This window comes from Anarhichas minor, unplaced genomic scaffold (assembly GCF_050575085.1).
Source record: "Anarhichas minor isolate MPS153535 unplaced genomic scaffold, ASM5057508v1 ptg000014l, whole genome shotgun sequence".
Lineage (NCBI taxonomy): Eukaryota > Metazoa > Chordata > Actinopteri > Perciformes > Anarhichadidae > Anarhichas > Anarhichas minor.
In genome coordinates this window covers 10,437,088-10,725,445 of record NW_027466460.1, presented here as the reverse complement: position 1 = coordinate 10,725,445, position 288,358 = coordinate 10,437,088, and the positions used below count along the sequence as shown (strand labels likewise).

Below are 288,358 nucleotides of genomic sequence, written 5' to 3'. Positions count from 1 at the left end.
TTTAAACATTAACAACATTTTGGGATTTATACTAAAAGTATCTTTAGCCAAGCAAGATCACAATGGCACACATCACATTAAGGTCTGTGGATGTCACACAGAGAGTCACACAAAGGCTCAGTGTGAACAAGTGTTTGGAGTGTGTGAGTTTGGCTTGCGCTTCGGGGAAACCTCCCCCCTGCTAGGCCTTAAAGTCTTTGACAGAGAAACTGGGATGGAGACGAGAGAGGAGGAGAAACCCAACTGTAGACATATAATTTCACTGTTCTGTAAGAACTTCTGTTATTTATCCAGGACATTGTATCTACATGCCAGGGATATGCCACATTTGTTTTGATTTAAAATGTTCAAAACCAAAACACACAACAACAACTATTATTGAGCCTGGATGTTGTCTATGTGCATTTGTGCAAAACTGCATTGAATTTGTTACAAAATACACTTATTATACATTTATTTGTTTGTGGGGAAGACGAGATATTGTGCATTGAACCTTTTCTCGTGGTTAGACCACCAAACCGTACGTGGAGAAAGAGCTCTATCCATTCAGCTGAATTATTGTGTCTGTTCAATAAATACTTAAGACATTTGAGAGTTTTCTCATCACGGTTATTCCTCACAGGGAGGTTAAAAAGATTCATTTCCACCACACGTTTTACCTTTTTCATAACGAGCTATAGCTAAATTCGCACAATGAGAAGCACAGATTCTTTCATATTTGTCAGATGCAGGTATGTGTGTGACTAAGCTGTGTGTGCATGTGAGTTTGAGTTAAATTAGTGAGTAGGATTAGTGCCACTCCCGTGGCAGGTCCATATGGCACAGAGCTCAGCTCGAAGGCTGGCTCTATTCATTAACATTCCCCTATCATAGAGGCCAAGAGGAATGCACAAACCTCTATGTGTGTGTGTGTGTGTGCGTGCGTGCGTGCGTGTGTGTGTGTGTCCTGATCTTCTCCAGAATCGTGCCGTATCAGCACTCTTGCATATAGCTGCAGACATCAATGAATGTACAGTATTGATACTGTAGCTGCCCTTTCTCTCTCTCTCTTTCACACACACACACACGTTTTGATGTATCTGGACTTAATGAGAATCTATGAATAAAAGCTAATAGTTATGGGGATGAATGCAAACATGAGCTAATTTGATGAAGACCAGAGTGGGGGAGAGAGAAGGGGGGGTGTAGATGGAGGCAGGATCAATCCCCAATCAGTGTGTTGCATTCCAAAAAGGGTGTCTGCCATATGCTTGCTGTTGAAGAGGCAGCTGCCCCCGAAGTCTCAGATTCTATGTTTTTGTGGTTTTGTATTCTGGTGCCAGTGTGATTCTGTACTAATTACTATTTTGGAACATGAGGAAAAGGGAGGGGGGAGGAGAGAGAGAGAGAGAGAGAGAGAGTGCGACAGCAATGGAGAAAGAGAGGGGCAGAAAAATAGAAAAAAAAAAAGAAAAAAAGAACGGAGGAAATTTTGCAAAATAATTACATAAAAGGTTTCTTTTTTTTACATTTTCCTTTAAATCGATACTCTACCTTGCCGCTTGCTCACATCAGATGCAAAAAAACACTTTGTAATAGAGTTTTAACCTCATAAAAAAATGTATTTTTTGCTGCTGGAACAAAAACACGTTAAATGTTCAAACTGTGCTCGTTCCAGGGATTTATGAATGTATTTCATAAATGTCGGAGTGTATGAGTCAGGAGGTAAATAACAGAAAGAACTGGTGTTACAGCTAACAGCATAACTTGGTATATTCTGCTGTTTGAGGCAAATACAGCACAAACAGTTCAGCAGTCAAATTTGCCCGGACAACCTTTGGCAAAAATCTTGCTTCACTTCCTGTTTGAGCACATCTTTGGCCGGTCTTTTTAGACTTTTTGCCTGCCTTGTCCTCTTGGTTTTGGTAGCCTGTATAGCCTAGTTTAGATTTCCTGCTTGTCGACAGTTTTCTGACCTCCCGGACAACAGCCCCATATCAGAGGCAAATCCGTGTTCGGCCGGCACTCAAGCGCCGTTTAAAAACACAGATGTATGGCAGCATGCTAAATATCTGGATCTGTCGGGGAGCTACAGCCAATAAGAACGCAGGACACACTGACACAAACCAAAGTTGTTGTTGTTGTTGCACATAGGGTGTTAGATGTTTGCATGAGTGAACATAACACTTAAACACAGTGACAGCTCTACAAAGGGCAAATAGTAAAGTGGTGCGGAAACAGGCTATTATGTGAACACATGTGTCCATGACAACATCAACAAGCATGAGAACGCTATGCCCATGTGACTTCTTGAGTGTTTTCGTGACAAAACGTAGTTTGGAGACCTCATCGGGGATCCCAGATGTAGGATCTAGTAGTGTGTGAGAACCCTGTTATCGGTCAGTCGCGTGGTGTGGTGTGAAAACCACAAAGACTTCAAGACTCCGGATTACAAGGCAGCAAGTTGTGCAGTGTGAACTTCGACTTCACCAAAACCTGGACACAGTAAAATGAGCTTTTAGCTAACCTGTTTTGCCTCCAAGATGTGCATTCGAGTCTCTCTCTTTCACAGAGCCATCACATTTCTGATGGGAGGACAACACGTATTTAGCCATGTCATTTACTCAATGATCAGTTACATGACTAAAGAAAGATTTTTAAGTTTAGATGGATGTTTATGGCAACAGAATTACCTCAAAAAGTGAATCACAATTACCAATCACACAGACGGTTTTGCACAAGACTTCTCAAAAGCATCACATTACATCTGACTTGTTAAAACAGGTGTGAGTATTAATGAGTGTACCGTTTCCTTCTCAAAGTAAACTATTTGGCTGATTGCCTACAAAAACAACCAATGACCCAAAAGTTACTGGGGGACTATTCTATAAAAGTGTTAGAAGCTAGCTGTCCAAAACTTGGACGACACTTTTAAATAATATATTCCCAGTTTGATAAATAACTTGTGCACACAAGATATGGATCTCGTGGGCTTGGAGAAACACGGATGTCATGCTGTCTGGAGGCTGCAGAGGCATCTGCTGTTTAGTATTGCGTGGGCTATCTTTTTTTGGAACACACAAAATCCAACTGTCCAATTGCTCAGTAACAACGACTGTACAGTATGTCATTGCCTGCTGTTTCCATGTCTTCTTTCCATTTGACTGAGTCCCTTTGGAAAACGTGAATCCCAGCATGACATCTTAAACACTGACCGTCAGTATCGGAACACAAGTCCAATCTCTCAGAGCGGCTGACCTGTGGGTCACAATATCGCCTGCTTCTCATCAGAAACCAGTGCCTCAAAGAAAATACCAAGGTCAAGTTCCTCCCATCTCTGGTAAATAGAAATGTTACGGCCTTGTTGGCAATTCGCATCTCAGACAGTGAAGAAAAACATCCACACGTGCTCTGTAAATGCCGTAGTGTCATAGTACTGACATACTTAACTCGCAGTGACGCACATTCGTTCGGGCAGAAATAATTTAGGACATCCAAACACACTGGCAAAAATAACCACCTACACATTTTTACACACAGACACAGATATTTGGCAGATCTTACAAAGCTCACAAGCTGAAGTGAAAAGAATCACAAGTTCACATGGATCCGCTTTATTTTGACTGAAGCTTGTAACAGACCTTAAGATCACTGAATCCTACAAAAACAAGACACCTGACATATATCAGACATTTCCACCACTGATGTTTTTGTCTCGATGGAAAGAAAGGAGCAAATATGAAACAACTGAATGAATACTGAAGACACAAGTTCTCATTTGTTGCTGTAGCAAAACGGAAATAATCAAAAACAGTTTGCCTTTCTAATTTATGCAACCATCTGCACAGGGAACAGAGTAATGAGCTAAAAAATGGAGGAAATAGGTAGAAAGAGATGAGGGAAACAAGGAGTGATGCTGGAGGAAAGTGAACTTCAGCGGAGCTCTGGCTGTGATAGAAGACCGGGACAAACATGACTATACATTTATACTCACTTACATCACACTGTGAAAATGATGCACCTTGACCATTCACCATCTCAGAATAGTTTTTATTCTATTATTCTTTCTCTAACCTACAGCAGCTTTCGGGAGACATCATTCTGAATAGTTGAAGTGATAAACTGTTGGATTAACTCTCGTGTATTTGACCCCGTTTACTTTTGTGGCCTCAACACGTATGTTTACTGGATCAATTACTGTGCTGTGCTTCCTATGAGGACTGCAATCTTGATCTTTCACAATGTAACCACTTTGACTAGTCAATACAGTACAGTTCCCTTCTTATTGTACCAATGCCTGTTTATACCACTGAATACCATGGTTATCTGATTTGGAATCACTATCATTTGATTACATTTTTTTGAACCCGAAGAAGAATAGCTGCTGCAATGCTGGCTCATGGGGATTCCAATAAAGTAAACTAAAATCATGGTAATATCTCCTTTCATATCAGTATTTGCGACAGCAACACCACCACTTGCACCTCCATTATAACTCCCTCTACAATCCCAAAAGTGAAACCCAACCATAAAACCCCAGATAGTTTGGTTCTTCACCGAACGATGACACCAGAAACTTGAAGTGTCAGTCAAAGCAGCAGGAAGCCACTGTTTGAACTTTGACATAAAAGAGTCCCTACTGAGTTTCTTATCGTATTTTACTGAATCCAAAGAACTCGTAGTGAGTCTGAGTGAGGGACAGTGGCCTGCTGTTTGTATTATACTCCAATGTATGATATGGGATAGCTACTGTACATCAGCTATAGATAACATTTATAAGACTGAAGACTGGTATTTGGGACATGGGGAGCTTCTAGATTGAGCTTTTAGAAAGCACTCTGGTGTCCAGGGGAGTTTTTTAACAGTATGGAGGAGTCTGAGAATGGATTTTTGGACCGGGTGAGTTCAAAACGGATTTCTGTGAAATTGCAGCTCCCCTCCACTCCGGCTCAGGACATTTGATGTCAACATAAACTCAACGTGACCGGGAACGCTTCGTTTAAAATCTCATTTTCTTTTATTAGACAAACTGTCTCCATTCCAGGTTTACAACAATGATTCTGTTAGTCTTCTATGTTCCATATTTTCATGTTTAATTCATTGCTTTCATCTCAACATTCTTGATTATATATTTTTATACACACATTTTATGAGTGATAGCAAATGAAAGGGCTAGATAGGCTGGATCCTTATATGTATTGCTTGTTTTGATGCATTTTTGATTGCTTACCTTCTGTATCAGTACACTAAGTAAAGTAAATGACCCATCATGGCCAATGTGGCTGGACTAATTCAGTAATAATAAGTAAGTAAGAACCTTTTTCATTATAATAGTTATTATTTTCTCAGAGCTTGTCTCTGTGTGTGTGTGTGTGTGTGTGTGTGTGTGTGTGTCGATAAGGATGTAGCTGCTGTGTGATGCATTGCTGTCATCATGTAATTGCGTGTTTTGAGTAAGTTGTGTGAAAATGTGGTGTATTGTCACTCCGTACATTTGTATATGAACTACAGGCAAAATAACTGATGTGACACAGGAGCTAATGGGGATCCAAATAAACAGTTTGTTCCAACAGAGAAGACTAGTGAGTGAGAAGTTTATATTTTTACCTAGAAAATATTCCGTTAAGTATGTATCTTGATCACAGGTGGTATTAAAAAAAATACAGAACCAAAAGAGTTGTTTATGGGGCGGTTTGCTAGCTGTGGGGGAACAAGATGAAAGAGTCTTTGAGGGCGGTCTCTTCAAAACAGTTTTCCATAGGTGTGGAACAAGCAGCCATGGTGATAATTCAGACAAGAGCTTGTAAGAGACATAAAAATGCGGCAGAGAGGAATGAGAGGAGAAGAAAATGAAAAAGAATTAGTAGCACTCCTACTCTGGGGGACATTTCCTTTTCAGTGAGAGAAAGGACTCCTCTCTTCTGCCTCAGTGGTGCCCCTGCCTGTGCCTGTGTTTAGCTGTGGGAACAAGCCACTTGGTGGCACGTACTGAATAGGGGGCCTCCGCCCTTTGGCGCTCCCTAAGTGGGCCTGCCAGCAAACAGGCTTTGGACCATCTCTTTATCCTCTTCTCTCTCATCTTGTTATTTTGTTCTATCCACAGACACACTTACCCCAGCCTTACTAGCTTCATGTTTCTGCTTACTTTGCTTTATTTCGCCTTTGTTTCAGCTGTTCTCCCTTCGTCCTTTCCCCCTCGCACAGGGCAACAGAAAAAGGAATTATCAAGAGGTGGAAGACGAGGGGAAACCCGATGTGTGGATGCCTGTGCGTAATAATTAGTCATCTCTTCAGCAGCTTTCCAAAGAGGCTTCCCTGTTGGCTGGGGTCTCTATTGTGGGGGGCTGGACTTGGTCAGTAGGAGCTGGCCTGGAGGGCTGGCCCAGATTCCTCTCTGCCTCCTCCTGGGGGGGAAGGGGGGGGGGGGGGGTTACTACTGGCCCTGGCGGCCCAAACACACCGACCAAGTCTATTAACCATAGTGATTTAAGTTCCTGATGAGGACTGATTTATCCCCACCTATAGAGATGTGGGGCCCCTCACTTTGGCCAACACACCGCCCCCTCCCATAGGGGTCTTGATTGGAGTGAAGAGGGATGATGGAGGGAGGCGGGGTCTAGGCAGCACCCATTAATGGACAATAGAGCCCGAAACGCAGATGGACTAGTAAAAGGATGGAGGTTAAATATATTTCTGTGCCTGTGACAGAAAGAGAGATATCATCTTTGTGTCTGCAAGCTTTTGTGTGAAATCACTTCCCTTGATTCATTTGCCCAATAAACCAAATCACTGATCATAACTTCAAACTTCTTGTTGTCTATGAAAACCAATTTAGAGATGTAATGAAGCCAGACTGAAAAGAGGAGGAAATCGTTGCCTTGAAATGCTCTCGTTCAGAGCTGAAACATAATTTTTTTTTAATCTTTCAAAAGCTCCCTTTTCTAAACAGGAAATCACTAATGAGCCACAGGGCTCTTCTTTGATGAATGAATAAACGAACAAACAGTTTTGAAGCTCCAAATACTCTGTCAAAACTCAGATTATATTGACAAAGTAGGAATATAATCTAAAAAAAAACAAGGACAGAGGCATAGTTTGAATGATTTGGTTTAAATTCACGAAAGTAATTTGCATGATATTGCACAGGAACACCATGTGCAGTATATCAATAGTCATTTACAGCAGCGGTGATTACAATACCATCAAAGCCTTGTGGATTATAATGCATACCCGTCAAGATTTCCCTTAAAACCAGTAATCATACCAAATACAGTCTTTGTCAGACCTATAATCATTTCACCCTACACACCAGGAGATGCACTGTGCTGCACGTATACCTACAACAGATATCCAGGGCATTAATAATGATGGTGGTTCATGTATATTGCACGTTCTCACTTTGGTGTACTCTGCCTGCCCATGATCTGTGGGAGGACATGTCCCCATACCGCATGAACCATACATAATCTATGAGTTGCCATGTTTGAATGGAGATAAGGATGACTGAGCTGCTCAGCTGCTCTGCCAGACTCTGTGGTCGACACTTCAGGACAACCGAGTCAATGTAGAATTTCACAGGACAGTGGGAGGTAGAGATGGTCGCTGCTGGTGTCTCAGAATTACTGTCTGCTTGATTTTCTACACTTCAACATCACTTTCTGTACATTTAAATAAAGAGCAGACTGAGAAAGGATCAGAACAGTTGATTTTAAACCTTCACTTAAGCGTTTAAAAGTACAAAGATTCAATAAATACTTTGTAAAACCTGAAATATTATCTTACAAAGTATTTATAAAAACAGTTACATGTTTTAGAAACACACTAAGATGGCAAAAAATTTATTTAATAGCTTATTAATATTAATTCAGTGATAAAGTTACGTTGTTTGTTCTCGGGTTAAAGTGCTCTCTAGTGCTGATGTCTAATATGCCATCTAATTGTTTATGAGGTAAAATAAACATCACTCTTTAACATCACTGTACAACCTGGAGTGGACTGTTTTTGTAGTCCCAACAACTCCAACGGGGCGGATAGCTTTGTGTTAATTTCAGGAGTCAAATTTTCACTGTGTAAATTTCCATCCATATCATATCACAAGTTAAACTTATCATCGTTATAGTTTTGATCCAGGGCCTTCAGTTTTTTGTATCTGGTAGCTCGTGAAAAACATGTTGCGTCAGTAGCTACAGCTTTTATTTTAATGTGTCAGATCCAAATTTAATCAACGGCTCGGTAAATATAAGTATCAGATCGGACTCCGTATTGGCAGATAGCAGTGTTAAAGGACTCGGATCAGAAACAAAGAAAAACAGGACATCCCTAATGCCAACTTCACACTAGCGGGACTAATGTACACTTGTGGGTGATAAGCTGGTACTTGACTCTGGAGTATGGTACAACTAAGCCAGTGAAAAAGGGCTTTTAAAGTCCCTCTCCAAGTTCAATATTGTTTTGTAGCATAACCCTGTTCTCGTCTTCTCAAGTGAGCGTGTTCTATTTAAAGTTCACCGTTCTGATACAACTTCTAGTACCTTTTTGTGTGGCTGTTGTGTTGGTGTGTGGTATTAGTTTTCCCTGCAGCGGCGCAGAGTGATAGCCTTCCAGGGCAAACACTGGGAGAGAGTTGATGACCCCTGTTACTAGCCAAAGTGGAGAAGCCCCTCAAAGGTTAGACAAGTAGCAGGGTGAGAGACAAAAGAGACGGGGGGGAGGAACTGTAGGACGGGTGAAGAACAAAATAGGCAACTGTGTAATGACCAAGAAAGAAAAACAAGGGAGAGAGGTCTGACACTGAAAGACAAATGGAGCCAGGGACTAAATCACCCATAGCAGGTGTGGCTTTTACTACAAGGAAGCACACATTATCGCAGGGGAACTAATGGGGAGGTGTTTGCGGGTCTAACAGAGGCTTATCTGTATTCTGGCCCTGTTCAGCGAAACACACGGAGGCGGTATTCATAAAGGCATCAGCCCACGGCTGCTGCTGCGGGAGTGATCAAGAATGCAAACCCTCACAGCAGGGGTTAACTGCAAACTCTACGAACTAGAGAAACAAGATGTTATACGAGGACTTGCAGTGTGACATCTTAAAAATGCATGCGCATGCAAATTAAATTGACAAAAAGGCTTGAGCGGTTTTGAAATGAAATGTTCTTTTTCAGTGAGCAGTAATATGTAACTAAACAATAGCTGCTGATGATGGGGAATTGTCGGGAGACACGGCATCCATGGCTGGCTCTGAATGTTCTCAATGGCTGGCTTGGCTTGTGGTGCAGGTTGGCAGCAGAGCAACAGTGAATCAGGTGTGGATATCTTCTGGTTATTCCACATGGAGAGTGCAGAGTGGAGGATTGCTTTGACGATGCTGGTTTCCCTCCAGAAGGGTACAGCAGTATCCCCAGCAAGCTGGCACAGCTTAGCACTGGCCTCCGTCAAAACAGCTGCCGCAGGTATGGCACTCTGGGATGCTGAATGTGTCCTCGCAGGCCTGATCTTTGAGCACAGCAGCAGAGCCAAAGAGCAACAGCAGGTTGTTCTCAGGGAGTTTGCAGCCCAGGATGTTCTCTGATTGCAGGTTTCTATGGCAGGGCAGTGCTGCAATGCTCTAAAACACCGGCCTCATTATATGATGCACATTTTCTCCTCCTGTAGGGAGTCCTTCAACTTTCTCATGTAGTGAGAGGGACTGAACATATAGGTGTTGTGGGAAGCAACCGGAAAGCTGAGGTGGTATACTAGGCAAGCATCACATTTGAGGCAAATATTTTAATGAGCCTCTTCATGAGCCACTAGCTAATTGTCACATTTTTCTGCACACGTTCTCACAGACTTAAACCAGATCCAGTGGAACGTAAAAGTCCTCTCCCTGCCTCCTCAACATTATCTTTTAATATACTTTTAATTTGCAACAGCAAATACATTTAAGAAAAACATACTGGATTATGTTTTTAATATGTAAAGAGGAAATGTTTTTGAATGACTGCATCTGCAAAGTGACAAAATGTTTATACAGAATGCACCTGGATAATACTCAGTGATGTGAAGTGACCTATTTTTTTAATTTGTTTTCCCTCCAATATCCCCAAGTATCAAGTAAATCAGATTAAGTGTGTTTATGCACTGACAGCAATAAGGTTAGAGGAAGATTGAGGTCTTGGATAAATATTTAAAAAGTCAAAAGTGACTTGAAGCATGAAACCATTTAAGCAAAACCACAAACTCTCCCTTATCCTGAAGTGCTTTTTGTTACTTAGACCTAATCACATGACATCAAACCCTTGTCTTAAGTGCCAAAGTCCTACAGTCAAACCCTTCAGGGCACACAGATGATTAAATCCTTGTAAAGTTGATATAGTTAGTGAAATAAAACTGAGACACACATATCTCTCCTCCTGGTAAGTGTGTCCCTCAGAGACACCATCTCCAATCCCTATAACTAATAAATCCAACTTCTGTTGTCATTAATGAAAAAGAGGACGAAGAGAGATTCATCTTTAAAAACTGTCTGTCCGTGTAGAAACAGAATATTACAGTCTCTGTTGTAACATCCTACAGAGTCAATCTTAATAATCACTACAGCCTCAGTGAAATATCATATGGTGAAATACTGAAACTGTCTTGGATGTTTAAACAGTTTGACAGGACAGGCTGTTAACATTCAATCATTTGTTATTTTACAGCTGAATCGTTTTTCTGACATATCTTATCACTTCTTTGAAGCTTACAATAGATCAGGAAACACACACAAATCAGCAGCAATCAAGCATCTGTGTCTAGGGCATATCTCAAAAGTTGATGAACATCATAGATGCCTTGAGGCCTTCAACATATAGAAACTATGGGATTTGATTGACGATTCACAAAGCTAGAATGTAAATGGTGGGGGGGGGATGTAAAACACCAGCAATGACGCACAAAGAGCGTTCACCTGTTGAGCGCCACTGTGAATATCAGCTAAATTACTGCATACTTCGGTCAACCTCTTTCACTTGGTCAGTTTCCTTCTGTCCCAGTGCGAGCGAGTCACGGATTTATTTTTATCACTGTGAAGAAGGAACCCCCCCCCCCCCGCTGACTCCCTGAGGTTTGGACTCTTCGGGAAACATCACACAGGACGACGGGAGAGAAAGGGCTCCTCCCTGTGGCAAGGCTACAGCTGTCCATCTCAACAAGAGGCTCCTCCATAGCAACAGTCCTACATAGCAACAGTCTCTTTGAATAAAGATAGCCTTGGACGCCATTCAGAAAGTAGCTTGTATCTTCAGTCCTTAGAAAAAGAGGACATTGTAAATGAGCATTGAATCACATGCAGGCTGCTTTGCAGAAATTCAGCGGCCTCTTTTTCTTCATATGCGGTTAACACAAGTGACTGCATGCCGTTACATTGTACAAGTTTATAAGAGATTCATTCCAACTACAGGCTGTGAAATTTTAAAAAAGGCCAGCTGCTGACTTCCAAATTACGCTCGGCAGAGAACAGAAACGGCTGGTATAAAGCGTTCAAAGACTTAACAACACCTCTTAGCCCCCTCCGGTAGCAACATCCCAACCAAGAATTTGTCACTCTCCATTTGAACTTTTTCCCTCTCTTCATTTTCACACTCAATCATTCAAAAGCCTGAGCTTGAAATGAGAGCAGACAGGACAGAAACTCATATTGAGCTTCCCGAAGCCAGCCCAAGTCCAATTTCAGTCCAACAATGCAGTACTTTGATCGGTCTGTACGGCTGATTTAGGATGTCACTGTTAACTGTCTATCACTCCTACGCAGCCCCTCCAGGAGCCGTCGAGCTGAGCATGCTGGGATTGGGACATGCCAGGAAATCGGAAGCGGGTGGCTGACTTCCAGATCAAAAGTGTGTATGTCAAGCCAAAAAGTGTCCTGGCACTATTGTCAGTCGTGTATAAGTTGTTTGGTCATGAGGTTGTACTCAGTTTGTCTTTGTTTGTTTTAAAGGATAAGTCCGGTGTTGTTCTATCATTTTGTAACGACAAATACCAACAAAACCATTGTTGTAATGAATTAATCTTATTGCCTGTGCAGGCAAAACCATCCCGTACTGTAGCTCATTGCTCTGTGCCAAAGATCTCCAAAAACTATCACCGTTGCACTAGGTGCCACATGCAGCCTTCTGGTGCCGTTAATACTCGCGAGAGCACCAAAACCATTGTTGAAAATAGTCCCCAACAAATGCAGTTTTTACTTCTGTTTGAGTAAAACAGACTAACAGTGCCCAAGTGTTTAAGAAAATTATTTAGCTTTTTTTTTTTTTTTTTTTTTTTTAAATGAAAGTGTATATCTTTGACCCATTTCTAAAGATCTAAACACAAAATATACAATTTTCCCATTTTGCAGAAAAAAATCCCCACATTGATAAAGACAAACCATTGTCAGCACAATTTACAGACGATATAATTCTAGTAGAGACATAAATAGGCTATCAGACAAACAAGAGGCAGGAGGTGTTTTGGACGACCTCATTGGCTACAAACACAACCTACAAGGACGCCAGAATGAACAGATGAATAGTATGTGTATGCCAACACCCATGCCTCTACATTTAGAGTAACTAAAGAGTATTAAACTCTATATGCACACATATATACTGTTGATTTTGGCTACATGTACCTGAAACCACGTCTTTTGAAAAGCCTGGATTCAAGAGCACAAACCCTCGCACAATTGTTTGAATTTTTACGTATAAAATAATGGCAGCCTAAGTCTTATCCCATAAATATCCTTTAATATCAAATACAGTTTTATGTCCTTTCCTCCGCAAAATAAAGTGTATGCTTTGACCAGCACTGCGTGTCAGCTATAGTCATGATACTATTCAACGCTGCACAGCTCAATCAAAAGACAATCCTCGTGCTTCTCCCCGTCACATATTAGCTTTGTTGCTCTTGGCTCCCTGCAGCTATTATGTGAATGGCACCGGTGCCTGTTCTGTCACACTTTGATCATTCCCGTTATTAACCATTCGCCAGATACATCTGTCAGATGTGCTTCACAGTTATGCTTTCACACAATTTAGTCCCTGCTGCAAATCACAATGTCAAGTATCTACAGGGGTTGGACACAACACACCTGCGCAATCGAATGCAATCTAGTGCTGCAGCCCTGCCACAAATGCTTCAAATCCTTTTAAAGACAAAGCTCCACTGTTGTTCAAACTGTGGGATCATTTTTGATGCAGTAGTTTAATGCTAGCCTGACCTAAATCAGGTTCAACGGTATATTGCTTGATTATTTCTTTAAGTTTTCTATTCTTTGTCATCTCACTTTGCTCCTATACTCCGACACTTTCTTTCCATTTTTGCTCCAGGCCTCACTGACCTATATAGGAGAGATAGCAGGATGTCAAAGGCAACTGAGATCTGAATGCCTTTGTCAGTAGAAATATAGCTTCACTACCTTGGTGACATTTTCTAGCATAGAATATCTGGTCCCTTTGTTTTCAGGAATGCCATACTTTGTCCTCTATGTATAGATCTTCCCATCAGTTTTATATTTCTTCATTGTTACATTTTAAAATGTAAAATAAGTCAATCATTAACAAAGTGATAAACAGGAAATGTCAAATTCCGCTGAACTGATCATTGATTCACACTCTTTGAAGCTGAGGGAAATGACTAACCTTTTATAACAAAAGGCAGTAGTCATGAAGAATGGTGGTTCTATCTACCGTTGAATATACTGTTCTAATATAAAATGTTATAAGTTATAATATACAAATGTTAACTAATCTCCATTTCACATTCACACATGGATAACTACATCTTGCTTGCATGCACGCACATTTTTTATTTTGATATCTTTGATTATGTGTACCTGTTTTGCAGTATTTTACTGCATTACTACTGCTGCTGCTATTGCCTGCTGTATTTGCAATCCCTGTTATTATGCATATTCAGATGAGCACATTTCATACTTGCTTGTTGTTTATATCGTATACTTTAACATAGCATTTATACTACCATTCTACATACTATGTATTAGTTCGTAATCAACATAGTGACATACAGCACTGACATATCTGTGCGATTTACATTTTTGCATATTGCCCTTTGGTGTATAATTTTGTACATTAGTATCTTAGTATTAGTATATGCACTTTTGCGCACTGCTTTCACTATCTGGTTACAGATGCTGTATTTGGCTGTACTGGACAATAAAGGTGAATTCAAAATCAAAAAATGATTGTATTATTTAGTTGGAAACTACATTAGAGCTGTTCTCAGTCAATGGATGTGTCTTCTATTCTACACCTGCAAGCTCTCCTGCCATCTGTACTCTCTTTAAAGGACATCAAGGAGGACCACAACATAACTGTGTCTTTTACTTTATTGTGGCATCATTGATATACAGATGTTTCTTTTATTTGTTCCCTATAATAATGTCAACAAGGACTAACATTTAAAATCTGAATATAAGTTTTCCTTAATGAAACAGTGAGTGAAACCATTTAACTATCTAGAAAATAATTCCACCGATTGGAAAGCCTCAGCCTCATACATATGCTATGAATTTTTGGTACAATGGTCTGCTCAATGTAAAATGCTGAGGGAATTCAAAGGAGGTTCTCTTCTGTCCTTCACAGTACATGTTCCGTTCAACAAGTGAATCTCAAAATGACATGCTGTGTGAATATTAGCAAAATAAATGAACCATTACCTACTGAAAGCACCAGATAAAACCACAAGAGGACTGCAGGATTAAGCACTACTGCACGCTGAGAGCCTAGGTATAATCGTGAGAGTATGCATAGCGTTTCTTAATTAATGCAGATGGAGAATTATACTGACAGAGAATTGTAAAGAGTTACTGGTATATTTTGTGGCTGTAGAGTGCTTCCATTCTCTGCTACTGAGAAATGTTGAACAGCTTGTCGGGTCGCACTTGTCCTGGTTGACAATGATGATAAAGTCTGTTGAAACATCACATTGGCAGCTATGCTTTTTCACACCAAGTTTAGAGAGTCACACATTGAAATCAACAGCATTAGCCCATCAGTTTCACACTTCACTGGCAGTTGCATTCTCCTAGTTTTGCAGTGCTTGATTGAAATAAACAGCAGGCTTTCACAAAACCTTCCTCAACACCTCCATCATCTTTGATGTCATTTCATCTCTCATTGCTGGAGAGAGAAACACTGTCAGCACATTCTCACTCCCACCACGTCATGTACCTTAGAGTTGGTGTCCCTAAGCTTCAAACTGTGACACTTTAGGTACCTAGCTCGCGTCACTTGTGGACGTGGCAGGAGTAGCGTTTCCACTCGTTACATGCATGTTTGTTTTTTTTCAAGATAGACTTCTGTCTCCACAGGAAGTTAGGTTTAGGCAACGAAACCACTTAGTTTCGGAAAAGAGTGACCAAATATCAACATATATTTGTATGTTCGCACAGGTCTAACTGTGGTCTCCTGGACAATAGTCTTGTGTTTGTTTGACCCATGCACCTCTGCTCCCGCCCCCACCCTATGTGGACTACCTCGCTCTTTATACTACGTCCAAAAAATGACGTGGGTGGGTTTACATTAGAGTTAAACGACTGTGGGGCTAGTCAGTACCAGACGCCAAGGGGCACTGACCAATAGTCCGTATTTGATTAGTTGGGAGTGACACCAGGTTGACACTGTGGAAGACGATTTCATGTTCAAAGAAAGAAAGAAACTTCAATAACACAATTTGCAGCAAAGGAACAAAAAGAGACAGTTATTGTGGAGAATCCCTAAATAGCAATGGCCTGTACTTGACACTCATTCATTTATTCATTCACACTTAACTACGCTTTCAGTATTGTTCGTCAGAGGAATGCAATTTGTTTGCTTCATGTGCTCTTTGAGGCAAACAGAACAATACACCATACAAAACAATAGGCGAGAGCTGTCAATGCTAAACAATATGCATAGAAAAGAGACCCACATGGATCGCAAGAGCAACAGAGGCCCGCAGGCTATGTCTTAACTTGAAAACTTAAACTTGTTTGATACACACGCATTGGATAATACACCAGTGCACTGCAGACAAGCGAAGGAAAGCTCACTCAATTGAACGGCTGTATTATTAAATGGATACGGAGTAGTACAGAGTGTATTTGGTGTCTAGAAACTGATCTCAAGTCACTCCCTGCAAGCAAAGACCAAGTTCAGCACAGAGAAGATTGGGCAGTGACAATGATAAACTCCTCCACAGGGGGAATCAGAGCCTACAGGTGGACACTGGTGGAGGAGGTGTGGTTTATAAAATGCTGGATGAGCAGCAGTGGTAATGCTGAAGTGTGTGTAGGCTGAGCTCTAGCTGCCATATGGCCACTACCCACCTCGGACAAGCATGGTAATTATTGTTACAGCAGTGACAATATCTTAGTTATTCTTATTAACTGTTGTGAAGCAGCGGATCACCACGAGTTATGAATAAGAGCCTACGGTTGGCAGCCGTTTAGAGTAGCAGCACTGTAAACCATAGAAGAGGCGCTGTGCTGCATATGAAGAATAGTAAAGCAAGATGTCACATACCTAATGCCTTTTAGCTAAATATGAATTATATGGAAAAACCAATGGGAATGTGACTACCTATTTTATGTGCAACAATAGCCATGTTAAGTTTCTTAAGTTATTATTACAGGGAAATTATTATGGGAATTGGCTATGCCCACTCATATATTTCTAAAGCCATTATACAATACATTCTACTTTGCACAGCTATAATAAAATACTGTAACATCCTCTCCTTGCGACCCAATTTGCAGTGAGCTTGTTGGCAACTGCACACAAAAACAACAACACCAACATCCTGAGGGAAAATATGCTGCAAAAAACTATTCACTCTAATAATGAAAACAGACTGTATTTCACCACCATGCAGACTAGCAGCATCAGAGCATCATGATGCGTGTGCAAAACAAACAAAACCAGCCATTACAATAAACGAATTCACAACTCAAACATTGCACATAATAGCATGACAGCAGACATCAGCAGCCATCATAAGATGACATGTTGCCAACAAACATCACATCTGTGAAGCAGCAAGTTCTTACCTTAGACTGGTGAGATGAAGCAGCGACCAAGACATCTTAACATAGTACCAAAATCCTTGGGTCCTTAGGTTGTCCTTAGGTTAAAACTGTGGTCCATGTATGACAGGAAATAATACCTCAGCCTTGAGGTGCAACTGTTGTTAACAGGCAGAGTTAAAATAACTAGCCAATGGAGTGAATGGGACAGCACAAAATATATGATGTGCAATTGTGGGTATTTATTTTGTACTTTTTACTTTCTGAACGTCTTCCAGGCTCTTTCCTCACAAGATGAGAGGTCATTTCAAATAATCTATTTACTCTTATATTTGATGAATGAATAAATAACTATTCTCTGATTTCTCTTGGGCAAAGTCTGCATCTAATGCTGACTTACGGAAAAGGTTCCTGAAGGGCTCAAAATGTCTGCGAGAGAGCCCTCGTGTTACTGAGTTGATTTGTTGACAGGTGTGCTAATTGCTAGAAATGCTCAAATCAACGGCAGCTGTGTTGAAGTTGTACATACAACTACAATTTACTGAACAGCAGGTGGCAGCAGCGGACAAAGAGCACAGCTTGAATGAACCGCCCCTCGATTCACGTCACAGGGTGTAAACTATGTCACGTGTGAGCGGAGCAGCCAACTGGAGGTGACTACCTGAACCGGTAGGCTTCCCTTCCATAAAACATGTAAAAGAAAAAATGACTTTTCTAGACCATAACTCCTTTGTTCTTGTATTGCAGTGTTAGTCAGAATGTCCGGATTAGCTCTAAAATCGACATCCTGACTCGCTTTGCATGAGAAAATGGTCCATGATATTTTGACTTGTCATTGTAGTTGAAGCACATATGAAACAACACTAACAATGGCTCTATTGTATGAAGTGCCCCAGTAAACCAGTATGCACAATACAGACCCTGAAGATCATTCATTTGATTACTTACATCTGTGTTTTTCTTACTGTAACATGTCAATATGGCTTCAGTGAAAAGGTTTGTATTTCATTTTGCAAGAGGTGTATAGTGCTGCCCTGTTTGGCAGCATTCAAGAATGAAATATAAACTTTTCTCAGATCTCTTATATACATACTGTAACTGCTGATTTGATTGTGTTGTTGGTTAAACTGTTTTCTTAGTTATTTTAGTGTTGTTACTTGGTTTATTTGTATGTTATTGTACATGCTCAGCTCTTGTCTAGCGTATCAAGTTGAAGACGGTCACCGCATGTGTCTGGTAAGTGTCACTGGTTGAATAAAGTGATCAATGAGGGGAAACAAGAGCAAACGTCTTTTCCACAGCAGATAAGGAAAAGCACAAGTGACATAACAATGGCATTAACAATGACTCCTTTCTATTGACCAGTGAGCCGGTGTGCACAACACCAGGGCACTGGAGCAAGTGACCCGAAATGGAATGAGGCTTTAATTAATGTTATTGATACACCTCTGCTTTTCTTACATGTTAGAATGTATTATTGATGCCAATAAATTCCACAATTGAATGGCTATTTATTTACATAAAGGACATTTGAATCTAAAAAAAATAAGATTTGTTGCAGGTGATATAAAGACCTAAGTGCTAAAGTTGTTTAAATTATGAATAACAAGAAATGAAAAAAAGTGTTTTCTCATTGCTTCGTTAGACAGGGAATGGTCATTGCCCCCAAAACAGTTCAACTTTGTATAAATGTTTTTATATTTTCAATGTATTGGTCACAATAAAACTACATTTTGTTTCGCAAATTCCATCAACTGTCTTCTACATCACAGAACGTATACAGAACAAAGTCTTTTTTATTACAAAGTATAAAATGTAGAAATTGAAGGGATATTTTTCATCAATGTACTTCATAGATAAGCAATAGCCTGTAACCGAATCCCCAACTTGCAAACAACAAAGATTGAATCGTAAACCATGGAGACACTCATATAAATGTTTGATTGTTGGCAGGGAATTTGACTTGAAACACTGCTCTATTGGCTCTGTTGTAACATTTATGAAAAGGAAAAAGAATGCCAAGTGGTTGACGTTCTGAATGGATCAGTTCGGGGGTATTTACGATGCGATTCTCCCCGACAACATCACACAAAAGGGAAGAAATCATGCCAGGCCATTAGCAACGGTCCAGCGTCTGTGTGTGTGTGTGTGTGTGTGTGTGTGTGTGTGTGTGTGTGTGTGTGTATGTGTATACACATGTATGTGTGGGATGCGATGTGATGTGCACCCCTGCTGGGTAACCCCACTGTGTGAGATCTGACATCTCCCACTGCTGTCTCTATGACAGGATGAAAGAGCGTCTATGTGTGTGTGACTCAGATAGTAAATAAAAAGAGGAGGAAGTGGCCAGAAAGAAAGAGAGAAACCATCACTTATTCAAACAAAATAAATGCATTCACTCGAGTGAACGTCTCTTTGAAAGCTAGACGTCCCACATCCTTCTGAAACCCACAAGAAGCAACAACAAGGCCTGATGGTATCTGCTGGGCTGACCATTATACAAGAGAATAAAATCAAAGATTAAAACTCATTAAAAGTCTGAAATGAATTAAGCCTTCAGCGCAGTCTTCAGACGAGGAATGGCACCGTGGGAACCTTCTAACTTCTCTCTCAAAGCATGCAAACATGAAGACACGAGGGCGCAGGACGGCTCCTCGGTGAACTTTCAGCTCGCATGTTGAGCAACTATAAAGTCTTTCAAGTGCTGCTAAGTAAAATAAAGTGCACAGTGAGACTCAAGCCTGCACTTCAAGATAACTGGTGTACACTTATTTCCCAGCTTTAAGTGAACAAAATGCAACACACTAATAAATGCACCCTTGAAAATCTATTAGGGATGCACTTTGCAGTTCGAGGTCCTCTTTGTCGTTTGGTTTAAAGCACTCCAAGCATAAAAAACTCTGCAAACATACAAGTTACCATGACATGTGTGAGGTGGTTCCTACTCTCTGAGAGCTTTGATGTATTTGTAGCGTTTCTAAGCCCTTTGCTAAGTCTGGTTGTAAAAAAAATAAAAAGACTTCCATCAAATAGCAGGTACAGCTTACATGAAGTCCAGCATTACGTGTTAGTTCTTGACTGTGCTTAAAGTATTAAAGACTTATATATGGATTTCTGTGCAGCATGGGGGAACATGAAGGTAGATTTTGTGAATGGAAAATTATTTCTCAGCCTCAATGTGCAAATACAGATAAGATATATATCCTCCCTTTGATTTACTGTGTAACTCGTCTTACATTTATCGATGATGAAGCAAAAACAGCATGTGTTTTGCATCTGTATATGTTGCAAGCAAACCTCAAATCAATACGAACATTGATTCAATGTTTACACTTCCTAAATGAGGCTGGAGCCGGGTTCAGAAAGTCTTATCTCATATCTGACTTCACCACATTGTGGGGATGTGCTGCGTCCCCATCTGAAAAATACACGAGGATTTTCTCACCAAATCCTCTACAGGATCACTTTTAGCAGTGCCAATAAACTCTCAGTGAAGCAGCAGAAAACTGCAGGAATACCAGTGATGCAGGCTGGAAGTATCAGTTTACAGCTGTAACTGCAGCTTGCTACCACATCCAGACGGGTAAAAGAGCAGCTAAAAAACAAGTGTCACGAACCTCCCATGATTTAGAGCACGCTGTTCTGCAGTGATGTTCACTGTGCATTACAAAACTCAAGCTGGTGTTTTTGCTGTAGAGCAATCACTGCAGAATATCAGGGGAATGATGTGAAGTTAAGGATTTATGGAAAACAAATGTATGGGCCGACTGTGGTTATTCTACTTTATTAGATCAAGAAAGAAAATAACTGTAGTTGCCGTTGTTTTCCCTATATCACTCACTCCAAAGAGCTTCAAATGAAAAGGATGTATTTACACATCCCAGCAGAGGACAGTTTGCATTTCCACATTTTTGAACACACACGCCAAGAAAGAGGACAATTGCTCATTCTCAATGCGGCACGCCGTGTCATATCTGCTTAACTTAAAAGCCGTGTGCTTTGAAGTGAGGCTCGACTCGCACACAGAGCAACATTTTAGTGATGCATGACTGTTCTCCTTTGCAGCCTGCGGATGACTCATGCTTCTGAGTGACTATCAGGGTATACAGCTGAGGGCAATGTTTGTTTCTCCCAACACACCGAATGAAAAATCAGACATTTTCATCAGTGTGGCTCTGAAGGCCCCTCTGCTGCGCACGCATATATATATATATATATATATATATGTATATGAAGTCAAACACTATACCCCCCCCCCCTTCAAGGGAAGTTATGTCAATTTGTTTCAGAGGTGCATTTGAATTGTGTTACATTAAACTGAGAGATATTTGTAATATTTTTGGACAACCCATATCCATGAATGACAGCAGAGTAAGTATTAGAAATACCGCTCTGTACAAAGCAATACAGTATAACATTAAAGTACAGTTTCCAAAATGATCATAGATTTAAAACAAAACCTCAATGTAAGAGGGCTGTTGTATCATTAGAGCATTACTCACAGCTAGGTCTATCTAATTTGAGTGGAAATGAATTTGAAGGCGCTCGTGTTTGCTCTTAACATGCATGTAGACAGCAAACAAGCCACAGACACGTTTCACTGAACGACAAATGAGTGGAAAATAGACAGTAAAGAATTAAAGCGACTTTTACTTCAGAAAAAAAAAAGATGTGACAGTTGTGATGTGAACAAAACAGATTAGTTGATCAAACCCTGATGGGAAAAGGAGGATAATTCAAAAACCTAATAATCACAACAACATTTGATCAGGGATTGTCTGGACAATCACAATCTGCTTCAACTCCAACTTTCTAATTCACTCCGTCACACTCCTAAACTGGAGCCAAGCTGGATTTTCTAAAATGTTCAGTGAGAAATAAATTCTTCTAAAAGGCTCCCAATAGGGCACTGCACAACAGTCATATTTTCTGCAGAGCACGCATTGCCCCAAATTCACTCTGACAGATCAATGATGAGCAAAAACAAAATTTTAAAGTTAAACTGAATAAAAGCCAGCCTATAGTATTGGCTTTCCTGCCAAGGAAAAATGACTTTGCATATAGACAACAGGCTAACACGTGTGTTTTCTGTGATAGACGTGTCGTTATGCAACAAGTCAACTCAGGAACAAAAGTCATTTGAACCCAGGGATAAAATGTAAACAGTGAAGCAGCTTCAACAGTCACTGAAACCAGCGTCCCCTGATTGACACCCGAACTCTAGTCCTCGTACTCAGTGTACTTTTTGGCCGATCCGTGCACCTTGCTGGCGGGGTATTTCAGTCGGTTCAGGGCCATTTTACGAAGCACCGCTTGGGGGAGGTCAACGCGACACTTCTCGGCGAGCTCCACCAGGTAGATCATCACGTCGCTCAGTTCCTGTGCCAGCTGTTCCCGTTCCGACTCGGTCCAGTCCGGCAGGCCCTCGGCCACCTCCCCGCGCCACTGGAAGAGCTCCGACACCTCGCCCACCTCGCCGACCATGGCCAGGAGCAGGTTGCGGGGCTGGTGGAACTGATTCCAGTCCCTCTCGTCCGTGAACTCCGCCTGCATCCGCCTGATGTCTTCTACGGTGGGCTCGGGGCTGAAGGTGAACCTCTCCGCCCCGGTTCCTCCGTTCTGCAGCTTGGAGCGACACGGTGCCTCCGTCGCTGCTCCGTTCACCACCGGTGAGTGCGACTTGTTAGCAAAAGCCTCGTTGCCGCCATTTAAAGACACAGATGGCTCGTCTCCTTTTAATCCACAGGCGTCATTTCCGTTCGTAGCCATCATGTTGTATGATTGTGTTTTTTTAAATCAGCGGTGCCTGTAAAATCAATTTTTTTAAGTCTGTAAACAACCTGATCTGCGCCGCTCCAACTACCATGTGAAGAAGTCCCGCCAGTTGTCAAAACGGAAATGACGCAGCTTATGTCAGAAACCGGAAACGTTGCCAAGACTGGGCTTTGTAGTTTTAACGTGAAACCCAGCGGCGTACACTGTCATATAAACTGTCAGTTTAAAACACTACAACTCCCAGGTTCCCAGGGACATTCCAACATGGCTGCCTCCTCTGTAGCAGTAAGTGAGCTGCTACAGAATATGAATAAACAGATATCAGTATTGTATCCAAAGGCTGCGTGTGTTATTAGACGGATAAGCACACCAAGTTCGCGATGCGACAGCCAACTGCAGCTGAGAGCAAAAAGGTAAGTGAGGCTGTTATAGCGGAATACTTTGGTCCATTATGCCCCTGACCTGGTTACGAACAATAGCTGCACACGGATTTAGATTGTCCCTTAAAGTTAGTTATAGAAGTCCAGCGATATCAAGTTCCCAAAACACTGGATCCTACACTTCCCATAATGCAACTGGGTAGCATCTTTTTGTTGTTCACCCCCTGCCCTCAAGCTCTCCCCAGTTTGTTGAATCAATAATATGAATAAAATAAAATAAATGTGTAGCCTCCAAACCCAACTTCTGGGCTGGATTGCCAACTGGGCAAAGTGGGGCCCCAGCACCCCCAAAGGCCTTGGTTTCACTGCTTGGTAATATAATTGAATGTAACTTTGTTGACGTGTAAGAGATGCTTTACTAGGGCACAATATAAACTGGCATTAAAACGGGTCTCATGGTCCAATTCTAGTTTTAAGACTGTGGTGCTGTGCTTCGATAGCCTGTTCCTAAATGAATGTGTGTTTGATCAGATAAACACACAGCAAACAAGGAGCCATGTTTTTCCAGTATAGGACTTCTGAGCACATGCACAGAGAGGGGGAGGAACATCTCATTGGTCTCAGGGGAGGGATGGCCCTGATGAAATTACTAGGACGATCCCTTCAGAGACACAAAAGACGGCTTACTTGTTTATACGTTACTGCGGTGCTTAATTCCAAATCAGGTCTAAACCCAGGCAGTCATCTCTGCAACGCCTAATCACATTCACCCAAATTACGTGGTAAACTCATCCAAAGAGGGCAGTGCTACAGAAAATATTATTTGAAGGGGGAACCAACTTTGATACAAGACTAAATAATTGCAGAGTCCCAATTCCATACTACATAATAGTTATATGCATTATGTAGGCCTACTATATCTTATCTTTTTTGAATTAGTAAACAAGATATTGACACACTAATGGAAAACAGTTTGCCATTGGATGTCAAGTTAACGGATTTCCCTTTACAAGCTCAAAGCAGAATGTTTAATACCTCACCACCATTTGCAAATCATTTTCATCTCTTTTTTTCAGTTGTAACTCTGTTTCCTTTCTGCATTGTGTGATACTAGTGTAATCACAAGAGGACTAAAGAAATCAAGCGTTTTTTAGTACGCATACTGCCTTTTTTTCAGTTTACTTAGCTCAGTCACTTTTCCAGTTTTAACACACTGAATACTCTCAACCTAATTAGAGTTATGTTGTGTCAGGGAATCAGGACACAGCCTCAGTTTGAAGTGTATTCAAACATCTCTCTCTCTCAGTGCTCCCCAGCAGCTGGTTGGAGTGGTGGGTTTGGAAGTCCATGCCCAGATTAACTCCAAAACCAAGCTGTTCTCCGGCTCGCCGGTTGGCTTCTCAGCACCTCCGAACTCCCTGGTGTCTCCCTTTGATGCATCCTTACCAGGCACATTACCTGTAAGTGTTGTTTAACTGGAATCAGACAAAGATTACCTGTTGTTGTTTTTTTATCACTTTCTTGTCCGCTCATCAGGTAATGTCCCGGTGTGTCCCCAGGTCCTGAACAAACGATGTGTCGAGGCAGCAGTGATGACAGGATTGGCTCTCAACTGCACCATAAACAAGAAATCACTTTTTGACAGGAAACACTACTTCTACGCCGACCTCCCTGTGAGTTCTTCACTCCCTGTTCTCAGTTGTTTCTTTCCGTGCTACACCTATAGGATTTAAGGGGTGTTGGCACAGACGTTAGTGGGGTACTTTATCTGACAAACAGCAGTGTGAAGACACTATAGTCCGGCACGCCATGCTGCATCATTGGTTTAGCTTTGATGTAAGCTGTCCTCGTCTCCCTCCAACTTCTCCATCACGGCTTTCCCACTGCACTCTCCCGGCCATGAGCTCTAATTGAAATAGTGAGCAAGTCTTGCTGAAGCAACAAAAAGGCTATTTGCCACACGTACAGACGAATGACACCGAAAGCTGTTAAAGAAAATTGCCAGTGTTTTTTCGACTAACCAGCTCATTTCCTTCAGTGCGCTTCTATTTGTACATTTTCCACAGGTCATTTCCCTCTCCACGTCTTTGCTGATCATTTGGAGATTGCTTTCTTTAATTCACATAATTTGAATCATTATTTGGATCTTAAAAAATCCAAGGTAGTGTTGTTAAACTCGACATTTCTGAGTGTGGTATTTTTGATTATGAACTGTCTGAACATGAAAAGTAAATAGTTAAGTAAAAGTAAAATAATTGTAAGCTTAAGAGCCAATCTTCAGTAGTTACCCACTTCACTTACATACCTGCCATTTCATTAGTGAAGGCGCTGGTATTTGGTAATGGTGGTGATCTCATTCTATATTGAAACTCCCCACGTTGTAACCACTTCTCATATTACACATATGTACAGCTTCAAAGCGGCTATAATCAACATATTTATGATAAAAGAAAGAGGTTGCTCGTTGTGACAAACCTACAGAGAATTGCAGCTCCCCTCGGCTTTATGGAGCTTTATAGTGAGTTTCAGCACAATTTTTTGCCGTTGCTCACAACGTTACAGTTTGGTTCACTCTCACAGCTCTCATGGTGTCATTTTCGGCCACAGCAGACAGCTCGGTGATTAAAGCTGGAAAAAAAAACACTGTACACTACCTGCTCAACACCAAACATACACTGTTAGCCACTAGCTGGTGAATATTGTGGAGCATTTAGCAGCTGAAGAGACAGATATCTCCCACAAGGAGGTGGTGGAGACCAAAAACAGAGCTAAAAGAGAGTAAATATTCGACTCGGATTTTATACAGAGACATGACTCCAAATGAATGCTAATGTTGCTCCGTAACTGCTGGATGAATAAGCAGCTGTTTGCTAAGAAGTTGGCCAAATTAACTGAAAAGGCGATGACATATCAGTGTTTCGGCTGCCTCCAAGTGGAAAAAAGAAATCAAAGAGGTAGAACATGTTTACCAACATGATACTTGAGGAATAACATATCAGTCCCATGGTCATGACATGGGAATGTGGTTGATATGTAAATATCCAACACCATGCCATATGAGCCAAATAGCCGTCTGGTAAGGTAGAGGAGGTACTAAAAATACTCTAACATCGATATTTCCATTTATCAGCCTCGCCCAAGTGATGTTCACTTTGCTCTCTGGAATGGAGGGCTCGCATGGCAAAGTTTCACTCCCCCTCAGAGCCCACGGGTAATTTTACTTCTATTATGAGTGACATTTTAAAGCTTAGACGGAAAAGACAAAATGTCACAGGAACTCGCCCCACAGAGAGCTTTTCTAATAAATCGAGAAATTCTCAGAAGAAAGCTGTTGGAGAATTTAGCATTTTGAGTGTTCCATGTCGGTCTTTCCCTGCTCGGGTGTTATGCTAACACTGCTTTGGGCAAGGTGATGAGGAGGGCAACGGAGAACTTAAGTCAAAGATTTCCTCATAGAAATTGCCCAAAGACGTGGTTTTAAATGAGAATACTGTGCCCACATGAAGTAGCAGGCAATCCATTGACTTTGAGCGCCAGCTGGTATTTCTTTATAGCCCTGTTTCTAGTACTTTATAGCACTGATATAAATTATCGATATTATTGATATTTCTGATGAGTTTCTGCTCTGATTCCTTAGCTAACTTGACTGCATTGTGACAATTCGACTGACAAGGCTTAACGGAGCACAACAGCTTTATGTAGATCTTGATAGATGAACTTTTGTCCCCATTTCATATTTCACAGACTTTACTGGTTATCACACGGTTGCAGCAGTACATATTTTAATCGCAATGCTCGGGATATATTATCTCCCCAGAGAGTCTGTGTATCTCGAAAATTCCAGCAAAATCCTCCCAGAAGCTGAGGGATTACTGCTGGGTTCCTCTTGCTCTTTTGTGTGTTTGCCCAAGATTGCATCACCTCCTTTTGGAATAACTCTGAACAGTTGACACACACACACACACAGCAGGGAGGATAATACCCCGATTGTAATTTTGATTTTTCTGTGAGATATCCCAAACAACTCATGCCGGCTGGTCGAGCCTGAACCTAGCTTTAGATGCACCGTGCACAATAGCTGCTGTTGCCTTGTTTTTAATCCTTTATTTAGTTTGCATTAGTCCAGCTGCTCAAAAAGAGTGATGTTGCGTGAAACAGCTTGATAAACTGAAGTCAGAGTGGTTTGAATTATGCAGATGATGGGAGATTTTTCACATTCGACCTCAAGTTTGAGTGTAATCAATGCTCATGAAATCAAATAGCCGGATCGAGGGAGAAATGATCCCGCCCTTGAAAAAATACATTTGTAAATTGCGTTGTACATTATTGATACGTTCCGCGAGAAATCCCTGATTGCATTTTGTAAATCACCACAGTTGCTCATTAAATGATTAATGCTGCTGTCCAACCAGCTCTCAGCTGGAATGGCAGGCAAGGCACAAATATATTGTTTTTAAACAGCCTTTTAATAACATGCCTCAGCAGCTCCACACTAAACGACCATCAACAGCAAACAATTACAATTTCCTTGAGATATTAAGCTAACGAATAAACAGACATGGCCTGGCTATTGTAGCTTTGACATGTGTTTAATGGGAGCTATGAATGTCTGTGAGACCCCCTTAGGCAGCTGAGGAAAACGGCAGCGTGCCGATGGGAGGAATGAGACGGCTGACTGACTTTTGTTTGTTTAGTGCCATTGACATTAGTCAGAGAATAACATTTTGGTGTGTGTGTGTGTGTGTCCGTGTGTGTGTGTGTGTGTCCGTGTGTGTGTGTCCGTGTGTCCAATCCTCTATGTACATTATGTGAGCGGGCATGCATGCATCTGTGACTTTGGATGTAAAAAGGGTGAGGAGTCACAGGGAGTGTTTGGAGCATCACTGCTCATTAGGGCCGAGAGTGTAATTGGGAAAACTCAATGTGGCTACCAGGATCTTATTAGCAACGGACTTGCCGTTGATTTCTTATGCAGGGAATGCAGATCACTTATCCAGATGCTCCCGAATGTACAGTATAGCAAGCGTGAGCTTCACCCTGCAGATGCAGACAAAAGATCAAGTAAGAAACAGGGGATTTATGATAAACTGCAACAGTATTCACGAAAAAATCCAGCAGATTTAGAGATTAAATCCACCGAGAAGAACAGGAATTGAAGAAGAAACCCCCCCAATAGTGTGTCTTTGTTCTGTCCCACCTACTTTAAAAGGAGCAGCTGATTGATTGTGTCGATCAGGCACATTGTACAGAGAGCCAGTGACGAACAGCCCCCCCCCCCCCCCCCCCCCATCTCCTCTCCCACGTCCTCACTCCCTTTAGCATAAGTATGATGAATGTGAAGCTCCTGTGATGGGGTTGCCATAGTAACGTGGGGAATCAATACTTGGGGGCAGCTGACTCTTTTAGGAATGACGGAGCGGATGACATGTTTATGTTTTGTAGGAACCTTGAGTGAAGTGGCAGCATTGTAGTGACGGCTCAGCCAATCAGCCTGCACTGTGTTTTAATTGATGCTGCCTCACCTCTACATAGACCCATGATGACAAGCACTGCAGCATGCATCACTGGTATTTCACTGAAATAGTGGGACAGAGAATGGTATCTTACATCCGCAATTTCCTTTTGAAAAATGATATTTCAGTTACTCATTCCATTCATTCACATTATGTATCTTTTACGGACCCAAATTGACTCATATTTCTACTTTCAGTACACGTCTTTACACTGGAAATAGCTACAGCAAGCATTGACATCTAACAAAAGTACAGCCAAGTGTTTCCATCGTGCTGTAGTTGTAACATTACCAGTTAACATGAATTTAATTAACAGAGGACATACCGCCCAGCTCAATCCCAAAATTATCTAGAAGGATATCAGTTAGCAAAAGACTGTTTTATGAATTAAAATTTTTTATTTCCGGTACTACACAACCCTGCTGACCAGAGCTTTACAGGGCCGAATGTTATACAGACTCGTGTATTTTCAAATTTCAGGCTGGATACCAGATCACGCAGCTACGGCGGCCCATCGCAGTAGACGGCATGCTGACCTACAGCCTCCTCGGAGGAAAGAAGAGGAGCCAGGTTATCAGGAAAACTGTCACCATCAAACAGATTCAGCTGGAGCAGGACAGCGGCAAGAGTCTCCACGATGACCTCCGCAGCCAGACACTCATCGACCTCAACAGAGCGGGTAACGTTAGATAGTGTTAGTGCGTGCCCTGCATTTAAAGGATACGTCTGGGGGTATTCTATGTTTTTCTCTTTGTCAAAAAATCCCATGCAAAGCAATAAATCGATCCTACTAATGTGTATTGTCTGTGCAGCCAAAGCCTGATATACTTTATTTCTCTGTGCCATAGATCCCCCTTCCCCCCCCCCCCCCCCCCCCCCCAACAATGAGCGCCCAAAAAATACCTTCAAGAAACGTACTAACGCATTGTTGGTTTTGGCCTTTTCATGAAATTTCATGAGTGAGATAAATATTTTAGAACCGCAACCTTCTCTGTTCAGTCAGACATTATTCTCTAGATTTAAATTGCTCAACAAAGCGGTAACCGCTCAGGTTTGTTCCAGAGTGCCATGGGACAGATACCTTGGAGATGTAAAACACAGCTGTCTTCACGTGTGACAGGTGTAGGTCTAATGGAGCTGGTGATGGAGCCAGACATGAGCTGTGGAGAGGAGGCTGCTGCAGCTGTCAGAGAGCTTCAGCTCATCCTGCAAGCCCTGGGCACCTGTCAAGCCAACATGTCTGGTATGGAAATCTCTCTCTCTCTCTCTCTCTCTCTCTCTCTCTCTCTCTCTCTCTCTCTCCCCCCTGAGCTGCTAAACTTCTCAACCCAAAGTTATTTCCCGCTTGGCCTGCATGTCGTCCGTCTTTCTCCACAGAGGGACAGCTGAGAGTAGATGCCAATGTCTCCGTCCACAAGCCAGGTGAGCCTCTGGGCATCAGGACAGAGGTGAAGAACATCAACAGCGTCCGATACCTGGCCAGGGCTATAGGTACGTTCAAAATGTTACAGGAAGGGAAGCAGGCTGGCTTAAGGGTGCGACAGGTATTTAGGGAGGCTCTTTGAACACTGTTTCATGTGATTGGGTCTCAACTGGCTGCATGACGTCTCACACACACACAGATTTTGAGAGTAAAGACCTTTTTTCATTCTGTGTCACCCTGAAAGGTTTTCAAGTATTTTGGTAATTATGTGTAAGTCAATCTGGTAGTAAATGGTAAGAATAGGTCATTGATTGAATGTAACCGAGTACATTTACTCGAGTTCTGTACCGTTTTGTCTGAACAACAAATATGAAACTACAGCCAGCCAACTTAGCTTAGTACAAAGACTGGAAACGGGGGGGAAACAGCTAGCCCGTCTCTGTCCAAAGTTAACAAAATCCGCCCACCAGCACCTCTGAAGCTCACTGATTAGCATACTGTGTCTCGTCTGTTCAAACACAGACGCCAATTTAAAGGCCATCACGTACCGGACTAGTTCTTGGCCTGGACTAGTGACTTCCTGGTGTCTTCATGCCAACTGGTCCTGGTCCAGAAATAGTTTGGCAGGTAACTTCCTGTGAAACGGCAAGTTACTTGTACTTTACTTGAGTATTACCGTTTCATGCTACTTTATGTTTTTACTCCACTACAATCTACACATTATGTTATATATTTAAAGCTTTATCTTGACTAATTAAAACAGGGAAATGCTACGTACACATTACATAATATGAAAACACTCATATTTCTGCATTATGAGTATTTTTTTATACATTAATCATGCATAATTTACAAATACTACTTATATGTACTACACTAAAGTAATATTTTCAATGTAAGACTTGTAATGGGAGTATTGTCACAGTATTGCTCCTTTTACTTAAGTAAAGGACAAAAACTTGGTCAGACACACACACACGCACACATTCAAAGAAGCCAACACATGCATACACACAGTCCTGCGATCTTGTATCCGTCAGGTACAACATTACTTTGAAACTTAATGATAGATTTAGTTTTTTGTTGAAAAGAAAAGGAGATAGCTGGTTTTATGAGGAGACATTAAGACAGGAAGCATAGTTAATATTGACAGTAACTTGTGAAGCATCATTTTTGGACTGACAACCAGTCACAAACAATGAGCTGTGTGATTGCAGTGTGTGATGCTGAATTGGCTTCACGCAGCTGCTCACTTAAAACAAAAAGCATAGATTTTATGTCAACTCTAACTTCACCGACTGGTGATTGAGCTTCACTTATAAAAGCTGACAAAGAGCCACAGCCAGAAAATTTCAGCATTTTACGTGCAGGTTTTTTTAAGAAGCCTGGTTTGTCATGCCGTGGTGCTGCGCTTTAATTATTTATCAATAAAGTTGTATCACATCTACTCCGCTGCCAAGTTGGTATTTAAAAGTCATGTAGGAAAACATCGTTTATCACAGTTCTAGTGTGGCAGCAGACAGAGACCTGAGAAGTGCCAGTGTATCACAGCAGATGTTTGGCATTTACCACAACGTCGTATCTGTGTGTATTGGCGCTATATTGAATACTGTATTTGTGGTCATGCTCTCTTTTACATCACCAGACTACGAGATCCAGAGACAGACCGAAGTCCTGCAGAGAGGGGGTACGGTGCAAAATGAGACCCGGGCGTATGATTCTAAATCAGGGTAAGAGGATGAAAGAGCAAGGCCGCGATGCCAAGCTTGAGCCAGTACAACACCCTCTGACTGTGAGCTCTGCCTGGATCATTAGTCCTGAACCATCATGGTAATCATGATGAATAGAGCCATTTGGATGCCGCCCACATCCCGTGTTATCTGTGAGCTATGTGCTACTCGCAAGGCTTATGAGCTGGCAGAATGAGCCGGAGCGCACACAGCTGAGGCCTTGATCGTCTTCTGGTGCTCTGCCTTCTTCCCATGAGGCCCTTTTTACATGTACGGGGTACACGGTGGAGCGTGTTAAATAGCGTGTGTGATGGCCTGTTATTGGCTCTTCTCGTTGCTGTCTGTGAAGGTGACGACAGATTTGACTGCACTGACTTTGAGATAGCCAGGCTGACTGGCAGACATCCCTGCTCATATGTTCCCAGTCTTTTTTTTGTTTTTTTTTATTGGCTGGACCGCAGCAATTGTTTTGCTACAATTCCTCTGGTTAATAATTTAATGTCTGCATCTTTTTCTCTAGGGAGACCATTCCCATGAGGGACAAAGAGGGTCTCCAGGACTACAGGTGATATATCTCTCTGCTCGTTTTTTTTGTCCCGGGAGCTTGTGTTTATTGACGTGGGCTCATGATATCAGAAGATCATCTTGCTCTCAGTGGGGACTTAAAGAGGATGAGAGCCTCAGAGTGGCAGCTAGATGGAGAGAAATAAACAAGGCCTGGACCTCAGTCGTATGTGTAAGTCTGAGTTTAGGAGGGGGAATGATAGCTGGACAGGTTTAAGGCTGATGGAGTCAAATGATAAGGGGAGTAAGTGAAATGTGAACAGTGTGGTGTCAAGAGGACTATTAGCATCTAAACAGAAGCCAACCTCTTCTTCTCTGAGCTTATCTGTACTAGTGATAAAGCGTCCTCCCTCCCCCTCCCTTTTTTTTTTTTCCCTCCACCTGTCCTCCCTTCAGGTTTATGCCAGAGCCCAACCTGCCCCCTGTGATTGTGTATGAGGATAACGCATCGCTGCCCACTGGCATTGATGCGTGCCAGGCTGTGGTGGTGCAGAAGATAAGGGCAGGGCTGCCAGAGCTACCCAGTGTCAAAAGAGACAGGCTGGTGCAAACGTACGGCATCCTGCCCGAGCACGGCTTCACTCTGGTGGTGAGTTTATCAGTGGGCGAGAGAGGAGAGTCGATTCCCTCACTAAATCTGTTCCTTGCGTCTTTCTTTTAATTGCCATCTGATCAAGTCCAAGCAGAGTCCGCTTGGCTGCTGCATACTGCTGGACTCTGCTGGGTTCATCTGATCCTAATTCTATAATATGCATGTGAAGCGCTGAAAGCATTTTCATGGCGCTGTTGTTGCAGAATGAGGACGGGCTGGTGGAGTACTTCGAGGCCGTGCTGAAGGCGACCAAGAAGGAGCCGAGGAAGGTGATTGGCTGGGTGTCCAATGAGCTGGTGGGTCACCTCAAGCAGCAAGACATGAGTGTGAGCCAGAGGTGAGACGTTCACACACAGCGCTTCATGTCCCTTTACAATATTCACACAATGCTTATTGTTTGTCTTGGCTGATACATGCAGAGCTATTCTGCTGGCAATGCTCAGGTTTAGATGTCTGGGCTCCAACACATGACCCCTCTGAGCCTCTTGTTGATTGGCTGGCTCACTTTGTACCTCTTGCGTGCTGTATCTGAAAATGTTGCCGAATTGGAGCTGTGACAGAAGGTGCACACGGGAAGTAGCTGCTTTCAACTTGAGTCAGGAAGTCATGAGACATTTTGTTTTCTGAGTTTACTCAAACTTTAGTTTATCTTCTTGTGAATTACTGAACAGTTTTGAGCCCGAAGGCCTCCTCTGATAAATAAAACATCCGTAATAAGGGTTAATAAGCTGAACATCCTGACGATGCTCACAGTTCAGCAGGTCCAGCTGGGGCTCTTTCTGACTCATTCCCTGTCATCTCTCCCTGTCTGTAATGATGGCACACAAATGTCTGTCAGGCTTCTCTTAATTCTAAGGAGTCTCAAGCCACTGCTTCGAGGGTTTAACGTGTGTCTGTGTGTGAAAAACTGTGATTTCCCCTAAACATGATTTAGTTCACCTGGTGTCAGAAGTTGAGCTCCATATCCTTTTACTCATGACTAAACTTAAGCCAGAGACACTTCAAGGAATTGAGCATTTATAGCAGATGTTTATACAGATAGATTTGCTGTACAAAGAATCTCTCAAGCTCACAAAAAAAATCCCATTAGCAGGGAAGGCTCTGCAGGGAGAACTAATCCCCCCCTTGATAAACACGTGAACATTAGCTCTATAACACCAGTTGAATCAATAACACCAAGAAACTTAGCACATAAGGAGGAGTCTTGGGTGTTGGAGGGAGTTCTGGCAGCAAACAACGTTGGCATGTGCATATCGGCAGAGTGAAGCTGCAGTCAGACCATGTGGAGTGGCAAGAGGGATAGCAAACAGCACTGGAAGGGTTGTAAACATGAACTGCAAGAGCTAGGCGAACAGCAGTGCACAAAGTCAGAAACTATACAGCATGTTACTGTCATTTACATCACTGTCCTCGTTGCAGCTTCACAGCATCCTTTCTAATAAAACGGGCCACGCAATTTCGCCTGTCAGAGTTCAATCTGATTGGACGAGGATAAATTCCAAGCCGGAAGCAAATTTGTCTCGCCCCCTTTCACATAGAAATGAATGGGAAGCGGACTCCAGTCTGACTGCACCACAATAGTGTTATGTATCAGGTAATGATGGCCACGCCGTGGACCTGCATGGATATCATTCAACATACTTAATCAGCTGGGACTGTGAATGAAGCAGCTGATGCGAGAGCGACTTCACCGACGATACGCTTCATGTCTTAGTGGCACCTTTGCCAATGAATGAGCTCTTTTCAATGGTTTTAAATAATCTGACCTTTTCACATGCACAGCAGCCGTAGCTGGCATCATACTGAATCAAAATGATAGCCAGAGTCGTATTGATATTCCATTTACCAAGCGAGGGGGAAAAAATGAGTGGCTATCAACTGAAAGCAGAAGTGCAGAAGTGCAGGGCAACAACAAACATAATAGCAAACTCTTAATTTGTAAAAAATCTATCTTATTTTGTTGTCGCTACTCTTGACACACGTTACACAAACCTCCAGTTGTTCTTGGCTTAATAAGAAAGACCTAAGTTATTGAACCGCCTCCTTTTTATTCCTCAATACGTTTTGCACGGGGTTGAAAAGCAGAAAAAGGATTATATCCTGTTCTGTATAGTGCACAGAATATATATATACTTTATATAGTCACGCTACAATGTCTGAACAATGGTGAGGTCATAAATCATCTGATATTCCATAATTCTTTGTGTCTGTGATGAGTAAAGCCCTGCGACAGTCTGACAGCCCGTCAGTTTTGACAAATCCAATTACATTAGTGAAACGATAACTTTTTGGAAGACGGTGTTGTTTTGATCTTTTCTCCGCTGAAGGCCTTTTGGCTGGAACACGTAGGATTTGTTAAATGTTCCAAAACACTCTTGAATAAAATCTTATTTTGATATTTCTATACAAAGAGATGTTGCCATAGTACCTGTCACGCTTGCCTATCTATAGCCACCGGCGATGAAGGAAATAACACCAGTTGTGTCGCACTGTTTCTGTTTCTGGCATACTGAGACGCTGGATATCAGACACTCATTTCAAACTCATTTCATTTTCTAAAAATGGCAGTTTAGTAGTGACTGCAGCTAGAAGAAAGAAAAGGAGGGTCGGATGCATCTGTGTTGTATTTGTGAAGGTCAGTCACCAGATCACTACTTTGGAAACCTCACTTCAGCTTGTTCAGACTTGAAATCGGTATTTTTCTTTGTGAAAAAAGCAATTTTGTTCTCTGATCATTTCTTGAAATAAAACGTCATTACTGAGTGAATGAAATTGAAACAAGTAATGTGTTGGTGTCAGCGCAGATGCTTTGAGCTTTACTTTATCTACTATTCCCAGACTGTTTGTGTGTGAGTAAACCATAAAGAAGCTGGTGTTTATTTATGCATGATGTTCCATTCTCTTTGGTTGAAAGGAGGAGACCAAAAAAAAAAAAAAAAAAGAGAGTGGCCATGCAGGACTGTCAAGAGCTGCAGGCGGGGAAGAAACGGAGAAACTCAGCTTCATACGCTAACTGGCATTTGGGGTGAAGATTAAAAGGTTTTCATGAGCATGCATGTATCTCCATATGACGACTTTGAATATGAAATCTCTTTATGTCGGCTGTCCTGTATAATGTGTCCCAACCTCCTTTTTACCCCTCTGGCTACAAGTCCTTGAGTAGGCTGGTTGAAAAGAGCAATTGTGAAGCATATTGGTCGGGCAGCAAGAGAGGTGAAACTCACCTGACATGACGTGTCATTAAGAGCTTCCACCAGCGGAGACAAGTCACTCTTTCAGGGTCTCCCCTCAGAATAGATGCCGGCTGTGCTGACGGCTACCTATGAGGGAAACTCACTGCCTGTCCAGTGGATGATTTTTTGGCAGGCTGGTGACAGCATACTGACAGAGTTGTGAAATATCTCACCGGGCCTCCATTAACTCTCTGTAAAGACATGAAAACAAATATAATATTACCAGACGTTGACTTTATATTTCACATGATCATTTATTTATTTCTTTACCAAACTTTTTGAATTCCTGTGCTTGCTTGCTCGCTAATTGTTCATGTGTCAGAACTGACTCAGGTTGATGGGCAGTTTACTGGTTATTGTAGATTTACTGTGTCACACCAATAATGGTGGTAATCATACTTGGCTGCCTATTTTCCGCCTTCACACTGTTTTGTTTTGCAAATCAAATTACAATTTATAGTTTAATGCATTAGTGGAGCTTTTGAGCAGCCTGTCATCCAAACTGAGTTGTAAAGATGGATACTTTTCATCTTATTTCTCCACAGTGTCTAAAGGGTCCCCGCAGCAGCAGTTGCGAAGAAAAGATAACATCGTTAAAACATACAGAGCGTGTATGTACAAAGTGGTGGAAGTGGCCAACGTTTTCAAACATATGGTTAATCCATAAGGCATCATATTTAACTCACCAGCCTCTACCTTCTTCTAGGTCTTATGGTTCTGCCACAGTTCCTCAAGGCAGGGCGATGAAGGCTACATCCATACTAGTTCAGGTCATTACTGTGGAAGACGCTTTGGCAATGATTCACTTTAAGTCCTTATGTACTCAACCCTTTGGTCATTCTACACTCGTTTCTCTGACTTATTCTAAATTCACACTAAAGCCACGAGAGAGGATCTAAGCTTGCTGCCAACTTTTGTGACATGTGCTGGATGGATTTTCCGCTGCATGCTGCTCAGACACCTTAGAGTTGAACTTCAGAACTACAAGCCAGGCTGAGTGTGATTCACTCACAGCATCAGATAAGCTTCAGCAAGTGGATATTTCCAGTGTGGGCTGGTGAAATATTACTACTGCGCACCAAAATGTGACGGGTGGAGATGGTGTGGGGATAGCAGCCAAACAGAACAGTGCTCTATGATTTAGTCGGGGAAGGGGAGTCTTGTATTAATGTATCATTTAGCAGTTCCAATGAAGTCAAACTGAAATCATAGTATTAATAGGAAGAGAAAAAAAAAAGATCCTATGGGGATTATTAGAAATGTTCCTTTTCGTGTCATCCTCCAGAGGGGCGTGTCAGTGTATGTGTTTGATTGACAGCTCGCAGCCTGAGTCTCTTCACTGACCGCTATGACCTGCAAGGCAAGGGCCACGTAACTGACCAATTGCAAACGTTTTCAAACGTAAAACCAATTATAATAGGGGAAATGAATGTGTGGCAAGGCAACCTCCTTCCAAAATATAATATTATAACTTAATGAATATTCATGAAAACATAACCTTAGTAAGAAACATTTTGGTTACTACATTTTATGATCATTTCAACAGGCTTTCACTTACTTACCGATACCTGTGTTACAGTCAGGCGGTAACCTCTAGGTCTGAAGAGTGAAGCCAATGCGGAAGTGCCTTAAACTTGCATTCTTTCTAAATGCTATCAGGGGGCGACTCCTCTGGTCTGCAGAAGTCTGATTGTGTGGAAGTCAATGATACAATGACTCTACTTCTCACTCTATTTATTACCTCAGTAAACATTGTAAACATGAGTTTATGGTCTTAATCGCTAGTTTCAATTCGTAGGGTATGTTTTAGGTTGTGACTACCTGGTGATTGACATGTGGCTAACACGGCGCTGTCCGTTCAGTGAGTTCGTACCCATTTACATTATTGCATTACAGTCATTTAGCAGACGCTTTTATCCAAAGCGACTTGCAATAAGTGTATTCAACATAGGTATTCAAGAGAACTACTAGTCAGTTAGAAGTCATAAGGTCATCTCCTTTTTTTAAACAAGCATCTAAGTCAGAGCATAAACCAGAGCCAAAGCACAGTGCAGAACAAATCCGTATCCGTGTTTTCGTCTTACGACTTCATTTCATGAATGTTTTTACGCATTAAAAATGTCGTATTCAGCGTTTGGTTGTACTTTCCTCCGACCTCTCATGTCACTTCTGGTTGCAAAAAGCCAAGGGGGCAACGACCAAAGACCAAAATAGCGAAGGCTAAACACCAAGATGGCGACTGCCAGTGGTGTATAGTAACGAAGTAGAAATACTTCGTTACTATAGAAATACTTCGTTACTATAGAAATACTTTTTCCGTCCCTATACCGATAATGAAACCTGGGTTTTGTGTATCGGCCGATACCGAGTACCGATCTGATACCAGTGTTATTTATTAACTGTATGCCTCACTGTGTGGAAGTTCCTATGATCATTATTTTATTTCTAAGGCAAAATCAGGCTTGACTTAAACATTGCTTTCCTAACTTTGAAAAACAAAATGAGACAAATAAATACATAGATAAAAATGTACTGAATTGTTATTTATTTAAATATTGGTATCCAATACCGGATCTGCATGTCGTCACCGATAGCTGATTCAGCTATTTGAGTCAGTTTTGGACTGATATCAGAAATATGTTTCGGTATCGATGCATCTGAATAAATAAATAATATTAACGATAATTAATACTATACAAGCGTTGGCGCTCTGTGCAGCAGCGTGGGCGGGGCTTCAGGTCTCTTCAGACAGTTGATGACGTCGTCAGCGGGTCTTTACAGCCCTCTGCTCACTTCTGCTGCTGGATGCTGGATATATTAACCTTTCTAATGCATTTCCTTGCCATAAAACCTTGAATTGCAGCTGTTTTTGAAAGGTGCTGTGACATTAAATGACCCTTCTTGCCTTAAGTTCTCAAGCCACTTTAGACTCGTACTAAACCAGCAAAATGTTGCAGAAAGTAATGTTCAGGTGTTTTTAATTGAATTATTCTCTTTAGATGACCAACAGACTATAGACACTATATTTGGGCCAACATGTCAAATCAGTTGAGCCAACTTACTGTATATGTTCAGGCTGTTGGGTGCAAATGAGGACTCATCAGTGATTGTCCCTGAATTTATACATCAAAATGTATTTTTACACATTAAAATATTAAACATGACCGTAGTACAACTTCGAATTTTCAACAACGATTTACAAGCATGACATAATTAAAACACACATTCAATTACATTTTTTTTTTTATTTATTTATTTATTTTTGTAAAAATTTGCCTCAGAGGGCTTTACAATCTGTACACATACGACATCCTCTTGTCCCAGAACCCACGCATCGAAACAGGAAAAACTCCCTCAAAAACCCCTTTAACGGGGAGAAAAGAGGAAGAAACCTGTGGGAAAGCAACAGAGGAGGGATCCCTCTCCCAGGATGGACAGAAGTGCAATGATGTCGTGTATACAGAATGAACCCTAGGGGCGTGGGGGGGGGGGTGGTTAGGGTATGGGGGGGGGGGGGGTTAGGGTAGGGGGTAGGGGGGGGGGGGTACTTTTACTTTTACTGCAGTGAAGGATCTGAATCATTTTTCATCCACTAATTACTTGTAAGTGAGTTTGGCAAACAGTTTATATACAAAGAGTGGTTAGGGTTAGGGGCTCCAGATCCTTGACCGGATAAAGGATCTGGAGCCCCTAACCACTCTTTGTATATTAACTGTTTGCCAAACTCACTTACAAGTAATTAGTGGATGAAAAATGATTCAGATCCTTCACTGCAGTAAAAGTACCAATACCATACTGATGAATCAATCCACGACGAGTAAAAGTCCTGCATTCGAAACCTTAGTCGAGTATGTTATAATCAGCAAGATAAAGTATAAGTACCCTTGCAGTAAATAACCCCATGACTTTCTTTTGTATCTGAATTGGTTCTTGTGGAGTTGGCGGATCACAGTTGTATGCTACCATTGACCATCAAATCATAGGCAGCATTTGGATAAGAATAGGTATCCTTGTGATCTTCCATGTGAGCCATTGTAACAAAACAATGGTTTAAGGCTTCACTGGGGGTCATTCTTGTTGCTGCATTTGGATCGAGCAACCGTTTTAGGAGATCTAAAAATGCCATTACGTCTTCATGTTCAACACAAGTATTTGCATTTGAGTTGTACTCTACTACTTCATCCAAAGTTCCGACAGTGTCGAAAATCCAATTTGAAATTGTCTGGATACCGGTTGCCTCCTTGAACTCTTTTGATGTCTTCAGTCTCCATCTTGAATTGGGAGAGCAGTAATCCCTTTTGAAATACTGGTTGGTGTACTTTCCAGCATTCAGCAGGCGGTCTTCTGGCTGGCCGAGTAGATGGCAAACAGTTTTCATTGCGTTGTATGTCGAGTCGTCATTGAAGAGGTTCCCGCCAAAAAACAGTTCTGCCAGGAGACAGCCCAGTGCCCACATGTCGATGGCTTCAGATATGGGGAGGCCCAAGGTCACCTCTGGAGCTCTGTATGCACTAGTTTGCATAATCATCCCTTCTCTTACTTCTGAGGCTGGAACAGCCAAACCAAAGTCAATTAATTTCACCTTGAAGGGCTCATCCTGGTGGTTGACGAGCATAACATTGTCAGGTTTCAGGTCTGTGTGAAGGATGCCGATACCCTTCAGGGCTTTAAATGCTACAAGTAGCTGACGTGCTATGGGGCGGATTTCATTAAGGGTCAGTGGTGCCTGTCTCTGATCCATCAAATCCCAAAGGTTCATGTCCAGCATCTGGCAGGCGATGCAAGACATCCCTTTGAATATGAAACTGCCTTCGAATCTTACCAAGTTGTTTACTTCTGGGTCAAGGGTCCTGAGTAGTTTCAGCATTTTCACTTCTGTGATGTGATCTATAAGGTCTTGGTGGATCTTGATGGCCGTAATCTCCTTTGTTTTCAAGTTGACACACTTGGCTACTTTTCCAAAGCCTCCTTCTCCAATGAAGTCCAATACTCTGTATTGTACAGACTTGTTACAGAGTATGTCATTCTTTTGAATCTGAATTGGTTCTTGTGGAGTTGGAGGATCACCATTGTCTGCTATGGAGTCTGCGGTCTCATACCTGGAGCTGTCTGTGTCTGAGAATCCATCTCGTGAGTCAGTTGATTCATCACAGTCTGAATCAAATGGGGGGGAGACGGTCATCAAATCATAGGCAGCAGTTGGATAAGAATAGGTCTCTATGTGATCTACCAAGTGAGCCATTGTAACAAAACAATGGTCTAGGGCTTCACTGGGGGTCATTCTTGTTGCTGCATTTGGATCGAGCAACCGTTTTAGGAGATCTAAAAATGCCATTACGTCTTCATGTTCAACACAAGTATTTGCATTTGAGTTGTACTCGACTACTTCATCCAAAGTTCCGACAGTGTCGAAAATCCAATTTGAAATTGTCTGGCTACCGGTTGCCTCCTTGTACTCTTTTGATGTCTTCAGTCTCCATCTTGAATTGGGAGAGCAGTAATCCCTTTTGAAATACTGGTTGGTGTACTTTCCAGCATTCAGCAGGTGGTCTTCTGGCTGGCCGAGTAGATGGCAAACAGTTTTCATTACGTTGTATGTTGAGTGGTCAGTGAAGAGGCCCCGGGCAAAAAACAGTTCTGCCAGGAGACAGCCCAGTGCCCACATGTCGATGGCTTCAGATATGGGGAGGCCCAAGGTCACCTCTGGAGCTCTGTATGCACAAGGTTGCATACTCATCCCTTCTCTTACTTCTGAGGCTGGAATAGCCAAACCAAAGTCAATTAATTTCACCTTGAAGGGCTCATCCTGGTGGTTGACGAGCATAACATTGTCAGTCTTAAGGTCTGTGTGAAGGAGGTCGATAGCCTTCAGGCCTTTAAATGCTACAAGTAGCTGACGTGCAATGGGGCGGATTTCATTAAGGGTCAGTGGTGCCCGTCTCTGACCCATGAAATCCCAAAGGCTCCTGTCCAGCATCTGGAAGGCGATGCAAAACATGCCTTTGAATATGAAACTGCCTTCGAATCTTACCAAGTTGTTTACCTCTGGGTCAAGGGTCCCGAGTTGTTCCAGCATTTTCACTTCTTCGACGTGATCTATCAACTCTTTGTTGATCTTGATGGCCACAACCTCGGATGTATTTAAATTAATACACTTGGCAACTTTGCCAAAACTTCCTTCTCCAATGAAGTCTAAAACACGATATTGTATAGACTTGTTGCAGAGTATGTCATGCTTTTTCAGCTGAAAGTCCTTGTTCATTTCGTTTTGAGACATTTTTCCTATAAAGTCTTTCCAAATAGTAGATGTAGTTGAGTAGTTGCAGAAGAGCTTGTCTTACTGTGGGAATGTGATGTGCTCTACAAGTAACAAGAGAAATAACATGCAATATATACTCTTTGACATCAAAGCCACATGTCATCAAAGCCATATTTAAGTTCTAGAACATCAAAGTCACATGTGATTTCATCAAAGCCATATTTAAGTTCTAGAACATCAAAGTCACATGGGATGTCACCAAGGCAACTCTGCATTCTAAATATCGTGGAGTGGAGCTTGAAAAATAGTGAAATTTTTCAAAACAACTTGCCCTCATGCCCATAATTTGCAGTCTTTATCAATCATTTTAGGTCAAATTGTAGGAAATGTTGTGCTGGTCATAGACATGGGTCAGTGGACTTCACCTAACCCTAACCCAACCAACTGCTCCATTAGACTCAATGTCTTATTGGAATACCCCAGGGTAGTTAAATCAAACTGTGTCAGTGTATAGCTGGACATTTTATTCATTTCTATTTCGATAATTTCACTTAAAACTGTTATGTTAATTTTGCGCGAAAGATGTCTCCCAGTCCACTGAAAAATCCATTCTCAGTGTATGCGCACTGGAAGATTTCCACACACATCTTTGAGAGGAAGGGATCTTTTACAATAGAAAATGTAATAATAGACTATGCGATACGCTCTAAGGCCATGTTTGAAGGAGGTTTAGCTGAGATGGACTGTCTCGTCTGCAGGACACCAAATGAAACGGCGTCTCCACTTAATGTATTCCAACAGGCTTCTTGGTTCTTTTTGTCTGGTAGCCTGAGGAATAAACAAGAAGACACACACAAAAAAAAAACATAATTACAAATTGTTACTTGTAATTATGTTTGGTTTTTTTCTTTTGCATGTTTTAGATGACTTGTGTTTGTTGTGCCTCTCTGTAGGTTCACGCCATCAGAAACGGAAACAAGAAAGTTCTGAATAAGCTGCCTGTCCAGTGGATGATTTTTTGGCAGGCTGGTGACAGCATACTGACAGAGTTGTGAAATATCTCACCGGGCCTCCATTAACTCTCTGTAAAGACATGAAAACAAATATAATATTACCAGACGTTGACTTTATATTTCACATGATCATTTATTTATTTCTTTACCAAACTTTTTGAATTCCTGTGCTTGCTTGCTCGTGTTAGGTTTTTAAGAACAAAGGATGAAGGAGCCTGCAGGCCGCAGGTACTCTTCTGCTGCGAGCTTCTTACTGGGCTCTAATCTAACAGTAGCTCTGACTGTGTGAAAAATTTGTTTTTTTATCACAATTAAAATTGCAAAATTAAAAATTATGGAAATTAAATTCTGAATTAAAATTAATATTTAATTAAAATTCTGAATTCAAATCAAAAAATTACAAATGTCAGATTCAAAATCAACTATGCAAGCTAAAATATTGAATCAAAATTGAAATCTAAATTTTTTTTTTTTTTCAAAATTAAAAATGTTGAATTAAAATTTGAACTTTGAATTAAAATTAAATTTTAAAACCTGGATTAAAATCAAAAACCTTGAATTAAAATTAAAAACCTGGAATCGATACTGGTAGTTAAAATACTAGATTAAAGATTAACCAAATGTAACAACTGAAGTTGAAATGTTGAATTACAAACGAGTATCAAAATTAAAGAAACTATCAACAACTATCAATGCAAGTTAAAAACCCTATTAATATTAAACCAACACTGCCAATTGAAATGTTAAATCACAATTAAAACCATCAATGAAAGTTGAATTACTGAATCAAACTAAAATCACCAATGAAAGAAGTACAATTAATATAATCAACAGTAGTATAAAATGCTAAATTAAAACTAAGATAAACAATCAAAGTCAAAATACAAGTCAAAAGCTTAGAGTCAAAAACAAGGAATACTACAAGTTTATCACCAGAACTCAAAGTATTGTAATGTATCTTCTAATCCACGGATGACTGAGTATCTTGTAATTCTAAGACAATTTCACCTCTAGGTTTTCTGGGTAATGGAGTTTTCTGTAATTATCAAGCAATTACTCCTCCAACCGATAGGTGGCGAAGTTGTCTCTTCTTCTTCTATGGTTTTTTTTTTTTTCAAAAAACCCCGCGAAAACGGACAATGGGCTAATACTAATGCTATTAACGGCTATCGCTACAAGCTAAACTAACCGGCGAAACCGCGTCTTCAGCACACAGACAAATCACCGTAGTTTAAACTCTTACACCATGCCGCATTCACACACACTTTATGCTAGACCGTGCTTGGCTTCTCCATATGCACCGGTTATTTTATAATCCTTTTATTTCGTTATCTAGGTGAGCACAAAGCAGGCTTCGGCTCAGCTAGCATCCACTCCTTGCTACAACAAAACGATCTCTCACAACGCTATTGTCATCACTGCATTCATCATTCATACCAAAATACACCGTGATTACAATGTATGATTACCCACTCATTACCTATTACCCACCCCGGATTATATTCCCTTGAACTCAAGTTAAATCCTGCGCTTCGTAGCAGCCAGTCTCTGTGCCAGCAGAGAGCTCGACTCTCGATAGCGTAACTAGTTCTGTTGGCTTTCTAAGCTCGTATTAAATTTATTCCCTCCCGTTAAGAGTCGGTTCACCAAACATATGACGCCAACGTGAGACCATGAAACAACCGTCGTTAATTCCACGTAATTCACTCGCAATACATGCTTAAGTTTAATTCACACGACAATTTTGAGCCTTCTAGCTCTGAGCCCCAGGCTCTGCATAGCTTGATCAGGGCCAACGTACTAGACGTACCGTTCCTCGACGGACCTTACCGGTAGGATTTAGCAAAAAAGAACAGCGTGTAGGCAAAATACACGTGTTCCTAATCCATCTTGCAAGTGTGCTCCATACAGTAATCCAGCTACTTTAAATTTCAAATCAATATACTTTACCAGCTTGCTGCGGCCTGCTCCTTTGTTCGGCTCTCTGAGGGGTTGACCAAGATACCGTCTCTAAGTTTTCCTATACTACCTATACAGAATTTATTAAAAAGGTTCTGTTTACCCGTTTGTCTTTGGCGCCAGAAGGTATCTTAGTCAGCTCCTCGTCCAGTCCGTTTTCCAGCAATTATCACGTCGGGGTCACCATTTTGTTAGGTTTTTAAGAACAAAGGATGAAGGAGCCTGCAGGCCGCAGGTACTCTTCTGCTGCGAGCTTCTTACTGCGCACGCGCATCAGAAGAATGAGCTGGACCCGGTCCAAAATTAAAACAATATTTAATGTACTACACAAAGTTCACTTACAAACTGAATTAACTATCAATAGTAATGTTCTCGAGAGCAGAGACCACATACAAGCATCTCCTCACAGTCCGGCGCAGCCAGTTAGCTGAAAATGAGAGCTGCAGTGATCTGAGGTAAACTCCCTAAAACATTGTCTTTTGTATCCCCTGAGAGTCGGAATGTGTCCGATACTGTCATAAAACGTGTGAATGACCCTCCGTGGCGATTAGTGATTGGCTTCATTTGAATTCTGTCCCCTCCCATTATCGATCCCTTAGCAAAACATATTGGCTCTTCGCAAAACATCTTGGACTCCTCCTCTCTGTCCTGCTGGTCAGCTTGGCATTTGACCGTCCCACTGGCCCCATCCTCCATCGATGAGGTCGCCTCCATTTGCTGCTGCATGTCTGACACCTCACTCAGAATCCCTATCTGACCCTCAAAACTATTCTTAGTGTTTTAATACCTACAGTGACTATACTTCTATGATTTAATACATTCAATGAGTTAATATACTGTAACATAATATCCTCTATAAGTAAGAATATTGTAAACCTATAATACATTCCATATGGAAACATATTGTGACTAACATATTTATTATTGTAACACTTCTACTCACCACTAGGGGTGTTATTAAATCCTACTAATAATGCGTTTAATACTGAAATTCTCCACACTCGCTAATTGTTCATGTGTCAGAACTGACTCAGGTTGATGGGAAGTTTACTGGTTATTGTAGATTTACTGTGCCACACCAATAATGGTGGTAATCATACTTGGCTGCCTATTTTCCGCCTTCACACTGTTGTTTTGCAAATCAAATTACAATTTATAGTTTATTGCATTAGTGGAGCTTTTGAGCAGCCTGTCATCCAAACTGAGTAGTAAAGATGGATACTTTTCATCTTATTTCTCCACAGTGTCTAAAGGGTCCCCGCAGCAGCAGTTGCGAAGAAAAGATAACATCGTTAAAACATACAGAGCGTGTATGTACAAAGTGGTGGAAGTGGCCAACGTTTTCAAACATATGGTTAATCCATAAGGCATCATATTTAACTCACCAGCCTCTACCTTCTTCTAGGTCTTATGGTTCTGCCACAGTTCCTCAAGGCAGGGCGATGAAGGCTACATCCATACTAGTTCAGGTCATTACTGTGGAAGACGCTTTGGCAATGATTCACTTTAAGTCCTTATGTACTCAACCCTTTGGTCATTCTACACTCGTTTCTCTGACTTATTCTAAATTCACACTAAAGCCACGAGAGAGGATCTAAGCTTGCTGCCAACTTTTGTGACATGTGCTGGATGGATTTTCCGCTGCATGCTGCTCAGACACCTTAGAGTTGAACTTCAGAACTACAAGCCAGGCTGAGTGTGATTCACTCACAGCATCAGATAAGCTTCAGCAAGTGGATATTTCCAGTGTGGGCTGGTGAAATATTACTACTGCGCACCAAAATGTGACGGGTGGAGATGGTGTGGGGATAGCAGCCAAACAGAACAGTGCTCTATGATTTAGTCGGGGAAGGGGAGTCTTGTATTAATGTATCATTTAGCAGTTCCAATGAAGTCAAACTGAAATCATAGTATTAATAGGAAGAGAAAAAAAAAGATCCTATGGGGATTATTAGAAATGTTCCTTTTCGTGTCATCCTCCAGAGGGGCGTGTCAGTGTATGTGTTTGATTGACAGCTCGCAGCCTGAGTCTCTTCACTGACCGCTATGACCTGCAAGGCAAGGGCCACGTAACTGACCAATTGCAAACGTTTTCAAACGTAAAACCAATTATAATAGGGGAAATGAATGTGTGGCAAGGCAACCTCCTTCCAAAATATAATATTATAACTTAATGAATATTCATGAAAACATAACCTTAGTAAGAAACATTTTGGTTACTACATTTTATGATCATTTCAACAGGCTTTCACTTACTTACCGATACCTGTGTTACAGTCAGGCGGTAACCTCTAGGTCTGAAGAGTGAAGCCAATGCGGAAGTGCCTTAAACTTGCATTCTTTCTAAATGCTATCAGGGGGCGACTCCTCTGGTCTGCAGAAGTCTGATTGTGTGGAAGTCAATGATACAATGACTCTACTTCTCACTCTATTTATTACCTCAGTAAACATTGTAAACATGAGTTTATGGTCTTAATCGCTAGTTTCAATTCGTAGGGTATGTTTTAGGTTGTGACTACCTGGTGATTGACATGTGGCTAACACGGCGCTGTCCGTTCAGTGAGTTCGTACCCATTTACATTATTGCATTACAGTCATTTAGCAGACGCTTTTATCCAAAGCGACTTACAATAAGTGTATTCAACATAGGTATTCAAGAGAACTACTAGTCAGCTAGAAGTCATAAGGGCATCTCCTTTTTTTAAACAAGCATCTAAGTCAGAGCATAAACCAGAGCCAAAGCACAGTGCAGAACAAATCCGTATCCGTGTTTTCGTCTTACGACTTCATTTCATGAATGTTTTTACGCATTAAAAATGTCGTATTCAGCGTTTGGTTGTACTTTCCTCCGACCTCTCATGTCACTTCTGGTTGCAAAAAGCCAAGGGGGCAACGACCAAAGACCAAAATAGCGAAGGCTAAACACCAAGATGGCGACTGCCAGTGGTGTATAGTAACGAAGTAGAAATACTTCGTTACTATAGAAATACTTCGTTACTATAGAAATACTTTTTCCGTCCCTATACCGATAATGAAACCTGGGTTTTGTGTATCGGCCGATACCGAGTACCGATCTGATACCAGTGTTATTTATTAACTGTATGCCTCACTGTGTGGAAGTTCCTATGATCATTATTTTATTTCTAAGGCAAAATCAGGCTTGACTTAAACATTGCTTTCCTAACTTTGAAAAACAAAATGAGACAAATAAATACATAGATAAAAATGTACTGAATTGTTATTTATTTAAATATTGGTATCCAATACCGGATCTGCATGTCGTCACCGATAGCTGATTCAGCTATTTGAGTCAGTTTTGGACTGATATCAGAAATATGTTTCGGTATCGATGCATCTGAATAAATAAATAATATTAACGATAATTAATACTATACAAGCGTTGGCGCTCTGTGCAGCAGCGTGGGCGGGGCTTCAGGTCTCTTCAGACAGTTGATGACGTCGTCAGCGGGTCTTTACAGCCCTCTGCTCACTTCTGCTGCTGGATGCTGGATATATTAACCTTTCTAATGCATTTCCTTGCCATAAAACCTTGAATTGCAGCTGTTTTTGAAAGGTGCTGTGACATTAAATGACCCTTCTTGCCTTAAGTTCTCAAGCCACTTTAGACTCGTACTAAACCAGCAAAATGTTGCAGAAAGTAATGTTCAGGTGTTTTTAATTGAATTATTCTCTTTAGATGACCAACAGACTATAGACACTATATTTGGGCCAACATGTCAAATCAGTTGAGCCAACTTACTGTATATGTTCAGGCTGTTGGGTGCAAATGAGGACTCATCAGTGATTGTCCCTGAATTTATACATCAAAATGTATTTTTACACATTAAAATATTAAACATGACCGTAGTACAACTTCGAATTTTCAACAACGATTTACAAGCATGACATAATTAAAACACACATTCAATTACATTTTTTTTTTTATTTATTTTTTTTTTTTGTAAAAATTTGCCTCAGAGGGCTTTACAATCTGTACACATACGACATCCTCTTGTCCCAGAACCCACGCATCGAAACAGGAAAAACTCCCTCAAAAACCCCTTTAACGGGGAGAAAAGAGGAAGAAACCTGTGGGAAAGCAACAGAGGAGGGATCCCTCTCCCAGGATGGACAGAAGTGCAATGATGTCGTGTATACAGAATGAACCCTAGGGGCGTGGGGGGGGGGGGGGGGGGGGGGTGGTTAGGGTATGGGGGGGGGGGGGTTAGGGTAGGGGGTAGGGGGGGGGGGGTACTTTTACTTTTACTGCAGTGAAGGATCTGAATCATTTTTCATCCACTAATTACTTGTAAGTGAGTTTGGCAAACAGTTTATATACAAAGAGTGGTTAGGGTTAGGGGCTCCAGATCCTTGACCGGATAAAGGATCTGGAGCCCCTAACCACTCTTTGTATATTAACTGTTTGCCAAACTCACTTACAAGTAATTAGTGGATGAAAAATGATTCAGATCCTTCACTGCAGTAAAAGTACCAATACCATACTGATGAATCAATCCACGACGAGTAAAAGTCCTGCATTCGAAACCTTAGTCGAGTATGTTATAATCAGCAAGATAAAGTATAAGTACCCTTGCGGTAAATAACCCCATGACTTTCTTTTGTATCTGAATTGGTTCTTGTGGAGTTGGCGGATCACAGTTGTATGCTACCATTGACCATCAAATCATAGGCAGCATTTGGATAAGAATAGGTATCCTTGTGATCTTCCATGTGAGCCATTGTAACAAAACAATGGTTTAAGGCTTCACTGGGGGTCATTCTTGTTGCTGCATTTGGATCGAGCAACCGTTTTAGGAGATCTAAAAATGCCATTACGTCTTCATGTTCAACACAAGTATTTGCATTTGAGTTGTACTCGACTACTTCATCCAAAGTTCCGACAGTGTCGAAAATCCAATTTGAAATTGTCTGGATACCGGTTGCCTCCTTGAACTCTTTTGATGTCTTCAGTCTCCATCTTGAATTGGGAGAGCAGTAATCCCTTTTGAAATAGACGTTGGTGTACTTTCCAGCATTCAGCAGGCGGTCTTCTGGCTGGCCGAGTAGATGGCAAACAGTTTTCATTGCGTTGTATGTCGAGTCGTCATTGAAGAGGTTCCCGCCAAAAAACAGTTCTGCCAGGAGACAGCCCAGTGCCCACATGTCGATGGCTTCAGATATGGGGAGGCCCAAGGTCACCTCTGGAGCTCTGTATGCACTAGTTTGCATAATCATCCCTTCTCTTACTTCTGAGGCTGGAACAGCCAAACCAAAGTCAATTAATTTCACCTTGAAGGGCTCATCCTGGTGGTTGACGAGCATAACATTGTCAGGTTTCAGGTCTGTGTGAAGGATGCCGATACCCTTCAGGGCTTTAAATGCTACAAGTAGCTGACGTGCTATGGGGCGGATTTCATTAAGGGTCAGTGGTGCCTGTCTCTGATCCATCAAATCCCAAAGGTTCATGTCCAGCATCTGGAAGGCGATGCAAGACATGCCTTTGAATATGAAACTGCCTTCGAATCTTACCAAGTTGTTTACTTCTGGGTCAAGGGTCCTGAGTAGTTTCAGCATTTTCACTTCTGTGATGTGATCTATAAGGTCTTGGTGGATCTTGATGGCCGTAATCTCCTTTGTTTTCAAGTTGACACACTTGGCTACTTTTCCAAAGCCTCCTTCTCCAATGAAGTCCAATACTCTGTATTGTACAGACTTGTTACAGAGTATGTCATTCTTTTGAATCTGAATTGGTTCTTGTGGAGTTGGAGGATCACCATTGTCTGCTATGGAGTCTGCGGTCTCATACCTGGAGCTGTCTGTGTCTGAGAATCCATCTCGTGAGTCAGTTGATTCATCACAGTCTGAATCAAATGGGGGGGAGACGGTCATCAAATCATAGGCAGCAGTTGGATAAGAATAGGTCTCTATGTGATCTACCAAGTGAGCCATTGTAACAAAACAATGGTCTAGGGCTTCACTGGGGGTCATTCTTGTTGCTGCATTTGGATCGAGCAACCGTTTTAGGAGATCTAAAAATGCCATTACGTCTTCATGTTCAACACAAGTATTTGCATTTGAGTTGTACTCGACTACTTCATCCAAAGTTCCGACAGTGTCGAAAATCCAATTTGAAATTGTCTGGCTACCGGTTGCCTCCTTGTACTCTTTTGATGTCTTCAGTCTCCATCTTGAATTGGGAGAGCAGTAATCCCTTTTGAAATACTGGTTGGTGTACTTTCCAGCATTCAGCAGGTGGTCTTCTGGCTGGCCGAGTAGATGGCAAACAGTTTTCATTACGTTGTATGTTGAGTGGTCAGTGAAGAGGCCCCGGGCAAAAAACAGTTCTGCCAGGAGACAGCCCAGTGCCCACATGTCGATGGCTTCAGATATGGGGAGGCCCAAGGTCACCTCTGGAGCTCTGTATGCACAAGGTTGCATACTCATCCCTTCTCTTACTTCTGAGGCTGGAATAGCCAAACCAAAGTCAATTAATTTCACCTTGAAGGGCTCATCCTGGTGGTTGACGAGCATAACATTGTCAGTCTTAAGGTCTGTGTGAAGGAGGTCGATAGCCTTCAGGCCTTTAAATGCTACAAGTAGCTGACGTGCAATGGGGCGGATTTCATTAAGGGTCAGTGGTGCCCGTCTCTGACCCATGAAATCCCAAAGGCTCCTGTCCAGCATCTGGAAGGCGATGCAAAACATGCCTTTGAATATGAAACTGCCTTCGAATCTTACCAAGTTGTTTACCTCTGGGTCAAGGGTCCCGAGTTGTTCCAGCATTTTCACTTCTTCGACGTGATCTATCAACTCTTTGTTGATCTTGATGGCCACAACCTCGGATGTATTTAAATTAATACACTTGGCAACTTTGCCAAAACTTCCTTCTCCAATGAAGTCTAAAACACGATATTGTATAGACTTGTTGCAGAGTATGTCATGCTTTTTCAGCTGAAAGTCCTTGTTCATTTCGTTTTGAGACATTTTTCCTATAAAGTCTTTCCAAATAGTAGATGTAGTTGAGTAGTTGCAGAAGAGCTTGTCTTACTGTGGGAATGTGATGTGGTCTACAAGTAACAAGAGAAATAACATGCAATATATACTCTTTGACATCAAAGCCACATGTCATCAAAGCCATATTTAAGTTCTAGAACATCAAAGTCACATGTGATTTCATCAAAGCCATATTTAAGTTCTAGAACATCAAAGTCACATGGGATGTCACCAAGGCAACTCTGCATTCTAAATATCGTGGAGTGGAGCTTGAAAAATAGTGAAATTTTTCAAAACAACTTGCCCTCATGCCCATAATTTGCAGTCTTTATCAATCATTTTAGGTCAAATTGTAGGAAATGTTGTGCTGGTCATAGACATGGGTCAGTGGACTTCACCTAACCCTAACCCAACCAACTGCTCCATTAGACTCAATGTCTTATTGGAATACCCCAGGGTAGTTAAATCAAACTGTGTCAGTGTATAGCTGGACATTTTATTCATTTCTATTTCGATAATTTCACTTAAAACTGTTATGTTAATTTTGCGCGAAAGATGTCTCCCAGTCCACTGAAAAATCCATTCTCAGTGTATGCGCACTGGAAGATTTCCACACACATCTTTGAGAGGAAGGGATCTTTTACAATAGAAAATGTAATAATAGACTATGCGATACGCTCTAAGGCCATGTTTGAAGGAGGTTTAGCTGAGATGGACTGTCTCGTCTGCAGGACACCAAATGAAACGGCGTCTCCACTTAATGTATTCCAACAGGCTTCTTGGTTCTTTTTGTCTGGTAGCCTGGGGAATAAACAAGAAGACATTGGAAAGACAAACGCATTACAGTCAAATCACAAATGTTGATTGACTCTTTCGTCCTTTCAGTCTGATTCTCCCCCTCCTCTCTCTCCTTTTTATATAACCAATAATTCACTGCATCTATTAAGCTGTAATTTCACAACCCCTTCATTTGATTTCAGCCCAATCTCTCCGTCTGCCCTGGCTGAGCTGCTGGAACTCCAGGAAAGTGGACACATCTCCACTTCGGTTGCCAAGCAGGTCAGTCAGCTGCACAGACCATGCAATTATCCCCTTCTATCTGTCACTCAATACTGTGTGTATACACACACACACAGGCTAGTGTTTGTTTGTGTTCTGGTTTCACCTGCGTCATCCTGGCTTATCTTCTCTCAGGTGTTCCAGGAGATGTGGAGGTCATCAGGTAAGACGGCCTCTCAGATCATCCAGGAGCAGGACTTGGGTCTTGTTAGTGACACCACACAGCTGCACAACATCTGCCAGAAGGTGGTGGACTCGCACCCTGATGAGGTGAGGGCTCACATGCAAATTGTTACTTGTAATTATGTTTGGTTTTTTTCTTTTGCATGTTTTAGATGATTTGTGTTTGTTGTTCGTCTCTGTAGGTTCACGCCATCAGAAACGGAAACAAGAAAGTTCTGAATAAGCTGATGGGCCTGGTTCAGAAAGAGACCAAAGGCCGAGCCGACCCAGTTCTGGTGAGGGCAATTTTACAAGAGAAGACTTCATGATTTGTCCTGCAAGACCCAAACGTCAGACACTGAGTCAAAGGCCTTCATGAAAGAAGAACGACATGACAGAGTAATGTCACACAGCGATTCATGGTCCCTGGTGGGTTGATAAAACTGTTCAATGTTGATATTTTTGTAAATACTGAACAATGTTTTCATCTCACAACCATTATCTTCCGTGTTTGTTATAAAAGTAATAAAGCTTTTCCGATTAATGCTCTGTGTGGCAGTGTGTTGGATCAGTTGTGTCATTCATGAATCCCGAGTTACAGAAAATAAATGTCATATTTTGACATGTTATAAGTTTGAATGAGAATAGCATGTAAAAAAAAAAAGGTAATTGCCTCGTGAAAAATGATGCATCTTAATTAACTCATTAAATGCTTAATTGAAATGGTCCGGTTAGGAAACAAAGAATATTGTGATTTCAACAACAAATTCCTCCAAACAGTCCTGCATATAATTCGATATAAACCTTTCAATAAACTTTATGTGCCATTGGCAACTGCCATATTGGCAATTATGGTAATTTGTGAGGCCTGAAAAAAAAAAATCACACAGCCAGAAGATAAAATTGCTGACGTTTTTTTTTTTATCGAGAGGCAACAGGAACCTTGAGACGGCTCAGAGATCCAGACAGGAGAGCGATCAATGAGCTCCCTCTTGTGGCTGAAGCACCTAACTTGTCTTTTTAATAACATCTGTAATATGGTGCATTAAATCTGGATTCTCTCTGGCATTGCCCTCTTCATCTTAATTGTTTCAAAGCTTAAATGTCCTTTTTATATCCGTCTGTCTCTTCTCATCTACAGCTTCTCTTGTAGGATCAGTACACACAATAATGACCGTTAACTGACCTCAACAGTTTGTTTCTTGCATTTGTACCCTCAGTGCAGTTGACTTATATGTAGTGATTTAAAGTCACTTTGAAACTAATTCATTCTCAATATTTTGCATATTTCCTGCAGTTTATCCCACATTGACAGACTTTCATGCTGCTTTCTTAACACTTTAAGAGATGTTAATCTTGTGCGTTTAAGTACTAATGATGAACCGGATATTTACGAGCTTGCTTCAAGCTCACGTGTTCACCCAAGAACAAGACCTACTCTGCGTTCCAATGCCTGTACTACCATACTATTTAGTACGCCCAAATGTCAAAAATACCAGGTTGTTCTACTACATCCAGTCTCACATTGCGGTATACAAGCCAGCATGCTTTTCTGGCTATTCCGACCCACAATCCTTTGCGCAGGAGATATATGAGCAAGAGGGTCACAGTTCAAGGTGCATGTTATAAGGAAGTAATCCGTCCCAACTAAATGCATATTGCATGCAACAGTACGTCCTTTGTAAGGGCAGCTGCAGTACGTACTAAAAGTAAGAAAAAGGACGTGATTTGGAACACAGCTCTAGTTTTGACTGAAGTCTCTCGGGGGGGGGGGGGGGAGAGAGACCTGTCCGGAAAGGAAATTAAAACGTCAGAACAAACAGCCACAAACCACCTCTGGCACAAAGGAAAGAATGTATTGATTGTGTCAAGTGAAGCAGTTGGTTTTCTGTTTTAAAAGAGTACAGGAGGTAAAAGTCAACAAAATACGTGCATCCAGTTTCATTTACCAGAAGTTGACTTTATTGAAAGAGGCATGCCTTTAGGTCTTGGACAGAAAACTGAGGCCGAATGATGTAAGAAAGGTTGAATCTTTGGAATAAAAACCCACTGAGACAGAAACTGGTCTATAATCTCGTCTTCATGCCACAATGCTGCTAAAACAGATATTGTTGGTTGAGGTGTCTGCAGCGACGCCGTAGTGTGAAAAACGCTGAGCGCTCAGCAACATTTTTACCAGAGAGAACTACTTATTTAACCACTCTGAAAAATGTCTGTGATTGATACAAATATACAATTCCAAACCATTTTTGTACAAACAATACGAGTACACAAAAGACCCCACTGCATGATCTATTGCAAGTAGACACTGAATGGATTTAAATAGGAACAAAAACACACAATCCAGATTCAAGACTGAAGATAAACACAATTCTTTGTCTTATTAGCTGGACATACGAGATGATGATCAACAGTGTCATTTTATAAGTTTTCATACTTTGTTAGATTTTGTCGAAGCAGTCCATTATTGCAGTAATGATGAAGCTCTGAATAAACGGTTCTAATCATTTCCAACGTATTTTTTCTACATAGAATTCTATTTCCCAGGTACATGTACACATTATATTAACTGTATCTTTATATCATGTTGTGAATGGATGGTGTTGGATTTTTTTTTTTTACTCCTAGAAAATTAGTTTGAAACAAAGACCGTTTTTGAAAGCGGTGTCTTCTGTGGAGGAATAATGGTACGGAACAAAATATGTTGAACGTCACACTTTCCTTTACCCTTATGCAATGTAATAATCCACTCCTGTGTAAATCCATTCGCAATCAGGCAATAATGTGAACGAAAATCATAATTTAGGCACTAATTATGAAGTATTTCTGTCCTGGTAAATTAATTTAGACAGCAGAGGCATGATTTGTAACAAAATATATCTCTTGTAATATCTCAATTCAACAACCATGTGAAATACCTGGACTAAAATAAAGGCGATGCCCAACAGTTAACCGTTACAATGCGAGATGTTTTCCAACAGATGCAAAACTACGACTCTCCTAGCGGTGATATGAGACGTATCACAACTACTAAACCCTAAACAATCCCTAAATAGAACATGACATACACCGTAACTAGCCTTTAGCATAACCACGTGAAAAAAAATATATGGCGATAGAAACTCTTAAATACCCCTTCCCATTCTGAAAATATCTAATTATACCCAAAATATCCTTGATTTGCATAGTGTCCTGTGTCATTAGAACTTTTTTTTCTTACAATATATACACATCATAAAGCGTCACTAAATTAAGGCAAATTAAATAAAGCATGAACAATTCTGGTTTTTGGAGGTCAGGTCTGGAGAAGATGTGGAGCCCATTGATGTGAGAAACTAGTGCATTGTAGAAAAACCGCTTCACCCAAAGGCTTCCTAGAGAACGTGCATTAAAAAGACTCCTGAGGTACCGTCGTGACTCCAAAACAAATGTACATCTAACACACAAAGATATGGGGAAACACCAAAGTTCAAAGACAAAAGTGACCCACCTGTTCTGCCCAAAAGAAAGTTGTCATGTAACAGTTTGCATAAGAAGTTTGGATGTGTGACGATGTCGGCCTTGCTGCCGGTCGGCTCCGACAGTTAATCTTCAAATTACATTTTAATGCTGTTATTCAAAGGCTCGCCCTCTGAAAGGGGGCAGAGGCAAATATGGTGTGTAATCCTACGGCGAAGAGGCAGCAACCCTCTGAAAAGCCACCTGAGTATTTAACAGAACCACACTGAGCAGCAACATTCAGAAGTTCAGATAAGTGGCTGATGATTGCTTCAAAAAAATGCTGCTGTTTTTTGCTCAAATCTTCTCTCTACAGTCTTTGGTTGGTGGACCTGGAGCTGCTCTTAGGAGCATTATCGGCTGGTGCAGGCTTCAGCTAACAGCTCAAAGTTCACCCCTCCTTCTTGGCTGCCAAACAGAACTTTACAGAACGAGAAAAACGAATCGATTTTCTTTGCTTAGGAAAAAATGTGCTATGATTTTTTTAAATAGTTGTATAAAACTAGGATCTGAGAGGTTTCTTCATCAAGTAGTGCCTGAAAAAGACCTGAAAACCATTGCTTTAAGTCTTATAAGTCTTTCAGAGTTAAACTGGACTCTACTAGGACACGATCACTCTTCCATAGGAATGTATGATAAGATTGAGTGCTCTTGTGCGATAGCAGCCAGTTCTTTGAGGAACTCCGTGAAGAGGACGGTGGCGAAGACTTCTGTCCGATCCAGAGAGATGGCTTTGGGTTTCGGTGGCGGCGAGCTCTTCGACATCCTTCCCGCCTCGCCGTGGGTGGAGCTTCTGCTTTTGTCTGAGAACATGAAGACTTAATGAGTAACAATGACAAAATGAAAACAAATCACGTATGAGCAGGAATACACTCTGTGCCATGCATGAGCTGGAACTGAAGACATTTTGTAAACATAATATATTCCTGTTAAGGATTTCTCCATTTATAAATAATTGCTTTTGTACAAGAAAGGGGAGTACCCCTGGTGACCTACTGAGACATTTTCTTCATAGAAAATTCTGGCTCTTATCTTTCTGCAAACATACTTCCAACAAGTTTTGTTTTTTTGTAGCTTATACAACTCTCAAACCGCGGGGAACCTAGTTCAAAAACAGGCCTGACGCTCCAGGGTTGAGCTGAGACTGTTGCTCAGCTGCAACATCACTTAAGAAAATCAAGTAGAATTTTTTATGGTTCCCAACAGACACGGCCGATAATGAATGCAGATGCTGTTTTGAACTTGACCCATTTTGTAACGGCACATTTTTTGACATCGAGGAACTCAACAACAGTGCAGAGTTTATATTCTTGTCATCGAAAAACAATAAAAACAATGCTCAAGCTATTACGTTTCATCCCGAGCCAACTGTCGTACTGAAAATACATTCTGAAATTGATGGCTGGGGGTCGAATTACATTTGTTTTCCAAAATCTGAACACTATTGATCACAGTTTACTATAATATATAAATAAATAAAGTCAAATAGATAAGAAAATGTGTATTACTATTAGTGATGATAAAGATAAAGATTGATTGTTGTGAGGTCACAGTGACCTTTGACACTGAAATTCCGTCAAGGTGTTCCTGAGATACTGCGTTGACGATTATGGACCAGCCAACGGACTACCGGCCTCTCTAATGTTCACTGATTCAAATATTATATATTGTTTCTTACATCCGTACAAACTATTACTATACTACTACTTAAAATGTTGGAGTAAAACCTGCTTGGATTTCAAGTCTGAATTTAAAATGAATGTTTTGAATACTTTTCACGCATAACTCATACTGCTATAGATCTATGTGAGAACACAGATTCCAGCCATAACTGGTGTAGACACAAAAATTCCAGATGTGGGTGCGTCTGTCGTCACCTGCAGCTATGAAGGAAGACTCCCTGGCCAGCAGCCAGTGTTGGGCGGCAGTGATCAGCTCCGGAAAGTCTTTTCTGGTGGCAGCCTGCTCTTCTATCTGGTTCTTCACGATGGCCAGGACCTGAAGGGAAACGCAGCAAAGAAACGGAGGATTACTGTGCATTCACATCTGCAGTGTTTGCACTGATGTAATTAAAGCTAGATTTAAGATTGTTGAAATTCTCTTTACATCCCGATTTCCATCAATAAATCAAATGAGCTGACAAAATAAACCGATAAGGAATGCACTCTGCCTCTACATTCATTGTGCGTCACAGGAGCCTTCTACAAGCTGCTAGCTTGACAGCTGTTCGTTGTTTACGCTTATAATGATCATTTTGGGCGAGAGGCCTGAAGGGAGGGGCTGTCAGAGTTGCCAACTTGGCGACTTTCTCACTAGATTTAGTGACTTCATGAGCTGGTGCTGCTCGTTCCTTTCATTGGAAGAGTTGGCAACACTGGGAGGGGTTTTTTCGGTTGGATACTTTTAGTAATTCAGTGTACTCTTGCTGGTTTCTCCAATGTTACCGACCCAAGCTTTAATAAAACCAAGCAGCCCGATTGTATTGATAAAGGATCTCTTGTTCAGCAGGGAGAAAAAGAGGAAGCTGTCTTTACTTTATTTTACTCAAGAGCAGCTACAGAACTGCGCTCAGATGACAAACTTTAAATCTCACTTTTGAAAGGTGAACTGCAAGTTTCAACATCTTTCAGCGACGCAGCCAAACCCAAATCATTTGCGTTCCTTGTCTTCATTCTGTCGACTTGATGGTACACACGCCTCAAGGGAAGGAAGGGAAAGAAAAGCCTCACTCCTGCCTGCACATGCACACACACACACACACACACACACACACACACACAAAACGCATCCGTTTTACCTGGTAGAGGGAGCGAACGGTCGGCTGAAAGACCAAGTTGGTGTTGAGAAGGAAGGAGCGCAACAGGGGCTGAGGGTAGGCCGCCAACTGGGCCAGGATGCCCGTCAACAACAAGTTGACGTGAAGCGAGTTACTCTGCATGTTCTCCAGACGAGACATCAGCACACTGACAAATGGACCTGCAGGAAGAATAATCATAAACAGCATGTTAATATGCGGTTTTGGGGCGTAATGACACTGCTGCAAAGAAGTGAAGATTTCCCTTACACTTACCGGTAAAAGGTGCCGACTGCTTTCTTCCGCCACTTCCGCTGACAAACTTGGCCCCAAAGGGTGAATGCAGTTTCTCTGGCTCTGGTGTCTCAGCAGAGAAGGAGGTAAAATCCATCTCCTCCTCCTCGTCCTCCTCTGCAGGCGTGACGGGCTTCTTCATCTCTCCATCAGGCTTGAGCTGTTTTCCACCTGCTTTAGTGTCCAACGTACGAATGAGCTCCTCATACTGAGCCAAAAGGTCATCGCCCGACTCGGCAGCTGTGGTGTTTTGGAGGTGGGAATTACAATCTGTCTGACCTTTGGCCTTTGTGTCCAAGGTATTTTTATCAGCCATCACTGAGGTTGGAAGTGTTAAACTGAGTCCGTTTTTTAGGGGAACTTCTGCGGATCCCGGTTGGGTTTCTTTCGATTCAGACCCGCTGGATTTGAGCTTACCGCTTTCAGTATCTCTGGTGTCTTTCTTGGCTACGAGATCGTATACCATGCCGTCGTCCTGGAACTCGTTTTCCTCAATATATGAACCTTGTACAAGCATGACGGCTGTTTTCCTCATCTCCTGGATGTGCTTTGGGGGCTCCGCAGGAGGCCGCTGTAGACGTTTAGTCTCCACAGGAGCCTCAGCGGTCTGCACCGGGCACGCGTCGTAGCTATCGTCCCACTCCAGCTCCAGCTGGGTGATGGAGGGCAGCTCTGTATTCGGCGGAGGGCGGGGCCGAGGCGCTAGCGGCTGCGGAACGCGCTTGAAAGCCATCTGGGTTTGCCTACTCTTCAGCCCCGGCTCCTCGAGGATGCCGGGCTGGTATTTCTCAGGAGGGGGGTCCTCGCCGTCGTACCGGGCTGACCAAACCTGGCAGGCCTGAATGCAGCTGCTGATGCTCAGGCGGGCGTCGTAGAGGTAATGAAGATAACTGACATCCAGGTAGATTTCTGAGCCGATGGTGCAGGAGTTACCGGAGCCATCGTCATCCTCTAAGAAGCTCTCCCTTTCCTCTGGAGGAGAAAGAACAGAGAGGAAATGTTGATAAAAGCTGACGTGCAGCGCCTCAGCGCAGCGTTCATGCGGAGCAGAACTAATGAGTTTGACAAGTAGCTACAGGGGGTAAAGTGATGTAATACAGCGAAACAGCAGGAGATCTCACTATTTGATGGAATACTCATAAACACTCATAAAATCCCTGTTACATGTCCCAGATAAATGTGCATCAACACCTTGCACTGTACTCAAAACCATGTTTGCACCGATTTAGTAAATGTAGCTCTTTATTATTATTGGGTTTTAGCACTCTTACTGTTAATGACTTTCTATTTTCCTCCCGTCCGTCTGTTCTGTTTGTTTACTATTACTGAGGTTATAACATGCACTCACTCAAATAGGGTTATGAATAGTAGAATCTGCTGGACGAATTCGCTTTGCAGCGGATTTGAAAGGAACGAAAACAAAGAAAACATTTGTAAAAGAAGATCACAAAAACTGCTGAAAAGCAGTCATTCATTTTGGCTTTTCAATAGCACATCCAGTACATTAAGAAATCGAAAGTATTAAGTAGTGTCAAAGCATTACAGGCTTTACACTCACAGCTGATAACAGAGTGAATACCTTTTCAAGGCCTTAAAAAGGGTTGATGGGCAACACACTATGTCGCCCTGCTTCCCTTTGTAATTCAGCTAATGATTAGCTTTTTTTCGTGACAAGCTAATATACTGCTTAAAAGGATCCTTCTAGTGTCTTACAACTTGGGTCTTCTCTTTGTAGTTTTTGATTCCCCGTACATTGTTTCGACAAACCAGTTGGCTTATTTACAATCTGCATTATCTTGTCTTATTGGACAGCAATGTCTCCATGTTCGGAGATCTAAGCAGTTACTTTGAGTACAATCTTATAATAACCCATTGAAATTATTAAATTAGCAAAAATGAGATCGAAGCTGTAATAAACCAGGCAAAAAAAAGTGTCTTTTAACATGTCGTACTTCTTACCCGTGGCGCTGGTGTTGTTGGGAGTCTCTGCACCTTTGGAAAAGAGGATGGAGTCCAGCTGTCGGAGAGGAGGGGGGCTGTGATCGGGGGAGCAGCAGGACGGCGTTAATGCCAGGATCTTGGCTGCTGACACAGAGTAGCAGTCCCTCTCCCCAACAACACGCCTCTGACTCAACATCATGTGATTACAGGGGATCAGGTACCTGGGGAGGCAAAAGGGAACAGATCCTGTTAGGAAAACCAGCGTGAGCACGAAACACAAATCTGCACGGTGGGAGGTAGCAATGTAAAAGCTCATCGTGTCGTAAACCAATTAGATGTATCCTGCTTCGTATCCTGCTTTCATAACAAGTCTGCGTGTGTGCCACTCACCTCAATATGAGCTGCAGCATCACATCTTCACAGTATAAGCCAATGAGAGTGCGGAAAAGTGCCAGGGACACAGTGCCCAACTGCAGAGTTAAAGCACATGACAACAACTGAGGATTTTTACACCACTGCTGAAACTTTGTCGGTTAGTCAAGAAACAGAAATTCATTGCAATGATTAGCCTAGAGAAGGTCGAGGATTGAGAGATTTTTGTAAAATATATATTTTTTGTTTTTTTACAACATGACTACTTGATAAGTTATTAAACTTCAAAGGTAAAAGCAAACAGGAAAATAGCTGAAATGTGGAATATTTGCATGTTCGTCAATGTTTAATTTGGCTCAAGGTATGTTTGTTTATTTTTTTTGAATTGTGCAAAATAAATAAACTAACTAAACTAACTATCATTTTTCACCGAGTTGCAGGTGTGCCGAAGCTGACTGTTGGCAAACACTGGAGGAAACTCCCCGAGACATTAACACAGCCGAACGTCAATATAAAGAAACCATTACTTATAACTAACGGGATGATGTCACTGCAACTGAGCATCACCATGGCAACATTTCGCCAGCTTTGGTGCTGACATTTAAAATTTCAACAAGGGTCCAAAAGTGCCTCTGGGGTTGTTTTCCTGGAGTTATTAAACATGAGTCATGCTGTTTTTGAGTGTGATGCGTGTCTGTCTGTCTGTCTGTGTGAGTGGGAGTGTGTCTTTTTAAGACTAAACATGTACAGAGGTGTTGTTGGCAGTTCGCTGGGTTCGCTCTGTACCTGGAAAGGCGTGTTGATGCGGCTGACTAGAGTGTCTAAAATGTGGACGCTCTCATGTCGGTGCAGGAGGATGAAGGAGAGGAAAGTCTGCAGCAGCGCCGGCTCAGACACAGCCCTCAAGAAGAGGTCGAGGTATGCTGTGGTGGTCATCACCTCTTCCAGGGTCAACTTCACAGAGGACGAAATCATCAGTCAGTCAGTTAGAATGTGTGTTAGTGCAAATAAAATAATTTGCATACTGTAATTCTTGAGGTCTGCACGGATAAAAGCAAACGGAACGATTGTAAGTGATGTTCCGAGAAGGAAGAAGAGTACCAACCTTGTGGAGAGCGGGTGCTAGGACAGGCACGAGGAATCCGTTGTAGATGTAGCTAACCAGCTGGTCTCTGATATCCGGGTGGGCCACCTGGGAACAGTCACACATCAAGTCAAGAGTGCAGTCAAGCAGAAGGTTGCAGCCATTTAACCGCGTGTGAATAACCCCTGTAACCGTGTAACCTTGTAAATGTTTCACGTGGCAGAGAGCTTTGTGTGCGAGTGTGTGTGTGCAGCCTCGTCAGTCGCCACACGTTTTCACCTGAATTACAACGTTGCAGAACTCCAGCGAGTTGAGAAACTGGACGAGGGACGGCATTTGGAGCCAGTCCTCTTTGTGCAGGCAGTGCCAGTCCGCACTGGGAACCTCCAGCTTCGTGGGCAGAGACGAGTACAGGCCGCTCAGCCCTGTGGCCAGAACCTGAGGAGAGAGAGAGAGACAAGTCAACATCAAATAAAATGTTACCGTATTCTAGAATCGAGATACAGTCAATAGCTGATTTGGGTTTTCACTAATCCTGTAAAATGTGTTGACTTTGGTGATCCTCGGACTTTTCCTCTCGTGCCACCGGTTTTGAGTGAAACATTCTTGACAGCTATTGGATGGATTGCCATGCAATTTAAAAGTTGGGTCACCACAGGATGATTTGCTATAACTTAGATTTTTGACTTTATATTTTAGCATCATCATCAAGACAAGACGGCGTTTTTGGTTTATGAATAAATACCTGCTAAACTAAGAACTAAGAACATTCCTTTAGTGAACGGGTAAACATTACAGCTGCTAAACATCAGCATGTTAGCATTGTCATTATGAACGCGTTATAAACTGTAATACCTACACTACATCGTGAAAAATATTTTACCTGTACTTTACTGGAGAAAAAAACACTGTGCCGCAAAGCATCATGTGATATATCATCATCATGTGAGTCTAATGAAAAATAATTTGACACAAAGTGATAACGGAGAGAATATTATGGAATTCGTTTGGCATAAACAAGATATCTTTGGCTGGCAGTTTTACTTTCGGCTTCACACAACAGATTTATAAATGTTTTACTGCAATACAAAATACTTTTGTAAATCATTTCTTCTTCTCCATTTTGATAATGTAATGCAGCTGTAAACACAGCACTGCAGCAGCCTTCAGTGCACATCAGCCAGCCAGCTCCTCCTCAAACAGCATACATATGGATTCATACCTCCTACAGGTCAGCTCTATAAATATATTTGAGCAGCGGTTACATTTTATCGCCTATAATTTCCTTTTATAATCATCATGATGTGATAATTAGGTCACTAATTAATTCCGTAATGTCAGCAGGCTTTCCATGTAACAAATGGTCAGTATTAACAGGACTTCTGTCTTTTCTTAGAGGTGTAATTTCAAGTATTTACAGGATTTTAAAAAACAACAGAGTCTATGGCAGAGTAATTACACTGTAAAATGATGCATCATTAGTGTTGCATTGATGTATACATCCTCTATAGGATTATCCTTGTCGCCTGCCGGCGGAACCAATTAAATTCAGTCATCACTTGTTAAACTGGCATCACATCAAAAGCAATTTCTCATTGCGATGTCTGCAGCCGTGGGTAAATGGCATTATTTACGTGGGATTATCTTGCAACCGTGTCTTAATCTCATGAATGCCAGACATTTGTAACACTCAATGAGATGGTTTAACCTTGCTTCAAGTGGCTCCATGAATTCATCTGCATATTTTTTTGCCTGATTAGGACGCCGAAGGGTCACTGGAGTCTGGGATGATTTTTTCCTCATACATAAAGGTTGAGTTAATTAGGAAAATCTAAAAACAGAGGGGCTCAGTCTGAGGAGATTCACAGGTACTAAAATCCACCAGGTGAATGACAGCAAGAAGAACAGGTAAAGGTCATTTGTCAGAGGGACTAACCGGACAGAAGTAGGTATTCTCTGCGATGTGTTTGGCCACTCGCTCGTTCTCAGCAGACAACGACATGATGAGCAGCAGTGCATCTCTGGCTTGCTGGCCCACAGTGCCCTCCCTGTGGATGAAGGGGATGAGCAGGGAGAAGATGAGGAAGTTGGTGGCTCCCTGGTCTTCGCTGGTGTGGAAAAACAGCTCCAGGATTGAGGGGTCCTTCGCCAGAACGTAGCACAGCTGGTTGAGCAGCAGCACCAGCTCGGCTTCGACCTGTGGCGCCGTCGTGTCAGAGCAGGACGACAGCAGCATCATGAGAGGCCGCAGGATGGGCTTGTGATGCAGCAGGGGCTGGCGCGCCTGGCCCACCAGCATCTCATACATCTTCAGCTGCTCCAGCTTCATGTCGTCGGTGAACTCCCGGCGGAGGCTCCACACGAAGAGACGCTCCATCACGTTCTCCATCACCACAAACTCCAGGATGGGGCCCATGGCACCGACCTGACCGCTCTCTTCCTCCATCAGCAGGAACAGCATGTGCTCCACATAGTTCTGCACCGCGCTCGCCTCGTCTCCGGGGATGGTGCCGAAACGAGGGCCGCCACTTGAGCCGCCGCCGAGGTTGATGACACCGAGGGAGGGCAGGGTGGAGCTGCTGCGCAGGGGATCATGCTTTTCTAGGATCTTCACCACCTACAATAAGAGAGAAGAGGAATGTTACTCAACTGAACACATTGTAACCCCATATCATTTGATTTTCATGCAAGAAGAACAGCTTTGCAGCAAACTTTGCAAAAAATACGCTATTATGCTTTGGATATCATAAAGGCATTCAATTAGAAAGAAACAAAGCCATAGCTTGTAGAATTTGATTGTTTTTTTAAAAAGCGCTAAGAGATAAGGACGTTTTTCGTGGAAGGTTTTAAATAAAAAACACAAGTTTTGCAAAAACAAAAATCAATAAATACACGCAATGATGAGGCCTTTATCATTCTATACACTGTAGCTTCTTTACATTCTATTAGAATGTAAAGAAGCTACAGTGTTGCCTTTTCTTCCCACAAGAACGTAATTTTGTCAGGTTGATAAAAAGAAATGTCACTTTACTTCCTGACATTTTTGTTACTTTTTTTTTTTTGTTACGTGTCAGATAACACAAAGAACAAGCAATCTAAAAGCTAATTACATAGAAACCGATCAATATTCTCACCTCAAGACAATCTTAAATATGACTTAGTGAGGGTAATGAAAAGTTGTCTCACATTTAAGTTCAACACACATGAAACAGGCTAACGAAAAAAACTCGGTCTTCTTCTCGGGGCAATTATGTTTTCTGCTATTTTCATAACACAGTCTTTGATAAACTTTGTCATGTTTAGTAATTACCATGGCCACTTTAGCTTACTTTGATGATGTTTTCATGTGAAAAGGACCGCTGCTGTGAGGCCAAGTTATCTTGGAGTTGCTTCACTTTTCTAGCTCGGTCGCTCTGATAGCTTGTTGTAGCATTAGCATGTTTGGTGTCGTAGTGTCTCTTTACATTATATTCCTTAAACAAGGCAACAGTCTCATGACTAATTAGGCAGACACAGATGTTTCGGTTTTCGGTGAAAAAAATATTGTGATCTCCACCTCTCCTGGAAGCGGCGGCCCTCATTATCGACTTTCCTTTTTTTTTTTACTTGCCGTAACATGACAGGTCAAGGGTCAGAGCCAATTTCAAACAGCCAGACAGTTACAGAGTGGTGCTGCCACCATGAGGTGAAAAGAGGAATTGCATGTTGAATTTGTATGATTTGTTCATTCCGTTTTGACTGTGCTGGCGGGCCATAAATAATGCATTTTAAGACAGAAGGTGCGGGCCATATAAAATCTGACCGCGGGCCGGACTTTGGACATGCCTGGCCTATACACTTTCAACTGTATTTTGAATTTTTGAAAAGAAGAAATTAATTCAAAATGATATTACAAAGGAAGTTTGGAAGGGGACCCATCTTTATTGGTGGGCCACCCAAATGAATTCTACACATGAGAAACACTGCTGGTGACTGATGGCCACCATTTTGGAGAACACAAAGTGAGGATTGACAGAAACTCAATCAACGAAATCCAAGAAAGATGCAAATTGATCGCTGGGCTTTAAAAATGGCAAAATGCACAGAATCAGTTTCCATTTATGTTGACAAAGACGATCTTCAGCATTACCACTCACATAATGTAAAGTATACGTGCTATACTATGGACACTTGACATTTGGTACAAGTCAGTGTTTTCTTTTTATAGCAGTTTTAATCTTGTTTGTATAGACAGTGCTTGTACAGCATGTTTAATTAATACAGGTTTGTTAAAGGTAAAACCACTGCCTTCTTCCCGACAGGTTAATCATCAACAATAATGGGGCGTAAACAGACCAGCAGCACAGTACAGATAAACTCAGTTTGGTAGCACACAGTGAAACAGTCCGTTGTGTATCCAGTCCCTCCCTTGTGTGTTGGCTGCGTGGAAACCAGAGTCACAATAATGGAGCCAGTGTCCCCGGCCCGACACTGCTGCCATGACAATAACTGGTTGTGCACAAGAGGGCTGGGCATGGCTGATGGAAACAAGAGAACAGAGTTTGTACAGCCCTTTGGGGCCCGTGGCCCAGTGGCATCAGTCCAGTTCAAGCTCTCTGACCAAGGTAGAATTGTTCTTACTATACATACATACATACATACATACATACATGGAGTCAGATTATTACTGACACTATCAAGGTCAGTTGCAGACAAAGCTAAAGGTGCACACAAGGTTGGGAGAATTTTGATTGCCTCTCGCCGGCTCTCAACATTGCGATGCCTGAGCTGGTAGCACATCGCTAACGGTGCTAACTGCGCTAACAGTGCAAAACTACAGTGACAGTGCTGGCAGAGCTAACAGTGTTTACGTGAGGGGGAACCGGAGGGTGGGAGCTACACTTACGCGATTACGCTGTCGGTCAGAGCTTTAATATAGCAACAAACAACTATTTGACGTCTCAGCCGGTGCTATGTAGAGCTGTTGAGAGGCAATAGATTTACTCTGAATTCAGTATAGAGAACCTTAAAGGTTGGTTGACCTATGAGGCCTAGAATATGTGTATTATAAGCAAAGTAGCTGTTAGCAAGCACTCATTTTTGGTTACTTGGGCCAGAATAGTATCTCTAGTTCAGGGATCTGAAAGTGTTAGAATTAAACACTTTGTTTCAGATTTAATCATCACAAGCCACAACTGGCAGTATCAATCTAAATAGGGAAATTGAAAGTGCAGTATTTGCCACATCCTCATTACCAGAAGTGTGGTGCCCTTGAGCAAGGCCCTTTCCGCTCAAGTGGAGCCTTTCAGACTGGTACTGGGGAGTTTCCAGGTGTAAATCTGTTAAACTCTTCCGAGTAGGTCTTCAGTGAAACTTCCCAGAATAATTATAGGTTACAAAAACACACCTACTGAAGTGAGAGCTCAGTTTTGATCTGTCAGAAAAATTACGAAAATACCATAATGTGTGTCATCCGTTTAACCCTAACCTGTACTTTAAAATACACCGATATATAGAATTTAGCATTTAGCATTTAAAAAGAAAAACACTTTGTCATCACTCTTAAATTTGCTGATGCAGGTGTCTTTCCTTAAAGCTATTGGAGTTTTATCATTAGTCAGCTTATACAGTACAGGCCCACATGAGTGTTTTGATGCATAGCTTGTGAATTATTAATACAAGACGACATATGCAGCGTCAGATTCCGGCAGTGCTCTGAATTACCAATTTTAAAAAAGGTGTTAACATTGCAAAAATAATCCCAAATATTATTCTGAGAATTGGGATGAAAAGATTGAATAAAAAACAAAATATGTTTTTAACTTTTATCATGCTTAATATATGTGCTTTTATTCCATTTGACAGAAGCCCAAAAAGGAAATGAAACCACCAGAAAGCAAATTCACCTGAGGGACGGGAGCTTCGACAAGTCTAATTTAACTGAACTCTGACATCTGAAGATGTTCTTAAATGTACACTGGATGGGGGTGTTCCCACATGGAACTGTCCACGCCACTAAACAGAAACGCATTCATAAAATGTGGAATGTAAACCTGCAATGTAAGGAGTCAGGGCAGTATGTTCCTCGTCACTACGGCTCTTCACTGTCATAAGTTAGAGATTGTTGGCAGCCACAGCAACGGGACGATCACTTTGCATGTCACAACAAACACAATGAGCTCAGTGAGGCCTGGAGAGCGGCAGATAAGACACAGCAAATGAACATAAACCTAATCTGCCAATGAAACAGTGAGAGCTTCTTACAGAGGGACAAGGTCAATCCTACTTACGACATGCATTTCAAGGTTTTCCGAACTGAAACCAAAGTCAAGAGCACTCTTATCGCTCGACAGATAAGCTGAGCGTGGAAATAAGACTCTGCAGGAGTGAAATTGTGCTGCCAGTTTGCCTAAAGCGAAACAAGCTTTAATCTGAACAGGGAGTTCTCATTCATAGTCAGGCCGGGACTAATGAAGAAATAAGTGAAACCGTAAAAATATTAAAAACACGAATCCCAGACAGACATTTTGCAGGAGTAAAAAAAACAGCTACAATGGTTAGCTTACCATCATGTTCAGTGCCAAGTATGTCACTGGTCTGGACTCTACTGACAAGCCTGCTAAAGTTTGCTACCCACTACAACAGGTTTGTATTCAAAACAATAGGCTCACTTACAGCACAGTTCTTCTACATCAATCTGAATTCACCAACCACAATAACAGATACACCCAGCACAATGCATGTATAATTCATTTATTCCAACAAAACTAGATGGAACCAAAAGGTTTAGCTACTGGATACAAGATGACACCATTCACTGAAAATGTCACTCTCAGTGTTTGTGTCCTGAAGGTTTAAAGTTTCTACATCACACTTTTTGTGAGTGGTCCAATATGCAAGTTGTGACACTACAAAACCCTGCTCGTATGAGCACGTGATTAACTAACATTGCTCCTTCAGCTGATGAATTGAAAAACAGCCTTTCTGCTGCACAAACTGCGCAAATTCTTCTTTACTACCTCACCGACAGTAGAAACTGACTCCAGAGCTGTTCCCCGCAGCGCCAAACTGCACTTATGGCCAGTGGAACATTGGCAGTGGGGAGGCCGCCTGTCTCAGACGTTTGGCTCTTTGCAGCAGCATGTGTCCCTGTTCACCCCTGTGGGTCCTGGCAGCCAGTGAGGCCTCTACTACTCCTCCCACACTGAGATGAACAAACGTTACACAGAATGACACTGGCCAGACACAAAGGGGTTAGAAAAGTGTGTTGGTAACTAAGTGTCAGCTGCTTTAATGTCTGCATTGGTGTGTCAGCGTGTGGGGTCTGACCCTTTGTGGGGCTCACAGATAAATTAAGCTGAATTCCACTGTGGTTTTATTACATTTGACACCAGATACGCATGGAGGGATTAGTTGTGCTTTAAGCTGCAGGGGTCTTGATTCAGTGCTGGCGTTTACCTGAGACCAGTGGTTCTTGAACACAATCATGCAGGTCTCTGGATCCACCCCTTTTAAGACCAGAGACTGCCCATCTGGGTTTCCATTGGCAACCATGGAGGCCATCACGGTGACCGGATCATGCGTGGATTAAACCATGTCAGAGGCAGAAGGGGGACATTCCTGACTGCTTACTGGTGCAACCATAACCACAGGAGGAAGCATCATCACAGAGGACCTGAGGATGCAGGGAAAAAAAAGCAGATATGATTATCCACAGAGACACAAAAGGTTGATTCATAAAATAGCAGCACAGACGCACTGATATGACTGGAGATTGTAGTGATTTTCTCTCCCTCTGCATGGCTAGACAGCAGCTATGACAGGTATGCAGGAGAGAGAACAATAACAGGCAAAGTCAGATGACCAGAGGAGAGGAGAGACGCATCTCGCTCCACTTTGGCTGCCGGCCGCACTCTGTACTTTCAGACTGAGATGTCAAATTGTTTGTGGACTACCTAAGACGCCCAAAGTGGATTCCTGCAGGCCCCCTGACATCACTCTCATTGCAGAAACATTTTTTGACATCGGAAGGCAAACGGCGACTGGGTGTGAACAACTCTGGCTGAATGTAGGGAGTCAGAGAGGGGAAAAGACAACATATTTATGTAAATGAGGTCTGCTTTGGTTGTCTGCATAAAAAAATATATTATTTTAGTTTAAAATAGCCTGAGGGCAGCTTTGCAGACCAGTTCCAACACTCACATTGGCACCATGGAAATTTGGAAGATGCCCACTTTTTACCCCAGAAAGGAACTATTTTATTGCTTCCCTTGGAGAGGACATTCCTGGAAAGATTGACTCTGCTAAATAAGACAGAAGTTTTTTTTGACAACACTTGGAACAGACTGGTTAATGTGAGGATAAAAAAAATCATCAATATTTCCATTAACACGCCTGCACTTCAAGAGGAAGGATGTTAGGATGTGCCTTATCTGCCCGTGTTTCCTCTGCTTACAGACAGTGAATGTTTTCATCTGCCATCAATAGAAATGATATCACATGTATATATACAAATCACAGTCATGTTCAACAGATCTTACACACAATCTCTCCAATGAGATTAAGAGTCTCCAGGCTTGCAACTTAGTCGACTAATCGATTTCATCGACAGATCTGTAAAAACGAGTTTCTCCACAAAGAATCACTCAAAAGCCCCACTTTAAAATTTGCGTTTACAAGAGCTGTGCTCATAAGTTTCTTGGAAATAAGTCATTCAGCATGAAAAAAAAGCATTAAAAACTACTGAAGAAATCAAGAAAGACCAAAACAATCGATTAGTTGACTAATCGACTAAGAGGGGGCAGCCCTAATGCTAACAGTTGCTAATTATCACGAAACACAAAATACAGCTGAAGCTTATGGGGAAGTGTTGCAGATATTAGGTCACAAACCAAAGAGTCGGACAAATATCATTTAGATTTGTCCAAAACCTGACGATTGCACGAGAGGGAATGACGTCAGATCAACAAAACCACTGGGATTCATCCTCTGGGCAACATGAATATCTGAACCAAATTCCAAAGCAATACATCCGACATTTCACTCAAAACCACATGGTGGTCATAGTAGGCGTCATCCTCAGGGTACCATGAATGTCTTCACAGAACGTCATCTAAACACACCCAACAGATTTTTAATTCTCGATCAAAGTGGTGGCCCCAACGGCTGACCAACACCCCTGGAGCCGAGCGGCTAGCGATGCTATAAAGGACACGGTATGGTGTAAGTCTGTCCGCCTCTGAACACTAACACAACATCAGGACCGAGTTAAACACTCACACAACGCAGGATCATATGGACTCTGTCACGACGGGGGATCAACTGTAAAACACGCAGCAGCTGCATGCCACAACACCGAATCTGAGCCTCTAGCTCCTGCCCCTAAATGTGCCTCTCAACCAATCACAGCTCAACCTCTTCTTTTGAATCCACTTTGCCCCAGTGAGGCAGAAACATCCCCACCAAGTTCAGGCACATAGTCAAACTTTCACCATCTGCTTTCAGTTAGAAGGTGGCTGGATTCTTGAGAAGGAATGTGTGTGTGTGTGTGTGTGTGTGGGGGGGGGGGGGGTTTCATACCTTTGCTGAACCATCTTTAACAGGGACGCGTCGCTAAGCAGACGAGGAGCTCATTCTTGATCTGTTGTCACAAAAACAAGAGGGATGAAGATATGTCAAAGAGAGGAGCAGGAAGTGAGTATGCGTGTGAGAGGCCAGGCATGGTGGGAAGTGACTGGACATGAGTAAGCTTCTCCGAAACGCTTCTTGGACGGAGATTGAGAGGGAGGAGGTTTCGATGGGGGAGGGAGGGGAGAGCAGGAGGGGGGAGGGAGTAAAAAGAGGAAAAATATGGTGAGAGAAAGTGTAGAGAGGAGGCGGCGCAAGAAAAATGACAGCGACAGTGTTTACGTGCATATAAAGTTTAGAATGAACCAATGGTTCTGCAGGATTTCAACATCAATATAAAACCCTCATGATCCCTCCGTCGTGGGAGAATAACACCATTGACTCTTCCAATTAGTGTTGTGATGTAATTGGCATCCTTCACTACAGTGAGAGGCCAACTGCCCTCTCCAGCAGTTACACCGAGCCATCGTGCGAAATCCTGTCACGTAATGCAGCAGCCGCAAAGCTCTCACAATCTAGTTTTAAATCACACGTACATTAAAACATAACGATCATATAAACTGAAGTTGATGTTTTTTGGACGGTAAGAATCTAAAAACGTTTGCTTGATATCACACAGAACGATCAATTCTTTACACTCAGTTTCCAGTCGGCTCAAAACCGGTGGAGTGGGCAGACTCTAAAAGGTCTGGACCCCGCCTATAACAAATGTGGGTTTCTTGGAAAACATGCAATCTTTCATAAAAGCGTGACGTCGTGTAAACAGAGAGTGAGAGGGAGACAGATGGAGATGTGTGTGTGTGTGGGTGAGTGTGTTAAAAAGGAGAGTCATCAAACACTCATTTCGTTTTGCAGGCTGGTTTTGTGCCTCTCGATGGGACTCACACTTACAGTTTTTCTCCAAGCAGCACAGTACAGACAACACCCATGGAGATCTACATTATAATCAATGTAACTCAGGGACTCACTGTTCTGTTAATTTTAAGTTCGCCGTCTTGTTCAGGACACTTTGACGTGTTAATCGGTGGAGCTCAGAAACTCCAGCCTTGTGATTAAAGGCTGACCCGCTCTACTAACTCGGATACAGCAGCATGAAACGGAACTTTAATTCTCCTTTTTTTCCTCTTCTGAGCCGACAGAATCGTTGCAATATTTCATCTTGTACAACTGAGGAGATGACGGTCCTGTGTAATCAAACCTCCTTCTATGTGTCAGCAGTGAAAGCCTGATAGAGAACGGTTTAACCACCATGCTCCCTTGCTCTCGAGTTTGTCCTGCTGTCATTTTGCTCCTGGCAAAATATTGCCAACTATATCAAAATAATAGCCTCAGAAATTCTTTATTGGTTGGGCTAAAGTCACTATGAGAAGACAGAGATAAACAAACATTATCTTGCTCATCTCTTGTCTTTTCTCATGAGATGCAGAATAGCCGGCAGGATATCCTGATTTGCTGCGGCACTGTGCATCAACCCGCTCGCTGTAGACTGGTCGGATTCACTTTTCTTTAAGCTGCTTTCAGCCGTTCACCAGCCTCACTTTTTGCCTCAGGTTATTGTCAAAAAGAGCTCCTGAAGGTTTGTTTTTGTCTGTTTGCAAGATCAGCTTCATGTAATCAGTGATTAGCTCCTCTCAGACAACAATACTCTGGCAACAACTGACTTCCTTCTCTCAAATATGCTCTAGTTGGTACAGTTTCAATTTCTTGAACTATGGGCCAAATAGGTCAAGCTAATCAATTTTCCACAACTAGGACTAAGTGCCGGCATCTTAAAACACTCCGAAGAATCCAACGAGGGTCTGAAATATGCAACAAAGGCCGAAGATTAAAATATGCTTTTTCAACTAACCCAGTAAAAGGGCCTGCTAATGAAAGTCATGACCTACATCGTGCTCCCATTTACAGTACCTGCTGTCATGTTGTCACACAGTTACCCAGAAGCCACTGCTCTACTTGCTCAAAATAACCTGACATACAGTAGAGCCAGAAATGGGACGAGCACTGCACATGCTAAAATATAGGTTGTTAAAAATACATAATTTGTGCATGTGTGTGTGCGTCGGTTCTTGAGATCTGAATGTTGACATGAGAACGCAGCGTTGCCTGAGTGCATATTTTTCTGTTTACGGTCTCAAACTGCCGGCGTAGCAGTCTCATTGTGACACAAGCCTCTGCCGGATTCTCCTAATTTCCAATTATCCAATTATGGCAATTTGATAATTACATATATTTGTCGCTTCCACGTCTCCGCAGTCAGAGACGCGATCAACAGAGTAGTTGAAACCCCGCCTGGGCTTTCTCTCAGTACAGAGGCAGTTAGCTGCACCCAAAGACACCACGTCTCTATTCGTTTCCAACATGAGGACATTTGGACGTCACAGGGTCATCTTTTTCAGAAATACAGAATGTCCGTCTGAGTGTTATTCAGTAATTCTTTCCTAAACATATGTTGATGTTTTGGACTTTGGGTTCATTTACGACCAACAATCGATTGATAACTCACCTTTTTAAAAATGTAACATTTTGAAGAAGCTTGTTTACCCTGTTGTGTTGTACAACACTGTTGCTATGTTATTTAACTGAACAATATGCTTTGGCGCACTAATTATATTCCTCTCTTCTTCTTTTAACTTGTTTTTCACTCTTTGATGTCGGGCCGTGATTGAAGGTCTCACAAGCCAAGTATTCAGTCACACCAACAGTTAGAAACTCAGTTATTTTTACTGCTATTTGTTTGTAAGGCGACGTGTTTTTGAAGTATGAGTCGATGCCTCCATTTATTCCTGCGGGTCTCAGCTAATTGACGCAGACTGATAAGTCATTTTTGGGCTCATTCTTATTAACAAGAGACTAGATAAGAGCCATGAATGAAATTGTTACAAAATATTCCATTTTTGCTGGACCATGTCATGCCTTTCCAACTGTGAATTGTTGCATCGGTTTAAGTCATTATTTATAAATGGCTACACAGATACAGCTGGAAACCAAGGCCATGTCCACACTACTCCGTTTCCATTTGAAAACGCATATGTTTTGTGCTACGTTTACTCTGAGCGTCCACACCACGCCGGTGTTTTCGAGCACCGAGGACGGTTAAGTTTGAAAACTCCGGGTTGTGTTTTCGCGTGGACGGGCATAAACGCATACATTTAGAAACAATGACGCCTACACCCGCGTTCGCTACTTGATTGGTTCTTAGCAGTCATGACGCGTCCTTCCCCGATTCGTCACACTCATATCACGTGACCCTTACCCGGAAGCTCACAAACATTGATTACCGATCGACTACCAGGTTAATGGACAACTGACAGGTGTTGCTGACCTTGTTGTCTTTACTAGCAGCTGTTGTTCAGTTAAAGTCTGCATTATTACGGAGGAAGCAGCTGTTAATGGAGGGATTAGCGAGCGGCGTTATCAGCCCTACGGAGCGGACGTCTGAAGTCACGGTTTGCGGCTTTGAGGAGGGTGATGGACACAAAACGGAGGACTTTCCTGTCCTTATTAATGCTTATTTTGTTCTGCACGTCTATTGTGAAGTCCGTAGATAAAATCTAAAGGAACAAAACAGTAATTGCTCTCCAGTAGGACAGATAGTTAAGCCACCAGCAGAGCTACGAGTGAGAACAGACAACGAAACCGAGAGGGAACGAGTGAGAGACGTGTGTTCACCACATTTATGGACCAATAATCTAGTAAACCTTTACGTGTAAGTGTTGATTTTAAAGTAAATGTGATGTGTGAGAGAGCGAGATAGAGCAAGACCTGCAGCGTTGTAACTAACGTTAAGTCTGAAAAATAAAACTTCTAAAACTTTCCACGAACTGTGTCCGTTTGAGTTCATAGAGGAAGATTTTAGAGAAGATCTTAAGTATCAAACACGACCTTTTCATTTTAACTAAGCAACCAACCATTTTAACTAAGCAATGTCACGGGGCATGATGGAGGACTCACGCGCAGACAGTCAGATGCAGTGAGAAAGGGTTTTAATGAGTGACGAAGAAAACAGGAATCTTTACCGGAACACAACAGAGAATCCAAGGGCGAGACAAGAAACAAGGGGGGGAAATCCGGCAGGACGAGGCAGGGCAGACAGACTGGGAAACCAGGAACAGGACGAGCAAAAACAGGTGGGTAGACATGAACAATGACCTGGCAGTGAGTGACAGAGACAGGGGGTTTATAAAGTGGCTTGAACAGGTGAGGAGAGTTGTGCTGATGAGGAGGGAGTGCTTGATTAGAGGCAGGTGAAGGGAGTTAGGTTGATGATGAGGGAGTGACTGATCGGTAGAGTGAGGAGGGTGAAGTTACACAAAGACACAAAACACACAAGGCAAAGCCTGATCGTGACAAGCAACCAATCTACTTCCTGTTTACATCGACACCCACGTGCATGCCCAGTGTACGTGAAGAGTCATGTGATATTTGCTTTGAGTCATGTTAGTCTGGACGGAGATCAATTCAAAAACGATGCTGAAACGCCGTGTGGACGGAGATCGTTTTTGGTTGAAAACTCCGTTTTGATGCAGCAAAGGGAGCAACAGGCTCTCGTCTGTTCACTCCCAAGGTAAACATGAAGACAAAGTGAGAACTATTGTGTTGCACCTCAGTGCTTTGCAAAGAAACGAAAGAAGAGATAAAAGCCCAAGGCTGAAAGGAGCAAACAGGGTAAAAAAAAAAAAAAGGAGAGAAAAGCGCGCCTCAAGGGGTTTTGTCCGTTTTGTTCTGATCTGGTTTCGGGTATTGTCAGGTTTCTGTCTTCCCAGAGGTTTTCATACGCACACAGGCGTCGTCTAGTTTAGAGGCAGGACACACCCTTTACTCAGAATAAAGATCCTATTTCTTGCAAAACAGGACGTTTAAACCTCAATTCCTGAGACTTTAGAGAGGAGATATTCAAAAAGACATTGTGTCGGCGAGGCGTTTTGGGTGCTAGATGGCGGAACAGAAGAAAAGTCTGACTTTTTCAAGTCGAACCAGCCTTATTACATAATTGACAGTGTGGTGGCCGCCATGGCAACGCAGTGACAGACATGCCCATTAAAGTGATAGTAGCTGATGAAATATTTAAGGGCTACTGCTGAAGACAGTGCCTGGCCTAATAATGTAGTCTTCCCCGTCCTCAGCCATTCAACAACACAACAAAGGGACACAAGGAAATCTCAAACAACAATCTAACCATTGTAATTTTTGCTGTTAAATGTCAAAAAGAATAATCAAAAGTATTAATTTGAAATAGTTTAATTTATTTATGTTGTTATCTTGGGGGCCTACTGTAAAAAGAAGCGGATGGAAAAGAAAATCAATGTTTTGATAATTTTCCTATAAACTTCACTCCATCATACATAAATCATACTGTTCCATATATGAAGTATCAGGTGCTGAACAATGACTGTAAATAACTTATGAGATAAGACTGTGATTATGTAGGCAGATAGTGTTGCTCCGTGCTGCATGCCTGCAGATTCTCACATGCACATGAATACAACAGCCAACACCCTGTTGGCTGTTGTATTCATCTCCAAACTGGTTTCAGAAACAGGCTGCTGGTACCATAATGCTCAGTGATCACAAGAGGTGAATCATTAACATATTCAAATACACGCAGGTGCTTAGTGAAGCTGGGAGAAGAAGGGGGAGGTAGCAGTACCAAACATCCAGAGGGTGAAAATACACCGTTCAAAAAAAAAACTGAGCGCAATAAAATAATCACCTATACAAGCCAACAAGAGGATAAAAGAGCCCTTACACCCTTTTGATAAAAATCAAAGAGTTCACAAACAGCAACTCTCTTGAAAGAGAGTTCAGCCTACTATGGAGAGACAGGCTTTTTCTGTTGACAGAGACACCTGTGTATGTACATTATGCTAAATGCTAATATTAGCATAGCAACATTCTCCCAGCATATCGATGTTTAGGACATTTAATGGTTGCCTTGTTCACTTAGTTTAGCGTGTCAGCGTGATAACGTTTGCCAATTAGCATTAAACAAAGTACAGGTGATGCTGATGGGAATGCAATTAGTTTTGCAGGAATAATACAACAAAGACATTTAGACCTGCTGATGACGCAAGGTTGAAAAGTCCAAAGGTATTAGAATTTGTCCTAGAGTACGTGAACGTGTGTATCAAATTTCCCGGCAATCCAGCCAACAGTTGTCGAGACATTTTACTGAAAAACACGCCTTAAAGGTGGCACTAGAGGAAAAGTCAGGGGATCACCAAAGTCATTAGGATTCATCCTCAGGGCACCATGAATGTCTGTACAAACCAAATGTTACAAATGCCTTCTGATACTTTACACAGCTGGTCACTACACGTTGTTCACGGCTTCTTTCTCACCCTCACAGGCTAAATTACCTCATTGTATGAACACAATGTGGGCTGGTGACATCTTTCCGACGTTCATGTTGGTATTCAGCCCATCCCCACTCCACAATAGGCGTCTGTCAGTGACAAGAATGTGTTTCGTGCGGGTAAATCCTATCTCTGCTCCTGCTGCTTCCTCTAAAGCTCGTTTGCATCACGTCTCACTTGTTGACAAAATAAAGAAGGAGCCATGTTTGCATGTGGAATGGAAGATGCAGCATGTCTGTGAAGTTCAGAGATGTTTACCAGAGAGATGAGAGCGAGCTGCAGAACTGCACTCATGCAATTAGCCAACTGGATGAAAAGAGAGTTCAAACAGCCATTGATATGCAGCTAACTAAATAAAATAGTTAAGGGAATACAGAACATACGAAAAAGCCTGCCAGGCTCATCTGGGTCAAATATAAGTTTGGGTGTGGAAACCTAGCGAACCTGTTTTCGTTCTTTTAAGACTCTTTATCGCTTTTAAAACAACTTCTACAATATGATGACCCTTTTCCTCATATATTTTCATGGCAAAGTAGATGCAAAACTAATGTATCTGCTGGTGGCGCTTTGTAAAAACACTGGCCTCTTAGACTTTGTGCACAACTACTTTGTCAGTGACGACAGCAACAGAAGTGGTTCAAACAGATTCAGTGACGATCTCTATTCTTTTCCCTCTAAATAGAAGCTTTTTTAAGTGACAACACAGTGTGCCAGGAAAATGAGGCTGATTCTTCGTACCAAGCTGGGACACAGATTAGCCAACAAATAAGCCAATATGTACTTTAACTGAATAACAGAATACTCTGTCGTCTGTATGTTTTTTTTTAATGGAGCTAAAGTTTGAGTGTCGTTAGCCTAAACTAGCATAGGCTTGGAAGCACGGGGAGAACAGCTAGCCTGGCTCCCTCCAAAATGTCAACACTATGCGTTCCAACACCTGCAAAGCTTACTTAACACATACCTAATTTGTTTAATCAGCACACTTTTTTTTAAGCTAAGCTAGGCTATTTACCTCCCGGCTGTAGCTTTATACCATCAACACAGACATGAGGGGGATATCAACCTTCTCATCAAACTCACAAAGAAAGAAAATGTTGAACTATTTTAATGAAATAAAAGAGGTTAAATAAAAGGCAATGGTGAGATTATAGGCTGAGCCGCTGAGAAATACTGCCACTTCTCAGGGTCAGCGTGAGGCTAATCCCAAACACGGGACAAAGCTGAGCTGGCTGTGTCTGTGTTGGGAAATGTTAACACACACACACACACACACACACACACACACACACACACACCTACCTGCTGGTATGGTGACGGCAGCACCTGTTCCATCTAAATTTCCCACAGGTTCTGGCAAACGCATCATGTATTTAACAAACTAAACAACAGAACTGTCCCGTTGGCCTCTTTTTTTGCAATAACTACAATAAAACACTAGTTAACTTTCTAACAAGCAAGGTGAAGCAAATCCAATTGCAATCACAAACTTGAACCTATACATCTAATGACATTAGTATGACACTTATTCACAGTCTAGCATGCTGCGATGGAGACTCAGAGATCCCGTTTGTGAAGATCTTGGTTGATCAGTCTGAAAACTGATGTCAACCAAACAGAATTCCCACTAAATGAGATTTCAATCCCCTTTGAACATCACTGGTAATCATACAGATGACCGATTAGCCACACGTTACTCAGAAATGTGTAACATCTTAAACTCCCCTTGCATTCTTTGCTGCATGTCAGTATTCATGTCCAACCGGTTTCAGACATCGTTGTGAAAAATAATGGGAACATTTACTGTAGTCTCTGGAGTGGAACTGATTCAGAGGCAGCCAGAGACCTGCGACATGTAACCGATTATGTACACAACAGAGATCAGACAAATATAAAACAGCATCAGAAGGTTCTCTCTACGAAACAGTGAATAAGTGCAGCTTTGTCAAACACAACAGCAAAAATCACACCAACTTGCTTCCGTACAAATCATGAAAACCTCACAATTTCACATTCTTTAAAAATGACGACATTTACAAATACCTTTCAAGTGGTCGATCTGCTGAGAAAACCCTGATATATTTACATCCCTTCCCCCTGAGAGCTGCACAGTTCAGAGTGCAGGGGGGAAAAAGAGCCACTGTGGAGTACCGGGCTCTAAAGAGCATCCACACGAGGAGCACTTCTAACCACGGCAGCCACATTTGATGATGACATGCAGACATTTGTGGAGGACACTCGTTCTCCAATTAAAGACCAAAATAGTTTCAGGGGGAGATGGCTCAGTTGTTATCATGTGACCCAAGGATGGACTCTCTGAACACAAGGCTGTCTGTTGAGGGAGGCAGTGGATTTGAAAGTGACCATCTCCAGAGCAACTGTTCAAACTCCATCCACTGGCTGCAAAATATACAATGTTATGATGACAGCTAATAATTGAGAAAAGCTTCATCAAAAGGTCTGATCAACCAAATGTATAGGGTTGAAATGATTAGTTATTGCATTTATTAGTCCATTTCAATATTATTAAACTATTTTGATAATCAATTGATCCCTTTGACAAAAGCTCTCTGGTTACGTCTTCTCAAAAGTGTCTCGTATGGAAGAAGAATCAAGATCTTTACAGTTTTGACTGTTTGCTGGACAAAATAAAAGAATTTGAGTCTTCTAGAGTAATTGTGATTTTTTTCTCTCTCACTATTTTCAGCCATATCATAGGTAAAAATAAATAACTGCTTATGTGAGAAAATAATTACCCGATTAGTCAATAATTGTCACGGGGCATGAAGGAGGACTCAAGCGCAGACAGTCAGATGCAGTGAGAAAAAGGTTTTAATAAATCACGAACAAAACAGGAGTGTTTACCGGAACACAACATGGAATCCAAGGACGAGACAAGAGACGAGGAGGGAAATCTGGCAGGAAGAGGCAGGGCAGACAGACTGGGAAACCGGGAACAGGACGAGCAAAAACAGGTGGGTAGACATGAACAATGACCTGGCAGTGAGTGACTGAGAGACAGGGGTTTATAAAGTGACTTGAACAGGTGAGGAGAGTTGTGCTGATGAGGGAGTGCTTGATTAGAGGCAGGGACAGGTGAAGGGAGTTGGACTGGTGCTGAGGGAGTGGCTGACAGGTAGAGTGAGGAGCTACAGAAAAACGCACACAGAACACACAAGGCAAAGCCTGATTGTGACAATAATTGAAATAGTTAATTGCAGCCCCAAGAAATATCCTTCTGTTTACCAGCTTTTGAAATATCCAGCTAACTTACAAACACACAAACTAACATGGTGGAAATATAACTTCTCTTTAGCTGAGGGATAAATCTGGATGAAACAGAGAGAGGGAGAAACCTGAACAACAAACAGTCATGTTTGACCCCCCCCCCCCACCACCCCAGAAACTGGCCTCAAACGCTCAGTTTCCACCAGCTGACTGTGGATCACATTGATTTGGCAGGAGGGAAGAGAGCACCTGTAAAGGAGCGACACTCACACGGGATGGCCAGCCATGAAATATTAATGCTGTTTGCTGTGTAACTCAACACCGGCTGCTTTCTGCCTCCCTCACAGTGAACATCCGAGGCCAAAGCTCATTAGGAGCCCGAAAGGTGAATCAGGACAGGTAGGCTACACTTCAGACTCCTGCTGTTTGTGGCTGTAAAATAACTTTTTTTTTTTGGAGATGATAAACAACAGCGCGTGGACAAAATAAAGGAAAGACGCTGCAAGATTAAGACACCAGATATATTTGTAAACGTGTAACTAAGCTGCGACTTGTTCGTGTGCTGAAGTTGCAGAAATAGCGAGCTATGATTAGAGACAGGGCGGGTCCACTTTGTCTCTACGGTGAGGACACAACAGGGAGGCAAAGTGGAAACACGGCAGGGTGTTTTACTTATTTCACTTTAGAAGGATGCACAGACTAGTGGTCATTTTTCACTGGGAATCCCGCAGTAAACCCGGCAGAGACCTCTGGTTGCCCTGAAACCCGACCCTTCAACCCACCCGCACATGTCAATCACAGACTCCGCAACTGTCAAATAAAACACGCGCATGGACAAACAACACCAGCCATGTCCCTGCCGTGTTATCATATAACAAGTGAGATAAAGCTACAACTGTGAACAATACTTTTTCCTTCTTTCTTTCTTACCGTCGGACGGATCCTCTCCGGTTTTTGTAAAGAGCGCTCAGCAGTTTGAACGTCGTCGACCAGCAGGTTTCACCTCAAACACACTCCCGGTGTTTATTCTCAGGAATAAATAGAGTCGCCTCTTATCACAGCTCCATAATGTCCCCCTTTCATTCCAGTACGCGGAGTTATTATACGTGTAATCGAGCTACTTAACCTGGTCCGCGGCGCGCGCACACAAACACACACACACACACACACATAGGTGAAACCGCATTAATCCTCATTTTGAACGCTCCTCCCACTGAGACACAACAGGCCCACATCCACTGGAGCGTTAGTTTCCCTCGTGAGGAATAAACCGGTGAGAAATGATGAGTAATAACAGTAATAATAGCTCACTGTAAAGTGTAAATAATATTTGGGTTAAAACGTTGACAAGGTTAATCCATTTAAATGTGAGGCAACACCCCTCTGAATAAAAACAGATTGCTTATTGCAGTTGAAACCTTTATTTGGATGCAGAATCTCATTGCTGTAGTTTATAAAATCAGCCTAATCCTAATGACCTGTAAGCAGGTAAAAAGGCATCATGGTTAATTTTATCAAGACGCGATCAAAATAACAGATATGATTAGAAAATTCAGATTTCTACAGTATGTCGCCACCTGCTGGACAAGAAGGGGAGGTACAAGGGCAGGATGAATCAAATCTATATGTGACAAATTCGTCTCATTTGCCTCTGTGTCTTATTTGGTACAAATATCTCTTATTCCCAGCCAAGTTGATCCATAAATTAAGACATTGCTTATTTTGTCCATGTTGACATGATATGTAATCAGCATGAAATTATCCAGTGGAGTTGTGACAAAGGTTGATGTATGCTTGACTGATGGATATTTTAAGCTCAAGTCCCAATTCAAGCAGTTACAAGTAATTCCATGGACACAATTCCCCAGTATTCCTCCGTGGTGATTTCTACTAACTGAAAATCTTGGCACTGGTTCAAATGAAAGAGACATTTTTTTTTTTTATCAGATTATAAAGATGCCCAGGCCTATAGTGACATCTAGTGGAAATGTATTTAGATACCACCGTGTAGAAATACTCTGTTACAAGGAAAAGTCCTGCAATCATAATGTTACTAAAGACAATAAATGTAGTGGAGTAAAAAGTACATTATTTCCCTCTGACAGGAATACAAGTATTAAATGAACCAGTACCTCAAAATGTCACTACAGTACTTGAGTAAATGTACTTAGTTACTTTCCACCAATGTATTACAGATGGCATAGGCCTTCCAAAGACATTTAGAGTGGAGAGATATTAAAAAGCTGCACGAAGGAACTACAGTAGACACATGACAGAACAAGTTGATCCTGCTCTGACATGTGTACATTCCCACGCAGAAGAGTGACCTTGTTGCCCGTTGGGGTCCTGACGGTGAGTGGCACCACCTCCGCCCACCGCGGGGCAGAGAGAGGGCTGCTGTGGGCAGAGACACACCGAAACATCCGGTGGTCGGGACAGTAACCCATGCTTCATCGACCGTGGAGGCAGATGAACCAGCAACACTTTTGAATAAAGGATTTATGGTGTAATTTGTTTTTCTTCTGCATTGTTTTAAACAGCGATGGCTGAAGCCCGGCGTGAAGATGAGGAAGAGGGGGAGCGCCGAGATCAGCGGGACGTCCGGCACAGAACCCAGGCAACAGGTATGTTTGTTTGGGAATGTAACAGGCTGACAATCCAAACTGTTTCCTGAGTCATCTAACGGAGACTTAAAATAAGTTCATCATTACTTGTCGAAAATATGTATGTGTTTTAGGCTTTTTAGAGCGGAGGGACACGTTTATTGCTAACAGTGGTTGAATTGTTTCACCAATTTGCAATAAAAATAATTTTTGACACCACAGCTAATCATTTAACAGATGCGCGTGTATTGTCCCACCAGGTAACCGCTGTTTTATTCATTACTTTATGTACTAAATGAAAATAGAACGCTTGAAACATGTGGAATCAAAGTGAAAACGTGACTTTTGTCAAACATTCTGGTTGTTGGGGAACAGAATGACAAGAGTCTGCTATTTAATTCCAATGCCATTCACAAATGAATGGAAGCTAATGGAGCCTTGGAACACAAGGAGAAACACATCAAACATTAATTTTACTGCACAGCAAAAGTGCAAAGCCTGCGTGATTTGTAGATATGCTATGTAGCCTACTAACAAAAACTAAAAACAAAGGTTTGGACCTTTGACTACTCAATTACTTTTGTTGTTATCAGAAGCTGCTGAAACCTGACACACAGCTGCCTACAGTATGAATGTATGATTTGTTTTCTTAATGTCTGGACAGATTGATCTTAAGACATTTAAATGTCTTCACCAGTGTGTTAATAGCTGTGCTTTCATACCTCTGCACTCCCTCAGTTGCTATGAGACGCAAAACTCTTACAATAAGAAACAGTAAGCTGGTTTGTGTTTTGGTCTCCTGGAATCAAACAAAAAAGGCTTAAGTTCATATGCAATTTTTTTTTACATTTAAGACAAAATACTAAAGTGCAATCGGTTTTCATTTGGTTAAATTGTTGAAACCTGTCTGTCACCTTATTACAGTCATTTACCTTCCCACTTATAGAAACTTTGGCCCACACACCTCTCAGCAACATGTGTCACTTAAAAGACGACTCTCTTGATCCTCATGGTTTTGACTTGCTTACAGATTCGTAGTGTCAGCATTCAGCCTGTGATTAATGAACAGCTTTCATTTTCAGTCAGCTCCCTCACATACAAGTATTGAAACTGTCTCAGGCCTTTGTTTGAATTGCCCCCTCTATGTCTTTGTTCCTCTTTTCTTTTTCTATTTTTTTAGCAACACCTGCTGTGCAAACACTTGTCAACCCCCCCCCCCCCCCCCCTGTGCCCCGCTATCTGCAGCCAATGTATCAGCTGAGACTTACCCCTCCCCAACCACACCCTGACCCCAGACCAGTTGTCTGGATGCTGACAGTCCGTCCGTGCAGACGGGCTGTTCCTTTCTGTACATGATGCAGTTTTTCCCGTCCTTTCAGAGCAGTGTTTTAATATGATTCATTCCACCATCACTGGGCCCACGTCAGATGCCGTTTCAGGTGTTTTCCGCTGGTCTGCATGGACACCGTCTAATCGTCTCTGGCTGAAGGTCCAGATCAGCTGCTGCTGTCATTGTGTTAGTCAGTCATGACGCCATCATCTGTCTTGTTTTTCAACTGAGGGCAAATCTGTTTTGCTCAATGATCTGTGAACAGCAACAAAGGTGTTGAGTTGAATCAGCACACTTGCCCAGCTGGGAAAAGCCACTTTAGCCAAATTTGGAGAGGAACTAAGCTCTTTATCAGACTTCTTCTCACCTCTGACTTCACAAGTGAGAAGTTCGAAAATGTTTTTCTTTCTTTCCCTTTGTCGCCAGCCGTTTCACCAGCTGCCCTGTGTCTGCTGCCGCTGTGCTGAGTAATGTCAGCATGTGCTCAAGAGAGACTGCAGCTGTGAAGGGAATCCTTTCCTGCTGACCTCAGCAGCTTTCTCGTGCGTTTTGTTGTCTTGTCATGTGACGGTGGCCCTCAAATACCAAGGGATGTTTGCTGATTGGAAATAAAATCAAAAACCTTATCAAGTGTAAATGGTTTTCGTTAAGAAATCCGGCAGGGTTTTCAATTTTCTCAAGTGTATTGCTCTCATCAGGTTTTAAGGTTAAATAAGCCTTTAGATGGTAAATTATAAACTAAAAGCAAATAATTGACATGACATTCTCAGCCTCACAGAGCCGCCAGCCAGCTGTTGTTTTCATGGCGACTAAATGGCATGAATAGCTCTATGCTATTAGACATTGCATCATTTTATCCTAATTATATCTTTTTTTAATTGGATATTATCTCTTAACCTGGGTGAAAGATGCTCTATAAATGTAAAGTTTGATTAGTTCATTGATACATATCAGTTCAATTTGCAGCCAAACGGCAGCTTTACGACTTATAGTCGAGTTACAACCAAAGCTGTCAATTATTCAATTCCTTTTAAACTTTTTTAATGATGTGACCTTTTACTTTGTAGGGAAAGGACAGTGACGGGACAGCTTCGTGTGGCACAAACAGCACTTCCTGATTGACCACATTCCAGTTCATTAGATTGGCCAAGTAAACACAGCAGAGCCGAGATATCACAGGGCCCTCCCTCTCTTTGCTGTTGTCTGTGGTGACCGGCTTCAAGTCGTCGGTCACGCTCAGACACTCGATGGAGGGAGGATCCTGGTGGGAATACTCTTTTGATGCTGAGGATTTGATATTTATTCCTTTAATTCCTCGCAGGTAGGGGCATCATATCTATCACGAGAGAGGGCAACGCACATCACACACGCAAGTGAAAGTAAAGTTAACCACCTGTACTATTACGTCGTGTATATCAGACTGCATATTTACAAGGAAATGGTTGGGTGAAGTAACAGAGCTTAACACTTTGATAAAAAATACTTCTTTGTCGTTGAATGAAAGTGCAGAAACTCTTCTTCTCACATGTTGTTGAAGTGTAATTTGAGGCAGTAGCTCTGTGGCGCCAACAGATAACAAGTAACAGGTGTGACAGGTGAACTTGACTGCCAATCAGGCTCGAGGCAATAACAACAATGCAGACTTCCATTACTGCCTGTTTGTTTTTTCTTTTGATATTTGTCTACAGAGGTTTTATCTCAAACACGAGGAAGCAAATGATCTTTTAGTGGATTAGATTGTTTGCATTACAGATATTGCTCCTTATTCTAGCTGTTAACTAATAGACAGTGATTGCTTCTCTACAGCTGGTTGATTCACATGAAATTCAGCTCACTGCCATGCGAGGACCGGGAATACTAGTGCAAAGTGTTCTGTGTGTGTCTGAAGTTGCATGTGGGAAAGTACCAGTTAATTTGACTTTAGGGTTACACACTGAACATCATTATGAAATCTATCATTTTAATGCTGACTTCCACTCAACAGATCCCTAATCTACAGGACCACCTGGCATTATTATTGTTATTATAGAATCACATTAACACAACGCAGTATCTTTTGACCGTGCTGCGTCCATTTCTATGATGTGCAATGCAGTTATGTTCAGTTATATTGCTAAACGTTTGATTGTTTTGTTGTTGCATTATCCAGTTACAGTACAGATGATTCGGTCACTCTATCTATTGTATTATTTCTGATGACAGTTATTGCATTGCTCATCATGATGACGTAACCATTTGTAAATGTAGATGCTGAGTAACTTTAAACTGACTGGTTCATCGAGATGTAATGGCTGATCCGGCCGGTTGGGTTACGGTTCTTGTATTTCTAGTTCATACAGTCCCGTCTGTAAGTAGCAGGTAGTATTTTATATGAAACGATGACTACATCTTAAAGTAAAACTGAAATATCAAATTGTTTCTGTTTCAAATGAGAAATGTCTTACTTGGTCTGGTAGCTTATGATGGCTAAGGTTAGCAAACTATAAATATATATTTTTGAGTAACTGACATTACTGATGACGATTGCCTTATGTTATTTCTGTATTTCTGCTCATGTTACCCTACGTTTCAGTATTAACCCATAGTTCTTTCAAAGTTTTGACCCTCAGCTTTAATTGTGTTTTCATCCCTATTAGATCAACAGTTTAGAAATGTATTTCATATGTTTATATATTACCATAGTGTAATTGTTGCATCAATGTGATAAAGTGTCTGGATTTGTCAGGTATTTAATTCACCAGATTAGACGTAAATAGACTGTATAGATTATTAGAATAGATTGATGTTGATAAGTGCCAAGATGTTGTCTTTGTTGCTCCACATCACGTTTAAAACCTGCACCTCTCTGTTTTTTCTCTGCAGATCATCTCGAAAGAACCAAGCCGGATCATTTACATTCAAGGTATGTCATTAATTTTCTTTGTGCATGACTACTAACGGTTGTTAAGTTTAACCAAACCCTGTTGCTGAAACGGGGCACTGTCACTTTAACGGTCAGATCTGCTGACGCTGGTGAGGTTGTGAATGGACCAAAACAATGCACTGATCACCCTCACTGACCATCAGAAGGTCAGCATGGGGACAAACACGTCATGCTGCTTTTTTTGTTGTTGTTGTTTTGAGACATAAAGCAAAGGATAGCCTCCTAACTGACACTTATCATAGAGATCTGGGAAGTCCTTTTACTATGACAGATCACACAGCATGTCGTGTTTACAACTGAGCTAATCAATTAAATAAACCACGTGGTATCTCTCATAACCAGGGCCAGGATTGTTGGTCCCACCCCCCCCCAGATAGTTTACATCACCGTCTTGCAGTCGGTCCTTAATGAGCAGGATGTGTGTTAATGATGCGCCCGCCTCCACTGTCAAGAGAATTTAGTGTTTGTGTCAGCGTGAGAGCATCACAATAGTTTAATCTCTTCAGCACAAAGACTCATAATGTTGCTTGTGATGTAATTTAAGGATTAGAAAATAATCTTTACACATTTAGAGGTAAACGGCTTGAGGATATGAAACCGTGTCAAATTGTGTGTAGAGAGGGAGTTGTGTGAAAAGGGTTGTAGGAGTGTTTACCTGGAAGAGGTACCTCATGGACACCATGTTTTTGTAAGGTAGGTGGATTTCGACTTGTACAGCATTTGCAGGGATGTTATTGTTCTCTTATCATAACTTGGCAGCAACAGCATAAAGTAGCAGTATAGATGGAGCGCATAGTGTGACATTGCTCTGGGGCGAGGAAAGACATTTTCTTTTTAATGATTGAGTCACCACAGAGGTATGAACCCGCTCTCCACACCTTAATGATAAATGGACCTCCTGTTCTGCTTTCTCTTCAGTCAAGGGCCTCTGTCGTCTATACGAGCTGCTGTCAAACAAAGTAAGTCGACGCTTTGATAACACTTAAAGGGATAATTCTTTGAATAAGTTTTGTAGAAGATGAAAGATCTTTTATGGGAGAGTTGGCAACTTTTTCAGGATGAATAATAATTTTCCTTCAGAAAAGTGACAATACAGTTGTATTTTTTACTAATGTTGACAAATGGAAATTAAACTGTCATGTTCGCACAAATGTAAAATGAACGTCTGTAAAATATGTTTATGTATTTTTAGAGGTAAAAAACAAATCTGTAGGGAAATCTATGACACATAATTAATATGATCTTTCTTCCTTCAGCAAGAACAAACTGTCAGAGTGACCACACCAGAGAAAGAAGGTAATGTAAACAATCATTTCAGAGTAGAGAACTTTAAAATCGTTGTTGATGTTCACTTCTGGACCAGACATTTTGCTTCTCATTGATGTGGATTGAAATAGACGACTGTGGTTAACTCATTTGTTGTGTTGTTGCTTTATTAATAACCCTAATAGGAGCACTGTATGTTTCCAGTTAGGCTAAGAAAGAAATCAAATGATCGATGAGGAATAAATCATTTGTAAGGTGGACTGGATGTGGATGTGCATTTTGGTGTCCTGAATTGATGTCATAGATATGTGTGGTTTGTATTTCAGGCGACCAGAGATCACCATCGTCTCAGCCGGACCTCTGGTCAGTAACAACTGGTTCTCAGGAAACTCTGTGGTTTTCCCTCATCCTCCTCCGTCAGGCTGGTCTGCAGGCATCCAGGCTGTTCCCCAGGTAGGCCTCATCTGATGGACATATTGAGTTTCATCAGTGAACAAAGCTTGGTTCTTCAGACAGGCCAGTATCTAGAATACGTTTTTTTTTTTTTATGCTTGTGGTTCTGTGCTGTCCACGAATAAAAAATAAATAAGTAAATAAAGCCAGAATTTTGAAGTTCCCTCTCCCAGAATCTTTTGAACAGACACCAAACATTTTATTTTATTTCCCAACATGAAGGTCTAAATATCGACATATCCACACTGCTAAAGTTTAGGTGGAGAAATCTGTTGGCCTAAAGTAGTAGAATTCGATCTAAAAAGACTGGAGTCAGCCTAACACACAGGGTGTATGTTTTGAATTGTAGATGTTTTTTTCTTTAAAGTTTGAGAACATAACTTAAAAACGACCCTAATGCACTCAGCAGGTACCATAAGCAGAAATGTTATACTATATGGGATAACAATGTGTGCTGGTGTGTCTTTCTCATGACTTAGCCCCCACCATCCTATGACCAGGTGATTCATGAGAAGACCCAGGAAGAGCACATTGTCAAACCTACTGCAGCCCCCCGTCGGACAACCTGCAGCATCACAAGTGCCACGCAGACTGACCCTGTGAGGGAAGACACCAGTGCTGCTGCTCCACAGTCGGCAGGGAAAAGACCTGCAGGTGAGGCATAGGAGAATCATCTTTGTGGGTGACGGTTATTTCTGCTCTACATGGTGATTCTTTCATGATGATTACATTTCCTTCCAGGTAAAAAGCCTCAAAAACCACCGAGGCCGTCACTACCGAAACCGCTGGACAGAGAACCAGGCGGGACTAATACTCTAGTATCCACAAAGGCTGAGGACCAAAGTGACGCTGAGTCAGATGTAAAGCAACCCGACCAATCAGGTTCCACTCACACCTGCAGTAGATCTGTGACTGTACACTGGGACATTCCTCTCTCTGTCACTGCTGAAACTACTCCCTCTTCACCTGACTCAGAGCACAGCCGACGCCCCGTTCCACTTCCTCGTACGAAACCCCAAAAGCAGGCGATCACAAACGAGGTCAAAGTTCAGACTTTGGTCAAGCTTAGTGAACATTGTGACAGCATTCAATCGGATCCAGAAGCGGTCTCCTCCAATAAGTATTTAAAGGAGTTATTGGAGGTCTTTAGTGCGGATAACGAGTGTGCGGAGAACGGCGGCTACGCCAACCAATCGGACGAGGCCTTACAAGGTGAGGATGCAGGTGGCGAAATGAGCACCAACCACAGTCAACGCAATATCCAGGCCAGGATCCAGGCCTTTGAGACCCAGGCTAGCACCGAGGATGGAAACGCGGTTGAGCTGGCCAAACCACAACCCGCATCCAGGAAGGCGACCAACAAACCTTCAGTTGCTGCTAAACCTTCTGTCGCTCTTAAACTTCAGTTAAGCCACAGTGTAGATAATGACTATCAAAACGTATCAATCACAAACGTCCCCCAAATCCCTTCAACCGCCCCAAGACCTGTGCCCCCGAGGAAACCTGTGGAACTACCTGTAAAAGAGGAACTGGAGATTTTACTCAATAAGAGATCACGTCCTTCTGTATTGACCAGAGACCACAGCATCCATGAAGAGGACACGCCGCCAGTCCCTCCGACACGTCCAGTGAAGCCTTTTAAGGAACCTCTGAAACCCAACCTTAATATAAACAACCACAACTCAACTTCTAGGGTCACACAGAATGTGTATGTGGACAGTCCATCAAGTGAGTAGCAGTTTATTTTTATTACTTCTATATTGTGTAAGACAAAAGACAGCAGTCTGTAGCAATGTACTCTACGTAACATTTTCATTATAGATTCATCTATTGATACATTTTTTTGATTAAGATCAAAGATCTTGTGTCAGATCAAGGATGTAGTGTGTTCTCTGACTTGGGTCCCCTCAAGCCTTAAATCAAAGGGCTCAGTCACATTTATTTGCTCACAATCCAGAGGCCTTTAATACTTAGTATCTTAAATATTTAGATATTTACTCTGAACTAGTTCTTTTAACAACAAATCAAGTTACAAAAATCATCTCAATCACCGAATAGATGAAGTACTTCTGTGCTGGATCACAAATGACCGACTAAAACGGTGTTGTCCTTGTTGACATTGTGTAAAAAACACAGCTACAGTCAAGTGTCTCCTTGTTCAGATCACATCGCGGTCAAACCTGTAGACGGCAATGGAGGCTCTTCGCCCAGACCAAGTATGACACGGAGACCAACCACCATCATGGTCCCCAGCAAAACCAGTTCATGTGAGTCCCTCTGGTACAGCAAACCTCATGTGATAACCGTCAAAATATACTGGAGTTAAAATACTTTCTTTCTACACATCACTTCTGGAGCAGAACGTTGTGGTAAAGAGAGTTTTATTTTTTTCCCTCAGTGTCGGATAACTTTGAGGACACCCCCCCTCCTCTCCCTGCTCAGAAGCCCATAGGCTCCCTAAACACCTCAGTGAATCGCAGACAAAGCCAGACGCCCACCCTCCCCCACCAGGTAAGATTTGCATCCCACTGAGAAATAATTAACCTATAAACTCTGCAAACCCTCTGAACACCACAGAAGAGGTCATTTTCATGTATTTCAGCCTTCATTCAGAAATATTGTCTAATCACAGGGCTTTGTGCTATTAATGTATATGTACTTATAAACTATGACGTGGAACGTTTGGATCCCATAAAGTCTCTCTCAATCAGGTTCATCTAGTCTGTCAGCTGTGTAGTTTCCCTGCATCTCCATAAGCAAAGAGACCATTGTAGTCCCTTGAACGTGTCGCCTGCTGTTGAGCTGAAGCGAGCTCTGGCTGAATGCTATGTGTTGTAGCCTGGTTTCTATGGTTCCCAGTGCTGTAGGCTGTGAGTGTGTTTTAGTGGCAATATAAATGACCAATTGGATTCTTCTGCAGGAGTCTTTCCCGTCTGGGCCAGAGCCATCACTACCACCTCGGTGAGTGAGAGTGGAAAGAATTCAGTACAAATTTAAACGTCAGACGATGGTACACTTTGTAGGCATGCTACTCAACTTGACGATGGTGTTGCCCTTCAGGAGGCTGACTTCGAGGAGCAAAACCCTTCCTCCTCGCCCACCTCTAGCCAAAACGGGCCCGGGAAGACCTCCCGCACCCAGCCTTCAGGCCCTAGGTCGATCCCATTCAGCACAATTGGAAGCTTCACCTAAACCCCAGACACAGAAGCCCCACAGGAAAGGAGCTGTCTTACCTCCAAGGCCCAACCCCGGCCACCTTCTCTACAACAAATACACTGTGAGAAAGATCCCACTGCACGATTAATGCATGTTTCAAATGCCTCTTGATGAGCACCGGTTTCATTTTTGCTTTCATTCAACAGCTTCAACTTCCTCATGGGATTGCTTCCTTCGACTACAATGGGAGTGACACAGGAGAACTGTCATTTCAGGTGGCTGAACTACTTTCATTGGCTTACATGTTGCCTTAACATAAAAGTGCACTACTAGCCTTCTAAAACCGCTCCAAGACATCCATATAGTTGATTCAGCAAAAGTGAATAACCTTTGTTGTCCTTTTCAATAGAAAAACGAGGTGCTCCTGCTGCTAGATAAGATAGACAACAATATGTTTGAGTGCCGAGTTGGAGACACCAGAGGCAGAGTACACAAGTCTCACATGATGGTCATAACTCCCGTTTCCTCCGTCTCACACATGCCCCCGCCACAGGTGATATTTATGAGTAAACCATTTCTTTGACACTTGAGTCTATCTTGCCCAGAGGGCTCTGTTACATTAACCTCTCTCTCCCTATAGGATGCCGGTTCAGGTGGAGCTGGTTCTGAGCTTAAGGTGCAGGCCATACATGACTTCAATCCAGGTGACACATCAGTTGTTGTTGTTTTTTAAACCCAAAAAGCTGCAAATACTGACTGAGATTAGACAAGAACACTAACATGAGACAATATATTGAAAGAATAGTTTAACATTTTGGTAAAAAATACGTACACGGATTAACTAAATTGTGCGCTTTTGAGGAGTAGGAAGAATGTGTTTATTCAAAGACAAACAGAAACTTAAAAATAAAGATTTATGATATTTTTGCACTTAAGAGAGAGAGAGAGACAGCTAGCTGTTTCTCCCTGCTTCCCATCTTAATGCTAGGCTAAGCTAAGCAAGGCTAACCGCTCCCTGATTTCAGGTCCATAACGCACAGATAGGAGATTCTCAAAAAAGCAAATAGCCCAAAATGTCAAACTATTATTGTGATGCATATTTTTTAAAGTATAGATACTGGCTGTTGGAAGATAATCCAAATTAGCGTATAACTAAAACTCTTCGAATTATTTGTTGTTTTGCATTTGGAAGAACGTGTTCAGATTATGTTAATGCCGCCATGAACAGCTGTTTGTTCTGCACACACAGAGGGTCCAGGAGAGCTGGGTCTGAGAGCAGGAGATGTTGTGACCATGGTGGAGCAGGTGGACAGCGAGTGGTACAGAGGCACTTGTAGGGGATCTTCCGGTTTCTTTCCCGCCAATTATGTCAAAGTACTTGTAAGTTTCAACCATTGAAATCAATTCTTGCACTGCATCGGTCTTTGGTTAAATGTTTAGTATGATTAAGGATTTCCTAAATAAAAGAATTATCATTTCTCCAACTAGTCAAATTCCCCAAAACCGCTCCCTGAACGGAAAGCGAGGCCACCGTCTGCAACAGTCAGGTAAGGTTTCTTTTACCTGATAAACTCTTTGCACTCGCCTTTACAAACCACCCTGATGAACTAACCCGACATCTGAAAATGTTGCGGCCTCCACCAAAGCGGTCCGAGATGCGTGGCGAGGTTCGAATTTGAGGGGGAGAACAGCGGTGAGCTGTCGTTCTCTGAGGGCGATGTGATCCAGCTGAAGGCGTTGGTTGGACAGGACTGGGCTCGGGGACAGATCGGCGCCTCGACGGGTATCTTCCCTCTTAACTTTGTAGAGGTCATTGAAGATCTGCCTCCAGCCCCAAGACAGCAGAAGAGACAGTCCATCAGGATACCACTGCCTGGTAAGAGTACCTGGAAGGGCTGAGACTAAATTCATTCACTCTTTTCACAATGTGCCGATTTGGCCACCAAAGGTTAGCTGAACTTGAATCACACATTTTGTCTTAAAATGGGAACCCTAATACTACAGCAGTATGTTATCCTCTTGATCCTCTTATTGAAACAAAAGAGCAACTTTGTGCATCAGTGTGTGGCGCCTCCCTCTGTGGCATGCCAGGAATTGTTTCTATTTCATTAAATAGCTGTTTACAAAAGGTATCAACACACTCAGCCATGAGATGAAATCCCTCCTTACAAAGTTTTCCAATCATATTTTATTTATTCAGTTAGCTGTTGAAGTATAATGCCTGTAGGTTTCTTTATGTAAGAAACAAATTTTTATGAAAAAACTTTGACATAACTTTGTCTCTGTTTTCCCTATAGTTAGTAGCAGATGACATGGTTATTTCCAGGAACCCTTTCTGGAAAATATTTAGGGACATAAACTAAAGTTTTACCTCCCATCGTGAACTTTAAGATGTTTTACCGGCCTTTTGAGTTACATTCAGGTTGAGAAATACTGAATCTTATTGATATAAATATTACATTTGTGGATGTAATTTGTTGGCCGTAAAGTCTGCAAAATTAAATTTTATACTCAGTATAAAAATACAGGAGTATGCAAATGTAACACGTTTTACACAAATACATTATTGCATACTTTAAATATATTATATAAAGTGTAGAGTGTAAACTCCCCACCAGGTAAAACCCTACAAAAAATACAGAGGAGACACTGCATTATGTCAGTTACACATCAATATGTTAGTAATACCTAAGTGTGCCCACACATTTCTAATTTTTCTATTTTGTTTCCTGATGGGATGGTATGCGTTTCCTTTTTACAAACCTGTTCATCATTTTCTCCCACAGGCATGGTTGCTTCTCCGAGTACGCACCCTGAAGCGGCCAAACCTGCTCAGGTAACATCAAACACAATGGTGGCGGTTTGGCGACACACCCAATGTGTCCCGTTAAACAAACAAAATCTGACAAAAGTTTGTTCCAGCTGAATGTTGTAAGTGTGTGTGTGTAACAATATCCTCTCCCCTCTCGTCCTGCTCACTCTGTAGGCGTCTCAGCCCGCTGTGGAGTGGGTGGTGGCTCTGTATGACTATGATGGGAATTCAGACGGCGACCTGTCGTTTCAAGAGGGCGACCGGATCCTGATCAGCCGCCATGTTGACGCCGAGTGGAGCTGCGGCCGGCTCAACGGCACAGAGGGCGTGTTCCCCAGGGCTTTTGTTGAGAGCAGCGCAGGTATGAAGATGCAAAACGACTGTTCGGTATCATCCTCAGTCCTACTCATTGAACTTATCATTAGTGTCAATAGAGATACATATTTAGAGGGAGAATCATTGTGTGTCTCTTAGGAAGATAAGATGTGAATCTACTCAAAATTACAAATGTGGTGGTGAACTACTTTGTTACATTCTTCAAGTAATTAAATGCATTTTCTTTTTAAAAAGACACTTTTCACAAATGTGAAGTACATTTACTTAAGTCCTGTGCTTTACCTGAGTATTTCCATTTAATGACTTTAATGACTCCACTACATTTGTCTGACAGCTTTAGTTACTTTACAGACTACAGCTTTTCATATCCTCCCTGTCCAGTGAAACCCATGTATCTTTTGAATCTGCATATTTGTCATTGTTAACTTTATAAACTGAAGGATGAAGTGTTCCTTTATGGATTGAGAAAATTCCCCTACTTCTTCAAAAAGAGTCAGCTGGAAAATGCACGTCTCAAAGCTGAAAACAGCTGTTTTTCTTGTTTGACTGTTTTTAGAGATACGTGGTTCTCACAGGACAGCGACGGTACACATCAACATTTTACTGCTCTGTGACTATTTGTCGTACCTTAAGTGAAGTGTTTTCCGTGTGGCGTTGCCACTTTTATTTAAGTAAAGGATGTAAATATTCCTTCCACCACTGACCGAAGTTGTACTGTAGCATTTCAAAGTGACAAGCAACTTCATTATTGATTCAGCTGCCAATTATTTGATGAATGAATTGATTAGTGTATTGAAGGTGGCTTCTTGACTCAAATTGCTGGTTTGGCTTGACCAAGATATTCAGTTTACCATTTCATTAGTCAAAGAAAAGCACCAAATACTCACTGTTAAGTAGCTTGAACTGGGTATTGCATGGTATTTGTACTTGGGGGGGAAAAGTATTTAAACCATTTGTTGGTTAACTAATTAATTGTTTCAGCTCTAAAACAAATGGACAGTTTTGTCAAACCAGCATCATTCTTTAATGAAGTATGTTATTTCTTCAGCAGGTCAGCGGTCTAATAACCAGCAGAGTGGGGCTGCTGCTGGAAGTAGAGGCAGGGCAATGTTCGACTATCCGTCACAATGTGACGAGGAGCTCTCTCTGCAGGTAGAGTGATTGTTTTTTTTATGAATAAATTCACGGACAAAGATTGTCTCTAGAAAGCACTGCCGTTCTATTGATCTCTCACTCCCTCTTCTTTCTCAGGTTGGGGATATTATAACTGGTCTGGAGCCCGTTGATGAAGAATGGTTCCTGGGTGACTTGAGAGGGAAACGGGCTCTGGTCCCTAAAAACTATGTGCAAGTACTGGGATAGTGTCACGTCACACTGTTGGATGACAATAACTGAAATGAGATCAGAGGTTTTCAGCCGTGGAGGTCTGAAGTGAACCGTCTGGAACTGGAATGCAGTATTTCATCTACAAATTGTGATCTTTTTTAATTTGATGCCTTAACTTATAATGTTGACAGAATAACTATAAATAAACATATGTAAAGCTGGATGGCAATCTAAATGTAGTGTTGATTCATAAGCAGTTTTGGATTCTTCAACTGTGCATTTGCACCAACTAGTGGTTTCATTATTTTCCTCCCATCAGTTATAATATACATTTTTCAAGTGTGATTACTTGAAGATATCTCCTACTTTACCGTAACCTGGATTTTTACATGAAATAAGGTTCAAATAAAGGTCAGAACCTTGAAAGGAATAAAATGTTGCTACCAGATCAGGATGACAACTTCTGTGATGCATGAATAAAGAAATGTCTACATGTAGAACCAACGCACAACTTAAACCTATCCAAGGATGGTTGTAACCTCGAGTTAATGAAAACAAAACCGGTTGAGTTTTGCTGAGCTTCACCAACATTAGATTATCCAATTCATTGCAGAAAAATGTTTTATTTACTGGAAGCACGTTACCCCTGGATTCAAATATTGGAAACTAGAGGTAAAATTAATGCAAAATGTGTAGTTTTATACAGTTTAGGCTCCTTTATTACACCTTATAAATACTATGTGGTGGTCTCAAGCTTCATGGTTTTTGCAGGGCTATTGGATTTAATTTCACAGCTTGCACCAGTTTCTATATTGTCTACTACCCCCTATAGTTCTATATGCACAAAAACATGAGCCAGAAGGAGAACAGTAGAGTTTGTTGGTCATTTACATTTTTTATTAAAGGTGTTTTAGACTGTCTCCTGGATAGGAGGCTCATAGCCATCAGCCCTCTCGACCTTGGCTCCAGTGTCATCACCGGTTGGCTTTGCAGTGCTGGTGGCTCCGCCCTCACCGTGGAGCTCCATCAGTTTGCCCACTGCAACAGAACACAAACAGCTTTTAACTAACGGTTAAGGAGGACACTGGCAAATTTAAGCAGCTGGATGATTGAAGTGAAAACTGCAAAGATGCTGTCATGACATTGCATCCATCACACCTCAAAGCCCATTCAGGATTTCACCTGGAAACCAGTGTGAGCAAACCTGCTTCACCCTTCCACACAACCAATGAAAACAGAATGGTTTTCTTGCATGGGAACACCAGGTGATCTCAATGGGTAGTAATCAGGCAATCATCTGGGACCAAAACTGTTAGTCATCATGCGTTCCCACTGATGGTGGAAAATAAAAACACAGCCTGTGTTACAGCCGTGCATCACTTACACTCAAACTTGGGCTTCTTCAGCATCTTGACCTTGCGAACGAAGACGTCGTGTAGAGGGTAGATGGACTGGCAGGCCTTCTCAATGTCCTTACCAACGCTGTCAGGGATCCTGAACACACCAATCAACACATTAATGCAAAAACACTTTCTACACAAGTCTGCATAAACTGACAGAGCTACCCCCTCTTAGACGACCAATTGTTTTTCTCTAAATAGACTAAGCTTTCTCTAGTCATTTTTTCATACTGAATGACATATTTCCAAGACATTTATGCAACATATCTCTGGTAAACAAGATTTAAAGAGATGCTTTTGTGTGATTCTTTGTGTTTTACAGCAAACTAATCTATTCGTTAACTAAATCATTCGTGCGTTAGTCGACCAAGAATGTATTTGGTCAAAAACAGCCTTAAACTGGCATGTTTAACTGAGCACAAGGAAAATTGCAAAAATGTCACCATCAACAAAATGGACAATTATCCATTAATAACATTTAATCAGCTAAAGCCACGACGCTCTGTAAATAACTAAATGTAATAGATGTTTGATATTTCTATTTGAATGCAATCAAGCCACTACTGACAGCGGCTCCACTTGAAGCAAATAAGAATTATATTTTGACGGAGCTTCAATTTGAAAGACTTGTAAGTATTTTAAAATACTTTTAACAAATGGTCATTCAGCTGCACATGACTTACATCTTGTTGACAACTTCCTTCAGGTCATTGGTCTGAACCTCGCGGGTCATGATCTCCATCATCTTCTTGCGGATCTGACGGACCTGCTGGTGCTGGGCGTAAGACGTCTTTCTGATCTGGTTGGTGCGCTTCTTTGTGAAACCCACGCAGAACAGACGCAGAAGGTAGCCGTCGGTTGTCTTCACATCCACATGGGCTTCAATCATAGTCTGAGCAGAAAGAACAAATGCATTCTGGTTAGACTCCATAGGGGAAAAACTACACCACAGAAGTCTCAACATGCCACCTTTTAGTTTGTGATATGCATTACTGTATAGACCTTTGGCTGCTATGCTTCTTACCACATTCCCTTCTTTAAACAAGGTACATTGTCACAATATCTGCACCAGACTGTAGTTTTATTCACTTGGTGTTGGGTAACCGCTTATCATTTAACATTAGTTAAAGTTTTAGAAAGTGCAATTTAAGAAAAGTTACTACAGGATGAATAATGTTCAACCACTTCTCCCCATCTTTCATATTCATTCCATAAACTATTCTTTCAGGAATCACAAGTACATTTGATGCTTAACCAAATTGATTTATAATTTATTTAGGGGCTGGAAAAAACTAAATCGGCCTAACTGAACTTCTCTTCCATTTTTCATGGAGCAAACTATCCTCTTCAGGCTTTAATATTAACGGAACTTGTGCAGAATATTGCTCTTCAGGAGACCTCACACTTATCAAACAGTTATCTCACGACAAAAATCACAACTAAACAGTCACTTCTCAAATTTACATATTTCTGTTTCACCCACTGGCTCTAATATTCTAAGAATACTCTCATAATAAACCGTGGTATTGACTAAATCAGTGACTCACAAGCTTTTTCAGTAACAGTTCTAAACTGTTACTGAAGAAAATTGGCACCTAAGAGCTGACCAAGCCCCTTAAAGGAGAAACCTAAACTACCATTTTGTGAAACATTCCCAGGCAGTCCAACTGACCCTCCAGTCACAACCCAACTTCCATTGTACACTAGCACTGCTCCTAGAACCAGCTTACGTTGTAATAGTACTCATCCTTAATTTTTATCCAAGGCATATACATATAAAATACTTTATTGTGGAAAATATTTGAGAATAGGTTAAATAAATGTTAATTTGTTACTATTGCCAAACTCAACAGCTACAGTGATATTTTCAGAAGGCCTTGCCGTATTAAAATAAAAACCATGATCATTACCTGCCATTTCTTGACCATGGAGCACATCTTGTCGCGGGTCAGGTCCATGCCGTGGAAGTTGGTCAGGCAGTTCTTGCCCTGAACATCCTCGGTGATGAGCTTGAACTTGCGGAAGGCCACCTCGTCGTTCTGCAGGTCAGCGAGGCTCACCTCGAACACACGTCCCTTCAGACCGTCAGAGGCAATTCCTAAGTGGTTGGGAATAAACAAACACGTTAGGAAAAAAAGTACATGTAGGAATGAAAATAATGACAGTATGGGGAATCAGTGGGGCCTTGGTGATGGGGAAAATCCAACACTTTGTGTACTATAAATAGCCTCAATCCTTATATGCTGACTGTTAATGCACCGATCCCCACATATGGAGAATTTAACACTATGAAGACTTACTGGTTCCCTGAGTCCTGGTGACCAAGGTCTTGCCAATATTGCGGATGTTGAACATGGCTGGTGCCTTGACATCATACCAGTCCTTCTTGGAGAAGGGGTCGACACTGCAGGAGAGAGAGAGAGACAAGAACTCAGAGCCAACTCGTTGAGTAGATATACCGGTCCACCACCACACATGGACGGGGTTGCAGAGCGAGCTTCAGAGCACACTTGCTGCTAGCAAAGCAGCACGCACTGCAAAAGGCACCGATAGGGTTTACTTCCATCTGATCGATTCGCTAGCGGCCATTAACAACGTGATTATACAATTTAGATACTTGGGTTGTTTATACATGTCGTACAACATTAACCTGATGAGCAATCACCCAAGTTAATTGTGTCTTTCGGCTGCCATGTTGATAGGTAAGCTCGGCTAAATCCAAGCTAGCATGCAACGTTAGCAGCTTATAGCGAATAATACGTGGAATAACTACGCGGCCAAACTGCCACAGCTTTATAATATGCATTTATAAAAAAAACATACAAGTATATGTGAACTGAATTACGACTAAATACAACAGCTCAAGAGTTAAAAGGAACACAGCATGTTGCGACTTCATCCAGCGCCACAGAGGCCGGTGACGAGACTAGCGCTGACCCAATAACATCTACTTGAAATCGGCTTCATCCTTCACACATCTCGCACCAACGTGACACCAGTGAAAAGGGAAAAGCTTGTGTCGTGTAACAATGTAAGAATTTTCTACTTACATCTTCTTTTTGGCACCTTTTTTGCCGCCTTTGGTCAGCCTCTTATTCTTGCCGACTGCCATGTTGGCTACAGGGAGTGAAAGAGGAGGAAGACAGAAATACCGCGAGAGTTAAAGAGAACGAGCTCTGACGTGAGATTTGTCTTTTCTCGCGAGTCCTAGACGTTTCTTTAGGCGCCCTCTCCTGGTAAAAGGTAAAAAAACATATTCTAATGGCATGGACCTTGTGAAATAACCGAGTAAATAATTTAAAGCAAATAGATGCTATTTGTTGATCTTATAAGCAGCTGAATACCTAAGTGTGAAATTTCCTGTTTCATCCTTTTACACAAACAAACAACCCCCATTCCATACAGTGGAATACAGACTTGAAATAAATAAGAAATACACTAATATTGGAGGAATACTCTATATTAGCCATTGAATTGAATTTGGAAATCAATTAATACAGAAAAACAGGAAAATCCTTTCAGTTTCTGAATTCCTCTAAAGACGTAGGCCGGTATCAAGTTTCTGAAACTAAAAAACAAATTACCTACTGAGAGTTTAAAAAAGGGGAATTCAAACCAAATAAATAAAAGAATATGTAAAACATTTCAAAGCTGTAAATTCATCATTATTTAACATGGATTTAATTTCACAAGATATTAATTTCTTTAAAAAAATCACACTGTCACAGCCTATATTTGCTTCCATGCATATCATGTAATATATTGTGTTTATTTGGTACTTATTTTTTAATTAAAGTGATCAGTAACGGTGGTATGATTACTTAAATCATTAAAGAAAAGCCAACATCGTGATCTCTGAGCCGGTAGAACCAGTCTCTCAGTGTGTAAACACATCATGAGGGTGTGTAGCTTGTTATCCACCCACACTGTTATTGTAACAAAGGGAAGAATTTTGTCTGTTGGTAAAATCAAATCAGAATAAAAAAAGTGTTCATAGTGTAATATTCCAGACTGTTAAATGACTGTTGATCAGACCCATTGGTGAAGTAAACACATGTATGTGTTCGTATCCAAACAAGTAACAAAAGTCTGACAAAGGCAGTGTCTCTGTGCCTGCAAGACTGTTTTGAAAATTTCAGAAGTGGAACTGTCATTAGACAGAGGTGGAGACACTGCAGCAGAGAGACCCTAACTTGTCTATCAAGATTCTTATTCTCCAACGCAGCTGGTGGTGTTACCAATATTTAAAAAAAAGTAAAATCACCTAAAATGTTTTGAGACTTTACAAACAACAACATCAGCATACGGCTATTTTTTTTTAGCTTGCAGATGTTTTCTTCCTCTTGTTTTTACACCAAATTTATAAATATTTTTTATTTCATCTAAAATGTCTGCTGTTCTGTTTAATACAAGCACCAAAATTATATTGATGGCTTGGAATTCCCTTTTGTCCTCATTAATGTACTTTCCTCTGCTTTCAGTGTGTTTAGAGGGAATCTTGCAAGCTTTAGTCTGACACAATATTACAGTAAAACTCTTGGGAAGTTGTCATTGATTTTAACTGTTTTATTTGACACTAAATCATTTGCAGAAATGATAATCTTCTGCTCTCATAGTGAGACCTACGAACAGGATGGCATGAAGAGAGCAAAAGATGATTGCAGTAAAACTTTGCCACTGAATGTCTCAATCTTGGAGTCTAATTATCTCTATAGAGCTTAGAATAATAATAAGGCAGGGTCCATGTTTAACTCAAAGGTCAATGAAAGCCTTCCAAGGCCGTATTCAAGAAGGTCTTCCTTTGGGCTGCAGTGAACAAGTCTTTCTGATTTCAGGTCATTACATCAGAGACGAGGCCTGCGTCTCTTGGGTGGTGCTGCTGGCTTCCATGACGCCCAGCGTCCCCGAGGGCTCAGCTACACTTATGGGAGGTCAGTGGTAACAGTGACGCCAGCTGCCTCTGTGGCAACAACACGCATAGTTGCACAGCCGTCCTGCAGAGCCAATACCAAGTCACCAGGATGAGTCGACAAAGGGAGCAGATAACTACTTATCAAGTGGGCATCGTTTACGTGCAGATCATAATTAATCGGATTTTTCTTCATGCAATAACAGACATGAAACTGGTACCTCTCGTCCATGCAGCTATGTAAACGTCTCACATGACTTGGGTTGATGGCGGTGATTTGAAAAGGCAAGCAAAGCAGAGCTGTCACTTTGCTTTAATGTTGGCTTTCAACTGCCTGGGGATGCAGACATCTGTCAATGTGCTGTTGTGCTGCAGAAAAACAAAGTTCGAACTACATTTCAACGCCCTCTTTATATTTTTGTCACAGCACAAATCAGTGTTTGGTGCTTGTTCAGCATATTAGACTACCTAAAAATAGAAGTTTCCTTTTAAGGGTTAGTAGTTTATGGTATTTTTTCATCCGTCACATTCTGAGGTGTGCTTTTCTACAGCTGAATGATCTTCTAAATTCATACAATATCTACTTTTTGGGTTAAAGATTTATTCAAAATCAGAATCAGAAGCAGTTTTATTGTCAAGTATTGCACATACAAGAGATTTCTCATGGTGATTTGGTGCATAACAATTAACACAATGCAACTCAAGAGACATAATAGAACATAGAAAAATTGACAAACAAAAATATAAAACAATGTGTGAAAGTATATCTGTTTTTTATTGTTCTGCCATGACCTTTTCAGTTCTTAATACAAAAATATTAGATTAGTGGCAGAAGTCAGTTCTCTTATCTTTATGGCTGCTTGTTTTCACATAAGTGTGTCAGAGGAAATTCTAACTGAACTTTGGTGGAAGAAGTATTCAGAGCCTTTTACGCAAGTAGAAGAAGTAATACAATGTAACAACACTCCATTACAAGTTTAAGTCCTACATTCAAACCTTTACTGAGATAAAAGTACAACAGTGTTATCAGCTAAATCTACTTAAAGTATCAAAAGTAAAAGTACTCATGTGCATATGTGTAGAATGTATTCATCCGTATTTTTATTTTACTTACTTATCTAGTATGCATCTGTAGTACTTCAGCTGTGATGACATATTTTCCTGTAGTGGATCAATAAAGCTGATCTTATCTTATATACAGTTATGTGGTTTAGAGCATTGCATCAGATTAAATTAATTTATGATATTTTCAATGTAAAAACTTCTGCAAAGTAAGTATAGCATTGAGGTAAATGTAGCGCAGTAAAACATACAATATTTTATATCTCATGGAGTTTTAGTGTAGAGCAGCATTAAATACCAGCAGTGGAAGACCCAGATCCTTTACTAAAGTAAAAGCATAAATATCATGGTTTAAAAATAGTATTACAAGAAAAAGTCCTGCATTTAAATTGTTACTTAAGTAAAATAACAGAAGTTTTATTAGCAAGGTGTACTTACAGTAAAGTATCAAAAGTAAAAGTACTCATTATGCAAAATGGCTTTTTTCAAAGTGTTAAGAATATTTAATACATTATTATGTTTTTATCACAGGAGCATAATAATGTTAAAGTGTGTCATTGCTGAGCCAATTATAGATAGTTTGTATACTAATGGGTAGACTAGTAGTACAATACTGCATCATACTCTACAACAAGCATATCGTATTTGTTATGTAGGAAGAAACTAGTAACTTTAATTGTGAGACAATTCTGTGGAGTAAAAAGTACAATGTTATCCCCTGAAATGTAGTGGAGTAGAAGTACACATCAAAATTGTACTCAAGTACAGTAACCTACTTGAGTAATTGCGTTATTTTGCACCACTGCCTTCATAAACCCTGCCAGGAGGATGAAACGTAAGTCGCTGTTACTGAATAAACATGACAGCGCAGTTGATTGTGACTGAATCCCGGCGTGTCGTGCCGGAGAGCCACCTGAGCGGCACACACCTGCCAATGAGCTGAATAGACTGCGCCCCACTGCGCATGCGTCACTCATTCAAGGGCTACACTGTCATGGCGGTGACGAGCTGAAGCTACCGGGGTAAATCAGGAAGAGAATGCAGCGCAGCTGGGTTAACGTTGACGTTTGAGCAAGTCTGAGGAGTTTTTGCCGGGTAGGACCGAGCGGGCAAGCCGTCCTTTTTGTCGACTTCTGCCGGAGAGCTGCTGACGGACTTAACCCCCCCCCCCCCCCCCTTCTCCAGTTTGTGAGTTTTACGCTTCTGCCAAAGCGCGATACCTGTCAAGTGTCTGGACTCAGTGACAATAGGAACTTCCACTGCTGTACGGAGATATTAAAGTCATTTGAACGAGCAGAAGAGGACCGGAGGTTAAGGGCGAGCTCTTCTTCACCTGCTCTCCCCTCCGTGTTACCTGCAGCCGACTTCCTCGCGGCTTTTAAACGACATTAATCCATCCGTCTGGGATCAAGTTACGGACCAGTGGGGAGAGGAGTAGTTCACTGTGGAGTGAAGCGGCGACACGTCCAGTCCCGCAGTGTCAACGGCGAACACGCTATCTTTGCGCCTTGTTTTGCCCACTTTAGCTAAACTGTTTTGGATGGGGAGAAAAACGCTTGCTTTGTGTGTCAACAACACCCAGCTGAAGGGCAGATAGAGCCCTCTTTCTCCTCCTCCCGACGATCGGCTGCACCGTCCCCATTGGAAGGGTGAACAGGTGCCTTACCTGTGAACGCACCACCTGTCCCGTCCTTCCTTAGCAAATGGCTAGCGAGGAGACAGCGGGCGCTGCGCAGCCAGGTGATGGAAAGGACGGGAGATCGGGCGCCATGGCGCTCAACCCCGGAGTGCCCATCAGGGGGATCAAGATGAAATTCGCCGTGCTTGCTGGCCTGGTGGAAGTTGGGGAAGTTTCCAACCGAGACATTGTGGAGACGGTGTTCAACCTGGTAAGCTGATTACAGAGAGCTCAGGATGGGGCCTTTAGATAGCATGGTGTCACGCGGGGGGGGCGGCTACTGTCAAGTGACATCTAAATGTTTGCAAAAGTCTGACATCATCCTCATCTGCGAAGAAAATAACAAAATAGGCGTGGATGCTCTTGCAACACAAAATTAAGTGGAATACTTTATGGTGAGAGCCACACATTGGGAAATGTCACGAGCTAGATTACTTTTATTCTCGTTGCCCTAATATGAAATGGTGAATTCTTTATATGCATTGTGTATCAGATAGCTACAGTGTTTGGAGGCTGTTGCAGTTTCAGTGCAAATAACTTTATTTGTCTACTTTCATATGCCTCCTACAATTTAAATGATGGTCTAATTGTGTAACCACATGCAATTATTAGGTTTTTAATGAAATAAGACAGGATGCTACGTCAGGAGAGTGAGCATGGCAGCAAAGCTGTTCAAGCAAATCAGCTGGTGCTTTTTGTGACATATCCAGGTCAGGCAGAGTGTGTGTGTGTGTGTGTGTGTGTGTGTGTGTGTGTGTGTTATTTGTCTAATACCTGTTGGCCCTACATTCCTTATCCAGCTTTGAATGTCTGCAGCACTGATGGCCCTTTGGCTTCCCCCGAGTTATGAAATGACTTTGCAGCACCTGCACGAGAATTAATGAAACTACAGGTAACTAGGAAGTTTAGCGTGAAGGAGAGGAAGGCCATGCTCTTACAGAGTCTGGCTGGTTAGGTGGGAGGAAAGGAGGTGGAAGAGAGAGGTGGAGCTGGAACCAGTAAAACTGCTTTGTCACTGTGGCAACACAATGGAGTCCTTTTTTGGAAAAAGGGAGGCTCATCCTCCATGTCTGTAGTCCAGTTTGCTCCAACGCCAACCCGCACGGTGAGGTAGTGAGGACACTTATCACGACTAATCATCCAACCACCAGGCCTTCATGGGCACCACAAGAAAGCATAAATACAGATCAAAAGTTGAAGATTTTAGCGATAGCAACTACATCATATTCTATTCATGCTAAGCCTAGGATGTAAACTGACACATTGTATTTTATAGTTTAACAATTTTCATTAATATCAAATAATCTTTTGGTTACTAAAAGAAAATGTTGAAAAATGTCACTCACAAGTTCTCAGAGCAGCAGCAAATCCTCTCATCTGAGAAGCTGCAAGCAGCAAATATTGAATTGATTTATTAACATAGCGTTTCAGCTCCAGCAGGATGCTTATTTGAAAATAAGGCCAGTGGCTCATGTTGGCAAAAGGGACATTTGTGGGGTTTTTCTTTAGGAGAAAATATAGAATTTTTTTTTTAATAAAAGCTAAACATTGAATGGAATACTTTGATAGAGATGACTCAAATAGCTTGCTTCCTTAGTCACGGCTTTGTTCCGAGAGTCAGAAGAACACGTGACTGCCTAGTGGCTTTAGATTTAAGGACGGAAAATATGATGACTATCACAAGGAGGTATTGTTTTCAGCTGCACAGTCCAAAGAGAGATGGCTTCTAATTACTTTTTGAATTTCCTTGAGCCGGAGAGTCAGCCGGGCATTTCTTTTGCCATAAATATCAGTGTGCGGCTCCGTCTGTTCCCCTGGGACTCCATGTTTAACATGGCCAGTGTCATTTTAGGGCTTTGAGCGATGGCTCCAAGCATTCCATTATGCTCACCTCCCTCCACATCCTCAGCTCCTTCATAATCTGATTTACCAGAGGCCAGACTCCTCTCTTTAGCAGTATCTCGGTCGCGCGAGTCCTCCGCTGTATCTGGTTGAATGCAACATAGTTTCCTCCGGAGGATTGGCTCGAAATATACTAGCGTGACCTCAAACAGCGGTTGTGATGACTTGTGACACGCGGGCTGGAGTTATGAACAGAAGAAGCAGCTCATTATGCTGTAAAGGAGCTGTACCTCACACTACACTTCTGTTAAGGGTACGACAGTATGTCTGCTTCAGTTCAAAGTGAAAGTAAAGTTGAGAATGTGGAGTTGAACCCTTTCAAAGCCTCGTCCTTGTAATACCTAACTGTTAATATATAAACTGGTATGGTAATGGTATCCTAAACACACAGCCACTCATTAACTGTATTCTCTCATAGTCTGCTGCTGAGACGTTTCGGTTGCCTCGTCGTTGCTCGGTGGGTCGTACCTGTCTCGGTTGACAATATCAAAGTGTTTTTGAAGAGCAGGAGGCAGTGAACTTCACAACATTTATTTTCTTCATTTCTTTTTTCTTGCTTTGAAAACCAAGCATAAGTGCAGTTTTATCACACTTCAACATTTTCTTTTTTCAGTGGCTAATTGAAATAAGTGGCCGGTACACGCACAGCGTCCTTCAGAAAATGTGGCATCTTTGCTCTACAGAACCGAAAGTAAAACTTCCCCTGACTTTCTTTACGTTGGCTTTTAGTTGTTTATTGTTGAAACACCTATATTAGCATTCAAAGCAGCAGAATGCAGTATATTCTACACTGAAACAAAGGACTAATACTAATGATGTGAAAGGGCTGCTCCCATTTCCACTGAGAATCAACGCCCTACTTCACAACCCTATGAAGCTTTCTACAATCTAATTGGTTAGTTTGTGGCACCGAAAAAAACGAATGAAACCCAGAGTGGTTCAGATAAAACACCGGGCGGCCGCTGTCAGCTCACACGATCACACACACTTATCACGCAGGATGCTTCTTGCACCCCACAAAGATCCTGGTGAAGAGGCCAGAGAAACCACCGGAGACCTTATTCTGACTACCTGTCAACTTCCAAATGGTCCAATGGTCGCTCGTGTTTTAGCTCTGGTTTGTTCTGCCAGCTCCTGAGAAACATATCTGGGTCTCTGTTGTACTTTGTTAATGTGTGACTTTCTTTCCTAGTCACTCGTTTCCTTCATCTTTTATGGCAGGTGGCAACGTGCAGTCGCTTTGTGTGAGCTCCTGTGCTGTAAGCAGACCACAGCTTTACAGGAAGCAGCCCTGTTCTGGTTTTCTTCGTCTCGCCAACCTAAAACGAGATGCCGAGAAGTTGCAAGGATTTGCAAAGTGTGGCGTTAATTCTCAGTCGGGTTGCAACAAATACTATCGAGCGACGTATCTATCCACTCTGTCATTTTCAGTCGACACTGGGACGGCCTTAACTGGGAAACTGCTGAGCTAGCAGGCAGTTAATATTAAAAGTACACATTTACTCAAAGACAGTTTTCTTATTTAACACATGACATCTCCTTATGTAGGATGATTATAGGTGATTTCCACAATGCAAATGAGTGTTCCCTGCTCCTCTATATTAAGTGGAAATATCAACGTTAACACACAGAAAGAGAAACAAGAGTGCATAAATTAGAGCATTATGACCATCCTATAACTATGTAATGACTGTACATAAAAAACAGTCTGCTTTGTAAACTGTGTGCACTGCATATGCAGATGGGGAAAACCCCGATGCAACACGTGCTCCAATATCACTTTAATTATCGCTCTTTAACATCCCAGCGCTGCCTTCCACTGAGTCTTCTAGAAGCTTCTCTGTAAGCCATCGACTGATGTAAAGCTCCGTGGCTCCTCTGTTCGGTGACACAGGAGATGGGTGACTGTGTGGAATGTAACTTTGGCTTCACCTGAAGTCAAGCTCACATGGTCGGCTGCTAGAAATGCATCCGTGCACTGTTCATGTCACCGTTTGTCGTCTTTACGGATTTTAAACTTTACATTGTTATATTTGTTTTCCTTTTAATATATGCTGCATGCATTAAGAGTGCCAAAGACTCAAGGTCCCCATCAATTGTGATCTTTGTATTAATTTCATATTTAATATGTCCATTTTGGGGACTAAACATTAGTGACTCCATGTCTTCACAAAGCAAAGTGATTCTGTTCTATTACAGGACTATTTAGAAAATCATTCCAGCTTCTTAAATGTAAATATTTTCGGGTTTCTTTTCGTAACATCTTTGACTTGTGGACAAAACGAGACATTTGACGACGTCATGTTGGGCTTTGGGAAACACTGATCGACATGTTTCCACCATTTTCGGACGTTCTATGTCCCAAACAACTAATCGAGAAAATAATCAACCGATTAATGCACAATGAAATGAATCATTGCAGCCCTTAAATCTATATTAGGCTGAAACTACAGAATAAAGGTTGTTATGTTTCAGGTGTGTAAATATTTCATGCTATGTTCCTGTATTTAGTTTCCTTTGGAAGTTGCAACTACAGAAAAAGTAGCCACCGTGCTCTGTTTTGAATTTCAGACCTTCTGCACCTTTTTAAGTGTCAAAGAGAAAATCTGGTTTATTATATCTGCTCAGGATTATTTCAAGGTGTCGTTCTTTGTAGGAACATGCACAGCCTCTGCTTGGTGGTGCGTTGTTGCCCACTTTATCATCTCTTGTACTGATGTTGACACGGAGGATCCTCCTCTTGAGATGCCGGCTGTCATAAGTGAAATTAATTGTTCTAAACTGCATCTTCTCTGTGTTTCTTAAAATAGTCTCCACACCACTGCAGGGGAGAATCATGCAAAGTAGCTGTGACTTGAATTTATGTTTTTAAAATCGTGAAATTGATTTTACGAGCTTTGCTTATGGTATCAGCAGAGGCTATTTTTTAACTAGAATAACTAAGAATGGCTGCTGTGAGATAGGGTATCAGGAAAGTTTTGATATAATAAAGTATTTTTTGCCAGACCTTTTGAAGACCATATCATTTGATTTTTCCACTTATCCAGCCCTGGTGGTATTGGTAACGATTACTAAATGTTGCCTATTAATCAATAATCGCTGCAATAACGTTGGACTTACAACCCTGAGAATCAACATGGCACCCTCTTTAAATTCCCTCTGTGCAGTATCTGCATATGATGGAGACAAGAATGCAACAAACCCACAGACCATCCCTTCAGTTGCAACACAATAGCACAAGTGGTCGGGCGGGCGAGGGCGATCCTCGTCCTCTCTCCAGGCCGGCTTTCTCCTCTCTGGCAGTAACAAAGAGCCTCTAGTCTGACACATGAATCAAACCCTCTCTGCTTCTCCTCTCTTTGCGCTTCTCCTCTCTCTCTGCTCCTTCTCCTCTCTCTCTGCGCTTCTCCTCTCTCTCTGCTCCTTCTCCTCTCTCTCTGCTCCTTCTCCTCTCTCTCTGCTCCTTCTCCTCTCTCTCTGCTCCTTCTCTCTGTTATCTGTCGCATCAGCCCAATTCCACGGTCACACCTTTCCCCTTCTTCTCCACCGTTGGAAGCTCTCGGGGGGCTGTTGCCTAAACAAACATGACTGTTTATAGTCTTAAGTTTCTTTATTTTTAACATTACCTTCAGTGCTGGTTGTGTTTTTAAATGACATTTTTTATTTCCCTAAGCAAAAGAGGGCATTTGTTCTGGGCCGTGCCACCATTTTGTCTGTGACATCTTGTTGACAGTTAAAGCAGTAAAATCAACACAGTGAGCGCACAGGTTGGACTACCCAGCATGCACTTTAGCTTTAACTGGATGTCCGTGTAGTTTGTCATTATTTAGCCCCCGAGCAGATCAGATAATGCAGCCGTGCTCACCTGCTGTGTGCTGAAAACAGGCCGATGGCCTCAGGATTCAACCACATGTGTCAAATAAGACACTGTAGTGTTTTTTGCACATTGTGAGATATGCGTTTGATAAAGCTTGAGATAGTGTTTTGGGGCTTTGTAGTCTGAAATGTCTCTGCCGGGTATTCTTATTTTTTTAACTTCAGACACGGTGGTTATGAAAACTTGTTCCACATGGCAATTTGGTGCTTTTCCAGCTCAAAGGTTTTTTTCTGTTCCTCCTATTTGCAATCAGACCTGCCTGTGTACTACTCTGTTGTCGCAGGGTTCGGGTCATTGTGTGCTAGCTGTCACAGTATTGTGACACAGCACAGAATAATCAACTAGTTCCATTGTTTGTCCACGTTTCAGCCCAATGAGAATACATCTTCTTCTAGACACGATGCTTTCCAAAGTCTTGTGTAAAGTGTTGGTCAAGAGAAGACACATTAGTCAATATCTCATCTGCTGTTTACTTGAGGGTTTGCTTTTAAAGCTGTTGGAATAAATACCAATTATTGTGAGGGAGCAAACCTTGGAAAAAGACAAATTATGTTATTATTATTATGATTTTTCTTTCAACGTCTGCTTGGTATTCCTCATCGTTGACTTTCATTAAATCGATGAAGCCATATTTCCCAAGTGAGTAGTGTCTCTCAGCCAACAGCAGACTTCTAGTCTGCTGTTAATAAATGGTTAAATGGCTGAGTGTTAAGTGAAAAATTAACCTGTCACAAATTATTTCTCTGCATCTGATGTGGCCTATTTTTAGCAAACAGGGCCACAATGTATTCTACGTCTTGGCCTACATCTGTCCTCTTATTGTTTCTTCTATAAACGGTGCCAGCTCTCTAAGGCCTTTCAACAGAATGCTCGTTATGTTGGAGGAACAGGAACTGTTGGTGGACACGCTGAAAAGCTAAACGGTTGTTTAACTGTGCCCCAAAGTCGGCCACAGGGGCCATTTCTTTTTTCTTGTATATAGATTAATATAGTACCATTCAGAGGATAGCTAGGGTCAATTCCCATCGAGGGCGAGTCATACATTTAGTTTGGTCTCGCATCTTATATTAAATGCATAGTAAACGCTTTTGACAGTGAGATATTTTGAGTAACAGGGACACTGATTCTGTAAGGAGATGATTATGGTGAGGAAGATGTCTCATCTCAAAATGTGGGCAAACACGACTATCTGTCCAGGAAAGGAAAGAAAGGAAATGTTTCTTTTTTTTTTTTTTTCTACACGATTGGCATTTAGTAGTGTGTCATCAAGCATGTTCAAGGTCAGAGTCTAACTCAGTCAGAGTAATAGTTAAAAGATGGATTCTCAGTCACAATTGTCTTGCAATGGATGCAGTTTGAATTACCTTTATTTTTGCTTGTACACACACACGCACACAAATTACACTTCCCTAGGCTTTTGCATGATCCCTCCTTTAACCCACCCATCCATTTCCTAGCTGCTTATTCACCTCAAGGTATTAGTGGCAACCGGGACATCTCAGCCACACTGAATTCATTTACCTACAACTTTCCATAGAATGAATAGCAGGCCTGTGAAGAGTTGTTCTACCATAGATGCCCCAGGGTTTCCTCCCAACCAATAACTGCAAAGTGAGATGTCTCTGGGAGCCTGTTATATTTGTTCCTGGGGCGGGGGGGGGGGGGCTGGGACAACGTGACGCGGTGGAAGTGAGTCGGCAGCAGCTGATGAGTTCAGATCGGAGAGGAGAGTTGCCGCTGCTGCAGGAAAAGTGGCGTCTCTCCGCAGTAGCAGCTGAGACGGCATATGTCAATATCTAATTTAAATGTGTAAATTACTAAAATAATAAGTTTACCGACTGGTGACTAGTGAGGGCAGCAACGTTAAAGCGACTAGTCGACGAATTGCACAACTCACTAGTACAAACGCAACGCAATTTTCCATTGTTTCTGGTTCATCTTGCTACTACTAGTTGTTACTTCCAGAATACTATCGAGTTTCACCAAAAACAGCAAAACAGCTGGAGTGCATCACTTCAAGTTTGACCTTGGTGATGATGGTCTATTTTGTAATGCACCTCGAGTAATCAACAGTGAAAATGCAAACCTGTTTTAAATTCCCAGTGACTAATGCATACTTGTTGCACACATCATGCAAAAACTACAACTGCTGCCTCTTTAATACGCTAGCACGGTGGTTTAATTGACCCGTTGGAACACTCGAGCAGAGCTTCTGGCTTAACGGGGAAGCAATATTAACCTCCCAGCCCGCTGTTTTCTTTTCACAGTAGGGGGTGTAATGATATGCTAATTCTGCTTGCCTGCCAGACAAGATTCAGTGTTGGATGCTGGAAAAGGTGTGAACTTGGGAACATAATGTGAAATGCTGCTCCTCTTTGTTCAAGAAGTGCTATGCTGAAGCCCCGAGGTGTCGGCTCACCTTAGTCCCCGTGGGGGAGATCTCTCAAAGGACAACACGGTATAATTGTTCAGGAGATCTAACGGGTTTATTGCACACTGCCTAAATCCAAACACAAATTCCTTGTTTTAGGCAGATTAATCATAGATGCACCCCTGTAAATATTACATGAAGATATTGTTTATATCTGCATCGTGGAGATCTGCTGTGATGTTGAAATGGCTTTAAGATAGAATTGGGAATCTGGAAAAATGGGACAACGTGTTTTGCATGATGCTGCAGCATGAACCTCAATGGTGTGATTTCTATTTCCAATGGAATTGCATCATATTGCCATAATGACTTTTTATCAATATGACTGTCACGAGAGACTTTCTATACTTTCTTTCAGTGTAGAGTCTGATGTCAGATAGTGGTGTAACGGCTCGTAGTTGATCTGCGACAAATAACCTTTGTAGATGACAATAACAAACGTAAAGGATAGCAATTCAAATTTTTGACAGTTTACACTGACTTCTGGAGAGTTGAAATTATTTTTTGGTGGCGAAAAAACCCCAGTCTGGAGCCTTTGGTTACCCCTGCACCCCTAATGTCAGCCCTTTTTTAACCTTTACTAAAATACATTTTCTGCCCCAAGATCCATTTGCACACAAGAACACTGTTTCCAGTTGACTTAAGGTAAGTACTGAGACCTTCATCATTGTGAGTTGATATAACTGGCTCACATGCAGTCAGCATTCAGCATGGCCTGGGAAGGATATTTGGCGTGAAGAGGTTTTTAGGTGATTATTTATTTGTTACTTTGTGCTATTATCCATGCTTATGTTTGTAGTTAATTGTTTTAGTCTGTGATGTGCAGTTGGAGTCATTGCCACTGTGCTCTAGACAGAGCTTAGATTTTCCACTTCATGGATAGATGGTGATAGCACTATGATATCCAGCCATGTTTTACCACTAACAGATCAGCCTTTGCCCAACAGGACAGTTTAATACTCACACAATGGTGACATTTTTAGATTTTTAAAAAAAATTATTTTTAGTTTCAGCAAGTGGCATATTCCTCTATTAGTCATGGGTTCGATTGCGTGATTCTACTCTTCTTAAGCGATGATCTGCTTTCCCCTGTCAATTAGTTGTTTTGTAATTTAGTTTGTCAAAGTACATCCATGTTTCTTTATTACTCCGCTGTGCTTGTGTGATAGAGCTGTCGAGTTGAAACTGGTTCCTGTTGAGGTGAGACTCTACTCTCTTTTGATTGCTTGCATGCAACATGTGCAGGCTTTACGTGCAAACCTACAATGTGTGTATCTAAGACCAGATTGCACAACAATCCAAACTTCTGCCACGACTGAAAATTCGGGGGGTGTGACTGTGCAAGCGTGTGTGAGTCTGAATAGCAAAGACAGAACCGTCCTATTGATGGATGGCTGAGACAACGTGTTGACAGGCAGCACACTGTCCGCCAAATCTGGCCAATCTGGACCAAATTATCTTGCCCCCAACGTAATTTGGAAATGTATTAAGTGTGCTACGCTTTTAGGCATATAATATAGATGTAACAATTTAAATATAAATTATTACTGCCTTGCTGTGTGTTCTGGACAATGCATGGTGCTAAAACGAGGTCAAATAATATTACAGGGACATAATGGATAAAAAAGTACCGCATATCTTTACTTCAAACACAAGTTTAATATTTTAGTATTATTATTTACCAAGATGCATAAACAAATGCTGACAGTATTGATCTATTTAGCAACAGCAGTTCTGTTACAAACAAGTGACATATTTTTTTATTTTAAATTGTTTTGAGAAATGTTCTTACTTTTAGAGTAGCTTGATTGCACACCTAATGAATTGACCGAGCTGATGTCTGATTCTTGCCACTCCTATGTCTTTAAGTCTGGATAAATCAATATATAATATCAATATAAATCAAATAAAGAGCTGCCGACCCCGAGATGTTTCCTCTCCCCGTGACCTGCTTGCACGCTCTCTGCATCAGCAACTCATCTGTTGCCAAGGTCTGCCATGCAACCTGTAGGGAATACAGGCAACACATCAGAGATGCAGTCCATAAATGCACACGGCACTCTCAAATGTAACGCAGCATTTACCGTTAAATGTCTTCAAGTAGAGTAAAGCTTTCTTAAAAATCTGTGCCTGGCATCCATAAGTACCACCTGAGAGTTTGCTGGTTCTCAGTGGCTCACCAACCACAAAAGGAAAGTGCTCACTTCCTCAGAGCCATAATGTGGCTCTAATGTCAACCACTAAAACAGGAATTGATTTCAGTGGCATCCTTTACTTCTAATACTTGTCCTGTGTGCAGGAAACGGTAAAGCTTTGCTCACGCTGTCAGTAGTTCTAATAATGAGCTGAACTGAAGTTAACTTAACCCATTAGCTCCCATTTGTAATCTTGCCACGACACCTTTATCTTCATTATTTGTGTTTTTTACAAGAGTTAAGGGAACTGGGCTATTTCAAACCGAATTGAAAACGTTTTTTTCTATCTTCTTATATTCCAGTGTCTAGTTAATCAGAACCGTTTATTGTCATGTATGTTGAACATACAAGGAATTTGACATGACGGGAGGTGCATAACATTTAACAACAATCGACAGTGCAAAGTAGAAACATATTAAAATTTACAGAAAAATATAAAGTGGAATATAAAATAAAGTGCACAAACGAACAGATAACAGGACTATAAACAAGTGAGATGTAAGTGTAGTGTAAAAGTTAGACAAAGCTTATAATGTTTTAATCATTCAGTTGGCAAATTTGAAATCATGCTTATGTTGTTAAATTAACACGGTTGGCACCAGCATCTTAACCAATAGATATACCTTTATATATTTGATAAGAAATATGTTTAGTCCTCCTTTAGACCCCACCCCTCTTTACACTTACATAATAAAAGGGCAATAATTCACATAGCGATAATATTGACTGAATGTTCTTTGCTGTTGGTTTGTTGTTCTGCCATAATCCACGTCTTTTTGAGATGTCAAGAGAATGATGCAGTAACCCATAAACAGTCGGGCGATGCCATCCTACATCTACAGCACCTTCAGACAGGCTGCACCTGGTCACAGGCCTCTCAAAGTAAATGTTAAAAGGTCGGATGTGTTCATGCTGGAACATCACCGGGGTTATCAATCTGGCAGTTTACATCACGGATGTTGCGTTGAATTATGCCCAAGTCATCGAGGTTCAACAGTAAGTTTTGAAATCCCAGAGGCAACTGTCTCCTGATCTGAAACATCCAAAAACATTGCTTTGCATCTCCAAGTCAAAGTGCATAAAGTTTTCTTTTCGTTAGTTTGTTTTTGTAAGTGTATGTTTGCCTCCGCACTTTTCTCAACTGTATTGTTAGTGTCTGACTCTGCCACTTTTTCTTATTCAGTAGTTTTTTAAGAACTTTGTTGCCCAAAATTTATGGAGAGAGATTGGAAACAAACTGCAGGAATCCGGTTGGAGAGCAACAACTGTGATAAGGTATATGCTGCAGACGGCTGCCTGGTTCCCCGCTCTGGGTTTCCTCCAGGAAGTTGTTTAGCTGAGGCGCTAAGCTGCCCAGACCCTGTCACATCTCGTCTCTTGATAAATTCCTTAAGTAGATAATGGCCTAAACAATAGTTGCACTCATAGGACTTTTGCTGTGTGATATAGTACCTCTGCGTGTCATTTTTCATGATGTTGGTGCTTCAGGAGCAGAAGCCCACTTCAGCTATCAAACGATCTCTTTTCTTTTAAAGACTATTTTTTTGGCATTTCAGCTTTATTTGATAGTGAGAGACGGACTAGAAAGGCAGGAGAGAGAGAGAGGGGGGGGGGGGGGGGGGACATATAGCCCTGGGCTGGAGTCGAACCCGAGCTGCAGTGAGATACTGGGACGCCCCCTATAATACATATTTTTTTTTTTTTTGTCATAACTTATGGCGCCTTTCAAGATAATTATGTTATCGACGATATGACCGCAATCGTTTTTGCTGACCTGGACATTCGCCAACATGATGCCATAACACATAGCAAGGTTTTCCCATTCTAAGACTTGTGTCTTAAACCCTTCGACCCCCACATAGACCTGTTTTTGTCTTTTATAGGTGGGGGACAGGGGATCTTTAGGGGGGACAGCAGGTTCAACAGTTTATGCCACATAGAAGTGTAATACACTATCGTCTGAGAACCTGAAGATACATTTTAGATGCAGCTCAGCAGTGTGTGTCAATTTTTTTCTTGTCATAAATCAGAAATAAAGTAATTCATAGAAATAAATTGTAAAAGTGCTTAGAACATTATGATGGAAGAATATGGTGGCCAGTCCCATGCTCACTTATGTCTCATAAGTTATCGCAGTAATGTTTGGGTCGATAACATTTGTTAGTGTCGATGCTAAATTTAACAATTTTTACCACTCGAGAATTGATACAAATGATTAAAAGTATCTGCAAAATTCCACATTAAGACCCTGAGGAACACCGTAGAAGTTTTCTTGCTGCGATTTGGTATTAAAAACATTTTGACATTTGGAGATTTCTGACTTGTGGGTACCAATCAAACCCATTTTCATTCACATATCTTGAGATGAGCGGTCAAGAAACCCCTTAAAAAATCGCCACGTCAGTTTTCTCTCGCCAAAATTTTGCCTCCCTTTTGTAATGTTATTCATCCACCTTCCTGACAAGCCACCATGACATGGTCGCTATCGCAATATATCATCCAACAAAGGTAGATAAGAGGGAAGTGTGCTGAAGAAGCATCGTATTAGCCTCAGAAAAAATGTGCGAATAGTGATTTTTGCACAAAAGGACTGTAGATTTTGTCTACAGGAGGAAACCTTTATTTCATTTTAGTACAAATTGTTTAATGTGAACAAAACAGTTGGTTTAAATTGAAAACTTCACATACTACCTTTTAAGTGACTGATCAGGAGTGGCTCCTACATACTGAACTTCTCATTTGACTCGTCCATGCTCCAAGGCAGGCCGGATGTTTATCTCTCTCCTTCTTCACCTCCCTGATCCAGCAGCTATTTATAACATGTTGCACCAGAGCAAACCTTCCTATTTACTGCCACTATGGAAACTAAAATGGTAGGTGTTGCTGTGGCAAACAATGCAATTCTTTGTTTGCCTCATGATCAAATCACCACTTTGCATGTCTGCTATCTGGCCGTCGCATCACATTAACAGAGGAAACGTATTCTTCCGCATGAATCCTGTTAAAACTGGACATCTCATTCCAGACAGAGACCACGTAAAGATTTTCTGAAGTAAAAATCCATGCAGTCGATAGATCATATTTTAGTGTAGTTTTCATTGTGAACATCTCATTCCATCAGCAGACGACTTAAGTGGGTCAAAGTTGCTCTGGGAAAGTAAAAGATTGCCCTAAAGCCTGGTCTCTGATGTCTAATGAGGACCGTTTCCTGACGAGCCTTTTCCTTATGTTGACAAAAGCAGCCACTCTGCAATTTCAGCCAGATTGCCAGATAAACGGAGGAACTGTTCTGTTCTGTTGTACACCTCCTCGTGTAAATGCTTCACTTTTGGCTTAATGTTGAAAATGGCCAAAATGCAGCTTCATACTTTAGTTCAAGAAGTCATCCAAGTGCGTGTACTTCTGTTTGTGTTTGCTGTACGTTACGTTCCTCCTCCAGTGCATTGGACCGTGGAGGGGAGGTCAGTACAGTTTATGAGATGTTTTGGTGGATGGTAGCATAATAAATGGGGAGCTCGTACAGGAAAGCTGACATACTTGTAATTTAATCACATATTACTCTGTCAACAAGTGAAATGGGAGGATGGAGGATGGATGGTGACATTTTGGGTGTAATCTAAATCCCATCTCTTCCTTTTGGATGAATGTTGGATGGGCTCTAATGGTGGTTGCTTTTTCTCTCCCATCACAACGTGTTGATGGCATAATACAGGTTACATTGTGTGATTGCATACAAATATTCAATTTAATGTAATCTAAAACGGCATAGCCTTATTGGCCACGTGTATGCATGCGTGTTATCTGTTTTCTGTGTGCTGTACCAAACCCTGTGTCCTTAAGCAAACGAAGGGAACAACAAAGGAAAGGATGTGTTGATCAGACTACTGCCTGGGCATCATCATGCTTTATGTCGTGTAAAAATGACTGTCAGTGTCAGCCACTGTTTAAGAACAAGCGCTTGGCAGATCGCCCCTCTGAAGATATTCTTAGAAATCCAGCTATTAAAATATCTCTCTCCACCTACTGTACCTCTCCTCTGTCTTTTAGTGTTTGTTTCGTAGTGTAAGGGAGTTAGGTGAGAGAAAATGTACTCGACAGCGTCAGATGATCGATCTTTCAATACAAATTAATTAATTTAACAATAATGAGTAAAAACCCAACATAATTTAGCAATGTGAGCAGTAATCTACCAACTCCAAAAGTTTTTATTTGGTGGTAAAATATTCATGAAGCGTATTTGGAATAACAACTTGATATATATGAAGTGAGTGTGAGTCAGGTAAAAAAAAAAAAGGCTCGAGTGAGCTGCGATCATTGTAGTCCACGGTCACCGCATGCATAATTGTCACCACTTTACCTTCTACTCCTGCTTGGACAGATGTGGAGTGGATAGAGTGGATGTTCACACATCAAACTGCCACCAGGCGGGATGGCAGTTTGATGTTCTGTGAATATTTTCAACAACAAAAGCTAGAGTAACGAGCCATATTAAGAGAGAGACAAAGAGTTAGCAGTCCATAACTCTAATGTATAGTGTGCTGCAGGGATGACATCATGTTGTAGGCCAACCCACGGAAGTTAGCGTCTCACTGGTTCCCGAAACAAAAAGTCGATTTTGGACTATTTCAGAATAAGCCCTGTGGCAAACAAAAGTTTCATACTTTGTTCAGCAGGATAATCTTCACAAATTAACTCCACATTTATGATTTTTGAAGCGTGAATGCCGTGGGCGGTAACAAAAAGCTAACGTTGGGCTGTAGACAGACTACACCACGATGGCATGAGTGCGGGCAACACAACGAGGCTGTAAAGGTGGGACTTGGCAGTGTGGTGATGTTTTGTAGTCTTATTTAGCCACTTGTTACTGCAACTATTTTAAGACTCATAAAAGCTTCAAAATTCACGAGAGGGGGTATCCACCGACTTATTTCATATTGTAGAACAAAACGTTAAAATCTCTTAACCACAGACCTTATTTCAGGCATCTAACCAAAACCCCATTCAAACAACCCATTGACTTTGAAACAAGGAACCAGAGGTGCAAATATGCTGACTCACTTCTGGGATTTAGGACTCATTTCCTGCAGCACTCTATTACAGGTATTACATTAGTTGCTGAGCTGGAAATATGGTAGAATTATGTTAATTTATCACGGTGATAATTTCCCTATCGTGTGACTATAATTTATCAGTGTTTTTGTTACATGGTTATTGTTTTTGCGAATAAAATAGCATGAGATATAGATATGACTTAAGGATTGTTTCCATAAGTGATTACATATCTCAAGATAAGTGAAATACAAAGAACTGTTTTATAGCACACTATTTTCTCCTTTTCAAGACTCGTTAGAAGGATGCTCTGATCTTGTCGGTCTTATCAATGAACTGAAATATTGTCCAAACCAACAACATGCAGTGACATTGTTTGCTGTTCTCTACAAGTCAGCTGTCATCCCACATGTTTGCAGTCTTTGTCCTCTACTCTCTTTGCTTGCACTGAAAGTTGCTGCACATCTGTTTCCTGCTGACACATAATTAGCTGGTGAAAGGAGATCTCACTCGCCTTTTTGTGTGTCAGATGTTTTTATGCCTGTTTTTAATTTGACACAAGTGGCGTTTTTTTCTGCACTAAAATATTCCAAGAAAAAAAAGAAGTTTCATAGCCCTGTGTTCGTAGAAGCCATCCCTCATATTTTTTAATATTTATCCAAGCAATCATTCGTTTGTTTTTCACAATACAGAATCATCAATTAATACATAGTGAGTAAACTTATTTCTATTAGGGGGTGGCAGAAATATGCGGGTATAATTGCAAACAATCCAATATGTTATTTGTTTGGAAAAGCCCCCAAATGAAGATATTTTAACTCAAAACATTGAGTACTGTTTAGCCTACTAAATGAAACACCCTTCAACAGAACAACTCCGCCAATACCTGTGCCCGTTCTGAGTTTCTACTTGTGGAAGTTGGCAACCCAGAACACACCTTAAGCAGGAAGAAAATCCATCAGCAATTCATTGTGTGCGACCGGGAGAAGTTGGCACAGGAAGCTGCCGGGGCCGAGAGTAAACACTGCAACACTGTGGAGCCTCGGGGCGGTTAGCGGCGTCTCTTGCTGCTTCCACTCGCACTAGACATCGGAGTTTCGCTCTAGTAAATTTCTGACCAGCCAAAACGTTTCATATATGTTTCTTAATTAGATTGTCCAAAAATGGGGTGTGCAGCTCGGGGTGGCCCACAAACGTTTTTGGCAGAGATACCATGAGCCTTGGTGAAATATTTTGGCAATAACATAGTTTTATGTCCGTGTGACTGTGAAGTTTGACGGCCTCGTGTGCCACGTTAATAACAGATGCCGTATGTTCTGAGTCATCGTGCGTTTAGATGCTTTATAAAGTTTAGAGTTTCTAGTTTCGAGCCATTCCAAACATTTTATGGTAGACTGACGAGAAATGATCCTGGAACCTTCTAACACAAAATGCTCTTATATTGACAAACGCCATATTTGCACAACTTTATTGTTAAAATATTTCACTATAAGACAGTTTGGACAACATGCAGTTGGTTTATGGATTCTCAAAGCTTAATTTTTTCAAATAGTATAACATGCATATCTTGAGGCCATCTTCTAACTACACCACAGAGGTGAACCAAGTGTTGTGTCAGATACCGTTTCCCCCGACCTAAACTTGAACCAACCCTTATCCTGAACCCTTTAAACGGGAGGGAGACATTATTCAGCGAGGGAACAGACTTCAACATAACACCGGTGCCGAGTCCGTAGGACTCAAGGTGTTAAAATGTCTTAAACTGATTTAATCTGTGAAAAATAATTAGTTCCAACTGAACAGAAAATTATAGATTTGTTAAACTGAACATCGGGCGTTCACTCTGCAGTCTTCAACCATGGCGAGCTCGAGAGATGTTCAACATCACCAAATCTGTGTCATCTTGCATACACATACAGTATCCACAATGTCGGTACATTCATGTGAATGTTGCTTATTTTAAAAGCATGAATATATTAAAACAAGGCATGATAAAAATGCATGCGTTTGGCCTCACTATGTCCTCATCTATATCATCAGAAGCTGATATTAGTACGAGCACCAGAGGGATTTGAGTTGGACAGATTATCTGCTGGAGCCATTTCCACATCTCACATCAGTGTGTTGGGAATGTGAGTGTTCGTCGGCAGTGAAGAGAGCAGGATTATAAAATGTTGTCATATCGCATTCATACATTCATGTTTTGGGTCACTGTGAGGGATGTTTCGGTTTGTGTGGAGGGGGGAGGGGAGGGGAGGGGGGGGGGGGGCTCTCGTGGAAGAATAAGCTGGAACTGCCTTTGGTTTGACGAGATAGCTCGTTAAGAGATCCGGTTAGACGAGCTGTTGAAAAAGTAGGCCAGTGGTGGTGAAAGCATGGTCACTCCGACGGCCCCTTGCGATTGCCGTGAAAACCGTAGTTAAACGGTGTGGTGATAACACATGAGCTGGCCTTAAAAACATTTACATACCTCTTCATTACTGAGGTATTGCCTACACGTTAATGAAATCAGACGTCAGATATTCCTCGATAATGTGAGAAACTAGAGACGTGAGAGCACATTTGTCTCGGGCGTTCTTCTATTGTCCGTCTCTGCTGTCGTCCCCTGCAGACAAATGACTTCATGTTCAAATGATTTCACCCATAGAATTAATTGCAGTTTCAGTAGGGAGGGAAGTGAAGGACGAATATCAACATGGGCGGGCACACACACACACACACACACACACACACTGCTAGATCTCACCCCCCTGCAGCCAGGGCTTGGCAGTGTTTCTGCCTGTTACTATAAGCTGGGTAATTTCCTCCCCTTTAGTACAAAGTAGCCATCATTTGTTGCTTCCTCTCATCTTCAGCACCACACGGCTCTCTGTAAGGATTTAGACGTTTGTTCTAGCTCTGCTCTTTTAGTACTTGTTTTTATTCTCGGTCTCAATTTCTTGCTCACTACCAGAACCTTGTGATTTACACTACACATTATTTATTTTTATATATATATCTCTATCTCCCATTAAGTTGTTGCCCATTTTGGAGATTTTGGCAGATTAAATGTGACTGAGTGCATGCTACCTATACGCTTGTGCACCCTGATGTGTTTCTATCAGCAGTTAAGGCAATGCAGCCAGGTTGACTCTATTTACATACACCCTCACTACCTTCCCCCTTTTTGAAAATAATTTAAATTTTCAGTTGAAATGGGGAACCTGTACAGTAACATTTTCATCTCTTTCAATTTGCCAACTCTTCCACCTCAGCCGAGCGAAAAGCATTTTTGGGATTATTATTTTTTTGGATTAAGTTTTTGTGTAAATTAAAAATGTGCATGAGAAACGTGGCTGTGTGAACGATTTTCCTTCAAATCCCCATTCTGCAGCCAGTGAAGACTTTAGGTTCCAGTTGGGTTGTTTACATGTGTGTAAATGTTCCCCGCATGTCATTGTTGACATTTGATTTCTTATCTCGGCGTTCCAAGAATCCTAACGCCACCACTGGCCTCCTGTAATACAGGTCTAGCTCAGGCAGTACGTATGAATACGGGTTCTGGCGTACCGTTCAGCCCTGCCATCCTCCGACGTTGTTCTCCATGGAGACCACAGAAGCCTGTTTGTGCTTTGTGTTACGGCACAGTGGCTGCTCGGCTGCTCAGCCATGATTAATTCAGGCAGGCTTCAGGGGAGAACAGCCAGGCTGGGTTACCCAGCCAGGGCTCTGGTGTCTAGCGGCCATAAAGGCAGTCGGCTTTATGGCGGCTTTTAGCCGCAGAGCTCTCCTTGGCTGTAGCCGAGGCTGGAGCTGGCAACCTCTCCCACCTGTTCCAGAAATAGAGCAATGCAAACGATTGAATTGAACAATTTAGGAAATTGAAATGTTGTAAACCTCTTTGCTATGCCCCAATGGATGCATTAATAAATGTCCTCACAGCTATAGGAAGTTGTTTTCAATTCACACCAAGGTTCAAAGTATCAGTTGATTAAAGGTGTGTTTATAATGTAGAGTATACTGATTTATTTTGTACCCAGCAACAGCATGGAGATAACCAGCTGCTGGGAGGTTTCATACCGGCAGCAGGCCTGTATTGTGATTCAGCTGGCACAGTCGGTGAGCGCTACATAGTTTCCAGGTTTGGAGCAGAGTGCTGCCTGAGATAAAGCACATTTGAATATTACAGTTCATTTTTTTTATGTCCACAGACTCTTAAAATACACAACTATAGAGACTCTGTAAGAGATCGAGGTCTTTCTGGATTATACCCTTTTACTTGTGAGTTAAAACCTCTCGCTTCTGTCTTGTAGCTCGCTTTCACCTGTATTTGAACATTTGAATAATACTTTATTTGGCAAAAAATGAGCCACAAAAGGACTCATTATAAGCAGAGATTTTAGAACGATATTGTGAATTTCAGAATATAATGCATCTCACTTCAACTGATGTTGAAAGAGCCAACACATTCTATTATAACGGACAACTTCACAGGTTATTTTTTAATCATTAAAAAATACACATACTAGCCGATAACAGCCTACAGTTCCATCATTGTTGGTGACTATCTGTATTTCACATGTCGTCACAACTTCATATGAGAAGGTTGTTTGGTTTTCCTCTTCACACGTCACGTTTTTGCTTATTTTCTCTAATCGTCATTTTAATGTAAAGTATTCAGTTCAAAATGAATGAAAAGGAAAATGTGACAAATCCCCAACACTGACAATCCAACAAACGTTAGTTATTTTTAACTTATTAAAAAAAAACAGACAAAACAAATCCTCACTGGCTGTCGACAGAATCTCATTATTTTAGCATTCATTTAAATCAGGATTGCCACAAATGTCTTGTAAGTAGAGCTGTGGGGGTGTTACGGTTGTCTCTCTATAAACAGGACCACACACCCTGTGATGGCGAAGTAATTGTTCAATTTGTGTTCAACTTTTCTGATTGTAGGGAATTGACAAATCAGGTCCAACCTTGGCCCTGTCCTGTATGTGTGCCAGGCGCGTGTCACTATAGTGTGGCCCTGTGTTCCCGTCCTCGTGTTTGTTCTCCGTCTCCTCGGTCAACTGACTGATGGATGGATGACTCGCACAAAGTGTCAGGCTCATAAATCAGCTGTTACTGTGGCAAAATGGCACCCGGCATCCATTAAGGGCAGACCTGGCTGCAATCTGTCCCCCAAGTTAATAAATGGTGCTCTGTAGAGAGATGCATGATTTATCGTTGACTTGATAAGTGACAAAAACAGGAAGGAATACAGGGTGCGAGTGGGGCATTAATTGATGCATGTGTTATTGCGTTATTTTGATTGAAATTATTGTTTGTCAATTGTTTTATCATAATGTGAAAGCTCTGATTTGCAGCCACAATTCCGGTGACAAAAACATGAAAAATGAACAAACCTCTGAACAAAATGCATTTTTAGCAGATGATGGGCTATGATGAAATTATTTGATTATCAAATAAAGTGATTTATCAAAGACAATTGCTCGTCATTCTGTGTTTTTAGTTTCTTCAATCTGAGTGTTTGCTGCTTTTATATCTATATCAGAATATAGATGTGTCGAAATATCTTTGCGTTGGAGATCTATTGGGCGGTCATGGAAAGCAAACATCGCATTAGGCTCTCTGCATTTTTCCGATTTTATTTTTTTTTTTTTATTTTTTTTTATTTTTTTTAATGTATTTGTAGACTAAACAATAAGTTAATTACAAAAGAAAGGGACAGATTAAGCTGCTAAATATGACTCGACACTTTAAGTTGTTTGTATTTGTAATATCTGTGAATATTATAGCATATTTGTTACATTACATGTTATAAAACAAGGCTTTGTGGTGTGTAGATAAAGTAGTCCTGCTGCATGGTGATCAATGGGATCATTGTGGGGACGTTGATGCTTGACATGAAACAATGACTAGATCTCTGTGAGAGGGCGTTGAACGGACAAAAGTTGAGGTGTGTGTCGGTGTTATCGTCGCTTTATCCCTCTTCTTTAAGAACATGTGGCAGCGGCGTTACTCCAGTTTCCCCTCCTTCCCTATCTTGTACTCAACACGCACTCGCTGCGTTAATCCGACCTCACTCATTTTAATGGGACAGTTTACATTCCCTGCACCAAATCATATTGTTTCCCCATCCAGCCCGTCTAATGGCCGAGTACGACGTTCATGTCCAGTCACACCTCCTTGATTCCTAACATGACAGCCTTGCTCACAATATTAATTGGACATCAACATTGTTATTTTCCTTATCTTTTTCTATTAGGCAGGGTTCAATAATAAAAATGTCGTCAAAACTATTAAGAAGTGACAAATTATGACATTTATGGCTCATAGAATTTATACCCGCACACAAAGAGCATTACTCCTTTGCAATAAGACAAGCAGTCTATCTCAGCAGCTCTGAACAAGCGTTAGCTTGAGGCTGACTAACATGGTGGGACGGACGCTTTTACTTCCTCTCTTGCCTCCATGAATACAGGTTTTTTTTATTTTTATTTTTATTTTTTTTTTTGTCATTCAAGATACAGGCTTGTTTAATTGGCTGTGAAAGAAAATGTTTATTTTCTTCTCCCAACACACAATACATTCCTAAATACTGTTGGCAACTGGCGTTTTAGTATAGACATTAGGAGGAGATCCACATTACTGTACTTCATCACTGTGCATTTTCTTGTATGTCATAAGTAAGAATTAATTGTGTCTGCAAGGCTGTGTCAGATGCTGTTAGTATTTGAGGGCCTACAGGTACAAAAGACCTCTAAATACACCCCTCACTGTCTGTGTCTGTCTGGATGTCTCAGTGAGTTCCACTGACGTGGCTTCTTGTTTGGTATCTTCTGCGCTGGGTTTATCACGGTGTCCCGAGGCGAGCTGTAAACAGTTGAATCTACCGTCAGACAAACAGACAAACAAAGGGACTGACAGAGACCTGTGTTTCTCCTCTGACCTTTAATCCACTTGGCTAGCAGCCGCTCTGATGCACGATTAATCATCTGCTTAGGAGTGTGCACACACACAGTACATATGCCCTTTTTGAGACTCTTGGTTGAAATTTATTGCATTTTTTTGGGAGTTTTACTGCTTGTTTATTTTCTTCAATGACCGACTGAAACACCTTTTCTCTCACCCCTCGTCACCTTCTCTCCCTTGTTCCCTCACTCACTTCTATCTTTGCATCTCTCCTGCAGCTAGTCGGCGGCCAGTTTGACCTGGAGATGAACTTCATCATCCAAGAACCCGAGAGCATAGTGTGCATGGTGGAGCTGTTGGACAAATGTGAGCCCACCTGTCAGGCCGAGGTCTGGAGCATCTTCACCGCCATCCTCAAGAAGAGCGTCCGCAACCTGCAGGCGTGCACTGATGTGGGGCTCATCCAGCTGGTGCTCCAGCGTATCTCCACCACGGACAGCATGATCGCAGGTACTCCAGAACAGCACCTAGTGGAGAAAGAGTTCTTTCTTTTCTTTGCATAGGACACGATGTTTTCTGTCACGTTAACGCAGCATGATTTATTTTCATCTGGCTTCTCCTGAACTATGCTTGACCACGACGAGACACAATAGGAGGTGTTGTTGTACTTTCCTATCCACTCTCCCTGTCTACAATAACCTCCATATTTTTTGCATAAACCATGATGTGTTGCAGTGAAAGCGGACTCAATCATCCTGTACAGTCTCTCCCCAGAGTGTCAGTCTAGTCTGTTGCCCATCTGCAAATTAGTCTGAATTAATCCTCCAGTGTTCGGCTCAGTGAACTTTTGCCAGCTAGAACAGCGCTGGCCTGGAGGGTTTGTGCAGCCAACCGAGGGTGATCTAGCCCAGCAGTAACTAGGCAGCTGAAAGTAATGTTTACCACAGTGCAACTGCAATGTCCTCAACCTAACAATGGTACAGTAGAACTGATGCAACATTTTTATTGATACGCATTTACAACTGAAAAGGCCTCTGATATTAAGCTTTACGATTATTCACTGTTTATTTTTGTGTATTTTATTACTTTTATTGATGGTAGAAAGCTGACAGGAAATTAAACGATGTGAGGAAGGACATGCAACAATGGTCCCCTGCTGGACATTCACCCGAGGATGTTGTATTTTACGATCAATGCCTTAAACTAGACCACCACGGCGTCTCAACTTTTGCTTTTTTTTTTGTTGCATTTAAAGTAAATTTGCAGTCAGTCTCTTCCTCTCTTCACATAAAGGAGCTGTTCTGAAGTACTACTTGTTAGGACTGAATTAAACAGCTGAGCTTTAATACTTGTGTGTATCAGTATGACTAGTTAACATGGAAAAAGACCTGCCAGATATAACAGTCTGCCACTCATCATTAGATTTGATGTAATGTGGGATGTAATGTGTACATTTGAAGATTTGAACCAAGGGTTGTGTACGTGCACACTAGTCATAGATGTGTCATGCCATGTCTCATCATGAGCCAGTAATGACCAATGAAAAGAGGCTGCACAGTAGCTGGGACTCCCAGAGTGTCTTCTCTATTTTAAGTCTCATGTTTGTTTGTTTTTTAAACTTTGGTCTTGCTCACCCTGCTTTTCTTTTAAATACATCTTAGCTGCTTAACTTCTTATAGCTGTGGCTTCACTGTAATATTTAGATTAGTAAAATGCCAATAATGATTGTAATACTTGTAATATCGATGATTATATCCCTTCGGTTTTTAGCAAACTGCAGTTTGGAGCTGCTGTTGTAACGTGCCATGTTTAACCCCTGTATGACTGTGTGTGTATGTGTGTGTCTTGCAGACCTACTGGTGGACATGTTGGGCGTCCTCGCCAGCTACAGCATCACAGTTAAAGAGCTGAAGCTTTTCTTCAGCAAACTGCAAGGGGACAAAGGCCAGTGGGTGAGTCAGAGTTATGCCACAGCGATCTGTCCTGGTTGTCTGGGACCAGCATGAGGAATGTGCGAGCAACACTGCCATCCCACAGGCCAATGCCCTCGTCAAAGAGACGAGATAAATTACACGACACCGAAATACTACTCCGCAGCGTGAGGCTGTTCGTGAGATTACCAAAAAACTTGTTTGTTTTTTGTTTTTTTTGCCACAATGTTAAAAAACTTTGAAGAACATTAGTTTTATAAAATAGGCGTGTTCTTTGTGTGTGTGTGTGTGTGTTCCTATCAGGGAATAATGAACTCAAGATGTATGATAGTGGTACAGAAGATAAGTTACTACATTCAGGCAGGACCAGTGGCACAGAGGGAGAGACGGATGACGAGAGGGAAAGTAGTCCATCGATCACTGACACTAATCAAGTTGTCAAGGAAATGGGGCGAGTTGCTTTTATGCTTCTAAATTTCACCTCGCTCTCCCACTTTCAAGCAGATCTTGCCACCACTCCTCTCTTCATGTTGTTTTGTGTGAAGTATCTGGGGAGACGTTATTGATGGGATGAGTGCAGAACTTTAACAATGAAGTGCTCTGCCACTGAACACCATAAACCACAACCTTGTTGAAAATCATGAAAATATGCAGGAATGTTTACCACTCCCCCGGATTTAGCTCCAATATCTGAATTCTGTGGGTTAGAGCAACAACGTGCACAATACGTATATTATGTGGTAAATGAAGATGCTACTGAATTCTGAGTGTGCTGCTGAGTAAATGTAGCTGGATGTCAAAGTATGATGAGTCTAAGAGGTAAATTTAGAACAAGCAGAACCAAAGTTGTGCTCGCTTTTAATCATTTGTGGCTTCATGCATAAACAGCGAGTGTGTAACTAGGGTTCATATGCTTCTATGTGCATATGTATGCCTGTCTAAAATGATCCTGGTGTGTTTTCTTCTTCTCCTCAGCCTCGCCATGCAGTGAAGCTTTTGTCAGTTCTGAAGTACATGGCTCACAGGAATGGCCCCGACTCATTCTTCAGCTTTCCAGGGAAAAATGCAGCTGTGAGTATACTCCATAATGTCCACCATTACGTGGCAGAATAAAAAACACATCCCCTTTTAAGTGTGTTTGAACATAGATGATGAGCTGACAGACGTGAATTTAGAGGTTAGTGCTGGACTGCTATTTGGAACATTTCAGTACATGAGAAGCAAGATTTCCTACTAGATATTAATGCTAAATAAATAAATGTCGAGCCAACAGAATGTTTGAATAGTTCAAAGCTATTCAGCTTTGAACTATTCAAATCCTGCTTTGAGAATGTTAGTTTATTCAAAACCTCTGCCTTGTTCTTTGTCGTCCGTACCACAGAAAATCCGGCTGCACACACACCGGCTGTGCTCTTTTCCTGTCCTTCTGTAGATGCATAATTAGTTCATTTAAGTACCAAACAACCTTTATTGTGTTTTGGTTGGAGAATGAACGCGTTAAGTAGACAACATGCCCTTGCTACGCTCATTGAACAAAACACAATGAAATGCACGTAATAGAATTAGAGATCACAAAAGACTTCCGACAGGAAAACAATTTAAATATTAAAAGCATTGTTTATTCATTTCAATTACAATGTTAAATCTCTATCCAGTTTTAGTGTTCATTGCACTGGAACTTTACAAAAGCATGGCTTTGCTCATGCATGAATTGTTCACCATGTATAGTGAAAGGTGTGCGGTTGTTTTTTTCCTCTTCCTGCCACAGGGGGTATGAAGTGTAATGGCAGTACGTTCATTCGGGAGGATCCTCTCCCTTTAATGCATCACAAGTTTGAATAGTTTTATTAATGCTTTAAACGGTAAAAGTAACTCAGACAAATGGCTTAAATTGGTTTAATGTCTTCAGGACTTATCTGTAGGAGTAAAGAACAATCTGATCATTAAGTAACATTAATATTTACAAACTTTCATTTCATCAAATGTGGGTCATGCAGGAAGTAAATAGTGTATGTGGTTGCCACCTTCTTTATATGACCTCCATTGCCTTGGTGATGGTGCTTTTTCGTGTGGAAGTATACAGGTCGGCCAGATGGGTTTACCTCTGATTTGTTTGATCTGAACTCTGTTAGTACTGATCAGTGTTTGTCAGCAGCTTAATGCCTATTGTACTAACCCACAGTTCTTTGTTCATTTCATGTTTTTTCCTAACAGGCTATAGCTCTGCCTCCTATAGCAAAATGGCCGTACCAGAATGGGTTTACATTCCACACATGGCTCCGCATGGATCCTCTCAACAACATCAATGTAGACAAAGACAAGCCTTACCTGTACTGGTAGGTAACAATACCTTTCTTTGAGTAAACCTAAACCTTTGTTTGACATTTAAATGTTTAATTAAATGTAAACATACTATATATAGAATGCAGAAATGCCTCTGGGAAGTAGTGCACATTTATAGTGTAAATAACAAATACAGAGGGGGATTGCATGAAAGGTTGTGTTACATGGGTGCATGCAATTTAAGTGTTAACATATGCATGTGCACAAGTCCCCGTTATGACCAAATTGTATCTTAAATGCATTTGAATCCCAAATGCTGCAGAAGTGCAGCCTCCAGCCTCACAGATGAGAAAACGGTTGTGCGCCTCCCTCCATCTTTCCTGTCTCGTCATCCTCTGCTTCCTCTCTGAGGAGCCGAGGGTTGGTTGATCTTCTTTTCAACCAATGATTCATTTCTGTCAAAAATCTCATTTATACAACAGGGATCTGTTTAGGCGTCTGTGAAAATTATAACCAAGCTGGATGGCCAACGCGCTGCTTGAGCGAATCTGTAATAAAAGCTCATCTTCAGCCCTGTGCCCTTTTTAAAAAGAGATTAATTCACTAAATCACACGCAGGGGCTCCGAGTCCCCGGGACGTTTGGAATGATAGGACGAGTCTGTGAAGTTGAGAAATGATTGTTTGCTATCTTTATCCATTTGAGACCCTTTTTAAAGCATTAATATGATATTGGACGCTATAACCCACGTTGCCCTTGAATGTCGCCAGCATGAAATTGTGCAGCCTCCCTAAAACTGTGTTTTTGTATTTTCCATTTATTTCTTTTCAGTTTTCGCACCAATAAAGGCATGGGTTACTCTGCACACTTTGTGGGTGGATGTTTGATAGTGACCTCATTAAAAACGAAGGGGAAAGGATTCCAGCACTGTGTAAAGTACGACTTCAAACCACAGAAGGTACGAAAGGAACACGACACGAAGCACAATACAGGCACTGGTTTGGTGAACGAGGCCAGCCAAACATTCATGCACACAAAAAAGACAAAGCCTGGAAATGTCATTGTAGATGGTTCAATGTAATCATATGTCTGCAAATACATAATCAATCACTTGCACACACACACACAATAAATCTGGACCTTGCTGTAAGAAAGAACTGTCGCCTCTTACCTGACTCTTGGGAGAAGCCAAACTAGAAGGAGGAATGAGGGCAACGGGAGAGACGGATGATCCAATACTCGCAGTCCCTTCCAGGCACGGCACACACGGACGACCATTGCAGCAGACAATTTGAAACATCCTCCTCCTTCCCCTTGGGCATGAAGGCCCCACCTTACCTCAATAAACCTCATGAGGACCCAGAACTCATTTTAGCTGATTTTTCACTCTATTTTTAATGCCTTATTTCGTGTCCGGAAGAAACCATAATAACCTATTTCACTGTGGCAACATCGGTAACCTATTTTACTGGTTGTAAGGCTGAGGATGAAACCGGAAATCTAAGTAGGTGGGATCGTAGCTTGAGGGGAATCCTGAAACGTGATGGAAGCAGGCCAATTGACATGACATGCTGACTTATTGATATCTTGTGTGTGTGATTGATGCTCCACACATTCAGTAGGAGTTTGCCATTGTGAGAGTCTGCTTATTTTTGTTTTTTGCAGTGGTACATGGTGACTCTCGTTCACGTCTACAACCGCTGGAAAAACAGTGAGATTAGCTGCTATGTGAACGGCGAACTGGCTTCCTTTGGAGACATCGCATGGTTTGTCAACACCAGTGACGTAAGTAGCGACAATTTCAAACATCATTTGCTGTTTGCGAATCACCCAGTAGGGACCACCACAAGCTCACAAGATCTGAATACATTCTCACGAATAATAGTTTAAAGGAACAGTTTGACATTTTTCAAATGACTCTCATTTGCTTTTCTTGGATGAGAAAATTGATACCGCACTCGTGTCTGTCAAGGTTAATATTAAGCTGCAGCAGATTAGTTTACCAGCCTAAAGAGTGCAAACTGTGGAAGTCACTGCACCAAGAAACAGGCTCACACGCCCCCTTAAACCACAACTTTGTGTTGTTTTTACTCTTACTTTACTCATTAAACAAACAAGATATGACATGGCGGTATCGTTCTTCTCATCTAACACTTGGCAAGAAAGTCAATACGCATATTTCCCGACGCCGAACTGTTCCTTTTGATGTCGGCCATTTCTATGGATGAGTGTGTTCTGTGTGAAGCTTGCAAACCTCAAAAATGACTGCATGAAACCTCTGGCTGGCTTTTATTTTTACAATTCCACCTGCTGCTAGATCAGTGTTTGTCATGTGGGTGCAAGGTACAGATGTTTCTATCAAATATCAATTTCAGAACCAGATATTGCTGCAGGAGCGTGTACCAAAAACTGAAAAGCAAACCTCTCTCTCGGATACATCTAATCTGAGTCTTTTTCTTTCAGAGGGCTTGTGGGGTGAAACCATTCTTTTCATCTTTTAGCATGAATAGTACAGCACTACATATACACACCCTGCTCCTCTCACACGTCACCATATGAACTCTGTCACAGTCTCCAGGATTGCTTTCTGTCATGCTGTGTTGCGAGACTCTGAAATCACATTTAGTTAGGAATGAAAACGCCTCCGCAGTGCAGTTTAATCCTCTGGATGTGTCGGTGTGTCCGAAAGCAAATTAGCATCTTGATTGAGATGTGGCCTCCTCATTCTCAACACTTCTGCTTATGCATCACTGACCATAACCAGAGGAAGATGGAACATTATCATGTTAGCCACAGTATGCTTATAGTTTGAGGCTGTGTGTTGCCAATTATAGCGAGTGTCAACATGAATATGTCTTATGCCTCTGTTCTTTCTGGCTACTTTTGGTCTTTTTTTATCCTTACCTCCTGTCTTAATTCCTCACTACCTTCCTTCCTTCCACCCTGCCTCGCTTCATCTTTAATTGTCTATTTCTGTGTTTTTTTTGTTCCTTTCTTCCTACCTCCAACATCCGTCCTGCTGCAGACGTTTGACAAGTGTTTCCTGGGATCTTCTGAGACGGCAGATGCCAACCGTGTGTTCTGCGGACAGATGGGAGCAGTGTACCTGTTTGGAGAGGCTCTCAGCGCTGCTCAGATCCTGGCCATCTATCAGCTGGGACCCGGTTACCAGGTTGGAAGCCATAAAGCCCGAGATGTCTGTGCGATAGAGACATGCATCAATTTACACAGTCAAATGATTCATTATATAGATCAAAATTACTTTTATAAAGCTGAAATCTGTATTTGTTTTATATATATGGAGGAGCATTTTAAAAGGATACCTTAATGGTTGGATAAGCTTTCCATTGTCTAATGAGACGTATTGATGAGCTGTCATGTAACACCTGGCAATAGATTATATAAGTTTGATGCAGGACTCCATCAGCAGTAAAGTGAGATGACGCATGCTCTGCCATATTTGCTGTAGTTTAAGGGCAACAACATATCAAAAGTCACGCAGCCTTAAATGTAAGCACGGTATTTTAAACTGTAATTGAAATGTTTTTATTTAATTTTTGAACTTTCATGACTGCATTATGTTCTCCTCCACTAAATGTCTCCCGCTTTCCTTCTTCTACTTCCTTCTCTCCAGGGCACATTCAAGTACAAAGCAGAGAGTGACTTACTGTTTGCGGAGCATCATAAGACCTTGCTGTACGACGGCAAGCTATCTTCTTGTATTTCCTTCGCTTATAACCCTCGAGCCACAGATGCCCAGCTCTGCCTTGAGTCCTCCCCCAAGGACAACGCCTCCATTTTCGTCCACTCACCCCACGCACTCATGCTGCAGGTAATCATGCCTTTGTTGTAACACTTGCTTGTATAGCAATTGATAGTAATTCACCTTGGAGTTGGAGTTGATATTACTAGGATTGACGTTTTTTGAAAATTGAACCTGAAGTCACCATGCTGACATTAAAGCAATGCCGGTGCAAATTCATTCGTCACCTGTACGCGTGCTCCTTTCCTCCCATTGTTCCATATGTACCACTCTTTACTCTCTTTTTTTTTTTTATTTAATTTTTTTTTTTTTTTAAATTACATTTATTTTAATTTATTTTTTTCTTCCTCCTTTGCGATAATGAAAGAGGCCCAGTTGGCATCTTTTCATTTTAATAGTCTCATTAGGGCAGAGCTGCAAAAGTGTTGAGCTAGCCAGACTGCTGCAGCTGCTGAAAAGTGCCATCCTGTTTTTTTTTAACTGTGGAATTAGAGACTGAGGGTTTAGCTTATTTAGTTTACAAGTAGTTGTGCATTTCTCCTGTTAGATGTAGGTGGTGAACTTTGTGGAAATTTTCCATATGCTGCTTACAAATACACACATGCACGCACGCACACACAACTATGTCTTTTCTTTAGCACTAATTGAGTTTTCTCTCATGCCCTCTCATCAAAGAACATTATTTGTGAGGGAGACGCACAACATATGCTTTCTCCACCACACAAACGTGCATGCTAACACACACACACACACACACACAACTAAATGCCTGACCCTGACCGTAGCCTAAACCTTATTCTGACCTGAACATTAATACCAAGTCTGAACGCTCAAACAGGCTTTTGAAGGACTCCAAAGTGAGGACTGGCCAAAATATCCTTGCTTCACAAAGATAGCTGTACAATTGTCCACACACACACTGTGCATAGTGTGAAATATGAATGAATATGTGACCTATATTTTCAGCTTTGCTATGCCATGCTCAAAAATTCCAATCCTATAGAGAGGAAAATGTTTTGCCAAGCCTCTGTTGATGTCGCAACATAAAACAACACTGACGCACCAGACTGCTAAACATTTAAAGCAAAAGAAAATCTTCCTACAAATGAAAACAAAACATTGTGATTTACCCTTTCAAGCATTGAGCATGTCTTTTGGCAATGGTTTGAGGACTGATTAGTGGTCAAAGATTCAAAAGGTCCATTGCAATTTGTGCCCGTTAGGGTAAAAAGCAGACTGTAGCGGCATGAAAAAAAGAATCACCGTTTGATTTGATTTTCACTGTGCAACTACTTTCAAATATGTCAACAAGATGGAACTAATTTAGTGCACGAAACTGTGATCATCAGAGCAAATATCTGTGTTGCCCACTTGTGTGTTTGTTCCTGTAGGATGTGAAGGCCGTGGTGACTCACTCAGTCCAGAGTGGCATACACTCTATCGGAGGCGTGCAGGTCCTCTTCCCTCTGTTTGCACAGCTGGATTATTGCCAGCCTTCCAGCCAAGAGCTGGACACCTCTGTCTGGTAAACACACACACACACACACTGACTGTATGAAACATGTTTATTAAATTGTATCCTTCGCTATCTCAGGATTTCATATTATGCATCAAGCCATGTGATATGCATGTAACAAACTCAGTATTATTTTCTATTTATTACCGATGGCTTTTCAGGTAACACTGCCGTCTGTCAACAATGATCAAATAGAGACCAACAGTAAGATTTTAAAAGCCGTTGCAAATTAGGTTTTGATGTAATGCCGAGCTCGAAAGTCGTGAGGCCATCTCGCTTATGAATTTGCAACGTTGTTGTATGCGCTGCCCTCAAGGTGATGCAACTAGAATCTGTCCTAACGCATTGGGGACACGACACCCTCATTCAATCACGTTTCATGCACGATATGCCCTTCACAGTCAGGGCTTCGTCAGCAGCTTCCATAGATTATTGTCACTGTCTAACTCAATATCTCTCTCTCTCTGTCTCCGTCTGTCTGTGGGCCCTCTTAGCTGCACTTTGCTATCCTTTGTGATGGAGCTCTTGAAGAACTCAGTGGCTATGCAAGAGCAGGTCCTGGCCTGCAAAGGCTTCCTCGTCATTGGCTACACTCTGGAGAAGGTGAGACAAACACAAATAGGCTCAGCTGGCTCAGAAATGCACGAGAGAGCCATCCTCCCGTACCAGCAGATGCACGTAATGAACCCGGTGCAGTAATACAGCTGATCTGGATTCCCTTAACGCCACAAACACAGGCACACACCCACACCAACGCTTAATACCAGACAGACTTTGTTTTCCCTCAGCTGTATTTGGAGGTCACAGCTGGCTTGTGTGCTTGTTAGGCAGAAGAGGAGCTCCTCCTCAGCTTTCTCTGCATGTGTCCTTTCCCTCTTCTTTTTGTGTTGCACCTCATTCACCCCTTCTCTGCTCTCTACGCCTTTTGACTCCTCACTGACAAATCACCCTCCTTTTTTTGTCCCCCCCACCCTCCTATTGTGGCACTTTATGTCCCCACCCTGTCTGTTCTCCAGTCTTCCAAGGTGCATGTGACGCGGCCTGTCCTGGACATTGCGCTGGCCTTTTCCAGATACCTTAGCAACTTGCAGAATGGCATCTTGCTGCTCAAGCAGCTGTGTGACCACATTCTGTTCAACCCTGCCATCTGGATCCATGCCCCTGCCAAGGTAATATGAATACATATATATACACACACACACAGCAGCACATTCTTATGCATTTGGTAATGTTTGTAAAGATGGAGATATACACATGTAGATAGGACACACGCATATCGGTTTCAACATCCAGACGTGCGCACTCGCACAGACCTGCACTGTCGTCATCGCCCTCTCTTGCTCTGTATGGTCTTGTCCTACATTTTATTTTCAGTGTTTCAGAGTTCAGCTCAGATTTCAAGGTTTTCCCTCAACCTGTGAGTCAGTGATTGCTATTTAAGTGAGAATGGCTTGTCTACAACCCTGAGGGGCTTAGAGGCTAGGACACACTAAAGACCAAATGATTCCACTCAAACTATCAAGCGTGTGTGTTCATACGTGCTTTTATCTTTTGCAGGTGCAACTGAGTCTCTACACTTACCTAGCAACAGAGTTCATCAGCACAGTGACCATCTACAACACCATCCGCAGGGTGGGCACTGTACTTCAGGTCATGCACACCATGAAATACTACTACTGGGTCATCAACCCCCAGGACCGCAGTGGAGTCGTGCCCAAAGGCCTCGGTGAGGATGCATACTAAATGCTAAAATATACTCTAATGTTGTGCAGTAATTATCCACTACTGATGTACTTTGTTCTCTCTTCTGGCTTCCTTTCAAATATATGTACAGATCATACATGTAAAGGTAGATTTCACATGTACACACAATTAAGGACGCACACCTATAAACACACTGTGAACACTCACACTTTTATCACTGCCCTTCAATTGAAAAATCAACTTGGCTTTTAAAAGAAACAATAGATTGATCATGATGATTTCTTGCCTCGTCCTCGTGAATCGTGCTCAGTTACTCATTAACCAGCTACTTTCAACAGCCATTGTTTGCCGTTTGGGTTTTCAGATGGTCCAAGGCCGAACCAGAAGGAGATCCACTCTTTGCGAGCCTTTCTGTTGTTGTTTGTCAAGCAGCTCATAATGAAGGTACGTCCATGTTGCCAAAACCCCAAAACCCAGTATCAACAACCAAAATAGACTTGAGTCACTTGAGGAATCTGGCACATTTGAATGCCGATATCATGTGTACTAATGGTACCAGTGGCAGATTTATGTGTCTATTTATGTTGTTGCTCTCTGATTGCGGTGGAGTTGTAGCACTTAATATGCTGAAGAGCAAACTAGCTGCTGCTTTAAACAAGTGTAGTTAACTCTTAGTCAACCCACAATGCTCCTTAGATGTCAGCTTGGTGATTCAAGATTTTTTTTTTTTTTTTTGATGGGTTATTATAATGGTATGATGTGAGAATAGATATTGCTTGGAGGTTTTGTGTATAGTGCCATTGTTGTATTCCTTATTTAGTTTTTATGTCATCTCGTCATTTTAGAGTGAAATGAGCAATGAATGCATTTCCGTCTTTGGTCATCAAGTTGTCATTAGTTGGGATTGTTTTTTTTGTTTTTTTGTCTTGTGTGTGAAATGTCTTTGCAAAGCACAGTCCATCCTAAAAATACAGTCATTTTATTAGGATATCTGGTCATATTTACAAATACTGTGATGGATTTAATATCCCGTTTGTCCCAAGTTTTTTCAGTGGGCCCCATGTGCTGATGTCTACATGTACTATCTGGTGTAGGGGCGTGAAACACAGAGAACCCTAGAGAAACAATTATGATCTGATCTGTGCAATTATATTTCTAGGACCACGGAGTGAAGGAAGATGAGCTTCAGAGTATCCTCAACTACCTCCTTACCATGCATGAGGTAGGCGTGTGCACTGCTGTTCATGCAGCACTGACCAGCAGAGACCTCACCAGCAGATGGCAACATAACTCCACTGTACTGAGTCCTCTCAGCGTATGAAATGCAGAGCAAACGCAGACAATTCCTGTTGCTAAAGGCAGCATCACTGTTCCTTGTTAGTTTTCCATGTCTGCCAGTTAGACGTCCTGACAGACGTGGTTTTGTTTACAGTGGAGTGATGCATAACAAATGAATCAGTCAGTAATGCGGTGAACCTTGTAAGAATTCAGGGTGATTACAACATTGCCTGGAAAAGCCACCGACATGTTGCAGCCCTTCATTTTATAGAGCGCATATTGTGATTCTTTAGTTGAGATGCTTGTGATGTAATCCAGTATTTCTGCTGGACTTTTTTTTCTACCTTTCCTTCTGACATTATTGCTGCTACTGACGCCACTAAACATCACAGGAATAACTAACCCTTATAATTTAAGATGTCCTCATGAAAGCCCACTGACTTCAGCTGCACTAGATGCAGTATTTTTCACACTGCTTCATGTTTACATCATAAATAGCCTCGAGTCCTTTCTTCTCTCTCCCTCAGGATGACAATCTCATGGATGTACTGCAATTGTTGGTGGCTCTGATGTCTGAACATCCTGGGTCCATGGTGCAGGCCTTCGACCAGCGCAACGGGATTCGGTAATGATCACCGTTTGTGTTATTTGCTGATGTACTCAAGAGTTTTCTATGTTTTTGCTCAAAGTGTAATGTTTAAATTTGTTAAGTTTCCTAGTGTTTTATGCAACTCTTTAGATTGTGGATCTGTTTTAAAAAAAACAGGTTCATTTTATTTAGAGAAATTTTGTCAAGGAATTCCACAAGTGTGTTAAGTGTTTTTTTTTTTTTTACTTCAAATGATATATATATAATTTGATAATTTACTGTTTGATTTAATTTGCTTCCTCCACAGTGTGATTTACAAGCTTCTGGCCTCAAAAAGTGAAGGAATAAGAGTGCAGACCCTCAAAGTGATGGGCTACTTTCTGAAATACTTGCCACCAAAGTAAGTACAGTCACAAGCTAACTGTACAGAATGGTAGTTTGGGGGCACCCAGGGAGCTTCAGCGGCCTGTTTGAATCCGGCCTCTTGCTGCAAGTCGTCCACTATCTCTCCCCTTTCCAGTATATATCCGTCTTCTCTATAATAAAGGCAAAATGACCAAAAACTATATTTTAAGAGAGTTGTAGTTTGGAAAATTTCTGTTCAGTCTGAATTAGAAATTTCAAATTATATACAAAAACCCACCGTTTCAATAGTAATAAAGGGATTAATAACTAAAAGGGAAATTGCTCTGATGTAGATTATTGATTTTATAGCTTTCATTCTACAAAATCCTTTTCTGTTTCTTATGCAAGTTATTCTGGTTTTATGTAGTTGTTATACATTTTAAAACACTTATGATTCCTTATAAGGACAGAACAGCTGTAAAATATTGAAGTTTGCAGAACAATCTCAATAAACAGCTAAATTTAAATAACACAATCAAAACAGTTTCAGGTACTGTTAATTCTCTATCAAGCTGCAGGCCTCACTGTCTAAATCTACTAAAATGAAAAAGTGAATCATCATGCATTTAACCAGCCCTTCTTTCCTGTCATTTCGAGCATTCTTTAGATGTTTGTGTCTCTTCTGCATTGTCTTTTTGTCTCATGATATCCAGTGCAGCTCCTTTAATAAAAGCTCTTTCTATAACCTAATAATCTGTGCTCCAGATCACATCTCTCCAATTGCCCAGCGTTATTTTGGGTGGTAATGCATGATGAGTGTCTGGTCATATTGCATTATTATTTTCACTAACAACCCTGAAGCTGAAGTAGAGGTACCAGAAAGAACTCTCGCTCTGTCTTGGTATCGTTTTTAAGCTTTATGATCCAGATGCAAGATTGATGGTGAGACTATCTGCAAACAGTTCTTTAGCTGAGCTGATCCTTGATCACAGATGAAAGGGTTGATGAAAAGAGTTTTCTGTGAAGAACTGCTCTTACTTAGTCGGCAGAGATTCTCTTTTTCATTTCCTCCATGTCAAATGTCAGCTGGAGCTCAGCTGATTTATACACCTACAGATGTCAACCGCTGCAATAATCTGACTAATCAGAAACTCCTTGTTCCTGTCGTTTCTGAAAATCTATGGCATCTTAAGGCATTTTTAATATAATTTAATATAATGTTTGAGATAAAAAAAATGCATTGCTTTTCTGATACTGATATTTACTGACTGACCTTTGACCTCCTAATATCCCGATCAGGAGGAAACCCGAGGTCATGCTGGGTCACGGCCTTTTCTCACTGCTCACCGAGCGCCTGATGCTCCACTCCGGCCAGTTCACCATGACGACCTACAACGTGCTCTTCGAGGTGAGTCCTCAGCAAACGTACACACTCCAGGCCTCGGCATTCACAACTGAAATGATCTTCATAGACGTACAATAATAACCTCCGTGTTCAACTGCATGCAAATATTTACTTTGTTTGCCCTTTTAACTAATCTTGTCTTTTTCTAACTTCCATTAATTTTTTTTTTTTCATTATTCAATCTGACAATTTAATGAGTTAGCTGAAATATAAATTGTGTGGCTGACCACCTGCAGAAACCTAATTTGACTATTATTCATCCGTGTACTATGTGATAGTGAAACGTACACATAGCTTTCTGTATCCATAGTGTGGTTTGTGTCTCTGTTATTGTTAAGACCGATGTGGATATTTATGACTTGAATCCCCTCTGTGTCCCCCGGTAGATTCTTACAGAGCAGATCTGCACTCAAGTGATCCATAAACAGCATCCGGACCCCGACTCCACTGTGAAGATTCTCAACCCACGTAAGTGCCTCCTCTGCGCCGCACTACTCTCCTAAATCATCTGCTGCAGCGTACCCTCTACATACCTATTGCTCCATACTGCACTAGAGGATATTCCCCACGGAGCTGTGCAATCGCTATATACAGTCAAACAAATGAACGACATAAATTTTGCAGCCAGAGGGTACTTTCATACAACTGAACCTCAGATGTCACGCATAATCCCGAGCATGAGGATGGTGCGAACACTTTGTGTGACAAATACTCACACATCTGCTGGTTTTATGGGAAGTCGGTATCATGTTTTGTGGGGATTGATTTGCATATAAAGAGTGATATATGTAAAGAAATTATGATGGAATTTAATTCAGTGTGAGAAAATATTATGTTTGTCTGCATTTAATACATTTACAGGAAATCTAGAGTTTGTTACATTTGCTTAAATCATATAACGTTAATACAGTATTTATATGTACTTTGTGGAGTAAATATTTAATGTTGCAATATTTTATTAGTTCATTTAAAAAAATAAAAATAAAATCTTACCGTAAAACTGATAAATCACGTTACTATTTTATAGTATTATTTTGTGATTAAAATGTTATTTATCATATAAGTAAACATAGATTTAGTAATATTATTTGAATTTACAATTTGTGTTTACAAATGCACACATACTCTGCATTTGTATGTATTACTATATACCTGCACATAACCAATCTGCATATTTATTTCCGATATTTTTTTTTCTATCAGTGCATCATTACTAGTAGACGGTGCATGCACATTTTTTCATATGCTGCAAGATAATGAGCTGAGACAGCGACTCCGGGCTTTGATCAGTGCTCCCATCTGATATTTTCAGGCCGTTACTTACCTCCAATTTCACGTCGACTCACAAAATCTTTCATATGTTGAAATGTTAAGTATTCGTTTCAGCTTAGAAAAGCAAACGTATCCCCCTTCTCTTCTATACTGGTGCTTCCACACATACGGGCACCTTTGTGCACACACTTGCAAAACAACTTTAATCAGTTTGAAATCCAAGCACTCGTTATAATCACAACCAAGGTTTACTTCCAACCAGCCTTAATCTGACAAGGTCCTGCTGTAGTCACACATTGATTATCTTAAGCCTTTGTTGTGTTAAAAACTCTCCGACCCAACCATCCTAGACAGGCGGTATATATCATAGAAACCTTGTATGGGTTTGTACACATGAGCACAGAACAGAGCGGTGGTCTGTTTCTCCTTTGCCGTGCATTCTCTTGATTTAATCTGCGACAAACTCCCAAAATGGCCCCCTGATTGCAGTCTTTAGTAACGTCAGAGCCAATCAAACAAACCGAGGAAGTACCGTTTCCCTCAAATTAACTCGAGGGAAGGGAACCAAGAGCAAATGGAAAAAAGAAGGGAATACGCCATCCCTCCATCCTCATTCCCGGTACATGCTGGGGTAATTTTCTGGCGGTAAAGGTTCAGCGACTCATAATTTGAGTGACTAAGGCGTAGAAACAACACAGCAGTCTGCCGGGGCAAGGGGGCATCGGTTAGCGCCAAGGTCTGAAGACACAAGTGAAATCCGAGCCCCGGCGTCTCTCCACTCAAAGTAAATGGACACTGACATTGTCTAGATAATTCATCTAAACAGTCAGTCTCTTTGGTTTAACCGAAGCCAAGCCTTCCAGAAGGGCCCGCAACTCTGGCTCTCTCCTTTGAAACAATACCAAAACCATTACAGTGTGATAAAGATCAATGGACTGGACTCTTTTTCTTTTCATTGTGCGCTGTTCTGTTTTTCTTACCACAGGCAGAGATTTTCAGGTGTGTTCAGGGAGCTAAGATAGTTTGTGACACAATGATTTGCACATGTTGAGACCAATGTTTGATTTAGTTGTTGATTTGTGCAGTTTCATTTCCAAGTAGAAGGCTGGATGTTTCCAAATCCAAACTTTTAATATCGTAATCCTTACTCCAGTATAATGTTTTTTTTGTTTTTTACAAAATGAGCAACGCATGAAAATACTTCTTATTCTGTTCAGAACGTATGTCTGTTTTCCTTACAACATTTACTCTTCATTTTTTGTTAAACTCAATCCTTTAACGGATTATGTTCCTGTTAATATTTCTAGAAATTCTGAAGATAATAGCTGCTCTGCTGAAGACCTCTCCCCCGTCCCCCGAGAGCATGGAGGTGCGCAAGGTCTTTCTGTCAGACATGATCAAACTGTTCAATAACAGCCGAGAGAACCGCAGGTAAGAATTCATACACTTCACAAGACGGAGAACTACATCTACACACCGGTCCACGCACTGTTTGCGCGCCAGTGGGATTCAGCACTACATATTCCCTGTACTTTTTTTGTTTCAGGAGCCTGCTGCAGTGCTCGGTGTGGCAGGAGTGGATGCTCTCTCTGTGCTTCATCAACCCGCAAAACAGCGAGGAGCAGAAAATCACAGAGATGGTGTACGCTATCTTCCGCATCCTGCTTTACCACGCCATCAAATATGAGTGGGGCGGCTGGCGCGTCTGGGTGGACACCCTGTCCATCACCCACTCCAAGGTCAGAGCACTCATTATATATATATATATATATATATATACACACACACACACACACACACACACAGGTCAGAGACAGCTTTGTTTATCCTCCTCTGTGGATCTTCTTCTATCTCCTCATCTGTTTCATTTTTACAGTTCTTTTTTTTGTGTTCCGTTTCTTTTCCTCCGTTTTAACTCACACACTCTTTATCTCTCTAGTAAACACACACACTTGCAGACACACACACTTGCACACACACTCACATCTTGCTTGAGTATTGTCAGCCTAAACATTCACCACATTACTGTAACCGTATCCCTCCTCCTCAGTTTGATTGCAGCCAAACGGACAGCAGTGTTCAGTCAGAGCCATCGGCTCTGTCACCCATATGTTTAGTTTGAATCTGACATAGTGCAATTCATCAAATCAGAAATTAGAGAGCATTATCGTCTGACCTCTCTAACTCGCAGCGTAGGCTAGCATTCTGGAATAGTAATTGGACCTGGCCTCTCCGTGCCCATCAGATTAAGCAATGGAACCATACAGTGATTATAATTTAAAAGCTAGTTTCAGTGTAAACCAATGGAAATGAGTCCACCAGCCCTTCCACTCGTTATTTATGTATAGTCTCTCTCTCTTTCACGTTGCACAGATAAAAATAAACTTCTGGCACTTCTTATTTCCAAAAGCTCAATTCAAAATACTGCTTAAGAAATTCACTGTTGATCATATTACGCTACTCTCTTCCAAAGCAATGAAGTAATAGGTTGGTGTCAGATTGTGGTCTGAGTTTTTTTTTTTTTTTTTTTTTTTTTTTTTTTTTTTAAAAGCCTGGCAGATTGAAGGCTGCGTTAAAGTACTTGTGATATGAGACGCTCCGCTGCAGCGTGGGCTGCAGTGAGCGTTGGCGTCCAGTAGGGGGCACAGACAGACTGCCTGGGATATGATCAATGACGGCGGCAGTTAGTACGATGGTGCGTGTTGCATGCTGGATGCTCTGAACCACCGATGTCTCTTCACACCTCTTCACACTGTAGAACTAACCGGCAATTAAAATACAGCGTGTTCAAATGAAAGGCTAAGGAAATGTTTCACATTGGCAGTCGAGGCCTGTGTTTGATGTAAGAGGGTCACAAAGATGAGGGCACAGTGTACGTGTACGTACAACAGCAGAGGTTTGCATACTTAACTATATTGTTCTGTCTTTTAACATTAACACTAAAACAATGTTGTAATCCCTCTGTTTAATATGCATCTTAAATTCCATTGCATTGTGAACAGTAACAGAAAAATATATATATAAATAATGTTAGAGTTAATTTAATATCATTCGGAGATATTAGCTAAACGTATATCTTTTTTTTTTTATACAAAGGATTTCGCTTCACCCTAAGTTGTTGTCCTTGTTTCTTCTCTTCATATAGCTGCAGAGTTTTGGGGTTTCACTTTGCAACGTAGCAAAGTTTCTAGTTTGGTGTTGTGCAGAAATGATCATATTGTTGTTTGTATACGACTCGCTGTAATTGCCTTTTTTCCCCCCATAATCACACGAGATTAATGCCGTTTCTTTCGTGCTCTAGTTACAATGCCCAGCACTCTTCTAACACATACAGTGTGTGTGAATAAACCCTTGCTCCTGTAAGATGTAAGATGTAAGATGCACAAACACACACTACAAATGCACGCTCCGCGCCGTGCAGGGACCCCGCCTGTGACTTGGATCGCTGCAGCGAGAGCAAGCCACCAAGATACATGCATCTGCTATAAAAAAAAGCTAAAGAAACTCAATTGCAATTTTATTGTCCCGTATGATAGATTTCCTGCCACCTTTGTAGCACCAAAGCTGTTTGTCACTGTTGCTCTCTCCTCCCACTGCTGCAGGGCTGTGTGTGTGTGTGTGTGCGCATGATTGTGTGTGTGCACCCGTGCGTCTGTGTGTGTGTGAATGTGAGTTACAAGGCACATTTTCTCTTTGCCCTCCTTTTCTCTTGGGCTCGAGGAAGCCCTTCTTTCCAAGCCCATTGAATATTCATCGGAACCGTGCGAGAACAATCAGAGAAACAAGGCCTCATAAATACAACCAGCCCACTGGGAGCCTCTTGATAAGTGCATATATGCATTCACAAATACACATTTGCCCCTTTCTCCCCTACATAGACATTATGAATTGGTTTGCCTTCGGTCAGCTGTGGTAAAGTTGTCAGTTTGACATGTGTAAGGTAATGTGCCTCACCTTGCTAGTTGAGGCAAGTATCTTTGTTCTGCATTTTCTTTTAATGCGTTATTGTGTTTTGTGTGTCCATAGTTTTCATTAGCTCCATCAAGGAGGTAATGAGGTTTGGTTTGTTGGTTTGTTGGTTTGTTTGTCCGAGTTGCGGGGCAGATACACTCATTATTGTTAACTGGATGGAAAATATGGAAATGAAAACGGTCTTTGCTGGGGGTCTACGCTCTCTGAGTGCCTCTTCTAGTTGTTGCATTCAAGGCACGTTTTGTTATGTAGACTGTGTAGTTTTAACAGTACAACAGTTTTATTTCCTATTTCTTTCCATAGTTCATGGCATTTGCTCACATTATTGGCTTTACAAAACTAGATTAAAATCTTGACTTATCTTTTGTGTATAACAGTGAACTGGAACCATATTTGGTATCTTTTTTCTGGTATCTGTTTTTGTACAGTCATACCAATTTGTAGGTGTACAAATGTTTATTTGAGCCTTTCTGGGAACTGTGGAGAGACTTGATTTGTGATTGGCTCCAATTGTCTTTTATCACTGTCCTACTTCAAAGTCAGATTCTTCTTGTTTAGTTTTATTTAAAGCATAGAGGAAACAAGAGGCACTAAGACCCTGGTTGTGATTTGTTAAAAAAAATAAATGAGAGAAATCTATGTGCACTTTGTTACTGTGTGTGTGTGTGTGTGTGTGTGTGTGTCTGTGTCTGTCATTAGAAAGTAAGTATATCTGCGTAAGCATCGCTCTGAATAGACAGATGTTCCTGCAGGTGGGCACGCTGACTCAACAGCCCTCCTGCGCTCAGCACACACACCCACCCAAGGTGCCCCTTGTCCATCTCTACACACAAATCAGTTTGAGAACGAGGAGATCTCCAAAAGAACGACATCGGGGCGTGAAGGTTCCTCCGCCCTCCAGACTCCCACTGTCGGCTAACTTCACTATACCCGCCAGTTGTTTTAGCACAAAGATAAATACGAACTGAGCAAACAGATCTTTGACCAAATACAACATACATTTTGAGTTGGTCATTTTACAATCATGTTTAGAAGTTGAGCATATTTGGAAGAATTTAGTTTAGTTGCAGCTAATCACCATTTTTGTGTTCATTGAGAAATGCAGAATAGTTTTGCCATGCAGCTTTTGCCCTCTGTGGTTTTTGAGACATTACACACAAGCTGTGAAGAGTTTCAGAGAGATGCATTGACAAGTGGACAAAGGAAGGAGAAAGTGAGAACATTGAAAAGCCAATGCTAGATAATAGCCATGCATCAGGAGCTGTCTCTGCTATACAGTAGCCAATCCTCAGGACATCAGTTTGATCTTTCATCTTGTAATTCTTGCAAAGATATTTGTCTCAAAGTGAAATAATTAGCTGATGGAAACCTCATGAATTTGACTGGTTGGCTTAAAACTATTAGTGTACAGCAGGGGTGTCAAACTCATTTTCACTCCGGGCCACATCAGCATCATGGTTTCCCTCAAAGGGCCGGTTGTAACTGTAAGACTGTATAACTGTAACTACTCCTAACATATTGTTAAATAACTGTCTCTGCTTTTGATTATTATTTATTCAAGTGTAAAAATATTGTACATGCAGTTATATAGATGAAAAATGATATTTAAGCACATTTCTGTTATTATAACATAAATAATTTTAATTTAGGGTTAAGAAACCCACATTACTCTATCAAAGATCAAACTTTTAAAGAAAATAACAAAGACAAATATCATCAAACACAAGTTATTACATTAACTTTGTTCAAAGCTATTTTTGTCACCTCTCTGCATCACTAATGTCCCTCCCTGCCGTCGTCCCGTGCATGGCAGCTACATCCAATTTTTCTCTTCGTGGACATTTTGGGATTATTTGTCGATCTTTTTCAACTCAATCACTTGTTGGAAACCCGCTTTACAGGCTGTTGCCTCTCCTGTCCACCTGTTGTGATAGTTTTAAGTCAGTACACAGACAACATGCGATCTCATAATTTCAACTTTCTATCTCATAATTTCGACCATGGGGATACTTTTATTTTCAAGTCTAACTTTTAATTTTTTTTTCCAAAATAAAAAAACAACTTTTTTATTTTTATTTTTTGCTGGCGGATTTGCGGGCCACATAAAATGACGCGAGCCTTGAGTTTGACACCTGTGGTGTACAGTATCCGATAGGACCTTTGTGCAAGCTTGTCTTCTTATGGTTGTGATAGAAATTACAGATAAAGTCTGTATCTATATCACTGGATCAGATTTGAGGAGAAAACCAGGAAGAAAAATGTTTTTACAGCGAGTGAGAACGGAAGATATTGCGAACAAGAGTGAAAACCACCCAGCCAGCACCGCAGTAGCAGATGACATTGATTTTGGAGGAGGAATTGCATTTAGCTAATCGGATTAGAGCCATGCTGCCCTCCCCATTTCCCCTTTGTTTTGTGGTCTCTCTCCATCTATTTATCTAAATGGGGACTCCCAGGCTCCGACTGCGGGGTCTCCCAAGATCAGCGCTCTGCCACGCTGACCCTCACCAAACAGGTTGTGGTGTGGGGCCTCTGCTTATTCCAGATCAGTTACACAGCACAGACATGGGGACAATGGAAGGTCTCTATTCTGTATAGATTGTTGTGTAAATATGATATGAGAGATGCATTTTATTGTTCATTTTTCAAAAGTATTGCGTGAGGTGAAACTACAGAAACTTTCCGTATTGAAGTATTGCAACGTCTTCTTGTTTATGATGTCCCATCTATTCCAATGCACTTCGAGTCCCTTGTATGATGCGGCCGTGCTGCGCCCAGTTAATACCATGTTACCTGTCACATTAGAAAAGCCCACCATGTTTTTGTACATTACCATAACATTTTCCCATACCCCACTGAGGCCAGGCCGAGTCATGGAGTAGAATGAAATTAGATTAGATCAGCGCTGATGTCTTAGCCACCCAAGGCAGTTTCTATATATTGTAGCAAGGCTAACCGCTCTTTTAAAAACCACAGAGACTTATACTACCTCTAACGGTAACTGGATCTGTTACAGAGCCCCATTTAAGGCCAGCACACATCATCTTAATGCACAGACTGCATCCTGGATCTATGACGTTATGTTCTGCACCGCTCTCCCGCGGAATTTCCAAAGCAGCGCACTCTGGATGCAGCCTTTTAAATTGCTAAAAATGCTAAATGTCAAATTTAGCTCAAACTAATGGGGTAGAAGGTCTTGCTGTGTGTGATCGCTGGGGAAGAGAGAAAGAGACGGACTACTGGCGCATTTAGAACAGGTTGTGCACTCTGAAAACAGCTATGGATTACCAATCACTGCCTCCCACTACAGAAGATTAATGAGCACCCGTGTAGCAGGCTAATTTAGAACAATAACGCCTAATTAATTACAAATAATCAGCTTCTTTCTTTCCCTTCCCATTCTTCCACTCTCCATGACTCACTTTCTTCCTCTTCCTCCTTTTTTGCAATTTCTTATTTTTTTTCCTTCCTTTTGATCTCTGGCTTTCTCATTTTCTTTCTCTCTCTCCTTCTGTCCAAATAGCCTAAGGCAGCAAAGTGGGTCTAGTCCCCCCCCCCCCCCCCCCCCATTCCACCACCAACCCATCTTTGACTTTCTGTCCTCCAAGCCCAGTGATTAATGCCGGGTCTTAAATTAGGCGTGGGAGGATTTGCCGATGCTGGACACGCACTCAGCACAGCTAGCAGACACACACTAATAGTATCTACTGCTAATCTATGACTGCTTACATGGATGGGCTCTTCCTCAAATGCCACTGCAGACCATTGTCGATATAGACTAGTAGTCTAGTCTCCCCTTATCAGATGTAAGAAGACTGATGGAGGTTAATAGGCCGTGGGCAACTGCACATAGGAGAGAGGAAAAGTTTTAAATATGGCACGGTTAACCACAAATGGTCCCAGTGGTTAGATGCAGTAATAAGCTCTCAACTAAAGAGCATTTTGAGAATATTTCCCCTCCATAATGTAATGTTTCCAGATGAAACCGGGTGTTGGTGCACGATATGACTCATGGAGAGATAATTCAGTTAAAAGGCTCACAGTGTGAACCGATAGATGGCAGTTTGAGATAGGGAGGGTTTATTTGATGAGGCGGGAAGATATGTGATGGCATGTGTTGGAATTTTTTATGTATAACTACTGTAACATGAGATAATACAACGAACATGTACTTTTAACTAACATAGTTAGGCAACATTTCATGATGCCTTCTCTGTATTCTCAAACAAAAACATAATTACGATCTTTACATACATTTTTCCAACAATTTTACAAAAACTACACTTACAGGATAATCTCTGTTTAAAGCAATTTTGGTCTTGTTTTTGTAGTTTTGGCTATACGTCCTATTGGTAGTAACAAAATGATCGTCACCAAGTTATATGTTGAAATCTGGGAACACAGCAACTTAAACAAGTTTGATGGAGCAAGAAACACAAGCTGTTAGACGATCATTAAGGTTTTAAACAAACCCCCAAGTTAGCCAAACTTGTGTGGTTGTCCCCGTTTAACATCCATCACAGTTGTCAGACTGACTTCCTGGTTCCACTTTTATCTGCTGTATTAATTGCAGTTGTGCACTTAGGTCGTTGCATAGTAAAAACCTTTCAGGTGCTCTCGCAATAAAGTAGTGTTAATATTCATCAAAACTGTTTTGTTTACAACTTATTTGATCATCTTACTTCTCGTTTCTTGCTCGTCGGACTTCATTTGAGCAATGTCACTGTGTTCTCATGTCTTGGCAATTACTTTGGTAAATACAATGTTATAAGTCATTGAAATGATGGCCAGAATACAAAAATAAGACCTAAATTGTCCTTCGATTGGAGAATAGACCAATTGGGTAGATTGGTGCCACCATTTGAACACATCCTCTTTTGTGTTTGCAGGTCACCTTTGAGCAGCACAAAGACAATCTGTCCCGTATGTTTCGTCAGTACCAGCATCAGGAGTCCGCAGGCTCTCTGAGCACACTCCGAACCATCTCTGGCGTCAGCCAAAGCTCGGAGACCATGGATTGTGTCAACGGGCCACCGGCAGAGGAGACGGCTCCTTCCACTGTCATTGAGCTCACAGTGGACGAGCTGTCCCAGAAGTCCCCCGACTCGGCTTCTCGTTCCACCGTCACTTCCAGCCAACCGGAGGCTGCTGGTGGAAGGAGAGACGCATCCATCACCATGTCCAACATCCTGGCCGGCGCAGAAGAAGAAGAAGAAGAGCAGAAGTTGGTTCAAGAGTCTTCCAAGACAGGATCAGGTGATGATGGAAAAGAGACTGAAGCTACTGTGACACAAAAAGACGATACAGAGGAACAGAGCGAAGAGACCAATAAGCAGGAACCAGTGACTGAGGCTTCCACTGACAAGAACACTGATGATATACAAACACCAGTTAGCGACCAGGCTGAAACAGATGACACAAAAGCAATGGAAGAGGTTAGAGACTCTGCGAGTGATGAACCACCTGTACCAGATGATGAAAAATCTGAAGCTATCAAAGGTGAATCATCAAACTCCATGACAGAAGACTCTTTGAATGAAGCAGATGTAGAACCGCCAGTGGTTTCAGGACTAGAAGGTAAGGCTGACCAAACGTCCCCCGAGGCTGCGGCCCGTCTGGAGAACAGCGAGCTGGGTGGAGCCTCCGTCTTCAACGAGGACCTGGTTGACATGTCCTCCGTCAGTGACCAGATCCTTTCCAGTGATGCTGATGATAGCAAAGGGGAGTCTTCTTATGCTTCAGCTGCTGCCGCAGATGAAGGGGAGGTAGGACAAAAGGACGATAAACACGGAGAGGGTGAAGACAAGAAAGATGATCAGGAAGGTCATGAGATGAAGACGGACGCGGACAAGGATGAGAAGCGGGAGGTTGGAACACAAGAGAGTGAAACTGAAGAGAAACGGGACAGTCAGACTCCTCCAGCTGAAACACCTGAACAAAGTGTGACAGAACCAGCCAAAGAGGAAGCTAAAGAGGAACAGTCTTCCTCTGCAGACCAGCAGCCCTCCGACACCACAGCGCCCTCTGCAGGCCAGGAGGTTACAGCAGCATCAGACTCCACCTCACCTAGCCAGCCTTCAGAGACCACCGACACCAGTGAACAGGGCGCTTTGTCCGCTTCCGCGGACGGGACCCCCGCCGCCTCCATCTCTGACACCCAGAAGAGTGCAGACTCTGTCAGCAAGACCAAAGAGATCAAAATTGCCAGACTAGATGTGTCCAATGTGGCCTTAGACACAGATAGACTTGAATTGAAGGAGACCTCTACAACAGTACGCATCTTTTTCTCTACTTTTGATCCTTCAATACATTATGTTGTATGAATCTGATCGGTTTCAGTTCCAACCCCTTATGTTAACGTTTATTGTGTGGTGTCTCTCTGAAGGAAACAAGCCAAGGCCAGCCGGCGGCGGCGGCGGCGGCAGCAGCAGCAGCAGCAGGAGGGTCTTCAGGTCAGCAGAGAGAAGGCAGCAGCACTTCGGCCCCTCGATCCACCATGTTTCGTATCCCAGAGTTCCGCTGGTCCCACATGCACCAACGCCTCCTCGCTGACCTGCTCTTCTCTATTGAGACAGATGTCCAGATGTGGAGGAGGTAGGGTAGCAATCCGCTGACTTTGCTGCTGCTTTAGCTTACAACTATATTTTGTTAATTGATTAATGGAATAGAGATTTATTGGCATTGTGTGCCTCTGAGGAGCAGACACGAGATCCCATCTCACAAGCCTTCTCCTAATCAAGTGGTGCCTGAAAGAGTCTTTGTTTTGTCACAGAGAAGGTTTCACTCCTGATTTTTGCTTACTTCACATTATAAACTGTATAATATGCCATGTTTCAAAATGAGGAATTTCTTTATGCATATTTACACATTTAAAGACAAAAATATATATATTTTTTGTAGTAGCCATAATCTTTACACAAACATTACATTAAACTAAAAAGCAAGTCTCTCGGGATACTTTGAAATTCATGTCGCATTGAGGACACTTGATGAGGTGTAGACCAAAGCGCAAATGTTTTCATAAAAGATGGGATATGTAGGATATTTTTATCCTTGAATATTAGCATTTAAAGCAACTTAGAACAATCGGATCTCTGTATTAGTTACAGTAGAGCAAATACTGTGATAACTCGTGCTACTTTTCTTCTATTCTATATTTAAGTTTCTCGATTTTTGTAGTTCTTTTTTCTTTTAATTTCTTGTACTATGTTTATTTCAACACCAAAGCAAATTCCTTGTATGATTAAATCTACTTGACAACAAACCGGATTATGTTTCTTCTACTTGTCACATTCTACGTTGTGTTTCGTTAACAAAGCAATCTGTTTGTTCTCCTCCTCTCAGTCACTCCACAAAGACCATTCTGGACTTTGTGAACAGCAGTGAGAACGTCGTGTTTGTCCACAACAGCATTCACCTCATCTCCCAGGTGGTGGACAACCTCATCATGGCTTGTGGAGGCATTTTACCTCTGCTCTCTGCTGCCACCTCTTCCTCTGTGAGTCTCCTCGTGTGTGTGTACGTGTACTTAACCACGGCTGTATATATATAGTTGATGGCTCCAGTCGCAGGAAGTTATCCATCCAGATTGACCTTTTCCACAATCACATTAGCCCACCGTTAGCTGCCTCCTAACATTGTTAGTTTGTTTTTGTGTTGCCTCATCTCAGTGGCTCTCTTACATGATTCTTTGTCTCTGTCAATGCCCGGTCTAAGACACAGGTTGAAGTTCAATCCCATCATAATTCAGTTGTGTCTGGCCTATAACAAAATGAAGACTGAATTTGTTTTTCCCCGTTGTATTATGTTCATGTTTTTGAGAAACATTGTTTACATGGCAAGTCATTTTATAGTTGAAAGTAACTGTACAATTATTTGATCAGTTTTCTTATACAAGTGCATTTTTTTTACTTTTCTCTACTTGTATGTTACCACGGCATTCTTTAGATTAATTTTTTTTCTTTTCATGTATTTTTAAAGCTAAATTATTGTTTATTGTTACTCTATCGATAATAGCGTTTGAAATCAACCTGTATTTAATCCATACTGAATGAACAGTTGAATTATGTAAAGAGGATGTTCTACGATTACTTATCCTTTTTAATTACTTTGTGAATGTTCCTCTTTCTACTCCCAGCACGAACTGGAGAACATCGAACCATCCCAAGGCTTGACGGTGGAGGCTTCAGTCACCTTCTTGCAGCGCCTCATCAACCTGGTGGACGTTCTCATCTTTGCCAGCTCCCTCAACTTCACCGAGATAGAAGCTGAGAAAAACATGTCGTCGGGAGGCATCCTCAGACAGTGCCTTCGCCTCGGTACGCACGCTGATGTTTTTGCTTTGTTCCTTTTCCCCGTCACTCGGTCTACTTCCTTTATTTTAATAGGCTCATGCATTCTTTTCCTTTTTGTCTAGCCGTCCTTCTACTCGTCTGAATTTCCGTCTTTTATCTCCCCCTTTCACAGAGCCCTCTGTCCTCCCCTGTTCATCGATCCACCTCATATCAGCCGGCAGTAGCTTCTTGTATTCGCCTCAGTCATGGCTCCCTGTAGCCTTTTTGACCCTCCCTTCTGTGTTCCCTCTTTCTTCTCTGCCGTCTTCCTCTCCATCTCCAGCCGCCGCTCTCATTCCCTCTCCTCTTTCACTCTGCTCGTATCGGCACTCTCTTATCTTGTTATTATAACCCCACTGCATGGCAACACTCTAAAATGGCTGCTATCATGATATAGTGAGTTCTACATAATGGCCTTGGCTGCACTGTACTGCAGCGTAGCCCGAGGCCTTTTTCTGCCTTCTGTTCCAGGCTATTACAGTTTCCTCTGACAGCATCAGAAGCCAAGCCACGCTTGAGCTGAATAAAAGATATTGCAATTCCTGCATTATTCATTTTATGTGGTGCACCTTTTCAGCAAACACGGTTCAACACACACATACACACAGACTCACTCATAGTGGAAGTGGTGCAATACTTTCTACACTGATTTAAATAATTTCTTTGTGCTTTGTTCCGTATATGTAATGGTGCATATTATACGCGATCAGTTTTTACTTTTAGATTCTCATTACAGTGAAGTATACAAACAAAAAGGCTTTTAAAAAATGCGAACTTGTTTTACAAAGAGCTCAGAAATGATCAGTATTGTTGCCGCTGTTGGGGTTTTGCTGGAAAGTGATACCAGCGTACTACAGGTCCAGTTTTAGAAAGCAGCCGTTATGAAATGAATATTTGATGAGGTATGCGCTCCCCATTGCTGGCACCTAATCTGATTTTGGAAGACTGTAACAAGGTTTTAGCATCTCCACCCCTGCCTCCCCCTCTCTTTTTATAAATGGTCGTATGAAAGAGTAGTCCTAATGGAAAAAGCGAGCCCATTTCCAGACGGAATAATTCCCTCCTTCGTAATCTAAATGGCTCAGAGTTAACATTTGTCAGTTGTCAAGTACAGAACGGCGGGGGTTGGGAGGGGCTCCAACAGAGAGCGGCACATTAGATTACAAATGGTAAACGTGCCAGTTTTGAACCCACATAAAGTTGTCGGACCACAAGATGTTTTTGCGACAAAGGTCGTATTTTGCCGCCTAGTCAGCATGTGCACACCCTGGCAGTGTCATTTGTTATGGGAGCTGCACACAGTGGCTGTGATTCAAGAGCACACCCTTGCACTGTGACCTCGGGAGGAGAGGTGGAGCAGGGAAGAGTGAACGATGCTGCCAGAGTTGGCCAGAGCACTGACCTTGTCATGGCCCCACTTTTTCTCCTTTTGTTTTTGTCTCTCTCAGCTGCTGCTGTTGTGGTTTTCTCAGTTTATAAGCAGAAATGTTCTTTTTTAAATTTTTTTTAATTTTTATTTATTTTTATTTATTTTTGTAAGGGATTTCAACATAATCCTTCCACATATTACTCTGAAAATGATTTTATTTACATGATGTCTCATCATATCTCTTTCTACATCTCTCCTCAGTGTGTGCTATGGCAGTGAGAAACTGCCTGGAGTGTCAGCAAGCCCAATTTAAGCATGGCGCAGAGGCCTCAGCACGCGGCTATAGCACTGCGATTGGACCGTCCACGTCTGCAGCCGCACAGGCAAGTAACCAAAATCATCCGCTCACTTCATTATCTTGCACATTTTGTTCAACGTCCTCTGCTGTTATTAGATGCGTACAATTGTTTCCCTTAAAACACAAAACAACATTATAATCTCAGCAACCTACTCTCACTCTACTGGAGGTTTTTTTTCCACACTTAAAAATAGCTGAACCTTCCTTTGCCCTTTTCCTGTACTCGATAGTAAACCAGGAGGAGTGTTTGTCCTTTGTCCTGCTCACCAACAAAAACCAAGTGCTATTGCATTAGCTCATATCTTATTGAATTACCAAACTGGTTGCTATTTCTGACACTAGACGAGGCCTTTTGTCATTGCCCCTTTGATTTGATACAGTGACTTCCAGTAAAGTCATGTTGCTCTTCCCTGAACCGGGTGTTAAAGCTCATTTATAATGCAGTGGCTCTATAGAAAAGCCATTATGTTAAGGACATGATCCCAGGAGGGATAGCTTCTCTATCCTGTGAAACCTTACCCTACTCCATGAAGTGCACATGGATTAATAAGCATCCTGATTGGTGTAAGCGTGCAATGTGCTGCTCGCACTTTGCTTTGAGATTATAATACATTTCTTTGGCTAATGGTTTGATTTTCATGCACGCATGCAGAGTCCTGTTGATGCAGTGACCGGTGGGATGTCTCCAGTCAGAGAGCTGGACCGGCTTCTACAGGACATGGACATTAACCGCCTCAGGGCGGTCGTCTTCAGAGATATCGTGAGCACAGCACACTGATGAATATGACTGCTTTTTGCAGATGACACAGATCGTTTAGTGTGTTTGTTTGTTTCAGGAGGACAGTAAGCAGGCTCAGTTTCTGGCGCTTGCTGTTGTCTACTTCATCTCAGTCCTCATGGTGTCCAAGTACCGCGACATCCTGGAGCCCCACAATGACAAGAAACGCCCTCAGCGATCCCAGTCAGCCAGGAGCACAGGTATACAGCTGCTCCAAAGAAGAAAAATAAATCATAAAAATATGTATCTTTTCGGGTAGATGATGCTGTAATGCTTTCTGCCTTTAACCCCTAAATACAAAGCTTTGTCTAGAGTACTTAAGACATCCTTTTAGATTCGTCATTTGAATCATTGTTAGAGGCTGTTAAATCTATGTTTCACTACACAGTAATAAACTATAAAATGAGAAAAATTAACTAAAAAAATAAGCAGAAATTAGTTTTGTCTTGTTTTTTTCTTTGATATTCACATCATGACCAATTTTGGGTGTCCCAAATTCAAGATTGGGAACCACTGCAATTAATCTCTCATTTGACATTGCTTTATTGCTCATTTCTTCTTTATTATATGTGTCTTCTTAGATAGCGGTGCCATTTCTGGTGGACTAGAAGTGGAGAATGGTGTCTCTCTCCGGCGGTATGATTCCGGCATCGGTGATGACCACACCTCGACCGCCGCAAGCGAGGCAGACCTCTCATCCTCTGGCGTGACTCACGGTCCAGACGCCATCTCAGAGGCCCTGTCCACACTGTCTTCCGAGGTCAGACCTTCGCTTCCTGCCGATTCAAAGGGCAAGAATGTGAAGGACATTCTGCGCAGCCTAGTGAGCGCTCCAGCTGATCTCATGGTGGATCCAAGTCTGCTGCCACCAGCGTTTCTAGGAAGTTTGGGCGACGCGGCCAGAGAATCATCACTACAGTTCCGCTCCTTTGATAGGTGAGGGCTCCGGTTCAAACATGCACACATACTATCGTACTATTTATAGAAAATCATGTTTTTCGGCCATGCAAATAGGGGATTGTGGGAAAGATATCTGGACTATAATTCCTCCGGTGCACACCTGACAGCTTCGTCAGGTTCTCAAGAGCCCATATGGTGCAAATACGCAGTTGATTCTCAAGCTTCACAGTTGACAGTTTTATACCATTTATCCCGACATAACCGCAGGGGTCTTTTGAAAGTCAGACCTTGAAGACATCTCAGCTTGGTACCCTTAGAGGAGGTGGATCATGAAAAGACATTCTGTTGCAGAAACCTCTTTGAACTGGGGGGGGGGACTTAGTCTCTGACTCTTTCCTCCTTACTCCCATTGTTGTTTCTTTGAGCTGTTGATGTAGGTGCTCATCCCAAGCAAACCGCCATACAAAGAAACTGTCTTATGGAAAACAGGAGACATGTCTTGGATGAAGAGACACAGAAACGAAGCTGGCAGGAAGCTGCTTCTTTTCACCCTGTCACTGATATTTAACGACTTTCTTTTTCATCTCTCCTGCTGCTCGTCTCCCCCTGTCTAACATTTGAACCGTTATCCCGTTTCTGGCATAAATGCATAATTTGCATTACCCCTGGAGGTGCAGTGGTAAACAGACAGGAGTAAGACTTCAAAAGCGGAGCCTGGTACAGAAGCCACAGACGGGCCCAGGTGAGAGAAGATGGTCACCGGTCTGGTTTGCATTTGGAGCGTTAACTCCGAGACAGACATTCACAAACGGCAGAGGGGGGGGGGGGAAGAGGGTGGTAGAGAGAGAGAGAGAGAGAAAGAGAGATGGGTGAAGGGGGAGAAAGAAGTCTCAATGGGGGTGATATCAAGTCAAGGTTCTCATGTACTGAAGAAAACATTTCTCCGTTTCTCTCTCTCTCTCTCACAAACACACTTAGTCAGTCCGCCTACCCCCAACTGTGGGAATTCCACGGCATCTCTGTGATCGCGTGTCTTTATCTGAGGAATGCTTTGTCAGGTCTCAGGGCGCTCCTCATATCAGGGGGATTAGACTGGCTCCTGTCCGCTGAGCACACTCAGTAGGAAGAGAGGACGTCAGGAGAGCTGGAGAACATAGACTAACAGCTTGCTCGTAGCCTATGGGAGCCTCTTCATGCAAGGTATACAGCCCAGGCTCCCTTTTAAGATAGAATAGAAGCCTTTCTGAGGGTGTCAACACATGAACACATAGCAGGGCTGTAACTGATACTTATTTTATCAGTTGAAGCATAAGGTAGCCAATAAATATATATATATTCTTTTTTCCATGAAAATGCACCAAAACCAACAGTACATTTGTTGTCTTTTTTTCTAATAATTTCCAACTCTGTCTGGCTCTCAGCCCAAGCACATTGCTTCTTACTTAGGATGTAAATCTTCAAAAAAGGGGTCACGAATATGTACTTTTTAATAAAAATAAAAGGCAGAAAAATTAAATCTACAATACAACCTTACTCATCCTTAATCTATTTTCAATTGATTGAGTTTATGAAGTACGAAAATGTTATGAAAAAATATACAATTTCCCAGAGCCCACAGCGGCTTCTGTGAATTGTTCATTTTGTCCGATCAACAGCATTAGATTGATATACAACAGAGAACAATTTGCAAATCTTCACATTTCGGAATTCTGAACCAGCGACTGTTTGGCATTTTTGCTTGATGAAAATTATAATCAAAATGTCATTTTTTGGCAACTTAGTGAATTGACTTGACTGTGTCAGTACTTAATATATGCACACGTTCAAGCCATCCTTCCACCCATCTTCTCGATGTTCCCTCATTCGAAGACCTCACCACTGAGGTGTCAAATTATTTAGATGGTTCTTGGTTCAAAACTACCTTACTCTCCATATCATTCGCTGGCTTTACACCTATATTTATTCCCTTATCTCCTGAGGTTACCACCCTTTATCAGCCCGCTGTCTCTAGTCCTTACACTTACCAATTCTACCTACCACGCATGCAGACATGCTGTGTTTATTATCTTGTTGTAATGACTCTATCACTGCTCAGCATCTCCCACTAACCAGTAACTCTCCCAGTGACACCAGTACAAGCCCTAGCTGATATTCTACACTGACATCGCCTGCCTGAGCGTGGCAAACTTTCCACTTGCCCAGAGGGCAGGATTTACGACACCAATGTATGACAGAAGCTGGGATCCCCCAGATAAAAACTGTGGGGTTGGTCAGGGGGTGAAGTACCCTGACTGATTTATTGACTACTGGAGACCTGCTGGGTTTCTCCCATCCATTTCTCAGCCATGCCCCTGTTATGACAGCCAGTCTGCAAATATTTGCTGACACAAACCAGAACTAAACAGTGTCATTGTACAAGCCGGTGATTTAGACTGCATGGTTCGGCAGAATATGTGCGTGTTAGACACTGGGATATACATGGTGCGGTTGTTTGCATTCCTGGCAGAAGACCCTGCATGCATGTTGGAGTTGACGTGCAGATGAGTTGTGTTGATGCTGAAGTGTTGTTAATGTACTGCTTAGGAAGAGGGTTAGCATGTCGGACACAAACACAACGGAAAGAGTGAAAATCCAAAAGCTACAGATTACCTCAGCCAATTTTTTTTTATGCAAACACTTCCAGGATAAGAGAGAGAGGGTTTGCACACCAGTGCTGGAGAGGTGCTGACCACAGCCACAGTACAGTTGAGAAGAAAAATGGTCGCACACTCGAAATGCAAAAAGACCTAGATATCCAAGACAGGCATGTTGATACGTTGGTAAATAATTAAATTCTGAAATGAAACTGAAAAATTATTTTAAAAAGGCTATGATAAGGATATCTGCAGGAGTAGAAAACTTCAAAGTAGAATGATACATATTGGCGCAATGGTAAATTAAAATTTTCAACTGTAAATCCCACTGGAAACCCAAATAACAAATTATATCACTTACAGCAAAAGTATTTTAAACTTGCATTGAGAAAAACAAGGCTTAACACATTCATACACCTGCACATACATATACGATTACATAAGTATGTACATGCATATCAACACATTGCATTAGGTATATAACTAACAAAATATAACCTTTTTCTGCCCCTTGTTCTACATAAGTAACATCCAACGATTGTATTTCTGATACAAACGCCATAAGCAGTGCAATATGCTCACACACTCACAAACACACGAAAAACATTGAGACTCTGCTTTTCTCATACCTGTAGGTCCCAGTTGCTCCCCTCATTAATCACTCATGTCATCAAGTTAATGCCCCTCCCACACCAGCCATCATCATCCAATCACAGCTTGGGATGCCGTGGACTTGATCACACTTGATTTGAAAGTGTGAACATGCAAATGTTTCTGTGTGAATGTTAACGAATAACATTCTGAACATTAACATACACACGGATGTACACTCTTCCCTCACAAGAGTTGGCTCAGTTACTACTCTAGACTAGAGCATGTTTTTTTTCTACACACACACACACGCACACACACACACACACACACACACATTCTCGCACTTGTTTTACCTGAAATAGCAGAGATTACTGGAATCACAGTGTTTACCACACTTATCCATTGTGTGTTAAAGCCTTTAAATAATGCAGCCTCAGCCCAGCACACACACACACACACACACACACGCACACGCACGCTGCCCTGGGCTCCTGTTTGTGGGTTGAGTGGGGCCGCTGACGGCTGATTAATCGACTGGGGCGGCCCACTCATGATAAGTGTGGCTAATGACCTGCTGAATAATTCACTGGGCCTTTGCAGAACAGATGGAAGGCCAAACACATACACGGACGGATGTTCACTGGCAGACTCGCACACACTTGTGCACTTGTCTGTGCGCCCATATGCATATATTCAAATATTTTTGGACACTTTCACGCACACGCTCCCTGCACACAGCAGGGGGCCTCTGTCTCCCTCCCCTGCTGTTGACAGTTGGGGTGCTTCACGTCAGCGCCGCCCTTGTTTCCTGATACCACCATCCAGCCCGCTCTCTATCAGAACAGAGAAAAAGTAACCAGAAACTTTTCTCTCCACTCTCTCCTGGCCGTACATTTTCAGTTTGTGTTTTTATTTCAAACACAACTGTAAATCCCTCTGGCCTTCGTATGCAGCTCTATTATTCTTAAATCATACATCACTTGAAGCAAAGTTCAGCTGTCAGGGTTCACAGTAACTTTTAATAGATCTGATCACCTGCCTTAAATCAACTGAGAATAGCGTTTGATACTGCAGCCAGGTATCTGTCTGCACCACAGGGAGCCATACCCAACTCTCCTCGTGTGTGTGTGTGCATGAAAGTGTGCATAAACACTAACTCCGGGAGTATGCAGGAATGTATTGTATGTTAGCTCTTGTGTCCGTATGCTCACATTCTTTTATTCCTATATTCAAATCTTGTGCATTTGATGTATGCTTGCGTATCTTGGTGAGCCTGCGTTGTTTTGTGTTTCTGAGAGGGAGCAGTAGCCAGTGATTAGGCCCTGCTTCCCTTGTGTCAGCACTGATAAGCAGGGCCAGGCTCTCTTTGATATGGCCAGTGGTCTGTCAGAGCCCTGGTGTAAACTGACAGCTTATCTGCATGCTGCTCTCCTCCCATCTGCTCTTCGCTGGTTGGGGATTGAACTCCACTCGCGCTACATCTCTACGAGAAAGACTTCCTGTTGCGTTGCTAGAGGGACATCTAAAGAAGCAGCATATTCAGTGTGTAGATAGCTGTGTTTAGAAATGACAATGATCAGGGATTTGTGCTCAACAGATGAAAACATGTTTTAGTAAAATAAGTAATGGTGAATGTAAAACTTGACCTAAGCTAAACTGGGTACCAAACCGTAATACTTTTTGAATACAAGCAGAGATTTGTGTAGAATGAAGTACTGCAAACATTCATCCAAAACTGGAATCAAACGTGTTATTCTTTCATCAGATATTTTCTGTTCTAAATTGTGAAATCAGGAAACAAACGGTATCTTATTTCGCCAGGTTGTTGTACAGCTGCTAGCGTTAAGACAACATTAAACGCTAATGCCTTCAGAAGTTTGACATACTTTGTTTTTAGAAAAAACGTGTGTTGTTGAAGAATATTCCTCAAGGGAAGGTATGGCATGCATACCATATTCCAGGCATCATATTGGCACCGGTAGTTTGAAACAATAACGGCCATATTATGTGCTTTAGAAGGATTACTGTCAATTGCAAAAAGTTTTAGTTTATACCGTGGAGGCTGAAAACATACACCAAAAGTGGTCTCCAGTTGTTTGTAAAGAAATATACAAAGCATTCTGTATTTTGTACAAACTGTGATGCATTTTTCTTCACAAGGCCAGTTTACTTCTATGGCCAAGTAAACAATTGAAAGACTGCTGCATGTGCACGATGAATGTAACCATTTTAGAATACTTTGTGCCAGTAAAGTAGTCTAGTAATTACCCTTCCATTCTAATGGGTTTATGACAGAGTTGGTTTTGTTCCAGCCATACTGTGAACATTAAAGTCTCATGAGGCTCGCTGTGAGCTGGCAGTGTCACACTTTGCATACAATACTTCTGTCAATGTGATAGCTAAAGGAGCAATCCGTCTCGTCTCTATACAGAAGTGTCGTCGTCGCACCCAAGAAAGCGGGCATGGCACCATCTACAGGCACCTCCGCCACCGTCCCAGCAGCCACTGCTGCGTCTGTGTCTGGTGGGACACCTATCGACAGCGTCGCCGTAGTATCTTCTGGTGACGCGTCACAGAGCACCTCTGCAGACTCTGCAGCTAGTAAGTACACACACACACACACACACACACACACACACACACACTCTGACAGGGCAGAGGAGTCATAACCTGGTTGAGTGTTTTGAAAAAGTCAATTTATTTTGCTCCTCTGTGTCTGGCAGAATAATATTACTCTGTTTGTACGATGCAATCCAGTTATTAAAGGCTAACAAACAGTTTCGTTGCTTTTATTTATTAAAAGTAATGAAAGTAAAGTAAAAAAAAAAATAAAACGCTTTACATGCATTACAGTTAATAGATGTAAATAATAATTAATGTTTTTTTAAATACTACAGTGATTTCTGCTACGAGAGTGAATTCAGGTTAATGAATAAAATAATAAAGACGCACTTCTTTTATTGCAACTTTACGAGCACACTAACTCTACTATATTCACTGATTCAGCAGTGACGGTAAATTATCGGACGGCCAGCTGTTTTTTTATTTATTTTTTTGTCACCTTTCTGCATGTGCTAGTGTGTATTAAAGTGATGCTTTTTTTCACTGAGGAGTCTGTATGTTTAAGAGAGGAGGGTGTGACATGAGAATTGGGGTTTGTGTGTTTTAGGAGATGTGCATTTACTGTAAAAATCAGGCTGGGAAGTGTGTGTGTGTGTGTCTGTATGTGTGTGCCTGTGAATAATGATAATTGTTAAAGCTGTATGCAAAAGGTGCTTTGTGTCAGTGAGCAGTGTTGAGTAAATGCGCGTTGCGAGTGTATTTTAGTGGGGCAGTGGGAGGACTAATGGAGACGTTCATTTACTCCTCTTTGTTTGAAGGAGCTACTTCAGCTCGAGAGAGATACTTTTACCAGGCCCACATGGCGCTGCTTAACACCTTACATGCGCGCGCGCGCACACACACACACACACACACACACACACACACACACACACACACACACACACACACACACACACACACACACACACACACATTCCAGCCCACATTACACTGTCTGTCATTCCTTAAGAGTTATCCCTGCTTTGAGACTGTCCTGGCTGGAAAAACAAGCCCGCTGAAACACCAGAGGAATCCCCCTCCTCCATATTCTGCTGGGCATTAGCTTATTTATGAGCCACAGGGAAGTGAATTTACTGCCAGATCAATCAAACATAGACTTTGTACCTTGTGTGCCTCTGTCTCCAGAATGAAGTCGTAAAGCACCTTTTAGTTGTATAATGAAACAGTCACAAAAACAGGCCAGAGGGGTAAATTGGTATGTAATGACTTAATGAGTGAAAACCATTTGAAAATAAGTCATTCATTTAACATCTCACATTCCAACACAGGTGTAACTCTGAAAATATTTCTTATTTATTACAAATACTTAATACTATGCATATGTTTGATATATACATATATATATCTGGCATATTAAAAAAACTAAATGATTGAGAGGTTTCCATCATTTAAACCTCTGAATTGTAAATTAATAAGGAAGACATATTGTGCTCTGAGTCACTATCTAGCCATAAAATGCTACTTGTACCCCCACTTGCCCTATTTGACCATAAATCCCCCGTTCTATACATTTGAATGGAGGCCATTTTATTATTTCATAAGATGCATGTTTCCGCACAGGTTTATGGTGCTACCCTGGTCGTATAATGTATTGCTGTGTGTGTGTTGCGTCTTATTCTTGTCCAACATCCAGACTAATAACAGAGTTCTTTGGTTTCTCCCTGCAGCAGGCGGCCAGGTTCCAGCCAGCGCTAGCCTGCCATCTGTCCCCCCACTCTCCCCTGTGACCCAGAACACAGCCCCCAATATGAGGTGATTCATCTTCTTTTCTCTCTTTCTCACATGCACACACACAAGCATCAGCTTTTTATGCACACATGAGCGTCAGTTATTAATACATATCCACTGTGTGTTGCTTTGTCCTAATTCCCATCTTTTCCTTCACATTAAAGACTGATATTTGACTGATCTTTATATTTGTAATTCAATTTCCTGGTTGCATGCCAATTTCATTTTACTTACGGTGTGCTGTTTCGATTACATCCCCATATTTCTAGTATCTCAGAACGTCTGGAGCATGCTCTCGAGAAGGCAGCTCCTCTGCTGAGAGAGATCTTTGTGGATTTTGCTCCCTTCCTCTCTCGGACTTTACTGGGCAGCCACGGACAAGAGCTCCTTATTGAGGGCACGAGTAAGTACAACGTCACAATTATTTCTGTTTTTTGAATCACTTCCTGTCAGACCTCAAGGATGGCTTTTAAGTGTCCTCATTGAAATGCTATAACGTATCCAGGCCGTGGTTAATCTAATAGTGTGATGAGCTTGCGTTGGGCCAAGAGATGGTAGCTGCGCTGAAGGTTTCTAGGGGGCCAGGTCATAGGCCAGGCCACTAATGGCAGTGTTTGGGGTGTCTGCTGCCACCAAACAAAATGGAAAGTTGATTGATAGCTGCAGGGGGGCCTTAAGGGAAGGCAGGGGGAGGTGTGTGTGTGTGTGTGATGGTGCATGTGTCTCCGTGTCATATGAAGAGCAACCAAAAGACCAAAGGCTACTCTGCCTTCTTCCCGTCTGTGCATGTGCAGCAGACTCTGGACACTCTAGTCCACCCCTGCCCTCTGAAAGCCCAGGGCTCGCCATTAGGGATCAATGGGACATATGTTGGCCAAGTCAGGCCTGTAATACAAGGCCCAAATATGTATTAGTTTACAGTAACATCATGTCGGCTCATTAGGCCCATCAATACTATCTGCTCTCTTGCAGATGGCACAAGGTTAGGTAATCCGTGTCTATTTTTGTGTGTGTGTGCGTTGTGCATGAATGTGTTCCCACAAGTACCGAAGAAGGTTTATGAAATAAAGCGTGCACAAAAATAATTGTTAATTGTCAAATGTACATTTCTGACTCCCTTTCTTTCAAATGTCTCCAGGCCTGGTGTGCATGAAGTCCAGCAGCTCAGTGGTGGAGCTCGTCATGCTTCTGTGTTCACAGGCAAGTCTTGCATCTATATCTTTTCTCACCCGCTTTTCCACCGATCTGATTTATCTGGCTCACCTTGAGTGCAGTAAATCCAAACCGCCCAGAGTGGAGACAGTGAGCCATCCAACGCCTTATCTTTCCCTCCACACTGCCCTGTCCACCTTCCCACAGTCACCCCGTCCCCGAGTGAGGGCAGAGAAACCGGAGAAAAGGCATCTCTGGCCTGCAAATATCGGTTTGAGGGTCAAGGGTGGCCGACCCGTCTGCGTCACCTCTGACCCGAGCGCCGGCCCTTGTGGCCTGGCCAAACTGATGAGGAGGGATAATGTAGATTTGATGGTGCTTTGCATTGATTATCCCTTCCTTCTCTGTTGTCTTGTGGGTGTTTTGTTGCCAAGTTTATTTAGCTGCTGCCGGATTCATGAATACTAATTCAGGGATCATAAGCAGGCGTGGGCCGATCAATGATCGCGGATGTCAATAGATCACTTCAGGATGGCTGATTAGCATCAAGACTCACAAAGCTGCTGAAGGCTGTTTAGGTTCTGCGTGCGGACCAAAGCACGCTACACAGTGTACTTTTATATTTATGTATAAATGCATTTCATAAAACGGTTTGAAGTGTTACACACACACACAAACAGGTGCCCTCATATACACACATCCAGTGACAAGGACAACAGATAATAACTCCCCTCTGGCCCTGTTTGTTTGCATCTTTACCATTTAAAGCACCTCATGAAAAAACAAAGATATCCAATAATACAAAAACACATCTGATTAATGACTCCTCTCTCACCACTGCGCTCTGCTTTTTTTTTATCAGCTCTATTTCCTAAAGAAATAGCACCTGTCATCTGGCTTTCTTTCCTGCACCTTCTCCCCCTTTTAACCCCTACTCTGTTTAGTTCCCATTATTCACTTCGCGTCTTCTCTAAAAAGGTAATGCAGTCAGATTACACATCTGTTTGGATGTCAGGGGCCGCGCATAGGTTTATGCTAGTGGAACACATGGAGGGAATGCGAGCCCTATAATGTCCAGAGACGCAGGAATAGCAGGAGTGAAAGCTAGATAGAAAACCAAAGAGAGAAGAATGACAGGCTCTAATGCACCTATTTGTCATATCTGTCAGGGTGTTGTTTAATGCTAATCTAATCAAAGGCAGAATCTTGGTGATTGCTCCGCTGCACAGCTCATGCCTCGCTTCCCCCTTTGGTCCCCAGCCCAAGCTATTTCTTCCTTTCTCTAAGCTCCAAGCTACCCCACCCAATCCACACACACACACACACACACACACACCCAATCCACACACACACACACACACACACACACGCTCTCTCTCTCTCTGGGAGAGGAACAGGGATTGGCCAGCATAGTGTTGATTGCTTCAATAAATCATCCAACCAAATTCTTTCACAGCTAATGCAAATGTAATTTTATTGTTGTGTGAGGGGGGGGGGGGGGTAGAGGCGATATGCTGCTTTCCACGGGGGAAAAGAGGAAAACGGGGACAGACTTTCCTCTGGGCTAAATTACTACGTATAATTATTTGTGTGTTTGTTCTCCTTGTGGGGCAATGAGAGTGAGCCGGTGCCATGATTGATGACACTATTTAGCAAAGTTTGTTGGGCCCTCTGGCACAGGAAGCGCTCAATCCTCTTACAGGAAGTGCCTCTGTGGCTATCTTGTGACTCCTTCCTGCCTTGAAGCCAACCAGTGGATGGAGTAGATGGAGATGATTTTGATTGATTTTCTCCCCTCCACCCCACTCCTTCATCGGCGATGCGATACCATCTCTGTGAAATTTTAATTAATTTCCCAAGCTTTGAGATGGAGTGGAGCCAGGGTGAAGGGTCAGGAGGCTAGGGACTGCAGAGCAGTTTTTAATCAGGGATCCCATGAAAGTTACATCGGCGGCCACATCAGCTTGGCATTGAGGAGGGGATTGTAAACCGCTGTTTGATAGTGCCCCATTTCTAAACAACTACAACCGTGCTCCCAATTAAAGGACCATTTTGATCAGACATTAACCGTTGGGGTGGTGTGCTGCCTTGTTCTACGCTCTAATATTGATCTTTGAGGACTGCTGAATATACAAAACGAGGATTAATGATCATATGCTGTAGGTGCAACAGAGCTGCCACTTACTGTATCTGTGCCTGGCTTTGTTCTTAATTCAAGATGTACTATGTTTGTACGCCGAAACAAATATCTTTATTGTTATTGATTGATCCGCAGATTAGTTTTTGAATTAATTGTTTGGTCTATAAAATGTCAGAAAATAGTGGAAAATGGCCATTTGCTTTGAGCTGACTTATTGCTTGTTTGTTTTTTTCAAACAAGTCAAAATTCAGTTTACTTCCATACAAGACAAAGCAAAACCCTCAATTATACACATTTTCAATAGCTGGAATTAGTGAAATTTAAATTTTAGTTAGAAAAAATGACAAACGATCAATCCAATATCAAAGTTGTTGCAGATGAATTTTCTCTCCGCTGACTAATTGTTTCAGCTTTACTTTTACTAGTTTATAAATAGGAATGCTTATAACACCATTTTGAGAATGTAGAATGGCGATTATAATGCATATTATATGTTCTGAAATAATAATTAGATTGCATGAATACAAAGGGCTCGCATAATAAATCCTCTGTTCTTTGACCAACTCTGATTAATATGCAATGCTTTGGTGCTTATTAGACGATTTTAAATAATGGAGAATATCTTTTTGTAAGGTCACGATGTCATAACCCTTCCAGGTTATTGAATGCGATGGCTTCCTCAAAGTAGCTCCTGCATATTACATGAATATCATTGAAGTTTTCTCCGTCCTGTACGTGAAGAACCACTCTTCCCGTGCCTCTGATTCGCTTCGACAGTTTCACACTCGCACTAGTTTCCTCGCATCTTGGTCATGTTTACGGCCAGTGTGTTGTTTCCTGGGTGCTCTTCTTGAAGTGGTTTCCACCGAAAAACATCTGATAAATAACTAATGCGATGGGACAAGAGACGGGGCTTTTCCCCCAGCGCTCGCTGCCGTCCATCCAGAGCTTTGAGAAATCATCTCTTGGGTTGCTGGACAGTCTACGATGAGCAGAGGCCCATAAATCTCCTCAGTAGCTGCATTTGTGTCCTGTAGATCAGCCATTATTGTCCGGCCCCTCTGTCAGCCCATCCATCCTTCTGCCATTTATCAGAAATGCATCCTGTACATAGAGAGGAAGGAAGGGAGAGAGCGAGAGAGGGAGATAGTTGTGGGGTGGAGGGGCTCTGGTTTCATGATCGCGGTCAAGCTCAGATAGGAAAGACTGCTCTTCCTCTCACCTCAACAATTACATTTAATGTAGTGTAATCACACACAGTAGGGCTTCTTATTTCTTCCATTCTTTAACCGATAAAGGGTCAGGTCACTGAAACAAAAGACAGGTATATAGTAACACAGGTAATTTAGTTTTTATATCCCCAGGTAATTTTATTTGTGACGGTCACGGCATTAAAAACATTTTTAAAATCACAAATTAAGTAGACACAGGATAGCTAATTCACAGACCTCGCTGTGAACAGATTTTATTACCAGATGTTAACTTCTCTCTATAAACAGTGAGACCTGTGAATTAACACCCAGAGCAACAGGGATGCAGTTTCTGACAAGTGATGCTGAGTCTTTAGACATGCTAGCCTGTCAATGGGGTTCATCCATTCAGTCCATCACTGAAATATCTCCACACATTTTAAACAGACATTCATGGTCCCAAGAGGCTAAATCATACTTTGGTGATCCCCTGACGTTTCCTCCAGCGCCACTAGCAGGTCAAAGTTTCAACTTATCAAGTAGAATATCTTAAGATCTCAAGACATTTATTTCCCGCTCAGTATGAATTTTCATAACTTTGGTGTTCGAGTGACTTCTTCATCGACCACCACCAGCAAGTCATAATTGTAATTAGTCCAAAACTTTCGTTTGTCAAGAAATGCGTGTAAAGGTGATGCTGTTCCCATCAGCTTCATCTGTTCTTTAATTCTAATTAGCTAATGTTAGCATGCTAATACTGTAAACTATGATAGTGAACATGCTAAACATTAGCATGGGAGGATTGGGAGCATGTTAGCACGCTGGTGACCGCATTTAGCTATAGCTTCATTGCGCCAATAGCATGGCTGTAGAGTCTTCATATGGAATCAGACAGTAGACCATAAACTAGTTATCATTTTATTGGACGAGAGCAGGTAAAATATTAGCATGGTCAAATTAGGGGAGGCTGGCAGAAAGTACCGGTAATAGTAGACGTGTTGCGGTCCAAAGTTGCGATGGAATTTACAACCAGATGTTGCATCGTTCCCCCCCCACAAGAATAACGTTTTTTAAGTTTGCAATTAAAATGTTAAGAGAAAGCTGCATTTTATAGCTTCATGTATTACTAGAATAATTATATAAGATAATAGACACACAGTATTATTATTTCATATATTTTATTACATTTTTTGTAAACAATACAATACATAGCAGCAACAAAGATGTGTCAACCTGAGCAAATACAATCACTACTATCTGCATTGTTTTATAGAAATAGGGTAAAGTGAGAATTTAACTTTTGTAATTTAGATGAATTTACCCTTTAATTTACTTTAGTCAGGAACTACACATTTATTGATAACATTTTGTGTGTTAGAAGTAATTTTTCTTGACTAAGTGGTTTCGTAGGGACCTCAGTAGCTGATAATCCACTATCTCTGTTCTAAACAAACAGTATTGTGATGCAGATAATCCTTTAATAGTAATTCAATAACATCAATCCTAACCCGCTAATCCAATGACCACACATTATCAGTCTCACCAAAGTTAACCTGTTTAACAGATGGGCACTTCTCTCTCCCAGTCAGCGGGGAGAAGGACATTGACTTCCCCAAACACTTGGTTCCTCCTGACCCTTGACCCTCTGACCTCCAGGTTAGAAGTAAGAGTGGCGGAGGCATAGAAGTTTAAACCCCTGCAGTCAGGGAACAGGTCGGGAGTGCACGGTCATCATGCTCCGCACAATCAATAACAAAATCTGAGAAACGAGGGAACCAGTTGGCAGCTAAGTGGCCCTGGAAATAAGAAACAAAAACCAGCAAATGAAACCATTTGCACGGTATGTTTTATTAAGTTTTCACAAGTTACTTATTTTTAAAATGATGTTGGTGAAAGTGGAGTCTGACGTTTTACTAAAAAGTCATTTATATCTGTCAGTGGTTTTCTTTTTGATGGATCAGACCACTTGTGGAGCTGAGAGAACTGCCGAGGAATGTGATGAAACCAGGGGATAAAAAATACTTTCCCCATCATTTTCCTCACAGTCGGACTCGCACCCCACCGTGCAGTTAAACAGGCACACAAGGTTCAAGATCAGTGCAAATCAAAGTGTTTTGTTTTCCCCCCTTCCCTCCCTGTTCGCCCTCACCCCGTGCTCTGCTCCAGTGCCCCTTTACAGCCATGCCACGCGGCTCAGTGTCCCCGCCAACACTCTCTAGTTCAGAGGATAATCTCATGCTGTAGATTCTTTGAAAAGGTACTATCCTGTGAGACGTAGAGAAAACACTGCAACACCAACTGGCACTTAATTCTGCAGGCTCCCTATCGTTGCCAACTATGCAGCCAGAGAGCAGGAGGAGGAGGAGGAGGAGGAGGAGGAGGAGGAGGAGGAGGCGGCGGAGGAGGCGGGGTGTGTTGTGTTGGAGGAGGTGGGGGTCAAGGGGGACTTCCTGACAGGAAGTGAAGTCTAGCTGAGAGGGGAGAATCGGACAGGAGACTCCTTAAAAAATGGAGTGGCTTTTAATTTGGCTCCCAGCCGGTTTTACTGTGAGCTGGCTTCAAGTGGCTCGGGACTGGAGGGCCTCAAGTGGCATGAACGGTTGGTTATTTATACCCAACGTATAATCGTGTTTCAAATAAATTAATTTCCCTGACAGAGCCGTCTCCATCTGACAGGCGCTCTTAATGTAATGTTTTCTTACCTGACAGGTCCCAAGTTATAAGACCTTGGAATGTCTTCTTATGTTTCTCCCCCTGCTATCCTCTCTCAGCCATCCTGCTGATAAAATGGTATCCTGGCTCCTTTGCTCGGATCTGGAGTAGAAATATACTTCCCTGCATTTTTGATCTGGTAAATTTAAAGCTCAAAACATGGGACACAGGACCTACACAGAATACAGAGTCGCACAAAGTCCTACTTTAACAACCATTATATTCAATATCTTAAGGTATTTTGAGGACGATCAGTTGGCCTCGTTAAATCCGGTTTGGTCGTGTACAGATTTGTGGCATATTTTACATGTTCTATGTGAATGTGATCCTTTAGGGTTACATTGATGTACATTCCAAGTCATTTCAGGTACAACAAATGGCAAAAGCAAGATGGTGTTTGATTCATACCATTATTGAGACATCTGGCAAAAGTTTTTCTACTTTAACATTTTTTTCGGGGGGTTGGAAACATAGACTTGTCGATAGCCAAGATCCCCAACCACAAAGGACTGGTACTGGCTGATTGAATATTTGGCTGCATAGAAACTATATGATTCAGCAAAAAAGATGTTCTAACGATGATGTAATTACCTTGAAGTTGGCTCATTCTGTAGACTAACTTTGAAAAAGCGGTATTGGAAACCAGTCTGTACTGCGGATCAACGTTCTTTGGGTATTTTGTTTATGCAAAATACTCTCTTGTGTACTAAAAAGTCAAGACCAACAGTTCTTATACAAAATGAAAATGAGGTACTGATTACGGCAAAAAACAAACCAGGCAGCAGCAAAGTTTGGCTCGCCACAATAATTACATTTTTCTGCGCCGTGTTCATGTTTTTCAGGCGGGAGGAAATTCTTTGTAACAGGTCAACATGTCACAGGGCTCTGTTTGCTGATTGGTTGCGTGTACTCTCTGATTCTCTGGCTGCACTTCGGCAACTATCCCCGACTTTTTATCACCAACTTCACTGCAAAACGACCGCAGCTCCATAGACGCGGCATGGCAGCCCGCGCATCGCCGCTGTTCTGGTGTGTTTTTGCCGTTGGAACTGAAAATCTGTTCCACTCGGAAGTGAAGCAGCTCCTCAGTGTTTTAGGTTTTCTCATTCGGCCACATCATTAAAATCCACTGACATTAAGCCAAAGAAACCAAATACCAGATTTGTTACAAGATAAGATTGAAAGATGATTTTCTGAAATGTACTATAAACATTTATTTATTCCACTAAAACAAACTCTTCATGGACAGCTCATCAGTGTTATAATGTGTTTTTGGTTTGTCTGATTGGTGTATTGGGGGGGGGATTTGTGGTCTTTGTTTTGTGTGTGTTATGAAGTTCTTTGAGACCCTGCAGTATAAATATTTTGACATCTGTAAATATTCCATCAGTTGTGGATTTGATTATGCAAACACCAATGTGTCTGTTGTTCTTTAAGCAGATACCATCTGAACACACACACGAGGACTGTTGAGAGCTCGAGTAGCACCGCTGTGAATTTGTTCACGCGCACAAAACGCCCACAATTATTTCAGACAAAGCAGCATGAACCAACAACAAACTACTCAACTTCTGCTTTAATCAGTCAGGAGGACAATGAGGAATAACATTCCATAGCTGATAGTAAAAATAATTAGTTTTTTTGTATATTGTTGGTATGAAGTCGCTCTTCAGAAACATTTGGGTCCCACAGCTTCAAAAAACATTTGATTAAAAATGGCAAGATGTAACTTCAACTGTTATGGATACGTCAGTGGTCGTAGGAACTTTTACTCTATGGCAGTTAATGACAGAATTATTCAAATTAATTTAAAATGTTAAAAAGGTGTATTTGGTTTCCATCTGCTTTGTCTTTTTATTTTATATTATTGTTCTGTCACTTAATAATCAAACTCGAGTACATTTAACTGTACATTTTTCAAAAGAAGAAGAAAATCGGCAGCTCTCAGCTTCTTTCATTTTGCCTGTGCTGCACGTCCACGTCTGACATTATTTATGCTTTTGTCCCATCTTTAAGTTGTATTCCCACAGCTTTTAAAATCAGCAAATAGTCGTGATTATGAGTGATGCCATCGAAAAGCACAACCGACTTATTTATTATTTCGGGAGAGCCGAGGCGTTTCTTTCTTCAGTGTTGGAAAATGTTTTCCTTGTGTTGTGGCGGGCCTGATGTTTGAAAGGCACTTTTTGCTCAGGAGGTCTGTGTTTTCTCACTGCTGTGGTATATTTAGATGTTGATTATGGATAATCAGCTGTAATGACGGAAGCGCATGGCGTGTGTGTTTAGACTCAATGCCATCGTCGTGGAACACAGACCAAACAGAGCTGTCTTATTGACGGGCGTTCATACACATGAGAAAGAAAATGGTAACAAAACGTAGCCCCTTCTAGCTATATTAAACACTGTCAACATTTCCGATCAGGATCAAAGGACAGCCCTCTCTCTCTCTCTCTCCTCTCCGTCCTATCATCTGTTAGGAGGTCAGGTTAAAGGTGAGAGGTCACAAATGGCTGCTTGTATCCTCTCATCAGGAGCGCTGTGGTCACGGCCCCTATTGCAGCCATAAAAGCTGTGACACCGCTGACCAGGGCAGCCAAAATCCAATATTCTATCACTGACCTGTCTCTGTTTCCTATTTGTCCCCGCGAGATGTCCCTCAGATCAGGGTCATTGCTTCTTTAATTCAACTAGAGGAGCCATTTCTTAGCCCGTAATGACGCCATTAGTCTTGCTATCACCTTTTGTCTGTGTCCACAAAATGCCAATGGCCTCAAACCTAATTTAGAACCGAAGCCTTTACGAGCTGCACTTCTGCGATAATCATTTTATTTCTGCTGAAGACGCTTTTAAGTTTTGCTTTAAATTCTAAGACTCCCGCGTAAAAATTATTTTAAGGAAATTTAATGTCACTTGTTTAACTGGCTCTCCGGAGAGGACGACTCTATTTACAGCCTCACTTCCTGTGATGTTTATTTGAAATCCAGAAAGCGCAGTCTGGCCCGGTCTGGGATATCCCCACAGCCACAGGCTAGCGCTCATGGTTAATGTCCTTCAACTACAGTCTATGCTTCAACTGGAAGGCCCCAAGGCTGCTCTCACACACTTCCTCTAAAGCAAGCCTCAGCCGCAAGAATAAAACCTCTGCCAGTTCTCAACTCCAAAACACGGTTTCCACTCCCAAGCCCGGACTTTTATTCCCTGTGTGCCCTCTTTATTTGGATCGTATTGTAAACACGGTCAATGCCAATCTGCTCCTTCAGGACAAAAAGCAGTTTTGAATTGAGGTTAAGTGTTAGGCTGTTCTCCGTATGACGCGCAGGCATTTCAAAAGTATGGTTTCTCCCGGTTTGGTGCGTGACTGGTTCTGATGGTTTTGCGTTTGTTGTGCTAAAAGAGAACAACCGTACGGCTTTGAAAATCCTCACGTATGTACAAATATGTTTGGATGTGTTTTTTTTAGAAATGCGTGTAAATGGATCTTTCCTTCCTCCTGGTATCCTCGTCCCCGTGGGCTCTCTCGGTTTACTGAAAGGCCAGTCGCTGCGTAAACACACCGTTTCCTCTATCAGCTCAAGAGGCGATGACGGCAAAGCTTATGCTTAGATACACGAACACGTTGCATGGCTTTCACTTCAACTCAAATACATTAACTCAATTAAGATCTGTCTTTTCGGCACTTTGTTGAAGGGAGAATTTTTTTTTCAGAGTGGAAAAAAAATGGCATCATGGTTATTTTTTACCTGTGTTGAAATTAATATAACGCGTTCATTTCAATACATTTTAATAAAAGCTGAACCATTTGGAATGGATGGTGACTTCAAGCTGTGATTAATGATTTTTGTATAGAGTAGTTTAGGGCTCTAACCTGAGGTTTTTCACGCATATTTCTCCATCTCCCCAGAGAGGAAGAAGGGGGGGGGAAAGCGCTGTGAGGTTCAGACAGGCCCCATGACCTTGTTGCTTTATTATTCTTTTGACGGTTGTGTTGAAGGTGTTGAAATGTAGAACAGAACATGAGAGACGATGACCGCTGAGTTTGCCTTCTCTCGTTGTCGTTGTCGAAATTGAGGATTGAAAGTTGCACACGGCTGTGGTTGGATTGTTTAGACTGACACCTTGAACCATAACGTACGTCAAAGAGGAGGAAATTTGTGTATTTACTTGTGATGAATGCAGTCTCAACACAGCTCTTTCACTCCTTTCCACTCGATTGCCGGCCGATTATGCTGACAAAAGCTTTTTAGATGATGTTTCATTTGACATCGGGGACCTGTAGCGGCAGGAAAGCTTATAGACGGAGCGTAAACCACTGAGTCACCAGGATGCACCCGAGAACGGCGTTTCTACAGAGTAATTATTCGAGCAAAATGTCGAACATTTCCCTGTTCCAGCTCTCAAAAGTTTCCTGCGTTGTTCTGTTTTGTATAATTTGTAAACTGAATATCTTTGGGGTTTGGCCTGTTGGTCCATAAAAATAAATGTTTTTACTGAAACTCTGGGAAAACAAACAAAAAACGGGTATTTTTTTAGTGGCTTTAAGACTAGCCTGCCATCACATTTCAGGTGTTTTCTTAAGATATTTACCTGTGTTGGGAACGTATTGGCACTGCTTTAATGCAATTATCTGCATTTCTATGTTTAGAGATTCACTGGACCATGTGTAAAATGTGTTATTTCAGTGCTGGCGTTGATATTTTGTCTGTTTGCTTGCAGGAATGGCAGAACTCCATCCAGAAGAATGCAGGTCTCGCCTTTATCGAGTTGGTCAACGAAGGCAGGTGGGTAACTCTGACATGCTAAGTGCTGTCCTCTCTCCTTACATCGGCACTTCTTCATTATCTTACCAACCGCTACCCATCAGCCACTTTCCAATTTCACCGTTCCTGGATCACGTCACAGCCCCTCAGGCCCCCCCCCCCCCTCCCCTCCCTAAGGCCCTTGTGATAGGGTGGCTATTCAAGATCCTGGACAACAATCAATGATCGGGGGGTTGTTAGAAGAGATTGGGAGAGGATGGACGATCCTTGAGTTCAAGGCTCCATTCAATACGAGCTCCTCCCTGAGGGATTTGGGAAAAGGAGAGAGGTTAGGTAAAAGGTGACGGGGGCTCTGATGGCTGGTTCCTCTGTGACACTTGGGAAATCGCTCTTGATTTCCTGCTGTCCCTCTGTCAGTTTATGCCTTTCTGGTTGAGCCTTTATCTGCCCGTAATCATCTCTTCCGTCTGCCGCTGCCTTTTGTTTTTTGTCTATTTTTTCAATTACCCCGACAAATGAGCCTCCCCATCTCTTCCTAATAAGACTCTCTCGTTCCCACATCAGTTCCTCTTCTTACTCTTAAACTCATCAGTTTCAGAGTCAGAGAGCCACACTTCCATTATTGATCCTCAGCTTTTAGAATCGGCAGAGGCTAATCCACATTAATGCTAATGAGAGTCCTATGAGTTCTTTGTGGAGGACAGGATTTGCACACATACTTTAACAACCATAACTCGCGTCAGGGCTACAAGTGAAAGTTCTGTATGCAAATGTGTTTCTGGTCTGTCTCTTTGTGGGAATCAAACGGTCATTTATACATGATTACAACTGGTCATCATTTTATTTATTTGATTAAATCCAGATTGTATGCTACATGCAACAGTCCACCCTGATTAGGTTTTAATTTGTTTTTTTCTTTTCTGTGGAAAGTCATATTAGCTGGATAAAACCGGGTTTTTGGTGGTCTTAAATTGTCTTCAAAAACATAGTACTGTTTCCTCAAATAAGGCCCTTAAAGCAAAAAGTCTTCAATTTCATTAGCATGGTCTCAAATAATTGTCTTGCAGCAACGCTACTTCTAAAATGTTTCTGTTTCTCGGGCTGTTGGGACACATTACATACGTTTGAATCACAAGTAGTTCGACGGTGGATTGTGTGTGCAGAAGGATGTTACTTTTTTTTTTTTTTTTTTTTTTGTGGAGATTCAATCTGCACCGTCACTCCTGCTATAGCTACAGTAGCTAGGCAACTCATCGTTTGATATGGGGAGACTGAAAACAGTTAGTTAGTAAATGAGTTTAATTGATTATATCATTGGGGAAATACCGGATACAAATAAATATAATAATTAATGACGGGTATTAAATGGTATTCTATGTGATAGTGAAAGTATTGAATGCAGCTATTTTATTTCCATAATGTCTTCAGAGATGTCTGTTTTGTCCGCGTGTACAGTCTTGAGCACAGAGCGCCATAAAGAAGGGCAGCGGCTGGGTTATTGATAGCGGGGCCTCGACAGGGCCGGAGAGGCTGCAGAGGCCCCAGCACCTCCGCTCCCCTGCTGCCCTGTGCTGAAACAGCAGGCTTAGGTTACAGTCATCCCCTGGTCCATAAACCCCCACCCCACAGTCGATCCCAGCCTGCTCCCCCCTCCCTCTGGCCCCTGGTCTGTTATTGTTCCACTTTGCACAGTCCTGACCTTTAGGGCTGCAGAGAGGTTTCTTAGACCTACACATGCAACATGCGTGTTTGATCAACACTGATAAGGGGAGGGAGGTGGACTGCATATGTTGCAACATGAGGAGAGATCCTCCCTCTTGTCAGATGCATATCATTAACAAATCAATTAGCACCTACACCCCCAGTTAGAGGATCTATCTGGTTTGGTTTTTGTTTCCAAATTAGATTTTCTGCTTGTTTTGCACGGTTCTTTTTCAGCATTTTATGGATATTACATGGCTGTTCCTTCTCTTGGTTACCAGATATCATAGTGTTAAACAGATGTTTTAAATAGTCTGCAGCTCAAGAGTTTATGATATGGCTAACCACCAATCTGGCATTTTCCCCTGTATCACTGATGTAGATTGACTTCCATATATCTAATACATTTTTTTTTAAATAATTGTAAATACATTATGTAGTATTCTGGTAAGCTGATGTCCATCTGCCCTCTCCCTAGGCTGCTGAGCCACACCATGAAGGACCACCTGGTTCGTGTGGCTAATGAAGCTGAATTTATCCTGAGCCGACAGAGAGCTGAAGACATCCATAAACATGCAGAGTTTGAGGTAAGATGCTACACAGCGCTGGTAACCCATGCACGGGACACCTTCCATCATTTCTTATTATGTAAGCGAACTACATCGTCTTTAGATGTATAGACAATTTTTTAAGTTCTATCCAAAACGTAATGATTTTAGAGGTGTGGGATTGCAGAATATTTTGACACAAACAATATTCAGCAACCTAAAGCGTAAATCTGTAACTTTTCAAACTACTACAAAGTATTAAGTGTTGCATTAGTGAAGCGGTTTTACTCTATTGGTGGTATCCACTCAAAGCGGTATCTGCAGGCCAGGCAATGAGATTGCATAAACGATGATTTTCTGAAGTGAGTGAGTTGGACTGCATGTGCGAGCTGACAAATCTGATCAGCGTTTCTCACTAGAAGAGTGTCTAACAGCTGTTTTGCTGCACTCTTTCATACAGATGGATTCAAAGATATATCAATAAAGAAAAATGACTGATTTAAACTTTAATTATAGGTTGGAAGAATGAAGGATGATAAGGTGGGTGAAGGATTCCAGTACAGACTTTTTTTTTTTTTTTTTCTGTACCAAGAAAGAAATGTTAACCAAACACAATCTGTCACACCACATTTCCTCCTGTGAGATCACTGGAACTCTAGGCTTGCTAAGCTCGGACAATAAAGTCCAGTTGTAGCTCTAGGGCCCATTGCACTAAGGCTCCTTTGATAGCAATGTTTAATAGTTTGATATTCCCACTGTATGCTCTGTCAGTGAATATATTTAATGAAGACAAGGAAGGGAGAGCATCGAGAATCTGATCCGACGACTACTCAAAACTTGTCCATCAAGCTTTAAGATCTGTCACAGCAAACGGAGAGGGTAAATGTTTGCTTTCAACGTGTGCTAATCGTGAACACGAACACACACACACACACACACACACACACAGACTTGCATACACACTGAAGTAGTTTGAGGCTGGTGATCAAGCTTTGCACGTAGCACTAACCAAACATTGTGTAGTGTTAATTTATCCTCGTGCCTCTCCATGTAACTGCAGGCTTGCTCCTGAAGCTTCTCCCCCTCCTCTTCCTACCAGTTCTCAGCACAAATGTTGCCATTCAGCTGCCGGGCCAACTCTATCCTGACCCATGGGCACCCTTAGTTGCCCCTTTCCCAGTCCAACTCTGCCCCCCCCCCCCCACCCCACACACCCGCTTTCTAGATCTCACCAATACCATTTCCTGCTGAGATCCTGTCCATTATACTCCCGCTGGGGGTGTATTTTGCCCGTGACAGGAATATGGCATCCTCCCCTATCCGCCATCCCTCCTTCCCCTCATTTCTCAAGAACCCGCCAGCACTAAAATCTACAGACAGACCTGAGAGGTGCTGGCCTGAAGGGCGGACTGTGTGTAAACCCATCGCTTCAGCCCCCACTTCGCAGTAAAAATGCTTTTTTTTTTTTTTTAAAGGTTCAATGAAGGGTCTCTCTGACATTCGGGTAAAGTAAAATCCCTCAAGAGCGTTGAAAGTCAATCAGAGGGGGCGGGGGCACAACTCATCACATCAAAGTTGTGTCTACGATTGCTATGTTTTGATCTCTTTCTTTGATAGGCGGCTTTTCTGTGTAATTGTCATCCTGTTCTTGTGAACCCTTATTACTCACTCGGCTCCATTTGTCAGTCATTTGCAAACATTATCTGACATGATCTCAACTTATCACTATCAGCACAGACTGGCGGAGCATGCTTTTATTCTACTATGTTGTTGTGGCAGATGTTTTGTCCATACTGCACACTTTATGAAAAGGTGTACAGTATTTGTGGTCTTGCAAAAGCGTATGTATAGCATGCAGTGGCAACACAAGTAAAAAGGTCTCGGAGTGTGTTGCCTGACTGGCAGACAGACTTGGCAACCAGTCGGCACAATGCAAATGATCCCTGCTCTGCGTCGGATGGTTCTCCATTTCTCAAACTCCCAGGCTTTATTCCCTGATTCCTAACCTGGCATACAGTAGTTTGACATTGCACATAAGAACCCGACTGTCCCAAGTTCTCATCGTTGGATATAACATGACAGAATTAAAGTCCTGTTATTACATAAGCGTTCAGTAAATGTACAATTATTTATCTGATTACCAGCGTGCATGAACACACGACATGAATAGTCTTTGATGCTTATTAGGTAAGAGAGTTTGCAAATGACCGGAACCAAGGATTGTAGGATCTTCTGTTTTATTTAGTTGTTCTACTCTGTGAGCTCTCCTTATCCACCCTGCTTTCCACAGTCACATTTAAAATGTATATAAGAGGCTGTGGGCATACAGCAGCACAATACTGCGTGCAGCGTTATAGGGTTGGGGGGAAATGTCACTCAATTGACTGCAAACACACAACAAATGGAAAGCTATGACTTGAGTTTAGCTGTGTTTTGGTATTGTCATTGGGAACTTATACTCTCCCTTTGCAGTCTTCCAGCCGTCCTCGATCAGATACCCGGCATAGCTCGTCCCAAACTATGTTTCACAATTGAATTCCCCACTTAAATGCAGTTGCTCCTCTGTGACCTCTGAGAAGAAGTGAAGCCCTGATAAGTCTTGCTCTGATATTGCTGTATTGATTTTTGCCTCCATACGAGCTCTGCTAGAGCCTGCTAGAGCCAACGGTTTCATTTTGCACTGCCACAATAAAAATAACAGGCCAATGAAACATCCCCCCTGAGAGCGAGGGGGGGGGGGGGGGTGGAGGGTTTTGAAATAATTTTCAGCTATTTCAGTTTTCTTTGAAGGCGTTGTCCCCTTTGTATTGTGTTGCCGTGACACTAAATGTTGGTTATTATTTTGTGAGGAATAAGCCCTCAAAACAGGCCTCCGATATGACTCACTATTGATGTCATTGTGTTACACTGGAAGTGTGGAGGGTCTGCTAAGGCATTGGCAGAACACAATCTGCCTCACTATACTTTTCTGCATTTTTAAAAGCTCATGCTTTAATTCCACAGCCGCTGCAATGCCAAGGCACCAGAAAAGAGAATGATTCAATACATAAAAACTAATTTATGTTTGCTCCTTGTCAGAGTTCATATCCTTTAGAAGGCAGTGATAGAGGATTTAGATACCCGTGTGCCTCAGAGACATAACATATGCTTTCTCTCTCTCTCTCTTTCTCACCCACACTCTGACTGGCTCTCTGTGGGACAGAATTGAGTTATCTTTGGCCCAGAGAGTAAGTTATTACAGTGGGCTTAGGGTGAAACAGATGAAGATAACAAGGGGGGAAATCCAATTACCTTTTAGGGTTCTCTATCTAAAAGGATCCTTAATGTGAAGGAGATCTACGGATCGGATGCTGCTGCCCAGCACAGCAAATGATGGACTCTGATATCTTCCAGAGGAGAGCAGGCAGGAGAGGGGAGCCCAAGAGATAGAAAGGAGGAGAGAGAAATCGAACTCCCTCGTTTTATGGGCCTGTTCATTAGGGATGAAATGTGGTGGGCTCAGGGGCACAAGGGCAGATAAGAAGGTCCAGATAGGGAAGAGTGAGCAAGACCCAAGTCATTTCTATTCTTCCCTTCTGCTCAGTCTTTTTATTTTATTTTTATACACCCCCTTGATTCATCTTCTGCTGTTATATGGAGTAATTGAATTGACTGTCTGGGAGATCCTGTGAAAGCCAGACGATAGCGGCTAATTAGTGCTTGGCGTCATTGCCCTCCCTCTGCTGAGCTTGTAAAACGATCTGGTGCCTCTCCCCGCGTTAATGACATTAGCATTGAGCTGATGCTCATTATGCTGTATTATCATAGCACTGGTCTCTGGAAACGTGTGCATCACAGAGAGAGAGAGCCGGGGCGAGGATGCACTTTGATAGTACATTGTAATGTAATTTGCGATGTAGCTTAAGTTGGATCCAGAGCTGACCTAAGCTATTACAGTACATCCCTATTTATATATATAACCAGCAGGCAGATCAGTAGATTGATTCCACAAAAACCTGAGATTTGCTTTGTTGTTACAGAAAGCAATCTGCTGATCAAATGTTACTCAAACACACACGGAAAGAGCCAGAGAACCAGAGCTCCCAAAGGCTATTTACGCCACATCATTCACAGCCGTCTGACTGACGGCTGCCACCAACTGTAGCTTGCTGTCATGTAGTTGTCGCAGCTGTAATGTAGCATGTCAGCAGGGCTGGAGGGCCCGGGCACCTCATTATGGGCAAAACTGCTGTCAAGAGAACGAGAGGAAACAATAGAACAGGAGCATGTCTATAATTGTGATGGTGTTTTGGCACAACCGTCAGGATATGGATGAAATTTCATAAAGATGCGAAAGACAAACTCAAGACTGGACAGCAGTCGCTCTCGTAAAACATAACGCTGACTATATTGTCAAAATGTGTAGCAAGTTGCCATCTTTCAGCATTGCCGCATTCACTGTTTCGCTCGAGACACCAGGAGGTAGAACAGGAGAAGTGGGTTACAGAAGACGGAGGGGGAGCGGTAGTCTCAGTCCCGCTGACTTTGCCGCGTATTAAAGTCCCCAGGTACCTCCTCCGAAGCTTCCATCATTATGTGTGACCAGCTAACTCCCAGAAATATGACTTTGCTCCACATCCTGAGACACGGTCTCTTTTTTTTTTTTTCAGCAGGGAATGTTCTATTGTTCGTTGAATGATTTTCTACATGCAGAGCTGTTGTGTTTGTGCGTTAATTGTGTTTTCAGGCAACGGCCAACCCAGAGGACGTGTATTTCTCATCCGGTCGCGTCCTCTCTTCATTTAACTATTTTTCACTTCCAGGCGACAGTACGATTTTTCTTGTGGCATGACCTTGACGCTGAGCCGGAGTCATCGGGAAACGATGGCAGCAACGCAGACTGATGTGGCGCGAGGAGGGTGCGGTTTTTGCAGAGACGAGAGGTTTCTGGGTAGAAGAGATGAAGAGGCTGCCAGTTGAGCCCGGTGACCAGTCCATTATAGAGCAGCCTCAGACTGTGAGGGGAGGAGCAGGGGAGAGGAGGAGAGAGATACTTTGATAAGTGTTGCGCCTGCGTTAACCTCGATGGCCGCTAGCAATGAGCCGGTGCCAGCGGAGAGGGATCTATTTCAACTGGATTTGATTATTTTTTTTCCTCCTGTGCTCCAAGAGAACGGAGAAAAAAAATCAATACTTGGGAGCACGGCATGACAGGGACATCATTTCAGAATTGAAGTGGCTGTCAGGCATTGTCATTTGGTGACTTTTGTTCGCCATTGTACTTTTAAGCCCTCATTTTTCTCCCCCTCCTCTTCCTTTCACTCGTTTCTTCCCCAGCCCATTGTCTGAATTCCCCTGGTGACATTTTATGTTGCAATTTGAAAACTAGAGGCCAAGAGATCAAGTGCAAGGGAATCTCTTTGAAACCAATTGGTGGACTGGTTCAGCATCTACTTTTGTTTTCCGACCCCCATCCTCCTTTCTCATTTCACCGTCTTGTCTCCCTAGACCTCCATTGTGATCCGGGAGGAATTTATTTGTAGTATATTTGCATTCTTTGATACCAGACAAGGACGAGCCTGATGTGTCGCCTTCCTCTGGACAGTTTCTCTGCCCGCTTGTAAATGAAACCCTCTGGGAGTGCTTGTCGACGGATGTGAGAAATTGGAGATTCTCGCAGAGCGATAGCCCAGCCTTGGAGAGAGTGCAGCCCTGATGTGCCACCAGTGTCAAGAGATTGCAAATCAAGCGCTTTAATAACATCTCTGCTGGTTTTGTTTCTTCCTCCCGTTCCCCGACAGAACCCTGAGACCCCGGTTCTGTCAGGCGCGTCGAAGGCTCGCCGTGGCACGAAAACACCACTAGACCTTTTCTGTCACTCTAATTGATAAACACAGGGCTGATATCTTGTAATGAGCCTCCATTGTCCAGCCCATTATACTGGTTAACCCTCTCAACCCAGCGAGCGAGGGAGAGGAGGAGGGGAGCCAAGGCATCCTCTGACAACAAATACAGCATTTAGATAAGGCTGACGCTGTTACAACACCACCACTGTGAAACTCATCTCCTCCCTGCTTATTATTTGTGGAATCAGCACGGCAAAAACATGAGCGATGGGGCAGCGATAACCACAACAATTTTTAACATCGAAAATCTGATGCATAGCAATCTCCGGCTCAAAAAGAGGTTGGGTAATATGATGAACATTCACGCGTTTCAAAGCTTTGTGTCGGTATGTGCGTGTCGCCATCTTCTTCGTGGTGTGATTTTCGAGATGATTACTGTTCTTTCCACTCCCCCAGTCACTTCCCCCCAGCAGCCCATTTCCTCCCCAAACTCCCAAGACACATCCATAGTTATTTATTTCAACTGTTGATGAATTGTGGGAGACACGACTCGGTGTAATTGACTCGATTAATGCCAGCCATTATCATTTCGTCTCCACCAAGCTGTCTCCTCCGGCAGAGCCGGGCCCTCGCGCTGGGCGACCCTGTCAGCCGGGCCATGTAATGGAAGGTGCTGCCCATGATTACAGTGTCGCAAGTCATAACGGTCTCACTGCCAGCAAGTTGTGCCCTGGTGGCTGTCTGGGTAGGAAGTTAACAGAGTCCGCCGTCCCCTTTTCTTCAGCTGCACTCTTTTAACTTGGTAAATGGAAGTGCTTGTCTCAGAGTGAGTCTTTTTATGGCGGTTTTCTTGTCAAAATATGCACACTGACTGCTTTAGTCACAAAAAAAAGGCATGCTTCTAATTGCAAATAGGAACAGATACTTTTAATTTACTTCTTATGTTTCCTCAACATTCCTTGGAAGGAAAGAAAGAACTGTTTGTTTAAAAATACCCCAAAAGCTCCTTTTCTAGTTTCTGCCCTTTATCCCGTCAGCAGACCTGGAGAGACGTGAAGGCAGGATGGTGCCAACTGGGAGATTTGGTTATTCGCTTTAACCCTCATAATAACATAATAAGTCCTTCATAATCCCCCTGCGCACTCTCTGACTTCACATCTATGGAATGACCCCGGGAATTAACAGTGACTTGTCTTTTCCTCTTACGAGCAAACCCGACGTTGGCTTTTAATGGCACAACTGGTGTGTTCAGCTTTTTTGGTTGTTATTTTAGGGGTGAGTCTGTGAATTTGGCCTTTTCTGCTGCAGTCGACTTTGGCTTCGGATATGAGAAAATCCCATTACAGCATGCAGGCTTTGGGTGTTTGGGCAGGCTCAACACACAGGTGATGAAGTGTTTGTTTATGGTTATGAGTTTGAACCCAGCACTGTTGATTAGTACTGCAGACTTCACATGTCTGACAGGGGCAGATGGAAATGGACTTCATAGGCTTACTAATATCTGTTTAAAGGACGGAAATCCACATAACTATTGATTTTGGCAAAATGTATGCATTTTTATAATCATGTATACATGCTTTATACATGCATAAGTGTTTATCTTTTTCTATATAACATGTGCGATAATTAAATGCTTGGCGTAACTAGAATTGTAGCATTTTAAACCCTCTCCTCTTATTCCCTTCCTTTGGTCCAGCGTCTTACTTGTCCCAATTCCTGCTTACCTTCAGTACCACTGATCAAGATTAATGGACATGCGACACACACCCACACACACATACAGCACAGCAAGGCAAAGCATTCTCTGGTTGAAAATGTGGAACCCTTACTGAAATTTCCTTTTCCGTGCTCCCTTTATTTTGCTGTTTCCCAGGTCATCGTGCTGCAAGGTCAAGGCCCACATTAATGCCACACAAAGAGACATAGATTGATAATTAAGGCCCGGTAGCCTGCAGGAAAGGCCCTCTAATTTGATTTATACCTATAGATTTTCTGTCAGATATGAAATGTTGTCGTTCAAATTGAAGAGGAGGACCCATTATAAAGCGCTTTACTGGTAACTTTGGGAAAGCAGGTTGCATGCATCTGGGCTGATACCAACGGGTTAGTTTAAGGTTAATTTGATAAAGACATTAATACACAACTGAAGACTCATTAATAATCAAATGAGCTTTTGTCCTCGATACTGCAGCCATTTGCTTTAGTTGCTGTTCTGAGAACATGTAGAGGAAAATATAAATGCACCAACGCCAGCTGTTGCTATACATAGCATGTTTTTTTTTTTTTCCTGTCCCTTTTCTTATGCTCACCTTCAATACGAATTTAACTTTGAAACAATACTTTCAAAGCTATAAGCGCAGCGTGAGTTTGAAATTGATTCTGAAACGGATGGAAATCAAAACACTGTTTCAAATTATAGCTGTTATTTCTCAGAAGGTGTTTTACTTTTCCCATCGCCGCAGAGTTCAAAGGCCCATTCTGATAACAAATTCCGACAGAGAAAAATGCCCTCCCTGTGCATTGTGGGTATCGCATGATTTGGTGTGCCGGAGGGCATTTAGTAAATGCGTGTCCACTGTTATTAATCAACATGACATGAGGACAGAAATGACCCCATGCTTTTCATTTGGTTCTACTCCGAGTGGAGTTTCTATACGTCTGTATTGTATCTTCCTATAGAGCTGTTTTTGCTACATATGTTCCACAAGATACGAGCACAAATTACAATTAAAATGTTGTATAATTCAGTCTCTTGACACATTTGTGCACCTCTTTGCAATGTACGCGCTCGTGATACCTTCACTCCCGCAATGTATAACGCACCTTTTCTCTTTCCTTCCTAGTCGAACTGTGCTCAGTACGCAGCGGAGAAGCGAGATGAGGAGAAGATGTGCGACCACCTGATCCGAGCAGCCAAGTACCGCGACCACATGACGGCCACACAGCTCATCCAGAAGATAGTCAACATCCTGACCGACAAACATGGAGCCTGGGGAAGCTCTTCCAAAAGGTAAAACAAGTGTTGAAGCAAAAACCCTGCTCACTCTGGGACTTTTTACATTGTTGTCATTAAACTTTACTTAGTAAAATATTTTAGAATTTTGTGTAATGCGGGGAAAATTCTGTCGTGGTGAGGTTTTCTACTTCTCAAACACACGCACACACACGTTTAGTATTCTTTGTACATGGCAGGTGTTTGATTGTTTTTTTGTAAATGTGAAAAATGACAAATAATCCTTTGATTCTATATTTGGTCACAATTCTATTTTGTTCCCCACATGTCGGGATGTTTTCGAGACAATAAGTGAGCCTTGCAGAGAAAAAGCCTTTAATCAAGAAGAACCTGTTTAGTTTTTTTCATGAACAGTGTTCAGAGCATGTCATTTCTCTCAGCCTTGAAATTATTCAAACCACTGTAATGGTTTTAATCTCATCATAATCTTTCTCATCCCCCAATACTCATGGCTTTGATTAAATTAGATTTGCAAAGGTGAAAATGTCAGCTGTGGGTTGAATGATGCATTGACTGGAGAGAGAGATGAAAGCCATTTAAACAGCTCTGCTCCCATTAAGAACAGAGGGAACCCTATCCTCCGTTGTTTGTTTCGCCAAATAGGCAGCAGAATGCAATGCAGCTATTCCCTAATGATGGCTGTTTGTGCAGGTAGTGGGTAATGGTGGGCTGGAGAGACGGCCGCTGGCTCGTGCTTGTTAGGCTGAACCAACTCTCCAGAGACTCGTCTGGCGAGGGTTAGTTTGCTATTGGATCAGGAGTCTATCTCTGGCTGCCTTTGTTTTTTCTTTTCTATTTTTTTTCCTCTTCTATCAGGATATGGTGTATTTGTCATATGTTTCTTTCTTTGATACCATCTCCCCTCCCTTCTGCTTCCATCTCTTTTTATTTTTATTAGTCGTCATGTGTACTCAAACCAGGCTATTTACTATGGAGATTGTGTTCTACGAGCCCTGGCCAGAAAAGTCCCCCATTACTGGCCCTTTATGCCGTTGCGCTATTGATGGTTTTCCTAATGGCTGCCGATGGGCGCAGGGAGCCATTGGCACTGGGCCTTGGAGTGCAGCGCTCTTTTAATAAATCACAATCAGTCCTGTGCCATTACATCAATATTTTTGGTCAATTACTGTGAAGGTCAGGTGGTGCAGCTACGCACCAGAGCCCGTGGTTATGTGGGCATTGGAGAAACATCTGGTGCTGAAAACCCCCAAAAAGAACAAGTAAAAGCAAAAGATGGACACATTTAAAAAATAAAAATAAAATACACACACACACACACACACACACACACCTGCATGCCTGCAGGCGTCCTAATACAAGAGATGTTTGTTCCCTAATTCCACAAATACAACGTGTGATGGAGCAACATCCCTGCCTGTGAATACAGATGGGAGGGGAAGCACGGATACACACGATGCTTTCTCCAGCTGTGAAATTGAAATCCAGGAACACAAAGACAATACGCAGCTATGATTACGACCTTTTGTTGCCTGCCTGCTCACGTGCCATAAAAATGTATTCCCCAAAGTTTCCATTCAATAAAGACTCTGAAAATGAAAATATTATTTTCTCACAAGCTGATGGGAATTGTTGTTTCCTCACGGCAGGCATCTAATATCTTCTGACACAGTGTGACCCGCCTGAATGCAATTTGTGTCTTAATATCCAGCTTACAGCGGCCCCGGCCTCTGGAGAGAAGAGGTGTGAGGTGATTTTCCTTTTTCCATTCCCCTGCTTTGTCTGCGGTTCTCTCTCTCTCTCTCTCTCTCTCTCTCTCTCTCTTCCTCACAACATACAATTTCTTTTCTCCTTCTCTCCCACTCCTTGTCCTTTGCTCTTTCTCGTTTCACTATCTACTACAGTTGTATCAGCGGCCGTCCAGGGAGGATTTCTTCCACCAGACAGTGGTGGTATCTATCGTTTTTGTGTCCTTGTCTGTCATCTAGTGTCAAGACATAGACAGATCCACAGACGGATAGGGCGACTACCTGTTCATCCATACGTTTCTGTCCCAGTGCCTTGAGACTCAGGTGTTCAACATGCCAGCCTGCTGTCTTTTTGAGAGAGGAAAAAAGTAAATTAACACCTAGCAAGATAGCCACAAATGAAACAACTGGCAGATGTCATTTTGTTTCCCTCTCCTCATCACTCATCATTTTTTTCCCCTCTTTCTTTGAGCTTGGGTCCACTGAGCATCCAGACCGCTGCCGTGTTTATTTGGGTCAGGAATCATCTTTCATGTATATGACACATAGACAAAGTCGGCGGACAGAGAGGGGAGATGAGGGCAGATGATGGAGAATGCCAACTCAGTCTCTGGGGGCTCGCACTACTCTCCTCCTTCTCCCCTCTCATACCTTCTCTTTATTGCATTCTAATAGGCTGACTAATGTACCATGGAAATTCACTCTGGATGCAGGAAGCGAGGGAAGTAAAAGGAAGGTGGCTGCAGCTGAAAAAAAGGTTGAAGTGTGATGTAGAAGACAGTGTGCTTTTTTAAAATTTAATCCAGAGCTGCTGTTGACAATCTACTGATGTAGCCAGTCTGTTTGAGACGAATGGAAACATTATTCAAAATGAAGAGGTTTAGGTATACTCCCTGGAGTTTGCTGTTTTCCTCCTTTTGTCTTCTTTCCTTTTTTTTAAGCCTGCATCAGCATCCTTTTTATCCAATGGTGCAGCCCAACAATCCTCCCCTACAGCTAAAACACACACACCTCGAGCACCAACTCCTCTCCCTCTGCTCCTCCTCCCTCATATAAGCAGCTCATTTTCTGCAGCACCACTGCTCTAATGGACGCCCTTAGGCTAGAGGCTTCCCAGCCAAGGGACATCCATCTTTTGGCATGTCACACTCCCGCCCCGGCAAAAAATCTTTGTGATGTGCACTCCAATTTTTCTTCAGTAAATCAAATCTTCCTTCCTTCAGAAAGACGAATGCTTTGGGGTTGGAGCGTTATAGAGAAAATCAATGCCAGCAAAATTGAAACAGTATGCCCCCGTATTGATCGGCCCTGTGAGATCGAAAAAGAACAGCTTTGTAACTGTTCTGCTGGACAGTTAGCTGACCTGTAATGGAGAAACTATTGATATTAGCATTACTATTTTATCTTGTGCTATGTCATTTCACCAGCGCACCATTGAGGGAAAGAAGCCGGAGCAGAACGTTCACAGTTAGAAAAGGCTTTCGCTTTTCATCCACTAATGATACAGAAGAGACACCATTTACTGAGGGTTTTGTCCTACCGCTTGAGTTATTTGATCTCTGTAGTAAAGGAAATATTGTTTCCTTTACACAATATCCCCATCAGATGAACATATATGTGATGCATGAGCAGAGTAAGTGCAAAGGAGATGCTATATACATTCTATTGATTATTAAGTCTGCAATGAACGATTGTTTTCATTATGAATTAGTATCGGGATTCTTTTTCTGACAATTATTTTATTTATTTGGAGAAAAATACTAATCACAAAATTCTTCAGCCCAACACAATATCTCAAAATTGCTTGTTTTGTCCTACCAACAATCCAAAGCCTAAAATTAATATTTAGCAATGATGAAAAGTAAATAATAACATCTGATACTGGAACCAGTAAGTGTTTGGCATTCATGCATAATAATGACACAAAAAAATGTATATGGTTTCTAAAATTGTGGTCAATTAATTGTTAATTTTCAATTCCAGCTCATAATTGTTTTCTCTAACAGTCATTCTTTGCATTGTTTTTGCGTTTATTCAATTCATGGTTTAGTCTGTGATATGTCAGAAAATAGTGAATTTCAGCAGACCAACTCTACATCAATGCCCGAAGATATTCATTATTGGTGATCAAAGCAAAATCCTCATTTCCTCATCCTCAAACTAGCAGATGTTTGACATTTTTTTTCTTGTAAATGAGTCAAACTTATTCGACCAAGTGGCGGCGGGTGCTCAACTTAAGGTTCAGTGTCTCCACAATCTGCAAATTAGCCCTTATCTGCCTATTCTCATACTATACGTATATTTATACTGTTAATGCCACTTATACTGTTTATTGTGTATTCATACCCCTTCAAAATCTGGTTCATATTTTCCTAAAGTCTTCTTGTTGCACTGAAATACGTGACGAAGCTTCCACCGACTTAAATGCACTTCAAATGACAAACACAGGCATTTCTCAATTAAAATAACTAACTACTAAAAATATGTATTTTTTTTATTTTTATTTGATCAATCACTAATATTAAAAAGTTGCATTTTAGGTCAGGCCTCAGTTTGTCCCACTCGTTGAGCCTCCTCTTGGACCCTCCCAAGCAATCAATTAATTGTGCTCTGAACATGCAGCAGTTGTGCTTACTACAGTTTTAAATACTACTTTTAAATAAATGATTGCATGAGAAACTGCGGCAGCCCGATTCGTCTCTACTTGTATGCTTTCATTCCAGACTTAAATCACAATTATGATACATAATGCTGAATGTAATGCATGTGTTAAAGCCGAGGTCTGCTCAACGTCTGCGCTGCCTTGCGTGCATGTTTAATGGACACACTGTACATTATGGCTGCGCTGGTAGTGTGCACGCAGAGCTGAAGAAGGAAATGGGACTCTAGCACGTCAGTGGAGATTATAACCAAAGGAAACAAGAACATAACTGTTTAGAGTACACCGACTCTCGGAAATGCATGACACGTGAGGGAAGACGGAGAGACGGAGAGAGAGAGAGATGGAGGGATGGAGCGGAGGATGAGAGAGATATTTGTTACTGAAGCATCAAAAGTTAAGATGGAGACAAAGACAAGACATTTTTTTCCACATCCTTTCCTCTAGCTGCAGTATACACTAAACCATAGCGATGAGTGATTGCACAAATCTGAATGTAAAAGGTTGAGAGCGTGTCTTGTTTGCTGGATGGAAAACTCTGCAGCTGCTGATTTATCTGGCCATCAGATTGCCTTTTGTTGTATTTGCGAAAAGAATAAACACTGTTGCTGGATCCCCAATCTTTCCTGATTCTGATTTATGCACCAGATTTTATAATTGGTTTGTTTCCACACAGTGTTTACTGTTTATTCTAATCTTTGTAGCTAATCTTCTTGTTTCAAACACATTTTTATCTTTAAATATTTCACCAAACTGAAGTCTAGCTGGCTGTTTAATCTCATTTTAAATGAGATAATCTCTGAATTGAGCCCTTCTTTACATTGAAAACGGTCCGTAAGTCTGTCCAGTACTCAACGGATCATTTATAACGGATAATAGCTTTTGGTTTGCTTATAAATACTTCCAATCTAACCACAAACATGACCTGATGTACTGAGCAGTGGCAGCTGTAGCGGTCCCCAGCTCCCGTCTCATCCGAGGCAGAGACAGTTGTTTCCTTTAGTCCGAGCCCCGACTACTTCAAAACCAATTAGCTGGTGGCTCGGGTTGTGTTCATCCATCTGCCTCGATAGTCATAAACATGTAGCATAAACATACTGCACGAAGCAACGCAAGGCCGCCTTCGGTTACATTCGTCTTTTTGTAAACGAGACTCTTCGTATCATGCAGGGATCTCCAACACTGAAGTCCTTAAACGGGGTTCGACGCAAAACCCTCCAGCTCATTAATCATGCACAGTGACATGTGTCTGGGACAGAAAAAAGTTGTGAAGGGGACAAAAAGGATGTTCCTTCGGTCTCTGGGGAGAATGTTCCAGTTTGACGGACTTGCGATCCATCAGTTACATAAAATAACGTGCCACGAAGGCCCTACCGTGCAGTCTGGCTCATGGATATGGAATAGAATATAGCCTTAATGATAACATTTACCTCGACTGTATATACAGTACAGTGGCTGGGGCTGTAAGGAATAGTAACAACGTGTCATGGTGGAACATATTAACGGCTGATGATGTCCACATGTTCGCGTGGTTAAGTGTTGCAGGTCAGACCGAGATTTCAAAAATTACACTCTGTGCATCATTTTTAAAATGATGAGAAAAAGGCAAGTGGTTCAGTTAAAACTGGTGCTTTTAACCATTGTTGTGGAAATTAGTGAATGATTTTTTTTTTTTTTTTTTTAATGCCTCCGCCGTGCCAGCCATTATGTTTTTGGGTTGTCAGTCCGTCCGTCTCGTTCCATTCACGTGAACACGGTATCTCAGGAATGCCGGGAGGGAATTTCCTCAAATTTAGCACAAATGTCTCCCATGACTCAAGGGTGAATTGATTAGAATTTGGTGTTAAAAGGTCCCTGTGACCTCATAAAAAACAAACATTTGACCATAAGTCAAGAATTGACACGCTAATTAGGACAATTTCCCATAAATTTCGTATTGGATGAAATTATGAAGTGATGGTATTTTAAACAGACGGAGGCATACAACCACGAGGCGGTAATTCTAGTGCAGGAATTTATCGATTTAGTTTTGATTCCATTGATTTTCCAAATATGTCAGTTATAACAATTAATTATTTAATTGTGGAGCTTGTCCTGATACGAAACGGTGATCCTGTTGGGAAGGTTTGATGTAGTTTGCATGTTTACATTTGAGCAATCGTACCTTCTATCTAACTGTTAGCTATTTTTGACTTTGAGGCGGATGCTGCATCATAGCCGGTAAATCTTTTGTTACTGTAACAATAAATATACTTGAGATCAGCCTCACATCAATTTGTGATCCTATTTGTTTGTTTATTTTCCTTATTAAACACACAAATATGTGAATTTTACCAGATCATTCCTATTTATTCTTATGAGCTTAGCATTAGCTGCTACAGAAGTCCCCTCTGGGGTACAAGTAACTAGGTGGTGAGCCACTGCTGTAAACTACTTAGCAGCAATATGACTCAGTGACCAATTTATACTATACCCTTTTTACATCTTTCAGACGCGCTTCTTCGCGTTAACGCCGTCCGTAGTGTTCGTCGTCTTCCTAGCAGCTCAGAAAGCTAATGGAATCCTTCCTATGAAGTATGAAGGAGGGCTGCCATCCCTGAAAGACCAATTACACCATCCTGCCTCCCTGCCTCGCTGCTCACAGGCCCAGTGTGACTCTGTAGCAACTCTCAGATTTATGAGTTTCATATACCCTTAAGAAAGTATATGGCCTTTGTGGAACAAGGTCATGATAAAAGGGTGCTGATCAATATCTGAATGAAAAGCCATTTGGGAAGTTTTTAGGGCTTTTTTCCCCTCCTTTCTCCCTGGATGCAATATCTGCAGAGTATCGATTGTCCGGGTCCAGTAGTTAGTCAAAGGCTATCTCCTTTGACTAACCTTTGCAGCGTGTCAGCCCCCTCCTCCCCCGTCCTCGTGATAGATTGGTATTCTTCCAGCTGCTGTAATTACACCCCGGTACCAGCAGGTCATTTATTTTGCTACTTTCAGCATTTGCCAAAAAAATGGCCTTTATCTTTAGAATCCAGCTCTTTCTCGAGCAACTAAAGCAGGAAAAAAAAAAGGCCACATAAAATACCAACGTGCGCAGCGAAGAGAGCGGAAGACTGAGGATCATCCTTTCCTCATAGATCTTCAGCTGCGGATTTATGATACACCCCCCCACCCCTGTGTCTGAGTTCAAGTTCAGCAACACCTCAAGAGGATCAGACCCGAGGAGTTCAATGTGTGAGATCTGTGATGTTAAGAGCTGACACTGATGATGGATGCTCGGACCATTTTATTCATGCTGGAGGGATTTTGTGTAGAATTTATAGATGCACACTTGGAATGATGGAAGGTTAAAGTCAACAGAATAAGAATGTAGCTTTACAAAGTCTAAAACAATTATAAGCATTTTAAACCGTGTGATCAAGCTGAAATTCTGACTGAGGTAGGGTTCACGAGGCAATATTAAACTGTACATAACCCCCCAATACCAGCAACATAATGATTCACTGAAAGAAATGTACTATTTAAAATTCAGCGCTGATGCTCTGTTTCCCCCTCTCGAATGAAGAGCTAACTACATCGCCATAATAGTTAGTCAGACTTCTGTTTATATGATCGTCTCAATCACCTGGCAAAGGAATTACTGCACTTAAAACACACACACACACACACACACACACACACACACACACACACACACACACACACACACACACACACACAGAGCTATGTAAGTGCTGTATAATGGGCACAGCCGTATGATGGAGAGAGAGAAGGAGGTGCTCATGAATAGCACAGTCTCGCTTGATGAGATTGTCGAGCCTTGTTGTCCTGAAGCAGGCCTCACAACAGACTAGTACAGAGTTCAATGGAGATTGTTTTATAAACTGTATACTTAACAAGAAAGATCAGTGAAATTACCAATTTTCTGTGGTTTCAAAATCGTAAACTAAGCTGGAATGTATTGCTTGTAAAAAAAGCAATACATTCCGAAATAAGTGTTTTTTAAGTTAATTTGAAAGTGAGATCCCGAACTGGTTTCGACATTTAAGGTGATAAAGGTTAAACATGGACTAATGTGTGCTGTTAGATTTAAGCCCCTCACAAAAATAGAAGTCCTCCTTCGACTCCCAATGTCAGCTGACCGCGAGCTTCTCCGCTGTGTGCGTCTCTTTTGGTGTGTGTTGGAAACGTTTGGTGTGTGTGTTCAGATTTGTCAAACCGTTCAAGTTCAGCTCTGAAAGCTAGAGGTCAGAAGATTATTACAATGGGCCAGTAATGGCAGAATTATGCAACTCTGGTCCAGTGGATGCCCTCATTACCTCGCAGTAGTGGTGATAAATGGCCCTAAATGCATGTTGTCAAAATCACAGGAGAAATGTGACCCTATATCAAAAATACAGATGGTACCACTTCAGCGATGCAGCATGGGGAGTGTGTATACACTATTTATTATGTAGTGATGCTTAGATAATTCTAATAATGCAAACCGGGAAGCTATTCTAACATTTAACAATAAGATCTTTTTTTTTTTTTTTACTGCAACATTCTGTTCTTTGGTCAATATTTACTACCTTAGTAAAAACACGATGCTTTCTCTTTCACCTCCCATGAAATCTGATATAATTAGTGTGTAATTGTCTGGCTTTCTGTTGGTGAATTTACACTGTGAGTGTAATTGCTGCTAATTGGAAGCTGCGCACTAAGCTGGTGGTAATTAGGGCTCGATTTGCATTATTTCATTTGGCTGCACTGCATTGTGGGGAGTCTGAAGCCTTTTGCCTCCCACCCATGGGAGTACTTTGATCCTCGCAAGCCGGCGATGTTGCAGCGATGCAATATCAGTCCCTCTTTCTTTCTTTTTTTCTTTTCCAGATCGCTTTTTGAAAGCTCTTGGATAAATTGGAGTTAATTGGGAGGAGTGGTGGGTGCTTATGTTGTCTCGGTAATGAGAGAGTGTGCACTCTTGTGAAAGGGGAGTTAACAAGAGTGATATGAAAGCAAAAGATGTTAATGTACATGGACTTTGTCTGTGTGGCTGAATTCTTCAGCTCACATCTCAGATTGAGATTGTTTTTTCGTCTCTCTAATCACGTGCATACTATTTTACTCAATCTGTTTTTACAACTCTTCATCCCCGATCTGTTGTAGTGTTGGATCACGTTATTTAAATTCATATTAAAAACAGACAAATTAAATAATCCAATCCTGGGATTAATAATGAGGATGGGCAAAATGACCCATGCACTGTCATTTAAGGGGATAAGATGGAAACGTTGCCGGGTCTGTGACCCTGACATTACCTCTGGTAAATGTTGTCAACAACATTAGCTGAGGTGAATTAACATACGCACATGTAGAAGGGCCCCTGTAAACCTCATTGGAGTGGGAAGGCACAGCATTAATGCACATGTAGAAAATCACTTCGGCAAGACTTAATCATGCCAAACGATTTCAGTGGGAAGGTATTTGGTCCTGTTTCATTTTAATTTGAGTCTGGAGATGGCATCTATGTGATCGCTGCCACCGCTTGACAAAGAGCCAGTGCTCAAGCAACCAGTCCTCAACATGACAAATCCTCAATCTATCGCTGCTCTCCCGTTTCTTCTAAACACATGGTTTATGCAAATCAAAGCAAAATGATCTTGGGGATAGCAGCAATGTTTGAGCAATTTGAGGGCTGCCAATAGGAACTGGCATTAATATCGAATAAGGAAGGCGAGAAATGTCCTCTGCATATGCGGCTCTCATTGACTGTACCCAAATTAATTTAGCAGAAAGGTTATGAATGACTGTTTGTGCCGAAGTACCGTCGCTTGTGGTGATATATGAAAGCACATTCACTCTGCTTGTCCTGCTTGCTATGATAGAGGTCATTTTATCATTTACATAACATCAAATGCTTTAAAAGGAAACCCATGCAAATAGAGTAATATTGTCGCTACCTCTCCGTCCTACCTTTCCTAAAAAGATGAATTCAAATGAAATGATATAAAATAGCCAAGAAGGATATCTGATGCTTTTCTTTGTCTAATATCAGTTTCTTGTGTCTGTTTAAAAACTGGAATTGCCCCCCCCCCCCCCCCCCCCCCCCCCACAAAACAAAAACAACAAAAAGCGATGCATCTGTCTCTTAAACAACGCTGTCTGATTGAATCTTGATGGATGGCGGTTATTTGTCCTCGTCAGCAATTGAACAATTGTGCCATATAAATATCAGCGCTATGAAACTTTCAGGACCTGCAGAGAGAATCTATTAGCATCTTTAAACTGGCCGTTTGATAATCCCAATAACATATGATGATTAACAGAGAGGACTTGAAAGTGGATTGGGATTGTTTATTTGTGTTTCTTAATGCCAGATTAGTATTATATTTAGGACAAGATTAAACCTTAATACCCCCCAAGGGAAAAGAATCCTGCAGGAGGATACTGTAATAGTCAACAAAGGAAAGAAAAAAATATACACTATGTATAAGATTAAGGTATGTATTTATCTAATGTTTTATTTGGTGTAATAGTAACAGACTGACAAATCATACTGGGATTTATACAATATTGCAAATGAACGTGCGTCTAGTTATTTGGGTAAATAGCTCCCATGTGTTGGACGATAGTTTACGTCGTTAATGTAGTTCACTTGTCCCTCCATTTCTCTAAACGCTCATCTTTCCAAATAAGCCGTTTATTAATCCTGAACCAGCAGTGTGTCTCCTTGCAGTGTGATGGTGGTTTTTGTTGAATTTATTAAATTGAAGGCATAACTGTTTTGTTACCTGATTAGGGGGAAAAAGCATCAGGGCCGCATAAAAGGAGCAACTTGAACTTCCCCATTAGTCCTCTGTGTTGGTAAACTTTCTCAAATGTACAACTCCAGAGCCCTGAAGAGCATCCAAAAGATGTTTAAAAAAAGAGAGAGAAAAACTAAAAGGTAATCACTATTTACTACTTCACATAAACCTCTTCCGGACTCTAATTCATCAGTAGCCAATGTGGTCTACATTAGAAAGGCCCAACATATTCTCTTTAGTACACACACACTCAGAGCTTGCAGTGTTGTCTATCAAAGTTTTGCCCAGATTTAAAAAGAACACGCTCTCCGTCTGTCAGATTTTCTCTCCCCTGCTTTCATCATCAGACAACCGTCACTTCAGGCTTAACGAGCCGGCCTTCCAGACACCTTTTATGACCAAACTAATTACTAATTACACAAGTGGTCGGCGTGAGCCACGGCACAACGCCGACCCTTTTGTTATTTTAATTGTTGATATTTTGAAGAATGGCGCCTCAGTAAATTCTGCCAAGGATGCCCTAGGAGGATGGATGAGCTCTGAATAATTTATCGTGCTTGTGGAAACACACTCAGTGTGCGGTATGGGGGTTGCATAGCGCCGTACATCTCCATTCTTGTTACGGCGGCGCTCTCATTGGGGATTGATGACGAGGTATCTTTCATCGTGCGTCCACCTCTTCCAGCACCCCATCATTAGGACTTCCATTGTCGCCTGTACGCTGGATGAATATGACTGGCAGAGGTGGTCTCTCTGCCAGTCCCCCCCCCAATGCTTTGACTAATTACTCCAGCCAATGGGTCCTCTCCTGATGGATTAATGTGTATTGTGTGAATCAGACAGACCCCCCCCCCCCCCTCTTCCATGAGATGAGAGACGAGTGCGTCCTGATTCGGAGCTGTGCGCCATGCACAACCTTGATAATTATTTTCATAGATGAATACCGGTGCAGGCAGGATGATGAAGTGGCCATTTGCGTTCAGAGACTATCACACACAAACACGGAGCGGGGTCTTTGTCACTGGTGAGAAATCTGGTCTTGCACAGACCTGCACACGCATACACACTCTTGATTCACTGCTCTGAATATACAAAATCTACATTTCCATTTATGCTGTTTTGAAAATATCCCAAACATCTTCCCACATCGTGCTTTCAATGGTCTTCTATGCACTGAATTTACATACGGACTCAAGATATGAGCAGCGACAGCCCTCAAGCATTTTGAGACAGAATTATTTTTCTTCTGTCCAGATAAATCAAATAATCAATGGTTTTCATTAGCCAGGGCATGCCGGGGTTTTAAAGTACCCGCTTGGAAATTGTATTTATTTTCTTGCGTAAAGCTCCTTTCCCTTTCCGAGGCCCCTGTGTGATCATTGGTGTTGAACTGAAGATTTGTGAGGAGCCCCCGGCCAGAGCAGCGTTCAAGAGTAGATCACATAAAGTATGGAGGGGTTCTCCCGTCATAGTTTATGCCACTGAAACCATAAACTGTGTCTTTTACACCTTCACAGGATACACTGCAGCCAGTTATGAATAAACCTGGTCATGCTTTTGTTTTTATTAGTTGAGAAATGTTTTGAATCAATTAAATCTGAGTATGTCTTCTTGTAACATCAGTTTTGCCACCTTTGCACCTTTTTTTTGTGCTTTTAATCTTTTCAAAAAGGTTAGTCTATGGAATATAAAACCATTTTGCACCCACATGGTTTTTAGGTAGCACGAATCGTAACTTACTGTATGATTCATGAGAGCGTAGATCCTGCTGGAGTTGTGTTTTAATTTTTCGCACAGCCCTGCAGAATTGAAAAGATTTACAGTATTTTACGAAATCGTAGCAAATTGTTTGGGTGGATTTTTAGGAATATCTGCGATGAACAAATACAAACAAAATCAACTCCAGGACAAGCCTAGACTAGGATTTTCTTATTTCCTAAAAGTGTTTTCCTCATGAGAACATTTAGTAGAAGTAAAACGACTATTTGACTTGAGTCACACAGTCGGGATGTAGTCTCACTAAAGACCCAAGCGCATGTTGTTTTTCCCTCCCAACTGAGTTGTTAATCATTAACGCATGAGATGTTTTCACAGTTAAAAAGAGTGGATTTTTGTGCTGCCTTTGTTTTTGCACTAAAAAGTTCTTCAAATTAAAAACCCTTTAAACTGAAAAAGAAACATGTAATGAGAAAAATGATTTTATTACGCTTTGTGGTGCCTCCAAGCCATGGGGGTAATGAATATTTTACATTATGTTTTAATTAAACCACTTTCAAAAATAGAAGAGATATTTCATTATAGACAGGTACACAGTGTACACGTGCAATGCTATGTGGCAATGACTCCTCATTAAAAGTTAACACTTTCTTTGCCTTGAGAGCGGAATGATTTACTGACTGGGCCTGGTAAAGGGAGATGGTGAATTGGTAAGAGAAATGGGTGCTGTAGACATTGATTAATATTGGTAATGCTATCCACCCCCCCCCCCCCCCCCCTCCTCCTCCTCCTCTGTGTTTGTAATGGCCTTCTCCTTATCCTGCTAGCCATGAGTCCTGACAAGAGGTATCCTGCTGGGCTTGAAATGAGCCTAGAATGGAGGCATGTGCCCTAGAAGTGTGTGGAAAATCATCACGCTGGCATTTGCTCCTTCCACTGTGATGCACTTAGTGCTTAGTTCACCATCTCACAGAGAGAGGAGGAAAAATGAATGAAAAAGGGAGCACCTTAGTCTCTTTAGATGGAGATCCCGTCATTGTCGAGTACAATGATTTGGGCCGCAAGCTTGTGTCTAAGGGAATGTTTTTAAAGAGTTATTCTGAGGGTAAAAAAAAAAAACCCAGCAAACACAATGCTGTCTTTATGTACGCTTGCTCGGACCAAGCGCTAATGCTGTGCTGCTATACCATGCTGGCTGGTAATTGCTAACACATGTGCTACCTCTGTCTCGCTGCAGCCGGCCGAGGGAGTTCTGGCGCCTGGACTACTGGGAGGACGATTTAAGGCGGCGACGTCGCTTCATCAGGAACCCCTCCGGATCCACTCACTCAGAGGCTACGCTCAAAGCCGCGGCCGAACACGGTCAGTCCCATCCACCAAGTCCCCTTCCTGTTGGTTGCACTCCCTTTCTTACTCACTTGGTGGTAGCACCAGGTACAAGGTAATACAAATTAGTCTTTGCGTTGCAATAAAAGATTCATTGTACAACAAGGCCGTAAAACAGCACCCTCATTTAGATTTCACAAAGGTAGTTTCATACTCTGCCTCCCATTAGGCAAAGCTGGACTAACAATCAACTGTATCTGTAGCATGCTTTGCTCAGGAATTCAGTTTTCAGCTAAGTGGCTATGAATCAAATGAAATGTGATTTTTTTTGTCTGTCCTTTTTTTCTTCGCTGCATAACAGTGGCTTATACCAGTGGTAAGTAGCATTCACGCTCCTATATTTTGTTCCCTTGTTGAGATTTTTTTGTGTTCGACTCAGATCATTTTGGGATTCTTGCTTTTTGATGCATTTGTTTACAGAATAGTTTGTTAGATCAGAGGTAAACTTAAGAGAATATTCTAAATAAAATGAGTTTTGAGGTGTATAATTACGATGAAGTCATTGATTGAATGGGATAAATTGTATTGGTCCTTCAGCTTAATTAACAGACTAGTAAACACAGATTGCAGTCTCCCGAACATCGTTGAAGAGAGAGTCCACATTGTACTCTTAAGACGTGGAACAGTTTAATGGTGTGGAAAAAACAACTTTGCCAATACTCTGCTTTTACCCAAAGTACAGCGTTCTCATTTAAACTAACAGCATTCATTACTTTTTCCTTTAGTATTTAAACAAGGCCGATCAATTTTTCATTGTTTTCGTGCACTTCCCTGTAAAGACAGGTGCCGATTTTCAATAGACATCGTGTGAGAGCAACTTAACATTCCCAGCAGTCACTTGTGACCACAATATCTAAATGACACATGTCCCTGCATCAACACCAGGAGTCACATTTCTCTTCTCGAGTGCACGTAATCCCTCATTTCTACAAAGAAATCCAGCACACCACCAGGGTTTGCAATCATCGTCATGCTGGAGCTACATTTACCAGCTCGATCAAATACTCTCTCCGGTAAACGGTCGTTTCTCCACCAAAAAACGTCCTCAATGTGTCTCCTGCAAAAGTCCCCTTAAATGTGACATCATTCCCGAAGACAAATGGCATGGTGTGACAGGAGTCAATACGAATGTGATCTGAAAAGCAATAAGTGTTGGGGATCCCAGGATCCTGGGAGACTTCTGGTCTGCAGTAATGGCTGCAGTGTGGAGGCAGCTGGAGGCCGAGGCCAGCTGGTCGCTGCTCTTCTGCTGCAAACCTCTGAATTTAACTTTGTCTCCATCTTAATTCCTCCTTGTTTTCCCTTCAGCTAGTTCACGACAGAGAACAGACACTTATGCTCTGTCGTTGACTTCCTTTAGCTGATGAAAAACTGTTGACGGTGTTCCGTCATTCAGGTATTTGGTCTGGTATTCAATTTTATTCTAAACTATTTATGTGCTGTGTTTATTCTTCACTGGGGGGGGCAAATTCCTGAAAACATTTGTTTTCAAAGCCAAGTTTGTGTAAAAATAGTCAGCAGCCAGTTGTGGCAGAGGGTACGCTACCTCGGGAGAGTATACTGCCCGGCTGAAGTACGAGAATATATCATTAAAATAACTCTTTGACGTTGAAGCCTGCCGGCATCCATTTTCTGATGTAACCTTTCGTCTTGTTTTAGTCGACCCGACATTTGTTACGGAAGTGCAGCTCAAGATGAGAATGCAGGGCTGAGTTTTCAAACGGAGCACAAAGGTCATATCTGGCTGTAATTATATTCATCAGATGCAGAGGGGAAAATGCAGTCTCTCCCCCTAAGAAAATATTTAGTATAAGATCAAGCCTGAATTTACCCTAATTTTCTTGCTACTTGTGGCTGCACTTTTCAAATCTCACGCTTGATCATAAAATTAGAAGCAATGGAAAATATTTAGCATTTTTTACTGAGCGATCTATTGTAACAAACGTGTTGTTTTTCCTTTTTTTTTTTTTTTTTTAAAAGAGGGGAATATGTCTTTGCATTTGAACATGGAGAAAATGTGCATTTCTGCGTTAAGGGTTAGGGACAACCGTTATCATTCATACTGCGCCAAGATGATTTCCACAGGAGTGTGTGTGGCTGCCAGTAGGCTTGAGTAGGCCGTTATGTATTTATGCCTGGAAAGAACCATCTTTTCTGGGGGATTGATTTGGTCTGGTCCGGGCCAGTGTTCCAGAGGTGGCAGAGTAAATACCTGAAGACTAATGTCTCTGTTCTGGTAATCAATACTCGCCTCATGACCACACTCCTGGCTACGCTCCCGTTAAAAACAAATTTGTTAATTTTGACAATTTAATTGCTGCGACCATGCATGCCTTGAGTTGTATAAGCAGGTAGTTGAACCTCTCAGTCGGGAAATGGGGTCTTGGAAAAGTGTAACCTGTTGGGATTTATGCACCTTTCTGCTCCCCGTGTGATGAGTGATGAGGTTGAAGGGCCCTGCTCGACTTTTTTTTTGTCAATGTGGCGCGTCTGCTCTTTGCATAGATTGTTTTCTGTTGTAGTCTTTTAAAATTACGATTTGATTTAAATGCCATTTTAATAAGGTGAATGATTGTTGCAAGTTTGTATCTAAATGTTGTATTTATTTAGTATTTATAGCGCTTAATTTTTTAGCTAATTCCATATTATGCACTTGCATATTTCGATTTTAAATCCAACTGGTAAAAGCTTGTACTCTGAAGTTAACCAGCATGATTCCCCAGACACACACACACACACACACACACACACACACACACACACACACACACAACCCCGCCAAAACCTCGGACTTGTCAAATTATATGAAGAAAAAAATAAACACTTTCCACTTTCGGAACAGAGAGTGAGAAGTTAGCGCGTAGCCTGTCACTTATCTGCACGTTTCTTTTATGTGACATGAACAGAATAGCTTTCCTTGCTACACTCCAGCTGACTGGTCAGTATTTTAGTTTCACTTACTTCAGTGTATATTATAGTGAGGAACTATTAATAACTTGTGCTTGAGGGTAATAGAAGGAGCATGTATCAGCCCAGTCTCGAGGTTGAGTTGCGTCAGACTGTATGTGTAAGGCTTAATACTGTATGTTAGTAGTACAGTACAGTACTTGGGGTTGAGCGTTGCTGAGCATGTTGACGGTGAAATTCATAGAAGTTCAGATACATCTCTGTATTTTAAGCTGGTGATGAGGCTTCTGTCCACTTGCTTGGTGTGAATACAATGGCATGTGGTACGTATTAGAGGAGCTGGTAGTAATTTCAGTGCTGCTAACTAAAGAATCCTCCAGGGAGGCTTAATTACAGGAAGACCATTCTAAATATCAGTGAGCTGCATATTTTCCATGACGAGAGATTTTTTATCCTAGCTCCTCTAGCAGTTTCAAAGTATGTTGCCACATGACGCGGCTGTGCATTTGTAGGAAGTGCAATTGATCTCAGGTGATAATGAAGGAAAAAAATGTGTGTTCAGCGTCTAACTGGATTAAAACTGTGTCGCTTTTACCAGAATGCGGGATTAGAAAACGTACACAGAAGCAGCGAAAGCTCCGGCTATTTCGCCAGCTATGTTTACAAAGAGGGAGGGCGTGCCAGCTCGTCTTTGTGCCGTGGACTTGTCTGTGGATCCTCACCATGCACCACTGGGGAATGCAGGGCTCTGTAAATGTTTGCAGATTAACGTTTTTTCTTAAATAATCTATTGGGAACCTCAAGTCATGTTGAGTCGAGATCAAAACGGGCAGTATGTGAACCCTCGTTTTGTTTTAAAATGAATGTTTGACTAATCTTTGTGTTAAATGGTGTTTTGTTTTGATGCATTTAGGGTTTGCATCATGTCAGTCTTTAGTCTGCCTCGTGTTTTCAGTTTGTCTGCCTGCTCGTAGCTCTAGAAGTCTGAAAATATGACAAGTCAGCATGGCTCCTCTGCTGAATGTAGGTTAAACGGCAGTGCTTAGTGAATCGTTTTATCAGAGGCTAAACCTGCTATACTTATAACAAAGCTGACCTTTTTCTGTTTGAAAAAGCTTTGAAAACCAACAAAGATATGTTTCACTAAAGTCATGAATTACTTTAATAATTAGTCTCAAATCGATTGTTTTATGAAGAGTGCTAAATGAATGCAATTCTGAAAATATAGATTCAATTCAAATTCTGATTTGATGTGAGGTTGTTACGCTTATCACTGATGTGAATGGACATCCTTCTCTTTATTTACCACACCACCACTATGGTTGTAGTTTAAAGACGGTAGAAATTAAGCTGATGGCTGATATTAGAGCACAACCACTTAGTCAATCTAAATATAATATTTCCACTGTCGTGGTTTATTGTTTGTAATGGTTGCTTTGATTTGCTGTTTTTAAAGAGAAAAGCTGAATCGGGTGTTTTTGTTTCGGTAAAAAATAAAATTTGCTCAAACATTTGATCATTTAAACTTTGAAAGCCATCAAACAGCACACTGAAATAAAGTAAAAAATGCTTATTGGGGTACAATTATTTTTTATGTATTGTATGCATATGACTTAAAATACTAAAAATGAAATGCCCCCTTTCCCCCTCCAGTGTCCGAGGAGGATGTTCTCAAAGGCAAGCAGTCCATCAGGAGCCAGGCTCTGGGAAATCAAAACTCGGAGAGTGAGACATTGCTTGACGGAGACGATGACACTCTGTCATCCCTGGAGGAGAAGGACCTGGAGAACTTAACAGGTAAAGGAACGGCTCACTCTCTTCCCCTCTCACCCCTCCTGCTGCACTGTTTGTCCTGCAGCTCAAACAAAATAAAGAAACATGCTCGTTGTCATTTTCATGGAGCTTAAATTCCTACATATGCAGTGCCACTGTTGAGAATAGTGAGTTATAGAGCACTTTGTCTTGTGCACCACATCTCCCATAGGATTTCATATTTTCCCCATGATGTTGCTGTTTTACTTTAATATCAGTGTGTTGTTTAGATAAGAAGCCTTCTGTACAAGTAAAACAAAAAGAGCCTTGAATGAAAGCCTTACCCAGCTCTTTCATTATGGCACCAGAGTACTTGTGAAAACACAGTATTTTCAGTTTTCTGTCTGCCACTGGAGGTCTGCTTCACAAACATACAGCAGCAACTCTCTAAACATGTTTTTCTGTCCAGCAGTAGATGAGTTTATCCCAGGATACTGCTTAGCCTGGAATGGGACATTATCTGCAGCATAGCCTAAATAAAACCTCCCCTCAAGAGCCTGATGAAATGACGTCAACACAACCTTATATTATACTTTATCCAGCTCAGGATGTTGCCAGTCCTTTGTTGCCTTTGAGCCGTCTGATATTTAAAGATTACTAATTAAATATAATTTAGTCCGCTAATCGGATTGCAGTGTAATCCGCATTTTTTTCTTCTGTATGTGCAGTGACAGCGCTCACCAGACTAAACTGCATTAATGGGGTTCAGAGTGCTATTATAATAACGCAACTGGAGGACAATAGGATTAAACGTTGAATGCTGTCTAATAAAGTGATGTGTACTGTGAGAATGGAGTCGGGAGAGCTTCAGCTTCTCGTTTTAAGCAGCTGTCTGCTTCAGGTGTAATTGAATGTCTTTGACTTGAATGGAACTAAAAAAAAATAAATAAAAATGTTATTTCAACCCACGGATAACATGTCAGTACTCACGGGGTTCACGAGCGGCAGAGGGATGAATAAATATATGTATGTGTATTCCATCCGTTTGCACGAGTGCGCGGGCGCTCAGGGAAATCAAGCCGGGCTCCGAGCCTCGGTTCTCCGCAGCGCACATCTGCAAATACAATGGCTCATATGTGCAGAGCCGAGCAGGGCTAACAGCCCACAGCTCCCCTGAGCCGGGCGCTCATTGTCATATACTGGCATAAATTAAGATTGATGAGAGATTAAACAGAGCTTCTTTCAACCGCCCGCAATCAATGCGTCCTGACTGACAGTCGAGTTCTGACAATTATGTCGCAAAGTTGCACACTGTTTATCGTTTATTTTAGTGTGAGTTTTAAGACATAGGCCTGTAATATGTTATTTGGATAGATATGTATCATACAGTGGGCAGCTATTTTTCTTAGCTCAATTTGAACTAATTGATTAATTGTAGATTATCTATGCAGGAGAAAAACTACTGACGGTGTTTGAAGTAGCCGTATAGCAATTTGAATATACCGCAACTCTAATACAAATAGTTGTATGTAAACATTATTTCTGTAAGAATCACTCTAAACTTTCAAAATAGAACCAGAGGATCGTTATCTTTGGTGTGTTTATCTTAACATCCGTATTAACTAACCACGTGCAGGATTGAAGGCCCCCGCTGTGTTTCTAACAGGCAAACAAACCGCTCAGTGTAATCCCTTGTTGAGTTTTATATGTTTACCTTTGCTGCGTAAAAGCAGCGAATCCCCCTCCACTTCGGAGAGGAGGACGGTGCGCTTGTCTCTCTGACCGACATGTGTCTGTACTCCAGGCCCAGTAAACGTGAGCACCAGCGCTCAGCTGGTGGCTCCGGCCGTGGTGGTGAAGGGCACTCTGTCCATCACCGCCTCCGAGCTCTACTTCGAGGTGGACGAAGACGAGCCGGGCTTCAAAGCCATCGATCCAAAGGTAAGAGACTCGAGCTCCATTGATCACGTCTCGAATTGTCAAACGTTTTGAAGCCGTGCTCGAACTTTTAAATACTGTGCAGGCTGACGAACACAGTATGTTTCACAACCACGTGCTATTTTAAATGCATTTAAAAGCAGATATGAGTGTGTTGAACACCTGGTAATGTTGTGTCAAAGACGAGATTAATGTATTGTCAGTCTGTCTGAAGTTACAATGTGACTATTTTAAATGAAATGGGGGAATAAATGTTGTTTACCGCATGTTTTTTCTTCATGAATATTTTCTAAAGTAAATGTAACATTTATATTGTTAAGTGGGAATAATAAATCCCGTTTTTTGTGATAAATAAACAAATGATCAAACTTGATATGGGTAAAACATAACGGCACATGGATCATGCCTTACCATTAGTAATCATCAGGATTTGTTTCATAGTAAACAGATTTAAAAAATAAATAAATAAATTGCACGTAAATAGGGCTGAGATTAAAAAAATAGATAAAGTAAAATTTGGACTAATATCGGTAATTCTTCATGTTAGCTACGGGAGACTGCTGACCCACAGGTGGTTGTTTTTGTTCAGTTGAACACTGCATGAAATGATCTGATTTGTTTTTAAACATGTACAGTTGCGTATTTAAATATGTTGATTTAAATAACATGTGCATTCATTTGAATGTGATTTTTGTTTTAGAAACTATTGTTAAAAAACTACAATAATGGTGTCGTATACGATAGCACTGCGTTATCTAAAACCCTCTGCATTAATCAGGTTAAGGCTTCAGTTTGTCTGCAGGCCCTGTGCGCGTGCTGCTGTTAAAGCAGAGAAGATGCTCCCAGGCCTATATATTAACACGAGTCCGTTGATTTACATTCATTCGAAAATCCTTTAGAGCCTGTCACTGTAAAAAAATAGCGTATGGCCTGAAGTCGGCGGTGCACATTCCTTCTTTAAATGTAGCAAACGCTTCCATTTTTCTTTTCCCAGTGTTGATCCCAGGTCAGCTGTCTCTCGTCAAAATGAATCATTTAATGATTCTCTTCATCAGACAATAGCAAAAAATAAAATGCAACAGATGTGCCTGTCATATCAGCTGTCAAAACACGCCAAGACACGAGGCCAAGTTGTAATTTAATTTGCAACATTTTATTAACATTTCTTTTAAAGTCACATAATGAAAAAAATTGAACTTGGCACGCTACATTTTTCTTTCACTTAACGATTTTGTGCATATATTTAAATAAAAGTTTCTTCACTTTGTGAAAACATTTAAAGAAGACAACTGAAAGTCATTACATTTATCTGAAAATGTACCTTCACTTTCTCTCTGGCAGTGGCCCAATTGCTCCATTTAAAAAGGGTTTTGTGGTTTGCTCGCTGCATTATTTTTCTTACTGATTTTTTTTTTTTGTTCACATTGCTTCGAGAATCAGTTGCAGAATCGTATTTGTCCTCAGAAGTTGTTGTTTTTTTATCCCAAAATGTCTCTTCGGTTCTGTCTCGACAATCACTTTATAGTTTGTCCAAACTTTTAGCGTTGGTGAGGATTTCCCTCGCTAGTCTCCACGTCTGCTTAGCAGCAGCCTCCAGGGCCGAGTGAGGCTTTCCCTGAAACAAGTCCAAGTTTGGCAAGAAGTAGTGGGGACATCTGCGGCACTGCAGACAGGATATGAGCTGCAGCAGGATGCCATTCAGTCGGTCTCCGAGGCAAGACTCGTCCCAGTCGGTCTCTCTCGGGTGTTTCTCGCACTCGTACAGCAGCAGGGTCTTCATGTGGTAGTTTTGGAGCGGCTGTCCCGGGAGCTCCAGGTGACGGTCCCTCAAAGTCTTCAGCACGGACAGGCACTTCTTCCTGCAGCCGGCCATTAGCAGCCTGTTCTCGGCCTCGCTGAACTGCAGCACCCAGGCGTCGCTCTCCGCGGAGCTCTGCTTCCCCGTTAACGAGTAGCACTCTTTGGAGAGGAGGTTAAACCCCTCGGCTTTGACTTCCGCTACCCGGTTAGGACCGGGCCAGGGGATGTGGGGCATGGGCCACTGAGCCGCGCTCCGAGGCCAAATCCCAGTGCACTTGAACGCGGGCGTGATCTGCACCACGTACCTCTCCCTGATCCTTAGTCTGACCTCGCTGGTGTCCGCCACCATCTTTACCACGTCGCGGTAGCTGCATTTGTCCACGGCCTGTGCCACCAGAGTCTGGAACCTGGAGCGGATCTTTCTGGCCGATAGGTAGCCCGAGGCGGTGATGAACTCGACCCACAGCGACATGCTCCTTTTACGGCCATCGCTCAGCTTCAGCACCGCGCAGCCGGGCAAAGAGCCGTCATCCACGAAGTTGAACACCCCCATTTGGTTGAGGTAAAGCACCACCTCAAACTCATTGGGGGAGATGACCTCCATCCCCTCGAAGCGCGCATCTATCTCGCTGAGGGAGCTGATGAACCGGGGCTCCTGCACCTCCACCTCCTTCAGAACATCCGACACCACTTTACAAACCTCCCGGATGGTCTTTGCAATGGCCGCTTTGCGAGCTTGGCATCTCTCGTTGTGATATTTGTTGAGCTGGTAAACCAGCTTTGCCTGCGTCGCGATCATGTTCGGGCAGAGGTCCGGGCTGTACACCGGGGAGTCGCAGTAAGTTGACGGATCCAATGCTTACCGGTACAGCCAGAGGCAGACGCTTCGCCGTGCAGGAAAAAGTGTGTGATATCAAAAGTTGTTTGGCTTTGAGCAGCGGATGGACGTCAGCGTGAGGAGGAGGAAACGGATAGGGATGCAACGGTATTAGCCCTGCTAAATATCAGTCCAACCCAACATCACTTCCAGCACCGATAGGTAGAGTCGTATTCAGGCTGCGGGTGCGGGTCACCATCCGGGTCCTGGGCTGCAGACGCTAAAGGCTAACATCGCCTACAGTGACCATCATCTCCTCTTGCTGTTTATTCTCTCCTCTGCGTCCCCGCTCACTTTTTCGTCCACACTCAGCTGTGAGCTGGACTTGTGTAGTTTATGAATGGTTCCTTTCGCAAGAGTGAAAGGGGTCGGGCTTCTTCTCCAGCAATCATGTGCGGAGCTGTCAGTGCGGGCAGCCAATCGGAGCACGAGGAGCTCCAGTCAAGCTTCGGCAGCATCGGGGCGCGCGGAGCTGGTGTCGACTGCTCCCAATCCGACACAGGAACTCACTGCCCAATAGGTTTATACGGGCAGATTCAAGTGTATACTCTGTAAGACTTGCAGCAGTAAAACGTTTATTTTTCAGTGTTGCTCTTTGTGCGTAATTTACCCGCTGCGTTCTGAGGAGTAGGAGTGTATGAGTGACAGCCTTTAACTTTGCACTATTATAAGTCTCTTTTTCTCTCCGTTTTTAATTCAGTGTTTTTCCCCCGTGTTTTTCTCATATGTGAAAGGCTCTGTAATGGCAACGTTTTCTCTCTCTGATTGACAGCAAGTATCGTTTATTGTCATCCATTACGCACTATGTCATTTTTATCATAAGAAGTCTGAATATGTATAACTATCAATCTATTTAACGTGCGATTTCCCTTTTTCTAATTAGACAGGTAGCGCGAGACATGGTCAGTTGGTCACTTTATTTGTAAATTTAATTACAATTTGTAAATTGAATTACAACTTAAAAAATTCAACTAATGCAACTAATTCATGCCATTGTTGTTTACTTATTCTAATTTAAGTTCGGTTCTAAATCCCTTTCATTCTTTTGTGATTGTGTTTTTTATCACATTCACGTAAAATTGTATATTTTTTTTATAAACTATAAATATGTCGTGCTGTTGAAAATTGTTTAGCCGCTTTCTTTTTTTTAATGCAAGTTTAAAATAGTAATTGTGTGTGTGCACCTGCAGCATAGGCTCAGATATACGCTTGAAGAGCGACTGAAACTAACTGGAACGATCAGATAAATGAACGCTAGTGATACCCACCAGATAGACCTTTTTAACTAATCAATTGATTTAAAATTGAATATTTAGTGTTATTTACACAGTCGATATTTTGGATTGAGCCAAATAACTGAAAACAAGACGTGTGTCCGCGGCTTCCTACACACACGAGCGCGCGCGCGGTAATTTGCCCGTGGGTTTATCGCCCTGAACGTTGTCCATGCTGAATAATTTAACCATGGGTCTCTCCAACGGTGTAATTGAAGTCCCCTTGTCACCCAGACTTCATGTTGGAGGACTAAAGAAGTCATTACATTCTCCCACAGACAAGCGGCTGCGGTGCGAGACATATTTAGCAGGCTGGGAATATAAAAATAATCCGGAGTGAAAATCTTATGAAATGTTTAGGCGAGGTATCGTTGCAGCCAGTTACCTTTGCAGTCCTTTAACGCGTGTCTGCTATTCCAGTTAACGAGGTCGCAGTCATGATAAGCTCTTGCGTAAAATTATATGGAGTTAAATGGAGTTTTTCCCGCTACTTTTAAGTCTCTATTCTTTAAAGGCTCATGTTAAATACGTGCTGTCATTTCAAGTGATTATCTTTTCTTGAGCAGCAAAACCTGTCACTTCCTCACTATCATAGTGACATAGGCTCAAACCTTTCCATAGGCTATAGTCCAATCTTATAATTTCAGAAAATAAATCAGACCTACAGTAATGACACCTCAGTCTGTAATATGTTAAATTGCTTCCTTGGAAGTCTTGATCACAGACGATATGGTTAACTGTATACCTATAGCTATATGGAAAAATGTCTTCATATTTTCTCTCTGCATCCCGCCTGTTGAAACTGCAATCCAGAGGCCATAGAAACCAAACACCGCTATATTTGTGCAAATTAAATACAAATAAAATATGCATGAATGTCGTGACACTTGTTACAGCAGTAATGTTACATAATGCACAATATTGATTCAGCAATGATTTCCAGAAACCCATTTACTGATATGAAGTAGCCAACTATGCAATATATTTTATTATATAACATATGTCAATAACATTCAAATATTCTGCACAGTTTTCTGTTATTAGGTTTGACTTGGCAGGGACTGTTTGCCCATCTAGAATAATTAATTTAACTTTAGTTTTCCCCACCAAGAAAAAACATTCAAGGTGAAACATCACTGACGAGCATTGGCTTGTGTGTCCTGACTATTGGATTTAATGGACAAGCGACGCACAACATCTATTTGGATATTGTTCCTAGAACTACTGGAGTATCTTGAGAAACTCTGGCAAGAAAAGCAACAGTTGACTTATTGGGAATTTCTTTCAATAAATAATTTAAATTTTACTTAGTTAAACTAAGATTTGGCATTCCTTTCCTCCGCATCCTACTCAAGTAAAACGTGAGTTATCTTAATGTTTAAAAATTAGGAAAAAGATAGAACCCGAAAGAAGTAACTGAGAAAAAAATGTCTGTTTGATTTTACTCTTTATTACCGAGCTCACAGCTCCTGAGAGATTAATCGACTTGGAGAGCAAGTGTCCAAATATTATGAAGGACATGCTAACTGTAATTTAATGAAATCTACAACGGCAGGCAAAACGCATAATGAATCAGTTTTGGTGTAACTTTCAAACCACATGTTCCTGTGTAACTGTGTTCATTTTTGTTTTATTGCAACGTAGAATAGACTGGATACAGTGGACTTTATGAGATCTATTTTACGAGTTAAAATGTAAAGGTCAGCCTTATCTCAGAAAACTGTATGTACCTTTCGTGTGCCTTACAGTCGTAGGTGGAAAACAGAAGTAGGGTCAGCACACTTTGGGGGCCTTTGGGATAGTTTTTACTTTTTATTCCATCTATTTCTTCTCAAAATATTCCCCTTTTCCCCTTTTTATAGTAAGCATATATACAATAATGACAAAGGCCACCTCATTCATTCATACATTCTTGCTGCTTCTTTGTGCCCTTTATCTACTGAAAACGTTGAGAATTATCTGTGGTTCCTGAAGAGTTCCCCCCCCCCTGGTTAATATTGACTGGAGAAAAGATCAGGGGCCTGTCAGAGAGCTCTTTGATCTGAGTCTGTGTGACGACTCCACGGTGATCCCCTCCCGAGCACAAAACAGTGTCCATGCCAGTGCAAATCTCTGCCAGCTGATGAGTAACCTCACTGCCTCTCATCTTTTGTTTTTCTCTTCTTCTGTCCTTGCTCTGGCCGTCGGTCCTACGGTCTGTGCTTTATTCCTCTTTTCCCTCTCCCTCCTACCAGATTACACTGAGTACCCCCAGGTGGCTCAGTACTGTGTACACTACACTGTTTCCATTAGAGGGTTTACAATCAGTAAAACAACCTCAAAGACGGCATTTGTCTTTCAAATATATTTGAAACATATTTGCTCCCTTTTATGTGACGATTCTGTTTCATGAATGTCAAAAAACATTGTAGAAAATTTGAGTTTCAGTCATAATTTGGTCAGTCTTGTTCATCTACTTGTTGACAGTACTATACTGTACATGTGACAAATACAACATACTTACAATGACCGTGGTCCTTGCAATACTTCTCTAAACGTTATATTTTATGGCTTGGTAGGACATTAGAAGATATTTGAAGAAGGCAATAGAAAGTTTCCTCCCTTTCCCGTTTTGGCTTAGTGTGCTTTGTAATTCCAAGTGAGTGATAAGGGGGGGTTGTGTTGAGGCTTGGCATTTTTAGGTACATGCTCTTTTTCCCTTTTCCTCTCTCTGGAAACATGATCGGTGCTGGGAGAGTGGCTTAGTACCTAACAACACATGCACATGTGCACATAGACCGACATCGGCACACATGTGAACTGAGCGAGTACATTTTGATGCACATTTTGTTGCTGTCTCCTAAACCCGGGTGGACCCAGCTGCTCCCTCCATAGAGGGCTCAAAGAAAATCATCGCAGGCAACTAATTGCCTGGCAGGCCTCTGCATCTGCTCGGCAGATAGCAGAACTGATGAAGTCACGCAGCAGATGTGTGTGTTGCCTGTGTGTTGGTACGCGTGTTTGTGTTTAGCAGCTCCCTCTCTGCGTTTAGACACAAGCCATCAATATTGCATGTGGAGTTATTGTTGCAGAGCCACTCCTGGAGACTACTAATATTGCATGAATGAGGAAGTGAAATTCGCTCTACTCCCAGCTGATTGGTCAAAGGAAATACCAGTAAGAACCTGATTGGAGGAACCCTCCCTTAGATCCTCATTGCACTGTGAGTGTAGTATAAACTGTTCTTGTGTCCAGATAGCAAACTACTGACTACTATTAACTCTTTCTACCTGTGGATTGAGTATGTAGTTCTTTCACGGTGGCAAAATAAATAATGGCATTCACATTAAAGTCATATTATTTCTGATTGTGGTTTTGATTTACAATGTCCCACAATCCATCACGCACTGGAAATGACAAAGTAGAATAAAAAGTGAAAATGCTGAGGATGGTGTGACAGCTTCAGCAACATATTGAAAAATACAGAAAGTAAGTTAAAAATATATTGAAAAAGTTTTTATTTATTTATGAACTTTTCAAATGTTTAAGCCGCCGATTGAAGTTGTGACTTGACTTGTATACTCATGTCAGTATAGAAAGGAAAAGTACACGTAATTGTTCTCCAAAATGTTGCATTGTCAACTGTAATACATTGCATGTACTTTATTAGTATGCTACTGGGACACATTTAGCATTTAGGGAGCAATTAATTGATGGAGAAATGATTGAAATGATCACTTACTGAGCCACTCAACGATGTGAAAATCAATCACAGAAAAAAAGGTACTTCTAAAGACTGTTAAAAAAAAATCATGCCATGCACCTAATGGTATGTTACAATGATATACAGTAAGTGTACACTCTTCTAAACCAAATATCACACGATGTTGGAGTACTCTTACTTTGAATCTGTTATTTTGCCTCATAGTTTTTGTTCTATGCTGTAATTACCTGTAAAACCCGGCTGATGGAAGTTTAACTGTGCTGCTCTTTCTGAATCCTGTGGAGATCCACACTGTTTCCAAAAAGTTTTAGCCAAAGGCCAGATAGAAAAACATTTTGGAAAGAACATCAGTAAATTTCTCCTAAAGGTCAGTGTCCAACCTTGGACTACGCAATGATAAAACCCCCGTTGAGAAGACATTGGTAACTCTAATTAGTGGGGTGGTGACGGCTTCTCGGGGTTAGCTGGAGTGGCTGAATGGATGGTCTCTCAGTCAAAGAGAACCACCGCGGTGTTATGTAGCAACCAGTCCCATATCGTTAAGCTCTCCCTAAAGTGTCAAACTGCTGGGACTGCATCACCCCCCCTCCCCCTCCCCTTGCTCGCTCCACCAAACTCTCATGGTCACCAGGGACGACCTTCGGCTGCAGCTGCCAATCACAAAGAGCCATGGCAGCAAGAGGTCTCTGAGAGAGGAGCCTATTGATTTTCCAGTTAGAGCCTAAGTAGTGTGTGCTATAGGACTAACGGACAGCCCAAGCAGGTATGTCATTATCAATGAGCTCAAGGAAACGGATCCCCTCACTCTCACTCATTCATATTGGCCTCCTTCCCTCCCTTGGTCTCTCCTTCATGCCGCTTCACCATCCATTCCCTCCGCTCTCCTCGTCCGCTCTGACAGAGTGCATCCTGGGATGGTCAATAAATCGCTCAGCCACACCGCGACAACAACCGGCGGAGTGATGGGTTGGGATGACCTTCTTTCTCTTTCCTTCACTATTTCCCTGTCTGTCCCCCCCTGGTTGCCAGGTACAGTGATTATAGCACCTGTGAGACATGAAACATTTCCTTACCGGAGACGCACTCGTCAGCATCGCAGCCGTCATGTATTCCTCCCTGATTTTCTCTTTCCTCGAATCTTAAACATCCAGGGTCAGTTTAATCACAAGCATCATTCCCCGCAGCCCAGTTTGGCTCATCCAGTCATCAGGAAACCCAATTATTATCATGCTGCTCCTCTCGATTTGACTCACTGCTTATGTCAAGTCACAGTCCGAGCTTCGGGAGCTGCTCAACATAAAGACATGTGCAAACAATTACAAATGATTTAGGCCAATTAGAGGAGATAAGGCCAAATAAAGGTTTAAAGCTTCCTGAAGTGAGTTTCTGTTCCCCAGTAGAGCAGTAAAGTCTTGCTACCTTTTTTACTGTCTCTTTAGCTTTATCTGTGTCTCCCTAACACGAAATGCATAGCCACCTCCTCTACACCGATGTTTGTGATATAGTCTCTCGTATTACGGTCCAGTTGTTTGAGTGAGGTTATATCAGCGATGCCTTACTCATTCTGTAGGGATGAGGTCAGCGGTCCCCTGGCCATATGTTGGGTGTTTAAGACTGATGGACGAAGACTTGTTACTGATGGGCCTCAAAGCTTTGAAGAAGCCAAAATACATGTCTTATCCTTTTGCGCTTGGTCTTTGTACTCGTATTTGTCAGATATCCTCTGGAATTTGCCTATTGACAGACTTTAAGATCAACAGAAATACATGTGCAGAATTCAAGATGATTCCTTTTCTTTTGTGAGTTAAGCCATGCTTTACTTAACAGTGAGGTTGACACTTTAAGTTTTTAGTGAAATATCTCAACTATTGGGTGGATAACCATGAAATTTCATTCAGACATTCATGGTCCCCGTAGGATGAGTCATTCAGTCTTTGACGATCCTCTGAATATTCATGTAGGGTCACCATCAGGTCAAAGTTTTTGCTTATCCAGTAATATTAATCAAACTTTATCACATGAATTGGCACCAAATGTTGCACAGGCATTCATGGTTTCCAGATGATGAATCCTAATTAACTGTAGTAATACTCTGACTTTCCCCTTGTGCCACAACAAGTTTGACTTTTGGGGTTTTAAGTGGGTCGTCACGACAACTATTGGATGCATCAATACAGACAATCATCACTTGCAGGATGAATTGTAATAATTTTTATAATCCCTCAACTTTTTAGGTAGCGCCATCATCAGGACATTTGAATCAATGCAATACTTAAGTTCTTCAAAACAATTGGCATTTCCTTCAGCCTCAGCTGTACTTTGTGTTTAGTTCTAATTAGCAATGTTAGCATGCTAACATGCTAAACAAAGATTTAGCTCGAAGCACCTTGTGACAAAGTATAGCCTCACAGAACAGGTAGCATGACTGCAGACTCGTAAGTCTTTATTTTATTTTTTAGCCTCGACGAGATGTAAACCGTGCATCTTGTTCAAAGCAGGTATGAATCTCTGTAGTGAGTTGTAACCGGGTAGGACAGGTCGAGGAAAGACGATTGCCACATTGGCAATCACATAAAGAACCATTAGACACTGTCATCTCGCCACCTAATGATGACTAATGTCTCCCTTCCAATTGCTCTTCCCTCCGACACAAGCACACAAACAACTACCCCATCTCCTTTCACCAGTAAACATGCTCGGCCTCTCTCTATCCCTCCGTTTGTGACCTGACTTTGGACCTCAACACGACCACAGACCACTGTGGCCGAGACCCGGCTCACACTTAACCAAGCACCTCCAGACAAAGAGCTGCCACCCCCTCTTTGCACCTGAGCCTAGCCCCCTCCATCATGCTCCATCTCTGGGTTTGACTGGGCCAGTCAGGGGGCAGGTGCCTCCCCTCCCTTCCTTTGATTGATCCCCTCTCTCCATCATTTATTCCCTTCGTCTGCCTCTGACACACGTGTCAAAGGCAACACACCAGCCTGATGGATAGACCTGTTTATGGATGCCAGTCTGCCTGGTAGGCTACTGATATTACAATCGGCACCTGTGTACCTGCTGTTCACACAAGCCTCTGTTATTCAGCTGAGGTCAGAGAGACAGCCGGCTCCAATTGAAAAATCGATGTCCAGCCCGGCATATTTGAAATTGGAATTGTAAATGTGCTCTTGTTTTGTCAAAATGGTCTGCGCTGCATTTCAAATGATAAAACTAGATCCATATGTTGGAGGATTTGAGTTAATGTGTGTTGTTGGGCTTCCTTTTATCAGTATTTCTAATTTTAGAATGCCTCATAAATACGAAGGCAAAATGACAGGACGAGGACATAATATATTTATCATAGCTGTTAATTCCTAATATAAATCAAGAGTCATTCTAACCAGATGTATTTGTTTTTATAAGGTAAGCTGATAGCACTGCTGTGTAAAGATATCTCATGTGCCGGAGAGCAGAATGTTGCATTGCTGAATGCTGGTGCCTCCGTTGCCATAATGGTTAATGACCCATCCAGTCTGGTTGAAATGGCACATCCACAGGGACATTCTGCAGATTACTCACTCATCCAACACTCATTTCTAGCTGACATCAGCACAACCAAGCTTTACTTCTGCTCTGCAGAAAGAAGACGGTAGAATAAGATGCAGTATAATTAGATTTGTATACACATCTGCACAATAGATTGCAGACAGTCAACGTCAGAGAGTAGTGTCACATTTAGCAGCTTGAGAGAAAGGTATTTAGGAGAGTGAATATTTAACTTTCATTTATCAGGCGGCCAAAGCACAACTGCAAATACATGCTGATATTGCTCCATGTTTGCTGGATGTGCAAATGACTTATGCTAACATGTTTGTTTTAACAACTTTATACAGTAATGTGATATATATGTATGTCAAAGGTGTGTTTATTGTTTATTCTTCCTTAAAAAAACATTAACTCTACAAAGGGTGTAGATGGACGATAGCAGAAGTCTGACTACTAAGTGAATCTTGTTGTACTTCACTTTTCATTTTCACTTCACTCATAATTTATCTGCCTCCAGAATATTGAAGATGCTCACTAATTAAATTCACTCTGTTACAGTTGTATCTCAAAATGTTTGTCACTGATAAACCTGTAGCTCCAATTGAGTCGCCGCCAAATTCTTAAAAGTCTCCACCGCTGTTCCTTTTACACAAGTCCCATTCTCTCTCTCCTCTTTTGCTTCGGACAACCAACCCTGAATTCCCCAACAGGGGTGTACTTTTCACCCCACACCCACTTAAGCTGGTGACAAAAGCCGGATTAGAAAAGAATTTACTTCAGCGAAGCCTTGCACCAACCCCAAAAAAAAGCCTATCCATCACTAAATGGCAAAATGAGAGATTGAAGGAAAGAGGGAAGAATGCGATAGGAGCCGGGCAGCGATCTTAACCTGTCTGATGTTTGCCATGGCGGCTTATAGGGGAACAGAGTGCCAAAAGCATTGAGGCTAAAACACCTCCTGTGCTTCAGCAGTGGCTCTGTGCCGTCTCCTCGATTTTCTGAATATCTGTGAAAAGCATAAACATTCTTTTACTCCGTTTCCTGATGTGCAATTGTTTACTGATGAGCATGACAAATCAAGAAACGTATTCAAACCCTTTCAGTGCACTCTCAACAGGTGCCCAGCAATACTGCTAAGGTCTTACACTGTGTGTAGCTGCTTTGCAGCTCTTAGGGGTGCATTCTATGTGCACTATGTCCTCGTTGAAGGTTTTAAACGTGCATCGTGCAAAGACAGCAGAGAGGATCTTCTCAATTTGTGGATGTCTGGTGCATTTCACACCCCTCTTCCCTTCACTTATGTGGCCTTATCCATCCTTTGTTCCCCATCACCTTTGAGCCACTAACTCTGCCCTTTGCGGCCCCAGTCTAAGCTGGGATGGGGTAAAAAAAAAAGGGAAGCTCTGAAAAAACAAGAGCAATTTTATATACGTATCCCTGAAGCTATCTATGTGTAAATTACCAAAATATGTAACACTTTTAGGTTGAAAATGTTCACATTGTTGTATTTACCGATGTTATGACTCATTTTCATTTATGAATTCCATGTTTATGTATATCCCTGACACCATTAGTGTTTAGCGTTGCCGCTTTGGTGTCTTATTATGTGTCGGGGGGGTCTTCTGAGGCTTTCGTCCTTGTAGCTTATGCCCAAAGGCTGAATGTTTAATGAGTTAATGCACTGAAGTCTTCACTTCTCTACCAATTAACTCCGAGATCACTGCAGTATTTCCCTAAATCCACACAAGACCTTTTCTTTTTTTTTTGTTCCCTCTTCAAGAAGGCTAAGCAGCCAAGGAAAGGAAAGGAGAAAAGGCTAACCTGTTAGCAAACAGTGAAAATGGCCAAAAAGGGGTTTAATCCTTATTAGGCTAAATTCAGACTAAGTGGCCCCACAGATCCTTTCAAAGGGGACTTTCTTTAGGGAGGGCAAACCCTTACTGGGTGACGTTTGGACCTGAATGCTTTGAGCCTTAAGGCTTCATAACCTACACTTGCTGCAAGCTGGGCTTGTTTATTTTGCTTTAATTCTCTCACACTCCAGCGCAGCTTCTTAGTTATGTTTATTTCTTTTTAGCTTGTAGTTTGTTTTACTGCCCTCAAGGCAAATAGGCCTTTATATGTGTCCAGTGATTACATCTTGAATTAGTTACATGATGGTAGAACAATTGTGCCCATCAGTCATTGGTCAGTGGTTCGATCCCCGGCTCTGCTCGATGTGTCTGTGGGGCAAGACGCTTGACCCCAAATTGCTTATGAATGCTTAGTTAGAGTCCTGTTGGGCAGGTGGTTCCTTGCATGGTAGCGCCTGCCATCAGTGTATAAATGGGTGAACGATATGTGTGTTAAAGCTCTTTGAGTGGTCTGAAGACTAGAAAAGCGCTAAATTTACTATTTACTGCCGAGGTGCATTTGAGCTTGACACCAAACCCCTGGTGCATTGGTGTGTGTGTTATCAAGAAAAAATTCTATTGTTATTGTCAACATACCTCTCAAACTCGATAACACGCTATATCTTTTTAAATCCATATCAAACCAAAACAACAATGTATGGAGTTGTGTGCAGGACTTTCTCTTGGCTAGGTGCAATGACTTCCTGGAGTTTTGTTGTCACCACAATGTTGCCAGGAAACCCCAGGAATAGATATGAGAGTGCTATCAATCTTCTCATTGAACTCTTGGCAAGAAAACAAATAAGCATATTTCTCACATATGTGAGATTTTTAATCATTTCTTTTGTAATTTTTCGAAGAAATACTTTTGGGTATTGGTCTTCACTGGGGTATATCACTTTTATACTTTCTACACATTTTTGTATTTTCACTGCTTGCCCAGCTACACTACTCCCACACTTAAACAGTCATGGAGCACATGACCAGTTGGTTGAATCGTACTCTTGCTGAGGCACAAAGGCTACAGGGTAACTGCTGGAGTGTGAAAGTAGAGTCATGTGGCTGCACTGTCTTAAGTCATATGATTCCAGGTTCTTACGGTGAGGGAGCATTGTTTTCCTCTTGAGTGACTCCTATTTCACCCCAAGCTCAACCTACAAACTAACTACACCGTCTCACTATAATTTGATTGAAACACACCTCTTTCAGTGAATCTTTACAATGAAAATATGTTGATGCATCTTGCTGTCCCTGTTTCCAGTACAGTACTCTGTCCTTCCTGCTCCCTCTTCCTATCTTTTTTTTTCTAGCTATCACTCAATCTCAAAAGCAAAATCTGTCTTAATTGGCTCCAGAGGGCTCTTGGAGGCTTTGTGTCAACGGTGATGAGGGTCCTGATTGGTGCAGAGGCACAGGCAGCCAACAGACCCTTGTTAGTGTGGCGGGGCCCTTTGCTTGCTCGTTAGTCCGATGAACTCATTTACTGATGGGGAGTGACAAGGCCTCGTTTACCAGTGTGGAACAGAGGGTGGTGGGGGTTGGTGTGAAGGGGGAGGAGGCAAACAAGAATATATGTGTAAGGAATAGGGAGAGTAGGATTATAAGTGTTTCTAAACTAGTATGTTTGTGAATGCACCAGGTGATGGTGTCAAAAAGCCTTTAAATGTCAGCTTGTGTTCGCCGGTGATTTCTTTCTCATTTGTCGCAGCAGTAAATTGAACGTCAGCGTCTCGGTCCACTGAAACTCTGGTTGTTGTAGATGGCTTGATTCTGCGGTCAGTCAAGCGAGGAAGAGTCACAAACAGCACGGCTATGATGTTACTAGATGAGGTTTTCTTTGCATTTGTGACTTTTCACTGAGAAAAGGAGTCTCATTTAATTAATGTTGAATCTGCAACCTCGGCCCATTGTTTGCATGTAAAAGTAATTTTGTGACGTGTGGAGTAGTGAGGAGTGTGGAACGTGGACAGCTTTTGGGAAATGAAAAGCAATAAGCAGCGTTGCATGCTGATAAGTCCACAGGTTTTGTGTTGTTGTTATGAATTCTATCAAGTTCTCCCAATACCGCTTGTCCCTCGTCTCCGTTTTGATGTTGATGGATCACCTCTCTTCCTCCCGCTCATTAATTTCATCACCTTATCTCCCACACCACTTCATTTGACCAAAAGGTAATAATAAATCCCTCATCCATTATCCTTTAACTGAGGCAGCCATGCGGAAATACTTAATAACAGGCAACAAATTGAACTTCAATCACCTCATTTTCCTTCAAGGACGCACAGCACATTAAACTGAACGAGCAAATATGCGTCTACCACTTATCAAACACTGTTTGTGTTGAATGACTATTGGAGTTAAAATTAGACTTTTTTTTCGTATTTTATGACGTATAAGGATTTACTTTATTGGTAATTGGCAGTGGCCTCTGTCCGCTTCAACTCAAGTGTCTTATCAGCCCCGAAACACACACGCGCTCAGTCTGGCGACAGCGAAGGTAGTTGAGAGCCTCATCTATCTTGAACCATGCTGCTGATAGTTGGTCTGATGCTCCTCCAACTCTCCTCTTATTGAGTGCAGTTTCAATTATATTTCATCTGTAGTGTCGCCATGTTCCTCCACTTGACTTTACCCGTGTTTCTGAAGAGGCAGTGGCTGTTAAAGGAGACTGGCTTTGCTAAAGGAAAAGGGCGATGAAGAGGGTTCACTGGCGAGGGACTGTCTGCGAGATTCAGCGGTGACAGTTTCTCTCTCTCTGTGTGTGTGTGTGTGTGTGTGTGTGTGTGTGTGTGTGTGTGTGTGTGTGTGTGTGTGTGTGTGTGTGTGTGTGTGTGTGTGTGTGTGTGTGTGTGTGTGTGTGTGTGTGTGTGTGTACACACACCACAGTCACTCAGCCCCTCTTCATGTGTCCCTCTTCATTCCGCAGTCTTTTGGGCATCTGACAAAGACAAACGACAGTGCTTCAGAAATGAGCAGCAGCCTGGCGCACAAACAGGTTGAAAGAGGAGGAGGGAGAGACGGAGAGAAAGCATTGCAATCAAGACTAGTTCCTTTGTTTTCTGTTTGGCGGTGTTGTCTCGCGTGACCCTTTTGAAATTGATCTCGGGACACACCAGACCTGAATCCATGGATAATGTTCCACTTGAAATGAAACGTCAATAAAACTGTTATTCGCAACCAACCATGTTGACATACAAGCTCCTGGTTCCTTTTATGTTCCCTTTATGGAGTCTTCTGTCCTCTTTTCAACCTCAGTATTTTTTGTTTTTAGTAAAAACAGCCCTTTTTTGTTCAAAGAGTAGAAATGAAATGTGATGCAAATCCCAGCACAGTCTGGTTCCTCCTCTGCTTCTGTAGCTTTCTCATCTCTTTGAGCTTGACTGATCCACTTCCACCATTACAATTTATCACAGATGAAGCTGGTGCAGCCATAATTCCAGCCCGGACAATAACCTCCACACCGTTGTAATTTGTCCAGACGTGGTCAGAGCGGCGAGAGCATTACAGCGTGGATAGTTTGTCACGCTCCTTGTCACCCGCTCTGCTTTTTCATCTGCAAGGGAAAGGGCGCCGCCGATGGGGACAATGATCTTGGGAACATAGAGTGCTATTTACAGCGATCCGGGAGATTCATTGGTCCAGGGACAAATATGATATCTGGCTGCCTCCGCTACTGTCATATCTGTCTGTGGAATCAGAGACTGCAACTTTATCACTTCAGCCCTGGACATCTTCTTGACATCCATGTTGAGGTCTATGAGTATACTCCTGGGGATGAAATGAGTCAACCACTCCCTCTTTGGAGGTGAAAGGTTACTCTCCAAGCATTCACTCATCATACACCTGAAAACAGGAATTTCATTTTTGATCAGATAGAAGCAGAGAAGTTGATTTATAAAAAAAAACCAAAAAAGCAGGTATCTCACTGCAATTTGTTATTGAGTTCTTGACATGGTAATTTGACCGCCATCATGTCTGTCAGTAGAGAGAATAAATCTGGTGTCATGGCCTGTTTTTAATTAAATTGTCTCAACTCGCAAAAATGAGAAGCTGTGATTAGTTATGTCCCCAACAGTCTGTTTTTAACTTATAGACCATACTGTTAAAGAATGCAGCGTTCTATAATTCCAATCCTGTAGTATGGAATATTTAATTGCTCACATCTAAAATACAAATCTCATGTAATAACCATATATCACTAGACATCTATACTATGAATGTTGTCAAATACTAGAGGATATTTAATTCAGTTCAGTTCCCAATTCTACTTCTATTTATCTCTCTAACTTCGGATTTAAAGAGACAACAATGTGTTATGATGGTTGACTTGCTATGCAGCCCCATATTTATACAATATTTATGAAATGTGTCTGTTTTCTGCCTACAATGTACCTCCTCTACATTTTTTTAAATGATGAGCCTCTTTCTTGAGCCTCTACCTCCCACGGCACTAATTAACAAGTTATAACACTTTGTTTAATCTGTACAAAAACAGAAGTATAAAAGCAATGGATGTTGTTAGCCAGGCTAGCTGTTTCCAGCCGAAGCTAAGTTAGCCAGCTGCTGGCTGTAAAAACATGAGTCACTTGCATTGTGCTATTTACACTTTGAGTAAATGAAATGTAAGTGGATGAAAAGAAAAGCTTTTTTTTATTTTTATATATGAAATTAACATCTCTGCTTAAGCATTTGTTTTTACTTCTTGCGAAGGGATTTGACTTTTTGAATGATAATATGAGTATGAGTGCTGTTTACTCTTGTGCGTGCTGCACAGCATCTTTGTGAGGAGTTGGTTGCAGGCGGACGGTGACTGGTATAGTCATCTTTAGCCCCTGTTAAGGAAGATAGGAGGCTGGTGGTTGCGGCCCCAGCCAGCTTCTCCAAGCCACTAATCCACATTTAATTGAACTCCAGAGACTTTGAAGTGAGTCTGTGATGCAGGCAGATCTTATTCCTCATAGAGACGGCGAGGGACAGGCTGTCCTCAGCTGGCTGGCAAAGGCCTCAGCTGGTCCCCTCTGCTGTCCCCTGCCTTTAATGAGCTCCTTAAACTTAACACTAGTCCTAGCTTGCTAGCTCACATTTGAATATTTTTGATTAATAACACCTTCTCGGATCAAGCTGTGACAGCCTAAAGTGTCCCCTTTTACCTTTCTACCACATCCCTGTACGTCCCCTGTCAGCAGACGCCTTTGAAACTTAAAGCAGAGGTTGAAACAAAAGCCTAGTTAACAAAGCAGTGCTAAGTAGGTTAGTAGCAAATCTAAATGCTGGATTAGTAGGAGTACCAATGGCAGGGGCAGGGCCAAGCATCTGGTTCTGTCAGGCACCGCGGCAGCCATCAGAACAATTTAAATCTGGAGCTAGCTAACATCATATTTTTTGACCCCCCGGTGTCAGTTACCTCCACGGAAATACAGAAAATAGTCGAATCAGATGTTGAGCATGAAATAGTCTCTTATCCTCATCGTTGTCACATCAAACCATTTCTATATATACTTTTCAGATGCTCCAAGTCACCTGCATGCTGTAATATGGATTATCTTTTAGTGAACTAAACATTTCCTTCACCTCGTTTAGCTGAAAAGCGGCTATTCTCTTGCTGAAGGGATCTCTATTTCATTGAGGCTGATCAATATAAGACATTAATCGTGCTGTTCAGGCCGTCGTGTGTGAAAAATGAACTAACCAAGCCTTCTATCTGCTCTTCTTCCCTTCCCTGTGTGTCCTTCTCTGCTCTCTTTCTTTTTAAATATCCTTTCCTTATTCCATTTTCCTTATCCCCAGATTTTAGCCTATACAGAAGGCCTTCATGGAAAATGGCTGTTCACAGAGATCCGTGCTGTCTTTTCCAGACGCTACCTACTGCAGAATACTGCTCTGGAAATCTTCATGGCCAACAGAAGTAAGACAGCACCTGCTAAAATGTCCACCTTTTTATTGCCACCTTGATGGATATACATAAACATTTCTTAGTGTAATGACACTGGAGTTGAGTGGCGGTGTGGTGGTTTTTATGCGGTACAAGCAAGATGACAATAATTCTTGATATAATAAATCGACGTTTTTCTGTGCTCGTCTACAGCGGCAGTCATCTTCAACTTCCCAGACGCAGCCACCGTAAAGAAGGTGGTCCACAGTCTTCCTCGTGTAGGAGTGGGGACGAACTTTGGCCTTCCACAGACCAGGTGAGGCGCACAGCTAAACACAGAAATGCACAGTAACTCATTTTAGTTTGTTTCTAAATATCTCTCTGTAGACTTGTGTGCAACACATACAGCGCCACATCTGAACCGATCAGAATATTCAAGCTACTGAAAGACAGTGGTGGTTAAAGGGAGTTAAATGGGATTAGAAAACATTGCTGACACTTATACACCGTAGACCTCCAAACTGAATTTTCTCCCTCCCTTTCTTGCTGTCACATGCACACAAGGGTTGGGTCACTGACTTGTCCATCCCTCCCACTCTCTCCTCAACCCCCCCCCCCCCCCAAACATAATTGGCTTCACACAAACACAGTCCAGTTCATTTATTTATTTCCATCAGTGTGAAGCAAATAGTTGCTTGTAAGCCTGCAGGGCACACCCCCCCCTCCCTCCCTCGCCCTCCCTCACATCATGCCTGCTCTGTGTCCGGGAAGTGCTGAAGCCAAGCCCAACCCAGCTGCTTGCATGCGTGTTCCAGTATAAGGTCCTGTGGAAATCAAGAGAAATGTAGTAGTGCCCGGGAAGTCTTACTGTATAATGCCTTTTAATGGAACATTCTAATTAACTTATGCGACCAGCTAAAGTTTAATACATTAAATGGTGGTAAAGGATGTTATTGTCAAATCAGTTTTATTCATATCAACCCAAATCACAAATTTCTCTCAAAGGATTTACATTATCAAAACTATGACACCCTCCATCTTTAGACACTTAATTTAGATAAGGAAGAAAAATAAGACACCTTCATGAAGAGTAAATATTAAGTAAATATTTTTTTAAGTACAAATACATTTGAAGCAAACAATGGGCAACATAGAAGAGTTTGACCAAATCCAAATATATGGTAAAATCTAAATCTTCTCCGCATTGGGATTCATTTCAGTTTCATATTTTTTGTGAAATGTCTGTTGTTCTTAATCCGAGCCGTGGCAGTTGTTGTCTGGTGGGATACATGAATATTTGGGGAGGTGACAAGCGAGACAGGAAGATTTAGGATCTATGGGAAATGTTTTCTTCATATTGGGAAACAAAAAAGCAATTGAAACGGTGAATACTGAAGGCTATATAATCAGTCTAAGGAAGGAAGTGCATGGACAGCGTGTGTATAATATTGAACACACACACACACACACACACACACAGAGTTAGGGTGAGATAATTTGTGTGTGTTTGTGTTTGGCTCATTTATCAAGCTAGTCTGCAGGCCAGGTTACACCTTGCCTCTTTGACCCGAGGACAGCTGTACAGGGCAGCTCAGTGCACACACACCAGCTTCATTTAATGCCAGAGTGCCACAACAATAATTGCACAACCACACTTCATTATCCATGTAATAGTGTTGCTCATAATTAGATATTACCCTTCTGCTTTTAAAATCATTTTGCCGTTATCAAGCACCTTCTTTACCTTCTCCTCTCTATGCGTTTACATTTGATTATGATGAGATATACTGGAGATGGAAAGAAAATATATAGAAAGTATGTTAATGCACTTTATTGCTTGGTGATCATACAGAATATAAAGAATGTGTCTTGTAGTACACTCGTATTTTCACCTTTGAGAGGCCTAATGACTATAATCTCACACCCTGACAGTGATTAATTCCATCATTTTCCTTTGTTTTAATTGGATTGGGGGTCATTTGTTTTCGTCCTACTGCATACATCATGCCCTCGGCTCTGTGTGCGCACATGCACGAAAATATGTGTATTCAAACCAATTTATTGCAAATTTGTCTATTTAATTAGCAGTACTGTAAGTTCAAAAGATTTTTCATATGACATTTGTATTGCAAACGTCTAATAAGCCCGAGGCTTTTTTTCTTCAGTCTGCTAATTGCTGTTCTTGTGATGTGGTGACTGACTTTGTCTCTGTTCTACTTCACACTATGTGTTGCCAGGGCAAGAAACACTTCAATGGCTACAAGTGTTTTAATACCAGTCTTTCTCTTTGCAGACGCATATCCTTGGCCACACCAAAGCAGCTATTCAAGGCATCCAACATGACCCAGCGCTGGCAGCGCCGCGAGATATCCAACTTCGATTACCTCATCTTTCTCAACACTATCTCTGGTGAGGACACCACCCCACACCTTTTGAGTTTATGTTGTTGGTCCTTGTTACCATGATGTGTACAATCTTTGTTGCCGTCTCTTTTCTCACGTTCTTTTTTTCCACCAGGTCGGACCTATAATGACCTGAACCAGTACCCGGTCTTCCCCTGGGTTATCACCAACTACGACTCGGAGGAACTTGACCTCACTCTGCCCAGCAACTTCAGAGATCTGTCCAAGGTAAGACCCTCAAGGCCGATCCTCTCCTCCCTGTTCACTCGTCTTTTTTTCATTTTTTAATCCTAAAGAGAGGGGGGGGGGCACTAAAGTGAGAGGACATATTTGATTGTGTGTGTGTGTGTGTGTAGTTGTTAAAGTCCATTTAGTCGCTGTGATTGCCATTGATCATAGTTTAGTGAACCAGCTCTTTAATCACTCGTGGCTGATTGCTATCTTTTCAAAGGTGTAGCTCTGTCCTCATTTAATCACTCAATTATTTGGTTGTTTTGGTTTTAGAAGTACACTAGCATTAGTTCGATTTTTTTTTTTTACACACTTTTTGTGTATCTCTGGCATTACTCCTCATCTACTGTATGTTGGCAAATCTAAATCCAGAGGTATATGTGTATAAATATATGAAATTGGGGTAATACTATGACATACATCCCAAAATGGCAGGTGATATACAAACCAGATAATCTGTATGATTAGTTGTTGACTTAGTTGAGGCAGCTCTTGCTGTAATCAAAGCAGATTTTAACTGCACTTGTTCTCTCTCTCTCTCGCTCTGACTCCCATTTTCTGGTTTAGCTATCGTTTTCTGTCCATAATTCAAACTTCATAATTGAATTCTTTCAAGTTTGACCTTCTGCAACACCCCAGGAAGTGAAGTAATACTCCCTGGTAGCTCCAGGCATCAAGTGATTGGGTTTAAAACAATGGGACCTGCCCTGAGATGCTCCCTGGCACATAAATACACTCACTCACACCGCTGAAACTACTTAAAAGATTTTCCCCCATGCTGTAAGTAGACATGCAATTATTTACTTGCATGAACTCCCCGTCTTTTCCCACACATGCACACACAGAAAAAAACAAACAACCTGCACCTACTATTTGCCAGCTCCCCTCGTCATTTTAACATCAGTCGTGGGGTAATGTTGTCCAGCGATGGGAGGACAGAGGATTAGTTTTAGAGTGAGGTGATCGAGCGACTGTCTAGCTGCTGGAACCAAAATGACTGAATAAATCAGCCGTGGAAACATAAAGGCATGTGTTAATGGACAGAGAAGACGTTGGAGGAAATGCATTTCAGAGTTACACTTGAGGGCATTTGTTTGGGTCCTGAGAGCATCCCATGTTCATGCAGGGTGGGGGAGAGGTGGAGGTACTCATCTACTGAGATAGAATGGAACATGTGACCGTGTGGAAACCAAAACTATTTTTTACATTGCTTTTATCAGTCTGAACATGGACACAGAGCTGATATAAAAGCATCCTCCATTTTGGACTCTGATTCTGTTCGGTACTCTGAGAGAGAGAGTGAGAGAGAGAGAGTGAGAGAGAGAGAGTGAGAGAGAGAGAGTGAGAGAGAGAGAGAGTGTGAGAGAGAGAGAGTGTGAGAGAGAGAGTGTGAGAGAGTGTGTGAGAGAGAGAGAGTGTGAGAGAGAGAGAGAGAGAGAGATATGCAATTGGTCAATGGTGAGAATTTGGATGTGACCTCAATTTGAATTCTTCACGGAAGTGCAATGCAAATCGACTGAAGCTTTACTGAAGCAAATTCAATGATAGCGGTGATTTTCTTGAAATAGTGAATTCATTTTGATGTTACAAATTCTGATGCGACTGAGCTTAAACATTCATTAAAAGGCATTAAACCTGCACGCTATCATCCAATGCAATACAGTAGTAGCCCTGTCCATTTACGTCAAGCACATGAACCGTCCACTCCCACTTCCATTATTTCACACCGCCCTGTCATACAGATTCAAACACCCCAACAGTCAACACCTTGTCCCTTAGCTTCTCCCCAGTCCAGCTTTCACTTCCCATCTGCTCCTCTGTGTCTCTATGCTCTGTTTTTATCCCTCCCAGTGTAGCTTTCCCCACTGTATGAAGCTGCATAATTCCTCTGTTTATCTGGCTTCATGTTGGCCAGTAGGCTGAAATGTGACAGTTGTACTAGCCCCACGAACAAACACACACACAGACTCGCACAAACATGCAGCCCTCATTCAGTTTCTCCCCTCATTCTGCCTCCCACTCTTCTCCTTTGCACTGCCGTAGAGTTTGGACAGCTCAGCCCCTGTGCACAGTCAAGCCTCGCAGCCCCGGGGACTAAGTGAATGAATGGGAGATTGGGTGAAAGGAGGAGAAACAAAGAGACAATCTGAGAGCAAAAGAGGAGGGAGGAGAGAGTGCGAGAGAAGAAGAATATCATCATTTGCCGTCCTTGCGTTTCTTGTCTCCTCAGAGAGCAGAATATCAGCCGAGAGAAAAGGCGGGGAGGGAGCGGGGCCAATCTTTATTACATCTGTTTTATTCATGTTGTTGACACACGTGTGATATCAGTGTATGACCACTGGACCGTGGCAGACTGCAGTGTCTGGAAAAGGGCGAGCAGCACCGCACAGCCCCCCAAATCAACCCCCACCCCCCCAATTCTGCATCCGCAATCATCTGCGCTCTGTTTCTTTTCTTTGCATCCTAATGTTTTCTGACCGTCACTGCTGTACGTCTGTGTCCGCATCATTCACCACCTTGCTTACTTTCTCCCCTTCCTCCTGCTTTGTTTCCTCTTTATTGTTCCAGTTCTCTTCCTCCCTCTGTTTGCCTCTCACTCTGTCTCTCTTTCTCCACATCCACATCTCTCTTATCCCCCCCCCCCTTACTGTATGTCATGTTGGTTGGATGTCTCGTATAGAAACAGGTCATCTGAGAAAGCCTCCAGTGACATTGAGAAGCCAAATTGCCATGAACGTACGTGTGTGCGTGTGTGTGTCACACACTGTCATCATCCCAGCACCACAGAGGCCACACAGAATTTATGTTCCCTGTTGCCAGAGCCATTCTGACCCCAGGGACTTTCTTATCATAAACTCTAACCTCAACCTGACATCAAACGTCGACCCCCGAGATAACATTGTAGTCACGATAAGCCCACACTAGAACTGACTGCAAGTGTTATAACTCTCCTCTACCCTTTGGTACACCCCAGGTCTGCACGCATTTCCCCACAATAATGCACTTGTCCTACATATAGACAGCTGTAGGATGTTTGTGATTGGTCAATGGGGGTCATACAACTCCACTGAAGGCAAAGGCGTGGTCATTCTTGTTGTTGTCCTGCTTTTAATGAAGCACAACAAACAATCAAAAGAATTGTTTACCTCCCAACCGGAGATTAGGTAGTCTACATTTACATAGCAACAGAAATAGTGAGGATATATTGAGCGTTCCCTCTACCTTTTGTGCTATAACCTACTACTCACAGCCACATCAGCTAATGGTGTATTGATTTCACCATACGCGCCCCATATGTTTATCCCCCAGGCCCTCCACACCATTTTCACTGTTTAAATAGGACATTATACATAAACACTCCTTTCAAAAAGGCTCTTTTGATTTATGACTCAAAGCCCAAGTGATGCTCAAATCGCCGGTAAGCCATTATACTTCATCACCGGTGACCCATTATTGTTTTAAAAGCAAAGCGGCACTGGATAATGTTCTTATAATAGTTCTCAGGAAGATCCTTGTTGTTCCGTAAGGCCGTGTTTTCTCTCTGGGTAGACGTGCACATTTTGTTTGGGTCCTCAACCTGAGGATAATTTGGAAGGCTATACAAAGTTGACTTACTGAACACATACACTGTGGAGGACATTTCACATAGGTTGGCATACAGGAAGCATTATGTATAATCTCAATTATCTGTGTAATGTTTCCGTGACACACTGTCAGTTTCTGATGCAGACATGAATTAGTAAAGTGACTTCTCCTCTTGTCTCTACATGGAATACGTGTGATGCCGTTTGAACAGTTTTAAACATGAATCCGATTGTAAATATGTGTCCAAAACATGTCGACCTGTTTTGAGTTTCCTGCCTTTTTTGGCAACTGTAATTATTTCTTGTGAATGTTTCTCACAGAGGCCTAAAGTGGCTCTGCAACACCATCACCATCTCCTCTGTTGATGAAGAAGTGATTAGGACTAATCCAAGATTAATTCTCTGATGTTTACCTCTTCAAAGCGCCAGCACATCTTTGTTCTGTAGCTTTCTCTCTAGTCTAATTAAAACTACGAGATTGGTTAATTTATCCGAGTCCTCATCAGAGCGCTATTCTTTGCCACGACATATTAGGCCAATCTGGTGGGGCAGCAGCAGGCGGTCCATCAGCACACTGCCAGGCGCTCTGCTCTGATGTAGCTACTGTAAGCTGAGAGCGCTAGCCCCACAGTAATTTACAGCAGTAAACAATGTCGGGGACGCGCAAACCAACAGCCCCCACACGCACTCTCACACACAATTCTCCCTCTCGCTCTGTCACTGTGGCACTTTCAGTCTTTTTTTTTTATTTTATATGCCTCCTCTCCCTTTTCTTTTTTTAATGAGCCGACTGTTATTAGGGCTATAAATCAGACCAATGGGCCTGATGTATAATTCACTGTGTGTACTCACCCCCCCCCCCAGTGGCCCTGAGGAAGCCCGCAGTGTATCACTGTCAACACAGAGCTGCACACAGTGTGGTGGCACGAGGCATTTCTCCGTGTAACTCCGCACACACTCTGAAGAAAACGACTACATATATGCACACGCCAAACCGAGAAAAGCAACCAATTCTGCACAAATCCTGTGTGCATCACTCCCACTACACTCAAATACATGAACACAAGCATGCCCCATTACACCAGCACAAAACTGTAGCCAGAGCACAGATCAATATCGATGCCTGGCCCTGGCTGCGTCTTGCTCTGACAGGCACCCTATGATATGAAAGAGATCCAATTGATCCACACCCTACTAGGCCCTCATCCTCAAAAGGCCATCATTCCATTACCATTGATCTGCTGTGTGTGAGGGAGAAAGATGAAGGGGGGCTTGAGGGAATGAGGCACAGCCAGCAGAAGACTAATAAAAATTGAACCAGCCTGAAAGTGATTTCTATAAATGAGTATTTAAATAATAGCCGAGCAGCACGGCGTTATTGGTTTTGTAGAGAGCGATGGAAAATTAATGCAACTTAACCATTTTTCTAGACTACAAAAAGGGCTGGTGACCAGTGTATTAGTTACAGATTAATAAAAGTAGAAATTAAAGCAACCCACAGCCTTGCTATTGATATTCCTAGTAGGCACTCTTTCATTGGAGCGCATTAGTTTTCTCTGACAGACTACAGCTGCGGGGGCTCTGTTTCACAGCCTCTAAAAAGCACTCTGTGGGAAAGGATTGATCTCTGTCTGAAGGGAAACATCATCTAATATTCATTTGAAATTGCACAAAGGTTACCAGCCTCATTTGCCTTGCAACTGTTATGCTTCAAAGAGTGGTCTGTGAATGTATTCACAGTAAAATTCAGTAATCCTTTTTCCGCTTTACCTTTGCTTATCACGCCCATGAGTTTGTCATTTCTTGTCTTTAACTCTGTTTTTGTGTCGAGCAGCAGTTAAAGGAAGTTGCAGGACATTTTTCACTGAAAATATGTTTTATGTTTCAATTTCTCCATAGCCCATTGGTGCGCTGAACCCCAAGAGGGCGGCATTCTTTTCAGACCGATACGAGTCCTGGGAGGACGATCAGGTGCCGAAGTTCCACTATGGTACCCACTACTCCACCTCCAGCTTCACCATGATGTGGCTGCTGCGTATCGTAAGTGCAATGTATATAAAAAGATACATAATATTAAAATCACTGTGGATTTAAAATATGTTTGCAGCGTTTCTTGCTGTGCTTTTTATTACAGTGTTGTGAAAATCATAAAAAAGTATTGATATGCAGCCCTTAGGACAATCATATTTGCAAGTTTAACTGCTGCCAATAAGACCAAGATAGACTCGTGGTTCTCCGCTGAGCCTCCTTTGATAAAAGAATGGCTGAATCATTTTGTGGATAATGCTCTGAGGGGAAGATCCTTAGCTGTAATTCATAAAGCACATGCAGCCACTGTAGAGGCTTGACATATCCTCATTGGTTCCCTTTCCAATCCACATTTTCTTGCACAGATATAATGTGTCACTTTGATAGAATGTAAGAAGACCTGCACACACATTATCTAGTGTTGTTTCTTAGTTGTTGGTTTTGCAAGGCATTGTTGATATGTATATAGCTTGTTTTATATGTTGTTTCCTTGTCGACGGTTTCTGACAAATTCAATAAGTTGTTGATCACAAAAATAATAATGTGCATCCAAAAACATGATATATATGTACAGTAGTCCAGGATATTCCTTTTTCAACATGTAGATAATGAAGCTCATACACCAGCTATAAAATGGCCCCACTTCCACTGAGTTTTCTAAGTATAGTTAAGCGCAGCAGTAAGCATATTCAACTTATGTGTCAAACTATTTATAATGGATTTTTAGATTTATATTAATCGTTTCCCTTTGGAGTTTAATATCATCTTTCATTTATTCTTAATTAGACTCCTATTGCATAGAAACAAATGTATTTATCTAAGATTAAGAGCATATGTATGCTAAATATTGCAACACATGCATATTGTCCCTCATTTATTGTTGCATATTATTTATTATACTGTATGTTGCCATATAACAATGAAACAACAAACAAAAACAGTGCAATTAAATGTCTGGCATGAAAAAAATGTTCCCCTCAAGGTAAATATTAAGATATTTTGAGGAATACAAGATATTATGTGATTTGATTTGTTTTTGAGAGTATATGCAGTGTACATACATTGTGCACCCGAGTGCTCTCTTTCTGTGCCTTTTGTTGAATGGATGCCATCAATCTTTCCATACTGCCCTCGAGGGAGAGGGAGGTTACTAAGTTTCTCCAATGTGCAGTTTTCTGCTGTTATTGTCCCAGTAGCTCACTGTCTCAGTGACTCCCAGTAGAGTTACCACATTGATCCCTGCACATCATTAGCAGGCTTATTCTAAAGCCACTTTACCAGGAACCCTCACTTATAACTCTCATCAGAGTAACTGAAAACTACTTACGCAATAATTGTGAACTATTTTCTGGGGGGGATATCCTTTTCTTTTGTTTTAACTACGATACAATGTGGTTAACCTCTTACGCGTTTTAAAGAAATGAGGCGCACGTCATTTCAGACTGAACTTAATTAGCTATCTTCAGTATTAGTTTGTAGCTGTGGCCCGGCATATTGTGTCCATGTCACTTGGGGGCTATTGCGTCAGAGAGACGGCTATTGATCTTTCCTAACAAGATTATACATGATTAGAAATGCGTCAGTAGCAAGAGTGTATTGGCTTTAGTAGCTCACCGGGATTATTTCACGAGTTCATTTTGGGATTCCAGGTTGTTAGAGGGAGAACAAAGGGATTCTATTTTGACAATCACAATAGGTGTTGCCATTGATTCATTGGTTCATTGCAGAACCCAGAGCTCAGATTTCAAGCATTTTTGTTCTAATCATCAGGAACCCTTCACCACGTTTTTTCTGAACTTCCAAGGAGGGAAGTTTGATCACGCTGACCGCACCTTCTCCTCAGTGTCCCGCGCCTGGAGGAACTGCCAGAGAGACACATCTGATGTTAAGGTACTTGCACACACCGATGCATGCACACGCATGATGTGAAAATACTTTCCTGGTTGACTTGTTAAGAAGTTAGAAGAGATAAAGGACTGAGCACTCCAGGAGAATAAATCCCCATCCAGCTTTACAGACAAAGAAGAAAAGGTTTGAAAAGAGTAATGTCCAGTCACTACCAATCATTGTCCCTATGCAATGAAAGCTTCCTGGTCTTCTGATCAAAGCGTTGGACTAATCCTCATCTGTCCCAGCCGTCTGTCTCAGATTCAGCCAGCTATAACCTGGACTTGAATCCCTACCCACTGGGCCCCCAAACTCTACTGAGCGGTTGGATCTGCCCCTGCAGCAGCTCAGGTCATTCTCATACTGAAGGCCTTCATACCCCCAGTGCACACTTTAACTGCACTCCTAAAACATTTACGACTACAGTCAGACATTCTATGTCAAAGCTGGGTTTTGCTTGGTCTCCTGGCACTGGGTCACTGGATGGGGGAACAGCGGTGGTGTTGGGGGTTTTGACGCTTGATTGCGTTTACCACCCCCCCCTCGCATCCCGCCGATAAAACATATGGATTGTGTTACTACGTAGCTGGCCGTTGCTTGATTGCGAAAGCCCAACAAGAGCCGTCGTTTGCTCTCTGTCTAGACCTGTCAATGTGGATCAAACTGTGAGAGCTCAACCTCAGATCAAAATAAAGGGGAAATCTGGACCACATCACTTTGTTTCCATGTTCTGTTTGGATTTTTTGCATATTTTTGAATGAGAGTCCGTCGACTTTATCCACTCGGACGAACACATTCATGATCAGGCAAAAGAGGAATTAGGGATGAGATGTATCAATTTAGTATGCTAAGTACACCATTTAGCTTTAGCATTTGAGCCATTGATAGCAACCCTCTGTCCCTGCCAGAGGGCGAAAAGCCCCAGTGTTTTCATACGACACTGGTAAAGGAGGAGTGATAATAGGTTACAACACCCAGATTCAATGTGTCTCTAGCCTGGGTGACGCTAGCGTGACCTCCAGTCCCCAATCCCCTGACCCCTAGCTTCAGCCCCAAGGCATCAGAGGGGGAAGAGAGAAGAGCAGAGGGGTTAGAGGTAGCAACAGTGGAAGTGTAGCAAAGCAGCCCAGAGGCCAGAGCCCCTTCCAGTGACCCATGACAGGACAGGATTGGGGATCAGAGGGGCTGGCCTCTGACCAGGCCGGAGCAAAGGGGCCACTGCACATAATGGTCTATGCAAGGCAGGCTTGAGTGTTGGGGAGCGAAGCCCTCAAGGGTGTGTGTGTGTGTGTGTGTCCTGCCACCTCCAGCTCAAATTTACAGCAGGCTGCAGCCAGTGAACCTGGGTGTGCTGGAGGCCTCGTTAAGAGGTTGACCTTTAGTTTTAGGTCAGGTTTTGTGGAGTGAAGAGATTTCAGAAGTGAGGAAGTGCTGTGTTGTTTTAAACCTGTGTGTTTGCTTGCTCATTTGATTGGATGTTTTCACCCCATTGATGAGAGGTGGATGTATTGTGCAGCTAATCTCAAAAAAGGGTCATGTTATTGTTTGAGTATATTTGTAGAGATCATGTTGCATGAGACCAGGCTCTTGAAAATCGGTAAAAAAAAAATGCTTAAACCTGCTACTGGAGCTCAAGTTTTAGTATTTGTATGCTGCCATGCTGTCATCATTGCTGCTCGCATGACAGACTAGAGCATGACAGCTTGAGGTTGAAGTTGGACTGTTCATCTCTGATGTCAGACTGTCTACAGGTTTACATCTTTCTCTCCTTCTCAAAAGCTCCAGTCACACTTGTAGTCACAAGTTGTGTTCACAGACAGCAGGGCTACCATCAAATCCCCAAAACAAATGCTATCAATAAATCGACTAATCATACCATGAAATCCTATGAGATATTGACTATGATTCTTCTTTTACTATGTTGAAGTGAAGAATCACGTCATGCTTTTTGTTAGAGTACATTTTGAGACGATAGGAAAGCACTGTATATTATCCGTTTAAATAATCCACAATTTACAGCAAAATATTCATTTTACACTCTACTCTTTTTAAACTATTTACATGAAGCAGCCATCCTTGCATTTCATAATCAGTGAGACATACCCACAATAACAACTTTACCGTTAAGGCTGTATGGATTCATCTACATGCTTTTAAGCTCAAGCTCAATCTTAATGTTTACACTCATTGAGGCAAGTTCTGCTTTGTTAAGAACGACGAATGGCTAAACATCTGGGGTTGCATCTCATGTCATAACTGCATTTCTCTTCAGTTTGAAAATACTTTGTGTTGTTTGGGACAGCAAAATAAAATCATCACAGTTCAGGAAGAATTTGGCTGACTCTTCTGTTGTGGTGGGAAGAGGGGGGGGGGGGGGCTTTATCTGCTGATTAGATACAGACGAAGCAAACGAGTACTGAGTAATGAAAAAGCACATCCAGACGTTTTTGACATCTTCTATAGTGGCCAAAGCACAAATGCAGGCAGCAGACAAGCAGTCAGAAATGTAACTACCATGAATAATTGTACAATTTGGAAAACATCACTGTTTAACTGTTGTAAGTGTCACACACGGCATCCTTGAATAATTTCTGAACTGGATTCATACAGGGATTGCCCCTCTGTTTCACTATTACTGATACTTACACTACGACTTCCTTCTTCAGCTCTCCTTAATACTCTTAGACATGTTCAAGTCACACCTTTCTGAGTCTGAGGGCTGGTTGGTGATTTCTCTGAGCCTGCTGTAGTTTCAGAAGCATCCTTCAGTCAGCATTATCATTTTACCCATTACTAAGCCTGTGTCAGCTATTTAGGGGAACTCTTAAAATGGCAACACTGTTGATATCATCACTTTTGTGCTTGTAGCGTTGTAATAAGCCAGTGTGTAAATTTAAATGTACCTCTGTGCTTTGTCCGTGCAGGAGCTGATCCCAGAGTTCTACTACCTCCCCGAGATGTTTGTCAACGCCAACGATTACAACCTGGGAGTGATGGAGGACAGCACCGGAGTCTCCAATGTGGAGCTGCCACCTTGGGCCAAGAGCCCGGAGGAGTTTGTACGCATCAATCGCCTGGTAAGAAACACGGACAGAAGCTCCGCATTCATGCACAATCTATAGGCGCCAACAAGAAGTGTTGTTATAGTCGAGATGGTCATTATTTTTAATTTCTAATATCTATAAGTTGCTAACACACATTTACACGTATACATTTCTATCTCTGCTTCGTATGCCGCATAACCCAGACCAACTGAAGTCTTGCCAGAGGTTTCTGCCGCTGCAGTTTTAGCTGCAAATGCTAATTCAAAGAGACAGTGTTATTTCCTGATCGTCTCACAGTTCCTCCTGTTACCTGAGCCTCTCCCGCTCCTCCGACATGCGTCAGCTCTCAGATTGCCGTGTTGGCGAAGTGATCCAACATCACCTCACCTCCTATCCCTATCCACCTCGCCATCTCTCTTTCTGCGCTCGCTCTGTCCACACACATCTGGTGCACGTTTATGTGTGTGTGATTGCAAATTGTGTTTGTGTGCAGAGAGATGCTGCAGTATCCTGTGTCTGATCTCCCCTTCAGCCCATAGCAGAAACATTCAGTGTACATCTCGGATGTTGTCAGACTTGCTGTCATATTTTCATTGTAGATGTTCTCTCGTCTTACACACACACACACACACACACACACACACACTATGCTGTAAAACTAAGGTAACTCTTTGGATCAGATTACCTTGCTCTGCTCTAGAAGGTCAAAATAAGCACCAGATAGATTTATTATTTCTGTTTGTTGCTGGAATAGTTTATCATTGGTACTTTTAGTTTTTCATTTTTTCTTACTTGATATGAGTTGTACTGATACTCAAAGGCCACGCTGTCCTTGTAAAATGTGCTTTCTGCATGAAATTTAAGAGAAAAATAAGAATCTACAAAACCAAATCATAGGTTATAATGCAAATAATTATGCCTGTATTTTTTGTTGCTTTAAAAAGTCCTCAGTCTGTTGAATTTTGAATTCGTTCTTGGGCCACATTCCCTCTAAGGAAAATGTTTGGGGTAACAACAGCTTCCTGTTGTGTGCCCACAGTAGTAATGTGTGCTGATGAGGCCGGGTGTGCTCTGTGACCTGTGTAGTCTTGTGGTTGGGTCTGTTAACCAGCCTGCTGATATGACCAGGCCTCTATCATTAATCACACACTTCTCCCTCTTTGGCTGTCAGCATGGTCTAGGCCAAGGTGGATGTATCGAGGGAAGCTGGTTGTGTAGGTGGCATGTTGTTTCCCAGTGTTATTGGAACTTAATTTGTACTAAAGAAGGAAAATACTTGAACATTTTTTGTCACTGCTGTCGTGTAGGGTTGAAACAGTTCAAGTAATTTATTTTTGAAGGTTTTTAGTATACACCTTCTAATATATGAAGATATGCTGCATTGTAATTTGAATACCTGTTCGTCGCTCAGACAGAAATTATGTTGGGCATTTTTCACAATTGTCAGACATTTAATAGACAGTAAAATAATTAACAGATGAATTAATGGTTGCGGCTCTATCATGTTTTTATTGTAGTACTGTTTCACCATTTTTGACCGTCTTACTTTTCAGTGATTTTATATCTTAAATAAATACTGCGCTCCTGAGTAAATATTGTTTAATATACAGAAGTAGAACATACTCACCTTTACAATATTTGTAATTTGGATGTTATTATTGAACACACTAAAAATCAGTCGGAGCAGTATCACTGGAGCAACTGACTTGAAAGCGTCTGTGTGTTAATGCGCTTTGTGCTCCTGCAAGCACAAAGCGGCTTTTCATTGCCCGTTTAAGTGCTGCAGTCTCATCTACCTCTGCTCCCTCAATTTCCTCCGGTCCTTTCCTTTGTGTCCAATTTAGCACTGCAGAGGCAATTTAGACTTATCCAAATGGCCTACGCTCATGCACAGCTACCTGCTAGTTACTGCTCTCGGGCTGATACATTTTCAGTCTGCGGTTTTCTTTCTCTACTGTGTGCGAATTGAGATATTGATCCAGCGTGCAGCCAAGCCCAGGAGGCAGGTGTAGGTGCACAGAAACATAACAAGCTCTGTAAAGAGACAAAGAGGAGCTTTCTGGGCTTTCATAAAGGTATTGTTAATATCTGCTTCATAACGACATAAACACACACTGTTAGTTTGTACAATTGCTGATCAGTTAACCTTTGGTAGTATTAGATAGGACAATTATTCCGTCACATTGATCCATTCCTGCAAGATGTTGGCTCCACTTGTCAACGGTGGTCCGACATTAATATATTTTAATGTAAATGTTTCATGCAAATTAGTTTGATCAGTTAACTGTACATTGTCAGTATAGGATAACGTTTGTCTTTAAAAGGTGACACTCGTGCAGTACTTTTTTACAGTACTACGGTACATTTGCAGACAGAATCTGAGAGACAGATTACAGGAGGGTGGACAGGAAGGATAAAAGATAAAATGGGCCGAGGACGAGGTAGAGGGAGGGATGTGTGGGTGGACAGGTCTCTGGTCGTGACAGATAGCTGGCATTAGAGGGTGTCAGCTGGCAACTGTGGTACTGTTGGGAGAGAGATGAGCATGGTGGAGAAGAGAGAGGAAGACCGAATGAGTTAATGGGCTGTTTGGCTCTCTTTAGCTTGTCTGCAGCTAATGGCCTCGCAACACACGGATACACAGCATGAGAGAACACGCAAGCACACGCAAATGCACACACGCTTACAAACACACACATGCCTGCTGTCTCCACTCTGGTTATGAGCCCTAGATGATTAACAGCTAATTAGGGCCCAATCTGGAAAGGCCATTAAAAGCCTCTCACAGTAAAGGATTGTGCTGCTGTGCAAAACGGCAGCTTGTTTTTGTGAGGGAGAGTTGCATGGTTGGTATAATGAAAAAAAAAAAAAAAGAAATCCAGCAGAAGATATAAACATTTCATCAAACTGTAGCCTGGTTTATATTGCTGTGGTCTTGGAAGTGTCATAGTTCATCACTAATGTTTAGTAAAAAACTGCAAGTGTGCGCCTACACAGATTGTTGTTTGACCTCTGGCTTACAACACTGGACGCTCAAAGGCTCCAGTTCAGTTGAAAACTGAGTTTGACATGTTTAGGAATGGTTGGATTTTAGACAGACTTACTGGAGACAAAGCGCCTTTGCGCCTTAAGTCACGCATGCACCTTCACTACACTAAAGTGTCTACAGTATACTTAAATGCTAGCTTGTAAAGGCACACTCCCTTTTTCTTGACCCATCACAAACCCACACGCGCGCACACACACACGCACGCACGCACGCACGCACGCACGCACGCACGCACGCACGCACGCACGCACGCACGCACGCACGCACGCACGCACGCACGCACGCACGCAGAGACAGCGGGTCTTGAGGCGGCGTGCCACAGAGATCAGGGGCTTCTTGTTGTTTTTACCAGTAGGTCGAAGGAGAGGTTAAGAACTTGATCCCTCCTCCACCAGATAACTACATGTCTCTGGGCACTGTCAGCCTGTCTGACATTCCACTATATATGACCACTTCTCAGGTCTGCTAACCATTAGAGCCATAGCAGGTGATCCTGTGTATGTGCTTGTATTTGTCTGCACATCAATGTTTACATGTGCTGTCATGTGTCTTGGCTTCACTGTAGCTGCTGATATGGAGCAGCCTTAACCACTGTCTGTTATAGTAGCCATCTCCTGATGCGAATTAGTGGTGCAGCGGATCATAAAACTCACTGTTTGGATCGTACCACGGATCGGATCAGCACAAAAGAAAAAAGTGAGCAAATATAACTTTAAGATCCCTGATCATGTTTTTTGCCGACAATACTAATTGCCGATCATTGATGATCCATATTGGCAGATACAGATCCCTTTGTTTGATTGTAGCAGCTGTTCTACAAGGATCATGGATCGACAGTGGTCCGTAACACCACTTCTGCTAATAGCCTCTAAACTCGGTGCACCATTAGACTGTGATCTACACATTAAAGCAGCCAGAATCTCTAAAATGACATTGTTTTAACTGTAAAGCGTTGGTTATCTACACTTAAACATATCTAACGTAATTTATTTTAAATTGAACACCAAAACTTAAATATTGGTAATATAGATCTGGTGCTAAGTGTCATGTTAGTTCCATAGTTTTTATGCAGCTCTTTCCAAGGCAACAGATATCCTTTTCTTTTCAGTGGAAGGTGGAGTCACCATCTAACCCATTTGAACTCTACAGGGTCCGTCTGCTGCTCCACAGTTCACATGTTTGGTTCCCTTCCGTCATCTGCGCTCTTGTAGTGCTGCTGATAGACCTGCAAACCACACACACGGGAGAGACGGGCAGCACATTACTTTCGGCCTTTTTCCCCTTATAAAGCAACTGCTCACTCAAAGCAGTGACAGAGAGATCACTTAAACTGCCCTCACAGAAGGAGTGAGAGACTCTGCTCTTGTTGACTGGGCAAAGCCAGTTGAGTGATGGGTCAGAAGTTGATACTGAGAGATTTGACCACAGGTCACCACCACATGCGGTAAACCCTCACTGTAAGTACCCAACACATCTCTGCTCTATGGATGTTAGACACCAAAATAACTTGGTACTAGTGTGATTCTCTGAAAGTAGTCCTTTTAACCATTATGTGGTAATTATTACAGGATTGGATATCTGTACTGTGCCTTAAGCAACCGTGATTGGAGTATAATGCAGGCATGGGATGTGTGAATTACCATATGACTGAAATAACAGTGAAGACAGGTGTCACATGTTACTTTACCTTTGCTGCAATGCAACAATGGAAAGGATCCTCTGACAAATGTAAACCCCTTTCATTAAACTTACAACCTAGTAATAATCTTTGTGACTAATTCATGACTCTAATTACTGGTGATACCAAACTATTTAAGCTGACCATAGTGATCATTTTGAAATCAGTGGAGTGGGCGGATTCAAAGGTCTGGACCTAGGCAAGGTGGAGCCCTGGTCCACTGCGTGACACATGAACCGTTTTTATGTCGGATGTAAATGCTGCTCCCACTGAGAATCAACACTCAACTTTTTTCAGTCTCAGCTGCTCTCAGCCACTTATGAATCCCAGTAGTAGTTAGACACGACCCCCCCACCCCTAAAATGTAAAAACATGAAATCGTGGGCAGCCATTTCTTGCAAACACATCAACGCATACTGCCGTCTTCAAAATGCTGTGCAAAAAAGGGTGTAGATCTGATGTAAAAACGTTACTGGTTAAGGATGTTGATTATCTGAAAAGCCACACAGACCTAGGTACATGTTTTAGGAGGGATAAATTGGAAGTAACCATTGTAAGTATCACAGAGCAAGAACATCTTGTTCTGTTTTTTTTATGTTTCAGGAGGCAATTGTTTTTCTCATCGTCGGTACATCAGGGCTATGTGTTTATTTTTATGGTTTAAAACTATTAGTGCTGCATTCATTAATTAACGCCGACAATTATTTTATTGCGTGTTAACGCAGTTTTTTAAATTATTATTATTAAGCGGACATTTTTAACACAAGAACCGGGCAGCGAGCGGTGAACAGCTGTGTTTGTGTGGCATCACTTGCATTTATTACACACATGAAGATAAAGTTGTGAACACCGGCTGAATATCTATTATCAGAATCATTATAACTGTATTTGAACTGCTACTGTGTAAAGGGAATACTGCTGTTAAAAAGCACCTTATTTGTTTAAAGTGTTTGCAAACCAAATGTTATTGCACTTTTGTTCATATAGCAGTACTTTCAAGATAAAAGTGCGCAATACACTACTTTTGAATTCATTATTGAATATTGCCATAACAATGCGATTAATCGCGATTAAAAATTGTAATCGTTGCCCAGCACTAATAACTATTTGTTCTCTTCTGCTTCCTAGTGGTCAGATTTGCCTCATTCAGCTTTAAACTCTGATTTCAGTTTGCTAATTTTGTCGTTGAACAATAATGGTGATCTGTTTCACGGAGCCTCACTCTTGATCTTACAGCTGTTAATGTGTCACCCCTCAGTAATCCTGCCTGCAGATGTAAACATCTCCTGCTCAGCGCTAACAGACAAATGTCATATTAATATGAGCCAAATCACCTTTACCCCCCCAAACCCCATATACTCGCACTATCGGCGTCTTTGAAAGTTCTGTTCTGAACTTTGTCAGTTTTATATGCTGACAGCCGTTCACACTTACAGAAAGCTATGTCATCGTGGCAGACAAGTCCATTATCGTACCAGTTTATGATCAAGGAAGATGAAAAGAGGGTGCTTTGGGTGCTATTCGCATTGAAGACTAAATGTCATTATGCAGAAATGTCCGGTGGCTGTATACAATCTGAGGGAGAGCTGCATACAGTAGATCCCCCCCCCCCCCCCCACAAGACACATAGCAAGACACATAGCTCCCTGGCTCAGACCACCAGCTACAGAAAGTCAAAGATCATTGCTGTTTACATTCACCTCTCATCCGTACCACACTCTCTGAATAGACAGCCGCTGGGATGCACATTATGCCGTTCCCACCAGCCTCCACATCTTATCCTCACAGGGACCCCATGGGAATTCATGTGTGAGCTGAGGTAAACCACTGCGAGGACCAGTCACTAACCACTAAGATATACTTACGCACTTGTGAATGACTGAGTGAGTGAAAATCTTAACGTCGTCTAGCCCAGTATGGCCCCATGTAACAGAACACACTTTACCATGTTAGCCTAGCGCTAATCTATTCCCCCGGTGTCTCCTCTGAAAGCCTTGTTGTTGGATGGGAACTAGCACGTGGGGTACAGGGGGGTTATCTGGCTAATGTCAGACAGCGCGCACTGTAGGGGTATTGTCATGCATAAGGCCAGACATGTTTACTGTGTGCTCAGTGTTTTACGAGCTGTCCCCCCTTCTTCTCTGCCTCCCCCTCTTCCCTGTCCGTCTCCCCTTCCTCCTCTTCAATGACGTAATGGAGGAGGCCAATGAGAGCCTGAGAAATGGGATGATCTACTGCTGCTGACACACTCACTCACTAATGTTGTCCTTCTCCCTTTTCCTGTACTCCTCCACTCTCCATTTCATTTCTCCCAAAGTCTGCTGAGTTTTTTCTTCTTTTTTTTTTCCTTACAGTATTAGTCCATTTTCACCCTCCTTCATTCCAGCACTGGACATCTTGTGTCGTCATGCTTGCTATATTGAAACAGTTGTCTGTGGCCCAAGCTAATGTGTCCTGTCCAGCATTGACAGCAAGTATTTTAAATATATTTTTGATATGATAGAAAAATCATTTTAGTATTTGTTATGATGTTTGCTGAAATCGATATCGGAACATTAAAGATGTATGCAAAATCAAAAGGTCACATTTGACAATCTGCCATAAAATCTTTTGCATTTTGACTTATGTTATATTGCTTATATATTTGGGGTGCATTTACCTTTTAAGGGTCAGACATACTTCCTTTTGTTCCATATATACACACACACACACACACACACACAAACTAACAAGCTGCAGCTCCACATAACCCAACAACCTAATAAGCTCTCCTTGAAGGGTTCCTACACTCGAGCTGATCAGTTGAGCCATTCATCCTAATCATCTCCACTCTGTGTTGAGAGGCCTCCACCCCTTCAGACAGACGGAGAGACCGTCCAGTCCTCCAGCAGACTCTTTAATCGTCTGAGACAACTATGCTCCTCTCAACAGCTATCCAAATATTCCCTCATTCGGCACGCTCCGCAGCCTTCCTCAGTGGCCCTGTGTTTAATCAGCTCTGACTGTTGACTTAGCTTTTGCTCACTTCATCCTATTGTGGATGTGTCTCATGGCACTGGTGATGTATTTGCTAGCTTGTTAGCCTCTCTGTGTGGAGGCGGACGGATGGTTGGACTCTCTGCAGGTGCTTATTAGCTGCTGTTCAGATTTTAGCAGACAGTTGTGAAATAGCTCTCCTCATTGTAGTTGTTTTCTCTTAATTTCTGCCAGTCAAAATATTTTCTTCCAAATATCTTTTTAAATATTACATTTAAGGCTTTATTTCCACTTTTGCAGATTATCATCATTTGCTGCGTTGCATCATATTGTTTATGATCAAGCATTAACTAAAAAGTGAAGACAACACATCACTGTCTTTTGACTTTGAGTCAGCACCATTTCATCCATTTACTTCTCAATCAGTATTGTTTACTCCATTGTCGGTGCTGTAAATTGGACCACTTTCGCAGTCTACACTACACCATTTGTCTGACTAAAACCAAATCCACCATGACATGTTTGTTTTGGGGAGATACTTTCCCAATCACTGCTCATTCTGCTTCTTTTCACCCCATGACATGATATTCCTGCTTTTCAAGTGGGTGGAGGAGTGAGCGGGGAGACAGAGTTAGGGTTAGAGTTTCAGGTTCCACTTGCCAGCGAGTGCCTCCGTTGACCCATAGCCAGAACTCTCACAGTTGCGACCTATCTAATTAGTAGAGCAGGAAGGAGGAGGGGGGGGGGGGGGGGGGACTGAAGTAACGCACACAACCCATCTGGGGTTCTCGGGTGTGTGTGAATATGGGAATAAAGGAAATGGTTTGTTAGCTGTGCGGCTGCTCCAAGGCTCTCATTCCTTACGTCACCCGTTGATTTTTTTTTTTTTCCCTCTTCCATGTGGGGGGGGGGCCTCTCCACTGGCTGGCAACAGGCTTCCTCTGCCTGCTTCAAAATGACAATCGGCTTCTCATTTACAACGAGCTAATAAGCCCTTTAATCAGAGTGCTTGTCAACCTCAGGGCAAGGCAACTCCAGAGGAGTTGATCCAAAGGATCAGATGACTGGAAGAAAGAGCATGGAGGGAAAAAAAAACCGGAGCAGCACTTAGAGTGGAAGAATAAGTAGAAGGGAAAATGAAAGGGGGCTGTTGAACTTGGAGGAAGAAGAGAGAATCAAACGAGCGATAATAATCTTGCGTTACGGTAAGAAGAACAGGCTGGCTTCCGCTCAGGTTGATGATGTTTGTTGTACTTGGAAACACACAAATGTGATGTGATTTAATGAAACGCTCAATAAGAATACAATACAACTCAATAAAACTTACGAACTCTGTGGTTCTGCATGTAACCCATGTAAAAATGCATGATGTTTCACTGTCACACACACTGAATCTGGTTTTCAGGATGTTTTGATCAGCTTGTTCTTAAACAGTCATTTTACTGTATACAAACCTGACAAGTGTTTGCTTTATTCATCCGTAATCGATACAAAAGAAAACAGTCTGCCGCTGACAACACTCTGCATACAACATGTGCATTTGATTACACCCCCCACGCCATCAGCGACACACGCACATGCGTGTACGCTCGCATCAACGTTGGCATGCAAATGAGGGGATTGATTTGTTAAGTGACATTTTAACATCCTTACGGACAGCTCTCTATAAGTCCTTAAAAGGGTTTTTTAGGGCCAATGAGGGAAGGAGGAGAGTATTCAGTGTCACCTCGTTAAAGCCAAAGTGAAATCCAGCTCAATCCAGACCATAAAGCTCACCGCAAACCACAGCGAGGCACAGAAACTCCTGCAGACCTGTGGCGTGGACAGAGACTTTTACTTTTGAGGAAAGAAATCACTAAAAGAAGTCGTAAGTAAAAGGGATGAAAATATATCGCAGCCACTTGCAAGCAGAAAGGGACTCCTGAGTAATCCTGGTTTAATGTCCACCAGCTGGTTAATTGCAATCATTTGGTGTCGCCGCTCTGATGTCTCAAATACGGAAAGCATTTCTTGAAGTCCTCAGTCTAGAGTAAGTCTCTCTCTAAAGAGTAACCTATTGATAGACACATAGTCAAACTGTCATTCTTTGAGTGTTTTTGTTGGGGGTTTTTTTTAGGCTTTAAATTCACATTCATGCTACAGATGTTTCAGAAAGGAAAGAATTAAAGGAATCTGAGACTTGGACACAGAAAAGGCATGTTAATTATCATGGCCCTCCAAACTGGCTGGCAAGCAGAAATGAGCATTACATTCTAGAAGAGGAATTGGAGATATCCATTTCAATACTTGGGTGCTTTGAAGGGCAAAGAAAACGATTAAGGTAAAGGATTACAATTTCTTACATAGGAAAATATTGCAAATGATTGTTGCCATTGGGAACAAGTCACAGCGCACAACAAAGGGGACTCCCCTATGCTTCAAAGGTGTACTTTGTCAAATCCTTAACAATAGAAATGTGGGATTCCAGTGACTTCTACCCCCTATCAGCATTTACATAAAGAATGCTAAATTATTCATTAATTATCAGAGGGTCCCCTGTGGATAAGGATGACACATACACTGGCTGCTAATTGGCCCATCAATAATCCTGCCTGGTTCTCCTGAAGTGGCACCAGATCCCACCTCAGGAATCTGCTATCTGCCCCAACCTTCTGCCACAGTGTGACACTACAGAAGGAGACATTTCCACACCTGCTCACCTGGAATGTTGTTAATGGGTTGTCGGTACATGCTTGAGTTCTGTCCTTTACTTTCTGCTTGTCCATCAAGTAGCATAAATTCCTCGCATGCAGGCTTCTAGGTAAAAGAGAATGTGATGTCCCTGTAGATTTTTTTTTCACCACACTCTGTATGATACTATGATATTGTCTGTATTCGCAGACGTAGTATGGTATCGTTTTATGCGATACAACAAAGGATACCGCCGGTGGTGTTCTCTATTTTTGTTGCCACAAAAAGTAGAAAATTAACTGTTTTAGAGCGTCTCTCAACTTCCCTACACTGTCCGTGACACTCGCTCATTCCTTCTGAAGATGTCGGGTCACAAATATATAATTTGAATAAAAAAAAAAAGGTGAACAGATTTCCTGAAGTAGCTGTGCACTCTTTAGCAAATGCTACCCAAAGTGTATTAGTTGAGGACTAATTTCAGTTGTTTGGTAGGGCTGGGTATCGGTACTCGATACCTTTTTAAGATTTCACCGAAATAACCCAATACCAAGTAGTATCGCAAAGTCTCCATTCAAACGATACTTGATACCTGAATTCGATTTTTTTTTTTTGTACCCAGATCTAGAAATAGAGACTATTTGTATGGTTTTGTTCGCAGCCAATCAACGCCAATTTTTTGACTTAATGCGACTTGCGATTGTCCCACTACTGAAGCGGCTACAACCCATACAGTCTGTGGTGTGGTGAAGCCGGGCGTGGTGTATTTGACAGTGTTCAGTGCTCTCAGTTCAGTGGGACGAGATGCCACCGAAACGTTCAATGGATATATTTAACCTATGGCGTTGGATAAAAATAAATGCGGTGGTGGTGCTGGCATTTTGCGCAACTGAATGCTTCGTATCGGTATCACTTTAAGGCTGCTGGTATTGGTGCTGGTTTCGTAATGTTTTGAAACGATACCCAGCCCTTGTTTGGTGAGCTTGTGAGGATGGTGGCTCAAACTAAACTGCAATGCCCACATTCAGGGTCAGAATATAGCTCTCCTTTTACTTGCATCCCAACCGGATTGTTGTCTGAGCGGTGAGATAACATTTTTTTGAAAGAGCTTTGAAGAATGGCGATCAAGGCAGTTTACTGTATCCCCACAGGCGGAGGCAGGTATTCTTTGAATCTCTGAGTACTGCTGATCCTTTTGTCTGACAGACCAAACAAATACAATAATACACAGTTATACACTTACAATGCCAGCGCAGCACACACACACACACACTAATGTGTATGCTCTCTCTCCCTCTCCAAATGGTACATGCAAGTGATTTCCATAAAGGCGGGCCTCTTGAGAGGGAGCAGCAATAACATGGCTGCTCTTTGTTTCTCCGTGCTGATTGACAGTAGATTGCAGTGCACATTAAATGCCCATCAGGCCCAGCTTTAGTTTTAGAAACGGGGGAGCAGGGCCCGTCAAAGGTCAATCCTAGTGCATAATGAACTGATCTATCTCTCTCTCTCTCGCTCACACACACACACACATGCGCACACACACACACACACACACACACAACTGAACCCCTCTCTGCCTGCTATTAAAGGGAGTTTGAATAAAGAGTGTTCCCTGGCTTGTAATGTAACATTCATAAAAAATAATTGCTTTATGACACAAGCCTTTAAACACTGTTAATACTCAGAATTTGCTGATGCCGGGGGAACAGATATATATAGAGTCTAAACTGTCTCAGACTCTCGGGGTGTTCTGTTTTATCTTAATACTAAATGTTACCCCAGAGTGTCAGGTTGTCAAGTGAGTTACACAAAGGGGAAAAGAATAGACGGATCTCTCTCCATCTGCTAATTTTGTTAACTCTACAGCTCTCAGAGCAGTGATTGCATCTAAGTGGGGCAATGTCCAAAATACCAGTGTGTGTGTGTGTGTGTTATAACCATAAACCTACAGTGTACACTGATTAGATCTACTGTTAAAAAAGCTGTGAACCAGACAGCCCAGTTACAGTAATAGTTGACTTTTTGTTGGCTAGTGCTGACAAAATACTCGACTGTCTTTATTGAAAACAATACAATGTTTTTCTCCGCGCTCTCTTAAATGTTAGAGTAACGCCTGGCCACTGACTCTGAACCACAGATTTACTGGGATGTACAACCTTTTAATACCAGCTGGATCTTATAGGCTGATGGACAATAAACAATTCTGGAAGTACCCAATAAAATGTCAATCAGAAGTCCATCAATACGTACATGTATATTATCAGCGAGACTATGGATGGCTATCGACACAAATCAATAATGTTTTCCAATAGCTTTCCACCCACATGTGCAAATAATTACACTCCTACATGGGGCTTAAGACACATATTGGTTGATAACATTGTCATTCTCAGCCCTAGTTAGTTTGCATGTTTCCACACATTAAACCTGAAAACCTTTCATATCTTTGTCTGCTGTTTTCAAGGAAAACAATGTTATCATTCCCTTTCTGGTGATATCTTCTCAACGCTTATCTTGTTAAGCCTCTCATCAGTTCAGATTATGGAATTTGTGAAGCATCAAAAATTCAGTCCTTACTCAAGTTGCAGTAAAAACATCATCATACCTCCAGGGCGCACGGTCTTGTCTTTATACCCATGCTTTCATTTCCTGATTGAAAGTTGTAATTAAGAGAGTCTGGAAGAATTAGATGCAGAATGAGCTGTCAGAAAGTCGCATTTAAGTGAGGGATGCGTTGGTCTCTGCAGTAAAAATTTAAATGATATAAATTGCCATTTAAGTGTAGCGAGGGCTAATGTTTTGTCACAAATTAATGTGACACAAGGCAGCAATGACAATCAAGGGCTGCCTCATTCTAATTTGGTCGTGTTTAGAGGGCTTTTGTGAGGCGACAGCTTTACACAAATTAACACAATTGCCTGTTTTTATGAGGAAACCATAAATGTTTTTTCCCCTCCTTTGCCGGCTAATGAGGAGAGAAACAGCTTGTATCTCAGCGTTACGGCAATGCAGAGACGTCTGCAGAAGAGCAACACGGTGCTCTTATCCTCCCACAAGCAGCAGAGAAAAGAACAAAGACAGAGGCTGAAATGGCTCCCTAATGAACTGCAAGAGTTCTCTAATGTTTTGATGTTCCCATATGATCAGATATGGATTTACTCTGCTTTTTGCTTATTATAGAAATCATTGGCAGATTCTGTCATAGGAGCAATTAGAAGGATATTCTGCTTTCTCCGAGGAATTCATCTTTGTGGGGCATTAGTAATAACTGCTGTGCAGTAATGGGATGAGGAACACGAAGTAGCATTTGGTTATAGTATGTTCTGCAGCTGTTGACATTTACAATAGTCGTAATCCTCTGTCCTCTCCTTCGTTTACAGGCTCTGGAGAGCGAGTTTGTGTCCTGCCAGCTCCACCAGTGGATCGATCTGATCTTTGGCTACAAGCAGCAAGGACCTGAAGCCACCCGAGCCCTCAATGTGTTCTATTATCTGACCTATGAAGGTGCAGTCAACCTCAGCTCTATCAACGACCCCATGCTCAGAGAGGTGAGGCTTATACTCGATACACTACCTAATTTATGCAAAACCTTTCGGAGAAATCTTGTGCTTTACACGGTAAAAACAACAAACATCATAATCATGAAAGTGTTAATCATCAAAACAATAAGAGCAATAGCACTATTCATAAAACAATAATTCAGGTCAAGCAATATGACATACAACATAGTAAAAACATTAAAACAAATGGATAGCGAAGGCTAGACAATAAAAGTGGAATTTGAGAAGAGTCTTAAATAAAGAGACAGCACATGCATATAAGCACATGCATATTTACTGTATGTACTACTCGGCTGGCTTTACTCCCTTGACAGATCATGCTGAGTAAGGGGAAAAACATATTACAGTAAGTACACTTGAGCGTTAGCACTCTCAAATGGATGCTTAATCTGACTATATTAGAAAAGCATCTGTCCATTCAGTGCATCTGTATTTCAGGGATGTTTGTGATGCCATTAGCCATGTTAAATTGGTTGTAGAATGGCGTGGGAGAGGTAAGCAGCTAACAATCTACTGGCCGGTATTGCTGAGCAAAGCCTTTTCCCTGTGCGATACCTCTGAAAGCACTCCACCAAGTCTTCCACTTTAACGCCTTAAAGCCTCCTACTTGGCTTTCATTCATTATTCATCCCCCTCACTTTGAACTGCTGCGCACACACACAAGTTACATTGACCGGCTGAGAAGAAACCACACAAAACACAACGCTGAAAAGAAAAACAAAGCTAGCTTGCCCACAGCCAACACCGGCCTGACAACTTCACCACTCTGCTGCAAAAGGCAGCTAGCCAGCAGCAGGCCAATTGACCCTGCTCCCATCAGCCTCTTTGACGTCTAAGTTGTATTGCCAAAGTAGCACACATCCTATTTTGACTTGCGTCAGAGTGTAGTCGCTGGGCTTTATAAAGGAATTCCAGTTCATTACAACTTGTTTCTGATTTTTCCAGTTTTGGCCATCATTTGCATTCATGCACCAAAGTAATTGCTGAGATCTGGAAACACACTGACATTGCTATCTTAATCAATTTATTATCAAAAAGTGAAACTGCAAGTATCTAACCAGGGTCTGATTGTCCCACTGCTTGTGTTTCTTGCCCTACCAATAGGAATGATGGACGGAACACTAAAAACAAGTCGTAATAAACCAGATTTATCCTTTAAGCAGAGGTCCTCATAGTATTGAGGTCTAAATGGAGATGAGTTCAGAGTATATCAAGCGGCTGAGCAGCCTTTTGCCTCCGCTGTTCTGCTGCCCTTCATGCTCAGTGACTGCAGCATCACGGACACCAGGGGTAGATTATTGATTTATCACCCCATTCACCCTAATTCCCATCCAGATGTGCTTTGGCCTTTAGCCGTGCGCACACACACACACACACACACACACACACACACACACACACACACACACACACACACAGATTCATTACCAGGGTGCTCTGGTCATTTCCACATTCAGCCAATTACCCATTATTCTGGTTAACACAACCCAAAAATTGGAATAAAAAAAAGATCACTGGTAGACCACTATTTCTGGTAAGCTGTTCCAGTGACAATGGGATGGATAAAGCCACACACAAAAAGAAAGCCGTCAGAGGCAGGTGCATGCGATTTGACTGCTATTAAAAAATTATTCTGCTTATGACTGCAGGAATGCACATTTTGGATATGCATACTTCCAAATATATGCTCTTTAGTTTTGCTTAGCATTTTATTATCAATAAATAATTCAAAATATATTTTCTTTTGCATTAATATAACTGTAGGAAATTAACTAGATCAGCGTAAATATGATGGTGCTCTCCATCAGTGTCTAAAGTGTTTATATTGTACGCACTGGGTTGTATTTTATTGTAAATCCGTTGCATTGCTCTACAGCACAAAACAAAGAACATGCTACTGTTTTTCCCTCCAAAATACGCTGTTTGCAACTTTTTGGGAAAACATAAGGCTGTTTATTTACATTAATTGTCCCAATATATATCGTAGTTTAATTGAAAATCAAATTAATGTTTTAAAATACTACATTTAATATATGAATATCTTGTTATATAGATAGATTATAGATTATATAGATATTTAATATCTCCAGCATACATACGTGTAAAATATGAATAAAGCAACAAAGTTTGTTGTTTTCTCCTCCCACTCCCACTCTGATGCTATGAGTCCAATCTGCTGGCTTTCACCTTTCAAAAACAGCCTCAGTCTGAGCGCTTTAATTAGTTAAATAAACCAAAGCAGTGTTATCCCTGTCAGCTAAGCCAAGGCTCTCCTTCAACCGTGTTTATACGGAAGGAAGCATGCCCTGTGTGTGCAGATGGTGGAAGCAGAGTTTCAGGCCTGGGCCTCGTCATGGCCGGGCGCTGGGGGGTGGCTGAGGACTACAGGAGCTTTGAGACTGAAGGCTTTGGGTCTGAAAATGTCCCCAGAGTCTGCCATTACTGAGTGACAACGGTTTCAGCCCTGAGCTGGGGTCTGGGCCAGGCTAGGCTGCAATCGGACAGGCCCCGGGGCTGTTCATTGTCCGAGGGATCGGTCACAGACGTGTGTGTGTGTGTGTTTATTTCTGGGTCGAAAAAAGGTAGTAGATTGGGTAGAGTTCTGTATTCCTGCCACGCTGTTTGGAAGCCTCTAACTCCCACCCGCCTCAACCAAACCTCACACACACGCACTTTGTATAGATCATACCTTGATATGTTTGTACATACATGTGCGTGTATACATCCATTGATATGTGTATACCTTTGTATATTTATCCATGCTCATCAGCATAAATGCACTCGGTTGTGTGTACATATCTGTTCTCGGAGAGAGTTTGGAATATCTCGGCACAGATTAGGGAATGTTGTGGAGACCACTGCTGTGTTTTTCAAAACCCGTGATTACTTCCTGTCCTGCCTCTGCCGCAAGTCAAAACTCACCCCCTCTCTCTAAGAGAACTGCTGTGTGTCTGCAGATGCATTCATGTGTACGTAAGTGCACCCGTGTGCATGGCATGCGTGCACATCTGTGTTGCCTCTCAGTGTATAAAGAGAAACACATCCTGTGTTGCCTTCTCATCGTTGTACAGGGCTTCCCCTCTTTCACATGTGATTACGGAAAATCCCACAGCCACTCACTCCAACGACGAAACACAGAGCCCCGTCTGATGGTACAGCGTTTGCGTAATTCGGCAGAAGACGGGAAATATACCCACGCGAGTGAACCTGCTTTGACACTCACCAAACCCAAGGCGCACTGGTTTATTTATTTTTTAGAGAGTATGCCCCTCACTGTATTCATTATTTTTTTTTTTCTACATTTTTTAAGAGACTGAATATCTAAAAACCAAAGAGCCTGCCGCCACGCTGCTTGTCAACAACACAAGGCCATTGTACTTTTTATTCAATTCACAGAGTGAATGTTGTTGAGTCGATTTGCATAAAAGCAGCGTGTTTTACATGGAGATCCATCTTGTCAAGTGGCTGAGTAAATCAAAGGGCGGGTTGGGACATCGGAGCCGAGGGCGTCTCAGCCATTTAAATGTATAGAATATAGAAAACCTTCATCAGACACGGGCCAGCGCCCCTAAAAGAGATTGGCCTTGTGGATGGCCCCTCATATAATCACCTGAGCATTGCATTGGCATATAGGGATAGGACATGCTGACCTAGACTCGGCCACTTTCCAACGTTCCACAGCCTCGTAAATGTCAGAGCTGAACTTAATGAAGATGGGTTGAGTGGCTTTACGGAGTCTCTTCCTCACATTAGCTTAAGCAAAATGCTCCGCTCTATAGGCAGAGCAGAGGAGAGGCACTTTCACCTTGAACGATGCACTGATGCCCTCTCGCTAACGGACTAACTGGATGAGATGTACACTGTTAAGATTCTCTGTCATGATCAGTAATGAGGTCAGGTGCAAAGTTGATCTTTGATATCAATAAACGAACAGAACGGCCTTTATTTAAAAACATTTTAATTTGTGCAACACACCAGTCTTAATATAATATACCCTGGATCATGGAAGCGTCTCTGTCAGAACTAGTATGCTTGCACACATGCATGTGTTTAGGTCAACATACAGTGAACACGGGGCCACAGCCACTCCTGCTAACGAGGAGATAGTTTTAATATCTCTTCAAAAAGTGTTCAATCTGTTGAGGCAGTACCAAACCACACAGCTGACTTAACTTAACGCTTGTGTTTGCAATTCAGTTTTTTATTTTGGATTTTTTTTGCCCCTATACTTATCGATACGAATGCATGAGATGCACACCTTGTCCTTCTCCGTTTTATCCACGCTCTCATTGAGAGTACTGATCACGTATCATGAAAGCCAGCGGGGAATTTATAGCGTTTTATACACAGAATTATTTGAGCATGTTATTATGCTCAAAAAGACAAATTAAAGGAAGGGAAAGCAAAAGGAAGAAGCAAACCTACCAGAGTGAAGAAAGTGTACATAAAGTTGTGAAAAATTAGAGTATTTGCTGTAAAGTATTGGTGTCTGTGATGTATATAGAATCATTTTTTAGTGCTTGCTTCTTAGCAGTAGTCGACAGTTGAGTTCGCTCCTTCTCTGCGCCTCTCTCTGGTCTCTGGTTAGTTTCAGACAATGGGTATGAGCAGACTAACTTCCCAACCTTTTTCTCATGGAAATACCATATGCAGGCCTCAACCATGAGCTCATTCTCACAGGCCTCGCCAAGTCAGGCTCAAACGTCTCAGCCTACACACACACACACACACACACACACACACACACACACACACAGGCTGTCGCTCCCACACAGCTAGTCAAAGTGCACACCAACATACTGACGGGTCTGTCATCGTTTTGTGTTTGCCATTTTCTCTCTGGCTGTTCCTTTTATAAAATGTATTGGACTCCATTGGAATGTTGTTATACAAATTCCCACAGGCATCTTGTGTTCTTTTGTTTTCTGTGTTTTGTATGTTTCAGAGATTTTTTATTTTATTTTTTTGTGTTGATATTTTGCCAATGCAACAATTTTCTTGTGTAAATTTTAATAATATTCACATTTTATTTTATTTTAAATTGTTTTTTTGATCACAAACATTTTCTGGGTCTAGCTTCTCAAATATGAAAATGTGCTCCTTTCCTTTTTATTTATTTGTTTTATTTATGTAATTGTAAACTTAATACCATTGGGTGGGTTTTGGACTGTTGGTCGGACATGGGTTAGTGGTTATTTTATATTTTTCTCCATTATTTAACAAACAAATATAAATCAATTGAAATAGTAATTACCGATTGATCGATAACAATTAGTAGCAAACATAGATGATAACAGTGTGATGGTGTAGAGTATCGGGATACGTTGGTGTAGGCCTGTGCATCTATACACTGCTGTTCCACGCTGTGCTAGTTGGCCTGACAGTGAGCGGTGTGATGATGTCCAGAGGCTGCTCGGCCGGCGTCTGCTCTGACATTTATGGTCCTATACCTCTTCATTAACACCACCTAACCAGCCTACAAGCCGGCCTGTCCCGGCCCTCCTCTGATTCTGTGTGTGGTTGTGGAGGATAAATTGCTGTGTGTGTGTGTGTGTGTGTGTGTGTGTGTGTGTGTGTGTGTGTGTGTGTGTGCGTGTGTTTGTGTGAGAGAGGGTCAAATAGTGAGAAAGTATGTTTATATGTTTCACATGTGTTCATGAACATGAGGTTTTCCCCATGCAGCATTTATATTCATCTCTTTGTTTTCTTTTTGTTGAGACTCAGGAATCTTAGATTACTGTTTATTATAATACGATATAATTTGGGGTGGACTGATGTGACTGATGTGACCGTATAAACTGTGAGACAGGAGAAATTTTTATTTTATAGTTTCTAAGGTATCTATCTCTTTAATATATTTGTCTCTTTACAGTGTTTTTTCATCAATGTGATGTAGCGCATTAGTTTTTCTAGCAATGTTGAAGTGATAGAAATCTTCCTCCAAATTGCCCACCCCTCAGGATGTGTGATATTATCATTTTACAACTCTTTACTAAGGCCTTTTTGTTACATTATGCAACTTGTATTTACCTTTTTAAATTCTGAGGCACAACGATGCAATAATAACTCCCTTTTCTCTTTTCTTTCACTCTCCTGTCATTTTCTTTGCCGTTCCTTCCTCTCTCTTTCTTTTTCCCCCTCTAGGCGGTGGAGTCTCAAATTAGGAGTTTTGGACAGACCCCCTGCCAGTTGCTCATCGAACCACACCCCCCCAGAAGCTCAGCCATGCAAGTGGTGAGTGCTGCACATACAGTCCATGCAAACAGATACTCAATGAAACACACACACAAACCACTAAACCTGTAATCCTTCAGTCTGAAAATACTATAATATGATATGGGTCAGCAGCCAACTGGGCTACAGTATCGACCATTGTGCTGCCTGTTTAATGCCGTCTCTGACTTCTGGTGTGCTCTGATATAAGGACTCTGCTTTGCTTTATAAAACCCTTCTTCTTCATTTTTGACTCGCTCTTTTCCTCCTCCATTTACCTCCTACTTTTCTCTTTATCCATCTACAACTGTGGGAAAATAAAATCCTGGGTTTGAAAGCATCTCCTCTCTCATCATTAGAGAGGTGTGTGTGAAAGGAAAAGATCACAAGCATTTGTGTGCATGTGTGTTTAGTAAGAGGTATGCAGGGGAAAGGCACAGCTTTGAGCTGGAAACCTGGGTCTGAGCCAGATTGTCTACCTGAGCTAGAAGCGGTGGAGATCAGCGAAGGAGAGCGATGAACAGCAGCACTGAAGTGACGGCTTTTTAAGGGCCAAAGGAGTGCAGTCACTGTGCCTGCTTGTGATGGGCCAGGGCCCCATGAGTCCCTATTAGTGTGGTGTCCCTGTGGCGCTGACAGCCGGCTGTAGACCACCACCCAGCGCACACATGCACTCACAGACACAAACTCAGACGATGGCTTTGAACCCGCCTCGAAATTCCTACGAAATGTTTTATTTTTTATTTTTACTCCACCACATATATTTTTCAAACATAATATTCAGACGCCATTATTCAAACACATTACTAACCCTCCCCGCCCGTCCATATTCCTTCAAAACGCCCTGTTCTCTTTGCTTTTACATGTTCTCGCTCTCTACTGTCTCGCTCGTGCAAGTGTGTTGTCAGTGTCGGCATCTGCCCATGCTAGTGGTAATGATACTGTCAGTGCATCTGGTTAGCTGTCAGACGCACCGGATTTACTCACGTCTGTTCCCGATGTTAACACTGATGTTCCTCTTCTTTACACGCAAGGAGGGAAATGGCTCTGTGTAAGAGCTGCTTAGTACAAACACTTTGTAAATGGCTCTATATGAGCTCCTGTCTAACAGTCTGATAGGTCAAGAAAGTTACTTTTTTGTTATGACTGCATTGTAGTCAGTTTCTCCTGCTGTATATTTATAAGTTTAATCTTATGCAAATTTAATTCATACATATTTTATACTTTACGACCTCAAACGATTATTTTATTTTTATATTCAGCTGACAGAAAATTAATCAACAAATATTTAAATTGATTATTCATTTGGGTCATTTTATCAAGAATTTACTAATTTTCTGTTTTATTTCTAACGCCTAAAGATCCCTTTCAAATATGTTTAAGACACAAAAAGTTCAATTACTTGGTAAAATTACTATAAATCACATTTACTCCTTCTTCCTTATTGGAAAAAAAGGGAATTGGTGTATATGCAATTGTTTTCGATTTCAAAAGAGTGAATGTCTTCTAGTGGACAGAAAAGTCCGTTCTTAGCCTCAGAATAAAGGTGAGCACAAACTTTCCTCTTCAAGGTATAAACAGGCTTCTAGTGTGAAACCTTGAACATGCGTCATTCTGCACAATGATCACACAGTTCTGAGTAAAAGGGGACTTTAACAAAGTACCTCGTCTTTTGTAACACTTTTAAAAAATATACTTCAGTTGAAACACATGATAAATTCTTTCTATTTCTAATTCTCCTGCATCACTGTTTTCCCTTGTCTTTTACCTAAATCTCTTTTTATTCAAACCAATGCTACTTAATCTCTGCTTGCTGCTATCCTGCTGAAGCTTCCTAACTTTCTCTCTGTCCTTCTTTTTTCCTCCCTCTCCCTCTGTTTTTTTCCTCGCTAACACCGACTGCTTCTCTCGTGGTTCTGTTTGGCTCTTTGTCTGCCGCTCCATATCTCGGCTCTTTTCCCTCTCTTCCCTGCGTCTCGTTGTCTGTCCCGTGTGTGCCTGAACAGTATCTTCTCCTGCAGAGCCCGCTGATATTTACGGAGCAGATGCAGCAGGATGTTATCATGGTGCTGAAGTTCCCGTCCAACTCTCCTGTGACCCACGTTGCGGCGAACACTCAGCCGGGTCTAACGTCACCTGCAATCATCACTGTCACCGCCAACCGCATCTTTGCCGTCAACAAGTGGCACGGCTTGACTGGTGAGAGTGTGAACATGCACTCGTATTTTTGACTCTAAAAGTTGCATTTAATTGAATGAATGTATGACTCAGTGACTCTGCAGCAAATGAATCTCGAGGGTATGGCAGGTAGGTTAGAACAATCTTTTGCTCCAACAGAATCCTCATCACATTTCCTCGGTTCATCTCTCTCCTCGATACTGTTGTCTCGATAGGATGGACGTTGATTTGGGAGACAGTTGACTGTGTCTACTGGATAGCAGTATCAAATGTGACACATGCAGCAGCCAGCATTAGGTCCCACGTCCACCTCCATAAATCAGCCTCTCACTTCACAAAACCTTATTTACACAACGTCCATCCGGCCCTTGGAAGAAAACATTCAATTTGATATCTCTGAATTTACGAGGATGAAGACTGATCGGTTTTTAGTAGAACCTCATCCATGCGCACCAAAGACCAGACTGATTAACCTAATTGGTTTAGTGAGCTGGCATAATAAACAAGATGTGTGCTGGTCAGAAGTGGTTCATTAATTTAATGGAGTCTTCCTGTGGCTGTTGGAGCAGATAAGAAATAAAAATGTTAAGATGTTCGCATTGTTAATTCTTCTCAACAGGACGCATGCCAACAATAAACATGGAAATTTGTTCATGAGCATGTCGGCAGACATTATTCACATTTTATTCTTTGCCTTTAGAGTAGATGCAGCTGCTAGACAATGTGCACACTGGTATTAGTCAACTCGTTTGGTTAGAGGAATGGTTTAGGTCGGCTTCTCAAATGTTAGTTTTAACTCCTATCTGTGTAATATTTTTGTAAATTTAATATTGTTTTTTGCACAATTGATCTGACAAAATGAGCAATGAAAGACATTTTTCAGCATTTTATGATATTTTAAAGAATAAAAAGTCAAAATTTGCAGTCCTTCTCAGAGGAGTCACATGGATTATTCTATGTAACAAACCAGTTAGTGGGTCAGGTTAGCGCTCCGCCTCTTTTGCTCTCAACTCTTTGCCTGCATGCAAGCAAAGCACGCTCAAACGCGATTGGTTGATTCTACACGGACTACAAATGGAAACCAGAACACTTCCGAAGCCAAACTCTTGTCCCATTGCCTACAGATTCTGTATTCATATGCAGATATCGCTTTGAAGACATTAGGTTGACCAGAGAAATGCATATTGTAGCAGTTAGCATAAACAGTTATGTTCTCTGTGGCCTTGGTGGCTCTTTGACATAATTGATGTCTAATTTGCAGGAGAACTCTTGGGCCAGCGGGTGACACTGGAGACTTTATGGTTATAATTTTCAGTCTGGTTATAATGAACTGAAAGCCAGCATCTACTTCACATGATTACAATATTAATCCAATCTGTCTTCTTCTTGTCAGGTCATCAGAGCTCAACGGTGCAGGACCAGCAGTACCAACTTCCTGTGGAAATTGACCCTTTGATAGGTATGCTGTCATTCATGGCTGTAGAAGAGTCCACACACATGTGTATTCTTCACACAGTGTGAGCTTATATATGCATGAAATAATTTTATTTTTTTATAATTAATTTTTTTTTTGTGCGGATTTGTGTATGAATCCTGCTGGCGTCTTGGTGACTCATGGCAGTCGGCAGCGGCGTGTCCCTGGACAGTAGATTAGAGTTGTTTCTCAGCCCGTGCCCCAGTTCACTCCTCATGATATAGGCCCTGCTCTCACACTAAACCATTTGCATGCAAATTGGAATGCAATGAGCTGTGGCCTAGGCCGGCATTTCATCATCAACTCCCCCTCTTTCTCCCTCTCCATCGTCCCTTCCCTCCCTCCCTTTCTGCATCCTCTTTGGTTTAATTTGAGCGGAGGGAAAGGACGCGTGTCAATGGAAATGAATATGAATGTGGTAATAATGTGTGATTGAGAATGCACGGCGGACGGCTGTCAGGACAATATGGGCGCCTCTCATCCTTCACGACTTGTTGATGAGCAGGAGAAGAGTGCCGAGCTGCAGTGATGTATGGGATGCACTGGTGGAGCAGGGAGAGACGAGCCACTTCTATCTGCTCCCACCTTCGCCTCCGTCGCTTTGCTGCAGCCTCTCATAATCTCATGCACATCTGCAAGGGGGGGGGGGGGGGGGCTGTTCTTTCTCTGTGAATGTTGTGGTCACTCTTGGTCTCACCAGAGCATTTACACGCGTTTCTTTTTCTCCAAACGCTTGACTACTGGAAATAACCAGGGTTTAGTCTCAATTTAGTCACACGTTCAGCACGTACAGAATGTCTCTCCTTCGCCTCCCCTCTGTACAGGCAGAATGAAAGAAATCTTTTTGCATCTGTATTTATACTGCATGTTTGTATGAGAGCTCTACTGTGTGTGTGTGTGTGTGTGTGTGTGTGTGTGTTATCTGCCCTTGAAAGTACATTTTTCAGGCTAATTTGATTCAATAAATCTTTAATATTTTCTTTGACATTGTTGTTTTGTCCCATCTCACACTTTGTCAACGTTTCTAACACTAAAGCATAAATAATGTGCGCGTGTGTGTGTTTCGGGGGAGGTAGAGGGGATTTTTGTGCTTGTCAGTAATATATTTACACTGTTTGCATTCCAGGAGGAGTCTGAGCTAAACACAGTAAATTGAGGATGAGTGCTGAGCCGACTGTGGCTTTGGGAAATGTTAAAAATGGGTTGAAGTATTGGTGGTAGCAGCTATGCTGGACTTTCTCAGTTTCCGTGCTCCGCAATCTTCTCCGACACCTGTTCTCCAGTCCTTATGACCCCACCAAACGAGAAATACTTCACAATGGACATATCTCTCTAGAAGAAGAGAGAAAGATACCACTTACAGAAGAGAGAATGTCAATAAATTAGCTTTCTAACCAACCGGTGGCTAAATGACACAACCACGATGAGTTTGCAGTGTGTGTTCTGACTTAAGTGCTGTGCTCCCTCTATCATTACTGTTTGACTCTCACAGAAAATGTGAAGTCCCGTAAACTTAACATCCAAGATGTTTTATGTATTCTCTCACAAATCTTCTTTGCACTGTTCGCTGAAACTTAAGTGGCGGTGCATTGGAGTGTGAGCTCTTATAGCTGATATATGTAAACGGTTAACTGTGTGTTGGATCATAGATTTTATATTTCTGTGCACATCTGAATATTTTCAACGTGTACCCTTTTTTTTTTTTTTATTATTTGCTTTTTTCCCCCCCCCTCCAGCCAGTAACGTGGGCAGTCATCGTCGGCAGATCTCAGACCTGCTAGATCAAAGCATTCAGATCAGCTCGCAGTGTTTCGTCATCGCAGCCGACAACCGCTTCATCCTTCTGTGCGGTTTTTGGGACAAGAGCTTCCGGGTTTACTCAACTGACTCAGGTATTGTGTAATCATGGTACATTTCCCCCCTGCCCCCCTCAGCCCTCATATCGTCAGGATCACAAGACACTGTTTGGTTTCTTTAAGAACAGGGTATTTATAAAATGCCACATCATGTATGCATTAGCCTAGACAGAGATTTACATGCTGTAAATGTGTTACTTCATATTTTACGTTGTCAAAATAAGGAAACCGGTTTGTTAACCATATATCACTGTATAATTTGGGTAAACCATATTTGGAGTCTTAACGTGCACATTTTCTCTGCCACCAAACTCTTGGCATGAGATCTTTGCTTCAGTGTTTTTATGTCTCACAGCAGACAAAAACCTAAATGCAACGGTTGAATACTTGTAATTTAAATAGTGAAAAGAATTTTATAATTTAGTTGGAACGGAACAAATTTAACAGAAGAACTTGCTGCTTTGTTTCTGGCACACGAGCCACATCAGGGTGTATTTTTGTACAATTTAATTCTCGCACTGATTTCCAAATCTATCGGGCGCATTGCCATGAAATTTACTGAGCACAGTCATTGTACCCAGAGGATGAACTCTTTCTCATTTAGACTCTCCGTGAGCTTTCCTCTTTACCCTCGAGCTAATATGTAAATTCTGAACATAAGATGTCTCCCAAGCAAATACTGCCATGAAATTTGATGAACACATTCATTCTTTTGAATGAATAAACCTCTTGATGTTATTCGACCCCATCGCCTTTCCTCTAGCACCATCCTCAGGACAATCTTTTTTCACTCCACTACTAGTAAGGCTCTAAGAAAGACAAAAAAAACCCTCATCAGTATGTTTTTCATTTTGTCTTGTATTATGGAGTGCAATGAACATTGCAGCCTCTAGCAGCCACTAGTAGATTCTCAATACTGTAAACAACAGTCTCAGCTGTTTGCCGTGACCCAGATAGTGGGCTCTGTTTACTGTACTGTGCTGCATTGTATTGCAGCTGTACCAGTGGAATAGCTGTAAATGTACTCAATTATTTACAACAGTCATGCTCTCTTCATTTTCTCTTCTTATTTTTGCCAGTTGGGGCATGATAGTTGTCAATTGGTAATTGTAGCCTAATATCTAAACTGCATCATTTCTTTAAGATATTTTTATTTGTAGCACAAAACTTAGTAGAGTTCAGTGATTTCTTCTTGTACAGTTACTATAAATGATGGGGGAACATCTATTGCATCAATAATGCTTTACCTCATTATACCCTATATATGTGTGCATTGCATGTGTGTTTGCAAGTAATCCATACAGTCTCTCACAGTGGCATTGTATTTGTCTAGAGACCACTGACTTGCTCATATACTCGCAAGCACACATGCAATGCAGACATTTATACTCACACAGGCGCCATCAGGTCAGGGGTCCTAAATGAAACTGTCTGAAGCTTCATCTGTGTACCCCGCTCCTCAGCTCTTCTCCTAGTACCCCGTTCAGAATCGTACATCTACACAACAGACTCAGATTCAATTTCTATAGGCCAGGGCCTCCCTCTGTCTTCAGTAGAGGGAGGGATGGGAGCACAGAGATGGCTCTATTGTGTGACTGCCACCGAGGTGTGCGACTGGAACGTGAACACGGTTTAATCGCACACGCTCAACAGCTGCCACAGAGGTCCCTAAAGCCCCCAGGTTAAAGAACTGAGGGGTTTTATCAATTACAAGACTTGATTGGTACACGTGCACAAAACACATAGCCTCATACGCCTGCATGCACACACATTCAATTTAATCTGTCTGTGTGCATGCAAGTGTGTGTATATATGTGTGTGTGTGTCTGTGAGCAGCTTGAGTGTGTGTTCAATATGAACTGCATGGTAGCCATTATTGCTGCAGCCATCATTACTTATTTCCAGTGTTTATAAAGATGTCAAACATTTTACGTCTTTGATGTCTCTGTTCTTCTTTGCAAGTTCAGTCAGTGACCCGCCCAGTTTCATAGCAACACTCATTTTTGCGGTGAGATGCAGCTTAATTATCCGATGGACAGTGATTTTGACACCCAGGCAGAAATGTCATGTGTTGCAAACTATCCACTGTTTGACTGCAGAGGTCACACCATGAGGAGCGTAATGAGTATTAGACAGCTAGACAGTGAAGCAGTGGTCTGGAAATCTGACAGCAATTAGCCTCTTTATATATACACATGGAGCGCACTGCATGTCCACGGGCGCACACACACACACACACACACACACAGAGTTGGAACAAATATTTATTCTTGTCTGGGAATTAGTAGTCTTCTGATCTTGTGTGGATCTTGTAGAACTACTAGCCAAGCAGACAGATGAACAACAAACACATGGCTCCAAAGAACTAGCAATAAATTCACACTCAGTTTTTGTCATTTAAGTGCAACGTGAATTTATGTGCTACATACCGAATCTTATATTGTTCAAATGTTGTTATCTATTCATTAACGCAGCATTACTTTCTTGTTTACAGATGAATGAATGCTGATTCTTGTCCGTATATTTGTGTACTTCTGCAGGCAAACTGACTCAGATAGTGTTTGGGCATCGCGACGTGGTGACGTGTCTGGCTCGCTCCGAGTCCTACATTGGAGGAGACTGCTACGTGCTGTCGGGCTCCAGAGATGCCACCCTGCTGCTGTGGTACTGGAACGGAAAGCACAACAGCATTGGAGAGAGTCCAGGCAGTAAGTACACAGGCAAACCTGCCCGATGTGAGCGCGCGCACACACATACACACACACGCACACACGGGTATTCTCTGAGTGCTCTCTCTCCCAGACAGTTGTGACTGTGTGATTTACGGCCTCCCTCTGTAAAGTAACAACTAGTTTCGTCTGACCAGGCCAGGCCTCCTGCATACAGATTGGATTTCGCAGCACTGTTGCAGCGGGAACAGCTTTCGGTAATGTGTTTGAGATTGTGTGTGAGGTTTCTGTGAGACCAGATATTCTGTATGTGTGTGTGTGTGTGTGTGTGTGTGTGTGTGTGTGTGTGTGTGTGTGTGTGTGTGTGTGTGTGTGTGTGTGTGTGTGTGTGTGTGTGTGTGTGTGTGTGTGTGTGTGTGTGTGTGTGTGTGTGTGTGTGTGTGTGTGTGTGTGTGTGTGTGTGTGTGTGTGTGTGTGTGTGTGTGTGTGTGTGTGTGTCTTTAATGTGAGTGAAAGTGTGGGCCACTTAGACGTTAAATGTGACGTTGGGGGTCGTCCGCCAGCACATGAAAGTTCACCACCATCCGAGGGCCACGGGGTCACACTAGTCGATAAAAGTGAAAAATGTCATGGGCCTCTCTTACGTTACCATAACATATGGCATTAGCCACGATCAAAGCATCGCACACACATTGCTCAGCCCTTAGTCAGCTCTGCGCTAATTTGGTTAGCTTAGATTGGCGTACATGTTGTTAAGTGATCCATTACAAATGGGCTGAAATTTATGACTAATTGTGATTTGGTTAATAAGCCACATTGGTTTTTGATTTGGGAGACAGCGTAGGTTGTTCGTCACTTACCTCATTTACATTGATGTGGGATGTTGGCATCAAGAAAAATATTTTCCTATTCCAGCAAGTTAATTCACAGGGATTTTATAAATATTTTATAAAGGAAGAATAAATACTTTTGCGAGTTAAAAACCACAAGTAAACATAAGCCCCGTTTTTCATTCTCTGCTCTCATTTTAAATCATGTTTTTCTCTTTTGATCACTTTAATTTGACTCAACAGAAAACATAACCGGAACGACAACATGACAGAAAGTATGGTCACTTTAAATGAAGGATGTGCCGTGTAGATGTTATTCTATTAGCTGACGTTTCGGCAACATTGTGACTTCTTTAGGACCGTATTGTTGTAATCCTTAAAGCAGATCATTTGCATTTCCTTATGGTAGAACAATGCATGTTGCAAGGTTACATGAGGATTTAGATGAACTGACACGAATCGGGATATCTGTACTGTAACTCGTGTCTTCAGGTTCAACAATCAAACTCGTATTTTAGAAGAATCATTACATGCATAAAGGGGTTCTGTGTTTACATACCAATGCATGTGCTGTACATGTTCTTGTAAGCATGGTTTGTTTCGGTATAAGCTCATTCGGCTCAGTGCAGTTACCACGCTGTAGCTAGAGGAGCAGGCAAAGCAGTCGTCATCCTAACCCCTCACCACCACAATGTGATGCTCCATTGCCCCAGACCGCAGGAGGCTCTCCCAGACATGAAGCTCAACTACACACGCACACACACACACTCACAAAATACATAGACGGACCACTTTACTTTATTCCTTTTCCAAAAACGAAACACTTTCAAGCTAAAGTCACGGGAATGAGAGCACATGCGTACACGCACACCTTCCTTCTCATGCGTAATGCCCTGTGAACATCCCACACACTTCATAAGCCCGACACAAATGCCTCTGAATGGCTGATATGCACATGTACACGTTGACCTATACACACTCAGTTCCTGCTGCAGACAGATGTTGTTGTCGTGGTGCACAGCAGCAGAGATTCCACAGACACCAGTGCCATCTGCTGGTCACAGAGGGGAAACCAGTTCAATGAGTCATCTATTTAGTAATAGTATAGTAATAAGTTGCACTGTATTCATGTTGTTTTAAAGGAAGTGCAAAGTCTGAAGATTAAAATATTATTTATCTGGAAAATCATCTGGGTTGTTTGAGAATAACTGTAAATTATTATCTACTGATTGGTGTCAATTGTTTTAAGATGCACAACATTTTCACACCAACATGTACATTGATCCACATTTATTATCGAACACAGGCACATACTTATAGGTTTGTGTTTAATGACATTTGATTGAGTCTGGATTATCAAATGTGAAATGCTCATTACCCCCTCGTCAAATTCATTGAGGTTTAGCTTTTGAGTAACAAATATCCTAAATGACTGATCATTTAATTACTAAAAATGTATCTTTGATACAAAAATATTAAAACACTAATACTCTTGTAATACTACTCTTGTACATCTGCTTCTTAGCTAAAATGATACCCAAATGCTTTGTGCTTTGTGCTCTTTGCTAATTTAATAAAAAGAAAAAGGTGAGATATCTGGCTATTTTACCAATTTTAAACGGGAATGGAGCTGTTTTTTTAATCCAGTCTCTACACACACACACACACACACACCTTGTCCACACATGTCTAGATAGCTGATACCCTCCTCAGTGTCCCAGCTTTAGTCATATACAGGTATAAGATTGTAATCAGATGTGGCGCTAATTCAAACCAAATGGCAGGTAGAGGCTGAAAAGGTTAACTGATACACCAATATATCAGCTTTATTGATCTACCAACATCATGCTTTAATCCACCGGCTTGTCGGTCATAAGTTTGCTTTTAGTGACGATAAGGATGTTAGCCAGTTAACTAAATGAAATGTAGATGTTTAGGCTGCCGGCCGGGTGGATCGAGCTGGACCACAGTTTGAGCGTCTAATGCGTATTTGCAAAGTGGACAGAAGTGCCGGACGTAGGGAGTTTAAACTATCAGCTGGCATTAAGAAATGTTGAAGTCAGTTATTTGTACAAAGTTGTTGTTGTTTGCTGTTTATTATACATTTTACATTATAAACCTCCTGTTATTCTGAAACTCCTTTCCAATTCTTTGTCTCTTAAAAGTTACTGAATATTTTTTTTTACCAGAATCAATGTATTCATTGTATTATCCTCTGTTATATTCTAGCCGCTGTGTCTGTACATTAGATGGTTTCGTTGATAGGAAACTTTGCTGACGCCGTCTTTATACGTGACTGGAGTTTAGCTTGTCCTCCAGTTTGCTTTTTTACAACAGGGCTCAGTGAGCAGTATGGTCTGTAAAGTCTTTCTGCTTAATCGAATTAAGGTTTAACAGTAGCTGTGGCTTTTGGGAGAAAACCTATCCGTCTTATTAGTGAACCTGTATTGAGTTTTATGTCATATAATTGAATTAAAGAGAGCAACTTCGCTTACAAACTGAATAGTTTGGCCAAGTCAGGCATTTACTGTATGAAATGAACAATATTGGAAACTATTTTACTTAAACTATATTGCTGTGAACTTGACTTGAAACAGCAAAGAAAATGGGGTCATTGAGGTCAAGACCCCCTACCAGACATGAAACCCTCATGAACCCTCACTCAAGTTCAGCTTTTCTGCCCTACTACTCTTACTGGTCACTGCACACACACACACACACACACACACACACTGCTTCTTTACACCACAGTTACATTTATTTACATGCTGTCATCCAGATCAACACTTTTACACAATGACCAAATGTTTGGCTACATATACAATACATCCATCTACATTTGTTAAAGAATAATTCAATATAACGATGCAACAAACTCCATGTGAGAGTGCATGTGCTCGCAGATAAAGAAGACAGACGGAAAAGTAAAAGGCGATTTTGTTATGCCGCTCGCCCTGACAGCTCAAACCAAAACAAAATCACACAAACTTTGTGACTTGGAACATAGCTTACTCTCATTCCCTCTGTCTCTCTCTCTCTCTCTCTCTCTCTCTGTCTGTCTGTCTCTCTCTGAGTAGTGCAGGAACATCTGGATCCAGTAAAGGCAGTCAGGGGGAGAGGGTTTTACAGATAGGGAGAGGCGGAGGGTGACAAGTGCTAGAAAGGGAGAGTGAATGAGGAGAGAAGTGTGTGTGCAGGATAACAGTCTTAAAGTCTGTGCAACAAACTGCAGTACATTCTCATATAAATATAGAAAACACATTTCCTGCCAGCTGAAATACTAATTATATTTTGACTGTTTGACTGTTAGTTCTACACATTATTGTTTGTCTATGCTTTAATGTGGTTGTTCATAATGTTTTCTTAACTGGATTGACTGCCTTCATTTTCTAATGCTGAAGTTATTCTACAGTATTACTCAGCACTAGCTTGTGCTTTAATTTTGTATGTTGCTCCCTCTAGTGACCAAAAGTGGTAATACATTTTTTAGTGACGCTGTTATATATGTATATGTATATGTGTATATATATACAAACCTCTTGTTTGTGTTTTCTAGCAGAGTTTACTACACCGCGGGCCATCTTAACAGGCCATGACTGTGAAGTGACATGTGCAAGTGTGTGTGCAGAGCTGGGTCTCGTCATCAGTGGCTGCAAAGGTGAGATTGACTGTCTGTCTTTGTTAATATGTCCAAATGATATGTTTTATATTTCACAACAAAAAGACAGATTTAAAGAATCGCCTCCCTTTTCTGACTGGAGTTATCATGTTGTCTTATGTTGGTTCAGAGGGTCCTTGTCTGATCCATTCCATGAATGGGGACCTGCTGCGGACCCTGGAGGGCCCCGAACGCTGCGTGCGTCCCCGTCTCATCCAGTCCTCCTCTGAGGGGCACTGTGTGATCTACTACGACAAGGGACAGTTTTGTCACTTCAGTGTCAACGGCAAACTGCTCGGACACATGGAGGTGGAAGACAGCATCAAGGTGAGGATATTTAATACCTGCGTGCATGTGAAAGTGCACGAACACATGTATGCCTGCACCACGTCAGTGTCCTCTTACTGATTAAAGGCTTTCTTGTGAGATGTGAGAAAGGTAGGGGTCTGCGCACCTCGGGGCAAACTGCAGCTTCACATCCCTTTTTATTCCCTTTCACACGCCTGCAGCAGAGGAAATGGTCCTTTTGATCCACAGCCCTGTTGTCGGGTCAAATTGCGTCAGCGGCAGTGGTGGAGAACATTCCAGAGGAGCGGTCAGCTCTGGACACCAACACCATTAACTACCCTCCAGCGCAAGACGACACATTCCCCCGTTTCCCACATTTCCTCCCTCGTGGTTAGAGTGACACAAGATAGCGGCTACTGCCTTTGGTTTCCCGACCCTTTGTTTCCGGTTTGGCCTGGGAAATGTAAGCTAGCTCTGACAGACAGCCGCACGCCTGTTTCCTATTAAGAAAACCCCTCGTGTCCCGCCTCCTAACCCGCCAACCAGCCCGCTCTGAAGCAGAGCCAGAAATACAACTTGTAGAAGACGTGATTAATGAGCACACGCAGACAAATGCTGATTGATTGTATTCAAATCATAGGGCAAGTTGTAAGTGTTCAGGTTGCAGAATACTTTATTGTGTCTTTAAGAGAAACTAATGGTGGTTTTAGATGCTGGTAGAGTTTCCCAGAGTTCCTTTTAAAGCAGTGAAGCTGTGGCTTGGGAACAGTGTGGGCCACTGCCGGCCTTGTCAGCTCTCTTCTGCTGTTGTAAATTCCAGCCATGTCAGATGGCATTAGGAAAATCCTAACATCTTGGAGTGAGGCTGTGAGAGTCTCCACCCCCCTGGTTTGAGAACAGTATTTAGTCCACCCATACATACCAGAATCAATCTTCTCAGCCCTCAGAGCCTCTGCGCGGTATGACTCCAGGATAAATAAGTGTTTGTCCTGGTCTGCAGTATCCACTTAGAAAGAGAGAGAATATTTGCACTGTGAATTTATAAGGTTCTTGAGTCGGAGGTTAGATGACAGGCTAACAGTCGGCATCCTAGTCTAATAGCAGAATCGAGTGACAGAAGCCATACTGAATGGATTACAGTCTTTTAAGTACTCGTATAACTCAGGCAGTGTAACCATTCCAGCAGTTTCTTCACTGCCGTCGTCCGTGTAACGGGGGGGATTAACAGCGCCATAAATTCAACTTTTTTACCTTCCCCTGTCTCAGAATCCACCCACTGTTCCCCCGAAAGAAGTAGGAAATATGGGCATTAAACGTGCATGTGTTTCTGCTGGAGTCATTTTTTAGTCATCCGAGCCCGGGTAGACATCTTAGCTCCCGCAGAGCCGTCGGCCATCTTGTTTGACCGCCCAGTGGCAGAGGCCTGATTTATAATGTCTGTCTGCAGCCTCCTACCTGGCCTGGCTGACATGTCTGCCAGCTCTCCTGCCTCCTGCTGAGCTTCAGTAAGGTCATGGACTCCATTAGTAGAGACGCAGGTACATTAATACAGCACTGTAGCTGGTAAATAGCTCTTATGTTCCTTTCTTCTATTATTGTGTAGTATGTCATCTGTTCATGCAGAATATTGCTTTGACATAACAAGATGTGACTGCTGGTTGAATCGAATATAAAGCTGCACCAGTGAATATTTTTATATTAAGAGGATTAAATGACTGCATGTAACGTAAAAGGGGTTGCTGGGGGGGATGATTCTGTAGTTCTTTGGTTCACTCTCAGCTCTTATCAACCTCCTTTCAGCCACATCAGCAAAACAGCTTTGATAAACCCACTGCACACTACATTTCTGTCATCAAACAGCAGACAGTGTTAGCATCTAGCTAACACTGTGAAGCATTTAGAAACGAGAGGCCGTTTATTTTTTCCAGGAGTTGTTTGAGAGCAAAGCAGAGCTAAACGAAGATATTTGGCTTTAAATACAACTCCCAATGAATGTTATGTCGGCTGGTTGTGTGAACAGCTTACTTGTTAACATGTTCATAACAACTATAAAGGTGATATGTCGTCAGTGTTGTGCATGTTATCTTCTGCTGCACCCAAGTGGCCTAAAATCGAATTAATGCTGCTTTAAATTGACAGTTTTTCAATAAAAGGTAGCCGTTTTTATGGATCACAATTTTTCCCCAATGTTCGCACTGAACTTCCGTCTGTGTGTCGATCATGATCGGCTGAATTAAGCATTATCTTTGTCGCTGTTGTCAGATTAACTCTGACTGTTGATACACAAGACAATTACCATCCACACAAAACAGACCCACACCACACAAATGAAACTCAGCCGCGCTCCGCTCCCACCCATCTTGCGCGATGATCTAACGTGGCAATTATGCTGGAATGATTCTCGAGGCCTCCCGCCAGCATGCGGCATGCAGGGACATCATTGTGTGCCTGTCTGTGTGAGCGCCTTCACATGCACGTCTTGTGCCTTTCTTAAGCGATGATGAGAAACAGAGCTCCTATAATTCAGTGTGGTAGGAAATTCCACAAATGCTTCTTATACAAAACATTTTGCCTAATTTAGACTGTAATCGTTCTACTTTCATCCACCGTGTACCGCTCTTGAAGGGATATTTATGTTTTCCTTACCGAGTCAAGTTCCTGAAAATCACTTGTTTCAACTTCAGATCTGAAGTTTAAGTATCATTTTCCCCATTTAAAGCGAGCCTGATTCAACACACATGCTGCTGATGATTAAAGTGTCTCTTGCTGAATCACTGCAGAGCGGCCGCAGCTGAGAGACGGACGAATTCGGTGTCATAAAAACCACAAACGAGTAAAGCTCTAAATTAGTGTCGTTCTCTCCTTTTAGAACTCCCATTCTGCCTCGTCATTTCATCGGCTACGGTTGCTTGCTGATTGATGCTCCTGACTGTTTCAGTTTCAGCTTCCTCTATGCACTGCGCCCATAATAGACTCCAACACGAGACGTGATTTGTGTACGCCCGAGTCCCGGGGGGACCATTCAGCTGTTACAGTTTGCAGGAAAAGCAGATGAGACGAGTAAATCTCCGAGGCCTCGCTGTGGGGAGCCATCTTTGTTGCCAGTCAGGGTCTGTGTACAGAAAGCCCCAAAGGATGGCGGTGCTGACCTGGGATCTTTTGTCGGATCACATGACCTCGCAGTATGAGCTTTACTTTGACATAAGAGATAAACTGGTCCCAGATCACCAGTCCTATTCAGAGACTATTTATGCACGTGGTTCCAGGCTGAATAGCTTCGCTGCTCGGTTTGTCATTTGTTTTGAGCATTGAAGGACGGGTAATAGATGATCAAAAAAGTCAGGCAAAGTCACCTCACATTGTACAATAGACTTTATAAAACTATGTCAGATCTGGCTCAGAGGTAGAGCGAGTCGTCCTCTACTCTACAAGCTCCTCCAGTCTGCATGTAGAGGTGTCCTTGGGCATGATACTGAACCTCAAATTGCTCCCGGAGGCTGTGCTGTGCTGCTTCAATGTGCAATAGATAAGATCCTGATGAGCAGGTGGCACCTCGCATGACAGCCTCTGCCATCAGTGTGTGTGAATGGGTGTGTGAACGCTGACTTGTGTGTACAGTGCCTTGAGTGGTCGGATGACTAGAAAGGCACTTTGTAAACCCAGTTACCATGTATCTGACATATTACTGTAAAAGCTGTAATGATTGGAACGTCCCAAAACCACAGAGTGAACACACAAATGGTTTTCCCTTCTGTCTTTGCCAGGCCATGTATCTCAGTCGGGACGGCCAGTATCTGCTGACAGGCGGCGATGGAGGTGTAGTGTCTGTCTGGCAGGTCCACGACCTCAAACAGCTGTTCACCTACCCAGGCTGTGACGCAGGAATCCGCTCCATGACCATGTCACATGACCAAAGGTAACAACACCTACACACAGAGAATGTAGCGCCCAGCCAGAAGAAAATCACTTTAGTAATGTAGCAAAAGGCACTTGTATTTATTTAGAACTGATTGATGATATTATCGTTAGTCCATTGATAGAAGATTTATCATCAAAATGTTTGTATTGATTCATTTCTTTAAAAAAAAAGTTGCTTTATACTCGCTGTACTCTTAAAATCTTTGTACATTTTATATAACTGAGTTTTGGGCTGTTGGTTGAGCCAAACTAGTTATTGGCAGTAATTATGATAAACATTGTCCTCTATTTCTTCATTTTTTTACAATTAATCAATTATATGTAAAAAGAAAAAAATTAACAATTACTGGATTATGAAAACAGTTGTTGGCTGTTATGGGATAATTAATATTTTTTTCTGGTGTAGTAATAACTTCATGCTGTAGCTTCATCTATGACATATTTAAAAGCTGATCATGTCTTCTGTGTGTAAAATCGTGACCTGACGTAACTGTAGATGTCAGGTGGAGTGAAAGGTAAAATATTAATATTAAGTACAGTGCTTGAGTTGGTTAAACAAAATGTTACATCTGAGATTTCTCCAATTTAATAGAATTTTAAAGTAAATAAAACAAACATAACCTGCTGATGTTCCCTCCTAACTCCTCTAAGGTGCATCATAACCGGCATGGCATCTGGAAGTATCGTGCTCTTCTACAACGACTTCAACAGGTGGCACCACGAGTACCAGACCAGGTACTGAGCGGACAACAGCAGCGACTTGACTACTGACGAAGATCCAAACAGCAAGTGTGAACTCTTATCAAAGGCACTATCCTGTCTATATCCTGAATGTATCTCAATAAAACTGTCCAGTTATAATAAAAAAAAAAAAAAAAACACTGAACTATTTTTAAAAAGGGCATTGCTATATTTTGTAGATCAGATAGAAATCTTTCATATCAATCACAGGGTGTGGGTTGTACGGTTAAAAACAGATCTATTTTTAGCTGTAAGAGTCTATTTTCGTCTCCTCCGGAAAACAAACGCGGGACTTGTGGGGAGCTTGTGAGAACCTTTTCTCTTGACTTACAAATCCAAATATTTGTGTATTTTAGGGCGAGTGGTTTATTTTAATTTTTTTCCTGTAGGTGTGTGGGGAATTATTAAGCTATCATTCACTTTTAACAACAAAGTTGGTAGATAGGAATTGTATTGGACAGGATAAACAAAGAGGGAATATAAATATATAAATATATATTCTGTTTAACTGTACTCCATATTTAAAATTTCCTTTCCCTCTGTACTTCTACGCTTGCTAAGAGATTGCATTTCTGTGCATGGCTCACTACACATATCAGTGAAGAACTATTGCGTTATCATTTAATACTTCAAACTTCGATGAACACAACTTCCATCTGGTTTTAAAGATGAGCTTTATGTAAAGGACGATGTCAGGAAAATTATGTCCAATTTCTTTCCCAAATGACTGAATAAGCAAATAGGAAATCATTATTGATGTCTGTGATGGAAGAATGTGTATGAGCGTCATACCAAGTGCCCGAGTCCTCTTCGAGTCCTGTCTCTCTAACAGCAGGGTGAGATGTGCAATGACAGGAAGGACTTCGTCTCTGGTTCTTTCTCTTCATCACAGGATGAGTGATTACGTTGAGGTGTGATTCAGTGATAAACTGCATATTCCTTTTGATCCTCACTAAAATAAACGTCCACTTGTATCTCTTGATTTTGGGGGAAATATTCCTTTAAAGTTTGTGCTTTGAATCTCCGGTTATATGAGAACTACCGGTATCTATCAACCAATGTTTGTTTTTTTTGTGTGCCGAGTTCTGACAATAAAATGGAATTTTATAACTTGAATTGTCCTTCGTATGAGTGAATTTCTTACTTAGAATAACTGACTCCATAGCATCCTCTAGTGGCCAACTGCTTGTTCCACAGTCACACGACGTCTTTATTGTATATTTGCTGTCATTCTGTTTCTAAACAGTACGATATTAAAAGCAGCCACTCTATGCATCATTGCTCTAGTTTGACAGATGATTAAACTGCTGTAGAACTTGTCTTTTCATCTAAGTTTCCCATTACAAACTGCATATGAAAGTCTACTTTTAACAAGGAGGCAGGCAGTGGTATGCATACAGCTTTCCTGTAGAGGTAAATGTAATAAGTAAAACTTACTAACTGGTTAAATGCTGTGGAGTTCATAACCGGTGCAAAACAATACAAATCACTTATAACTTATTTCTAAGATGCTCACTCTGGCTTTGATAAAGGCATTAAGCCATGAGCAGTAGCTAGTGGTTAGGCACAAACTCGTCCCATTGACAACAGAATTCATATAATAACAAATAATAGAATTGCAAATATGTTAAAAGCAGTAATACTGACACGTGCAGAATAGAATAGCGATAAGACTAAGGTAAACAAAGTGAAAAATTTAACAAACAAAATGTAAAATCACAACGAAGGTTAAATACGAGTAAGAATATAAAGTGTATAAGTAATACTAGCACCAGTGCCCAATAGAAACTAAGACGGAACAAGTAATATTGAGAGAGTGTCGATAGGATATAAATATTTCATAGAAAAGCATGTAATAAAAAATGTACTAAAGTAATTGATCATTAGAAAGTCATAGTTTATGTGTCATGAAAACACCGTTAAAAAGTTATTTTGTAGTATGTCATGAATCATAAAAAGTCATAGTATACTATGCCATGAAGAAGTCTTTAGTATGTCAAAGAAATCATTACACAGCATAAAAATTCATAATATAGTATGTCATTAAAGTCAAAGTATAGAATGTCAAAAAAAGGAATTGTAAAGTAGGTCATAAAGAAATCATGAAAAGTTGTAGCATAGGATTTAAAAAGAAAGTGATGAATGTCATAAGCAGTAGAATACTATTTCATAAAAAAAGAATAGTGTTGCATAAAAATGTCATAGTATCGAATGCGATGAAAAAAGGCCATCGTTATTTGCCTGTGCCCCTTCCTTTCATCATAGTATGTCACAAAAAGGTCATGGTCTGTCATGAGAAGTTGTAGTTGTCGCTGGGAGCAGGGTAAGGACAGACAGTGATCCAGAGATCATCTCAATAGTAAAACTTTTATTCAATATTAAAAAGAGGGAAAAAAGAAGGTAAGGACAGACAAACAGACCAGCAGGCAGGTGCAAAGGAAATACTTAATGAAAAATGCTTACAATTCAGGGGTCCCAACATGCAGGAAGGTAACAGCAGACGGGTTAACAGCAGACGGGTTAACAGCAGACGGGTTAAACAGCAGACGGGGTAAACAGCAGACGGGTAAACAGCAGACGGGTAAACAGCAGACGGGTAAACAGCAGACGGGTAAACAGCAGACGGGTAAACAGCAGACGGGTAAACAGCAGACGGGTAAACAGCAGACGGGTAAACAGCAGACGGGTTAACAGCAGACGGGTAAACAGCAGACGGGTAAACAGCAGACGGGTAAACAGCAGACGGGTAAACAGCAGACGGGGTAACAGCAGACGGGGTAACAGCAGACGGGGTAACAGCAGACGGGGTAACAGCAGACGGGGTAACAGCAGACGGGGTAACAGCAGACGGGGTAACAGCAGACGGGGTAACAGCAGACGGGTTAACAGCAGACGGTGTAACAGCAGACGGTGTAACAGCAGACAGGGTAACAGCAGATGGTTTAACAGGCATTAACAAAACTCAATGCAGCAACCAAAGATAAAACACAAACAAACCAAGACAAAAGTAACTTGGGAGGTATAAGATGACTTTTTTGACATTCTACCATTACTTTTATATTACTTTTTTTCTAAATACTTTGTGATTTTTTAATGACTTTTTTCAAAATACTGTAAGATGACTTTTTTTTTTTTTTACATATATGACCTTTTTATTACTTTTTTCTACATACTATACTATGATTTTTTTATGACTTTTTTGCACACCCCATACTCAGACCTTTTTGAACATATAATATAACTTTATCATTTGTTTTGACAGACTATAATATGGCTTTTTCATGACGATTTTCCGAAACACTAATTTGACTTTTACTATAATATAACCGTTTTCTAAATTATATACAATTTCTTTTTTCTGACTTTTTTCAACATACTATAATATGACTTGTTGATGACATGATACATATATCATGTCATTAATAAATCATAAAAACATTAAAGGTTATGTAAACAGCAGTTTGTGTCAGCCTTAATAAGTCTGCTCATCACACTTGACCATTATGTTAAGATGTGATTCGGCACTAAAATGGCAATGAGACATATTCCTTTGGTACTCACTAGAATAAACATCCACTTGTATCTTTTAAGTTTGGGCTTTGATATAGTTTGAATCTCTGGTTATATGAAAACTAGTTATTTATCAACTGATTATATTTTTGAAAACATTTGAGTGTTTTGTTTGATGATAGTAGGAATAACTATATGACTCCATCTTTCAGTGGCCATCCTCTCGTCTCACACACATTCATGTTTTCATGACATTACATTGAATTAAATGAATTTCCTGGAGACTTACTCTAACCATAACCGCTAACAGTCTAATCCTAACCTTGGACAAAGTATATTTCGTAATGATTTACCATCACTTCAACTGCATAGCATCCTCTAGTGGCCAATGTCTGTGGTTTCTCTCACAACTATTCAAAATACACGTTGGGCTCCAGACGGGGGAATAATAGAAATTCCACCCCGTCAATTTTGGGTTGTAGTTCCGTTCCAAGCTAAGGGAATATATGGTAGTTAATTTCAGTTCCGCTCAGTTTATTTCAGGGTGTGTAAGTGTGCTAGGAGAAGAAGGAGGAGAAGCCTGGAGAGTTGCAGTTAAAGGAACTTATCTTGATGAATCCCCGAAGTTAAGGAGGCCTCAAACTGGTCCAAGCTGTAGCGGAACACGATTTCTTTTCCACCACCTGCTCCCGGGATCAGCACACCTCCAGTAAGGCCTAGTCCTCCAAGAAAGCTCCGTGTATTCAGTCGGTTCATGGGTCCTTGCTGCTCCGATTTAGTTTAGTCTTCGTCAACATTTTCATATTTTGAGCTCAACAGGTCCAGAAACTGAATCATACTTTCGGTAACCCCATTACAAACTCGCACTCCTCTCTTGGTTCTCCTCCATGCAGCTTTGGTTAGTTGATTGTTTTTTTCCCTTCCCCCAGCTCACAGGTGTGTCTGATTTATAGCCTCTCTTTCCCCACCTTCTTTTCCTGTCAGGTTGGAAAAAGGCTATTCTGTGTATTTCTGTTCCGCTACAACGCACAGAAATGATCACAAGCAAATATTCATTTGAAGTCTTTATTGCATTTTTGCTATTCTGTTTCTAAACAGTAGGACATTAAAAGCAGCCACTCAATGCACAATAAAGAACATTGCTCCAGTATGACACAGATGATAAACCGGTTTTAAAACATTTCCTACAAATTCCCTTTACAAACTGCATATCAAAGTCTACTTTTAAATAAGAGGAAGCTAAATGATATAATGTACCAACTTTAATCAACCGACTTGGTGTA

The 288,358-nt window shown here is 41.9% G+C and overlaps 7 protein-coding genes and 1 long non-coding RNA gene across 10 annotated transcripts; 4 read left to right on the top strand and 4 right to left on the bottom strand.

The window, feature by feature from the left end:
• Positions 1-21,631: 21,631 nt before the first annotated feature.
• Positions 21,632-22,880, bottom strand: dctpp1 (dCTP pyrophosphatase 1). The gene has a single exon (XM_076091927.1). The coding sequence runs from the start codon at positions 22,769-22,771 to the stop codon at positions 22,220-22,222; it is 552 nt and encodes a 183-aa protein (XP_075948042.1). The 5' UTR covers positions 22,772-22,880; the 3' UTR covers positions 21,632-22,219.
• Positions 22,881-23,038: 158 nt separating this feature from the next.
• Positions 23,039-54,219, top strand: gatb (glutamyl-tRNA(Gln) amidotransferase, subunit B). Its single transcript, XM_076091421.1, has 13 exons — positions 23,039-23,187; positions 24,461-24,614; positions 24,714-24,827; positions 29,148-29,346; positions 29,788-29,910; positions 30,045-30,158; positions 31,736-31,820; positions 32,341-32,385; positions 32,781-32,973; positions 33,180-33,313; positions 53,414-53,492; positions 53,628-53,762; positions 53,858-54,219. The coding sequence occupies exons 1-13, from the start codon at positions 23,039-23,041 to the stop codon at positions 53,981-53,983; spliced, it is 1,650 nt and encodes a 549-aa protein (XP_075947536.1). The 3' UTR covers positions 53,984-54,219.
• A 3,545-nt stretch (positions 54,220-57,764) lies between these two features.
• Positions 57,765-71,211, bottom strand: fhip1aa (FHF complex subunit HOOK interacting protein 1Aa). Its single transcript, XM_076091997.1, has 11 exons — positions 71,075-71,211; positions 65,574-66,254; positions 63,917-64,075; positions 63,659-63,745; positions 63,340-63,507; positions 62,572-62,651; positions 62,200-62,402; positions 60,223-61,212; positions 59,950-60,128; positions 59,030-59,150; positions 57,765-57,955 (listed from the first exon to the last, which is right to left on the bottom strand). Exons 1-11 carry the CDS (start codon positions 71,177-71,179, stop codon positions 57,765-57,767), a joined length of 2,964 nt encoding a protein of 987 aa, XP_075948112.1. The 5' UTR covers positions 71,180-71,211.
• A 14,152-nt stretch (positions 71,212-85,363) lies between these two features.
• On the top strand, positions 85,364-99,062 carry sh3d19 (SH3 domain containing 19). The gene is made up of 21 exons (XM_076091999.1): positions 85,364-85,445; positions 89,617-89,656; positions 90,596-90,636; positions 90,934-90,973; positions 91,270-91,396; positions 91,876-92,050; positions 92,138-93,124; positions 93,559-93,663; positions 93,795-93,907; positions 94,317-94,357; positions 94,457-94,673; positions 94,759-94,827; positions 94,962-95,105; positions 95,193-95,256; positions 95,802-95,932; positions 96,041-96,099; positions 96,199-96,428; positions 97,339-97,388; positions 97,539-97,725; positions 98,752-98,852; positions 98,952-99,062. The coding sequence occupies exons 1-21, from the start codon at positions 85,364-85,366 to the stop codon at positions 99,060-99,062; spliced, it is 3,114 nt and encodes a 1,037-aa protein (XP_075948114.1).
• Positions 99,063-99,901: 839 nt separating this feature from the next.
• rps3a (ribosomal protein S3A) lies at positions 99,902-103,625 on the bottom strand. The gene is made up of 6 exons (XM_076091420.1): positions 103,477-103,625; positions 102,727-102,830; positions 102,337-102,524; positions 101,110-101,318; positions 100,411-100,520; positions 99,902-100,064 (listed from the first exon to the last, which is right to left on the bottom strand). Exons 1-6 carry the CDS (start codon positions 103,536-103,538, stop codon positions 99,937-99,939), a joined length of 801 nt encoding a protein of 266 aa, XP_075947535.1. The 5' UTR covers positions 103,539-103,625; the 3' UTR covers positions 99,902-99,936.
• LOC142949656 (uncharacterized) lies at positions 102,925-106,531 on the top strand. Its single transcript, XR_012954056.1, has 2 exons — positions 102,925-103,457; positions 105,262-106,531. It is a non-coding gene; the product is annotated as an uncharacterized LOC142949656 (long non-coding RNA).
• Positions 106,532-107,252: 721 nt separating this feature from the next.
• lrba (LPS-responsive vesicle trafficking, beach and anchor containing) lies at positions 107,253-283,797 on the top strand. Of its 3 annotated transcripts, XM_076091415.1 has the most exons (57): positions 107,253-108,286; positions 130,708-130,939; positions 132,281-132,381; positions 133,336-133,431; positions 134,575-134,696; positions 135,474-135,600; positions 136,308-136,427; positions 137,668-137,814; positions 138,277-138,474; positions 139,797-139,930; positions 140,416-140,524; positions 140,938-141,090; positions 141,479-141,647; positions 141,990-142,069; positions 142,785-142,847; positions 143,431-143,528; positions 143,800-143,892; positions 145,137-145,245; positions 145,629-145,710; positions 147,822-147,945; positions 148,061-148,253; positions 155,376-156,758; positions 156,872-157,080; positions 157,831-157,984; positions 158,624-158,804; positions 160,450-160,571; positions 161,199-161,306; positions 161,383-161,524; positions 161,906-162,260; positions 167,883-168,052; positions 169,744-169,828; positions 170,074-170,207; positions 170,943-171,004; positions 181,712-181,776; positions 183,935-184,043; positions 192,673-192,839; positions 206,943-207,067; positions 211,652-211,795; positions 213,555-213,691; positions 232,547-232,664; positions 232,845-232,947; positions 234,925-235,040; positions 235,149-235,261; positions 240,748-240,888; positions 242,647-242,766; positions 245,688-245,840; positions 259,561-259,728; positions 265,885-265,974; positions 267,975-268,152; positions 269,525-269,590; positions 271,342-271,497; positions 274,002-274,169; positions 274,328-274,387; positions 278,520-278,618; positions 278,749-278,945; positions 282,671-282,822; positions 283,476-283,797. In XM_076091415.1, the coding sequence occupies exons 1-57, from the start codon at positions 108,101-108,103 to the stop codon at positions 283,564-283,566; spliced, it is 8,877 nt and encodes a 2,958-aa protein (XP_075947530.1). In that variant the 5' UTR covers positions 107,253-108,100; the 3' UTR covers positions 283,567-283,797. The 3 variants fall into 3 exon arrangements, with proteins under 3 accessions (XP_075947530.1, XP_075947532.1, XP_075947531.1); XM_076091417.1 differs by lacking the exon at positions 274,328-274,387; XM_076091416.1 differs by lacking the exon at positions 274,328-274,387 and having other exon boundaries at positions 107,254-108,286; positions 278,517-278,618.
• mab21l2 (mab-21-like 2) lies at positions 214,780-216,706 on the bottom strand. Its single transcript, XM_076091418.1, has one exon. The coding sequence runs from the start codon at positions 216,285-216,287 to the stop codon at positions 215,208-215,210; it is 1,080 nt and encodes a 359-aa protein (XP_075947533.1). The 5' UTR covers positions 216,288-216,706; the 3' UTR covers positions 214,780-215,207.
• Positions 283,798-288,358: the final 4,561 nt, after the last annotated feature.

Bases quoted from the DNA above. Each gene is read 5' to 3' on its own strand.
- dctpp1 (XM_076091927.1), bottom strand. From the start codon at position 22,771: ATGATGGCTACGAACGGAAATGACGCCTGTGGATTAAAAGGAGACGAG.
- gatb (XM_076091421.1), top strand. From the start codon at position 23,039: ATGGCTGCCTCCTCTGTAGCAGTAAGTGAGCTGCTACAGAATATGAAT. The intron at 24,828-29,147 runs GTGAGTTCTTCA...TTCAAATTTCAG, and splicing joins ACTTCTACGCCGACCTCCCT to GCTGGATACCAGATCACGCA. The intron at 33,314-53,413 runs GTGAGACGTTCA...ATTTGATTTCAG, and splicing joins GACATGAGTGTGAGCCAGAG to CCCAATCTCTCCGTCTGCCC.
- fhip1aa (XM_076091997.1), bottom strand. From the start codon at position 71,179: ATGGCCTCCATGGTTGCCAATGGAAACCCAGATGGGCAGTCTCTGGTC. The intron at 62,403-62,571 runs GTGAGTGGCACA...TTGCCTCCCCAG, and splicing joins ATGCTGCAGCTCATATTGAG to GTACCTGATCCCCTGTAATC. The intron at 61,213-62,199 runs GTAAGAAGTACG...TTTCTCCTCCAG, and splicing joins CAACAACACCAGCGCCACGG to AGGAAAGGGAGAGCTTCTTA.
- sh3d19 (XM_076091999.1), top strand. From the start codon at position 85,364: ATGGCTGAAGCCCGGCGTGAAGATGAGGAAGAGGGGGAGCGCCGAGAT. The intron at 91,397-91,875 runs GTAGGCCTCATC...CTCATGACTTAG, and splicing joins GCATCCAGGCTGTTCCCCAG to CCCCCACCATCCTATGACCA. The intron at 97,389-97,538 runs GTAACATCAAAC...CTCACTCTGTAG, and splicing joins AAGCGGCCAAACCTGCTCAG to GCGTCTCAGCCCGCTGTGGA.
- rps3a (XM_076091420.1), bottom strand. From the start codon at position 103,538: ATGGCAGTCGGCAAGAATAAGAGGCTGACCAAAGGCGGCAAAAAAGGT. The intron at 100,521-101,109 runs GTAAGTCATGTG...TGGTGTGTTCAG, and splicing joins AAGGAAGTTGTCAACAAGAT to GATCCCTGACAGCGTTGGTA. The intron at 100,065-100,410 runs GTAAGTGATGCA...GTTCTGTTGCAG, and splicing joins GAAGAAGCCCAAGTTTGAGT to TGGGCAAACTGATGGAGCTC.
- lrba (XM_076091415.1), top strand. From the start codon at position 108,101: ATGGCTAGCGAGGAGACAGCGGGCGCTGCGCAGCCAGGTGATGGAAAG. The intron at 157,081-157,830 runs GTAGGGTAGCAA...TCCTCCTCTCAG, and splicing joins GATGTCCAGATGTGGAGGAG to TCACTCCACAAAGACCATTC. The intron at 235,262-240,747 runs GTAAGACCCTCA...ATTTCTCCATAG, and splicing joins ACTTCAGAGATCTGTCCAAG to CCCATTGGTGCGCTGAACCC.
- mab21l2 (XM_076091418.1), bottom strand. From the start codon at position 216,287: ATGATCGCGACGCAGGCAAAGCTGGTTTACCAGCTCAACAAATATCAC.